Source organism: Ranitomeya variabilis, chromosome 3, assembly GCF_051348905.1.
Source record: "Ranitomeya variabilis isolate aRanVar5 chromosome 3, aRanVar5.hap1, whole genome shotgun sequence".
Classification (NCBI taxonomy): domain Eukaryota; kingdom Metazoa; phylum Chordata; class Amphibia; order Anura; family Dendrobatidae; genus Ranitomeya; species Ranitomeya variabilis.
Genome location: NC_135234.1, coordinates 163,584,797 through 163,828,589, shown reverse-complemented (window position 1 = coordinate 163,828,589; position 243,793 = coordinate 163,584,797). Strand labels below are relative to the sequence as shown.

The 243,793-nt window shown below is 43.4% G+C and overlaps 2 protein-coding genes across 2 annotated transcripts; one reads left to right on the top strand and one right to left on the bottom strand.

Annotated features, from left to right (window-relative positions):
- Positions 1–3,312: 3,312 nt before the first annotated feature.
- LOC143815526 (amine oxidase [flavin-containing] A-like) lies at positions 3,313–148,552 on the bottom strand. The gene is made up of 15 exons (XM_077294812.1): positions 148,399–148,552; positions 98,672–98,766; positions 80,396–80,533; positions 59,699–59,803; positions 57,833–57,924; positions 55,007–55,148; positions 49,596–49,745; positions 47,110–47,269; positions 43,804–43,900; positions 39,200–39,253; positions 34,608–34,665; positions 33,651–33,748; positions 29,808–29,919; positions 20,529–20,591; positions 3,313–4,746 (listed from the first exon to the last, which is right to left on the bottom strand). Exons 1-15 carry the CDS (start codon positions 148,442–148,444, stop codon positions 4,591–4,593), a joined length of 1,566 nt encoding a protein of 521 aa, XP_077150927.1. The 5' UTR covers positions 148,445–148,552; the 3' UTR covers positions 3,313–4,590.
- Positions 9,718–11,486, top strand: LOC143818037 (uncharacterized). Its single transcript, XM_077299473.1, has 3 exons — positions 9,718–10,368; positions 10,638–10,797; positions 10,873–11,486. The coding sequence occupies exons 1-3, from the start codon at positions 10,335–10,337 to the stop codon at positions 11,453–11,455; spliced, it is 777 nt and encodes a 258-aa protein (XP_077155588.1). The 5' UTR covers positions 9,718–10,334; the 3' UTR covers positions 11,456–11,486.
- Positions 148,553–243,793: the final 95,241 nt, after the last annotated feature.

Genomic DNA, 243,793 nt, shown 5'->3' with positions numbered 1-243,793 from the left:
CTAGATGTGTGGTGAGCATTTTGACCCAACAAGTGCTTTACAGAAGTTTATAATGCAGAGCCGTAAAAATAAAAAATCATATTTTTTCACAAAAATGATCTTTTCACCCCCAATTTTTTATTTTCCCAAGGGTAAGAGAAGAAATTGGACCCCAAAAATTGTTGTGCAATTTGTCCTGAGTACACTGATACCCCATATGTGGGTGTAAACCATTGTTTGGGCGCAGGGCAGAGCTCAGAAGGGAAGGAGCGCCATTTGACTTTTCAATGCAAAATTGACTGGAATTGAGATGGGACGCCATGTTGCGTTTGGAGAGCCCCTAATGTGCCTAAACATTGAAACCCCCCACGAGTGACACCATTTTGGAAAGTAGACCCCTTAAGGAACTTATCTAGATGTGTGTTGAGCACTTTGACCCAACAAGTGCTTCACAGAAGTTTATAATGCAGAGCCGTAAAAATAAAAAATCATATTTTTTCACAAAAATGATCTTTTCACCCCCATTTTTTTATTTCCCCAAGGGTAAGAGAAGAAATTAGACCACAAAAGTTGTTGTGCAATTTGTCCTGAGTACGACGATACCCCATATGTGGGTGTAAACCATTGTTTGGGTGCATAGCAGAGCTCAGAAGGGAAGAAGCGCTATTTTACTTTTCAATGCAAAATTGACTGGAATTAAGATGGGATGCCATGTTGCGTTTGGAGAGCCCCTGATGTGCCTAAACATTGAAACTCCCTACAAGTGACACCATTTTGGAAAGTAGACCCCCTAAGGAACTTATCTAGATGTGTTTTGAGAGCTTTGAACCCCCAAGTGTTTCACTACAGTTTATAACGCAGAGCCGTGAAAATAAAAATATTTTTTTTTTTCACAAAAATGATTTTTTAGCCCCCAAGTATTGTATTTTCACAAGGGTATCAGGATAAATTGGACCATAAAAGTTGTTGTCCAATTTGTCCTGAGTACGCTGATACCCCCTATGTGGGGGGGAACCACTGTTTGGGCGCATGACAGAGCTCGGAAGTGAAGGAGCGCCATTTGGAATGCAGACTTAAATGGATTGGTCTGCAGGCGTCACGTTGCATTTGCAGAGCCCCTGATGTACCCAAACAGTACAAACCCCCCACAAGTGACCCCATATTGGAAACTAGACCCCCCAAGGAACTTATCTAGATGTGTTGTGAGAACTTTGAACCCCCAAGTGTTTCACTACAGTTTATAACGCAGAGCCGTGAAAATATTATTTTTTTTTTTTTTTCACAAAAATGAAATTTAGCCCCCAGTTTTGTATTTTCACAAGGGTATCAGGATAAATTGGACCCTAAAAGTTGTTGTCCAATTTGTCCTGAGTACGCTGATACCCCCTATGTGGGGGGGAACCACTGTTTGGGCGCATGACAGAGCTCGGAAGGGAAGGAGCGCCATTTGGAATGCAGACTTAAATGGATTGGTCTGCAGGCGTCACGTTGCATTTGCAGAGCCCCTGATGTACCCAAACAGTACAAACCCCCCACAAGTGACCCCATATTGGAAACTAGACCTCCCAAGGAACTTATCTAGATGTGTTGTGAGAACTTTGAACCCCCAAGTGTTTCACTACAGTTTACAACGCAGAGCCGTGAAAATAAAACATATTTTTTTTCCCACAAAAATGATTTTTAGCCCCCCAAATTTTTATTTTCCCAAGGATAACAAGAGAACTTGGACCCCAGAAGTTGTTGTTCAATTTGTCCCTAGTACGCTGATACCCCATATGTTGGGGTAAACCCCTTTTTGGACGCACGGGAGAGCTCGGAAGGGAAGGAGCACTGTTTTACTTTTTCAACGCAGAATTGGCTGGAATTGAGATTGGACGCCATGTCGCGTTTGGAGAGCCCCTGATGTGCCTGAACAGTGGAAGCTCCCCAATTCTACCTGAAACCCTACCCCTAACCTCACCCCTAACCGTTTACTGAACATTTTCTGACAGTCATAAGTGCCACGTATATAAGTGCCACGTATTTAAGAGCCACGTATTTAAGTGCCACGTATTTCAGTGCCACGTATTTCAGTGCCACGTATTTCAGTGCCACGATATTTCAGTGCCACGTATTTCAGTGCCACGTATTTCAGTGCCACGTATTTCAGGCACTGAAAAATACGTGGCACGTAAATACTTCAGTGCCACGATATTTCAGTGCCACGATATTTCAGTGCCACGAATTTCAGTGCCACGAATTTCAGTGCCACGTATTTCAGTGCCACGTATTTCAGGCACTGAAAAATACGTGGCACGTAAATACGTGGCACTGAAATACGTGGCACTGAAATACGTGGCACGTAAATACGTGGCACTGAAATACGTGGCACTGAAATACGTGGCACTGAAATACGTGGCACTGAAATACGTGGCACTGAAATACGTGGCACTGAAATACGTGGCACTGAAATACGTGGCACTTAAATACGTGGCACTTATATACGTGGCCACTGAAATATCGTGGCACTTATATACGTATATACGTATATAAACGTATATTTCAGTGCCACGTATTTCAGTGCCACGTATTTCAGGTTAGGGGTAGGGTTAGGGGTAGGGTTAGGGTTTTTTGTTTTTTTCTTGTTTTCTTGTGTTTTTCTATAAAAACGCATGCGTTTTACCGCGTTTACATGCATTTTTTCACACATGCGGTTTTTTTAAAAAACGCATGCAGATAAAAACGCAAGTGTGAAACCAGACTAAAAGACGCTTTTTATAGCAAAAAAGTTTTTGCGTCTCCACATTTTGAGACCTATAATTTTTCCACATTTTGGTCCACAGAGTCATGTGAGGTCTTGTTTTTTGCGGGACGAGTTGACGTTTTTATTGGTAACATTTTCGGACACGTGACCGTTTTTGATCGCTTTTTATTCCGATTTTTGTGAGGCAGAAAGACCAAAAACCAGCTATTCATGAATTTCTTTTGGGGGAGGCGTTTATACCGTTCCGCGTTTGGTAAAATTGATAAAGCAGTTTTATTCTTCGGGTCAGTACGATTACAGCGATACCTCATTTATATCATTTTTTTATGTTTTGACGCTTTTATACGATAAAAACTATTTTATAGAAAAAATAATTATTTTGGCATCGCTTTATTCTGAGGACTATAACTTTTTAATTTTTTTGCTGATGATGCTGTATGGCGGCTCGTTTTTTGCGGGACAATATGACGTTTTCAGTGGTACCATGGTTATTTATATCCGTCTTTTTGATCGCGTGTTATTCCACTTTTTGTTCGGCGGTATGGTAATAAAGCGTTGTTTTTTGCCTCGTTTTTTTTTTTTTTTTTCTTACGGTGTTTACTGAAGGGGTTAACTAGTGGGCCAGTTTTATAGGTTGGGTCGTTACGGACGCGGCGATACTAAATATGTGTACTTTTATTGTTTTTGTTTGTTTTTTTTAGATAAAGAAATGTATTTATGGGAATAATATTTTTTTTTTTATTATTATTTATTTAGGAATTTTTTTTTTTTTTTTTTTTTTTACACATGTGGAAATTTTTTTTTTTACTTTTTTACTTTGTCCCAGGGGGGGACATCACAGATCGCAGATCTGATAGTGTGCACAGCACTCTATCAGATCCGCGATCATACTTTCATCGGAGCAGGCTGCAGCTTTCATCTGCAGCCTGCTCCGACCCGGAAGTGCTCCCTGCAGGACCCGGATACAGCCCCTCGGCCATTTTGGATCCGGGGCCTGCAGGGAGAAGACGTTCGGTACGAGGTGAGTACATCACCTTGTACCGATCGTCTCAGGGAAGCCCGCAGGGAGCCCCCTCCCTGCGCGATGCTTCCCTGTACCGCCGGTACACCACGATCATGTTTGATCGCGGTGTGCCGGGGGTTAATGTGCCGGGGGCGGTCCGTGACCGCTCCTGGCACATAGTGCCGGATGTCAGCTGCGATATGCAGCCGACACCCGGCCGCGATCGGCCGCGCTCCCCCCGTGAGCGCGGCCGATCGCGTATGACGTACTATCCCGTCACCGGGAATTAAGGCCCACCCCACCTCGACGGGATAGTACGTCATACGGGCTTAAGGGGTTAATAAAACCCTTGCTCATCACTGTCGAGATCCTTTAATAAAATCCTTCCTCATCACAGTCCTCAGGCTGATAATAAACCACGCTACACTGAAAGACTATGATATTGAATGTGGCAAAACATTACTAGTACAAAGACTCCTTTTTTATAATATTCCTACCAGCTTCTGTTTGGAGGGTGAAGAACTAAATATTTTTGTGCAGAATACAATTCCCTTGTCACTCCTGAGCTTATTTATCAATCTGCATAGTGTATACTGTCTGATATTAGTATATTAACCTGAGGCAATGTGTGAAAATACCATGGTTACAGAATGTGTCAAGATTAAAAAATGTTATGAATATTACCTATTACATTTTCCTACAATATCAGTTTCACAATCAATATTAATCAACTCTCAGATTGAGGTGTTGTTTGGCTTTTGGTTAGTTAACATAAAGTCAATACGGATAATCAGCATACCAAATGACACAACATTACGAGCAGATCGTCATCATGTGGGAAAAAAAGACCAGTGTTGTGAACTGATTAACCACGAGGGATAAGCCCTTTCTTGTATGCAAAGAGCCCAAGAGCAGCTGCTGAAGCAATGAACACAGAGCAGCCAACAAACCTAACTAATCCTTGAGGTGATGGCAGATTTCTTTCCAGGAATGATCTATCAAACGGAAGAGCAGGAACATCCTAAAAGGAAGGGATCATAATGTTAGATGACAAGGCAACAATAGATCTTCATAAAATATTATTGATTTTCACATGAAGCTAGGTTCACAACACCACATTTATATTATGTTGCTTGTTTCAGCATTAGAAAAGTTTACCTTTGAAAAAAGTTCCATATCCTATTGCAGTCAACTTTTTTACAACAAAAAAATATGGAAAAAACAGAATCCAGCTCAATTTTGCAAGTGTGATGCGATAAACTCGCGCAACTCTCTCGCATCAATACCCGGCAGTGCCGCCAGCACTCGGGACCGGAGTGTGCAGCTGCATGTATTTCCCGAGTGCCGGTGGCAGCGACGGGTATTGATGCGAGAGACTCGGGCGAGTTTCTCGCATCACACCCGCATGTGTGACCCCAGCCTTACTCAACAGATGATGTACAGGAAAAAAGGATTGGGTGAACAAAACTACAATGTCTAATATTTATGTTCACATGGGAGATAATTTACCAAAATAAGTTCTGAATTCTCCCGTAAAAAAACCCAAATGCAACCAAGGTCAAACCGAACATACTGCATATATATTGGTAACTGTGGGGAAAGAGCCATTATTTGAATAAGCATTTGGCTGACCGCTATCCAAGTTGTGTTGGCTTAATGAATGGGTCAGTGATCATTTATTTTAATGCTTTTTATTATATAGGAAGGTGTTATGTTTATCCAAAAGCGTAATTAATTTCCATGACCTGGTTTACCCTTCACTTTTCATCCCTAATAAAATCAAGCTGTTTTGTCCGATATTCTGGGCTGACTGATTTATAATATATTGTTAATGATACTTCATTCTGACATCTGATTCTTGTGTATGTGTGCTATGTGTAGTTTTCACGGATAACATTGCACCTGATATAGTCTATCGGGCCATTCATGTCCGTGATTTTTCGTATAGCGAGAGGTCCTCTGAAAATCAAGAAAACATGTCCGATTTAGATCCAAAGGTTGGATTAAAATCGACAATACAAGTCTAGGGTAGTCTATAGTCCATGAAAAAAATGGGCAGCAATCACATGTCATCCAAGTGTAGACTGATTTTCAGGAACTGTCAGCAAGGAGAAGGCAGAGGAACTTTTTTTCTCCACGTACGTGACACTTGGATCACTCTCTGATCAAACCAATGTCTGAATGAAGCCGAACAGTTACAGCTATAGTCTCTAAAAAAAGACCTCCAACTTTTTTGTGTAAAGATAGAAATTAAATAAATCTCCCAAGATCTCTCATTTTAGTTAGTTGTAAAGTTAGATCTATATATATGTATATATATGTGTATATGTATGTGTGTGTGTATATATATATATATATATATATATATATATATATATATATATATATACTAGATGGTAGCCCGATTCGAACGCATCGGGTATTCTAGAATATGTATGTAGTTTATTTATGAAGATTTTAGAATAATACATTGAATACACAGGATTCGGCCGTCCGTGACCAATTAGCGAAGCGTGGTTCAAATCCCGCGCCAATTCGCGGCCAGACTGCGCGTGTCGCTGATTGTTCGCGGCCGGCCACGTAGTATATAGCACAGCCACGTAGTATATTGCACAGCCACGTAGTATATTGCACAGCCACATAGTATATAGCATAGCCACGTAGTATATAGCACAGCCACGTAGTATATAGCACAGCCCACGGAGTATATAGCACAGCCCATGGAGTATATAGCACAGCCACGTAGTATACAGCACAGCCCACGGAGTGTATAACAGCCCACATAGCATATAACACAGCCACGTAGTGTATAGCTCAGCCATGTAGTATATTGCACAGCCCACGCAGTATATTGCACAGCCCACGCAGTATATTGCACAGCCCACGCAGTATATTGCACAGCCCACGTAGTATATTGCACAGCCCACGTAGTATATTGCACAGCCCACGTAGTACAGTTATATGAAAAAGTTTGGGGACCCCTATTAATCTTAAGCTTAATGTTTTATAAAAATTGTTTTTTTTTGCAACAGCTATTTCAGTTTCATATATCTAATAACTGTTGGACACAGTAATGTTTCTGCCTTGAAATGAGGTTTATTGTACTAACAGAAAATGTGCAATCTGCATTCAAACAAAATTTGACAGGTGCATAAGTATGGGCACCCTTATCATTTTCTTGTTTTAAATACTCCTACCTACTTTTTACTGACTTACTAAAGCACTTTTTTTGGTTTTGTAACCTCATTGAGCTTTGAACTTCATAGCCAGGTGTATGTAATCATGAGAAAAGCTACTTAAAGTGGCCACTTGCAAGTTGTTCTCCTGTTTGAATCTCCTCTGAAGAGTGGCATCATGGGCTCCTCAAAACAACTGTCAAATGATCTGAAAACAAAGATTATTCAACATAGTTGTTCAGGGGAAGGATACAAAAAGCTGTCTAAGGCTGGGTTCACATTGCGCTAGGTGTGTCCGTCTAACGGACTCGTTTTTAAGTAGTAAAAACGCAATGTAACGCACATACTAATGCGCCCATAGACGTGCATTGTCTAACGCATCGTGACGCATCCCTAAATTGGTATGCGTTTGTCACATAACGTTTTTTTTCTGACGGACCTTCAACGCGGCTTGCAGCGTTCTCGGGTCCGGTCAAGCTAACGCACTACTAACGGAAGCGTTCATTCTGCCATAGAAGGCTATGGCAAACGCAGTCAGACGCAAATCATGAAAAATTTCCAAATAGGACCACACGTTTTAATAGCGTTTGAGGGTGGTCACATGGGTCATGTGACAGGAAATGTGATTTCGGCCATTAAAGGAGGAATATACCACCCACACATTTAGGTCTACTACACGTGACAGAGTGTTGCAATAGCTCTCCTGAAATGTAAGTACATTTCTATATATATCTCAGTATACATCATGGGAGTCTGTAATGTCCGTCGGATGTGTGTGTACTAAACATGTATTGCTTTGTTGCACACAGATGTCGGATACAGATGTCAGCAGCAGCAGCAGCAGCAGCGTGTCTGCGATTTTTTCGTCACAGTCGGTAGGCTTGCACTTTAAAAAACCACTATAATGTTGTGTGAAACTCCATTGTATTGAGCTAGGCATAATAACAATCCTGTTTATTGTTTTATTGTGAATAGGAGTCTTCTGAGCCCGATGCTGCTAGACCACCCCCCAAAAAACATGCTAAAAGCACAAAGGTACATAGCACACATGTTGAATTTTTCAGGCATAAATTTATTGATCCAATGAATGTTAACATAATTTAATGTTAAAATAATTTTTTTTACATTTTACATACACAATAGGTTGTGGCACACGGAGGACACAAAAGAAAGAAGGACCCTAGCCGTCTGTCGTCGCCACAACTGCCAGTGGTAAATATCAAATTAGAAATATTCTATCCAATATTTATCAACAATCTATCTATTCACTTTCTATCTACTATACCTATAAACTATCTATCAACTATCTATCGCTCCATCTATTTGTCTATCTATATCTATCTATCTATCTATCTATCTATCTATCTATCTATCTATCTATCTATATCTATGTATCAATCTATTTATCTATCTATCAATATCTATGTATCTATCTATCTATGTATCTATCTATCTACAGTTAGGTCCATATATATTTGGACAGAGACAACATTTTTCTCATTTTGGTTATAGACATTACCACAATGAATTTTAAACAAAACAATTCAGATGCAGTTGAAGTTCAGACTTTCAGCTTTCATTTGAGGGTATCCACATTAAAATTGGATGAAGGGTTTAGGAGTTTCAGCTCCTTAACATGTGCCACCCTGTTTTTAAAGGGACCAAAAGTAATTGGACAGATTCAATAATTTTAAATAAAATGTTCATTTCTAGTACTTGGTTGAAAACCCTTTGTTGGCAATGACTGCCTGAAGTCTTGAACTCATGGACATCACCAGACGCTGTGTTTCCTCCTTTTTGATGCTCTGCCAGGCCTTCACTGCGGTGGTTTTCAGTTGCTGTTTGTTTGTGGGCCTTTCTGTCTGAAGTTTAGTCTTTAACAAGTGAAATGCATGCTCAATTGGGTTGAGATCAGGTGACTGACTTGGCCATTCAAGAATATTCCACTTCTTTGCTTTAATAAACTCCTGAGTTTCTTTGGCTTTATGTTTTGGATCATTGTCCATCTGTAGTATGAAACGACGACCAATCAGTTTGGCTGCATTTGGCTGGATCTGAGCACACAGTATGGCTCTGAATACCTCAGAATTCATTCGGCTGCTTCTGTCCTGTGTCACATCATCAATAAACACTAGTGACCCAGTGCCACTGGCAGCCATGCATGCCCAAGCCATCACACTGCCTCCGCCGTGTTTTACAGATGATGTGGTATGCTTTGGATCATGAGCTGTACCAAGCCTTCGCCATACTTTTCTCTTTCCATCATTCTGGTAGAGGTTGATCTTGGTTTCATCTGTCCAAAGAATGTTCTTCCTGAACTGTGCTGGCTTTTTTAGATGTTTTTTAGCAAAGTCCAGTCTAGCCTTTTTATTCTTGACACTTATGAGTGGCTTGCACCGTGCAGTGAACCCTCTGTATTTACTTTCATGCAGTCTTCTCTTTATTGGATATTGATACGCCGACCTCCGGGAGAGTGTTGGTCACTTGGTTGGCTGTTGTGAAGGGGTTTCTCTTCACCATGAAGATTATTCTGCGATCACCCACCACTGTTGTCTTCCGTGGGCGCCCAGGTCTTTTTGCATTGATGAGATCACCAGTGCTTTCTTTCCTTCTCAGGATGTACCAAACTGTACATTTTGCCACTCCTAATATTGTAGCAATTTCTTGGATGGGTTTTTTCTCTGTTTTCACAGCTTAAGAATGGCTTGTTTCACCTTCATGGAGAGCACTTTTGACCGCATGTTTACTTCATAGGAAAACCTTCCAAATGCAAGCACCACATCTCAAATCAACTCCAGGCCTTTTATCTGCTTAGTTGAGAATGACATAATGAAGGGATTGCCCACACCTGTCCATGAAATAGCCTTGGAGTCAATTGTCCAATTACTTTTGGTCCCTTTAATAAACAGGGTGGCACAGGTTAAGGAGCTGAAACTCCTAAACTCTTCATCCAATTTTAATATGGATACCCTCAAATGAAAGCTAAAAGTCTGATCTTCAACTACATCTGAATTGTTTTGTTTAAAATTAAATTGTGGTAATGTCTATAACCAAAATGAGAAAAATGTTGTCTCTGTCCAAATATATATGGACCTAACTGTATGTATCTATCTATCTATGTATCTATCTATCTATATCTATGTATCTATCTATTTATATCTATGTATCTATCTATCTCTGTATATATGAATATGGCCATCCAGTGAAATTGACACTATCAACATAACTTTTTGTGTTTACATAGTCCAAGTCAGCGGCCAAAAAAAAAAGGATTGTCGTTGACGAAGAGCCATTGACTATCCACAACGAGACACTGATCAACCTTGTGGAAGCCAACCCCTCCATATGGGACCAGAGCGACAGCTCCCACCATGACATCGTGAAGAACCGGAAGTTGTGGGATCAAATAATCTGTCACTTTGATCCCCGATACATGGAGAAGTCGACAACCTCAAAGAAAAAAATTGGTAAATATTGGTGACGTAACTTCGGAAAATGTTAAAAAAAAAAAAAAAATCTATCCTATCAACCTATCCACTTGTTGTCTATCTCTCAATTATCAACTATCTGTACACTATATATCTATCTATCTATACACTATTTCTAAACTATTTCTTAACTATCTACTATTTATATATCAACTATCCTAGCAAACTATGAAAAATGTTTCCTATATCTTAAAACTATCTATCTACTATTTTTATATATATATATATTTTTTTTTTTAAATTGAAAGCCGATGCTGTCCATACCCGTTGGAAGTCCATCCGCGATCGCTTTGTCCGTGACTACCGGAACAGTCAGAATGCACCAAGCGGATCCAGTGGTAAACGGGTGACCCCGTATGTGCATTACGACCAACTGCTCTTTCTTCAAAAAACATTGTCTCAGCGCTCGTAAGTACAAATAGGTCTGTGTGTGGGACAAAATTGTTTAAAGGAAACTAATTTATTTATTTTTTTGGGTTACAGCACGATATGCAGTACCGCTGCTCCTAGACCGACAGAGGAACTGGAGCCTTCTCCAGTGGAACCAACGCAACCTGAAGATGTGTCTGGCATCAGCGAGCCACGATCTGCGGATAGAAGCACTGTTGCTGCAGGTGTGAGTGCCCGGTTGCAATCACAGCGTGGACGCAAGCGAGCATCACAAAAAGATGAAGCTGATGCAATTATCGTGGATGGACTCCAACGGGTAGAGGACATGTGTCGCAGTGAGCTCAAAGACCTGAGGCGAGAAATTAACGAGCTGCAAGCACGCGAGTCTGTATACTCTGCTAATGAGTGGAAGCTACTTTTCTTATCCTATGTGCCTGTAGCACAAAATATCCCGGCACATAGAAACCTTATGTTTAGACAAAGACTGAACGAGCTTCTAGAGGAATTTGTGGGCCCCCAGGAACCCGCTCCATCGGGAACAAGAAGAATGGACATGCCGGCCTACAACCCTCAATATAGAGGCCGTGGTGAAACGAGCGTGGAACCTCATAGACAATGTAGCAGTCCATCATATAGTTGGGGAGACAATACGCCCGTGCAGTACCAAAGTCTTTAGTACAGTTCAGTGTCCCCAGCCAGGTGCAATTACCGCGTTGCAAGTTTTCTTTTTTTTTTTTTTTGTTACGTTTTTTGTTGTGAATTTCTATTTTCCTTTTTTTTCATCCCTATGGGATATCATATGTTAAACCTGTGTACCAACAGTTTGTTGGAAAAATCCATAAACATGTAAACTGTTTCAAATTTCAGAATCTTGGATGACTTTACTTTTAACACAACATAACTTTATACACGACATAAGGTAACTTTTTACACGACATCAGGTTAAACAACATAACTTTTTACACGACATCAGGAAGACTTTACAATATTTTCACACGTATCTGTCTTGCCATGGAACATGGCCTTCATGTGTGAAGTAATGTGAAAATTGATCACGAATACTCATTGTTTGTGCTGTTGACCGAACTGCATTCGATTCAATGCTACTGAGGTTCGACTCACAATCATCGGGGTCTACCACCTGGGTTTCATGTCTCGCCACAAAATTATGCAGACAGATGCATGCCTTCACAACACGGTCCACATTTTCTGGTTGCAGTTGCATGCAGGTTAGTAAAATCCGCCATTTTAATGTCAAAATCCCAAAGGCACACTCCACATAATGTCTTGCCCGGCTCAAGCGATAATTAAAAATGCGCCTGCTGGAGTCTAGACTACGGCTTGAGTAGGGCATGAGGAGATTTTGTCCTAGTTGGAAGGCCTTGTCACCAACTAAAACATCGGGCAAACTTGGGCCTTCGGTCCCCGGAAGAGGTCGTGATGAGGGTATGTTTAAACTTTGGCTGTACAAACATCGGCCCATGTTGGAGTCTCTGAATACTCTGGAATCGTTAGTCCGGCCATAAGCACCAATATCCACAGCAACAAAACGGTACCTGGCATCCGCAATTGCCATCAATACTATAGAAAAGTATTTCTTATAGTTATAGTAGAGGGAACCACTATGCGCAGGTTTCTGAATCCGAATGTGCTTTCCGTCCACGGCACCAATACAATTGGGGAAATTAGCCACATCCTCAAACTGTTGGGAAATCGCTAGCCACATTTCTGATGTTGGTGTTGGTAGCACAAGTGGTTGCAAGTTCTTCCAAATGGCATCACAAGTTTCCCGAACCAGTTGACAAATTGTTGACTTCCCAAGTCTAAACTGATAATGCAGTGACGCAAAAGTTTCTCCGGTAGCCAGATATCTGTCGACATTCAAAAACAAAAAGCAAAAAAAATTAGGATTTTAGTGACCATCTAAAGGCTAGTTACAATAGAATATACAATTGCTAAATGAACATTAGGCCACACGATACCGAGATCTAGTCTTTGTCAATAGAATGATAAAAAAAATGTATAATTACCTCACAGTCACTACTAAACGTTGCTCCGCACTGATGCTTTCACGAAAAGTGCTGCGATGATGATGTATCTCATCCTTCACATGCGAGAGCAGAACATCAAAGGTCTCAATGGACATCCGTAGATAGCGTTGGAATTTGGAGGGGTGATCCCGAAGCTGCACATACAGGGTGTGAAAGGCACCATATGTACTCCGCAAGAAATTCACTTCGTGGATCCAATATCTCCTTTGCGAACTACGCTTTCTCTGCCGAAGTCGCAACCGCATCAAGCGAAATCTGACGAGCTCAGACACAAACATCTTGTTAGCAGAAGTTCACTCAATGCTTTCAAAATGGAGAATGAGTCTGTGCCCACACCCGACAATGACAAAAGGAAAAAAAAAAAAAAAAAAAAAACTTTATTGACAGTGACAAACGCAGACAAACGGATACTTCGTAAACGGACATCAAAATAAAAAAACGCGCTCACATGCGTTAACGCTAGCGTTACCGTGACGACGAATTTCACATATTTTTGCTCCTTTTCTGTACATGCGTTTAACGCTTCCGTTTAAAGCTATGTACTTGACGCAATGTGAACCTAGCCTAAGAGATTTAACCTGTCAATTTCCACTGTGAGGAACATAGTAAGGAAATGGAAGAACACAGGTGCAGTTCTTGTTAAGGCCAGAAGTGGCAGACCAAGAAAAACATCAGAAAGGCAGAGAAGAAGAATGGTGAGATCAGTCAAGGACAATCCTCAGACCACCTCCAGAGAGCTGCAGCATCAACTTGCTACAGATGGTGTCACTGTGCATCGGTCAACTATACAACGCACTTTGCACAAGGAGAAGCTGTATGGGAGAGTGATGTGAAAGAAGCTGTTTCTGCAAGCACGCCACAAACAGAGTCGGCTGAGGTATGCAAAAGCACATTTGGAGAAGCCAATTTCTTTTTGGAAGAAGGTCCTGTGGATTGATGAAAGCAAGATTGAGTTGTTTGGTCATACAAAAAGGTGTTATACATGGCGACAAAAAACACAGCATTCCAAGAAAAACACTTGCTACCCACAGTAAAATTTGGTGGAGGTTCCATCATGCTTTGGGGCTGTGTGGCCAATGCCGGCACCGGGAATCTTGTTAAAGTTGAGGGACGCATGGATTCCTTTCAGTATCAGCAGATTCTTGACAATAATGTTCATGAATCAGTGACAAAGTTGAAGTTACGCAGGGGATGGATCTTTTAGCAAGACAATGATCCAAAACACCGCTCCAAATCTACTCAGGCATTCATGCAGAGGAACAATTACACTGTTCTGGAATGGCCATCCCAGTCCCCAGACCTGAATATCATTGAACATCTGTGGTTTCATTTGAAGAGGGCTGTCCATGCTCGGTGACCATCAAACTTAACTGAACTGGAATTGTTTTGTAAAGAGGAATGGTCAAAATATCTTCATCCAGGATCCAGGAACTCATTAAAAGCTACAGGAAGCGACTAGAGGCTGTTATTTTTGCAAAAGGAGGATCAACTAAATATTAATGTCACTTTTCCGGTGAGGTGCCCATACTTATGCACCTGTCAAATTTTGTTTGAATGCAGATTGCACATTTTCTGTTAGTACAATAAACCTCATTTCAAGGCAGAAACATTACTGTGTCCAACAGTTATTAGATATATGAAACTGAAATAGCTGTTGCAAAAAAAACAATTTTTATAAAACATTAAGTTTAAGATTAATAGGGGTGCCCAAACTTTTTCATATAACTGTATATTGCACAGCCCACGTACTATATTGCACAGCCCACGTAGTATATAGCACAGCCCAAGCAGTATATTGCACAGCCCACGCAGTATATTGCACAGCCCACGTAGTATATTGCACAGCCCACGTAGTATATAGCACAGCCCACGTAGTATATAGCACAGCCCACGTAGTATATAGCACAGCCCACGTAGTATATAACACAGCCCACGTAGTATATAGCACAGCCCACGTAGTATATAGCACAGCCCACGCAGTATATTGCACAGCCCACGTAGTATATTGCACAGCCCACGTAGTACATTGCACAGCCCATGTAGTATATTGCACAGCCATGTAGTATATTGCACAGCCCACGTAGTATATTGCACAGCCCACGTAGTATATTGCCCAGCCCATGTAGTATATTGCACAGCCACATAGTATATTGCACAGCCCATGTAGTATATAGCAATGTGGGCATCATATCCCTGTTAAAAAAACTATTAAAATAAAAAATAGTTGTATACTCACCTTCTGTTGGCCCTCGGATCAAGGCGAAGCGGTTACCGACGCTCCTCGCACGCTCTGGTCTCAAGAGTGCATTGCGGTCTCGCGAGATGATGTAGCGGTCTTGCGAGACCGCTATGTCATCATCTCGCAAGATCGCAATGCATGGAGCGGTCACCAGAGCGTCGCGAGGAGTGGGGAAGGCCGGTTCTGGATCTGAGGGCCGACGGACGGTGAGTATATAACGATTTTTTATTTTTTTTATTATTTTTAACATTAGATCTTTTTACTATTGATGCTGCATAGGCAGCATCAATAGTAAAAAGTTGGTCACACAGGGTTAATAGCAGCGTTAACGGAGTGCGTTACACCGCGGCATAACGCGGTCCGTTAGCGCTGCCATTAACCCTGTGTGAGCGCTGACTGGAGGGGAGTATGGAGGGGGCACTGACTGCGGGGAGGAAGGAGTGGCCATTTTGCCGCCGGACTGTGCCCGTCGCTGATTGGTCGTGGCTGTTTTGACGCGACCAATCAGCGACTTGGATTTCCATGACAGACAGAGGCCGCGACCAATGAATATCCATGACAGACAGACAGAAGGACAGACGGAAGTGACCCTTAGATAATTATATAGTAGATATATATATACTGTATATATACGCACACATTTTTTTTATGAAAAAGACTGAAATTTGATGAAAATGTAAAAAAATTGCAATTTTCACGTTTTCCACATGTCCACTTATTGTCAGTATTATTTTTCAAATGTCCTTTTATTTACTTAGAATGTTAGGAAAATTAATAGCTTACCAGCAATTTTTGATTTTTCTCAAGAAAGTTTACAAATCCTAATTTTTAAGAACCTCTTGAGTTTTGAAGTGATTGTGAGGGAGCTTTATATTGGAAACCCCCCCAAAATAATATCATTTCAAAAACTTCACCCCCAATGCATTCAGAACTGCTGTCAGGAAGTTTGTTAGTCCTTCAAGTGCTTTATAGGAATTAACGCAAAGTGGAATGGATGAAGTGAAAACATTTTTTTAATTAAAATATTGGTTTAGCCCCAAATTGATCCTTTTCACAAGGGGTAATAGGATAAAATGGGCCCCATAATTTGTTATGCATTTTGAATACAGCAATACCCTATAGGTGGTCAAAATCTACAGTCTGAACACCGCACAGAGCTAGGAAAGGAAGGTGCACTATTTGATTTTTGGAAAACAAATTTGCCTGGAATAAATTGCAGAGGGCATGTCACTTTTGAAAAAATACTGAGGTGCCAAAAAGCAGAAACTCCCAACAAGTGACCCCATTTAGGAAACTAACTGGATAAGAAATTCAACTAGAAGTGTCAAGAGCATTTTTATCGCAGGTGATTCACAGAAATTTAGGAGATCTGGCACTGAAAGCAAAAAATTATGTTTTGTGCCATTAAAAATTTAATTTAGCCTCAAATTTTTTATTCTCATAAGGAGGAATAAAAGAAAATGTACATCCAATGAATCACGCAAATTCTCCCAAACTTATGTCGTTGGATAATACAGTTTGATCACACGACAGGGATTGGAAGGGAGGGAGAGCTACATGATTTTTCTAGGACAATTTTTCAGTGGAAAAAAATGTGCACGAACGTTGTAATTACATCCTGAAGTGAGGAACCCCCTACAAGTGATCCCATTTTCAAAACTACACCTCTTATGGAACCTATCTAGGGGTTTGTTTAGTATTTTTAACTCATATGTGCTTTACTGAATTTCATAACACTGGACAGGAAAATCAAAAATTGCAAATATGCCAATTAGTATATATGCCAATATATTGTGTCCCGATTGTGCTTCTGGAGACATGAATCCATCCAGGAATTGACCGCCCTCACAGCTGACGTGACGTTTCAGGGAACACCCCTTTCTCAGGCATGCTTATACTTGAAAAAGGGATGTTCCCTGAAACGTCGCATCAGTTGTGTGGAAGCTCAATTCTATTTAGTGTCTCTTATTTCAAACTACTGCTTATGGAGAGAAGAAACTCAGTATGAAAAATGTACAAAGGTGACTATATCAATGGCAATTTTGTTAGAAAAATTTAATGTATGATCTTCCTCCAATGTATCATTTGGGTATATTTGATTGATACAAATATTATTTAAAAAAAAAAAATTCATAAATTGAACATTTTTGTGTGCTTCAACTCTTTTCTTCAATAATATTGTTAAACTCATGGACAGAGTGTCTCTTAGAATCTTAGAAGCACTATCTGAGTACTATTTACAAAATTTTTGGTTCATTGTATGGAGGTCAAAATGAGTGACATTATTAGAGTACAGGGCTACAATGGAGGGACATTATTAGTTTATGGGGCCACAATGGAAGGCATTATTAATGTATGAAGCACAGTGGGTAAAATTATTAATGTATGGTTGTCACGGAGGGGGACAGTATTAATATATGGAACGACAAAGGGGGACATTAATATTGTAATTCATTGTGGCCCTTCACATTAATAATTTCCCCTATTGTATCTCTGTACTTTAAAAATCTCCCCCATTGTGACCTTAGACTTTAATAAAAGACAAAGACCTCGCCCTATCCTGGATCTCCTCATACCTTTCCAACTGCACATTCAGCGTCTCCCACTCCCACACTACCTCCTCATCCCACCCTCTCTCTGTTGGAGTCCCCCAAGGCTCTGTTCTCGGACCCCTACTCTTCTCAATCTATACACTCGGCCTGGGACAACTCATAAAGTCCCATGGATTCCAGTACCATCTGTATGCTGATGACTCTCAGATCTACCTCACTGGCCCAGATGTCACCTCTCTGCTGTCCAAAATCCTGGAGTGTCTATCAGCCATATCCTCCTTCTTCTCCTCTCGCTTCCTCAAACTCAATGTGGGCAAATCTGAAATCATCATCTTTCCTCCATCTTATAGATCTTCCTTACCTGACCTATCTATCACACCGGAAATCCGCTGCCTCAGAGTAACCCTTGACTCTGCCCTGTCCTTCAAACTGCATATCCAAGCTCTTTCTACCTCCTGTCGCCTTCAGCTCAAAAATATCTCCAGAATCCGTCCTTTCCTCAACCCTCAATCTACTAAAATGCTTGTGCATGCCCTCATCATCTCTCGTCTCAACTGCTGCAACATCCTTTTCTGTGGCCTCCCTGCTAACACCCTTGCACCTCTCCAGTCCATCCTTAACTCTGCTGCCTGACTAACACATCTCTCTCCTCGCAACTCCTCCACTTCCCACCTCTGCAAATCTCTTCACTGGCTCCCATTCCCTCAGCGTATCCAGTTCAAATTACTAATACTGACCTACAAAGCCATCCATAACCTGTCTCCTCCATATATCTCTGAACTAATCTCCCGATATTTCCCCTCACGTAATCTCCGGTCCTCCCAAGACCTCCTTCTCTCCACCACACTTATTCGCTCCTCACCCAACCGCCTCCAAGACTTCTCCCGAATATCCCCCATCCTCTGGAATTCTTTGCCCCAACACGTCTGACTATCAACCACATTCGGATCCTTCAGACGGAACCTGAAAACCCACCTCTTCAGGAAAGCTTGCAGCCTGCACTGACCCCGCTGCCTCCTCACCACTACCGGTGCTACCGCTTCACCAACACCGGAGCTCCTGCAACCCTCAACCTACTGTCTCCTTCCCCACCATCCTGAAGAATGTAAGCCCGCAAGGGCAGGGTCCTCTCCCCTCTGTATCAGTCTGTAATTGTTAGTTTGCTTACTGTAAGCGATGTCTGTAATTTGTATGTAACCCCTTCTCATGTACAGCACCATGGAATCAACGGTGCTATATAAATAAATTATTAATAATAATAATAATAACGTCCCCTATTGTGACCCAATACTTAATTAAGGTATCCCAAAATGGAGATTACAACTGTAACAAGTCACAAAAGGTGGCTGCTATTACTGTATGTCGAAGAATAGGTGTATACTACTATTGTATGCACACCTGGGTGGTGGCATTACTGCTGTGTTTCGACACACAGACAGACATTACTACTATATGAAGGCATAAAAGGGAATTTTACTATTGTTCGGGGCGATAAAAGGGGACATAAGCATTAAATACTTTATGGGGGCCACACAGGAGAACATTTCTACAGTGAGAAGGTCACAAAGGGGGACATCACAACTGTAATGTTTAATTTTTATGGATACTGTTTAGGTAGGATAAATAAAAGGGAGATAGTTACTATGTTTGGCACCAGGTCAGTTATGTGACTTTCTTCTTCATCCAGAGCCATATAGAAGTGGGGAGGAGGGAAGTGGGGAGGGTACTCTAGCAGCGCTCATCCACAAATATCTGTGTGTTACATATTGCAGAGAAGAGTCACTGCTGAAAGCAACCATAGAGATCTGCACTGGATGAAGAGAAAACTAAATTACTTCGGCTGGAAATGTCACCATTGAGTCACTGGATGTCCCTGCTCTGTATACACTATGTACTATCTACAGAGCTCCTTTGTATGATGTCACTGGCCACCTGTACATTTACTGTATACACTATATACTATATATAGAGCTCTAGTGAATAATTGTCACTGATGGCAATATTAGTGTTATTATCGTGGTTTTTCTTAATGATCAGTATGATGGTATTATTCGGTCACCAATGTATATGCAGCTTATTGACGTCATGTGGCAATATTAATACTACTTTATGAAACATACTATTTGTATACTGATCTTGGTATAGTGGGTTTTGATTAGTTACAAGATGGTGGTTGTATGTAGGCACTATGTGGTGGTAATACATGGTCATGGTGTTGGCGGCATTATTTTGACATTGTATAGTAATATTTGTCTTACTATTTGGCAAATAAATGAGTATTATTAGGTGTCACTTAGAGAATCATCTGATTGCTTCATTTTCTGTGAGATTTTTTAATCTGAATGCTTTTTTTTAAATTTAGACAGGGTAAAGCATATGAAATCATAGGCTCTAACAATGCCACTGGGGTTCATGTATCTGAGTAGGATGCTTATGGGTGTGTGTGTGCTGGGGTCAGATAAACAAATTGCTCTGGGGTCGATCAGATCCTAGCCACCCACTGACCCCACCAAACCAATGCATTAATTAATGGGACTCATCGGTGCTAATTCTCAGTCACACACTACATAGGAAATAAAAATTTGTTATATAATATCCAGAGTAAAGTCACAATATGCAAAAACTAATAGATCAGGATATGAGCTGCTAAGTGTTTGTAATACGGACATGCTGAAGTCATATCTTATTTACAAGTGATAATCATTAGCACAATTTTCCTACAGCTGCCTGTATCCCACTAGCTTCAATTTTCATCAGCTGTCTCTGCAGAGCGCAGCCTATATTGTTCAGCTAGAGGGGATCTGTAGATAATAAACTGCAAGAAAAGGTGTTACAGAGACAAGGTTTTTGTCTTGTCTCGAGTTAAGCACAACTAATTATATGAATTGAAGTTGATGTAGAACTTACCACAGACTCTGGTTCAGGCAACCATATTTCATTTTCCGCTATGAGTCCCATTTTGCACATTATCTGCAAGAATTTAGAATTTTAGAATTTCACAGTGTGAAAGCATATAATGATTTGAATAGAACCATTTCTACTAAATGTTGATTAAGGTTGAACATTTAAATTGTGAATTAGCAGAATTAAAAAAAAATACTTTTTCAAGCATAGATTTTCAAGCTTAGCATATAAAACAAATCACCGTTCCCAACCCAATTAAAATTAAGTTCTACCATCACAGCATTTGTAAAGCATATACAGGTGTTTCTCACAAAATTAGAATATCATCAAAAAGTTAATTAATTTCCGTTCTTCAAAACAAAATGTGAAACTTGTATATTATATAGAGTCATTAGAAACAGAGTGATCTATTTCAAGTGTTTACTTCTGTTAATGTTGATGATTATGGCTTACAGCCAATGAAAACCCAAAAGTCATTATCTAAGAAAATTAGAATAATTAACAAAAAACATCTGTAAAGGCATCCTAAGCGTTTAAAAAGGTCCCTTAGTCTGTTTCAGTAGGCTCCACAATCATAGGGAAGATAAATTAAGTGCTAAACTGGGTGATACTGTCAGATAGAGGAGGTGAATGAAGCTCGATATGATAGTGTTTGAGTTGAGAGTGCCTAATGGTTGTAAGGTATTATTTCTGTGGGGAAGCTTTGGCTGTCATTACACCCATAATGTGGGCTCTCGGTGTCACTACCGTGAGGAGGCACGAGCTAGATGTGACTATTTGGGGGAAGGCTATGGATATGGCTCACAACCCTCTCTCAGACCTAAATGTGTCTCTCAAGGTAAGGAAGGCTGGGGACCACTGGCTTAATGTGATGTTAGTCCTGGAAAGGCTGCCCAGGGCTGCAGAATTTTCATAAAAACATGGCCTCAAAAGAGACAAACAGAAGAGAAATTGAAATGGTAATTTAGCTTTTTATTTGAAATGCTTATTTTCTACTTTTTTGATTGTTATATTTATTTTTTGTTTTGTATTTTGCTTAGTCCTACTAGGGCACATCCAATCTTCTAACCATTGGTATAATACATAGCAATACCCAGGTATTGCAGTGTATTATATCTGTCAATTTTACTCTGACAGCCAACAGATGTCAGGTTCTAAAATTATTGTGTAATTGCCTGGAGGTCATTGGAAGACCTCAGACTACAGTAGCAACCCACTGGCACCCTGCCTTATGATTGCCATCAGCTTCTAAGCCCCACTCCATTTTGAACTAAGGGCCCCCATAGGCATTAAACTAATGTCAGATGATATTGATGGCTTCGGCCAACAATCTAGTCCAGTGATGGTGAACCTTTTAGAAACCAAGCGGCCAAACTACAACCCAAATCCACCTTATTTATCGCAAAGTGTCAACCCGGCAATTTAACCTGAATACTGAGGTTTTAGTTTAGAAAAAACAACTCAAGCAAAGCAGGGGACGGGGGGGGGGGGGGGGGGGGGTCAGCAGAGAGCACCCACAGACAGAAGCAGAGGTACCAGACTGTAGATATAAAGGAATATGCTTCCTATCCTGGTATATACTCTCCCCATCCTGGTATATACTCCTCATCCTTGTATATGCCCCTCATCCTTATATATACCCCCACCCTGGTATATGCACCCTCATCCTGGTATATGCATTCTCATCCTGATATATGCACCCTCATCCTGGTATATCCCCCACATCCTGGTATATGAACCCACATCCTGGCATATGCACCCACATCCTGGTATATGCCCCTCACCATCCAGGTAAATGCCACCCCGCTATCCTGGTATATGTTCACCAAATCCATGTATATGCCCCCCAATCTATGGATAGGAGCCCATCCTGGTAAATGCTCCTCCATCCTAGTATGTGATGCCTAATTATTGTGTATGAAGCCCACATACATGTATATGCTCGCCCAATCCATGTATATGCCCACATCCTGGTATATGCTACCCCATCCTGGTATATATGCACCCCCATCCTGGTATATGCCCCCGATCCTGGTATATACCCTTCATCCTGGTATATGCTCTTTATCCTGGTATATATACTCCCCCATCTTGGTATATGGCCTTCATCCTGGTATATATGAATCCCCATTCTGGTATATGCCCCTGTTCCTGGTATAGGCCCTTCATCCTGTATATATGCTCCCCCATCCTGGTATATGCTCCCCCAATCCATGTATATGCCCCCATCCTGGTATATGCCCCCATACTGGTATATGCCTTCATCCTGGTATATACTCCGATCTTGGTTTATGCCCCCATCCTGGTATATGCACTCATCCTAGCATATGGCCCCCATTCTGGTATATGGCCCCTATCCTTGTATATGTCCCCCATCCTGCCGGCGCCACTGTACAACACATATAAAAAAAAAAACACCTTCCTTCAGTCCTCTAATCCACCGCCTCATCTTCTGAAACTGGCAGCTGATTTCAGTGTTCAAGCAACAAAAGGAACATGACGTCACTGCCGTGCCCCCAGTCGCGTGTGCGCCAACTTTAGCTGCTGGCCTCTGATTGTGGTGCATGGACCTGGCAAGTTTGTGTAATGCAATACACTTCAGCTGAATGTGTGTCCAAGGACACAGACCAGCTGCAGTAGGGGCTGGTGTCGCTGGGCTCCTCACCCGCCAGCCCCGGTCCACTGATGCGGAATGCGATGGCGCACGTGCCCACAGGGAGGGCTCCGCATTACCCCTCTGGCACTTGTGCTATAGGATTGCCACCGCTCATCTAGTCTTTATTAGGGTCCTCTACTCTTCCCCGGCAGATTATTGAGCGAGAGAAAAGGATCACTTGCATGGCTGATTTTCGACAGATTATCATTTTATTTTCTGATAGATGAGCTGCAGCCAAATAGGTCTAGCAGTGGCTGTGTCATAAAAAACATTAAAACTATCAAGAGCCCTGCTGCAGACTTACAGCAGGAGTCTGTGCACGTGTTTCAGAAGGACAGAGAGAGAGTAAGGAGCGCTGCGGTGAGCTTACCTGCCAGAGCACAGGACCTGAAACAAGTGACCTCCGGGGGAGTGGACGAAGGCGGAGTCAGACGCCGAGTGACGGTGGTGACCGGCGAAGCCGGAGAGTAGTCTGAACGTGCCAAAGTCATGCTGGGAGGTCGATGAAGTGCCAAAAAGTGTGAGACGTAAGCGTGGTTGAGACATAGCTAAAAGGTCGGGGAGCCGAAGATAGCGGTGCAGTACAAACGGGGCAGACAGGATGGAAGATAAGAGTATCAAGCTGAGGGTCAGAGCCAGAAGCAGACAATTAGCACAGAGTCACAAGACAAAACACACAACAAGAAAAACAGACCGAGTCATACACTAGAAAGCAATCAGACTAAACAATATGCAAGCACACCAGGGCTCAGACACTCAGCCAAGACAGATGTATCACTGACAAGGATCCCCAAATGAAGGCGGGTAAATATAGCCCTCCTCAAACCAAAAGGAGCCTATACAAATTTACCACGAGAGGACAGGGAAGGAACCCTGTCCATAACTATGACAGTACCCCCCTCTTAACGGGGGGCCACTGGACCCCCAGGCTTCTCAGGATACCTGGTATGAAAAGCCCAAACCAACCAATCAGCATGCACTGAACCGGCTGAGACCCTCGACCATTTCTCTCGACCATACCCCTTCCAGTGCACCAAATACTGCAGATTCCGGTGCACCCACCGAGAATCAACGTTGTGCCCCACCTCATACTCCAGATGACCTTTCACCAACACAAGAGGGAGTGATGGACGAGGAGTCCTCCTCGACCGCTCCCAATGGTTTCAAAAGGGATCTGTGAAAAACGTTGGATATTTTGAAGGAGGCGGGAAGCTCTAACATGTAGGCCACCGGGTTGACAACCTCAATAATTTTATAAGGGCCAATTAACTTAGAACCCAGTTTGGCCGAAGGGACCTTAAGCTTAATATTGCGGGTGGATAACCACATTTTCTCTCCCACTAGGAACGCAGGACCCGACCCCCTCCTCTTGTCCGCAAAAAATGTATACTTTCCCTGGGCCTTGGTGATGTTTTGCTGAACCTCCACTCACAGGGCTTTTAAGCATTGTACAGTACCTTCCGCCCCCGGACAACCTGAGTCCATGCAAGAAAACTCTCCAAAATGCAGGTTAAATCCATAGTTGACCAGGAAGGGAGACATTCCCGTGGAATCACTCACAAGACTGTTGAAAGCAAACTCTGCCACGGGTAACACATCATACCAGTCATCCTGTCAGGAAGATTTCAAACATCTCAGAATTTGCTCCAAGGACCGGTTAGTGTGTTCGGTTTGCCCTTTAGACTCTGGATGATAGGCACAGGAAAAAGAGTGATTCCCAACTTCTTACAAAAAGCCCTCCAAAACTTGGCCACAAACGGTCAGACAACACATTTGTAGGTACACCATGCAGACGGACCACATGCAGCACAACCAACCTGGCCAAGGTTTCAGCAGACGGTAAAGTGGGCAGAGATACAAAATGAGCCTGTTTAGAAAATCTATCCATCACCACCCAAACAACGGAGTTACCCCTGGATGGAGGGAGATTAGTGATAAAATTCATAGACAAAAGTGTCCATGGTCTATCCGGAATTGGTAAAGGCACCAATTCCCCGGCAGGCCGGCAATGAAAATTTTTAGAACAGGCACAAACCCCACATGCAGACACAAACATTTTAACATCCGCGACCAAAGAGGGCCACCAGAAAACCCTAGCAACTGCCTCCTGAGCAGGAGGTGCAAAGTCTCGTTTAAATGTTTAGGTTAGTGATAATATCAAGAGCCCTGCTGCAGTCTTACAGCAGGAGTCTGTGCACGTGTTTCAGAAGGACACAGAGAAAGGAGCGCCGCGGTGAGCTTACCTGCCGGATCGCAGGACTTGAAACACGTGACCTCTGGGGGAGTGGACGGAGGCGGAGCCAGACGCCGAATGACGGCGGTGACCGACGAAGCGGGAGAGTAGTCTGAACGTGCAGAAGTCAAGCCGGGATGTCGAAGAAGAGCCAAAAAGGAAGAGAAGCATGGTCGAGACGTAGGAAAAAGGTCGGGGAGCCGAAGATAGCAGTGCAGTACAAACGGGGCAGACACGAGGGAAGATAGAGTATCAAGCCGAGGGTCAGAGCCAGAAACAGATAATTAGCACAGAATCACAAGGCAAAGCACAGAACGAGAAAAACAGACCGAGTCATATACATGAATGCAATCAGACTAAACAGTATGCAAGCACACCAGGGGGTCAGACACACAGCCAAGACAGATGTACCATTGACAAGGATCCCCAGTTGAAGGTGGGTAAATATAGCCATCCTCAAACCAAAAGGAGGCTATACAAATTAACCCTGAGAGGACGGGGAAGGAACCCTGTCCACAACCATGACAAAAACGTTTGGCAGAGCAAGCGTTCTTGTGTATGAGAGAGTCAGATGAGATAGCTGCTGGCAGAATCATTGTTTAGTCGATAACTATCAAATGGGGAGCTTAAAGAGGATGTCTGGTCTTAAAGGTAACCTGTCAGCAGTATTGTGCACAGTAACCTACACACAGTGTCAGGTCAGCGCCGTTATACTGATTATAATGATACCTTGGTTGATGAAATCCGTCTTGTGGTTGTTGTTTAATCTTTATTTTCAGTTTTGAGTTAGTGATATGCTTGTGCTCCGAGGCGGCCTGTGGGGGGTCTTTACATGGCACTCTGCTTAGGTCTTCATAATGCTGACTGCTGACATGAGCAGTAGCAGCTATTGGACCACCTACAGTATTTACATCGACAGCTGATTTTAACATGGATTTTTTTATACTCCTTAGGAAAACATCAAGCACATTTATTAACTGCACATTAAACATGTGATTATGCTGCAGCGCAGGTGCCACGGTTGGCATCTGCCTGCAGGTTTTGGTTTTATTGAGTATGTACATATATTCATTATGAAAACTAGGGGGCAGGTAAGTGAGGGATCAGTCACCTGTCAGCAGTCTTTAGCACCACATGAAGACCCCCACAGGCCGCCCTGCAGCACGAGCATATCATTAACTCAAAACTGAAAATAAAGATTAAACAACCACCTCAAGACGGATTTCATCAACAATCATTTTAATCAGTGTAATGGTGCCGACCTGACACTTTGTGTAGGCTAGTGTACACAATCCTGCTTACAGGTTCCCTTTAACGCCTTAATCCCCTGGAGTTTTTTTCATTTTTTTTGCATTTTCGTTTTTGCTCCCCTTTTTCCCAGAGTCATAACTTTTTTACTTTTGAGTCAAAATGGCCATGTGAGGGCTTGTTTTTTGCGGGACGAGCTGTATTTTTGAACGACACCATTGGTTTTAACATACTGTATCTTGTACTAGAAAACGGGAAAAAAATTCCAAGTGCCGTAAAATTGCAAAAAAAAAGTGCAATCCCACAGTTGTTGTTTTTTTTTTTTTTTTTACCATGTTCACTAAATGCTAAAACTGACCTGCCAATATGATTCTCCATGTCATTACAGGTTCATAGACACCAAACATGTCTAGGTTCTCTTTTTGTCTAAGTGGTGAAAAAAAATTCCAAAGTTTGTTTAAAAAAAAAAAGGGTCATTTTCCGATACCCATAACGTCTCCATTTTTCGTGATCTCAGATTGACTGAGGGCTTATTTTTTGTGTGCCGAGCTGATGTTTTCAATGATACCATTTTGGTGCAGATACGATCTTTTGAGCACCAGTTATTGCATTTTAATGAAATGTTGCGGGGAGCAAAAAAATTTAATTCTGGCGTTTTGACTTTTCTTTCTTGCCATATAGCGATCGGGTTAATTCTTATTTTATATTGATAAATCGGGCAAGTCTTAATGCGGCGATACCAAATATGTGTATGTTTGGTTTTTATAGTTTTATTTTGAATGGGGTGAAAGGGGGGCGATTTGAACTTTCATATTTTTTTTTTTTATATTTTTAAAAACTATTTTTTTTACTTTTTGCATGCTTCAATGACCTCTATGAGAGGCTAGAAGCTGCCATAATCCGATCGGCTCTGCTACATACAGGCAATGATCAGATTGCCTGTATGTAGCAGAATTGCTCACTTGCTATGAGCGCCGACCACCGGACAGCGCTCATAGCAATCCGGCTGTGACAATCATAGAGGTCTGCTGGAGACCTCTGGTTGTCATGCCAACCCATCGGTGAACCGCGATTAAGTGACGGGTCACCGATGGGTTGGATTTCCAGCGTGCTTGCCGGAAGCGCAAGTTAAATGCCGCTGTCAGAAATTGACAGAGGTATTTAACGGGTTAACAGCCACGGGTGGATTACGATTTCACCCGCGGCTGTTGCGGGCACTTGTCAGCTGTATAGATAAGCTGACATGTGCCAGGAAAGGTGCAGGCTCCAGCAGGGGGAATCCGACATCAGCGTACATTTACACCCGATGTCGGAAAGGGGTTAAGCTACAAGTCTGCAGCGCCCTGAATGTTTGGATTTCTTTTTCCTTTAATAATACAGACCTTCATTTAAAAACTGTATTTTGCGTTTACTTGTGTTATCTTGATCTAATATTTAACTTTGTTAGGTGATCTGAAACATTTAAGTGTGACAAAAAACCAAAAGAATAGGAAATCAGGAAGGGGCAAACACTTTTTCACACAACTGTATAAAATGTTAAATATGGAAAAATATAGACTTTCTTGCATATTGATGAATAAACAGCTCAATAAAATAATACATACTGTTATCTAGCAACAGTTTATGAAAAAGAACATGGATACCAAAGGAGCATGTTTAAAGGGCCACTGTCACCCCCTCCAGCCGTTATAAACTAAAAGAGCCACCTTGTGCAGCAGTAATGCTGCATTCGAACAAGGTGGCTCTTTTAGTTTTTGGTGCATGTATTCCCAAAATAAAGCTTTTTATAACTTCTCCAAAATACCTGTCTTTCGCCACGGAGGCAGGTCCTCACCCCCGCTTGAAACGCCACACTGCCGTCACTCAAATCTTCAGGGGCGCCGGGCGCCGCCCCTATCGCGCTGTTTTCGCATGAAATCCGGCGCTTGCGCTGTGTAGTACTGTCTGGTGCAGGCGCAGTGAGCTTTGGCCGTCTGACCTCCGATGCAGTCTTGCAGACTGCGCCTGTGCGGCCGCCCTGCTTGTGAATCCCAGCTCTGCACTCTGCATAATGCATAACACACTGCGGGGCTGGGATTCACAAGGTGGGTGGCCGCACAGGCGCAGTCTGCAAGCCGTCGTGACGTCGTTTCATGCGAAAACAGCGCGAGAGGGGCGGCGCCCGGCGCCCCTGAAGATTTGAGTGACGGCAGTGTGGCGTTTCAAGCAGGGGGGTGAGGACCTGCCTCCCTGGCGAAAGACAGGTATTTTGGAGAAGTTATAAAAAGCTTTATTTTGGGAATACATGCACCAAAAACTAAAAGAGCCACCTTGTTAGAATGCAGCATTACTGCTGCACAAGGTGGCTCTTTTAGTTTATAACGGCTGGAGGGGGTGACAGTGGCCCTTTAAATGAGGTACAAGCTAGAGCTCACAAGTAGTGATGAGCGAATATACTCGTTACTCGAGATTTCTCGAGCATGCTCGGGGGTCCTCCGAGTATTTTTTAGTGCTCGGAGATTTAGTTTTTCTTGCAGCAGCTGAATAATTTACATCTGTTAGCCAGCATAAGTACATGTGGGGATTCCCTAGCAACTGGGCAACCCCCACATGTACTTATGCTGGCTAACAGATGTAAATCATTCAGCTGCTGCAAGAAAAACTAAATCTCCGAGCACTAAAAAATACTCGGAGGACCCCCGAGCGTGCCCGAGAAATCTCGAGTAACGAGTATATTCGCTCATCACTACTCACAAGCAAAGGCGATGTGCAATGGCAGCAAGCTCCACTAGAGGGCTCTAAAGCATTAAATAGTCATGAAAATTGATTTAGCAGGAATTTAGCAGAGAAGTTTAACTGAGAAAATACACCATCAAAATGGAACCAGACCCTCATTAAAACATTTGATTGGAATAATGAGAAACAAGGTCTGTAGATATGTGTTCATTTAATTTTAATCAACATCCTCAATGTTCAACAAGGCCTTCTTTGATCACTCTGAGGTCAGAAGAGCAGAAGGATCTTCTGTGGATGAATTTTCCTGGTATTGCTTCATGCTTCTTAAGGATAATTAGAGAGACTAGCAGATTTCACCAGTCACCTTTAGGAACATTCTGCTACTTTTATATTACCAATTACTTCTATAATTATTTTAGAGAAATTGTACCTCTCTGGCTGCTCTCTCCCCAGCTTGAACTGCTCCTTCCATGTACCCGCTCCACTGAGTAGCAGTTTCTGTTCCAGCAAAGTAAAGCCTCCCAACGGGCTGCCGAATGACACTTTAGAAAAAGGAGACACTTTAAAGCAACCTATACATACTTAAATGGAATCTGTCACCACTTTTTTGCTACCTCATCAAAGAGCAATTGTAGGAAAAGAGACCTTGATTCCATTGATGTATCACTTAGATTATTGGGTGCAGCAGATGTGACACAAGAAGAGTTCTTAGATAAAGCATGATGCAGAGCACACCACATCTTACTATGTCCATTGTATATTGACAATGAGCTGCTTATTAGAGAAGGGGGCGAGGTCAGACCAGGGCTCACGTGAACAGTAGTCCGGGCAGTGATTACCTCCTGGTGGTAAAACATTTATTTTATGGAACCAACAGCACACAGCCTAATAAGTGACACATCCCTGAAATCTGTGTCTCAGCTGCAACCTCATGCTGTCCTCAAATTACATAGTAAAAACCTATTAACAAATTTTCTTTAATATATGAATTACATAAAATGCCATTTTATGCAGTCAAACTACTGTGCATGAGAACGTTTAGTAGAACGAATAGTAAATTCTGCAAAAGATTGCAGAAATTATACATTTTCTGAACCCTCGACATCCCTGGCCCCCCCACCACTCCAAGTCTAAACAATACAATCTATGAAGAACAAAATGTCGCTCTTAAAGCAGATTTCCACTACTACGATACCGAGAATATATTTAGGATCGTTAATATTAGTTTGGAGTCTGCACCACAACCGATAAGCTATAACTAGCTCCAGCAGCAGCCATATATAAACAAAGTAAGGGGCGGTAATAATGCTTTGTCTGCAGCCAGGTACTGCACATTAGCTGGGAGTTGGGCACTGAAGATCAGATCCACACCCAGCGCCCACACTGGTCATCAGTTTCTATATACACTGCTGTTCCATCACAATGTTTAGTGGCAGCACCCAAGTACAGCAGATCAGCTCCTATTCATTTGAATCAGCACATAATGGAGCTCATTCCTTCTATCTATCTATCTATCTATCTATCTATCTATCTATCTATCTATCTATCTATCTATCTATCCCATACCTATCTATCCCATATATAGAAGGAATGAGATAGATGATAGATAGGATAGATAAAAGGAATATGATAGACAGATAGATAGATGATAGATAGAATAGATAGATAGAAGAAATGAGACAGAAGGAATGAGACAGATAGATCTATAGATAGATAGATAGAAGGAATGAGATAGATAGATGATAGATAGATCTATAGCTAGATAATATCTATCGATCTATGCATAGATCTATCTACAGATCTATCTATCCATCTCATTCCTTCTATATATCTATCTATCTATCTTTATATCTATCTATTATCTATCTATCTATCTATCTATCTATCTATCTATGTGTAATGGAGTGTGGGTTGGACAAATGTAAAAGAGGAGGTTTATACATCTTTACTTAGCTTTCAAAATCACATACAAAAACGCATAAAAAAACGCACAAAAAAGGCATAAAAACCACACAAAAAACGCATAAAAAATGCACCTGCGTTTTCTCCCAAGAGATGCGGATTCAGTGCGGAAAAATCCAATGAGAGGAGCGGGATTCAAATCCCCCGCCCCGCCGGCTGAACCAATGAGCGGTGCCGAGCGGGATTTGAATCCCCCGCCAAAGCCGCGCAGCCTGGGGTGGCTCAGCCAATGAGCGGTGAGGGATTCAAATCCCCCTCCCCGCCGGCTGAGCCAATGAGCAGTGCCGCACGGGATTTGAATCCAAAGCCACGTGGCACCGCTCATTGGCTGAGCTGCCCGCCGGCTTTGGCGGGGGATTTGAATCCCGTGCCGCTCATTGGCTCAGCCGCTGGCAGCTCACCGCACTTCCAATGCAATAGCATCGGGCCTATTTCTAGTATACAATAAGATGATACAGTATACGCGCATATACAACGAACATTCAAATAACATTCCATATTGTCACTAAAGAATGCAACAAAGAAAAAACCCAGATACACAGCAGAAACATTCCTGGGAACAGAAAAAGTTTAACCTTCAATGGGTGCTGCCCAATGTTCCCAGTGCTATAAGTGAATGATGTAGATCTAATATAAATAACTCCATTTTGTAGCTGGACAGTAACAAGTGAGAGCGATATAGCAACAGTTCATTATTAGCTGAAACAAGCCGTTTAATGGCATCCAGCATTTTGTTGATAGACTTGCAAGATGAGGAGGTTGCTTTCTTGCTTTTCTCTGTGAGCTAAAAAGTTAATGACAAACAGGTATTTGCCTCTCTGTGCTTTACCGTCAATTGGAGAAGTCATTGCATCAGGTACCAATGGGTTGCAAATCAAAGATAGAGTATGCGGAGGGGAAAACTGGTGAGAATGCAGGATATAAGTCACATAATAGCCATAAATAGTGTTATTCTTCATGTACATACACAGGAAATCTTATTCTGAATAGTTACATGAAGGCACAGTTACCCTTTAAGCTTTTTAACAGATTTATTAAGGTTTTGTTACAAAATTGACTGATATCTGAAACTGTCCATAACGCCTCCATACTGCGTAAATCCCGAGTATTAGCTGCTAAAAAACAGCCCCAAAGCATAATACTTCCTCCACCATGCTTTACTGTGGGTATGGTGTTCATGTGGTAAAGCGAAGTGTTGGCTTTGAGCTAAACATACCTTTTGGAATTATGGGCATAAAGCTCAACCTTGGTCTCATCAGACCATAACACGTTTTCCCACATGCTTTTGGCTGACTCCATGTAGGTTTTGGCAAAACATAGCAAGCTTTGATGTTTTTATTTGTATGAAAAGGATTCCATCTTGCCACCCTATCCCACAGGCCAGACATGTGAAGAATACTTAAGATTTTCATCACATGCTGTACGCAACCAGTACTTTCAAAATAAATTCCTGCAGCTTATTTAATGTTACTGTAGCTTCTCAGACCAATTTTCTTGTCTTTTTTCATCAGATTTTTTATGGTCCAGTTCTAGGTAATGTAAGTATTGTGACAATTGTAAGCCTCTTCTTGATGACCGCCTGCACAGTGTTCCATGGTATATCTATTGCCTTTGAATTTTTTGGAACTCTTCTCCTGATAACTTTCAAGAATGAGATCCCTGTGTTACAGTATAAGCTGTTAATGGACTGTTGCTGAAAAATGCAGCTAAGAAAATCAGGAAAATCCTACTAGAACAGCTGATATGACTGGCCAGAATTATTACCTCAACCCACCCTTAGACTGTTCCACATTTTTACAACAAGGGGACATTTCACAAAGGCATTGGTCTCATTATCCATACCTTGAACACGTGTGGAAAAAAAAATTGCCAGCAATATACCAATGTATACTGAAGTTTTCGGCCATTTTCCCTCTCTGTGATGCTACGCAACATTGTTAGATTTCTTGTCTTGACCAAATGCTGCCACCGTCCATGAAGCGGACACAGATGGAGGGGCATGTGAGCATTCAAGGCCGATATAGCAAATGTATACTGCAAACCGGATTTTACACGTGTGGGGGAAGAAGGCACAATTCACTTTATCTGCTTAGGGCTCCAAAATTACTTGACCCGTCCTTGACAGACAACAGACTGATGTGATCAGGCTGTAACAGTATATGACAGCCAATACAGATCCTCTCATTTCACAGGTTATGGGTCTACACACAGCAGCTCATTGAGTCCCAGGGCCCTGACGTCCGTCTTCTCAGCACAATTCCATTCACATATGTAAAACTCTTTCTCTTGTTTTACTATCTTGCCACCTTACCTTCCATATTGTGTCATGACTCCTGGTGGGAAGTAGGCGGTGTAGCAGCCTCCAGAATATTGTTCCTCGCACCAGTTCTTCTCCTCGTAATGTACAGGCTATGCAATAATGAAAATAGTAATTTAGTACACAGTAGGCATATAGCAATCATAAATACTCTGTAACTAAAAAAAAAGAATAGCCAATAAAAAATTATACTCAAAGGTGCGAGTGGGAATAAGACCAGAGCAAAACTGGGCTTTTTATGACTTTGTGACATGTCCTTTTTAATGGGGCTGACGCATGACGACAAATCCTGTTAGAATATGCTATTAGTACAAATGGACATCGTAGAGGATTGGGTCCCACAATCTTTTATCGTGTGCAGAATTCAAATGTTCATGTATTACATGTATTATTGTTAGCAAATTCATCTGAATGCCGGTCAAGTAATAATTATTTAGGCAAAATCCGCTAAGGCTCCAAAGCTATTCAAATCTGGAAGGAGCTGTCTCTGATGTGTTTAGATAAAAATTAAAACAATGGTTACGCTTTATCTGATAAATCAATAGAACACATAAAAATAAGCAACTTTGTAATACACCTTATCAGAACAATGTGTTTCTCTGCCAAAATTGATCAGTTATTATCAAAATTAGCAAAAATCTGTATTGAATGAAGATAGACTTTCCTTTTACTGAGACAGGAGATGGCGGCTACTACCGATACAATTCTATGTAGATCGGATGGAGGAGGAGCTCTGTGTAAAGCTCCTCCCTCCTGTCAGGTAATTCATGCTGCCCAATCCACGGGCAGCACGTATCAGGCACCGGCTATACTATCTTAGCTGGGTGCATTTGACATAAAACATAAACTATGCAGAGATTCAGCCTATTGAGAAATCAAACATTCACTTTGAAGAAGAATCGCAACAGAAATATTATACAACGATATTGTAGCAAAGTAAAGATAACTTACATGTAATGCTTTGTCAGTGCCTATTACTTTGGCATAGTACTCTGAAATTCTTTTCTTTCTATGTATAGGAAAATAAATACATAAAAAAAATTTTAAAACTAAGAAAATGTAAGAAATACACCCAGGGCCGGTATTCTGGTGTTAAAAGCATTGAAAAGTCGCAACATTTTGGCGTAACTCGAGGCAGCCCTGAAATGTTGTGACTTTTGGCGTTCTCACACCATTTTTGACAAAGTGGGAGAGCTGGATAGGAAGGAGGCGTGATGATTGCTGCTGAACCATTTTTCTCCAGCCGGGACTGGAGAAGGACTTGTGGCGAGGCGCACACAGAGGCACATACCACTCATCCGATGCTTCTGACGAGCGTCTGACTCCAGCACACTTCTTCATCAAGACCGTTGTGAACAACACCAGACTTGATAAATCAAGGCCCAAATCTTAGAAGATGCCTTTCAGTTTTTAGACCATTTATGTGAAGAATTTACCATGGTTTGTAATGAAACTTCCATACTTCACTTGCATATAAAAATAGATTTTTAGAAAAAAATAAGCAAAAATACATTCATATTCTTCTTCTTATGAAAATGTAATGGGCAATCAAATCAGAAAACATAAATCTTTATATCTTTGTATTTTCTTTAATCATTACTTTCCATAGCTTAAAGGGGATTTGTATCAGGTTTTTGCTGATCTATCTGAGTCCAAAATAATGTAGGGTCAGAGACCTCATTCCAGCCATGTATTACTTACTTGGCTGCTTGCTGCAGTTTTGATAAAATCACTGTTTAACCTGCTGCAGATGTACTAGGTCCCTGAATGCTGAAGTCTGTATAACCCCACCTACACCACTCATTTGCAGTTTTATATGTACGCTGTGCATAGGCAGAAATTTGACAATCAGCAGTGCCCAGCAGGGATAGACAGAGCTAATGCATTATCAAGGACTACATTGCTTCAGGCTTACTATCCTCTCAGAATCTCCTGCTGATGCAGCCCAGTTACTTACAAACTACAGAAATTAGGGTCTCTGTCCCTACGTCATTCTGAAATCTGATGAGGTAGAAAAACCAAACATGTATAGGTTCTTTTTTATTTAAGCAGTGAGAAAAATTTCAAAATTTGTAAGAAAAACATTTTTAGCTTATGTCAACATTTTCCGACACTCGTAGCTTTTTATTTTTTGGGATCTAGGTAAGGGCTTACGTTTTGCAGCATGAGCTGACGTTTATATTGATACCATTTTGGGGTAGATACGATGATTTAAAGTGTTGCGGCGACCAAAAAACCCTGTAATTCTGGCGTTTTGATGCTTTTTCTTGTTACGCCATACAAACCGGATTGCTTTTATATTTTGATAGATCAGACATTTCTGAAAGCAGTGATACCAGGACAGCATGGTGGCGCAGTGGATAGCACAGCAGCCTTGCAGCGCTCAAGTCCTGGGTTCAAACCTCACCAAGGACAATATCTGCAAAGAGTTTGTATGTTCTCTCCGTGTTTGCGTGGGTTTCCTCCGGGTTCTCCGGTTTCCTCCCACATTCCAAAGACATACTGATAGGGAATATAGATTGTGAGCCCCAACAGGGACAGCGATGATAATGTGTGCAAACTGTAAAGTGCTGCAGAATATGTTAGCGCTATATAAAAATGAAGATTATTATACCAAATATGCGTATTTTAGTTTTTTTTTAATTGTTTTATTTCCGATGGGACAAAAGGATTTGAACTTTTGTGTGTTTTGTTTTCTTATATTTTAAAAACTTATTTTTTTAAAGTTTTACTGATTTTAATAGTTTCCTTAGAAGACTTGAAGCTGCGATCTTCCAATCGACTATGCTATATATCACAGTGCCTCAGCAAAAATCACAATCTCCTATGAAAAACGGCCACGAGCTGACATTCACAGGATATATAAAATGACATACGCGGGGTCTTCTGAAGAACCCTGGCTGTCATGGCAAACCATTGGCGCCCAGCAATCACGCGACAGGGGAGCCGAAGGGTGGCATTTCGGACACTCTTCTGGCCCACGCATGTTAAGTCATTGATTGACAGAAGGATTAGCAAGTTAACAGCTGAACCCCCAGCTGTCAAAGGCACTTGATGGCTGATTAAATCACCCGTGAAGATACGGACTCAACGTCAGAGTTCGCATCAAAGGTAAGGATGGGACCTTTGACGTACCAGTACGGAAAAGGTCATGAAGGGGTTAAAGTTGGCTCGAAAGATACAAAAACAAAGTTACTAAGTGTGTTAAAGGGAATCTGTCTGCAAGTTTTTTGTAATGACACTTATGAGCAGCATAATGTAGGGGGAAAAACCTAGAATCCAACAATGTGTCACTTACTGGGCTTTGTGTTGCTGTTTTAATAAAATCAGTGTTTTATCAGCAGAAGATTATCACTGCAGGACTAGTTGTTCTGTGCCTCATAGTCAACTGCTGTGTGCAGCCTCACCCACAGCTCTCATTAGCAGCTTTCTGTTAGGCCGGTTTCACACGTCAGTGGCTCTGGTACGTGAGGTGACAGTTTCCTCACGTACTGGAGCCACTGACACATGTAGACCCATAAAAATCAATGCATCTGTGCAGATGTCATTGATTTTTTGCGGACCGTGTCTCCGTGTGCCAAACACGGAGACATGTCAGTGTTCGTGGAAGCGCACGTATTACACGGACCCATTAAAGTCAATGGGTCCGTGTAAAACACGGACCGCAAACGGACGGTCTCCTTTTGCAGTCCGTGTGCCGTGCAGGGGACAGCGCTACAGTAAGCGCTGTCCCCCCCACATGGTGCTGAAGCCGCGATTCATATGTTCCCTGCAGCAGCGTTTGCTGCAGAGAAAATATGAATAATAGTGTTTAAAATAAAGATCTATGTGTCCCCCGCCCTCCCACCCCCTGTGCGCCCCCCCACCCCCCTGTGCGCCCTCCCGCTGTTCAGAAAATACTCACCCGCTCCCAAGTTGGCTGTCACTCCTTCCTCTCTGCCCCGCGCCTTCTACTGTATGCGGTCACGTGGGGCCGCTCATTTACAATCATGAATAGTCGGCTCCGCCCCTATGGGAGGTGGAGCCGCCTATTCATGACTGTAAATGATCGGCCCCACGTGACCGCATACAGGAGAAGATGGGGCCAGACCAGGAAGCCGCGACAGCCAACGTGGAAGCGGGTGAGTATTTTCTGAACAGCGGGGGGCGCACAGGGGGTGGGAGGGCGGGGGACACATAGATCTTTATTTTAAACACTATTATTCATATTTTCTCTGCAGCAAACGCTGCTGCAGGGAACATATGAATCGCGGCCTCAGCACGATGCAGGGTACCACACGCGTGGGTACCACACGCTCCGTGTGGTACCCACTCGCCATACGGGCGGCACACGTGTGCCGCACGTATGGCCTACGTGAGTTCACAGGCACACGGACACGGATAACTCCAGTACCGATTTATTCCGGTACCGGAATTATCTGGACGTGTGGGACAGCCCTTAGTGTACAGTGCACACAAAAAGCTGCCACTCACTGGTGTGGGGGAGGGGTTATACAGAGCTCAGCATTCTGAGCACTGCTAGATCTGCTGTAAAGAAAACAGTGAATTTATCAAAATTACAACATGCAGACCAGCAAGTGACACATTGCTGTAATTAGGTTCTCTGTTCCTACACTATGTTGCTGTCAGTTTTCATAGTAAAAACTGGCTGGCAGATTCTCTTGAATATGACAGAAAAACATCAGTTTTGCTTGTAAATTATATGACTAAAAATTTTGATACCCCTTTTTTTTTACAATGAAATGGAACAAAAGAATTTTAATTTTCAAGAAATGTGGATGTGCAAAGTTCTTAACTAGATTAAAGTGTACTCATAGTCCGGAGTAAGCTGAGTAAGGGGTAAGGGTGCTTTTATATTGCGTTGTGTGTCTCTATAGGGCATACATCTGAAATCACCTACAAAACGGTATCCGGACGTATGCGCTGACGGGGCCATAGACTGCAATGGTTTCAGTAGAGCGAACGTGTGCTCTGACGTGTACTTTTTCTGGAGTGTACGCATACAAGAGGTGGACCCTCAGACGTATGACCACAAGGGGAACAACAACGCAATGTGAAAACACCGCAAGTAATCATCATATACTACATAGATGTCCCTCATCTTTAGGATTTCTTTGAGCTGATGGTTTACCAACCGTCCAGAAATTTCAGGACAGTCGGTAACAAAATGTAAGGTGATTTCCGTGATTTCTTTGAAGCCGAAAAAACATTTTGACTATAATTATCATCATTTTATAGTTCACAGTGAATGCAGCTGATGAGTTCATATCAGAATTATGATATGATTTATTTTGGTTTTCCAATGTGTCTGTAAAAAATATTGCCCTGGATTTTTTCATAAACAGTCCAGAAAAAAAAAAGCAAGGTTGGCAACCCTGTTGGGATGTCTGATTTAAAGCACTACCTTCTGATATTCAACTATGTTACTGATTTATTGATGTTATCCCATTAATGTAGGCTTAATCATTGAATATAATATTTTTGCCTTATTAACACTGAGTGAAGTCATGTAGCTTTGTTCATTATCATACAGAGACCCTTACCTCTCCTCCTTAGTAAGATTTGTAAGGGCAGATGATCTTCTTGATAAAATAAAACTGAAATAAATAAAAATAAATAAATGATGAGACATTTTATAACATTGAGGAGCAGCTGCCAGAAATCAATAACTACTAATAAATACAGATCCCAAACAGATCAGCTTCAGAGCTTTAAAGAAAACCTGACATCCGATATATGCTGTCCAATTCATGGGTAGCATGAACATTTTACTCTGCAGCACTGTAGCATAGTAAAGAAATTATAGCTTGAAGAGCTGGCCGTGGACTAAAGGGAGAGACTAACTAGATCAGTATTACCCCTGCCAGTTTCTTCCCATACCCATCTCCTCATACCCACCCATACAGTTTTCACCCATGTGAGTACACAGTGAGAATCCTGTCAATGAACTGCAGCGGAGCTGGGAGAATCAGGCCAGGGACATTGGACTAGCTAGTAGCAATGGTCTAACTTGAATGGTAAAGTTCGGGGTCCGTACAGGACCTCAAACGTCCATGCATGGACTTCTCCCGGAAGTCCGCGTTACTGTTCTGGTTCGGCAGCTCAAACGAAGATTGTTGAAAGGATGCAACGCAGCCAATCAACATGCTATTCCTGTGTGGGCACTTCCGGACCCATTACATCCATATCAAGTATTGGAATGGCTGTCATACGCCGATGCACTGTGTAAAAAACATCCATTTTTGAGAACAAGCGCAGGTAAAGCCGACAGCTGCGGGCTGCAGCCCTTAGATGTCAGCTTTAACTTAGCTGGTTATCAAAAATAGAGAGGTCCCCATGCAGTTTTGTAAATTAAATAATTTTAAAAAATGGAGTGGGGTTCCTCACATTTTTTGATAACCAGCCAAGCTAAAGCAGACAGCTGAGGTTTAGTATTCTCAGGCCATGGATACATGGCTCTTCCCAGCCTAAAAATAGCAGCTTCTAGGAAAAGGTGCACCCATTAGATGTGCCAATTCTGGCGCTTTGCCCAGCTCTTCCCACTTGCCATGGTGCATTGACAAAAAGGGTAATATTTTTAATATGGAGATTAACAGTATATACTTTATATGGTTTTCGTCTGTTTACTATATTTTTTAAGAATGGTGTCGCGTCTGGTCACTCGCCTTTCTATCAGCAGCCATGTTCTGAACATACTGTTTGCTGGCGGCAGGTGGAGATACCAGGCTTCCATCTTTTAAGTAAGTTACTTCGGACATGGGTCTCCTAATTTAGGTTTAAATACAGTATTCATGCTCCTGGTAGGATTGTTATGTATGGCACTTGCGGATTCTTAACATATCCTCATATCAGTCCTAATGACTATCCAGGACAAACTAGTTTCCTATATTTGAGTTGGCCCTAGTTAGTTTTCACTTGCTTTCTGCCTAGAGGGTCGGATATCCTTTTGTTTTATTACACACAGTAACTTGGCATGGAGAAAAAAAATATAATATAAGGATATATATGGCATCTGCTATGGTAGTTTTTATATCTACATTCTGTTAATGGTGTAAATGTTACTTACTGTATAAACATACCTGGTTATACTTCTCCTTTAAACCTGCTTGGTTTGTGGTACTTTAATTCTATGTGAACAAATCTTTTTGTATAATAAAATATTGATATTTTTTTTAAAAACTCTACCTCATTTGATTAATATGCAATAGGGGTTATGGTGTTATGGTGAATATAGAGTTGTATTATTTGAATATTGGATCCTGTGGTGTTTAAATACTGTTTGCTGAGCAGCGGGCATGACTTCAGAAAATATTTATGAACTTCAAAAAAGTATATGAAGGTAAACAATAAATATATATATATATATATATATATATATATATATATATATATATCCATCATTAAAGAAGTACTCACACATCTATTTGTCATCTCCTGAGTATAGATTGTGATTCACTGACCGGCATTGGATCTACCGACCCAAATTTGGCAGCCCCAAAACATATGTGAGGCTGTCAAGTTTGAGTCGACCCTTGGCCCATTCGTGAATCATGATGCATATACTGGAACCAAGACACACGGATTTGTGAATGAGGCTTAATTCAGATTGATTTTAAAGTGGTTGGCCTCTTACTCTAGATATTAATGTGTAATTCTTATTGCACTTTATGATTGTGCATTCCTACATTCTATTTCTGAACCTGATTATGGGGCAATCACCTTATCTGATCTTCTCCATCACTCTGTTACCAGCAGTTCAGAGATATGATTTATGTTATGGTGGCCATATATCTTAGATAGCTTTTGACTGGACTAGATACTCTGACTCCACACCGACTTCAATCTGCTGAGCACGCACTTGTTCTCAAGGGGGAAGGTTAATACTTCACAGCCAGACTCATCTTCTATAAGAGCAAAGCAATGTTTCCACATTGACATCTATTGTAAAGTGATAGTCAGGACAACCCCATACACGTTAGTTAGCTGACTGCTCCCAATTAAATCTAAAGACTCAGACACAGTTAATCTAATGCACACTATCTAAGTTTCAAGCATAAGAAACAGATATTTAAAAATGACTCAACGACTTCTATAAGAAGAGTTTTAGACATGCTCTGAGACCAGGGTAGAGGCCACCATTCAGGGACAGGGAGGACCTAAGCTTTGACCATCAACTATTGGCAATGTTGTGATCCTCTGATGCCTGTCTACAGTCATACTACGGAATTGTTACTCTACATTGCACTCTTCCAATGATTATGATGATTTGATACTTGGTACCACCATTATCAGCTGGTTGAAGGGGATGGTGTGACTGAACAGTGGCCGAAACCCCCTCACTATTTACCAGGAATAGCTCCATACTCTGGGTAGTGGTTATGCCTGCTCTTGCAGTACTGTACATCTCAGTCCTATTCAAATGAATGTGACGAAGTATCCCAACACACCAAAAAAAGAGCTTGCACACCATTAGTATTAAATTAATATGCAGGTGCACAAATACTCTGTAGCCAATATACAGACATAGACACTATGCACCTTAATTAATGCATGGATTGGATTCCACTATGGTTATACATGTAAAAAATACATGAGATACCTAGTTAACATTTTTTTGTATCAAAAAGAGTAAAAGTCACCCACACCAGAACAGGGTGACCTCAATGTGGATGGCCCCTAACTCTAATGACTCACATCTCCATATATCCAGGCAGTTCTCAAATAAAATGGGGAAGAGACTAGATCCAGGCATGCTCATGATAAAACCTTTTTGGGAAAAGATGAGTGGATAAGTCCCCTTTCATACATTAGTTTTTTGCCATCAGTCGCAATCCGTCGAATTTTGAAAAACAAGGATCCGGCGACTGATGCCACCGGATCAGTTTTTTTCTCATAGACTTGTATTAGCGACAGATTGCGATGGATGGCCTCACTTTTCATCCGTCGCTTGCCGGATCCGTCGAAAAATTGTTTGTCCGGCGGCCGGAGACAACGGACAAAGTAACGTTTTTCGTGTACGTCAAAAAAACGGACAGCGACGGAAGCCTATGGCGCCGGATCTGTCAAATGATGGAATCTGGCAACGGATTCCGTTTTTTTTAACTGAGCATGCTCCCATCCAATTAGCCAGATCTGCTTGTCGGATCTGTCCAAAAAACGGACCGTCGCATCAGTTTTTCACAATCTGCGACGGATCCGTCAAAACAACGGATTATAATTGAAGGCAAAAAACTGATGGGAAAAGGGAGGTTGGATACAGTCCCATCAATATTAAATTTCTGAATAATATAATAATAATCTTTATACAGCGCTAACATATTCTGCAGCGCTTTACAGTTTTGCACACATTATAATCGCTGTCCCTGATGGGGCTCACAATCTAAATTCCCTATCTTTGGAATGTGGGAGGAAACCAGAGAACCCGGAGCAAACACAAGCAAACATGGGGAGAACATACAAACTCCTTGCATATATTGTCCAAGGTGTGATTAGAACCCAGGACTCCATCGCTGCAAGGCTGCAGTGCTATCTACTGAGCCACCGTGCTGCCCGTGCTGCCATAAATGCAACTGTAGTAACAGGAACATCAAGCTGCTTGAAGATGGTCTTATAACTTTTACTTATACCATGTTTGTCTATCATTTTCTTTCTAATCTCCTGAGACAACTCTTTCCTTCGCTTCCTCTGGTCCATGTTGAGTGTGATACACACCATGTCACCAAACAACAGTGAGTATCTGTAGCCCTATATACAGGCCCACTCACTGATTCCAAGATTGTAGACACCTGTGATGCTAGTTAGTGGACACACTTTGATCTAACATGTCCCTTTTGTCACATTATTTTCAGGGGTACCATCATTTCTGTCCAGGCCTATTTCATGAGTTTTTTATTTTTATTTTGATCACGTGTTTACTTATAGCAATAGTGGAATTAATATATTCATTAATTGCAGTGTGCTGACATATCCTCTATGCATATATGAAAGTATCCAGACACAGTCACTGCAAAATGCATGGAGTTGTGCCAGGTAAATACTTTGTAGTAAAGAATAGGCCACCAATTGCAAAGTCTTCAAAAACAATCTCTAGCCACCTTACATATCAAGTTTTTATAGTTAACATGTTGGATTAATAAACTTTTCTTACCCCATGATTGCTGGGGATGAACCATCTGGCTTTGTATCATCTAATGCGATCTCAACTGGAGAGTTTTCATCATCAATAAACATAGCTCCACAGTAATCTTTAGAAAAGCAAGGAGATGGTTATGTTCTACTTAAAATAACTTGTTTGTAGTTACCATATAGCTATTTCTATATTGTTTCTGCAATACTGACTACTTCAGAGTCTTCATCATATCTAACAGTTTGAAATGCGTAAGCATCCTGAAACAGAAGGGTTTATTCAGCCCAGTAATATGTGGGAATAGTGATACAGGTAAAGGCTTGATATTCTCAGAGATTCTACAGAGCATTTCTTGGCAAACAACGTACAGATGTATGGACAACTGAGCTTAATGATTGGTTCTAAAGAAGAAACTCCACCACTAGAATCACTTTTACTAATTCAAGGGAATCTGTGAGTAGCATCAAGCCTCTTAAGTCAACTATATGGGATGCAGGTCATAGGAAGCTGAATAAAATTATACTTTGATATCTGCGATCTGATGTCTTATTTCAGAGAAAAACAATTTTTCTAATAAATAAATTACCGCTTCCAGGCTATGGGGAGGATGTTACCTGGAAGATAACTCTGCATAGAGAGCTTATTTTAAATATAATGGGGACTTGCCAGTGTGCAACAAGTATCTTACACAGAACAGGAGAAATTAAATTTGTTTTCTTCCAAAAATATTTTTTGCAGCTGCCTGAGCTCTGCTGTATTTATATTGTAACAATATTGCAATTGTCTGCCTGTGAGATGAAAGCTGAAGTTTAGAGGAACCTGCAGAGGTGTCAGGTATAATCACACACAGCTCTGCAGTGAGAGCAGAGAGCGGCCATCACACATCACACATCACACATCACACTGGTAACTCCCCTTCACACATCTGATATGAGACACACAGGCATCACTCTCCACATCAGTCTATAACCTATGATATTAATAGTTGACAGATTCCGTTTAATAAAGTTACAGCTTAATTTACTATATTGCTTTTCCCAAATCACTTCTAAACGAAAAAGACTTGAAACATTCCAATTCCATCAGTAGGATACAGGTGCTGCAGTTATTTATTGTGTATGATGTAGTAAATGCCTCAACAAAATGTCACAAAGCTTTGAGGTGGTATGAAAAAAGTTATCTTTATTCTCATGAAGTGGGCAATGCTTAAAGGTGTTGTCCAGTGTAGCTGAAATAAGGTCCACAGTCTGAATCTGCTTTAACCCCTTCATTATCCAAAGATTTAGCATTTTCGCTTTCTCCTCCCCTTCTTCCAAGAGCCATACGTTTTTATTTTTCTGGCCATACAGTCACATTAGGGCTTGGATTTTTTTGTACTTTTGAACACCACCATACAAAATCATAATTCTGGAGCTTTGTTTTTTTCTCATTATGCCGTTTACCGATCGGATTAATTTATTTTATATTTTGATAGATTGGACATTACACATTACATCACAAGCAGTGATAGCAAAAATGTGTATTTTTGTTGAATTGATTTATTTTTAATGAGGAAAAAGGGGGGTGATTTGAACTTGAGATTTTTTATTCTTTTCAGATTTTTTAAAACTTTTTTTTAACTTTATTTAATAGTACCTTTAGGAGACCTAAAGCTGCGATCGTCCGATCACCTGTGCTATATATGCATCAGCCCTTCTATGTATAACAGAAATCATGATCTCCTCGCTCATTGGCCGGCGTTCACAGGAGAATCATAATAACAGGCACAGGGGTCTGCTGCAGACCTCCAGCTGTCATGACAACCCACCAGCTCCCCAAGATTACATGACAGGGGTGTCGATGGGCGGGATTTGAGACTCGCTTCCAGCAGTCGCGTGCTAAATCCCACTGTCAATGAATGACAAAGGGATTTAACTGGTTAATAGCTGTTAAAGGCATTTGATAGCTGATTAAATCAAACATCATGTGCAGGAAAAGATGTGAGCTCAGTGTGCAAGCCCACAACAAACAGAGCTCCAGTGCTGCATCTCCATTGCTCACCGCCAGTCCTTATTTGCGTGGCTGCATTGGTAACATCACATCTAAAACATGTGGCAGCTGCAGCCAATCACTAGGCTCAGCGGCGATGGTACAAGGTAGCTGAGCTCAGTTATTGGCTGCAGAGGTCACATGCTGGAGATGGGACCAGAATACTGTATCCCTATAAGCAAAGATCAGAGGAGGCAGTGGATAGACAGCGCTAGCGAGCACAGTTACTGTGAAACAGACACAGCCTGCGGACCATTTTTCTATGAAATCAGACAACCACTATAATGGTAACAGCCACAAATCGGGTTTATTATTTTTGAAGATCGAAACAAAACAGGAAACGCTTCAAAATACATAAAGCAATAGTCCAGAATAAAAAATAAGAAAAAACAGCTCACCTTGGCTTTAGGCGTGTAGAAGCACGAAATCCGTAAGACCAAATGTAGATAAGATGCAGAAAAAATTCAGCTTCTTAGAAATTGCAGAATTTATTGAAAAACATTCTAAAAATCAACACATGGTATTTGGATGGACAGCACAGCTGTGCTGTAATGCATTGATTTGAATTTTATCAATCTTTTTCAATCCATTCAGCAATTTCTAAGCAGCTGGACAATAGTCCAGAAAACGTGAACTGAATCACAAGTCTCTCGTATAATGTCCTAGTCTTGTGGTCCAAAAGCCGCAGTTTGTCAGCCCTATATTTCCCCCGTATCATGTAGCTGCATAGTCTCTTGTCTTTTTGGCCAATAAAGTGACAGCCATGGCTGTATGGGCTCTGTTGCTTACTCTCGGGTTTTATAGCCATGGAATAGCTCTATCCTGGCTGTTATTGGTGCACTCTTATTATGGGAGACCCATCTATGTCACAGGGTTGCGTAGACCACTAGACATTTACCCAATCACCTACAGGCGCCATCCTAGACCTACTGTACATATCTTGTACTAATCCCTCCTACAGGGAGCCAAGATACACATCAACATATATTAAGGGGTAAAAAAAGGAATGATAAACCCCCCCGCCCAAACAACGGAGATTAATTGATTAAAATGACTATAACACCAACCACTACAAAGCAGTGAGTCCGTACAAAACATAATGGACAAAACAGTAAATCAATAGACACACCTTGGCTTTGCTTATGGCAGCCTAAATTTTACTGGAGGAGCATGATTACCATCATGCCTAATAAATATTCATATTAATAATGATCAATATATACTTTCAGAGAGCTCCTATTGTACAGAATCGTATACAGTGATACAAATATTGGTATAATAATTATAATATGTGTTTACCTAGTTTTCTCCAAAATGCTTCTTTGTAATACATCATGGTCTTTATTACGGATCCCATTGGAAGCCTCTGAATTAACTGATTTCTAATAGGTGGCAAATCAGGACTAAAATGAATCTTTGTAGTTAAAACTGGTGGTATAGCACTTATAACATACCGTGCCTGAAAAATAGAACCAGTACATTGATCGCTATTACTCATACAATTTCTGCCATTACTAGCGGACAGCAGTGCAATTATCAATGAGATTTGTGTCACTGCGGCATACAGCTCACAGCGAGCTGTGTAACATGGCACTCTGTAACAAGCCTCTCTGAACTAAAGACCCCCATATACATTAGACTAACGGCTGCTGAATCCCCAGTATGTCCTATTTCAGACGACTATTTTTATGCTCTTCAAGAGGTAGGTCACCTTCAGAGAAGTCTGGCAACGGTTCATAAAGAAGACAGGAGCACTCCGCAGTGCGAACACTCCTGTGTATGGGAGAATTGGGCAAAAGAGTTAAATTGTATGGGGGACTTAAAAGGGTATTCCGATCTCCAAGATCCTATCTCAATATATAGTAGGTGTAATAATACAAACCTCCAATTAGAAATGTAGTATAGTTCTTCTAATTCGCTATGCTTCTATCTTCCTGTGTAGGCATTGCAGGACCTTAGGTATCCATGCTTAAGACCACTGATATACTGACAGTTATTTAGCTAGTTGCTAGTGGTCATAACCATGGATACCTAAGGTCCTGCAATGCCAGCACATGAGGAAAAAGACATAGCAAATCAGAAGAACTATACTACATTTCTAATTGAAGGTATTTGCTAATATTATTATTACACCTACTTCATATTGGGATGGGATCTTGGAGATGGGAACACCACTTTAAGTAAACAAAGGCAACGAAAAAATAGCACACCAGCTCACCCTGCCCAGGTATTGCTCAATCTAATAAGTGTGTGGTGCTCGGACGAAGACCAAGGGCCGGCTTCCGAATTAAAATGCTCAGTTAGAAGGCAGGAAGACATCCAGCAACCGTAATAAGGAGGACTGTAAAAACATTATTAGTAACTATTAAAAAATTAAGAGAGAAAAGATAAAGACAAATATAATATGCCTACAAACAGGGCCGTATTTGTAACTAGGCACTCAACGGCACATACCCAGGGCGCCAGGACGTGAGGGGGTGGCACCAGAGCAAGGTTTTTTTTTTGTTGTTTTTTTTTTTAGTTCAGGGTTGGCCCGCTCACCCACCTCAGTCTTCCAGCTGCTGCGGGCAGGGCCACCATCAGGGCATTACTGCCCTTACTACTGTATTGGGCCCGATGAACAGTAGCAAAAAGGGGGGCTCTGATGCGCTGGCAGCCCAGGCCCTCCTCCCTTTCTACAGCTGGTCGGGCCCCAGGTGCAATAGTTCATGGCTGCTGCAAGCCAGACACATAACAACGCTGTAGATGCATCCAGCACCAGAAATCTGTGCTGTACCTTTAAGCAGCAGCAGGCCCAAGTGCATCACGGTCCTGACGCCGGTTATGTGACACGCTGTGTGCTCTTCTTCATTCCGGAGCAAAGCAGCATGTCACGTTTGTGGGAGACAGGAGATACTGAAGTCGGCAACAAACAGGCAGAGGAGCCGGGCAGTGTGTGAGGACTCGGAGGAGGCTGCAGAGGGGAGTGAGGTGAGTGAGGAGAGGGGGGGCTGCTGAAGTAAGGCGATGGGAGGTTACTGAGGGGAGGCTGCTGAGGTGAGGAGATAGGAGGCTGCTGAAGTGAGGAGATGGGAGGCTGCTGAGGTGAGGAGAGGGGAGGCTGCTGAGATGAGGAGATGGGAGACTGATAAGGTGAGGAGATGGGAGGCTGCTGAGGTGAAGAGATGGGAGGCTGCTGAGGTGAGGAGATGGGAGGCTGCTGAGGTGAGGAGATGGGAGGTTGCTGAAGTGAGGAGATGGGAGGCTGCTGAGGTGATTAGAGGGGAGGCTGCTGAGGTGAGGAGATGGGAGACTGCTCAGGTGAGTAGAGGGGAGGCTGCTGAGGTGTGGAGATGGGAGGCTGCTGAGGTGAGGAGATGGGAGGCTGCTGAAGTGGAGATTTCAATCGCTGATGTGAAAGTAGCCTAAGTCACTGCCGACAAAGTCTGCATTAGTCATACTAAGAGCCTTATAAATAGTCTTTCCCATTGCATTTGCTGGATGTCTTCCTGCCCTCTACCTGATGATGTGGGACATATGTTTGGATAATCATGCCTGTTTAATGCCTAAAATCAGGGAAAGCTTGAAAAATGATGACTTGAAGTGTTAATTATATTAGAAAGCGATATGAAGTAATCAATAGTGAAAATAAATCTATTTTACAAACTTTTAGGCAAGTATTCAGAGAGGAGAATAGCAGTGATAGCAATGGTCACAATGGGGTCAACTTTATTAAGAGATTGAGTTATCTACTAATAGAAACTAGATCTTGTAAATCACTAAACTAGAAAAAACTATTTACTTACATGATAGACTTCATGGCTTAAGGTTTCCACAATGACAGTTTCCCCAGTCTGATCAAGCCTGACCACTGGGCTCTGTAATTTAACTCGATCCTTCAGAAGCTCCATTAGCTTCTCACTAACCTGCCCAGCACCTCCGACAAACTTCCTCTCCTAATAAAAAAAGACAAAATAACAGAAACATAGACCAAGATAAAAATTGCTCTTCTTGCATATAATTTCCACCAATTTGAACTGTTTCACATAAAAAGTCATAGCAAAGAAACCAAAACCATACTGCCCATAATACTTCAGTAACAAATAATTACAATTATAATAATCTGTATCAAAGAAATCATTGGCATATCATTTTTTTTTATATACAGGATGAAATAAGTGTCTCATTTTGATTGACCTTCCAGGAATTTCTGGACAATTGGCAACCCTAAAGTAAAAAAATAACTCATTGTTTTCAATGGGCAATGGTGCAGTTAGAGGCAGGACGCTGTATTATCTGTGAAAAAAACTTAGAACAGGGGTGGTATTTTTTACTCAAATCCTGTATGTAATGAAGATGATCGCTGAGCAGTGATCTCGGCAGGAAATGTCAGTCTCTCGTTATCCTCAATGAACTGCAATATTCCAGATTATTTTTGTTAAACTAACAAAATATTTAAAAACACAACATGCTAAAATTGACATAAAAACTTAATTCGGACAATAGGTCATGAAAATGTAAGGGGAAGAAATCAACTAGGCATGTCTCCTCCGTAACAGGTCCGAAACCGTCGGGGCTGTCACCTAAATTACAGGTGGGAAAGCAAAAAGTGCGGGACCGCTCCCTGTACTCGAGAGAAGGGGGCGTGGTCAATCTGAGAGGACGTTTGCACGTGAGGATTCAAACAGTTTGGGCGGGAACGTCGAGCGCGCGAGACGGCTGTGAGGTACAATCAGCTGTGAGGTGACTGGGCAGAGTAGAGCAGAGCCTGGGACAGCAAAGTGCTTTGACAAGAGACTACCGACTGGGTACCGCTCAGACACCGCTGTCCCCGCTGACATCGCTGCCCTCGCTGAGACCGCTGCCACAGCCGCCCCCGCTGACAGCACTGGCCGTGAGAGACAAGGTCTGTGAATGGGAGTTAGGCACACATCGATACAGCACGGCGAACCGGGCTGCCCGTTGCAAACTGTGTTTGGGCAGTGCTGCAGGCCTCCGTAGTGTTGGGAAACTCATCGCTGAGGATAAAAATGTTTCCCGTTTCACCGCCTCATCTGCTGGACCCAAGACCCACGTCAGGATCCCGAGGAGTCGCCGCCATCGTCAGGACCACGAGAGGACACTGCCAAAGTCAGAAGATACTACCCCATCTTCCTCAGGACTGTGACAGACTCCCACTGCGACACAATCTAAGAGGCCCCAGTCACAGACAGGAGTCCGACCATGACTGGCGTCTGAGTGATAAGTTATATTTAATTAAATTGTCTGCTTTACTTATCCTTGTTCCTCAAGTTATCCCTATTAGCCATTTGCTGTATTAGGGAATATTATCCCTCCGTTCTCTCCCTGCGTGGAGTCTCTGCTGTATAATAAACCCCAATCACCCTTGGTCTGTGTACAGTCCGTTACTGCATCCTACGTACCTGCAGTCTCCTCACAAAATTACCTTTAAAAGCTAAGCTGGCAGCTGGCAAATACCAACGGTTGAAGCTTACTGCATGTCTAACACTATTAATAACATACGGTACTTCTTAATGTTTTTGGATCTAAGTAAGAGGTTCACATGGAGGGAGATGCTCTGAATAATTACCAGTATGGAGGCCTTTTTTAGCAAAAACATTTTGCCTTCAGCTCATTAAAGGGACAAGCCTACAACCTGCAGTAACCACCGATCGACCAAACCGCTCCACGACCAGCTCTACCCTCGCCTACTGTATCCTCACCCAACTCGTGTGCAGGGTCCTCTCTCCTTATGTACCAGTCGTGATTTGTATTGATTAAAATTATTGTACTTGATTTTTATTATGTATACCCCTCCTCACATGGAAAGTGCCATGGAATAAATGGCGCTATATTAATAAATAATAATAATAATCTGTCAGTTAATTTGCCCCCCTAAACCCATAATATGCACATGTAGACCGGTGAAGGTATCTCTATATAGGTATTTTTATATCGTCAATCCATTGCCTTAATCTTGAAAAATCCACAACTGCGTGCCTGCACAGTATAGAGGTCACCTCGCTTTTGCACGCTAACTTGCCCTCCTTTAGATTTCTACTATGCAAGCAGAATGCTGAAGCCTGCGCCAACAGGAGGGCAAATTAAGGTTCAAGAGAAGGAAACGGTTGCACTATGCAAGCTAACGATCTCCTGGCAAGTGCCTGAAGTCAGATATATATCAACTATCCATCAACAGATGGCGAGAGGTGACAAGAATGTTAATGGGAATCTGTCAACAGGTTTTTGATATGTAAGCGGAGTACAGCATCATCTACCAGCTGAGACACGGACTTCAGGGATGTGTTACGTATTAGGCTGTGTGCTTTTGTTTCCAGACAATAAAGGATTTATCATAAAGGAGATAATCACTACCCAGACTGGCTTCCAAGGGCGAAGTGGTCCATCCACGCGTCTTCCCCTGATAAGCAGCTCACTGTCACTATACAATGAGCACAAAAAGCTGTGGTTCAGTGGTGTAGGCAGGGTTAGCTTTCTGAGCACTGCTTAAGAACTCTGATTTTGTCACAAGCTGCACCAAGTAAACTAAGTGCTACATTGCTGGAATCAGGGTTTCTTTTACTAAATTATGCTGCTAGCAGATGAGGTAGCAAAAATCTGCTGACATATTTCCTTTAGTAACTCAAAGGAGGCATTATTCCACCCACTACACTTAAACAGAACATGTTACAAGTTTTTGCTACGCAATCTGAACGCAGAATAATGTAGAAACAGAGATCTGAATTCTAGTGATATATCACTGGACAACTTAGGCTAAGTTCACACTGGGCGTTTTGTTCTGGATTATTTATACTTTTTTATGCTAATTTTAAGTTGCTTTATACAAAACAAGCAAAGCCTATGAGATTTCAGAAATCTCATACACACACTGTTTTTTTTTGTCATCAGTATTTTGTGTTTTGCATGGTTTTTTTTAGACATAGAGCATGTCACTTCTTTCAGCGTTTTTCATCTATGACTAGAATGGGTGGTGAAAAAATGCACCAAAAACGCAGGTATCAGGTTTTGCTGTCATTTTTGTGCCAAAACCTGATTCTATGGAATAGGACTTTTTTTTTCCAACACTAATCTCAGCATGCACAAGAGACAAATCTAGCATGCCAAAACCGCAGCAAAAAACGCACAAAAAATGCATAAAAACATGCTCTTTTCTGCAGCTTCTTTCTTGCCAGGAGATTAGGTTTTGCTGCAGGAAAAAAAAATAAACGCTGAAAAGACGCATAGTGTGAACTTACTCTTAGTGTAGTTTTTATAAAATAATTTTTGTCAACAGGAGTTTATCACCAAATGATTAGTAAATCTACTGCTTTACCTAACTACGCATCACCACTGATTTTCAGTGTTCTGCCTACGTTCAGTTTACACATAAAGCTGCCAATCGGTGTGGGCAGGGTTATACAGAGTACCGTATTTTTCCGACCATAAGACGCACTTTTTTTCCTCCAAATTTGGGAGGAAAGTGTGGGTGCGTCTTATAGTACGGATATAGCATGTGGGGAGGGGGGCAGCAGTGAGTGGGATCGCACTGTTATCCCACTTCAGGATGTCCCCGCTGCCCGGAATCAGAGCTGGGGAAGCCATGTGGTCCCGATGATTAAGGGCAGTGAATATTCATTAGCGGCTCCCCGCCCACCGATCAGCTGAGCGGTGAGCCGGGAGCAGCAAATGAATGCTGCACTTAAGCAGGGACACACATGGCTTCCCCAGCTGATCCCTGCAACTGCTGGGGAGATTTGTGTGTCTGGGGGAGGAGGAGGCAGCAGCAGCAGGGGCCAGGAGATCGCTGCATACCTGCCTGATGTCAGGAGTGGGCAGGCTGGAGCATCACATGGCAGCACAGAGCCTTCCCTCTTCTTGACATCACAGGTCCTTCAGGCTCTCCACTACAATCTGCAGGCTTCCATTACCTGTGCTGTGGAGAGGCAACAAGAGGGAGGGCTCTGTGTGTGCAGTCATGGGATGCTTTTACCTCACCCCAGTGTGGCTGGCTGCCACAATTAAGAGGTTAGTCTTTACAAAACACAATAAAGCACTCTGCCACTCCTTTGGTGAACTATAACTCCCAGCATGTCATAGGATCTGCAGGACATGCTGGGAGTTATAGTTCTCCCATGGGATTTTAAAGCAGCACTCCAGTGTTATTTTGCAGTGCTGGAGTGGTGCTTTCAATATAAGCCCTGTGCCCCCATTCTTATACTCACCCTCCAGCATCTTCATATAGTACTTCGCAGACACCACACTGGTCCCGCAGCTTCCAACATAATAACATACTATTATATATAATAACACCACATATAATAGTATGTTATTTATGTTATTAAATATATTACCACATTTTTTTGCTTCAAATATTTTTTTCCCCTATTTTCCACCTCTAAAACCTGGGTGCGCCTTATAGTCCGGTGCGTCCTATAGTCCGAAAAATACGGTATATAGCAAATATTGCTAAGGGAAAACTTAACTTTTACTTATAGTTTTTTTAAATGGCTATCATCCCAATAAAAAAAGAACTAAACACACATAACAGAACATTAAAGTGCGCAAAAAAGCCCAAATGTTTTTGAATCAAAGTAAAGTGTTAAGGAGTCCTGGTACCATACCCTGTTACAATGTTGAGCCCTCTGTAACCCCAACCACACCACTGATTGGCAACTTTCTGTGTACACTGTGCTTTGTCTTCAAGCTGCCAATTAGTGGTGGTGGCGGGGTTACACAAATTAGCTGGACTGCCCTGCACTTGAGACCTAGTCAGGCAGTGATAATCGAATGCTGATAAAACACTGATTGTATTGAAACTACAGCATACAGCCTAGGGAGACACATCCCTGCAATCAGGCTCTCTTGCTGTATATTTGCTGCTCTCAGAATAAATATAAAAAACCTGCAGACAGATACTCTTACAGGAATATTGATGAGATAGCTAGCAAGGAGAGCTGCTCTAAAAAGAAGCTCCTGTTCAGGTAGACTGGACTAGTCCATCCCTGTAATACATAGTTTGTCTTTCATTTTAAAGGTAAAAATGCAGTGTTTCCTTTATATGGCCAGACATGATTTCCCTGGCAATGAAGGTGGGAAAGAGTTTATAAAAGCTAGATCCACTTAAAGATAAGGACCAGCTTCGATTTTAATTATGACATGGTTTCTCCTGTCAATTGTATCGCAGTACTTTATCTTTGAGCAATGAAACATAAATTACCTGGCCTCCATTTTCCACTGAAAACATTCGTTCTGTTCCACCACAAAGTTTCACATACCAGAGGAACCATAGGAGAGAAACGTGCTGCGTTTCAGAAGTAACATTCACATTCACAAAAAGCTGTGCGAACCTTTTAGCTGCCCTGTTAAAATATATGGAAATCTGTTTAATTTTACACATAAAACATTCTTTATCTGTAGATGTTAAGGCTCAAATACCATTGTCCAGGCAAGAAACACAACAATATAAAGTGTGTTCAATAATTTATCTACCCGAATATGAAAATAAAATAATAACATTTTCTGGGAAAACTGAACTTTCTACTTTTCAATGTAATCCCACTTGACTTTAGAATAGAAGGCGATATCTTGCTGCTGCATGAACCCTGTCACTGCCTATTTGACTGCATTATCATCAGGAAACCATTGTCCATGCAGAAATTTCTTCAGGTTCCGCAAAAGAAAGTAATAACTGACATCCAGTTCTGAACTGTAGGTTGTATTGTTAAGCTTCATTCCTTGATAGCAGCTTGTGATTTACAAGGCTTGAAAGAGCTGGAGCATGGTCATGAAGAAGCAATATACCCGCCGACAACTTCCCTCAGTATTTCTCTCTGATTGCCTCACGCCGATTGCCTTCATTTTTGAAGCATAGGTGTTCTACAGTAATTGTTGTCTTGTGTGGCATACAATTTAGTAATAAAATATCTTCCGTAACCCAAAAAACTGTTGCCATGATCTTTCAACACAAAATTTCTTTGGAGCTGGTGACTCATTAGGTTTCCATTGTATGGACTCTCGTTTGGTCTCAGGATCATTGTGGTGGACCCATGTTTCATCACCCATAATAATTTGTGAATAGAAGTCTCCTGGATTTTCTCTAAGAATGTCTAAGTTCAATTGTTTAAACTGCTGGCGACATGTTTAGTACTGACTTTGACCCAAGTATCTTCCTAAATCATGGCCTCCACTTCATAGCGCATTTCCTCTCAAAATGCTTCAACAAGTCACCCTGAACAGGAATCATCTTCAATTGATTCCCTATCCATTTAAACTGCTTTGCCCAAAACTTTACTTGGTAATAGGAAGGTGCATCATCACCATATACATCTTTTCATGGATTTCTTTAGACTTTTCTCCTTCCTTTGTAAGGAAATTAATCATGGAACGAAGCTCAAAATCCCTCATTTTCTTTGTAGAGCCTCACTGTACTGCACTTGCCATCCTGTCACTTCCAGTGCTTTCATTAGACTAAACTTCTACTCTGTCTGTTGCATGTCCACACATAACTCAACATGCACGAAAAAGATCAGCTCTCTAACATTGACAGAACATCCTGAGGTAGATAACTTTTTGAGCACTCTTCGTACATTTTATAATAAAGTTTAAAACTGACCAATTATAGTAGGAGCGGTACCATAGATAAAATATAACTTTTAATATTCAAGATTAAAATATGGGTAGCTAATACCTCCCAAGCAGTAGTCATAAGGCAGCCTGTATTTTCAGTGCCACACGCTTCGCTTCCGGTGACATCACGAGTATTCATAAGCCATAATGAGTGGGACTGGAAGTGAAGTGTGCGCAGAGAAAATACAGACCACCCGCTACCTCCACCTGCTGTAGGGTTACTGCATGCCTCCACGACTGCTATTCCTTACATTACCGACACGCCGCTACCTCCGGGACTCCATACTTGACAGGATGGCGCTGCTCCGCCGCTGCTGCTTTTAAGAAGTTGGAAAGAAACACCCCCATGAAAGACTCCCGGACCGACGGGGAGAGGGCAGACTCTCGGGGAGACTCGCGGACCCAGTAGCTGCTGCAACTCCCCCCTTGGCGTATACTCGAGTCAATAAGTTTTCCCATTTTTTTTAGGTAAAATTAGGTACCTCGGCTACTCGGGTCAGCTTATACTTGAGTATATACGGTATATTACGAAGGGGCCTGGGTAATAGGAACCCTCCTAAGTTTCAAAAAGGACAATTAGGGGGTGCTATAATGATATCACAGCCCTTTATGTGGCAGAATGCTTACAGCGTGCTGTGCAGAACATGGATCAAATGCTTACCTGGAGCAGCCATTTAATTTTGTGATACTGACCAGATGGAATAATGGATGGAAAGGGAGACATGTGGGTAGATATATAGGTAATGTGGGAACCATCATACCTTTAAGTATAGGACAAAGGGTTGTTATGGAAAATACTCATTACCCTATAAAAATTGATCCCAGCGTCATGTGACCTGGCATCACCAAGACTTGGATGTGAGGTCAGATTCCAACGCAAGAAACCTTTTATTGAGAGCTGGTTCATTTTATCACTTTAATGTCTGTATATGTCATTGCGCGGTATTGGCTACCCATATTTTAATCTGGAATATTAAAAGTTATATTTTATTTATGAAATCTGATCCTGCTTACCCCTACTTAGTCCTAGTGGGTTTTGCTTATCCAATTATAGTAGGAGATCAGAATTTAGGTGTACATCAACTTAATTTAAAGGCGTTTTTTACATTTTTTATACACCAATGGGATATGTCATAAATGTGTAATGGGTGGATTGTCCCACCACCTATCAGACATTCTGATCCACACTTCTGGATCTCCGCTGCAGACTATAGGCTCTTGCAGGAATTGTAAAACACTGTGTTGTTTGCCTCTTTGGGTGTAAATACCTAGGCATATCAAAGCTTCCATAAAATATAACTTCTAATTGATCACAAATACAGCCCCAGTTTATTGAAAACTGATGGCAAATTCTAAGTTCTACACATTTTTCAAAAATAACTATTGCCTTACAATACACAGAACACATAAATATTACTTTGTCCAACAAACTTTGTCTATAAACTCCTTCATTGTCATCTTGTCCCATTCGTTTGCATGTGGTGCTTTCCAAGGGGCGTCAACTGGAATCTGAATAAGAAAAGAAAAATCACATGGGTTAGAAAAACATTCCATTTAGAGGCGGGATGAGAGTTATATTTCTGGATATTGTTAACATCTGATTACTAATTGCTTGTTTTGCATGCAAATGCCCCTGAACCCTGCAGTGCTGCTGTACAAATTAGTAGCAGTGCATATTAAGGAGACAACAATTCCCTGTCCAGGAGATTTTTTAAACAGAGTTGCAAAACAATCTTTGTAAATTTATCAGACTTTATTACCAAATTGTCAGTAGCCAACTATCATTAACTAAAAAATAAAAACTTTTCTTAAAACTATAATCTAACTTTTAATTTACGGTATTTGTATTTTTAATATGCATATATTTGTTAGTGGTAGTAATCTTATTCTTACCAATATTATTTTGACAACAAAAAAAAATTTGAGTAAACCCTTGCAGCTTACAGATCTACATCCAAAAAATCCAATGCACTAGATGTTTTCCTCCAAAAAGTTACTTTTATTATGTCACAGTATATACAGGATAAAAAAGCAACATTTTAGCCATTTATGTCCTTTTTCTAGCCATAAACACTTATGTTAGCCATGAACAGAATTATTTTACTATGATTACAGATAAAGAGAAACTCTACCTCAATCAATATTAGGTATCAATAAATGATGTAAAGGACAATTGATGATTTAAACCCTTGGGTTGCATTGATGTCAGCCAGGACAAGAAGATGCTCGGCGAGCAGCGCACAGGGAGACGGGGAACCAGGAAAAGGAAGGCCCCAACGATAGGGATTGTAACCCATCAACACTTAGCTAATTCTGAACCCTGAGCTCCCTATTTCCCTAGATGGGTCCTTCCCCCATGTGCCATCACATGCGTAAGCCCTGATTGACCCTGGGCTTCGCCCTGGCTAGCAAGATGGGTAGCAAGACACTGGTCTTACTACTACCACAAGACAACACAGGGTAGGAGACAAACAGGGGAAAACACACAAAAAAACCTCCACAGCATTAATGGAACACACAACTGCTTCTCCTAGGAACACCTTCTCCAGTGAAGTCAGGCTCAAAGTGTAATCAACATAGTTTTTTTTCTCCTCTCACTAATCTATTTAGTTTAGGGATAACATCCTAATTATTACAGAAATATTCTATTTTATAGATTGCTTTAGTAGCTATATACATAGTTGGTTTACACTGGGTTCTTTATTATCAACCTCAATTAGCTCTAGCTGCAATGTTTAAATCACTATTACATAACAAAAGTGGGCAATGTGCAGTATTTAAATAGACATCATTACATCTACAACTTTGCATAATCCATGAGCACACTACTAACCTGAGATATTATTTTGAGAGGAGATAGGTTTATTTTACCGATATTTTTGACAGAGTTGGGAAATTTTTATGTTATCCCCAAACTATATATAGATTTATTTGATTTTTCAATCCTCAATTTTTCGTAAAATTTTTAATGGATTTCAAGTAAAGGTTACGTTTTAACATAGTAAGACTATTAATATTTAAATCACTGAATTGTTCACAATTTATTTTCTGTTAAAAGTCGGCTCTGTTCCTGAGCTGTAAATTGGTTAGATATTTAACTTTGGGGAATTTCTTTGATTAACTTTCAGTGAAAAAATAAATTATGAAATTTCTTCATTTCTCATAGGCTTTATAATGCTTTAAAAACCTTTGTGACTAGAAAACCCCTTTCAATTCATATGTTCACTTCATATATTGTATGCTTTATATACTATATCAAACATAAATTTGGCAGGATCTTTACCTCTTTTCCCCATTCATCAATTGTTCTCCATAGATTATTATAATCCAAAATGACCAAAGGGTTCCATGCTGGAGGAAAGGATCCATGAAATGCATAGGTTTTTCCCTTAAAAAGTCAGAAAAAGGAGTTATTAGGCCCATATAACTGAAAACACTTCATGATAAAGCAAATATAGAATCATCCTTGGGTCCAAGGTAACACACTTTGCTATATGTAATTGGCTTATTTACTCTTAATGTACATTGCTATTTCACTCAATGGAAATCCTCAACAACTTCATATATTACGCAATGTGGGATGCTACTAAGCTTATGTAAGAAAGCAGAACAAAGATATCCTGAAAATGTAAGCAAAAAAATACAAAATGAACAAAATAAAAATAATAAGTTTGATATCAAGGCTTGGGGCAGAAAATAATAATACATTCTATGTTCATTTATTACACACCATGACGAAGAGTACCATTACCATCCAGGAATTGCCATCTTTGAATCACCCTATTGTATCTTCGGCTTAGGTAATCACTTTTTGTCTGTTTATTTTTCACATTTTCCCATATCATAATTTTATGTCACCCATTCTCATATATACCTCACATACGGATTTATCTTCATACTCAATCACATTACTTTTCAGCGCATATTTCAAACACTTTACATTTTATTTTTGTTCATCCTTACAATTATTCATAATGACTATTACATATTTTTATTTTTCATCATATGCCCACGTGTACACGTTCTAGTTAACATGCAATAATTTATATGCAATATATTCAATTTCATCTATATTTCACCATTGATGTGGAAGATGTGGAAAATTGATGCAAAGTTTGAATGCTTTGAAAAATATAATTCTTATACATTATTTTTGTCAATTAACAAAATGCAAAGTGAATGAACAAAAGAGAAATCTGAATCAAATCAATATTTTACAGACCACCCTTCATCTTTAAAGCAGCATCAACTCTTCTCAATACACTTACACACAGTTAGCAATTTTGGAGTCCTATTTGGACCACCCAGAGATTGTAGATACGGATACGTGGTCCAAATACAGGGAACAATGGGTAAGCAGGATGTTGTAATTTAAACTTGTAACGTGCCTTATGATCGTCACACTGTCTCACTATTATTGACAGCTATTTGCTTGATCAGAGCTAGCTTCTGTACTGATTGTTACAGCCATCAGAATATGTATTTTGTTATGTCTACCCATGCTGACGTCCTCCGTGTGGACCACGTCCCACTCTTGCTATGACTGAGTCTTCAGCTCTGATTTTATTATACTGATTAATGACTATTTTTGTAATATTTCATAAAAAAACACATTAAAGGGAACCTGTCACCCCCAAAATGGAAGTTGAGCTAAGCCCACCAGCATCAGGGGCTTATCTACAGCATTCTGGAATGCTGTAGATAAGCCCCCGATGTAACCTGAAAGATGAGAAAATAGGTTATATTATACTCACCCAGGGGTGGTCCCACTGCGGTGGGCGTTGCGGTCTGGGGCCTCCCATCTTCTTACGATCACGTCGGGAAGGTCAGAGAGGCCCGGCGCCTGCGCACTGCAGTACTTTGCTCTGCCCTCAACAGGGCAGATGAAGTACGCCTGCGCCGGAGCCGCAGCATGAAGACAAGAAGAGGACGTCATCCTATGAAGATGGGAGGCCCCCGGACAGGACCGCGACGCCCATTGGACCGCAGAGGGACCGCCCCTGGGTGAGTATAATATAACCTCTTTTTCTCATCTTTCAGGATACATCGGGGGCTTATCTACAGCATTCCAGAATGCTGTAGATAAGCCCTTGATGCCAGTGGGCTTAGCTCAACTTCCATTTTGGGGGTGACAGGTTCCCTTTAAATGTTAAATGTGATACCATGACCTGCAACATCCTTGGTCTTGTCTCCCATGGAGCACATCTAGGATGTCATTGGTCAGTAATTGAAAAGGGAGCTGCCAGTAGCGGATCTTGATCATTTCCAAGCCAAGTTCTTTCAGCCTAACTGAACTTTCCCCAGACAACCATTAATACCCTTATTAATAGCATGCCAATGTGTGTGTGCAAGTATTTCTACTTGTTGCGCACACATTCTATAATGAATACATCGAGATGTTTTGAAAATATTGTTTAGATTTTTTCATCTTTTACATATCACTAACATGTCTACATATCCTGTTATTTTCATAAATCGAAAACTTTTCTTTCTTGATGTTACAATTTTAATGATGAGGAGTATATATATTTATATACTGCTCAAAAAAAATTAAGGGAACACTAAAATACCACATCGTAAATATCACTGAATGAAATATTTCAGTTTCACATCTTTATTCATTACATAGTGAAATGTGTTGAGAACAATAAAACATAAAAATGATCAATGTAAATCAAAATGAATATCCCACGGAGGTCTGGATTTGGAATGATGCTCAAAATCAAAGTGGAAAATCAAATTACAGGCTGATCCAACATAAGTGGAAATGCCTCAAGACAAGGAAATGATGCTCAGTAGTGTGTGTGTGGCCTCCACGTGCCTGTATGACCTCCCTACAACACCTGGGCATGCTCCTGATGAGGGAGGCAGATGGTCTCCTGAGGGATCTCCTCCCAGACCTGGACTAAAGCATCCGCCAACTCCTGGACAGTCTGTGGTGCAACGTGACATTGGTGGATGGGGCGAGACATGATGTCCCAGATGTGTTCAATTGGATTCAGGTCTGGGGAACAGGCGGGCCAGTCCTTAGCTTCAATGCCTTCATCTATCAGGAACTACTGACACACTCCAGCCACATGAGGTCTGGCATTGTCCAGCATTAGGAGGAACCCAGGGCCAACCACACCAGCATATGGTCTCACAAGGGGTCTGAGGATCTCATCTCGGTACCTAAGGGAAGTCAGGCTACCTCTGGTGAGCACATGGAGGGCTATGCAGCCCTCCAAAGAAATGCCACCCCACACCATTACTGACCCACTGCCAAACCGGTCAAGCTGAAGGACGTTGCAGACAGCATATTGCTCTTCACGGCGTCTCCAGACTCTGTCACGTCTGTCACATGTGCTCAGTGTGAACCTGCTTTCATCTGTGAAGACCACAGGGCGCCAGTGGCGAATTTGCCAATCCTGGTGTTCTGTGGCAAATGCCAATCATCCTGCTCAGTGTTGGGCTGTGAGCACAACCCCCATCTGTGGATGTTAGGCACTCAGACCATCCTAATGGAGTTGGTTTCTAACCGTTTGTGCAGACACATGCACATTTGAACACGCCCCTTCTAAACTCCGCTCCATAATGGGAGCGATATCACCAGTGTTCCCTGGATCTAGTGCGCATGTCTTATTTGTGTCCGCTCTGTGTCTTCCGGCCCCGCTCACCAGGTTATGCGAGCGTTCCACGCTTGCGTTCCTAATGCGGAGGACCAAAAGTCATATTGTTTTAGGAGCGGCTTGCCTAGTAACGCATGCGCCGTTAAGGATCCAAGACGCGAACGCCGCTATCAGCTGTTAGGAGTGGGCGGTTTAACTTATACCATATAAAGGGAGCTCATTCTAGACACAGCACACTTGCCCCCATATGGAAGAAGCCTGGTAGGCGAAACGGCGCTGTCGGGGTGGCGGCATGGGCACGATACACAGTTTTGCAGCATTTATGTAAGTGTTAATAATTTAGCTGGCCACTTATCCTCTATATCTCATTTAGGTGGTATACATGTGCTTGTAGCATAACATTATTAGGATTGCACTTTAGGAGTATCTATATATAGTTATATGTACTGTGACTATTAGGCCTTCATATGGCTATATGTCTTTAGCACTTTTTGCACTTTACGATAATTGTTTATATATAGGTTCCATGAATGTTTGTTGCCCTGTGACATTTTTGTAATTTTCTATAAATGGTGACCTTTTGGCACCTTGTTCACACCCTGTTTGTTTGGCATAAAACGTATATGTCTATACCATGAGAATAGTAGGCCATTTTCAAATTAATGTCTTACATAGTTCTGTGTATAATCATTACTGCCCTGTAGCTGCCTTTTTGTTTTTAAATTGTGTATTTTCTTGTTCGGTATAGTTGTCGTGGTCATACCATTTTAATATTGTTTCAATAAAATATTTTATATTTTCTTTTCTTTGTATGCCTCTATTTTCCCTGGTATTCAATGGGAATTGTGTATTATTACATGCACATTTGTGGCCTGCTGGAGGTCATTTTGTAGGGCTCTGGCAGTGCTCCTCCTGTTCCTCCTTGCACAAAGGCTTAGGTAGCAGTCCTGATGCTGGGTTGTTGCCCTCCTACAGCCCCCTCCACGTCTCCTGGTGTATTGGCCTGTCTCCTGGTAGCGCCTCCAGCCTCTGGACACTACACTGACAGACACAGCTAACCTTCTTGCCACAGCTCGCATTGATGTGCCATCCTGGATGAGCTGCACTACCTGAGCCACTTGTGTGGGTTGTAAAGTCCGTCTCATGCTACCACGAGTGTGAAAGCACAACCAACATTCAAAAGTGACCAAAACATCAGTCAGAAAGCATTGGTACTGAGATGTGGGCTGTGGTCCCCACCTGCAGAACCAATCCTTTATTGAGTGTGTCTTGATAATTGCCAATAATTTTCATCTGTTGTCTATTCCATTTGCACAACAGCATGTGAAATTGATTGTCAAAAAGTGTTGCTCCCTAAGTGCACAGGTTGATTGTTGTGAACTCTGTTTTTGGGCTCCCTCTTGTGGTCACAAGTGGTACTGTGTGAGTGCTGTCTTTGGGCTACCTCTGGTGGCTCTTTGTGTCATTCTGCAGGTCTGAGGCTGGATCAGCTGTCTCGTTATCTGTTAGCTGGTTTCCTATTTAGCTCACCTGGACTATCAGTTGTTGCCTGCTGTCGATGTATTCAGTGCTATTTTGACCTCTCCTGAATTCCTTCGCTATCAGTCTCTCCAAGAGAAGCTAAGTTTCTGTTTGGTTATTTTTTGCTCATCAGTGTTCAATATGTTTCTTGGTTATTTATTTGTCCTTGTCCAGCTTGCTAATATGTGATTTCCTTGCTTGCTGGTAGCTCTATGGGGCTGAGTTTCTCCCCTCACACCGTTAGTTGGTGTGGGGGTTCTTGAATTCTCAGCGTGGATATTTTGTATAGGGTTTTTTACTGACCGCACAGTTCCCTGCCTGTCTTCTGCTATCTAGTATTAGTGGGCCTCATTTGCTGAATCTGTTTTCATTTCTACGTTTTGTATTTTCCCCTTACCTCACTGTTATTATTTGTTGGGGGCTTCCTATATCTTTGGGGTCATTTCTCTGAGGCAAGTGAGGTCTTACTTTCTCTATAGGGGTAGCAAGTTTCTCAGGCTGCGTCGAGACGTCCAGGAATTTAGGCACGTTCACCGGCTACCTTCAGTGTGTTTGGTTAGGATCAGGTTTGCGGTCAGTCCAGTTACCACCTCCCTAGAGCTTGTTTTATGTTCAGTAACTTAGCTAGTCCATTCTGTGATCCTCAGCCACTAAGGATCATAACAGTACAGCAGGCCAAAAAGTGTTTAATGCATCGCAGAAGTGGGATAAGAGAAGTCCTGAGTACAATTTTTTTTTTCTCCCTTTGCTGCAGTCTGTCCAGCTTCTCTCATCCCCTTAATCTCTGGGTGGCTTTGAGTTCAGCTGCTGACATGGATATTCAGAGCCTGACTTCTAGTGTGGATCATCTTGCTGCAAGGGTGCACAGCATTCAGGATTTTGTTGTTCACAGTCCTATGTCTGAGCCAAAAGTACCTATTCCTGAGTTGTTTTCTGGAGATAGATCTAGGTTTCTGAATTTTAAGAATAATTGTAAATTATTTCTTTCTTTGAGACCTCGTTCCTCTGGTGATTCCGCTCAGCAAGTTAGAATTGTTATCTCCCTGTTACGTGGCGACCCTCAAGATTGGGCTTTCTCCCTGGCGCCAGGAGATCCTGCATTGCTGAATGTGGATGCGTTTTTTCTGGCGCTTGGATTGCTTTATGAGGAACGTAATCTTGAGAACCAGGCAGAAAAGGCCTTGCTGGCTCTCTCTCAGGGCCAGGATGAAGCTGAGGTGTATTGTCAAAAATTTCGGAAATGGTCGGTGCTTACTCAATGGAATGAGTGTGCCCTGGCTGCAAATTTCAGAGAAGGTCTTTCTGAAGCCATTAAGAATGTTATGGTGGGGTTCCCCACGCCTGCAAGTCTGAATGACTCAATGGCTTTGGCCATTCAGATTGATCGGCGTTTGCGGGAGCGCAAATCTGCGCACCATCTGGCGGTGTTTTCTGAACAGAGACCTGAGTCTATGCAATGTGACCGAATTCTGACCAGAATTGAGCGGCAAGATCATAGACGTCAAAATGGGTTGTGCTTTTACTGTGGTGATTCAACTCATGTTATCTCAGCATGCTCTAAGCGCTTAAAAAAAAATCGCTAAAACTGTCACCGTTGGTACTATACAGCCTAAATTCATTTTGTCTGTTACTTTAATTTGTTCTCTGTCATCCTACTCGGTTATGGCTTTTGTGGATTCAGGTGCTGCCCTGAACCTGATGGATTTGTCGTTTGCCAGGCGCTGTGGTTTGGTCCTGGAGCCTTTAGAATTCCCTATTCCACTGAGGGGAATTGATGCTACACCATTGGCTGAGAATAAGCCTCAGTATTGGACTCAAGTGACTATGTGCATGACTCCTGTACATCAGGAGGTGATTCGCTTTCTTGTGCTGCATAATTTGCATGATGTTGTCGTTTTGGGTCTGCCATGGTTGCAGGCCCATAATCCAGTACTGGATTGGAAAGCTATGTCTGTTTCAAGTTGGGGTTGCCAGGGGATTCATGGCGATGCTCCTTTGGTGTCAATTGCTTCTTCCACTCCTTCTGAGGTCCCTGAGTTTTTGTCGGACTACCAGGATGTATTTGATGAGCCCAGATCCGGTGCCCTGCCTCCTCACAGGGATTGTGATTGTGCTATAAATTTGATTCCTGATAGTAAGTTCCCTAAGGGACGACTTTTTAATTTGTCTGTACCAGAGCATGCCGCGATGCGGAGTTATATAAAGGAGTCTTTAGAGAAGGGACATATTCGCCCGTCCTCCTGCCCTCTTGGTGCAGGATTCTTTTTTGTGGCCAAGAAGGATGGTTCTCTGAGACCTCGTATTGATTATCGTCTTCTAAATAAAATCACGGTCAAATTTCAGTATCCTTTGCCATTATTATCTGATCTGTTTACTCGGATTAAGGGGTCCAGTTGGTTCACCAAGATAGATCTTCGTGGTGCGTATAACCTTGTGCTTATTAAGCAGGGGGATGAATGGAAAACAGCATTTAATACGCCCGAAGGCCATTTTGAGTACTTGGTGATGCCTTTTGGACTTTCTAATGCTCCTTCTGTGTTCCAGTCCTTCATGCATGATATCTTCCGAGAATATCTGGATAAATTTATGATTGTGTATCTGGATGACATTTTGGTCTTTTCTGAGGACTGGGAGTCCCATGTGAAGCAGGTCAGGATGGTATTTCAGGTCCTACGTGCTAATGCCTTATTTGTGAAGGGCTCAAAATGTCTCTTCGGAGTACAGAAGGTTTCCTTTTTGGGTTTTATTTTTTCTCCTTCTACTATTGAGATGGACCCAGTCAAGGTCCAGGCTATTCATGACTGGACTCAGCCTACATCTGTTAAGAGTCTTCAGAAGTTCTTGGGTTTTGCTAATTTTTACCGTCGCTTCATTGCTAATTTTTCTGGCGTGGTTAAACCCTTGACGGATTTGACCAAGAAGGGTTCTGATGTGACTAATTGGTCTCCTGCGGCCGTGGAGGCCTTTCTGGAGCTGAAGCGCCGATTTTCTTCGCCTCCAGTTTTGTGTCAGCCTGATATCTCTCTTCCTTTTCAGGTCGAGGTTGATGCTTCTGAGATTGGAGCGGGGGCTGTTTTGTCACAGAGAAGCTCTGATTGCTCTGTGATGAAGCCTTGTGCTTTCTTTTCAAGAAAGTTTTCGCCTGCCGAGCGGAATTATGATGTTGGTAATCGGGAGTTGTTGGCTATGAAGTGGGCATTTGAGGAGTGGCGACATTGGCTCGAGGGAGCTAAGCATCATGTGGTGGTCTTGACTGATCACAAAAATCTGATTTATCTCGAGTCTGCCAAGCGGCTGAATCCTAGACAGGCTCGTTGGTCGTTGTTTTTCTCCCGTTTCGATTTCGTGGTCTCGTACCTGCCTGGTTCGAAGAACGTGAAGGCTGATGCTCTTTCTAGGAGTTTTGTGCCTGACTCTCCGGGAGTTTCAGAGCCGGCTGGTATCCTCAGGGAGGGAGTGATTTTGTCTGCCATTTCCCCAGATTTGCGACGAGTGCTGCAGAAATTTCAGGCGGATAGACCTGACCGTTGCCCACCTGAGAGACTGTTTGTCCCAGATAGATGGACCAGCAGAGTTATTTCCGAGGTTCATTCTTCGGTGTTGGCAGGCCATCCTGGGATTTTTGGTACCAGAGATTTGGTGGCTAGGTCCTTCTGGTGGCCTTCCTTGTCGCGGGATGTGCGTTCCTTTGTGCAGTCCTGTGGGATTTGTGCTCGGGCTAAGCCTTGCTGTTCTCGTGCCAGCGGTTTGCTTTTGCCTTTGCCTGTCCCGAAGAGGCCTTGGACGCACATTTCCATGGATTTTATTTCGGATCTTCCAGTCTCTCAGAGAATGTCTGTCATCTGGGTGGTGTGTGATCGTTTTTCCAAAATGGTCCATTTGGTGCCCTTGCCTAAGTTGCCTTCCTCCTCCGATTTGGTTCCTCTATTTTTTCAGAATGTGGTTCGCTTGCACGGCATCCCTGAAAATATTGTGTCTGACAGAGGATCCCAGTTCGTGTCCAGATTTTGGCGGATCTTTTGTGCTAAGATGGGCATTGATTTGTCTTTTTGGTCGGCCTTCCATCCTCAGACGAATGGCCAAACCGAGCGAACTAATCAGACCTTGGAAACTTATTTAAGATGTTTTGTTTCTGCTGATCAGGATGATTGGGTGACTTTTTTGCCATTGGCCGAGTTTGCCCTTAACAATCGGGCTAGTTCTGGTACTTTGGTTTCGCCTTTTTTCTGCAATTCTGGTTTTCATCCTCGTTTTTCCTCGTGTCAGGTTGAGCCTTCTGACTGTCCTGGGGTGGATTCTGTGGTGGATAGGTTGCAGCAGATTTGGAACCATGTGGTGGACAATTTGAAGTTGTCACAGGAGAAGGCTCAGCGCTTTGCCAACCTCCGTCGCGGTGTGGGTCCCCGACTTCGTGTTGGGGATTTGGTATGGCTGTCTTCTCGGTATGTTCCTATGAAGGTCTCCTCTCCTAAATTCAAGCCTCGCTTCATAGGTCCTTATAAGATTTTGGAAATCCTTAACCCGGTGTCATTTCGTTTGGACCTCCCAGCATCGTTTGCCATTCATAACGTGTTCCATAGGTCTTTGTTGCGGAGGTATGTGGTGCCTGTGGTTCCTTCTGTTGAGCCCCCTGCCCCGGTGCTGGTTGAGGGCGAATTGGAGTACGTGGTGGAGAAGATCTTGGATTCTCGTATTTCTAGACGGAGGCTTCAGTATTTGGTTAAGTGGAAGGGCTATGGTCAGGAGGATAATTCCTGGGTTGTCGCCTCTGATGTTCATGCGGCCGATTTGGTTCATGCCTTCCATGAGGCTCATCCTGATCGCCCTGGGGGTTTTGATGAGGGTTCGGTGACCCCTCCTCAAGGGGGGGGGGTACTGTTGTGAACTCTGTTTTTGGGCTCCCTCTTGTGGTCACAAGTGGTACTGTGTGAGTGCTGTCTTTGGGCTACCTCTGGTGGCTCTTTGTGTCATTCTGCAGGTCTGAGGCTGGATCAGCTGTCTCGTTATCTGTTAGCTGGTTTCCTATTTAGCTCACCTGGACTATCAGTTGTTGCCTGCTGTCGATGTATTCAGTGCTATTTTGACCTCTCCTGAATTCCTTCGCTATCAGTCTCTCCAAGAGAAGCTAAGTTTCTGTTTGGTTATTTTTTGCTCATCAGTGTTCAATATGTTTCTTGGTTATTTATTTGTCCTTGTCCAGCTTGCTAATATGTGATTTCCTTGCTTGCTGGTAGCTCTAGGGGGCTGAGTTTCTCCCCTCACACCGTTAGTTGGTGTGGGGGTTCTTGAATTCTCAGCGTGGATATTTTGTATAGGGTTTTTTACTGAGCGCACAGTTCCCTGCCTGTCTTCTGCTATCTAGTATTAGTGGGCCTCATTTGCTGAATCTGTTTTCATTTCTACGTTTTGTATTTTCCCCTTACCTCACTGTTGTTATTTGTTGGGGGCTTCCTATATCTTTGGGGTCATTTCTCTGAGGCAAGTGAGGTCTTACTTTCTCTATAGGGGTAGCAAGTTTCTCAGGCTGCGTCGAGACGTCCAGGAATTTAGGCACGTTCACCGGCTACCTTCAGTGTGTTTGGTTAGGATCAGGTTTGCGGTCAGTCCAGTTACCACCTCCCTAGAGCTTGTTTTATGTTCAGTAACTTAGCTAGTCCAATCTGTGATCCTCAGCCACTAAGGATCATAACAGTTGATTTCACAGAAGTTTGATTAACTTGGAGTTATATTCTGTTGTTTAAGAGATCCCTTTATTTTTTTGAGCAGTGTATATGTACATATAATTATACAGAACCATGGAAAAGCATTCTAGTTTAAATGCTTTCAAAATGAATTTGTCAATGGTTTATTTTTATCAATTAACAAATGAAAAGTGAATGAATAAAATAAATATCTAAATCAAAATCAATAAATACTGATTTTACGAGCATTTTTTCTTTTTGCCCACTTGTCTTTTTGTGGGTGTAATAACGTTACTACTTTTGCTGGTTTTACAAAAAGTTGCCTTGTTTTATGCATCATTTTCTCATTAATGTAAGAATACTTTTTATATACTATTTGTAATACTACTGCAGAGTTTACAGAATGAAAACCAACCTGCCAGCCCTGTTTTGAAGTTTTTTATTTACTAAGGCCTCATTCTCACGTCAGAGAAAAATTGACCGACTATTTTGATCAGACTTTGATTAACGTCTGATCAGGGTGTGGTCTGAATATCATCCGTTTTTCTCATAAGTCGAGAAAAAAAAAGTTCTTCCACCTTTTCCTGTATGACAGTCCATGAAAATCGATGTTTTTCACAGACCCATAGATCTGATGAAAATCAGACACGTCTCAATGATTTTCTGTGGACAGAAAAATCACGGACATGTGAATGCCCCATAGACTTGGGTAGGAGGGTTATCCGTGAAAACCACAGATAGGACTTGGCCGAGATAATCGGACGTCTGAGTGAGGCCTATCTGTGTATAAATGTGTATGTAGTATAGTGTGTGTATTAATATACTCACTTCCTGCTGCGCAGTCCTGCTTCTCATCTGAGTTACGTCCCCATATTTCAGACTCTGTGGGTCATACTGTTCTCTGCGTGACCCAAAAGTGGCTTTTACAATGTAAACCTATGGAGCATCCGAAAGTGGCTCCATAGACTCAGAAAGACTTCCAGGTCATACAGCATTGAGTGATCCGGAGAGACGTAAGTGAGGTGGTATCACTGAGAAGAGGAGCAGAATGACGCTGGATACTGGAAAAGACTGTGGTAGATGAATATATGAACATATACCGCACTACATACACATAAACAGTACAGACCAAAAGTTTGGACACACCTTCTCATTTTAATTTTTTTCTGTATTTTCATGACTATGAAAATTGTACATTCACACTGAAGGCATCAAAACTATGAATTAACACATGTGGAATTATATACTTAACAAAAAAGTGTGAAACAACTGAAATTATATCTTATACTCTAGGTTCTTCAAAGTAGCCACCTTTTGCTTTGATGACTGCTTTGCACACTCTTGACATTCTCTTGATGAGTTTCAAGAGATAGTCACCGGGAATGGTTTTCCAACAATCTTGAAGGAGTTCCCAGAGATGCTTAGCACTTGTTGGCCCTTTTGCCTTCACTCTGCGGTCCAGCTCACCCCAAACCATCTCAATTGGGTTCAGGTCTGGTAACTGTGGAGGCCAGGTCATCTGGTGTAGCACCGTATCACTCTCCTTCTTGGTCAAATAGCCCTTACACAGCCTGGAGGTGTGTTTGGGGTCATTGTCCTGTTGAAAATAAATGATGGTCCAACTAAACGCAAACCGGATGGAATAGCATGCCGCTGCAAGATTCTGTGGTAGCCATGCTGGTTCAGTATGCCTTCAATTTTGAATAAATCCCCAACAGTGTCACCAACAAAGCACCCCCACACCATCACACCTCCTTCTCCATGCTTCACGGTGGGAACCAGGCATGTAGAGTCCATCCGTTCACCTTTTCTGCGTCGCACAAACACACGGTGGTTGGAACCAAAGATCTCAAATTTGGACTCATCAGACCAAAGCACAGATTTCCACTGGTCTAATGTCCATTCCTTGTGTTCTTTAGCCCAAACAAGTTTCTTCTGCTTGTTGCCTGTCCTTAGCAGTGGTTTCCTAGCAGCTATTTTACCATGAAGGCCTGCTGCACAAAGTCTCCTCTTAACAGTTGTTGTAGAGATGTGTCTGCTGCTAGAACTCTGTGTGGCATTGACCTGATCTCTAATCTGAGCTGCTGTTAACCTGCGATTTCTGAGGCTGGTGACTCGGATAAACTTATCCTCAGAAGCAGAGGTGACTCTTGGTCTTCCTTTCCTGGGGCGGTTGTCATGTGAGCCAGTTTCTTTGTAGCGCTTGATGGTTTTTGCCACTGCACTTGGGGACACTTTCAAAGTTTTCCCAATTTTTCGGACTGACTGACCTTCATTTCTTAAAGTATTGATGGCCACTCATTTTTCTTTACTTAGCTGCTTTTTTCTTGTCATAATACAAATTCTAACAGTCTATTCAGTAGGACTATCAGCTGTGTATCCACCAGACTTCTGAACAACACAACTGATGGTCCCAACACCATTTATAAGGCAAGAAATCCCACCTATTAAACCTGACAGGGCACACCTGTAAAGTGAAAACCATTCCCGGTGACTATCCCTTGAAGCTCATCAAGAGAATGCCAAGAGTGTGCAAAGCAGTCATCAAAGCAAAAGGTGGCTACTTTGAAGAACCTAGAATATAAGACATAATTTCAGTTGTTTCACACTTTTTTGTTAAGTATATAATTCCACATGTGTTAATTCATAGTTTTGATGCCTTCAGTGTGAATGTACAATTTTCATAGTCATGAAAATACAGAAAAAATCTTTAAATGAGAAGGTGTGTCCAAACTTTTGGTCTGTACTGTACATACATTTAGAGAATAAAAAAACTTTATGGGAGGGTTTCTTTTAACATTTCATATATAATTTTAAAAACGCTTAGGTATATGCATGGTGTGCCTATATTCATTCACGTAGGCTATAAATAAACGAACACTTCAGATTTCTTTGGAGAATTTTGGAAACCCCATGTCTGTAAAAAAAATTTTTGTTCTCACTGTTGATTGAAACTCAGAAACTTCTAAGTTACAGTTAGAACTTCATTTACTGTCCTGTCCAGCACTTACTGGAAAAAGACCTGCAGGGACTCAGAACCAGAGGTTCAAGGTGAAGATTGGTGCGCCTGTCAAATCTGAAGTTGCATTGAAGTTAAACCTGTACATTTACCTTTAATTGTTTTCTAGAGGGAAAAACTATTCAGTAGTTTATTTAAATATAATAATACAACCATTTAGAGGAACTTGCTTTTCTCCAAGGATCTGTGGGCTGACCTTTAAAAACACTTCTAAACTTAATGCTCTCACACTGTACAGTATGTCTTGTACTTCAGCCAAGAGAATAAAATATAAAGCTATCAATCGCTCGATAAATCATTTCTGAAGGTGAAACTTTGTTTCCAAGTATGGACAATATACTGTAATTTGTATCACTGTGTCAAATGTGTTATGTCTAGCTCCAATTCCGCTGCAGGGATCATGCTTTTTATGATTGATTAAAAATGCTTCAAATGTCAATGGAGCTCTACAGGAAAGAAGATTTAGCGACAGCCAGGGATCAATGTGCAGTACACTGTCTTTCTCATGAAAGTGTTAATTATTATTGAATGCTGAAACCTAACCACGCTGGAGAGAAAAAAAGAAAGATAGATGATAGGCTGGTGAAATCCACAGTGTACGTGACTGCGTGGAGGTACAACAGTGAATAGATAATAAACTGCCTCTGCTTGTTGTTTCCATAAAAGCACTTGGCTGGACGGTATATTGGAGCCATTAATCATTATATCTTGGAAACTTGCTGTGAACTATAATTCCTCACATTGCAATCTTTTCTTCTTATCTTTCTCTCAAAGAGCTTCAGAGGAAAGGTTATAAAAAGGAGAGAATATGAAAAATGAACTTTTTTTACCCTCCTTAGAAAATAGATTGCACTTGTTTAAAATCACAAGAAGATGGAAACAGTGAGCATGTTGTTTTTAAGGGGAAACCACAAGTTAAAGGAACTAGTCAAAAAGTTTACGCAAAAGTCACGTCAGTGCAGATCTCTGACATTTAACCTAGACGGTTATTTTATGTATTAGATTTAAAGAGATATTCTAGTTTTGATGAAAAGAGTATTTTTCATCACAACTGCACTGATGCTTGAGCTGTCTTTTTTTTAAACTCACTGACTATGTAAGTATTGTATTTGGGAGAAATGTGGAAAATCATAATTTGTGATACAAAGTTAAAACTATGGGCACATGTATGACAAAAATGGATGTGTGAATAAAAGGGGTTGTCCAATACTAATAAAAATTGTGTTAACGGTGCTAGTATAAAAATAAAGACATGCACCCCTCATTCCCCTCAGATCTCCAGGTTTCCTCTACTGGATGGGTGTGTAAGGTGACCACTGGGGCCAAACAGTGGCCGCTGATTGGCTGCAACAGTCATATGTCACCTCTGCCACAAAGAAGCCAAAAAAGCTGTGGGCAACATTGGCAGAATTATCGATAAGCAGTAAAATTTAGTAGGTGATTATGACATTTTTTGCACTACCATGGGCTCAGGAATACCACATTTATAAGTATCAGACAACCCATTTAACCCCTTAGTGACAGAGCCAATTTGGTACTTAATGACCGAGCCAATTTTTACAATTCTGACCACTGTCACTTTATGAGGTTATAACTCTGGAACGCTTTAACGGATCCCGCTGATTCTGAGACTGTTTTTTCGTGACATATTGTACTTCATGTTAGTGGTAACATTTCTTCGATATTACTTGCGATTATTTATGAAAAAAATGGAAATATGGCGAAAATTTTTAAAATTTTTGCAATTTTCAAACTTTGTATTTTTAGGCCCTTAAATTAGAGAGATATATCACACAAAATAGTTAATAAATAACATTTCCCACATGTCTACTTTACATCAGTACAATTTTGGAAACATTTTTTTTTTTTTTTTGTTAGGGACTTATAAGGGTTAAAAGTTGACCTGCAATTTCTCATTTTTACAACACCATTTTTTTTTAGGGACCACATCACATTTGAAGTCATTTTGAGGGGTCTATATGATAGAAAATAACCAAGTGTGACACCATTCTAAAAACTGCACCCCTCAAGGTGCTCAAAACAGGAGAAATTAGACCACAAAAGTTGTTGTGCAATTTCTCCTGAGTACGTCGATACCCCATATGTAGGGGTAAACCACTGTTTGGGCGCACTGCAGAGCTTGGAAGTGAAGGAGTGCCATTTTACTTTTTCAATGTAGAATTTGCTGGAATTGAGATCGGACGCCATGTCGCGTTTGGAGAGCCCCTGATGTGCCTAAACAGTGGAAACCCCCACAAATGACACCAATTTGGAAACTAGACCCCTTAAGGAACTTATCTAGATGTGTGGTGAGCACTTTAAACCCCCAGGTGCTTCACGGAAGTTTATAACGTAGAGCCGTGAAAATAAAAAAATCGCATTTTTTCTACAAAAATGATCTTTTTGCCCCAAAACTTTTATTTTGACAAGGGTAACAGGAGAAATTAGACCACAAAAGTTGTTGTGCAATTTCTCCTGAGTACGTCGATACCCTATATGTGGGGGTAAACCACTGTTTGGGCGCACCGCAGAGCTTGGAAGAGAAGGAGTGTCGTTTTACTTTTTCAATGTAGAATTGGCTGGAATTGAGATCGGACACCATGTCGCGTTTGGAGAGCCCCTGATGTGCCTAAACAGTAGAAACCACCCACAAGTGACCCCATTTTGGAAACTAGACCCCTTAAGGAACTTATCTAGATGTGTGGTGAGCACTTTAAACCCCCAAGTGCTTCACAGAAATTTATTACGTAGAGCCGTGAAAATAAAAAATCCTTTTTTTCCCTCAAAAATGATTTTTTAGCCTGCAATTTTTTATTTTCTCAAGGGTAACAGGAGACATTGGACCCCAAAATCTGTTGACCAGTTTGTCCTGAGTACGCTGATACCCCATATGTGGGGGGGGGGGCACTGTTTGGGCACCCATCAGGGCTCGGAAGGGAAGGAGCGCCGCTTGGAATGCAGACTTTGATGGGATGGTCTGCGGGCGTTATGTTGCATTTGCAGAGCTCCTGATGTACCTAAACAGTAGAAACCCCCCACAAGTGACCCCATTTTGGAAACTAGACCTCCCAAGGAACTTTTCTAGATGTGTGGTGAGAACTTTGAATGCCCAAGTGCTTCACAGAAGTTTATAATGCAGAGTCGTGAAAATAAAAAATATTATTTTTTTTCCACAAAAAAGATTTTTTAGCCCCCAAGTTTTTATTTTCACAAGGGTAACAGGAGAAATTGGACCCCAAAAGTTGTTGTCCAATTTATCCCGAGTACGCTGAAGCCCCATATGCAAAGCAAGGCAAACACTGAGGGCTGGTAAACAGTTGTATATTCATAGTATCACATATAGTTATATGATGAAACCAGCCTATATATGGAAACAGTGTAGGACACACTAATGCTAATAAGCAAAACCACTAAGAAAATAGTGTAAGAGTCCAAAAAATACAGATAAAAATATATTGATTGAACAAAAAACAGACAAAATCAGCAAGGTAGGAGACGTGAATAAAAACCTCATGGAACCTAAGAAGAAGACAATGATCACAAGATGGTAATACAAAAAACATCCCACAAAAAGTGTGAGGTGTTAAGGTAGGCTCACATATAACATAATAACACCCTGTCAATTGGTTACATCAAAATGAAAATATAGCAATCAACGGTAATTATAATAAATACCCATGGACAGGTGCAGGTACAAGTAATAGAAGTTAACATACCACAAAAAGGTAAGGGATCACGTCACCTCCAGCCCACCCCAACGCGAGTTTCGGTGAAGTCCTTCCTCAGTGGGCGTGAATCCCCATATGTGGGGGTAAACCACTGTTTGGGCGCACGGCAGAGCTCAGAAGGCAGGGAGCACCATTTGACTTTTTGAGCACAAAATTGGCCGTGGCGTTTAGAGACCCCCTGATGTACCTAAACAGTGGAAACCCCCCAATTCTAACTCCAACCCTAACCCCAACACACCCCTAACCCTAATCCCAACCCGATCCATAATCTTAATCACAACCCTAACCCCCAAAACACCCCTGACCCTAATCCCAAAGCTAACCATAACTCTAATCAAAACCCTAAACCAACACACCCCTAATCCTAATCTCAACCCTAACCTCAAAACCTAACCTAATCCCAATACACCAATAACCCTAATCCCAACCCTAACCTTAACCCTAATCCCAAATGTAACCCTAATGCCAACCCTAATCCAAACCCTAATCCCAACTCTAACCCTAACTTTAGCCCCAACCCTAGCCCTAACCCTAACTTTAGCCCAAACCCTATCTTTAGCCCTAAACCTAGCCCCAACCCTAACCCTAACTTTAGCCCCAACCGTAACCCTAGCCCTAACCCTAACCCAAGCCCTAACCCTAGCCCTAACCCTAAGGCTATGTGCACATGTTGCGGATTTTGCTGCGGATCCACAGCGTTTCCGCAGCTGCGGGTCCGCAGCAGTTTCCCATGAGTTTACAGTACAATGTAAACCTATGGGAAACATAAAACGCTGTGCCCATGCTGCGGAAAAAAACATTTACATGGTTTACATTCCGCAGCATGTCAATTCTTTCTGCGGACTCCGCAGCTGTTTTACACCTGCTCCATAATAGAAAACCGCAGGTGTAAAACCGCAGGGGAATCCGCACAAAAACCGCAGTACATCCGCGATAAATCCGCAGGAAAAACGCAGGGTTTTGGCCCTGCGGATTTATCAAATCCACTGTGGGAAAATCCGCAGAGAACCATTCTGTGTGTGCACATATCCTAACCCTACCCCTAACCCTACCCCTAACCCTGCCCCTAACCCTAACAGGAAAATAGAAATACATACTTTTTTTATTTTATTATTATTATTATTATTATTATTATTATTAATAAGGGGGTGATAAAGGGGGGGTTATTTACAATTTTTTTTTATTTTGATCACTGTGATAGGATCTCACAGTGACCAAAATAAAACAAGAGGAAGAATCTTCCTCTGCCAGCCGGAAGATCATGGTGGGCGCACTGCGCATGCGCCCGCCATTTTCTTACCGGAGCAAGAAGCCGGCGGCCAACAGAAGAAGCAGGAGGATCCAGGGACACCGGTAAGTATAACAGGGTCCCCGATCTCCCTATTTCTCTGTCCTCTGATGTGCAATCACATCAGAGGACAGAGAATGACATCGCTTTTTTTTTTTTTTTCGGTCGCCGGTAAACAGTTAATTACCGGCGATCGCAAAACAGGGGTTGGTAAAAACCGACCCCGATCATGTTCTTTGGGGTCTCGGCTACCCCAGCAGCCGAGACCCCAAAGATCTTCCGGGTGCCGGGCGGCGGGCGCACTGCGCATGCGTCCGCCATTTTTTTCCCGGAAAAAGATGGCGGCGCCCATCAGGAGCCACGAGGAGCACCGGGGGAGATAGGTAAGTATCGGGGGGGCGATCGGGGACCCCATTTCTCTGTCCTCCGATGTGCGATCACATCGGAGGACAGAGAAATTAAATGGCAAATCACGTTTTTTTTTTGTTTTGTTGCGACCGCCGGTAAACGGTTAATCACCGGCGATCACAACTCGGGGGTCAGTAAAAAATCCCCGAATCATGTTCTCTGGGGTCTTGGCTACCCCCGGCAACCGAGACCCAGAGAAAATCCGACTCTGGGGGGCGCTATTCACTTTTTCCACAGCGCCATTAATTAACGGCGCTGTGGTTTAAGTACCCTTAACTGCCGCCGTTAAAAGGCGTATCGGCGGTCGATAAGGGGTTAAATAACTGGGTCATAGCCAAGTTTGTCGCTTAAAAAGCAACATCTATGTGTTTTGTCTCTATTTGGCTTGGGTCCAGCTTCTCTGACAACCGGCTGTAATTTTGAGGGAAGATACGTCTGGCCATACAGGTCCACTGTGGAGAGGACGGGTGGGAAGAAATTGCCATAATATGCAGACCATTCCAATATGCAGCAAGTCATTGTAAAACACAGACTCTCAATTTTCAAAAGATTATGATGGGCTCTTACTTTAGCAGCGCTCCATTTTGATTCACAGTGGAAAATAAAGCAGGGGATACAACTGTATGTGATCTGACAACATATATGGATCTGGATTGCCCTCGTGAGTCAACACCTTTGCTAGTCATACTGGCAAAAACTCTGCCACTGTATTAACAAGAACTTTATTTCTTTTCTATGTTTCCAATAAGATCGCGTGGACAAATTTCTAATTTAAATGTGTTTTTTAGATTAATTCATTCAGAAAACTGCATGTGTTTTGCCATGAGCTTTCATTTTAACTATGAAAAAGTTAAACAAATGTGACATATAACAAATGATATTGCATTTAAAAAAAATATTTTCCCCATTTCCACGATGCAAGACACGTGTAAAAAAAAAATATATATATATATATACGCTCTGTGTGAACCCAGCCTCAACACATTCAAATATATTCTGATAACCATTTCACCCAGTAGCAGAAAATAAATGGTTGTTTATCCAATCAATATGTGTTGGCTAAAAGAAAATATAATTGGCTGCTTTGAATAGAAAAGCTTGAAAATGTCATCTATTATTGGTTTTCACATAGCAGAGGAAATGAACATTTCCACCATTTGTGTTTAATCGCTTTATAAACAGAACACTCCAACTGCATACATTTCATAGACGACCAGAAAGAACAGCAGTTGGATAAATAATTCAGGTTCCCATGCTGAATGGGGAGTTTGCTCATTTCCATCTTTAAAAAGAACTCGTAGAAGCATCATTCTTGTTATTAGTAGTGATTAGCGAGTGTACTTGTTGCTCGGGTGACCACCGAGTATTTGTTAGTGCTCGGAGATTTCGTTTTCATCGCGGCAGCTGAATGATTTACAGCTATTAGCCAGCTTGATTACATGTGGGAATTCCCTAGCAACCAGGCAACCCCCACATGTATTCATGTTGCCTAGTAGCTGCAAATCATTCAGCTGAGGCGATGAAAACTTAATCTCCGAGTACTAACAAACACTCGGAGGTCACCCGAGCGTGCTTGGGAAAACCCGAGCAACGAGTATATTCGCTCATCACTATTAGTAATGCCATCCTGAGTAATAAACGCCTTTATGTTCAGTGCTGACCACAAGTTTTTACTTGTGATATAAATCTACAAATAAATGAATAGAAAACTTGTGATGACTACTTACCCTGACATGATGGATAACCCGTTGTGACACATTCACTTTGTAGGTTTCTATACCCAGCTCTTTGGCCACCCGCAGAATACGATTTTGTGTTGGTCCAACATATGCTCCGCCAACATCCACATACTGAACTTCTTTATTCTGTGTAGAAAGAACAGCAAAACCATTATATGATACAGAGTCTGCAGTTTTGATGCCTCCTTTAACTACACCAACCCTATAACGAGTGGCCATTCATAGGCTTGGAAGGCAGGATCAATATGGCTAGTAGTAAGAATGAATTAATCCATAAATCGAGCATCTGGGAGACATTTTCTTGGGCAAAGTCTTTGGCTATGACTTCTACAATATGTTATGCCCAGTGCAGCATTTGAGGATGAGAAGAAAGAATTTCGGTGTATATAGCATCTTCTCAGAATCTGTAGAAGATGGAACATAGTGTATCAGATTTGTCCTCAGTGTTTAGGATAGAATGAAATCTATGGACAATGGAATTTGAGGTTTTCATGTCCTACAAATCTGCATTTATATTTGTTACCATTGCCCCTCACATTTGGTGTGTTCCTGCCTGTGTGCTCGATTTCACCATTAGGCACGACTGGCCCTATATTGATGATCAAGGAGAAACTGAATAAATGCTACAGCTAGAAAATTACAGCGTAGGCTACTTTCACACTTGCGTCGTGTGACGAACGTCGCAATGCGTCGTTTTGGAGAAAAAACGCATCCTGCAAAGTTGCCCGCAGGATGAGTTTTTTCTCCATAGACTTGCATTAGCGACGCATTGCAACGGATTGCCACACGTCGCATCCATTGTGCGACCGATGCGTCGTGTTTTGGCAGACCGTCGGCACAAAAAAAGTTCCATGCAACGTTTTATTTGTGTGTCGTGTCCGCTATTTTCGACCGCGCATGCACGGCCGAAACTCCGCCCCCTCCTCCCCGGAACTCACAATGGGCAGCGGATGCGTTGTAAAACTGCATCCGCTGCCCACGTTGTGCTAAATTAACACACTGTCCGCCGGTACGTCGGGCCGACGGTTTGCGATGGCCCGTACCGACGGACTAGTATGAAAGTAGCCTTAGACCTTGGTATCATGTTAGGATTCTAGGTGTAATATCTGGGAATGAGCACTCAAAGGGGGAGCAGCAAGGAAGGTTTGACTCTCATTGTGTGTGTGTGTCTGGGGGAGCGGTAGAAGGGGAAACTTTCAAGTAACAGTAGATAAAAATCTCAAACACTTTGACTGCGCCTCTTCCAAGTAAAGCCTGACACTGAGCCAAGGAGAAGGAACTTTTCTTCATGTTATCATCCTCCCTTATCAATGTGACAGGTTATTTTCCCAGTCAACTTTAAGGAAGTTTTTTATTTTTGCTAACAGTGTGAGAGTAAAGGTACCTTCACACTAAACGACTTTGCAACGATAACGATAGCGATCCGTGACGTTGCAGCATCCTGGATAGCGATATCGTTGTGTTTGACACGCAGCAGCGATCTGGATCCTGCTGTGATATCACTGATCGTTGCTGAAAGTCCAGAACTTTATTTGACCATCAGATCGGCGTGTATCGTCGTGTTTGACAGCAAAAGCAACGATGCCAGCAATGTTTTACAATGGTAACCAGGGTAAATATCGGGTTACTAAGCGCAGGGCCGTGCTTAGTAACCCGATGTTTACCCTGGTTACCATTGTAAATGTAAAAAAAAAACAGTACATACTCACCTTCTGATGTCCGTCAGGTCCCTGGCCGTCTGCTTCCCGCACTGACTGTGAGCGCCGGCCGTAAAGCACAGCACAGCGGTGACGTCACCGCTGTGCTCTGCTTTTACTTTACGGCCGGCGCTCACAGTCAGTGCGGGAAGCAGACGGCCAGGGACCTGACGGACATCAGAAGGTGAGTATGTAATGTTTTTTTTTTACATTTACAATGGTAACCAGGGTAAACATCGGGTTACTAAGCGCGGCCCTGCGCTTAGTAACCCGATGTTTACCCTGGTTACCCGGGGACTTCGGCATCGTTAGTCGCTGGAGAGCTGTCTGTGTGACAGCTCTCCAGCGACCACACAGCGACGCTGCAGCGATCGGCATCGTTGTCGATATCGCTGCAGCGTCGCTTAATGTGACGGTACCTTAAGGGCCGCTGAAAATCTAATCACCTCTACACCTAATCACAACATATGTAACCATCATGACTAACATCTAGACTTTTTGTCTATTCAGTTTTCATGACTTTGCAAAGATGTGTCCACAGTTATCACCTATTAGTATCTTTTACTTATATTTTCAGGAGGTTTTTGCTGTGGTCAGATTTATTGCCTCAAACTAACTATTACGCATTTTTCACATTTGTTATGCTTTGATGCAAAAATGCATACAAGCTCTTATTACTGTAAAATGATAGGTAGAATTTTCTCAGTGTGTCACAACATGTATGAGGGTATGTATGATGCAATGTTCATATTTTATAATTTAAGCTTTTTGTATTTGTCAAAAGTATGAAAACTGCTTTAAAAGAAAAAGGGTTAAAAAGGGCTTTTGTCAGCTCTACTAACTTATCTGCTGCAATAAATATTTTCCTAAAAATAAAAATTTTGGAGCATCATTACATCCTTTCCCAGAGCTTATAAAGGACCAGGGTGCATTTATTATGTGTGGAGGAATGGCGATTCTAGCAGCTAAATAAGAAAGGGTTCGTTACAGATAAAGTAGTCAGACTAACCACAAGAAGTAGTAATGTCAGACACTATAGCAACGTTTAAAAAGGGGCTGGATGCTTTTCTCACAACAAATGGCATTGTAGAGTATATATAATAAAGCGATAGAGAATGTATAACTAGTGGAGAAAGGTTGACTTTGATGACCTTTGTGTCATGATCCAGTCCTGAGTTTGTTTTCAGCTGTCTTGTCTCTGGACTGGTCATGTGGGAGTTAATCCCCCTCTGCCTCACTCTGAAGCTGGCTGAGCTATTTAAGTGGGCAGCCTGTGGGCCAGTGTCAGCTATAGTTCATGCTGCACGGCTTGAGCACCTGACCTGTATACTTGTACTAGTGTTCCTTTTGCCTCTGACTGCCTGTACCCGTTTATGACTTGATCTGACCTCTGGCTTGTACCCCGACTTCGTCTTACGTCTCACGTTTAGGTTACCACGTTCCCGGTAGGCTCTGATTTCTTGTTTGTCCCTGACTATTCCTCTGACTCCCCCTGTGTACTGCGCTGACCTCTGTGTATGACCTTGGCTTGTCTGACTTCACTTTCATTACCTGTGGCACCTGTGTTGCTGTTCAGTGTTGCTGTGCTGTGTGTGCAACCTCTCTTCCCTCACCAGCACCCCCTAGTGGAGGTTGCACTATACTGCACTGCAGCAGCACATTACACTTTGTCATTCTCAACCTATGTAACTATATGTATTACTTAGGGTTGTGTGCTCCTCCTTAATTTCTCTAGAAATGTATAACTAAACTGACAACTGGCTACTACCATTACATGTGTCACTGAAGTGTGGTCCTATGTCCTACAAAATGACCATCAGTGCTATCAGATTATGTATGAAATAACAGGCATAGTAAGGGTGCATGTCCATTGGCCAATAACAGGGAAACAAGAATTCATTGTGTCAAGCACACAGGGCTGTGGAATCGGTAAGCCAAACCTCCGACTCCTCAATTTCCCTGACTCTGACTTCTGACTCCCTCATACATGGCTCACTACTGAGCATGTACATAAAGTGTAGAATAGATTAATCCCAGCTAAAAGCCAAGATCCTTAGATCAAGAGCAGCACAGACATTTATAGGACATTACAAAACTTTTTCAAATTTTTATGAAAAAATATTCAGCACATCCTGCATTGTACTACTCTACCCAATTTATTATTTTAGGAGTCGGTCAATTTTATACCGACTCCACCAAAATAGACACTGACTCCAACGCCACAGCCCTGCGCATACTTACTGGGCACTGTGTGCCTGTTTCATACATAGTCTTAAATGGGCACAATTGATTAAACAGTATCATAGTAAACAGGAACACACCCAAGTTGGGCAGCAAGGTGGCTCACTGATTAACACTGTAGCCTTGCAGCGCCTGGGTGCTGGGTCCAAATCCCACCAAGGACAACATTTGTAAGGAGTTTGTATGTTCTCCCTATGTTTGCGCGTGTTTCGTCTGAGTTCTCTGGTTTCCTCCTACATTCCAAAAACATACTGATAGGAAATCTAAATTATGAGCCCCAATATGGACAGTGCAGATATTGTCTGTGAAGCACTGTGGAATTAATGCGCTATATAAGTGAGCAAGATACAGTAAATAAATTAAAAAAAGCTGCAGATAGAGTAGTAGCAAGAAGTTGATTAAAATTCATGGATCTCAACAGCACATGTGTAAACAGGATATGAGCTGGCAAGAACAATTATATTCTATGGGCAACAATGATCATCTTAACAATCATTCTGTGCTTGTGGAAGTGCAGTCAGCCTATATATACAAGCTATTAAATGAACGCCAAACACCCTGCACTGTAGACTGACGTCAAGGATTTTCCTCATACATAAAAACATAGACCAATTTCCATCAGCGTTTTGTATTCGATTTTCAGCATTGTTTGCTCTGTGGGTCAGTTTTTACCAACAGTGTTTTATCAATAATTTTCTCATATGCCAAAAAAATGAATAATTACAAACAATATCCTAACTAATGTTAAAAACGGATATCACGCTGACTGCACATGGATGGCAATTTGTGATATCAGGGATTTTTAACAGTCCCATAGACTTATTATGGGCAATTTTGATCCTTGATTCAGATAAAAAATAGGACATGTGTTCATTATTTTTTTGCCGACGCACAGAGTTGGATTCATCAAAACCGGCATTGTTCACAGGAGTCTTGATGAGGCAGCGTGCTGGAGTCAGATGCTCCTAATTCAGAGGTGCACACTTTTCAGAAATCTGGAGCGTCTGACCAGTGGCGTGTAGGGACTGTAGTGAGATTTCTGGTGTAGGGAATATCACAGCTTGTCATGAATTAGATGAGCAGTTACAGTACACCCTCACTTCGCCTCCATCCACAACTGCAGTTGTGAAGATGACAAAATTTGAAAAATGGAAGAGCAAATCCAAATTGTGCCTAAATTTTGCAAGTTTTCAAAACTTTTACGCCAGAACTCTGGCATGAAAGCTTTGAGAAATCTAGCCCACAGTCTGTAAAAAACACAGACACCTGAACAGCTCCATGGATTATAATGGATATGTGTTCTATCTGAACATTAAAAAAGGATGCCTGAATGACACTTAGGATAAAAACTATTTATACCTTTACAAGAGAAATAACACAAGAGTTTTAAGAACAAATTAAATGGCATACAATTTCTGAAACAAATGGACACAGGATTGGTAAGCAGACAGACCGACATGCAAGGAGATACTTACATATAGCAAAGTTTAAAGGGGCTGCCTGGTCTAAAATGAAAAGTCTGCAGTCACTCAGTGTGACTGCAGACTTTTTCACCAGATTCTGAGCTGGGAACGACAAAGATATATATACACTATGCAAAAGCCGTCTAGTGGGTATGACTTCACTCCATACAAGTGTCTTGATCGTGGCCACGTCCACTAGACGGCCGAGCCCACTAGACGCCCTCGCCCTCGACAGGTTTCCCCTTTCAAATGTTTGGAGATGCTCTTATGGCCTTTTCCTTTAACATGTTTGTCTACAATTTTCTTTCAAATCCAAAGACCACTCTCTCCTTAGCTTTCTTTGGTCCATGTTCAGCGTGGTACACACCATGATACCAAACAGCACAATGACTACTTTTCATCCTTTAAATAGGCAGACTGAGTGATTACAAGTTTGTAGGTGTGACGCTAGTTACTACTCATGGACAAGCCATGAGGCTGGTTAATAAAGAGGTCCAGGGTCAGATACCAAGAGGGCTCATCATAAACCAAGGGGTAAGGCAAAGGAGTAGTCACGTCACAGTCTGAGGTCAGAATTCCAGGAAGGTAATGGATCAAGACACAGGGTCAAGGCAAACAGATGGTCAAAAACAAGGTCCAAAGTCGGGAAACAAAGATCAACATACAGGAACACAGACTTCAGAGCAAGCACAAATCACTTGACTTAAGCTACAGCTGGCAGTAATTTAATGCAGAGAGCCAGCTAAACAGCCAGGTAATTACTCCAAACAGGAGACACATGGAGGAAGCCCCAGCATTTCCTGGCCCTGATTGGACAGCTGAACTGTCACTTAACACACTGACAGCTCAGCACACCCCAGCCTCTGATTGGACGGCTGAGTTGTCCATCACCATACTGACAACTCAGCATGCCCCTGCCCTAGATTGGTCAGGTGAACTGTCATTCACTGGGTCCAGACACACCGATAGGCGGAATCGTGTCAGTAGACTGCTGTGATGCTAAATACAGTCTTAGTTTAACTTGTCCCTTTGGTTAAATTATTTTCAATCTTTCCAAGGGGTTTCATCATTTTTGCCAAGGTCGTTTTCATTATTATTTTTGTATTATCTGTGGAAGCAATGTCTGTTTCATTAGCTGATGTTCAGTAAATTTAAATTTAACCAAATTTAAACTAATTTTGTAAGTTTCAAGTTATTTCAGTGGTTATTATGGGTTTTTATTACTTTACCAGAAGGGAACCAACAATTTTGTCTATGCATGCATGACGCCATGATAGCTTCTTATTGCACAGCTGGCAATGTGGCAACCAAAAACCTGCAATGTCACCATTTCATTTTTTTCCTCTTTACAGCATCTACCTATCAGGTTCAGTAATGTTATATTTTGACAGAGTGGACTTTTATGAATGTGGTGATTCCAAATATGTGTATTTTGGTCTACATTTCTTAATTGTGGTTATGTGGAAAATGGTGGTAAAAAACTTTTCTTTCTTTATTTTTTACTTTAGTTGTTTGTTCGCTAAAGGAACTTGAATATGCGATTATTTGATCACTTCTACTATATTTACCAATAGCGCAGCCCTAGGCAGGACATTATAAGAGGGATCAGATGATGGGCCTGGGGACCTTCAGCTGTTCCCTGGCTGTCACAGCAATCCATCGATTCCCTGTAGTTGCGTCGCAGGGGACGATATGTGCCCAAACATTCTGGTCAGATCAAGGCACTTAAATGCTGTTTTCAGTAATTGACAGTGACATTTAGGAGATTAAAAGTAGTGATTATTGGGCGTGCCAATCACTGCTATTAGAGGCACATGCCAGCTGTATAACATAACCAGCATCTGCCCTTTGTGGAGTGGGCTCTGCTTTTGAGCCCACTCCAAACACCCTGACACGCTCCATGATGTATATATCCGTCATGGGGTGTTAATAAGTTAATATGGAATTGTTGCCCCCTTGTGAGAATTGTTTCCTATTCATTCAAAAAAGCATTTGTGAGGCCAGACACTGTTGTTGGATAAGTGGGCCTCTCTGCTCCACATAAGCATTACCTGGAGCTGCTCAGCCATGGAAAACCATGCTGTTAGGCTCACAACACAAAGTTTCTGTGCTGTAGTTAATGCCAAGGGAGATTTTGAACTTTGCACTTAGAGTCAGCAGAGCCTTGACAACTTTTGTACTGTCTAATACTATAAGGTCTGTCACTTTGTGCCTGAGTGTGATTGGTTTCTAAATGCTTCCACTTCTCAATATCATTCACAGATGATCATGGAATATTTAGGAGAAAAGAATTTCACACACTGATTTGTTACAATAGTGGAGTCTCCGCTCCTCCTTTTACAATACTATGCTTAAATTCAGTGAGCTCTTTACAACGACCCATTCTTTCACAAATATATGTAGAAGCAGACAGCATGGTTTAGGGTTTGATTTTATATACTTTTGGCAATAGGACTAAATAGAAAAACATGAATTCAATGTTTAAAGGTAATCTTTTAGAAGGCTTTTGCTATGTTATCTGAAAACAGAATATTGTAGAGGTTAAATCACAAATTTCAGTGATGCCTCTCTTATTAAGCTCCCTCATTTTGATTACCGTATATACTCGTGTATAAGTCGACTCAAGAGTAAGCCGAGGCACCTAATTTTGCCACGAAAAACTGGGAAAACGTATTGACTAGAGTATAAGCCGGGTATGCATTGTCCCCTCATCCCTGTCCTGGTATGCATGGCTCCCCATCACTGTCCTTGTATGCATGGCTCCCCGTCCCTGTCTTCGTATGCATGGCTCCCCGTCCCTGTTCTTGTATGCATCGCTCCCCGTCCCTGTCCTTGTATGCATGGTTCCCCGTCACTGTTCTTGTATGCATGGCTCCCCGTCCCCATCCTTGTATGAATGACTCCCCGTCCCCATCCTTGTATGAATGACTCCCCGTCCCTGTATGTATGGCTCACCATCCCCGTCCTTGTATGCATGGCTCACCGTCCCTGTTCTTGTATGCATTGCTCTCCGTCCCTGTCTTTGTATGCATGGCTCCCCGTCAATTGTCCTTGTATGCATGGCTCCCCATCCCCATCCTTGAATGCATGGCTCCCCATCCCTTCCCCCCCCCGTATGCATGGATTCCCATCCGTATCCTTATATGCATAGCTCACCATCCCCGTCCTTGTATGTATGGCTCCCCATCCCCGTATGCATGGCTCCCCGTCCCCGTATGCATGGCTCCTTATCCCCATCCTTGTATGCATGGCTCCTTATCCCCTACCCTTATATGCATTGCTCACCATCTCTGTCCTTGTATGCATGGTTCCTATTAAAAAACAAAAAAACAAATCCTACTTACCTTTCCTGTATGCCCTCACTGCATCTTGTTCTGGCCAGCAGCTCTTCCGGCTGAGCGTTCACATCTCCCAGCTCATTAAGGTAATGAATATTCACTCCACGCCTAAGGAAGTGGAGAGAGGTGAATATTCATTACCTTATTGAGTGGGCACCCGTTATAGCCCAGCCACTGCTGGAAGCCAGCGGCTGCAGCTGTAACTGTGCGCGCAGTGAATATTCATTTCACTTTAGCAGTGGGCACAGGCTTTAGCAGCAGCCGCCGGCTCCTGCCTCTGTGACTGCCGCTCCCCCTCCCCGCTGTAAACTGGGACAATGGCTCGTGTATAAGGCAAGGGGTATAAAACAAATGTGCTGAAAAACTCGGCTTATACACGAGCAAATATTGTACTTCCATTGATTGTTTTAGCACCAGGAGCATAAACTGAGCCACAAACACTGTGCTGAGACACAAAAGCGCTTGCCTGGAAGTATGACTCAGCCCCCTTCTGTGATAAGCAGCTCATTGTCTATAGCCATTATATATATAACTAGATGGTGGCCCGATTCTAACGCATCGGGTATTCTAGAATATGCATGTCCACGTAGTATATAGCACAGCCCACGTAGTATATTGGTCAGCCACGTAGTATATTGCCCAGTGACGTAGTATATTGCCCAGCCACGTAGTATATAGCCCAGCCATGTAGTATATTGCCCAGTGATGTAGTATATTGCCCAGTGACGTAGCATTCAGCACAGAGCCACGTAGTATATTGCCCAGCCACGTAGTATATAGCCCAGCCATGTAGTATATTGCCCAGTGACGCAGTATATTGCACAGTGATGTAGTATATTGCACAGCGACGTAGTATACAGCACAGAGCCACGTAGTATATTGCTAGTATATTGCCCAGTGACGTAGTATATTGCCCAGTGACGTAGTATTCAGCAGAGCCACGTAGTATATTGCCCAGCCACGTAGTATATAGCCCAGCCATGTAGTATATTGCCCAGTGACGTAGTATATTGCCCAGTGATGTAGTATCTTGCCCAGTAACGTAGTATATTGCACAGCGACGTAGTATATAGCACAGAGCCGCGTAGTATATTGCCCAGCCACATAGTATATTGCCCAGCCACGTATGTCACAGGTTAAAAAATAAAAAATAAACATACTCACCTTCCGATCCGAGGGCCCCTTGTAGTTCTAACATACTCACCATACTTGTAGTTCTGTCGCCTGTCGTCTTCCGGTCCCAGCCTGCCTGCGCAGGGCCTGTGATGACGTCGCGGTCACATGACCGTGACGTCAGGGCAGGTCCTGCTCGCGCAGGCGCGCAGGGCCTGTGATGACGTCGCGGTCACATGACCGTGACGTCACGGCAGGTCCTTTCCGCGCAGGCGCGTAGGACTTGCGATGACGTCGCGGTCACATGACAGTGACGTCATAGCAGGTCCTTCTGCCAGACCATCCGTGCCAACGGAACGTGCCGGTTGCATCGCGAGGAGCGGGAAAGGCGGCGTAGGTGAGTATATAATCATTTTTTATTATTGTTATTATTTTTAACAGATGTTTTTACTATTGGCTCTGCATAGGCTGCGTCAATAGTAAAAAACTTGGTCACACAGGGTTAATAGCAGCGGTAACCGAGTGCGTTACCCGCGGCATAATGCGGTCCGTTACCGCCGACATTAACCCTGTGTGAGCGGTGAGCGGAGGGGTGCATGCGGGCGCCGGGCAGTGAGTGCGGGGAGTAAGGAGCGGCCATTTTTTTCCAGACTGTGCGCGTCACTGATTGGTCGCGGCAGCCATGACAGGCAGCTGGCGAGACCAATCAGCGAACGAATAACCGCGACAGACAGACAGACAGAAGGACAGACGGAAGTACCCTTAGACAATTATATAGTAGAAGCCTGGTATGGACGGGGTCAGCTTTCTCAACTTTGCTGCATTGCTACATCATGTTGCTCTCCGATGAGATAGCAAAAACCTGTTGACAGATTCCTTTTAATCCCTTTCTGCCATCGGACGTACTATCCCATCCATGTGGCTTGGGACTTAATCTCCATGGACGGGATAGTACGTTATACGCGATCAGCCGCGCTCACGGGGGGAGCGTGGCCGATCACGGCTGGGTGTCAGCTCATTATCATAGCTGACACCTGGGTCTAAGTGCCAGGAGCGGTCACAGACCGCTCCAGACACTTTAACCCCCGGAACACTGCGATCAAACAAAATTGCAGTGTTCCGATGGCATAGAGAAGCATCGCACAGGGAGGGGGCTCCCTGCGTGCTTCCCTGAGAACCTCAGAACAATGCGATGTGATCGAGTTGTTCTGAGGTTCTCCCTGCCTGCAGACCCCTGGATCCAAGATGGCCGTGGGGTCCTTCTGGGTCCTGCAGGGAGGTGGCTTGTCAGTGCCTGGTGAGAGCAGGACCTGAGAAGCCTCCTTCACTGCCTGTCAGATCGCTGATATGACACTTTGCACAGCACTGTGCTGTGCAGAGTGTCAGATCAGCGATCTGACTTTATACAGTGATGTCCCACCCTGGGACAATGTAAAAAAGTTTTTAAAAAAATATTACACTGTGTAAAAATATACATTTTTTAAATTCCTAAATAAAGAAAAAAATATAAATATTGTTCTAATAAATATATTTCTTTATGTAAATTTAAAAAAAAACAATACAAGTACACATATTTAGTATCGCCGCGTCCATAATGACCCGATCTATAAAACTGTCCCACTAGTTAACCCCTTCAGTGAACACCGTAAAAAAAAAATAAATAAATAAATACTGCCGAACAAAAAGTGGAATAACACACGATCAAAAAGACGGCTATAAATAAACATTGTACCACTGAAAATGTAATCTTGTCCCGCAAAAAAAGAGGCACGATACAGCGTCATCAGCAAAAAAATAAAAAAATTATAGCCCTCAGAATAAAGCGATGCAAAAATAATTATTTTTTATATACGTATATACTCGAGTATAAGCCGAGATTTTCAGCCCATTTTTTGGGGTTGAAAGTCCCCCTCTCGGCTTATGACTCGAGTCAAACCCAGGGGTCGGCAGGGGAGGGGGAGCGGGGGCTGTCTAATTATACTCACCTGCTCCTGGCGCGGTCCCTGCTTCACCGGCGCCGCAGCTTTTTCCTGTACTGAGTGGTCACATGGTACCGCTCATTACAGTAATGAATATGCTGCTCCACGTCCCATAGGGGTGGAGCCGCATATCATTACTGTAATGAGTGGTAATGGTGACCGCTCAATACAGGAAGAAGCTGCGGTGCCGGGGAAGCAGAGACTGCACCGCGCCAGGAGCAGGTGAGTATAACGGGGAGGGGAGTGCTGCGCGATATTCACCTGCTGCTCGTTCCGGGGCCGCTCTGTCTTCAGCGTTTTCTGCAGTGAGGCTCAGGTCAGAGGGCGCGGTGACGTGGTTAGTGCGCCCTCTGCCTGAACGTCAGTGCAGAAGACGCTGAAGATGGAGTGGTGCCGGAACGAAGTCAGGTGAATATTGAAAGTGCCGGGGACCTGAGCGACAGAGAGGTGAGTATGTGATTTTTTTATCGCAGCAACAGCAAATGGGACAAGTGTCTGTATGGAGCATCTTATGGGGCCATAATCAATGTTTGTGCAGCACTGTATGGGGCAAGTGTCTATATGGAGCATCTTATGGGGCCATAATCAACGTTTGTGCAGCACTATATAGCGCAAATATCTTTATGGAGCATCTTATGGGGCCATAATCAATGTTTGTACAGCACTATATGGCACAAATATCTTTATGGAGCATCTTATGGGGCCATAATTATCGTTTGTGGAGCATTATATGGGGCAAGTGTCTGTATGGAGCATCTTATGGGGCCATAATCAAGGTTTGTGCAGCACTATATAGGGCAAATATCTTTATGGAGCATCTTATGAGGCCATTATTAACCTTTATGCAGGATTATATGGGGCATATTTTAATATGGAGCATCTCATGGGGCCATCATAAACTTTATGGAGCATTATATGGGGCTCCTGATTCAATATGGATATTCAAAAACACTTACGGTAACCTACTGATGTCTCAATTAATTTTACTTTTATTGGTATCTATTTTTACTTTTGACATTTACCGGTAGTTGCTGCATTTTCCACCCTAGGCTTATACTCGAGTCAATAAGTTTTCCCAGTTTTTTCTGGCAAAATTAGGGGTGTCGGCTTATAATCGGGTCGGCTTATACTCGAGTATATACAGTAAAATAGATTTTATTGTATAAAAGAGCCAAAACATAAAAAAAAATACAAATGAGGTACCGCTGTAATCGTACTAATCCGAAGAATAAAACTGCTTTATCAATTTTACCACACGCGGAACGGAATAAACGCCCCACCCAAAAGAAATTCATGAATTGCTGTTTTTATTCATTCTGCCTCCCAAAAATCGTAATAACAAAGCGATCAAAAAATGTCATGTGCCCGAAAATGGTACCAATAAAAACGTCAAGTCGTCCCGCAAAAAACAAGACCTCACGTGACTCAGTGGATCAAAATATGGAAAAATTATAGCTCTCAAAATGTGGTGATGCAAAATCTATTTTTTGCAATAAACAGCGTCTTTTCGTGTGTGACAGCTGTGAAACATAAAAACCCGCTATAAATAGTAAATCAAACCCACCTTTATCACCCCGTCAGTTAGGGAAAAACAATTAAATAAAAAAAGTATTTATTTCCATTTTCCCATTAGGGTTATGGTTGGGGCCAAAGTTAGGGTTAGGGTTGGGGCTAGAGTTGAGGTTAGGGGTTGGATTGCATTTACAGTTGGAGTTAGGGTTGGGATTAGGGTTAGGGGTGTGTTGGGGTTAGGCGTGTGTTGGGGTTAGGGGTGTGATTAGGGTTGGGATTAGGGTTAGGGGCGTGTCTGGGTTAGGGGTGTGGTTAGGGTTATGTTTAGGGTAGGGATTAGGGTTAGGGGTGTGATCGGGTTAAGGTTGGAGTTAGAATTGGGGGGTTTCCACTGTTTAGGCACATCAGGAGCTTTCCAAATGGGACATTGCGTCTGATCTCAATTCCAAACAATTCTGCGTTGAAAAAGTAAAATGGTGCTCCTTCCCTTCCGAGCTCTGCCGAGTGCCCAAACAATGGTTTACCCCCACATATGGGGTATCGGCGTACTCAGGACAAATTGCACAACAATTTTAGGGTCCAATTTCTCCTCTTACACTTAGGAAAATAAAAATTGGGGGTCAAAAAATAATTTTTGTGAAAAAAAAATGATTTTTTATTTTTACGGCTCTACATTATAAACTTCTGTGAAGCACTTGGGGGTTCACAGTGCTCAGCACACAACTAGGTAAGTTCCTTAAGGGGTCTACTTTCCAAAATGGTGTCATTTGTGGGAGGTTTCCACTGTTTAGGCACATCAGGGGCTCTCCAAACGCGACATGGTGTCCAATCTCAATTCCAGCCAATTTTGCATTGAAAAGTCAAACGGTGCTCCTTCCCTTCCGAGCTCTGCCATGCGCCCAAACAGGGGTTTACCCCCACATATGTGGTATCAGCATACTCAGGACAAATTGTACAACAACTTTGGGGTCAAATTTCTCCTGTTAGGCTGTGTGCACACGTTGCTTTTTTTCGCTATAAAGAGAAAGGACAAGAAAAGGATATGCACACCAAAGTGATCAACCCGGATATGAAACTTTATTATTATAACTATACAAACGGGGCAACAAAAATAACGAATTTAAAAACATTTAAAAACCAGAAAGGCTAAGTAGCCCAGACATGGTCGCCCCAAACGGACAGCAGAACACATTAATGGTAGTGCTTACATATAGAGAGATACATGGTATATACCATGGGTCAGCTGGCAGCATACTGTATAGTGCTTTGATATTTAGGCAAGAAGACATATTTGGATGCCTGTACCTAACCTGTTTATACCATGTATCTCTCTTTATCTAAGCCCTACCATTAATGCGTTCTCCAGTCCGTTTGGGGGTGACCATGTCTGGGCTACTTAGCCTTTCTGGTTTTTAAATGTTTTTAAATTTGTTACTTTTCTTGCCCTGTTTGTATAGTTATAATAATAAAGTTTAATATCCGGGTTGATCCCTTTGGTGTGCATATCCTTTTCTTGTCTTTTCTCTATGTTGTTTTATATGCACGTGGTAGATCCCTGTTGTTGATATTGATGTGGTGCCCGCTATATCCTTTTTCGCTATAAAAAAAAGATAAAAATGCATAAAAAACACATACATATGCATCCCATCAATTATAATGTATTCTGCAATTTTTGTGCACATGACGCGTTTTTTTTCTGCAAAAAAAAGCATCGCGGTAAAAAACGCAGCATGTTCATTAATTTTGCGGATTTTTCGCTATTTAATGCCTTGGGGAAAAAACGCAAAAAAACCACACAAAAACGCGTGAAAAAAAAAACGTGAGAAAAACGCAAAAAAAACACATGCGGATTTCTTGCAGAAAATGTCCAGTTTTCTTCAGGAATTTTCTGCAAGAAATCCTGATGTGTTCACATACCCTTACCCGTGATAAAATAAAACAAATTGGATCTCAAGTAAATTTTTTGTGAAAAAAAGTTAAATGTTCATTTTTTTTAAACATTACAAAAATTCCTGTGAAGCACCTGAAGGGTTAATAAACTTCTTGAATGTGGTTTTGAGCACACTGAGGGGTGCAGTTTTTAAAATGCTGTCACACTTGGTTATTTTCTATCATATAGACCCCTCAAAATGACTTCAAATGTGATGTGGTCCCTAAAAAAAAAATGGTGTTGTAAAAATGAGAAATTGCTGGTCAACTTTTAGCCCTTATAACTTTCTAACAAAAAAAAATGTTAGTTCCAAAATTGTGCTGTTGTAAAGTAGACATGTGGGAAATGTTACTTATTAAGTATTTTGCGTGACATATCTCTGTGATTTAAGTGCATGAAAATTCAAAGTGGGAAAATTGCAAAATTTTCTAAATTTTTGCCAAATTTCCTTTTTTTTTCACAAATAAACGCAAGTCATATCAATGAAATTTTACCACTAACGTGAAGTAAAATTTGTCATGAGAAAACAATTTCAGAATCACCAGGGATCCATGGAAGTGTTCCAGAGCTATTACCTCATAAAGGGACAGTGGTCAGAATTGTAACAATTGTCCCGTTCATTAACATGCACACCACCCTTGGGGGTTAAGGGGTTAAGAAGTATGTCCCAATGCTTTTGTACATACAGTGTACCGTATATCATTCACACCAAATATGTTTGAATACAACATTAATAAAGTTTTTCTTTAACCTAATCCTGATATAGGACATAATATTACACTCTATATCAAGTCCATATGTACGTTGAGTACATATGTATGGAGATGACCTTAGAAGCTGAGCGTGCACCATATCATGCAGATGCAATCTGTATTACACAGCCAGCATCTGCTTGTAACATCAATGACCAGAGCTTGTTCCTACGGCCGCCCCCTTAGCTGCCAGCTCTATCCCCCTGAGGCTGGGGTTCAGAGGAAAACCTAATTTTGTCTATTTCCTTTATGTGATTGCAGCTTTAAGTAAGGAAACTAAAAATATAGTAAAAATAAATATTCTGAAAAAATGAAACATTTTAATCTAATCATCCCCTTTTCCAACATTAAAAATAAAGAAACCAAAAAATATTTTAAAAAAGTATACTTGATATTGCCACATCAGTAAAAGCTAGATATAGCAAAATATGAAATTAATTAACAGAAATGGTAAATTGAGTAAAGAGAAAAATTGAAACACCAGGACTGCAATATTTTTAGTTTTATTATTTTTTGGTTTTATTATATTTTGCCCCCCCCCCTCCCCCCCCCCAAAAAAAAAAAGAGCTCAAAACTTTATATGTAACTTAGAATGGTATTAATAAAGTCTTCAGTCACATAGAATGAGTGCAGAAATTTAGCTCAATACCAGAAAATCCCTTTAAGCCTTTCCAAAAGAATGCGCTCAATGCATTATATGCAATGCAAAGATAATAAAGAAATAAAGTCTCCTGTAGTAAAAGCTTCATTTCATGATAGCCATTTCATAAATCGAAGCAAAGCTGGTAGCTGGTCCAAACATACAGTATTACATACAGAATGAAGACATTGCTAAAGGAAATCAGCCATGTGATAACAAATCTGTAATCTCCTGTATGAATAACCGAATGTGAGAATATATCCTGATCTTACTGAACAACTGTACCACCAAGATGATAACTGCAGATTTAGCTACTATCTTGAGTTCTGGGATATATTTCTTCATAAATTCCCATTAGTATTCTCAGTGTTAAAATACGGCAACTGTTTATTCCTATCTCAAAATTGTCTTGTACCCTGATTTGTGCCATAGTGCAAATTCTGAAGACATTTTTATCTTATTAGATTCAAGAGTGTCAAATTAAAAAAACACAAAAAAGAGAAATACAGATCAGCCCTTTTTTATTCAATGTAACAAAATAAACTATTTAGTATCGGTCTCCGTCCACACAAAGAAAGCGAACCTACAAGTCTGGTGCAGTATAAGGCTGTGATCACACTGCATTTTTTTATTCCATTGAAAACATACACCAGGAAAGATCCTTGAACGACGGCCAGAGCCCCAGTCACTTTTCTTTTTCTTTTCACTGTATAGAAGTCTTTTGAGCATTTTTTTCTTTACAGATGTACAGTGTATTACCAAAATGTTTGTATTATTTGTTTTTTTTACAGGCACAGTATGCCACAGAATGCCTGTGCAAAGACATACAGAGCAATCCTCAGTCAAGGAAAATACTCCCAATACATGTCTCAGTATGTGTCTTCAGCTTCCTAGTGGATGTGATGTGAATTGCAGATACCTGGGGTGAAGAAATCCGTCTTGTGGTTCTTGTTTAAACAGTGCTAGAAATGTTCAGTTAATGATATGCCCGGGCTTCGGGGCGGGACTGTAAGCAAAGGTTTATCTTTCTGCTCTAAGCCAGAGAAACCAAGGAAAGACCTTCCCACAGGCGGCTCCGAAGCACAAACATGTTCCTCATTATAGAGGCAGACTGTCTGTGCTTCAGGGCGGCCTGTGGGCAGGTCTTTCCTTGGTTTCTCTGGCTTAGAGTAGGAAGATAAAACTCTGCCTATAGTCCAGCCCCGGAGCACAGGCATATCATTAACTGAAAACTTGTATCTGATCACACAAGAACTACAAGATGGATTTTTTCACCCCAGGTAACATTTTAATCAGTTTAACCTGCCAAACTGAAAATGCGTGTAGTTTACTTATCAAAATCCTGCTGACAGGTTCACTTTAAGCCCAATAATGAACCAATAATTATGAATTAATTGTTTTACACATTATTTTATTTGAAAAGAAGAAATTAGATGCAAGTTTTGAAATTATTAACTTTTGTTTATTTATAACTATCATGAGTACTTTCTCACAGCATTATATATCAATAAGCCCAGCTACTCCTGATATTTACCATGCTACTTGCGGATTCATTATGTGAGTTTATAAATTATCAATCATTTTTTATGACATACTTACTCTTATAGTATGAGTTCTGCCTCCAACTCTGTCTCTTGCCTCAAGCACCACAACATTCAGTCCTGATTCCACAAGTAGCTTGGCAGCTGTAAGACCTAAATTGTTAAAGTAGAGATTTTAAGCAAAGTGTAAAAATAGGACGACTGCAGAGTATAAACAAGACTAATTCATTAATACACTTATTTTAAGGTGCAAGTTATGTAATGATGGAAAAATAACTACATAATCATCTTTTCTGTTCATTAATATGTTATGGAGTTGCTTAACTGATACTCTGGGCAAGAGATACAGTGGGGCAAAAAAGTATTTAGTCATTCGGCAATAGTGCAAGTTCCACCACTTAAAAAGATGAGAGGCGTCTGTAATTTACATCATAGGTAGACCTCAACTATGGGAGACAAACTGAGAAAAAAAAAATCCAGAAAATCACATTGTCTGTTTTTTATCATTTTATTTGCATATTATGGTGGAAAATAAGTATTTGGTCAGAAACAAAATTTAATCTCAATACTTTGTAATATTTCCTTTGTTGGCAATGACAGAGGTCAAACGTTTTCTGTAAGTCTTCACAAGGTTGCCACACACTGTTGTTGGTATGTTGGCCCATTCCTCCATGCAGATCTCCTCTAGAGCAGTGATGTTTTTGGCTTTTCGCTTGGCAGCACGGACTTTCAACTCCCTCCAAAGGTTTTCTATAGGGTTGAGATCTGGAGACTGGCTAGGCCACTCCAGGACCTTGAAATGCTTCTTACGAAGCCACTCCTTCGTTGCCCTGGCGGTGTGCTTTGGATCATTGTCATGTTGAAAGACCCAGCCATGTTTCATCTTCAATGCCCTTGCTGATGGAAGGAGGTTTGCACTCAAAATCTCACGATACATGGCCCCATTCATTCTTTCATGTACCCGGATCAGTCGTCCTGGCCCCTTTGCAGAGAAACAGCCCCAAAGCATGATGTTTCCACCACCATGCTTTACAGTAGGTATGGTGTTTGATGGATGCAACTCAGTATTCTTTTTCCTCCAAACACGACAAGTTGTGTTTCTACCAAACAATTCCAGTTTGATTTCATCAGACCATAGGACATTCTCCCAAAACTCCTCTGGATCATCCAAATGCTCTCTAGCAAACTTCAGACGGGCCCGGACATGTACTGGCTTAAGCAGTGGGACACGTCTGGCACTGCAGGATCTGAGTCCATGGTGGCGTAGTGTGTTACTTATGGTAGGCCTTGTTACATTGGTCCCAGCTCTCTGCAGTTCATTCACTAGGTCCCCCCGCGTGGTTCTGGGATTTTTGCTCACCGTTCTTGTGATCATTCTGACACCACGGGGTGGGATTTTGCGTGGAGCCCCAGATCGAGGGAGATTATCAGTGGTCTTGAATGTCTTCCATTTTCTAATTATTGCTCACACTGTTGATTTCTTCACTCCAAGCTGGTTGGCTATTGCAGATTCAGTCTTCCCAGCCTGGTGCAGGGCTACAATTTTGTTTCTGGTGTCCTTTGACAGCTCTTTGGTCTTCACCATAGTGGAGTTTGGAGTCAGACTGTTTGAGGGTGTGCACAGGTGTCTTTTTATACTGATAACAAGTTTAAACAGGTGCCATTACTACAGGTAATGAGTGGAGGAAAGAGGAGACTCTTAAAGAAGAAGTTACAGGTCTGTCAGAGCCAGAAATCTTGATTGTTTGTTTCTGACCAAATACTTATTTTCCACCATAATATGCAAATAAAATGATAAAAAAACAGACAATGTGATTTTCTGGATTTTTATTTCTCAGTTTGTCTCCCATAGTTGAGTTCTACCTATGATGTAAATTACAGACGCCTCTCATCTTTTTAAGTGGTGGAACTTGCACTATTGCTGAATGACTAAATACTTTTTTGCCCCACTGTATATGTAACGTCTCAATGTTCAGCTTCTGGATGAAAATGTGAATTTTGTAAACAATTAAATATTTTGGCTCAAGAAACTTTTTGCCTGCTACTAGCAATGCAGTAATTCCGCTACATAGGGACGATCTGAGCATCGCCTCTATGCAGCAGAGCCGATCAAGTTGTAGCAGCTTCTAGCCTCCCATGGAGGCTATTGAAGCATGCCGAAATAAAAAAAAAATGTTTTTAAAAATATAAAAAAATATAAAAATTTAAAACACCACCCTTTCTCCCCATTCAAAATAAAACAATAAAAAAATTCAAACCTACACATATTTGGTATCGCCGCATTCAGAATCGCCTGATATATCAATAAAAAAAGATTAACCTGATCGCTAAACGACTAGCGAAAAAAGTCAAAACGCCAGAATTATGTTTTTGTTGGTCGCAGCAACACTGCATTAAAATGCAAAAAAGGGCGATCAAAAGAACGTATCTGCACTAAAATGGTATAATTAAAAACATCAGCTTGGCAAGCAAAAAATAAGCCCTCGCCCAACCCCAGATCACGAAAAATGGAGACACTAAGGGTATCGGAAAATGGTCCAATTTTTTTTTAAAGCAAAATTTGGAATTGTTTTTCACCACTTAGTTAAAAAAGAACCTAGACATGTTTGGTGTCTATGAACTCGCAATGACCTGGAGAATCATAATGGCAGGTCAATTTTAGAATTTAGTGAACCTAGCAAAAAAGCAAGTGTGAGATTGCACTTTTTTTTGCAATTTCGCCACACTTGGAATTTTTTTACCATTTTCGAATACATGACATGCTAAAACCAATGATGTCATTCAAAACTACAACTCGTCCCACAAAAAATAAGCCCTAAAAAAGGCCATATTGACAGAAAAATAAAAAAGTTATGGCTCTAGGAAGAAGGGGAGTGAAAAATGAAAAACCGAAAAAAGATGGGGTCATGAAGGGCTTAAAAGTATACCACTGAAGAAAATAATCAGAACAGGTTAAAAAAGTTACGTATTTAAAATCTAAGAAAATAATTGATGAATGAACTGTATGAGTAGGACTTTACTAATAAAAGCTTCCCATCTTATGCCTGTCCCACACGTCCAGATAATTCCCATAGGGGTGGAGCCGCATATTCATCACTGTAATGGGCGGCACCACGTGACCGCTCATACAGGAGAAGCTGCGGCGCGGAGAGGACGCTTCGAGGGAGCCAGGTGAGTATTTTCTTTCCAGCGGTCGGGCGCACAGGGGGTGGGAGGGGGTGGTGACAAAGATCTTTATTTCTACCTCGAAAAAAAACAAAAAGCAATGATTTTTCATTTCTTCTCTCCAGCGAACGCTGCTGGAGAGAAGAAATAAATGGCGGCTTCAGCACCACGCTGGGGGGACAGCGCTTACTGTAGCGCTGTCTCCTGCACGGCACACGGACTGCACATGGACAGCATCCGTGTGTGGTACGTGTTTTACACTGACCCATTGACTTTAATGGGTCCGTGTGATCCGTGAGCTCCCACGAACACTGACATGTCTCCGTGTTTTTCAAACGGACACACGGTCCGTGAAAACACGCTGACGTGTGCAGCGACACATTGATTTTAATGTGTCTACGTGTGTAAGTGTCTCCGGTACATGAGAAAACTGACACCTCACGTACCGGAATCACTGACGTGTGAAACCGGCCTTATGGATTCTACTTCCTCTGTCACGCCGATATAGTAAGTCAGTAACATCAAGCAAAGGGTGATAACGGCAATTCTATCCAAGTAGGATTTTTATTCAGATTTAAAGTACACCTATAATATTAATTATATGTTTTATTTACTATCTACTCCTTTTCTAACATGTCCTTCTGTTCAGTGGGGTCCAGGGTCTTAGACTCCCATCAACAGGTCCCAGCACTATATACATGCACCCCACAGGGACAAACGCCCCAGTACACCCAGGCGTGGGGTGTATGTATATAGTGAAGGCAGCCTGCCTGATATACTGTAATATTATGGGCGTTATTAATTGGCTGTAAGCCGGGCAATTTGCATCACGCATACCAGTGTAACTGGCGTTCTACTCAAGCCTCATTTGTGTGCATTTATTCTACTAGGCAGCCAATCCCTCCATAATTTGTTAGGTGTGTGGGTGGCTGTTTCTATCAGTAGTTTGTACCTGTTTTGCCCCTGCCTTTATAGTGGGGGCTGCTGCATCCTGCTAGTGCATTTATCATCTGACAGGTTTTGGTAAGGCTATTTCCTTATAGTATGTTTTTCTAAATTTTTCAATGTTGCTGATACAGAACTATGCAAATATTCAAATGTGAAACCAAATATGGGAAAAAAATGTATGTTACATAGTTTCAGAGATTTTAAGGTTGAAAGTAGACATACGTCCATCAGGTCCAAATTATAACCTAACATGTTGATCCAAAGAAAGGCAAAAACCTGATTGGGCTGACACTAATAACTCCATATTAGGGGACAAATTCCTTCCCTACTCCACTAACTGTAATCAGACTAGTTCCCAGTATCAACGCCCCGTCACAGAAACTAGTGCCCACAATTGGTAATATTACCGTATTTTGCGGTTTATAAGACACACCAGATCCTAAGACGGACCCCAAATTTTGAGGAGAAAATTAGGAACAAAACTTTTTTTCAATAAAATGGTGGTGCTTCTTCCAATCCATGCGTCTTATCGCTTACCGGGGGTGGTGGCTGCAGTAAAGCGGGGTCCCAGGGTCGCTGCTGGTGGAGGCAGGAGTGGGGCGGTGCTGCAGACCCCAGACTGGGAGAAAGAGGTGTTTGGATGTGCAACGCTACAGGTGCTTGATGGTGCAGGGGCTTCGCCAACATTTTGTGAAAGACCGCAGCGCTTCCTGGCACTGAGATCTCATCTCCCGAGATTTTGATGCCGAGATCTCCATCTGCGCATGCGCCGCCCCTGGCAGCCATTTTTCCGGAGTCCACCGCATAGTAAATCATGAAGTGCAGAGGGCTCTGGGCTTTCACAAAATGTCAGTGGAGCCCATGCACCACTGAAACACCCGCAGCATCGCACATCCGAACACCTCATCCCAGCCTGTGGCCTGCAGCAATGCTCGCTCCACTCTTGCCTCCTCCAGCAGCAACCCTGGGACCCTGCTCCACCGCGGCCAGCAAGGTATATTCACATTATTACACGCACCCCCATTTCCCCCCAAATTTGGGGCAAAAAAAGTTCATGTTAAAATCCGAAAAATACAGTATATTATACAAGTAAGACATTCAGGCCTTTCTTCAAATTTTGTAATAAAACAACCATTACATCGTGTGGCACGGAGCTCAATAGTCTCACTGCTCTTACAGTAAAGAATCGCTGTGTTGTTTGTCAATATAATAAACATCAAAGATGGATATTTGATTATGTGTTGCATCTGCTCTTGTAAATCCTATGTTCTGTCTAGATGTCGAATGAATACACTAACAGCAAAACATGCAAATATAATTCTCAATAATGAAATAATGTCTTGGTGCTGGAATTATCCACCAAGTAACAAATAACTGTAGAGCAGTGTTCCCCAACTCCGGTCCTCAAGAACCACAAACAGGTCATGTTTTCAGGATTTCCTTAGTATTGCACAGGTGATAATTGCATCACCTGGACAGGCAAGTATTCAATCATCTGTGCAATACAAAGGAAATCCTGAATACATGACCTGTTGGTGGCTCTTGAGGACCGGAGTTGGGGAACACTGCTGTAGAGATACAAAAATATTGCATTTAACTAGTTCTGCCTTCTGACGATAGTTTTGCAGTTTAAAGTTACTATTTACAGGTTTGATCAATCACTGGTTATAGTCAGTGTGCTCCAAAGCTCTTGCTGCTGTCCTAATTATTCAGTGGAGTTTCCAGGACAGTTCTGAAAAGCTGGAACGCATTGTTCATTAGATTAATTATAGGATTCACGGAACAGTTCCAGGGGCTGGAAAGTTTGTTCATTGATATTGGCCAACTCTCTACCATGCTGAGATAGTCTTTCAGGGATTAAAAAGTATTATATGGGTCTAAAATCATAAAACAACAATGCAATGCAATCTTGTTAACACTGATGTCACGACGGTATGATGGTTGACCCTGTCTTCGATAAAATCATCACACAGCAATGTACACAAAAACTACCAGAGAACAATGGGAAAACTGTAAACTGCACGTATTAATAAGATCATTAATTCTCCATATTTGTGGTGTGATGCATGGTCTGTCCCGTTTTTTTTCATTTGGACCAGTCCAGTTAATTAGCAGGAGACTGCAAGATGGGCTCTACCTATCTTTGCTCTCAGTTCACAGTCTGAGAGCTGGTGGAAGGTGAGTTTTTTAGCTCCTTTCACTTGGTGTTGGTGCTGTGTGGTGGTCATTGTTGCGGGGTGTTGTGCCTGTAGGGTGGTGTGGTCTGGAGTCATGGAGACATAGCTTTGCAGCACGGGTGCGGTGAGGCACCGGGTCGCCCCCTCTGCTGGTGCACGCACACTGTGGTGGAAGTTGGTGCACGGTGCCACACCTTTAAGGCTAAGAAAAAGTTAGGGACCCACTGAGAGGTTTGCCATGACGTGGCAGGGGGTTTCATACAGTCTGATCACAATGTTATACTAAGAACCTAATGTTCAGCTTTGCCTAGAGGCACTACATTAATGTATGATTTTTGGATGTGTGGTCCATGTCTTTCAGCATATTAATAAGTGTATAGAAACATAAAAGACCCTTTAGAACAAATTCTGTACATACTTGGATGAAATTAGGATATATGAAAATGGCATGCACACCCCAAGGTATATATTGCCTTCAAATTCTGTAATTTTGCGACTATTCAAAATAGTAAAACTGCCCATACATACATGAAGTTTAGAATTTTGAAACAGCATCATAATGTAAAGCGACTCCGTCACCAGATTTCACAATACAAACTGTATACACTATTAAATAGAACTTTCAGACTTGATGAGGCTTGTATACTTTTAAATATCCATGGCAGAATTGCTGTATAATCTTACAATTGAAATGAGCATTGAATGAATCAAGCTAGAGTAGGACTCAAAAAATGCTCTTTTTAATAATAAGCAGAGGGCAGCCGCTGGTTTGGAGATTTGTCTAAACATAACCTAGTGACAAAACCCCTCAGATATAACCCTAATATTGCCATAAATGGCCTGACTTTCTAGCACAGTGAAGCCCAAATATCTGAGTTGTGGGATCCAAGCATGCAGAGCGTGATCCCGCAACCCTCCACAGTTGCTCCTTGCTGTCAAAGAGTGAAATCCTGCTGGTAACGCTAGTAGCCGCTGTAATCTAGTAGCCGCTGTAATGATGTTACGGTTTACTAGCAGCATTGAATTTGTGGACAAACTAGATCTCGATTGTTCAAAACAAGAGCAACCACGGTGGACTTTGGGATCTCATTCTGCATGCCGGGATCCCATAATCTGGAACTTGTGGCCTGACTGCCTAAATGTTGTGTCGTTTTGGGGGGACTACTTTTGAGCAGTTTTGTTACTAAGTTATACAAACCACCAATCTGTGGCTGCCCATTTTTTTTTATTAAATACAAGGGCGGCCTCAGATTGGTGGCGGGTACATGAATAATGTATGCAATTTGTGTTGTGAAATTGGGTGACAGATCAAATTTAAAATGTTAAACTCTCAAACTTTGAATTGCTTTGATTTAGGCCAAAATAACTTGAAAGTGGAACATTTAGAATGGCTGAAGTAGCATGCTAAGCATATAGTTTTCAGGTGCTTTGTGGGTGCGGCTCGGCCACAGTATGTGAATGAGACTTCAAGAACTGAGCCTTATTAAAAGAAAAGGCTGGCTATATTTGTTTAGTTAGTGAAGAAAAAAGTCAATGCAGTAAACTAAAAGTCAGGTGAAGTGTTTTATTGTCTGGGAGAGTTTGCTACTAAGCCTAAGGGTACCGTCACACATTGAAATTTTCATCGCTGCGACGGCACGATTTGTGACGTCGCAGCGTCGTATAATCATCGCTCCAGCGTCGTAGACTGCGGTCACACATTGCAATCACGGCGCTGGAGCGATGCCGAAGTCCCCGGGTAACCAGGGTAAACATCGGGTAACTAAGCGCAGGGCCGCGCTTAGTAACCCGATGTTTACCCTGGTTACCAGTGTAAACGTAAAAAAACAAACCGTACATACTCACCCGTCGGTGTCCTTCAGGTCCCTTGCCGTCTGCTTCCTGCTCTGAGTGCAGCCGTACAGTGAGAGCAGATCACAGCGGTGCTGCGCTCTGCTCTCTTTCAGGCCGGCACTCAGAGCAGGAAGCAGACGGCAAGGGACCTGAAGGACACCGACGGGTGAGTATGTACGGTTTGTTTTTTTACGTTTACGCTTGTAACCAGGGTAAACATCGGGTTACTAAGCGCGGCCCTGCGCTTAGTTACCCGATGTTTACCCTGGTTACAAGCGAAGACATCGCTGGATCGCTGTCACACACAACGATCCAGCGATGTCAGCGGGTGATCAAGCGACGAAAGAAAGTTCCAAACGATCTGCTACGACGTACGATTCTCAGCAGGGTGTCTGATCGCAGTAGCGTGTCAGACACAGCGATATCGTAACGATATCGCTAGAACGTCACGAATCGTAACGTCGTAGCGATGGAAATTTCAATGTGTGACGGTACCCTAACTATTTCGAACGATATGCCACTACAGCATATCTAAGTAATTCTGACAATTTTTACAAATAGTTACTATGCTGATAAGCGGTGTAAAAAGAAGAAATCCAAAGATCAGTGTCCAAGGTTTCTAGAGGAGATAAAATCTGAAACAATTCATATAGACAACATAAAGCCTCGCATATTCAGTGTTAAATTTACAAGTAGAGGTACAGTAAAAACATTGATTGAAAAATAAGGAACAAGGCTTCTGTTTCTGAAGGACTTGTAGCAGATCTGTACTAATGTGTATGTTTTTAATACAAATTGCCACATTTTTGCCAACACTTTACAAGTGAAATACATTTTTTGAAAGGCAACCTGTCATGAGGAATTTCTGCCTAAAGCTAAAGGCTATTACCCTCATTAAGTCGATGCCTTTGCCTAATGTTGAGAAATTCACTTAAGATAAATTCAAATTAGCTATAAGTGCTTTGCGGTGTGTCAAAGCATTTCCAGATGTTTGACCCTCACTCAATTTTCCCTACCTAGGGCTTTGCTACTGCTTTTAATTGGCAGATGAACCGATTCTCTGTCATCTGAGTTCCCTTGCAAGATCTCATGCTCTGACACAGAATCCAGGCACTGGATCCAAGAAATTACAGGTCAGTGAGCCTTACTTCTATACCAGGAAAGATCTGTGGACAAACTATTAAATAGCATGTATATTAGTACTTGGATAAGAATACAGTAATTAACCAGACCCAGCTTGGATTTGTAGCAAACAAGTAATGCTAGACTAATCTAATTTCCTTCTAAGATGGAATCACTGACTGGGTGGATTGGGGAAATGTGGTAGATATAGTATATCTCGACTACAGCATAGCATTTGATAAAGTATCTCATACTATCTTTATTGAAAAAATGACCAAGTACGGGATTGACAAGGCTATGGATAGGTGGATTCATAACTGGCTCAGTGACAGTACTCAAAGAGTGGTAATAAATGGTTGCACATCTAATTGGAAGGGTCTTTCAAGCTGGTTTCCACATGGCTCTGTCCTGTCCCCAGTGTTGTTCAACATTTTTATAAATGAGCTAAATAAGGGAACTGAAGGTAAATTAATCAAATTTGCCAACAATGCAAAGCTAGGAGGGATTGCTGAAACTAAAGGCAGAAAGGATTCAGAAGACTTATAGAATGGTATTTAACAGGGAGAAATGCAAGATACTACAAGATACTACATCTGGGCAAGAAAAAGGAAAATTACATCTACAGAATGGGAGGAATAGAACTAAACAACAACTTGTGTGAAAAAGACTTGGATATACTAATAGATCACAGACTACACATGAGTCAACAGTATGATGCAGCAGCAAAAAAGACAAACACGGTTCTAGGATGCATTAAGAGAAGCATAGAGTCTAGATCACATGAAGTAATTATCCCCCTCTACTCTTCCTTGATAAGACTTCACCTGGAATACTATGACCTGTTCAGGGCACTACATTTTACAAAATACTTAGAAAAACTGGAGCACGTTCAGAAAAGAGCTACCAGGATAGTGAGCAGATTGCAAATGGTTAAAGGATGGTTAAAGGATCTGGGAATGTTTAGCTTGTGAAAATGAAGGCTAAGAGAAGACTTAATAGCTGTCTACAAATATATCAAGAGCTGTCACACTATAGAGGGATTATCCTTATTCTCATTTGCACATGAAAACATGAGAAGCAATGGAATGGAATTGAAAGGGAGAAGATTGTTGTGAACTCTGTTTTCAGGCTCCCTCTTGTGGTCACAGGTGGTATTGTGTGACTTTTGTTTTGGGCTCCCCCTGGTGGCTTTGTTTGTTATCCTGCGGGTCTGTGGCTGATCAGCTGCCTCGTTATTCACTTGGGAGTTTCCTATTTAGCTCTGTTTCACTTCCACTTGTTGCCGGCTGTCAATGTACTCAGTGCTATTCTGATTACTCCTGATTATCTTCGGTTTCAGTCTCTTCAGGAGAAGCTAAGTTCTGTTTAATTATTTTTTGCTCATCAGTCTGCAATATGATTTCTGTGTATGATGAGTTTAGTCCAGCTTGCTAATATGTGATTTCTTCTGCTGGTTTGCTCTGGGGTACAGAGTTGCTTTCCCCGCACCGTTTGTTGGTGCGGGGGCTCGAGCAATCTCTGCGTGGATATTTTGAATAGGGTTTTTAATTGACCGCACAGTTCCCTTTCTATTTTCTGCTTTCTAGTGTTAGCGGGCCTCATTTGCTAAATCTAATTTCATCTCTGCGTTTGTGCTTTCCCCTTAACTCACCGTTAATATTTGTGGGGGGCTATTCTATATCTTTGGGGTCATTTCACTGAGACAAGTGAGGACTTTCGTTCCCTCTAGGAATAGTCAGTTTCTCAGGCCGTGAAGAGACGTCTAGGATTTTCAGGTAACGTTCCACGGCTGCCTATAGTTGTTTGCGGATAGGATCAGGTTGCGGTCAATTCAGTTACCACTTCCCCAGAGCTTGTAGTCGGTTTAGTTACTTAGCTAGTCCTACTTGCGATCCTGGCCACTAGGATCATAACAGAAGATGCAGACTAGATATTAGAAAAAACTTTTTGACAGTGAGGGTGATCTATGAGTGAAACAGGCTGCCATGAGAGTTGGTGAGTAGTGATGAGAGAACATTCTGGGATAAAGTGTTATCCAAGCATGCTTGGCTGTTAACCGAGTGTCTTCGGAATGCTCGAATAATATGTTTGAGTCCCCGCCGCTGCACATCTTGCGGCTGTTCGACAGCTTCAACACATGCAAGGATTTCCTGTTTGTTAGGCAATCCGGGCATGCTTTGTGGCTGTCGAACAGCCGGAAGACATGCTGCTAAGGGGACTTGAACACATTATTCAAGCACGCCAAAGATGTGCTTCAATAGCAAAGACACTCAGTTGGCCTGTAATTATATTTTGTTTTTTAAGAGTCAAATTCCAAATTTTGATGGGTGATCTCAGTAAAACAATATGTTATAAATTTTTAAAAAAATGCATATATGTTACTTGTGTTCTTGGTTACATTTGTACAGGGATTCACATTGGGATCTCAGCAGGATCATAATTAGGATCATATTTTGAAGCGTGACTTTTTAAATACAGTTTCATCCTAATCATATGCTTAATGCTAAATTAAAATAATAAATATTTTACCACATTTTTAAATATACATGTAACAATTTATTTTATTATTATGTCACTTGACATGTCCTTTTTCAAGTTTTAAAAAAATAAGACAGTAGTTAAATCATCGAGCTATAAAATAAAACAATATCAACTAGTCTTAAACAATAAATAGTAAGGGTATGTGCACATGTTGTGGATTTTGCAGCGGATCCGCAGTGGTTTGGACGCTGCAGATTTGCAGCAGTTTTCCATGCGTTTACAGTACCATGTAAACCTATGGAAAACAAAATCCGCAATGCATATGCTGCGGAAAAAAACGCGCGGAAACGCTGTGTAGTTTATTCCGCAGCATGTCAATTCCTATTATGGAACAGGTGTAAACCGCTGCGGAATCCGCACAAAATCCACCAAAAAATGGGGGTAAATCTGCGGTAATTCCACAGTGCGGTTTACCTGCAGATTTACCAAAATCAGTCTGGAAAAATCGGCACCACTTTCCGCAACGTGTGCATGTGGCCTGAGTCTTTAAACTGATCTTTTATCATCAATTTGTCCCTTTTACTGAGAGAAACGTAATCTTGCCCACAATCTCTTACTGGCAATGGTCATTCTGTGTCAGAGTCTGTAGGGCCTGTTTGGTGTTTTGGTCCACCTGAGGTAATCCCTTAACCCCTTCAAGACGGAGCCCTTTTTGTTTTTTGCGTTTGTTTTTTGCTCCCCTTCTTCTCAGAGCCATAACTTGTTTATTTTTCTGTCTATATGGCCATGTGAGGGCTTGTTTTTTGCGGGACAAGTTGTACTTTTGAAAGATACCATTTGTTTTACTATATTGTGTACTGGTAATCAGAAAAAAGTTCCAAGTGTGGTGAAATTGCAAAAAAGTGCAATTCCACAACAGTGTTTTGGATTTCTTTTACCATGTTCACCATATGCTGAAACTGACCTGCCATTATGATTCTCCATGCCATTATGAGTTCATAGACACGAAACATGTCAAGGTTCTTTTTTATTTAAGTGGTGAAAAAAATCCAAAGTTTGTTTTAAAAAAATAAAAACTGCGTCATTTTCCGAGACCTGTAGCGTCTCCGTTTAGCGATCAAGTTAATTATTTTTTTATATTGATAGATCAGGCGAGTCTGAACGCTGCGATACCAAATATGTGTTTTTTCACTCTTGGCATGCTTCAATAGTCACCATGGGAGACTAGAAGCTGCCATAAACCGATCGGCTCTGCTTCATACAGGCGATGATCAGATCACCTATGTAGCAGAGTTGCTGACTTGCTATGAGCACCGATCACTAGGTGGCGTTCATAGCAATCCGGCAATGACAACCATAGAGGTCTGTAGGAGACCTCTGGTTGTCATGCCAACTAGTGATGAGCGAGTATACTCGTTGCTCGGGTTTTCCCGAGCACATTTGGGTGGTCTCCGAGTATTTGTAACTGCTTGGAGATTAAGTTTTTGTTGACACAGCTGCGTGATTTACGACTGCTAGCCAGCCTGAGTACATGTGGAGGTTGCCCTGGTTGCTAGGGAATCCCCACATGTAATCAAGCTGTCTATCAGCTGTAAATCATGCAGCTGAGGCAATGAAAACTAAATCTCCGAGCAGTTACAAATACTCGGGGACCACCCGAGCAACGAGCATACTCGCTCATCACTAATTATTATTATTATTATTTATTTATATAGCACCATTAATTCCATGGTGCTGTACATGAGAAAGGGGTTACATACAGAGTTATAGATATCATTTACAGTAAACAGGTTTACAGTGACACACTGGTACAGAGGGGAGAGGACCCTGTCCTTGTGGACTTACATTCTGTGGGATAGTGGGGCCAACCCATCGGTGACCCGCGATCACATGACCGGGGTAAACAATGGGCAGATTTCCAGAGTTTGACAGGGGCATTTAACGAGTTGATAGCCGCGGGTGGATCGCAATCCACCCACGGCAATTCCGGGTACATGTCAGCCGTTCAAAACAGCTGACATGTGCCAGGAAAGATGTGGGCTCAGAGCTGGAGCCCACATCAAAATGGGAGACATGACATGCGCAGTACTAGTACGACACATGTCTTGAAGGGGTTAAAGGGAAAGAAGGATTGTGCACAGTAAGGCTACTTTCACACTAGCGTCGGGCTCGGCCCGTCGCGGTGCGTCGGGCCGAGGTTCCCGACGCTAGCGTTGTCTCCGCCGCACAACGGGGGCAGCGGATGCATTTTTCCAGCGCATCCGCTGCCCCATTGTGAGGTGCGGGGAAGTGCGGGGAGGTGGGGGCAGAGTTCCGGCCGCGCATGCGCGGTCGGAAAAAGCGGACCGTCGGGAGCAAAAAACGTTACATGTAACGTTTTTTGCTCCCGACGATCCGCCAAAGCTTGGCGCAACCGTCGCACGACGGTTGCGACGTGTGTCATTGCGTCGCAAATGCGTCGCTAATGTTAGTCAATGCAGAAAAAACGCATCCTGCAAGCACTTTTGCAGGATGCGTTTTTTCGGCAAAACGACGCATTGCGACGTAATGCAGTTAACACTAGTGTGAAAGTAGCCTAACCTATAGTGTCAGGTTGGTGCCGTTATACTGATTAAAATGATACCTTGGTTGATGAAATCCGTCTTGTTGTTGTTCAATCTTTATTTTTAGTTAATGATATGCTCGTGCCCTGGGGCGGAATGTGTGGGGGAGGAATCTTCATGTGGTGGTCTGCTTAGGTATTCATCAGTATGGCTTCTGACAGGTCACTGATCCCTCAGTGACCGGCCCCACTAGTTTACACTATGAATATTATATATATTTTAAAAAAATCACCTTCTGCAGGTAGGCGCCAGCAGCGGCACCTGCGCTACACCATGACCGCATCCATAGTGTGCAGTTTTTTTTTTTTATGGTATCCATAATTTCCTAAAAAAAAAATCAGTTGGAAAATGGAGCCAGCCATGCCTTCACAGTAGCAGCCATCTTGCTAGAGAAAAAAAATTGCCTCTTCCAAGTAGCATCTATCGGATAAACTTACACCAATTGGGCAGTGAAGAAAAAATTATTATATTTTTACCACAAAAATGTACTTTTAGCCCCAGATTTTACATTTTCACTTGGGAAAATGGGTAAATATGGCACTAAAATTTGTCATGCAATTTGAGCTGAACGTGGAAATACTTCATATGTAGATGTACAAATGCCATGGCACAGTAAAAAGATATCCCGGGGCTAGGGTGCACAAACAACAGAGTGGAAAACTGGGAAGCAAAGGAAGGGAAAACCAAATAGAAGAGGATGTGGATATGCACACAGACAAATTACCAAGCAACAGTCTCCTGAAGAACACTCCAAAACGCCTCCTCAAACAAGCAATACCTCCAGCTCCAGAAAAGGCAGTATCAACCTAACTGACAATGCCTGCTTGCCAGAGGCGAATATATATAGCAGAAGTGGCCAACACTGAACAGCTGAGATCATCAAAGCAGGAAAGCTTCTAGGAGCTCTCAATTGAACAGATTAACCTCTGCATTGCCAGCAGAAACCTGCATTGTTCAAAATTAAGGTGAAGTGCTTCTAATCAGTGTAGGACTACGAGAAATCAGAAATCATGGTCTTCTGGTTCCTCTCTGTCACGGTAAACACATAACAGTACTACTTAGCCACACAGCGAGACTCGGAATGGAAGGAGAGCTATTGGCTTTTCTGTGCGCAGATTTTCCTAGAATAGTTTTGTGAACTCCATATACAGAGTCCCTTAGTGCTAGAAGAAGTTAATACATCCCTCAAATGAGCCCATTTTGGAAATTAAATCCCTTTGGGAATTTATCTACAGGTGTAGTCACGATTTTGACTCCATGGGTGTTTTCTGAGTGAAAACTGCAAATCTGCTATTGTGGTGCACATACCACGTCTTTTTGATAGCATTTTATTCCACTTTTTTACAGCGGTATGACAAAAAATCATAGTTTGCCATGTTTTTTTTTACAGTGTTTACTGAATTAATTAACTACTGTGACAGTTTTATAGATCTGGTCGTTCTGGACGCGGCGATACTAACTGTGTGTACTTTTTTGTTTATTTTATTTTTACATAAAAATGTGAATTTATTGGTATAATTTTTTTCAGTATTTTTTTTTTACTTCGTCCTTCTATGAGACTTTCACTTTTTTTTTTACTTTGATTGCAGGTATAATGCATTGCAATGCATTATACCTATACCGAAGCATCTAAGAACATGCTCTGTGCATAGTCTAAAGGTACCTTCACACATAGCGATTTAGTTAACGATATCGTTGCAACGTCACGCTTTTGGTGACGTAGCAACGATCCCGCTTAACGATCTCGTTAAGTGTGACAGCGACCAACGATCAGGCCCCTGCTGGGAGATCGTTGGTCGTAGGGAATGATCAGGACCTTTTTTTGGTCGCTGATCACCCGCTGTCATCGCTGGATCGGCGTGTGTGATGCCGATCCAGCGATGTGTTCACGTGTAACCAGGGTAAATATCGGGTTACTAAGCGCAGGGCTGCGCTTAGTAACCCGATATTTACCCTGGTTACCATTGTAAAAGTAAAAAAAAAAAAAAAACAGTACATACTCACATTCTGATGTCTGTCACGTCCCCCGACATCAGCTTCCCTGCACTGACTGTCAGCGCTGGCCGTAAAGCAGAGCACAGCGGTGACGTCACCGCTATGCTCTGCTTTACAGCCGGCGCTGACACAGTCAGTGCGGGAAGCTGACAGCGGGGGTCGTGACAGACATCGGAATGTGAGTATGTACTGTTTTTTTTTTTTTTTTACTTTTACAATGGTAACCAGGGTAAATATCGGGTTACTAAGCGCGGCCCTGCACTTAGTAACCCGATGTTTACCCTGGTTACCCGGGGACTTCGGCATCATTGAAGACAGTTTCAACGATGCCAAAGTCGTTCCCCTGATCGTTGGTCACTGGAGAGAGCTGTGTGTGTGACAGCTCCCCAGCGACCACACAGCGACTTACCAACGATCACGGCCAGGTCGTATCGCTGGTCGTGATCGTTGGTAAGTCGTTTAGCGTAACGGTACCTTTAGATGCTTTTTGTAGTTTGGTGACCGAGGGGTAGTCATGATGACCTCAACTCACCATGGCAACTATTGGGCCCCCATGAAGACATTGAGTGAGCAGATCTGAAAGGATTGCATTGTTTACTTTCACACCTTGGTAGGGCATTGTTTAAGGTACTTTAATACATTTACCCTGCACCAGGCAACATGTATGGCCATGCCATGGTTTAAACTTGGGAGAATCACAATAATAAATGGAGTTTACATCCGGCAGTACCTGATAATAAAACCGCTGCAAAAACTAATAGCTGCGATTGTGCCTTTTGTTATTGCTTTCTAAAGGTGAAAAAAACACTGGAAAATGATGGAAGAATTGACATACTGCAGTGTTCAAAACGCAGCAGATTTCCAATTCCAAGACAGGAAAAATACCAATAATGTGCATGAGATTTCGGAAATCTCATATGTCTTGATGGTACTATAAAAAGGAACTTTTAATTTGCATAAAAAAACACAACAAGAAACTGCAAAATATATACTGTATGATCTGCCAAGAAATGCAGAATCTGCACAGAAAATTCCATGCAACAGTATGCAACTTGTCAAATATCTTCAGGTTCCAATTTGCCCTCCTCCTGCTGACATTTCATTCCTTCAGTATCACTATTTACTGCTCTCTGCTGTTGTCTGGAGATGTTGGCTGCAGATGTACGTGGCTTACGCTGGTTTCAGACTTGCGTTGTAGTGTGCTGCAGATGGCAGCTACTTCCTCCTTGCTTCCGCCGTGAAGCTCCAACCAGGCTCCGCCTACTTCTGGCTCCGCCTACTGCGTTTCCCTGCGTACCTATCTTTAACATTGGGTATTTTCCACCATAATATGCAAATAAAATGATAAAAAAACAGACAATGTGATTTTCTGGATTTTTATTTCTCAGTTTGTCTCCCATAGTTGAGGTCTACCTATGATGTAAATTACAGACGCCTCTCATCTTTTTAAGTGGTGGAACTTGCACTATTGCTGAATGACTAAATACTTTTTTGCCCCACTGTATATGTAACGTCTCAATGTTCAGCTTCTGGATGAAAATGTGAATTTTGTAAACAATTAAATATTTTGGCTCAAGAAACTTTTTGCCTGCTACTAGCAATGCAGTAATTCCGCTACATAGGGACGATCTGAGCATCGCCTCTATGCAGCAGAGCCGATCAAGTTGTAGCAGCTTCTAGCCTCCCATGGAGGCTATTGAAGCATGCCGAAATAAAAAAAAAATGTTTTTAAAAATATAAAAAAATATAAAAGTTTAAAACACCACCCTTTCTCCCCATTCAAAATAAAACAATAAAAAAATTCAAACCTACACATATTTGGTATCGCCGCATTCAGAATCGCCTGATATATCAATAAAAAAAGATTAACCTGATCGCTAAACGACTAGCGAAAAAAGTCAAAACGCCAGAATTATGTTTTTGTTGGTCGCAGCAACACTGCATTAAAATGCAAAAAAGGGCGATCAAAAGAACGTATCTGCACTAAAATGGTATAATTAAAAACATCAGCTTGGCAAGCAAAAAATAAGCCCTCGCCCAACCCCAGATCACGAAAAATGGAGACACTAAGGGTATCGGAAAATGGTCCAATTTTTTTTTAAAGCAAAATTTGGAATTGTTTTTCACCACTTAGTTAAAAAAGAACCTAGACATGTTTGGTGTCTATGAACTCGCAATGACCTGGAGAATCATAATGGCAAGTCAATTTTAGAATTTAGTGAACCTAGCAAAAAAGCAAGTGTGAGATTGCACTTTTTTTTGCAATTTCACCACACTTGCTAAAACCAATGATGTCATTCAAAACTACAACTCGTCCCACAAAAAATAAGCCCTAAAAAAGGCCATATTGACAGAAAAATAAAAAAGTTATGGCTCTAGGAAGAAGGGGAGCGAAAAATGAAAAACCGAAAAAAGATGGGGTCATGAAGGGCTTAAAAGTATACCACTGAAGAAAATAATCAGAACAGGTTAAAAAAGTTACATATTTAAAATCTAAGAAAATAATTGATGAATGAACTGTATGAGTAGGACTTTACTAATAAAAGCTTCCCATCTTATGCCTGTCCCACACGTCCAGATAATTCCCATAGGGGTGGAGCCGCATATTCATCACTGTAATGGGCGGCACCACGTGACCGCTCATACAGGAGAAGCTGCGGCGCGGAGAGGACGCTTCGAGGGAGCCAGGTGAGTATTTTCTTTCCAGCGGTCGGGCGCACAGGGGGTGGGAGGGGGTGGTGACAAAGATCTTTATTTCTACCTCGAAAAAAAACAAAAAGCAATGATTTTTCATTTCTTCTCTCCAGCGAACGCTGCTGGAGAGAAGAAATGAATGGCGGCTTCAGCACCACGCTGGGGGGACAGCGCTTACTGTAGCGCTGTCTCCTGCACGGCACACGGACTGCACATGGACAGCATCCGTGTGTGGTACGTGTTTTACACGGACCCATTGACTTTAATGGGTCCGTGTGATCTGTGAGCTCCCACGAACACTGACATGTCTCCGTGTTTTTCAAACGGACACACGGTCCGTGAAAACACGCTGACGTGTGCAGCGACACATTGATTTTAATGTGTCTACGTGTGTAAGTGTCTCCGGTACATGAGAAAACTGACACCTCACGTACCGGAATCACTGACGTGTGAAACCGGCCTTATGGATTCTACTTCCTCTGTCACGCCGATATAGTAAGTCAGTAACATCAAGCAAAGGGTGATAACGGCAATTCTATCCAAGTAGGATTTTTATTCAGATTTAAAGTACACCTATAATATTAATTATATGTTTTATTTACTATCTACTCCTTTTCTAACATGTCCTTCTGTTCAGTGGGGTCCAGGGTCTTAGACTCCCATCAACAGGTCCCAGCACTATATACATGCACCCCACAGGGACAAACGCCCCAGTACACCCAGGCGTGGGGTGTATGTATATAGTGAAGGCAGCCTGCCTGATATACTGTAATATTATGGGCGTTATTAATTGGCTGTAAGCCGGGCAATTTGCATCACGCATACCAGTGTAACTGGCGTTCTACTCAAGCCTCATTTGTGTGCATTTTTTCTACTAGGCAGCCAATCCCTCCATAATTTGTTAGGTGTGTGGGTGGCTGTTTCTATCAGTAGTTTGTACCTGTTTTGCCCCTGCCTTTATAGTGGGGGCTGCTGCATCCTGCTAGTGCATTTATCATCTGACAGGTTTTGGTAAGGCTATTTCCTTATAGTATGTTTTTCTAAATTTTTCAATGTTGCTGATACAGAACTATGCAAATATTCAAATGTGAAACCAAATATGGGAAAAAAATGTATGTTTCATAGTTTCAGAGATTTTAAGGTTGAAAGTAGACATACGTCCATCAGGTCCAAATTATAACCTAACATGTTGATCCAAAGAAAGGCAAAAACCTGATTGGGCTGACACTAATAACTCCATATTAGGGGACAAATTCCTTCCCTACTCCACTAACTGTAATCAGACTAGTTCCCAGTATCAACGCCCCGTCACAGAAACTAGTGCCCACAATTGGTAATATTACCGTATTTTGCGGTTTATAAGACACACCAGATCCTAAGACGGACCCCAAATTTTGAGGAGAAAATTAGGAACAAAACTTTTTCAATAAAATGGTGGTGCTTCTTCCAATCCATGCGTCTTATCGCTTACCGGGGGTGGTGGCTGCAGTAAAGCGGGGTCCCAGGGTCGCTGCTGGTGGAGGCAGGAGTGGGGCGGTGCTGCAGACCCCAGACTGGGAGAAAGGGGTGTTTGGATGTGCAACGCTACAGGTGCTTGATGGTGCAGGGGCTTCGCCAACATTTTGTGAAAGACCGCAGCGCTTCCTGGCACTGAGATCTCATCTCCCGAGATTTTGATGCCGAGATCTCCATCTGCGCATGCGCCGCCCCTGGCAGCCATTTTCCGAAGTCCACCGCATAGTAAATCATGAAGTGCAGAGGGCTCTGGGCTTTCACAAAATGTCAGTGGAGCCCATGCACCACTGAAACACCCGCAGCATCGCACATCCGAACACCTCATCCCAGCCTGTGGCCTGCAGCAATGCTCGCTCCACTCTTGCCTCCTCCAGCAGCAACCCTGGGACCCTGCTCCACCGCGGCCAGCAAGGTATATTCACATTATTACACGCACCCCCATTTCCCCCCAAATTTGGGGCAAAAAAAGTTCATGTTAAAATCCGAAAAATACGGTATATTATACAAGTAAGACATTCAGGCCTTTCTTCAACTTTTGTAATAAAACAACCATTACATCGTGTGGCACGGAGCTCAATAGTCTCACTGCTCTTACAGTAAAGAATCGCTGTGTTGTTTGTCAATATAATAAACATCAAAGATGGATATTTGATTATGTGTTGCATCTGCTCTTGTAAATCCTATGTTCTGTCTAGATGTCGAATGAATACACTAACAGCAAAACATGCAAATATAATTCTCAATAATGAAATAATGTCTTGGTGCTGGAATTATCCACCAAGTAACAAATAACTGTAGAGCAGTGTTCCCCAACTCCGGTCCTCAAGAACCACAAACAGGTCATGTTTTCAGGATTTCCTTAGTATTGCACAGGTGATAATTGCATCACCTGGACAGGCAAGTATTCAATCATCTGTGCAATACAAAGGAAATCCTGAATACATGACCTGTTGGTGGCTCTTGAGGACCGGAGTTGGGGAACACTGCTGTAGAGATACAAAAATATTGCATTTAACTAGTTCTGCCTTCTGACGATAGTTTTGCAGTTTAAAGTTACTATTTACAGGTTTGATCAATCACTGGTTATAGTCAGTGTGCTCCAAAGCTCTTGCTGCTGTCCTAATTATTCAGTGGAGTTTCCAGGACAGTTCTGAAAAGCTGGAACGCATTGTTCATTAGATTAATTATAGGATTCACAGAACAGTTCCAGGGGCTGGAAAGTTTGTTCATTGATATTGGCCAACTCTCTACCATGCTGAGATAGTCTTTCAGAGATTAAAAAGTATTATATGGGTCTAAAATCATCAAACAATGCAATGCAATCTTGTTAACACTGATGTCACGACGGTATGATGGTTGACCCTGTCTTCGATAAAATCATCACACAGCAATGTACGTACACAAAAACTACCAGAGAACAATGGGAAAACTGTAAACTGCACGTATTAATAAGATCATTAATTCTCCATATTTGTGGTGTGATGCATGGTCTGTCCCGTTTTTTTCATTTGGACCAGTCCAGTTAATTAGCAGGAGACTGCAAGATGGGCTCTACCTATCTTTGCTCTCAGTTCACAGTCTGAGAGCTGGTGGAAGGTGAGTTTTTTAGCTCCTTTCACTTGGTGTTGGTGCTGTGTGGTGGTCATTGTTGCGGGGTGTTGTGCCTGTAGGGTGGTGTGGTCTGGAGTCATGGAGACTTAGCTTTGCAGCATGGGTTCCGTGAGGCACCGGGTCGCCCCCTCTGCTGGTGCACGCACACTATGGTGGAAGTTGGTGCACGGTGCCACACCTTTAAGGCTAAGAAAAAGTTAGGGACCCACTGAGAGGTTTGCCATGACATGGCAGGGGGCTTCATACAGTCTGATCACAATGTTATACTAAGAACCTAATGTTCAGCTTTGCCTAGAGGCACTACATTAATGTATGATTTTTGGATGTGTGGTCCATGTCTTCCTCTACATTTGTGATGTGAGCATATTAATAAGTGTATAGAAACATAATAGACCCTTTAGAACAAATTCTGTACATACTTGGATGAAAGGTATATATTGCCTTCAAATTCTGTAATTTTGCGACTATTCAAAATAGTAAAACTGCCCATACATACATGAAGTTTAGAATTTTGAAACAGCATCATAATGTAAAGCGACTCCGTCACCAGATTTCACAATACAAACTGTATACACTATTAAATAGAACTTTCAGACTTGATGAGGCTTGTATACTTATAAATATCCATGGCAGAATTCCTGTATAATCTTACAATTGAAATGAGCATTGAATGAATCAAGCTAGAGTAGGACTCAAAAAATGCTCTTTTTAATAATAAGCAGAGGGCAGCCGCTGGTTTGGAGATTTGTCTAAACATAACCTAGTGACAAAACCCCTCAGATATAACCCTAATATTGCCATAAATGGCCTGACTTTCTAGCACAGTGAAGCCCAAATATCTGAGTTGTGGGATCCAAGCACGCAGAGCGTGATCCCGCAACCCTCCACAGTTGCTCCTTGCTGTCAAAGAGTGAAATCCTGCTGGTAACGCTAGTAGCCGCTGTAATCTAGTAGCCGCTGTAATGATGTTACGGTTTACTAGCAGCATTGAATTTGTGGACAAACTAGATCTCGATTGCTCAAAACAAGAGCAACCACGGTGGACTTTGGGATCTCATTCTGCATGCCGGGATCCCATAATCTGGAACTTGTGGCCTGACTGCCTAAATGTTGTGTCGTTTTGGGGGGACTACTTTTGAGCAGTTTTGTTACTAAGTTATACAAACCACCAATCTGTGGCTGCCCATTTTTTTTTATTAAATACAAGGGCGGCCTCAGATTGGTGGCGGGTACATGAATAATGTATGCAATTTGTGTTGTGAAATTGGGTGACAGATCAAATTTAAAATGTTAAACTCTCAAACTTTGAATTGCTTTGATTTAGGCCAAAATAACTTGAAAGTGGAACATTTAGAATGGCTGAAGTAGCATGCTAAGCATATAGTTTTCAGGTGCTTTGTGGGTGCGGCTCGGCCACAGTATGTGAATGAGACTTCAAGAACTGAGCCTTATTAAAAGAAAAGGCTGGCTATATTTGTTTAGTTAGTGAAGAAAAAAGTCAATGCAGTAAACTAAAAGTCAGGTGAAGTGTTTTATTGTCTAGGAGAGTTTGCTACTAAGCCTAACTATTTCGAACGATATGCCACTACAGCATATCTCAGTAATTCTGACAATTTTTACAAATAGTTACTATGCTGATAAGCGGTGTAAAAAGAAGAAATCCAAAGATCAGTGTCCAAGGTTTCTAGAGGAGATAAAATCTGAAACAATTCATATAGACAACATAAAGCCTCGCATATTCAGTGTTAAATTTACAAGTAGAGGTACAGTAAAAACATTGAAAAATAAGGAACAAGGCTTCTGTTTCTGAAGGACTTGTAGCAGATCTGTACTAATGTGTATGTTTTTAATACAAATTGCCACATTTTTGCCAACACTTTACAAGTGAAATACATTTTTTGAAAGGCAACCTGTCATGAGGAATTTCTGCCTAATGCTAAAGGCTATTACCCTCATTAAGTCGATGCCTTTGCCTAATGTTGAGAAATTCACTTAAAGGGAGGGTGCCGTGATTTTAGTTTTTGTATTAATAATTATTGATTATACAATCAATTATTTTTAATACAAAAGTAAATGTACCTCTTTCATACTTTTTTATTTATTCACTTTTACATTCACCACTGGAGGCCGCCATTTTCATTAGTGTGGGTGTAAGTGTCTGGGCACGACACTTGCACACCTCACTTACGGCAGCCATGGACATAGGAGCCAACGGTCGGGCTCCGACCGCTCCTCCTGCCTCTCAGCTGTGACTTGGCCACGCCCACTGAGCTGCCGCGTCACAGCTGTGAGAGGAGATCGCGGCCATTTTGTTTATTTCCCTCTGCCATCGCACACACAGCTCAGTGCGTGCGATGGCAGAAGCTGCTGCCGGGAGAAGCTGCTGCCGAGGGTCCAGGGTAAATATCTGCAGCGAGGAGCTGTGATTGCAGCCTGTACTTAGTATTACATTACAGGCTGCAATCACTGCCGACCTGTTCAGAGCAGAGCAGGGAGATCGTCACACTGCTCTGCCCTGAACATGACTCAGCACTTCCTGGTAGAGGAAAGAAGGTAAGTACAGCGTTTTTATTTTCTTATGCATCTACCACTGCTACCAGCCCCTATATAGCACCTAGCACTGCCTGCCTGCCTCTGTATACCACTGCCTGCCTGCCTCTGTATACCACTGCCTGCCTGCCTCTGTATACCACTGCCTGCCTGCCTCTGTATACCACTGCCTGCCTGCCTCTGTATACCACTGCCTGCCTGCCTCTGTATACCACTGCCTGCCTGCCTCTGTATACCACTGCCTGCCTGCCTCTGTATACCACTGCCTGCCTGCCTCTGTATACCACTGCCTGCCTCTGTATACCACTGCCTGCCTCTGTATACCACTGCTACCTGCCTGCCTGCCTCTGTATACCACTGTCTGCCTGCCTCTGTATACCACTGTCTGCCTGCCTCTGTATACCACTGCCTGCCTCTGTATACCACTGCCTGCCTCTGTATACCACTGTCTGCCTGCCTCTGTATACCACTGCCTGCCTGTCTCTGTATACCACTGCTACCTGCCTGCCTCTGTATACCACTGCCTGCCTCTGTTTACCACTGCCTGCCTCTGTATACCACTGTCTGCCTGCCTCTGTATACCACTGCCTGCCTGCCTCTGTATACCACTGCCTGCCTGCCTCTGTATACCACTGCCTGCCTGCCTCTGTATACCACTGCCTGCCTGCCTCTGTATACCACTGCCTGCCTGCCTCTGTATACCACTGCCTGCCTGCCTCTGTATACCACTGCTACCTGCCTGCCTGCCTCTGTATACCACTGCCTGCCTGCCTCTGTATACCACTGCCTGCCTGCCTCTGTATAACACTGCCTGCCTGCCTCTGTATACCACTGCCTGCCTCTGTATACCACTGCCTGCCTCTGTATACCACTGTCTGCCTGCCTCTGTATACCACTGCTACCTGCCTGCCTGCCTCTGTACACCACTGTCTGCCTGCCTCTGTATACCACTGTCTGCCTGCCTCTGTATGCCACTGCCTGCCTCTGTATACCACTGTCTGCCTGCCTCTGTATACCACTGCCTGCCTGCCTCTGTATACCACTGCTACCTGCCTGCCTCTGTATACCACTGCCTGCCTCTGTTTACCACTGCCTGCCTCTGTATACCACTGTCTGCCTGCCTCTGTATACCACTGCCTGCCTGCCTCTGTATACCACTGCCTGCCTGCCTCTGTATACCACTGCCTGCCTGCCTCTGCATACCACTGCCTGCCTGCCTCTGTATACCACTGCCTGCCTGCCTCTGTATACCACTGCCTGCCTGCCTCTGTATACCACTGCCTGCCTGCCTGCCTCTGTATACCACTGCCTGCCTGCCTCTGTATACCACTGCCTGCCTGCCTCTGTATACCACTGCCTGCCTCTGTATACCACTGCCTGCCTGCCTCTGTATACCACTGCCTGCCTGCCTCTGTATACCACTGCCTGCCTGCCTCTGTATACCACTATCTGCCTCTATATACCACTGCTACCTGCCTCTATATACACCTACCACTGCTACCTCTGTCCTGGGTAGCTAATTCTGTCCCGTGTACTGTGTCCTCAGCAGTCAGTATCACACAGGACAGGATTAGATACACGGCTCAGCAGTCGGTATCACAGGACAGGATTAGATACACGGCTCAGCTGTCGTATCACACAGGACAGGATTAGATACACGGCTCAGCTGTCGGTATCACACAGGCCAGGATTAGATACACGGCTCAGCAGTCAGTATCTAATCCTCTCCTATGCACTCCCCCCCCCCCCCCCGCGTGTCTTTCCTCAATGTGGTTTATTATTTTTGTTGTGGGAGATGTGGGAGTCGAGGATTATGCGTTCGGTATGGTTTAAAAAAGATTAATAAAGGACTTTATTCTGGCCGAGTCTTTATTTACAATACAACTATAGGATTAGTAATGGATGGGTGTCTTATAGACGCCTCGCCATTACTAAGCCGTGGGCTTGATGTCACCGGACAATATGGAGGTGACATTAACCCCACAAATATGAACCCCACTTGCTACCGCTACAGGGTAAGTGGAAATTGCCAGGCAAAGCGCCAGAAAAGGCGCATGTAAAAGGCGGCTGAGAGCTGATGTTTTTAGCCTGGGGGGGGGGACAGTATCCATGGCCCCTTCCTAGGCTATTAATGTCAGCCCGCAGCTGTCTGCATAATATTTGATGGTTATTAATTATAAGGGGGCCCCACGTCTTTTTTTGGGGGGTGTCCCCCATTTTAATAGCCAGTAAAGGCTATAAGTATACAGTTGGGAGCGTGTGAGTGTGAGCACACCCTCCCACCCACAGACCAGTACACTGCTGTCCTGAAATACTGTGCTCCTGTCGCCCTGCTCCTTCCACCATACGTCTCTCACCTCCCTAGAGCAGCACAATACCATATGGATCACGTATAATACCGATATATATATATATATATATATATATATATATATATATATATCACATATACTCCCATAAAGACCACACATTATGCCGGGATATTATAATATATATATAATATCACACATTATGCTGCCAAGTATTGAGTGATCTATGTGACGGTATTATATGTGATCTATATGGCAATATTATGTTTGCTCAGTGTTGTGGAATGATGTAAAAACTATATGACGGTGGTATATGAGAACTATATTGTGGGATTATGTGTGATCTATGTGGAAGTACTAGGTGAGAATTGTATGGCGGTATTATTTGTGATCTATATGGTGGCATTATGTGTGATCTATATGGTGGCATTATGTGAGAACACAGTATTGTGTGATCTATTTGATAGTATTGTGTGTGATGTATATGGCGGTATTATGTGTGATCTATATGGTGGCATTATGTGAGAACACTATGGCAGTATTATCTTCAGAAAGTGGACCCATTCTATGGTGGTTCTGGCTGAGCACCTGCACGTGGGTCTGGGGTAATAGAGGGGGCAGCATGACCTTCAGTTAGGTGCAGTCAGGGCTAGTGAGGCAGCTGAAGAGAGGGGTCTCATGTTTATCGTTACTATATGGCTACATTTCCTTCCCAGCGTCACCCCGTACTTCGCCTGACGTCTCACTTTCACACATCGCCAGGACAGGATGGAGAAGACAGGATCTGAGGAGGGGAATGGGGTCTGCATGCAAAGTCTGGATCAGAACAGGCCATCAATCCGCAGAAATGTTTCCTGGATTTCTGTGGAGCAGACGGTCCATCCATGTGTATAAAAGACAACGTTCTATGTACAATCCCTGGCTGCTCTGCACACCAAACAGGGTGCCCCCATAGACCAGCACACTGCTCTCCTGAAATACTCTGTGCTGCTATCACCCTGCTCCCTCCACCATATATCTCCCAGAATCCTTGCTGCCTGCCATCCTCGGTGATTGTCTACTTGTCAGTATAAGGCTGCCGTCACACATTCAGTATTTGGTCAGTATTTTACCTCAGTATTTGTAGCCAAAACCAGGAGTGGGTGATAAATGCAGAAGTGGGGCATATGTTTCTATTATAGTTTTCCTCTAATTGTTCCACTCCTGGTTTTGGCTTACAAATACTGATGTAAAATACTGACCAAATACTGCTAGTGTGACGGCAGCCTTACTCTGCAGTCACCAACAAAATGGCTGCTCACTGTGTTCCTGAATATCATCCTCTTATCCCTTAGCAAACACCTAGAAGGGAAGGAGAGGAGACATCACACCCGTCAGCAGACTCCGCCCATAATTACTGCAGTGCAGTAATGTGAGCTAGTTGTACACTAGGTTTTTCTGAAATTTCAGCAGCTGCTCCCCCTAGTGTTTAAAAGTGGAAATTCCAAAACTTTTCAAATTATTTTTCATATTTTACTAAATTATAAACAAATGAAAATATTTTTTAAGAAAATTTAAACATTAATTCTCTACATTTTTACAATTGCTGTAAAAAAATTTTTTTTTATGGCACCTTCCCTTTAAGATAAATTCAAATTAGCTATAAGTGCTTTGCGGTGTGTCAAAGCATTTCCAGATGTTTGACCCTCACTCAATTTTCCCTACCTAGGGCTTTGCTACTGCTTTTAATTGGCAGATGAACCCATTCTCTGTCATCTGAGTTCCCTTGCAAGATCTCATGCTCTGACACAGAATCCAGGCACTGGATCCAAGAAATTACAGGTCAGTGAGCCTTACTTCTATACCAGGAAAGATCTGTGAACAAACTATTAAATAGCATGTATATTAGTACTTGGCTAATAATACAGTAATTAACCAGACCCAGCTTGGATTTGTAGCAAACAAGTAATGCTAGTCTAATCTAATTTCCTTCTATGATGGAATCACTGACTGGGTGGATTGGGGAAATGTGGTAGATATAGTATATCTCGACTACAGCATAGCATTTGATAAAGTATCTCATACTATCTTTATTGAAAAAATGACCAAGTACGGGACTGACAAGGCTATGGATAGGTGGATTCATAACTGGCTCAGTGACAGTACTCAAAGAGTGGTAATAAATGGTTGCACACCTAATTGGAAGGGTCTTTCAAGTTGGTTTCCACATGGCTCTGTCCTGTCCCCAGTGTTGTTCAACATTTTTATAAATGAGCTAAATAAGGGAACTGAAGGTAAATTAATCAAATTTGCCAACAATGCAAAGCTAGGAGGGATTGCTGAAACTAAAGGCAGAAAGGATTCAGAAGACTTATAGAATGGTATTTAACAGGGAGAAATGCAAGATACTACAAGGTACTACATCTGGGCAAGAAAAAGGAAAATTACATCTACAGAATGGGAGCAATAGAACTAAACAACAACTTGTGTGAAAAAGACTTGGATATACTAATAGATCACAGACTACACATGAGTCAACAGTATGATGCAGCAGCAAAAAAGGCAAACACAGTTCTAGGATGCATTAAGAGAAGCATAGAGTCTAGATCACATGAAGTAATTATCCCCCTCTACTCTGCCTTGATAAGACTTCATCTGGAATACTATGACCTGTTCAGGGCACTACATTTTACAAAATACATAGAAAAACTGGAGCTACCAGGATAGTGAGCAGACTGCAAATGGTTAAAGGATGGTTAAAGGATCTGGGAATGTTTAGCTTGTGAAAATGAAGGCTAAGAGAAGACTTAATAGCTGTCTACAAATATATCAAGAGCTGTCACACTATAGAGGGATTATCCTTATTCTCATTTGCACATGAAAACATGAGAAGCAATGGAATGGAATTGAAAGGGAGAAGATGCAGACTAGATATTAGAAAAAACTTTTTGACAGTGAGGGTGATCTATGAGTGAAACAGGCTGCCATGAGAGTTGGTGAGTAGTGATGAGAGAACATTCTGGGATAAAGTGTTATCCAAGCATGCTTGGCTGTTAACCGAGTGTCTTCGGAATGCTCGAATAATATGTTTGAGTCCCCGCCGCTGCACATCTCGCGGCTATTCGACAGCTTCAACACATGCAAGGATTTCCTGTTTGTTAGGCAATCCGGGCATGCTTTGTGGCTGTCGAACAGCCGGAAGACATGCTGCTAAGGGGACTTGAACACATTATTCAAGCACGCCAAAGATGTGCTTCAATAGCAAAGACACTCAGTTGGCCTATAATTATATTTTGTTTTTTAAGAGTCAAATTCCAAATTTTGATGGGTGATCTCAGTAAAACAATATGTTTTAAATTTTTTTAAAAATGCATATATGTTACTTGTGTTCTTGGTTACATTTGTACAGGGATTCACATTGGGATCTCAGCAGGATCATAATTAGGATCATATTTTGAAGCGTGACTTTTTAAATACAGTTTCATCCTAATCATATGTTTAATGCTAAATTAAAATAATAAATATTTTACCACATTTTTAAATATACATGTAACAATTTATTTTATTATTATGTCACTTGACATGTCCTTTTTCAAGTTTTTAAAAAATAAGAGTAGTTAAATCATCGAGCTATAAAATAAAACAATATGAACTAATCTTAAACAATAAATAGTAAGGGTATGTGCACATGTGGATTTTGCAGCGGATCCGCAGTGGTTTGGACGCTGCAGATTTGCAGCAGTTTTCCATGTGTTTACAGTACCATGTAAACCTATGGAAAACAAAATCCGCAGTGCACATGCTGCGGAAAAAAACGCGCGGAAACGCTGTGTAGTTTATTCCGCAGCATGTCAATTCTGCGGTTTTTCACCTGCTGATTCCTATTATGGAACAGGTGTAAACCGCTGCGGAATCCGCACAAAATCCACCAAAAAATGGGGGTAAATCTGCGGTAATTCCACAGTGCGGTTTACCTGCAGATTTACCAAAATCAGTCTGGAAAAATCGGCACCACTTTCCGCAACGTGTGCATGTGGCCTGAGTCTTTAAACTGATCTTTTATCATCAATTTGTCCCTTTTACTGAGAGAAACGTAATCTTGCCCACAATCTCTTACTGGCAATGGTCATTCTGTGTCAGAGTCTGTAGGGCCTGTTTGGTGTTTTGGTCCACCTGAGGTAATCCCTTAACCCCTTCAAGACGGAGCCCTTTTTGTTTTTTGCGTTTGTTTTTTGCTCCCCTTCTTCTCAGAGCCATAACTTGTTTATTTTTCTGTCTATATGGCCATGTGAGGGCTTGTTTTTTGCGGGACAAGTTGTACATTTGAAAGATACCATTTGTTTTACTATATTGTGTACTGGTAATCAGAAAAAAGTTCCAAGTGTGGTGAAATTGCAAAAAAGTGCAATTCCACAACAGTGTTTTGGATTTCTTTTACCATGTTCACCATATGCTGAAACTGACCTGCCATTATGATTCTCCATGTCATTATGAGTTCATAGACACAAAACATGTCAAGGTTCTTTTTTATTTAAGTGGTGAAAAAAATCCAAAGTTTAAAAAAAAAAAAAAACTGCGTCATTTTCCGAGACCTGTAGCGTCTCCGTTTAGCGATCAAGTTAATTATTTTATTATATTGATAGATCAGGCGAGTCTGAACGCTGCGATACCAAATATGTGTTTTTTCACTCTTGGCATGCTTCAATAGTCACCATGGGAGACTAGAAGCTGCCATAAATCGATCGCCTCTGCTTCATACAGGCGATGATCAGATCACCTATGTAGCAGAGTTGCTGACTTGCTATGAGCACCGATCACTAGGTGGCGTTCATAGCAATCCGGCAATGACAACCATAGAGGTCTGTAGGAGACCTCTGGTTGTCATGCCAACTAGTGATGAGCAAGTATACTCGTTGCTCGGGTTTTCCCGAGCACATTTGGGTGGTCTCCGAGTATTTGTTGACAGCTGCGTGATTTACGACTGCTTGCCAGCCTGAGTACATGTGGAGGTTGCCCTGGTTGCTAGGGAATCCCCACATGTAATCAAGCTGTCTATCAGCTGTAAATCATGCAGCTGAGGCAATGAAAACTAAATCTCCGAGCAGTTACAAATACTCGGGGACCACCCGAGCAACGGGCATACTCGCTCATCACTAATGCCAACCCATCGGTGACCCGCGATCACATGACCGGGGTAAACAATGGGCAGATTTCCAGAGTTTGACAGGGGCATTTAACGAGTTGATAGCCGCGGGTGGATCGCAATCCACCCACGGCACTTCTGGGTTCATGTCAGCCGTTCAAAACAGCTGATATGTGCCGGGAAAGATGTGGGCTCAGAGCTGGAGCCCACATCAAAGGGGGAGACATGACATGCGCAGTACTAGTACGACGCATGTCTTGAAGGGGTTAAAGGGAAAGAAGGATTGTGCACAGTAACCTATAGTGTCAGGTTGGTGCCGTTATACTGATTAAAATGATACCTTGGTTGATGAAATCCGTCTTGTTGTTGTTCAATCTTTATTTTTAGTTAATGATATGCTCGTGCCCTGGGGCGGAATGTGTGGGGGAGGGATCTTCATGTGGTGGTCTGCTTAGGTATTCATCAGTATGGCTTCTGACAGGTCACTGATCTCTCAGTGACCAGCCCCACTAGTTTACACTATGAATATTATATATATTTAAAAAAAATCACCTTCTGCAGGTAGGCGCCAGCAGCGGCACCTGCGCTACACCATGACCGCATCCATAGTGTGCAGTTTTTTTTTTATGGTATCCATAATTTCCTAAAAAAAAAATCAGTTGGAAAATGGAGCCAGCCATGCCTTCACAGTAGCAGCCATCTTGCTAGAGAAAAAAAATTGCCTCTTCCACGTAGCATCTATCGGATAAACTTACACCAATTGGGCAGTGAAGAAAAAATTATTATATTTTTACCACAAAAATGTACTTTTAGCCCCAGATTTTACATTTTCACTAAAATTTGTCATACAATTTGAGCTGAACGTGGAAATACTTCATATGTAGATGTACAAATGCCATGGCACAGTAAAAAGATATCCCGGGGCTAGGGTGCACAAACAACAGAGAGGAAAACTGGGAAGCAAAGGAAGGGAAAACCAAATAGAAGAGGATGTGGATATGCACACAGACAAATTACCAAGCAACAGTCTCCTGAAGAACACTCCAAAACGCCTCCTCAAACAAGCAATACCTCCAGCTCCAGAAAAGGCAGTATCAACCTAACTGACAATGCCTGCTTGCCAGAGGCGAATATATATAGCAGAAGTGGCCAACACTGAACAGCTGAGATCATCAAAGCAGGAAAGCTTCTAGGAGCTCTCAATTGAACAGATTAACCTCTGCATTGCCAGCAGAAACCTGCATTGTTCAAAATTAAGGTGAAGTGCTTCTAATCAGTGTAGGACTACGAGAAATCAGAAAGCATGGTCTTCTGGTTCCTCTCTGTCACGGTAAACACATAACAACAGTACTACTTAGCCACACAGCGAGACTCGGAATGGAAGGAGAGCTATTGGCTTTTCTGTGCGCAGATTTTCCTAGAATAGTTTTGTGAACTCCATATACAGAGTCCCTAAGTGCTAGAAGAAGTTAATACATCCCTCAAATGAGCCCATTTTGGAAATTAAATCCCTTTGGGAATTTATCTACAGGTGTAGTCACGATTTTGACTCCATGGGTGTTTTCCATGGGTGATTGCTGAGTGAAAACTGCAAATCTGCTATTGTGCTGCCCATACCACGTCTTTTTGATAGCATTTTATTCCACTTTTTTACAGCGGTATGAGAAAAAAATCATAGTTTGCCATGTTTTTTTTACAGTGTTTACTGAATTAATTAACTACTGTGACAGTTTTATAGATCTGGTCGTTCTGGATGCGGCGATACTAACTGTGTGTACTTTTTTGTTTATTTTATTTTTACATAAAAATGTGAATTTATTGGTATAATTTTTTTTAGTATTTTTTTTTTGCAATGCATTATACCTATACAGAAGCATCTAAGAACATGCTCTGAGCATAGTCTAAAGGTACCTTCACACATAACGATTTAGTTAACGATATCGTTGCAACGTCACGCTTTTGGTGACGTAGCAACGATCCCGCTTAATGATCTCGTTAAGTGTGACAGCGACCAACGATCAGGCCCCTGCTGGGAGATCGTTGGTCGTAGGGAATGATCAGGACCTTTTTTTGGTCGCTGATCACCCGCTGTCATCGCTGGATCGGCGTGTGTGACGCCGATCCAGCGATGTGTTCACTTGTAACCAGGGTAAATATCGGGTTACTAAGCGCAGGGCCGCGCTTAGTAACCCGATATTTACCCTGGTTACCATTGTAAAAGTAGAAAAAAAAAAAAAACACTACATACTCACATTCCGATGTCTGTCACGTCCCCTGGCATCAGCTTCCCTGCACTGACTGTCAGCGCCGGCCGTAAAGCAGAGCACAGCGGTGACGTCAGGCCCTGCGCTTAGTAACCCGATGTTTACCCTGGTTACCCGGGGACTTCGGCATCGCTCCAGCGCCGTGATTGCAAAGTGTGACCGCAGTCTACGACGCTGGAGCGATAATCATACGACGCTGCGACGTCACGGATCGTGCCGTCGTAGCGATGAAAATTGCACTGTGTGACGGTACCCTAAGGTACTTTAATACATTTACCCTGCACCAGTCAACATGTATGGCCATGCCATGGTTTAAACTTGGGAGAATCACAATAATAAATGGAGTTTACATCCTGCAGTACCTGATAACAAAACCGCTGCAAAAACTAATAGCTGCAATTGTGCCTCTTGTTATTGCTTTCTAAAGGTGAAAAAAACACTGGAAAATGATGGAAGAATTGACATGCTGCAGTGTTCAAAGCGCAGCAGTTTTCCAATTCCAAGACAGGAAAAATACCAATAATGTGCATGAGATTTCGGAAATCTCATATGTCTTGATGGTACTGTAAAAAGCAACTTTTAATTTGCATTAAAAAACACAGTAGCAAAAAGGAAAGTCCAGCTCACCATAGTCGTAATCCCAGAAGGCTCGGAGCACGGAAACGCTGTGTCAGGGCGTAAGAAGACCAGAAATAAAGGAAAAAATTCCAGCTCAACGAGGTGATGAAAAGTAAAAACTTGGTACTTTATTCACTTCATATAAGAAGCAGAGGATAAGACATCAGCACAATATAATTAAAAACACTATCTACGCGTTTCAGGTGACAAGGCACCCTTAGTCATGATATCGCTAGTGCTAAGTGCAGTGCCGTGCATCAATGCACCCCGGAAGAAGCTGGCGGCGAAACGCGCGTCGGGGTGAAGGGATATCGCTACGGCAGGATTCGGGACAGTAAGGATATACAGAGCCCACAGGTATTGGCATTGATGCACGGCACTACACTTTATTTCTGCACGGCACTCTAAAGTACAATGGCGGATACTGTGATCTAGTTACTTCCAATGAGGGGACATTTACATGGTGATCGGCTGATATAAGATGATAAATGCACAGAGCACTAGCTCCTTCATGTTTTTCTTCCCCCTGTTACAGCCATTTGTATAACTTTTGTATTAGGTAGATGTAATTTGAAGGTGTATAACAATAGCATATTGCGGGATATTAATCACCGCAAAAACCTTCTTTACCTTATTAGATTTTGTCATGCCGTGGACATTATGTGCAATGGAAAGTTATCCAGTTATGGTAACATCTATTTATTTTGGGTGATATATCAATACTAATAACCAGTTTACTGTTGTACACTTGCTATACCAGTTGATGTACATATAGAGCATGATGAGATAACACTAGTTATAATAAACTATCAATTTTTGGGAATTTCCTCTTATATAGTAATTCTGGTAATATATATATATATATATATATATATATATATATATATATATATATATATATATATATATATATATATATATATATATATATATATATATATATATATATAAAAATAGACAGTGTTTGCCCATATTCTTTTTCTGGTTATATCCGCTGTTATTATTCCTATTCCTGTAGATATCCCTTATTGTGACATACTCTGCACTTGTACCATTTTTAATTTTAATTAAATAAAATTCATCTTTTTATTGGATCTCTTCTGTATCTCGAACCTTTTATATATTTGGGAATACTTTTTCAATAGTATGTTCCTAATTTTAACTTGTAGATGTTTTCTGTTTTTTGTCCAGGTACTGTTGCTGTTATGCATAACAGAAGACCCTATTTGGAGAGACATTCGAGATGGAGGAGGAAAATTAATTCGAGTAATATATATGCTTCGTTACTATAATTATTTGAAAAAGATATACAATTTAATATTGAATTAATCATGTACGTAGATGGTAGGAGGCCAATCAATAAATTATATATGAATTTATTTTTTCTTGTCTTATAGACTTTTTTTCTGTTTATATATATTGATGAATGTGGCCAGAAAGGGCTATGTGCAATATACCCAGTGGGGATCCATAAACCAGATATGTTCATACAAGCCAGGACTTTAGTGCTACTACTACGCAGGGGTCTACAATGGAGGCACCTGACTCAAAAGGGTTAGGGGCACCCTATGGACACTGTATGAGTGACAGGTGAGGATCTGAATTAAGATACTCTCTGTTAGCCCAAAGTAGGATTATGCACATTCTACATTGGTCCTTATGGCATATGAGCTGTTGCCTTAGTGAACATTGAAATGGATAGAATGGATTTACCATAAGGGTTAAAGAATGTATTTTATATAGTCTTTTACTTATTTATTACGATATTATTAACATTAAAGCACATGGTGGCACCTTATTTATATATTTTATACAATGTGGCCATATATATGCCATATACATCGCTATGTGATGTTGAGCAATAATGCTGCCATAGGCGCTACGGCGCATGCGCTGTAAGCCCTGAAGGAACTTGATTCCATTACCAAGATGGGGATCATGAGCGCTACTGCGCAGGCGCGATATGACGAATAGAGAAGAGTGGCTTCTATTGGCCCTCTTTATACATGTGACTATGAGTCACAAGAAAACAATGGATTTTACTACAAATATAGAGACTCCGAGCGCTACTGCGCAGGCGCAATACGCCGTATGGAAATTAGCGGTTCTTATTGGCCCTCTACCTGACACGTGATTATGATTCACACAGGAGGATTAGGACATGCGCAGTAGCGGTCCGGAGACGCCGAAAACATGCTGCCTCCTCCTTGTAAGCTATGTCTCTCCAAGGGTATGTTTATCTCAGTAATTGTCCGATATGATTTTAATAGTACACTGCTGGCACTTAATACACTGTATGATGTAATGTAATCGTCCGTAAATTTATGAAGTTCACTGATTGGCTGCACAGAGGGGATGATGGGGAAATGTCCCTCTATATATACACTGTAAAAAGGTCTATTTGTTGCTTGAGAAAGGCTCAGTTGAGAGCTGAAACGTTGCACGAGATGTGGGCTCAATAAAGACCTGCAGATTACCTTAAGAATATGGAGTGCTGCCTATTTTTGTGACTTATACGGACTGAAAGCAACCAAGGGACGGGTTGCCTGGGCCTTGCACCCGAAGATAAGTAAAGGATTTGTGCTGTTCCAATTTTTTCTATTATGTTGATGTCTGGAAATTTTTGCACATTTAATATTTATTTATTGATTTTCTCTAACATCCTTAAGCCATTTTTTGGGCTCATGGATTCTCACACCATGAACCCGGGGATTTTTAATTATACTATTGAAGATGAGGAACGTATTCTGGGGAATATGGAGGGGGATGCAGCTTTCTTGAAGATACCCTCACAAACTGACTTAAAACATAGGTATCTGAATGATAAAAAACGCCTGATCAGTTCACAGCTACACCTGACTACGTTAGGACAATATATAAGGGAGCGCAAGATACCCAGAGGCCTAAGATCAAACATACGCCCTAATTTATTGTCTGGTAATGCGGCATTTTGTAGCAGATTTGCACAAATATCAAATAAATACGCTATGGATATCATGCTATTGAATATTGAGTTCTTGCAAGACGAGGTTAAAAAGATACAGCACAACACGGAGGAGATGGAAATAAAGATGCAGGAAATATTTAACAAAGATGATTGGACAAATTTTAAAAGTAAAGTTGATAAGGACATGTGCAAATTCCGTGGAGATTTGGAGGAAACAAAAAGAAAAAAATGGAGTCGTGATAGTGGTGACTATGAGACTGGTCGTATTTACTCTTGGCAAACGGACAATTCAAAAATATCATGGAAGAAAAGAGGTCCATTGGGCACTAAGGAATTATATTCAAATAATGTTGGGTTTGTAAATAATGACTATGTTCCTTTTAGATCTAGTGAACATACCAGAGGAAGAAAAAGACGCGGAGGCAGGCGCCAGCATCGGAAGCAAAAAGAAATCAGAAAAAATCAAAACTCAACCCCAAAAGACACTGAATCTCAGAAGGAGGGAACAGACCTCATAGTAAACATCTCCCATAAGGTACTTACGGACATGCAAATCTCTGTATTGAGTAAAGGACTTACTTTTAGCCCATGCTCTCATATAGACTGGTTCGAACTGCAATTAGATCTGGAACGATTTTTTAGACAAATAAAATTAAGAGAATGGTTTAGAGATAAAAATTTGGATAAAAAGGTTAAATTAAGTGAATTTGATTTAAATGATGTACAATTGAGAAAAGGAAGTAATTTTATACCTCCAACTAGCCCTGCAGTAATTGAGGCTTTTGAAAAAGCTGTAAAGTCGGACATTGAACAGCTGAGAGAAAAGGCAATAAGGGAATTTATGCACCCAAATATCCGAACAGAGGAGTTTGAGGCATTGCAGGAACTTGTCCATGACGGCGACATAGTAGTGAAACCCGCAGACAAAGGGGGAGCGGTCGTCGTCATGGACAAGGAGACGTATATTGCCGAAGTATTGAGGCAACTAAAAGATGAGGATGTATATGTAAAAATGGTTGGGGACCCAAAATTTGCTATTTTAAAGGATATTAAGGCCTGTCTTAAAGAAGCCCAGGATTCAGGTGTGATTGACCAGGATTTATATGAATACCTACTAATAGAGAACCCACGTACTCCGGTGTTATATATAACACCGAAGATACATAAGACCCTAACTAATCCCCCGGGACGCCCTATAGTCTCGGGGGTGGGGTCTATTTTCAATAATATGGGTATCTTCTTGGATAAGGTACTTAATCCGATGGTCAAAAAATGTAAGTCACACATTAGAGATACTACTGACTTTCTAAATAAATTGGAGACACTACAAGTAGAAGGGGATATCATATTGGCATCCTTTGACGTAGTGTCATTGTACACCTCGATAGACCATGAACAAGGTTTGAAAGCAGTTGGTAGGAAATTAGAGTGCAATAAGTACACACCTGAAGGTAGTGCCTTTATACTAAAATTATTAGAGATCATTTTGAAAAGAAATTATTTTTTGTTTGGGGACGCGTTTTATACACAAAAACGAGGAACAGCCATGGGGGCCAATATGGCCCCCTCTTATGCTAATTTGGTGATGGAAGTCATGGAGGAGGACCTCATCTATGTGTCCCACCACTACCGACATGTTTTGGCGTGGTGGAGATACATAGATGATGTCTTCCTCCTATGGACAGGTTCACAGGGTGAATTGGAGGAATTCTTTCAATTTCTAAATACCATTGACAATACAATCAAATTCACACTTGTAATGTCCAGAAAGGAAATTCAGTTCCTAGATGTACTCGTCAGTCTAGAGGAGGGGCAATTAAGTACTACATTATTTGTGAAAAATACAGACAAGAATAATTTGTTACTCTACGATAGTCAACATCCTCGATCTATGGTCAAATCCATTCCACTTAGCCAACTCCTAAGGATTAGGAGGATAGTTAAGGATGAAAAGGACATAGACATAGTGGCAGACAAACTAGTTAAAAAATTTTTGGATAGAGGTTACCCCATGAACTTATTGGAGAACACCAAAAATAAAGTACTACAAATGAATAGAGTGGAACTTATCCAAAAAAAGACACACACCCGATGTGAGAGGAAACAAAAGAGAGTCCCACTAGTTACCACATATGGGGAGGAAAGTAGGGAAGTTGCTAACGTGATCAGTAAACATTGGGGTATGCTGGGAAAATGCTTGCCTAGCATCAAGGAATTGCAACTACCGCCATTATATTCATATAGACGTAATAGAAACATTAAGGATTATCTGGTTAAGTCAGACATTGGCCCAAGAAGAGTAAGTAAACAATTATCCCTGACAGGCACCAGCAAAACAGGCTGTTTTCCATGTCTAAATTGTGTCAACTGCACTTATATGGCGAAAGGAGCAACGTTTGAACATCCGCAGACAGGGAAAATATACAATATCAAACATTACTTAACCTGTAGCTCCGATTTTGTTGTGTATCTTTTGATGTGTCCATGTAAGCTGTGGTACGTCGGGGAAACGACGTGCGAATTCAAGGTACGAATGAATCAACACCGATATTCGATTAGAAAAAAGAGGACCGATCTCCCGGTTCCAAAACACTTTGTGGAGTATAATCATTTGGAGAAGGACCTAAAGTTTATGATTATTGATAGGGTACCTATAGATAGGAGAGGAGGCGATAGAGAGTCAGTCCTCCGTAAAAGGGAACTTATGTGGATATATAAATTGAATACGCTTAGGCCCAAGGGCCTCAATGTAGATTTTAAATTACATACAGCCATATAACATAATGTTCCAACATCGGGATAGTGTAGTTAACAAGTCTGGTATTTGTTGTATTTATATATTTGGGAATACTTTTTCAATAGTATGTTCCTAATTTTAACTTGTAGATGTTTTCTGTTTTTTGTCCAGGTACTGTTGCTGTTATGCATAACAGAAGACCCTATTTGGAGAGACATTCGAGATGGAGGAGGAAAATTAATTCGAGTAATATATATGCTTCGTTACTATAATTATTTGAAAAAGATATACAATTTAATATTGAATTAATCATGTACGTAGATGGTAGGAGGCCAATCAATAAATTATATATGAATTTATTTTTTCTTGTCTTATAGACTTTTTTTCTGTTTATATATATTGATGAATGTGGCCAGAAAGGGCTATGTGCAATATACCCAGTGGGGATCCATAAACCAGATATGTTCATACAAGCCAGGACTTTAGTGCTACTACTACGCAGGGGTCTACAATGGAGGCACCTGACTCAAAAGGGTTAGGGGCACCCTATGGACACTGTATGAGTGACAGGTGAGGATCTGAATTAAGATACTCTCTGTTAGCCCAAAGTAGGATTATGCACATTCTACATTGGTCCTTATGGCATATGAGCTGTTGCCTTAGTGAACATTGAAATGGATAGAATGGATTTACCATAAGGGTTAAAGAATGTATTTTATATAGTCTTTTACTTATTTATTACGATATTATTAACATTAAAGCACTTGGTGGCACCTTATTTATATATTTTATACAATGTGGCCATATATATGCCATATACATCGCTATGTGATGTTGAGCAATAATGCTGCCATAGGCGCTACGGCGCATGCGCTGTAAGCCCTGAAGGAACTTGATTCCATTACCAAGATGGGGATCATGAGCGCTACTGCGCAGGCGCGATATGACGAATAGAGAAGAGTGGCTTCTATTGGCCCTCTTTATACATGTGACTATGAGTCACAAGAAAACAATGGATTTTACTACAAATATAGAGACTCCGAGCGCTACTGCGCAGGCGCAATACGCCGTATGGAAATTAGCGGTTCTTATTGGCCCTCTACCTGACACGTGATTATGATTCACACAGGAGGATTAGGACATGCGCAGTAGCGGTCCGGAGACGCCGAAAACATGCTGCCTCCTCCTTGTAAGCTATGTCTCTCCAAGGGTATGTTTATCTCAGTAATTGTCCGATATGATTTTAATAGTACACTGCTGGCACTTAATACACTGTATGATGTAATGTAATCGTCCGTAAATTTATGAAGTTCACTGATTGGCTGCACAGAGGGGATGATGGGGAAATGTCCCTCTATATATACACTGTAAAAAGGTCTATTTGTTGCTTGAGAAAGGCTCAGTTGAGAGCTGAAACGTTGCACGAGATGTGGGCTCAATAAAGACCTGCAGATTACCTTAAGAATATGGAGTGCTGCCTATTTTTGTGACTTATACGGACTGAAAGCAACCAAGGGACGGGTTGCCTGGGCCTTGCACCCGAAGATAAGTAAAGGATTTGTGCTGTTCCAATTTTTTCTATTATATATATATATATATATATATATATATATATATATATAAAAATAGACAGTGTTTGCCCATATTCTTTTTCTGGTTATATCCGCTGTTATTATTCCTATTCCTGTAGATATCCCTTATTGTGACATACTCTGCACTTGTACCATTTTTAATTTTAATTAAATAAAATTCATCTTTTTATTGGATCTCTTCTGTATCTCGAACCTTATTGGATCGATAAAGTGAAAATTATGACTAATGAAGTGCCTTTACTGTAGATTTCTTGTGGACTTTTTGGTAAACTATGTGCACACGTTGCGGTTTTTACCGCAGAACCATAGCGTTTCTGCAGATGCGGGTCCGCAGCAGTTTCCATTGCGTTTACAGTTACATTTAAACCTATGGAAACCGCAATCCGCTGTGCACATGCTGCGGGAAAAGCCATGCAGAAATGCAGCGGTTTACATTCCGCAGCATGTCACTTCTTTTGTGCAGAATCGCGGCGATTCTGCACACATAGGAAGGCATTGATCCGCTTACTTCCCGTATGGGGCTATGCCCACAATGCGGGAAGTAAGCGGATAATGTGCAGATGGTACCCGGGGTGGAGGAGAGGAGACTCTCCTCCAGGCCCTGGGAACCATATTTGTGTAAAAAAATAATTAAAATAAAAAATAATGATATACTCACCTCTCAGCGCTGCATGCGGCCGTCCGGTCTCAGGGTTGCTATGCGAGCAGGACCTGCGATGACGTCGCTGTCACATGACCGTGATGTCACGAAGGTCCTTCTCGCACAGCATCTTTGGAACCGGACCGCCGCATGCAGCGCCAAGGAGATCGGGACGTCAGAGGGTGAGTATATAACCATTTTTTTTATTATTTTTAACATTACTATTGATGCTGCATATTGCTGCATATGCAGCATCAATAGTATAGGAGTAATCCCGCAGCGGAAACCGCAAGACAAACCGCGATAAATCTGCAGGGATAACCGCAGCGGTTTTGCCCTGCAGATTTATCAAATCTGCTGAGGGAGAACCCGCAGAGGACCCGACCTACGTGTGCACATAGCCTTACACTCACTCCCATTCAGCCTCACTTCTCTTAAGATATTGCAAAAGAAAGCTGCTAGCATTGGAGAGACACAATTCATGTAAGAAGAGCAACAATGTTGCTGGCCTGAACCCACAGCAGTGAAATCTGTACGTTGGGGAGCAGAATGTCCTTTATTTAACAGGTTGGGTCAAACCCTTTAAAGTAACGATTTTTTGCCTCTTTGTGAGCACAGTATATGCCTTAATATACTTACTTACCCACTGCCCTATCTGCGCCATTTTGGTCCTCTTCCGCACCATGTGACAAATTAGACTAGCATGATTACACAACATCGTCTGTGTAGACTAGAAGTCACTTTCTCAATGCAATCCTTCGAGTGTCTACAGTAGATGTTAGTCTCCCAAGCCCCATTCACACGTTCAGTAATTGGTCAGTGTTTTATATCAGTATTTGTAAGCCAAAACCAGGAGCGGGTGCAGTGGTGCACGTTTCGACACAAAATACTGCTTGATCCGACTAATCTCACTGGCAAAAACATGGTGCAAAAGAAAATCAGACTGGTGCATGGTTGAGCTACTGGTCCAAACTGAGCGCTGCCCCATTTTTCTAGCACAGGCAACTTTGTCTCTGGAACACTGGAGAAGTATTCATGGGCTTATCCAGGACTAAATTGTTTTTTACTATGAGCCAAAATACTAAAGGCCCCGTCTCACATAGCGAGATCGCTAGCGAGATCGCCGCTGAGTCACAAGTTTTGTGACGCAACAGCAACCTCAGTAGCGATCTCGCTATGTGTGACACGTACCAGCGATCAGGCCCCTGCTGTGAGATCGCTGGTCGTGTCGGAATGGCCTGGACCTTTTTTTGGTCGCTGAGGTCCCGCTGACATCGCTGAATCGGTGTGTGTGACACCGATCCAGCGATGTCTTCACTGGTAACCAGGGTAAACATCGGGTTACTAAGCGCAGGGCCACGCTTAGTAACCCGATGTTTACCCTGGTTACCAGCGTAGATGTAAAAAAAAACAAACAGTACATACTCGCCTTCTGATGTCCGTCAGGTCCCTTGCCGTCTGCTTCCTGCTCTGACTGAGTGCCGCCGTACAGTGAGAGCACAGCGGTGACGTCACCGCTGCGCTCTGCTCTCACTGTACGGCGGCTCAGTCAGAGCAGGAAGCAGACGGCAAGGGACCTGACGGACATCAGAAGGCGAGTATGTACTGTTTTTTTTTTTTGGTAACCAGGGTAAACATCGGGTTACTAAGCGCGGCCCTGCGCTTAGTAACCCGATGTTTACCCTGGTTACCCGGGTGCTGCAGGGGGACTTTGGCATCGTTGAAGACAGTTTCAACGATGCCGAAGTCGTTCCCCTGATCGTTGGTCGCTGGAGAGAGCGGTCTGTGTGACAGCTCCCCAGCGACCACACAACGACTTACCAACGATCACGGCCAGGTCATATCGCTGGTCGTGATCGTTGGTAAATCGCTTAGTGAGACGGGGCCTTAACAGTAGAGTAGTTGATATCTAGTTAGAAACTACCTGCCTGTTCTGACTGATCTGTTGACAAGGCGCGGACTGCAGACGTCCTGCGGATTGACTGTCGGCTCCCTGGAGTTAGGCAGCGGGGAGCCGGCTGTCAATCAGCATGATGTTGCCAGTCACACCCTGTCAACAGAGCAGTGCAGATGACTGGAAACGACAGAATCAGCCAGTGACCGCTCTGTGCCGGCAGAGATCTGCGCTGGGGAGAACAGGCAGGTAGTTAGTAACTATGTGCTTGTTAGTTCTTAGGCAAACCATAAAAAATAATATGTTTTATAGAGGTAAACAAACTGCAGGGTGGTCGGTAACCGACGAAACAAGCTGTAAACTATACAATTAAAAGCCTTCTATTCTTGAGAAAAAAAAGAATATTTAATACGAGATCAATTGCAAATATGCTTATTTTTACAAGCACTTTACAATCTTTGCCTGCATTTACAAGTGGACTCCAGCCACATTGAACATGACACCCCCGGTCCTGTGACACTCTGGTGAACACTGACTAAATCCTTTCCTATGTTGACTTTGCAATCATAACAATTTAGGAACTTGAAACATCCTTCTTAAAGTGCCAGCTGACAGTTTGCAAGTGGTGATGAAAAGCAAGATAACAACTGAAAAAAGGAAAAAAATAATAAGATATTGCAAGTATAGAAAGCTGCACAGATGGCACCAATGTCTGCTGCGCTCCGTAGAATATGTATGTGCTGCATTATTGTAACCATGACATGCAGGACAAGCAGTCTGCACAGTTCCGAATATATCAGAAACTAGTTTTACATAGTTTCTTTTTTTTGGAGGCGATTCGGGGGTAAACAGCATCCTACAAAGGCAGCGCCCTGGGCATCCTGCCAGAGGTGTCACACTGTCCCATACCAGCAGTGATTGGTGCAGCTCTCAGTAAGGCTACGTTCACATTAGCGTTGTGCGACGCAGCGTCGGGCGCCGCTGCGTCGCCGCATGCGTCATACACCCCTATATTTAACATGGGGGCGCATGGACATGCCTTGCATTTGCATTGTGACGCATGCGTCGCTGTGGCGTATGCGTCAGGGCGCACAGGACGCAGCAAGTTGCATTTTTTGTGCGTCCAAAATCAAGCAAAAAAAAGGACGCATGCGTCACAAAACGCTGCGTTGTGCATGCGTTCACATTTGCGTTGTGCGTTGCGTCGCCGACGCTGCGGCGCACAACGCAAATGTGAACATAGCCTAAGCACAGAGATATTTATTTCCTGCAGGAGTTTACAAACCACATAGGCAGACACCACAGCCAGCAGGACTCTGGAGTGACACTCACCACAGCCAGCAGGACTCTGGAGTGACACTCACTACAGCGAGCAGGACTCTGGAGTGACACTCACTACAGCGAGCAGGACTCTGGAGTGAAACTCACCACAGCCAGCAGGACTATGGAGTGACACTCACTACTGCTAGCAGGACTCTGGAGTGACACTCACTACAGCGAGCAGGACTCTGGAGTCACACTCACCACAGCCAGCAGGACTCTGGAGTGACACTCACTACAGCCAGCAGGACTCTGGAGTGACACTCACTACAGCGAGCAGGACTCTGGAGTGACACTCACCACAGCGAGCAGGACTATGGAGTGACACTCACTACTGCTAGCAGGACTCTGGAGTGACACTCACTACAGCGAGCAGGACTCTGGAGTGACACTCACCACAGCCAGCAGGACTCTGGAGTGACACTCACTACAGCTAGCAGGACTCTGGAGTGACACTCACCACAGCCAGCAGGACTCTAGAGTGACACTCACCACAGCCAGCAGGACTCTGGGGTGACAATCACCACAGCCAGCAGGACTCTGGAGTGACACTCACTACAGCCAGCAGGACTCTGGAGTGACACTCACTACTGCTAGCAGGACTCTGGAGTGACACTCACTACTGCTAGCAGGACTCTGGAGTGACACTCACTACTGCTAGCAGGACTCTGGAGTGACACTCACCACAGCCAGCAGGACTCTGGAGTGACACTCACTACTGCTAGCAGGACTCTGGAGTGACACTCACTACAGTGAGCAGGACTCTGGAGTGACACTCACCACTGCTAGCAGGACTCTGGAGTGACACTCACTACAGCGAGCAGGACTCTGGAGTGACACTCACCACAGCCAGCAGGACTCTGGAGTGACACTCACTACAGCTAGCAGGACTCTGGACTGACACTCACAACAGCCAGCAGGACTCTGGAGTGACACTCACCACAGCCAGCAGGACTCTGGGGTGACACTCACCACAGCCAGCAGGACTCTGGAGTGACACTCACTACAGCCAGCAGGACTCTGGAGTGACACTCACTACTGCTAGCAGGACTCTGGAGTGACACTCACCACAGCCACCAGGACTCTGGAGTGACACTCACTACTGCTAGCAGGACTCTGGAGTGACACTCACTACAGCGAGCAGGACTCTAGAGTGACACTCACCACAGCCAGCAGGACTCTGGAGTGTCACTCACTACAGCTAGCAGGACTCTGGAGTGACACTCACAACAGCCAGCAGGACTCTGGAGTGACACTCACCACAGCCAGCAGGACTTTGGAGTGACACTCACTACAGCCAGCAGGACTCTGGAGTGACACTCACTACAGCGAGCAGGACTCTGGAATGACACTCACCACAGCCAGCAGGACTCTGGAGTGACACTCACCACAGCCAGCAGAACTCTGGAGTGACACTCACCACAGCCAGCAGAGCTCTGGAGTGACACTCACCACAGCCAGCAGAACTCTGGAGTAACACTCACCACAGCCAGCAGAACTCTGGAGTGACACTCACCACAGCCAGAACTCTGGAGTGACACTCACCACAGCCAGCAGAACTCTGGAGTGACACTCGCCACAGCCAGCAGAACTCTGGAGTGACACTCACCACAGCCAGCAGAACTCTGGAGTGACACTCACCGCAGCCAGCAGGACTCTGGAGTGACACTCACCACAGCCAGCAGAACTCTGGAGTGACACTCACCACAGCCAGCAGGACTCTGGAGTGACACTCACCACAGCTAATAGGACTCTGGAGTGACACTCACTACAGCTAGCAGGACTCTGGAGTGACACTCTCCACAGCCAGCAGGACTCTGGAGTGACACTCACCACAGCCAGCAGGACTCTGGAGTGACACTCACCACAGCCAGCAGGACTCTGGAGTGACACTCACCACAGCTAATAGGACTCTGGAGTGACACTCACTACAGCTAGCAGGACTCTGGAGTGACACTCTCCACAGCCAGCAGGACTCTGGAGTGACACTCACTACAGCTAGCAGGACTCTGGAGTGACACTCTCCACAGCCAGCAGGACTCTGGAGTGACACTCACCACAGCCAGCAGGACTCTGGAGTGACACTCTCCACAGCCAGCAGGACTCTGGAGTGACACTCACCACAGCCAGCAGGACTCTGGGGTGACAATCACCACAGCCAGCAGGACTCTGGAGTGACACTCACTACAGCCAGCAGGACTCTGGAGTGACACTCACCACAGCCAGCAGGACTCTGGAGTGACACTCACTACAGCTAGCAGGACTCTGGAGTGACACTCACCACAGCTAATAGGACTCTGGAGTGACACTCACTACAGCTAGCAGGACTCTGGAGTGACACTCTCCACAGCCAGCAGGACTCTGGAGTGACACTCACTACAGCTAGCAGGACTCTGGAGTGACACTCTCCACAGCCAGCAGGACTCTGGAGTGACACTCACCACAGCCAGCAGGACTCTGGAGTGACACTCTCCACAGCCAGCAGGACTCTGGAGTGACACTCACCACAGCCAGCAGGACTCTGGGGTGACAATCACCACAGCCAGCAGGACTCTGGAGTGACACTCACTACAGCCAGCAGGACTCTGGAGTGACACTCACTACTGCTAGCAGGACTCTGGAGTGACACTCACTACTGCTAGCAGGACTCTGGAGTGACACTCACTACAGCTAGCAGGACTCTGGAGTGACACTCACAACAGCCAGCAGGACTCTGGAGTGACACTCACCACAGCCAGCAGGACTTTGGAGTGACACTCACTACAGCCAGCAGGACTCTGGAGTGACACTCACTACAGCGAGCAGGACTCTGGAATGACACTCACCACAGCCAGCAGGACTCTGGAGTGACACTCACCACAGCCAGCAGAACTCTGGAGTGACACTCACCACAGCCAGCAGAACTCTGGAGTGACACTCACCACAGCCAGCAGAACTCTGGAGTGACACTCACCACAGCCAGCAGAACTCTGGAGTGACACTCGCCACAGCCAGCAGAACTCTGGAGTGACACTCACCACAGCCAGAACTCTGGAGTGACACTCGCCACAGCCAGCAGAACTCTGGAGTGACACTCGCCACAGCCAGCAGAACTCTGGAGTGACACTCGCCACAGCCAGCAGAACTCTGGAGTGACACTCACCACAGCCAGCAGAACTCTGGAGTGACACTCGCCACAGCCAGCAGAACTCTGGAGTGACACTCACCACAGCCAGCAGGACTCTGGAGTGACACTCACCACAGCCAGCAGGACTCTGGAGTGACACTCACCACAGCTAATAGGACTCTGGAGTGACACTCACCACAGCCAGCAGGACTCTGGAGTGACACTCACCACAGCCAGCAGGACTCTGGAGTGACACTCACTACAGCTAGCAGGACTCTGGAGTGACAGCAGAGACTATGACATGCAGCCATACCTAAACACAGAGGACCACTCACTGCACAATGGCTGTAATAGTGGATCGCTGCAATCAGGTTACACAGACCAGATTCTGCATTGCTCCAGCCCTTCCATAGGCTGCGCTCACCGAGTCCCTCCTGCTCTGCACATAAGCAAAGCAGCATAAACCCTAAATGAGTCCCTCACAAAGGGCGCAGGGCTGTGCTGGATAAGCTGGCACTGACAGCTGGCAAGAATGGTCTGACCTGAGATGCCGCCGCCGATGACGATGACATCATGTACGGTGCTCATGGCTGCTGTGCCGCCTCAGTCACTGGCCCTGAGAGCTCTGGGAGCACGGGCACGTCAGGCTGAGTACAGGAGTCAGCGCGGCCCCTCCCCCTCCATGTTTGCACGGCTCTGGCTGCTTCAGTCAGGGGTTTAGCCGCCTTCCCTCTCTGTGTGCAGAAAGGTCAGACCGCCAGCTACGACATGGAAGGGATTGGCTGTCAGTGGCCACTGAAAAGTGCAGGGTGCGGAGAGCTCCAGGAGTCCGTCCTCTCCGAAAGTTACAGTGCAGGGGAAATGTGCGGAAAGCTGCAGGAAGGGAGAGTCCGGACTGTTCTACACAGCTCTGCACTGTATGTGCACGAATAGCTCTGCACTGTATTCTGTATACACAAAGCTCTGCACTGTATTCTGTATACACAAAGCTCTGCACTGTATTCTGTATACACAAAGCTCTGCACTGCATGCTGTACACAAAGCTCTGCACTGTATTCTGTATGCACAAAGCTCTGCACTGTAGTCTGTATGCACAAAGCTCTGCACAAGTGCACAGCATCTTATACACACAGCTCTGCACTGAATCCTGTACACAGCTCTGCACTGTATTCTGAACACACAGCTTTGCATTATATGTATGCAGCTCAGTGTACAAATTAGTTTGGCCCACCATGAGGTTCACAAAATCCTCAGAGAAAAAGACTTTGAAAAATTCTAGTTACAGACTGTGAGGACGGTAGTGATAAAATTGTTTCCTGATTGTGCCACAAAATCAGAAATCAATGGCTCATAATTTTCAGGGGGCGAGGTCCGTACGGGGTCAGTAATGGGGGCGCTGGTTCATCTTCTGTCCTGGGATGTCTGCGTGGTGGTTCAGCAGCACCTGAGGAGGAAGAGGATGAGGAGGACGAATCTGAAAAAGAAATGTGGGATTCTACACAATATCAGTGTTGGGGGCAAGGAAAGCATATGCCTCCTCCACTGAATAGTGTTTTTGGGGCGAGCGGGATGACATTTTTTTTATGTATTGTGTCAGTACTTTATTTAGGCTACGTTCACATTTGCGTTGTGCGCCGCAGCGTCGGCGCCGCAGCGCACAACGCAAACAAAAACGCACGCTAAAACGCTGCGTTTTGCGCCGCATGCGTCCTTTTTGGCCGAAAGTTGGACGCAAAAAAAATGCAACTTGATGCGTTTCTTGCGTCCAACGCTTGCGGCCATGCGGCGCAAAACGCAGCACAACGCATGTCCATGCGCCCCCATGTTAAATATAGGGGCGCATGACGCATGCGGCGCCGCTGCGGCGCCCGACGCTGCGGCGCTGACCGCAAATGTGAACGTAGCCTTAGTTGTGTGTGTGAGATAGTGTTTGGTGTAAACTTTTTTGTTTGAAAAGAAAAAAGCTAAAAGAAAAAAAGCAGGAACCAGGGAGAAAAAAAGTCAGTGAAAAGAAAACTGTAAAACCGCAGGCACGAGCTCTGATGAGTCAACTGCGTCACTAATCAAAGCTCGGTGGCTGCTGGATGTGCGCACGGAGGTGGTGAAAAAGAAAAGTGTCTAAAAGAGCAGGCATGAGCTCTGATGAGTGATTTGTGCCACTAATCAAAGCTCAGTGGCTGCTGGATGTGCACGGAGGTGGCGCAAAAGGGGGTGAAAAAGAAAAGTGGAAACCAGCGAGCACAAGTTCTGATCGGTGAACTGCGTCACCAATCAACACTCAGCAAATGTGCGCACGGAGGTGGCGCAAAGGGGGATGGAGGGGGTTAAAAAGAGGGGGATGGAGGTGGATGAGGAGAGGTTGGGCAGGGATCAGGGATCAAAACACACAGTTATTTTGTCCCTTCTTTCTTCTGTCTTGTATTTTTTCTTCAGCAGTGAGGGATTGTGGAGTCACAGGCTTCTGTGGCACCACAAGGCTCAGCACAGCGCAGATCCTGTAGCGTGACTGCTCTGCAGAAATCCTCAGCTACTGTGAGGACCTGCAGCGCCGTCACAGACAGATCCCAGTGCGGTCATGCCGCTTCTGTGCCCAGTCATTTGTGTGATCGATGATGACATCAATAGCACCAACCAGAGCTGGCCCTGGTGATGGTGGCATTCCCAGTCACCAGCCTAGGATCGGTGCTCTTACAGCTCCCATCCTAGGTAGGTCACCACGCGGTCACAACGCTGCTGTGTCCTGTGATTGGCACGATCGATGTAGTTGTCGATCGCTCCAATCAGAGTGGGTCCAGGCCTTGCCTGCTGTTGTCAGGCAGCAGCCCATGATCGGTGCTCTTGGAGCACCGATCATAGACTAGGACATCAGTGTTTCAGGCAGTCTGATTGCCTAAAACACTGAGAAATGCAGTGACTGGCTGTTCAGAATTGAAGAGCCAAAATCACAGTGGTTGTGGTTGTGGGAGGGCAGTGACACTCCACAGGATGAATACACCATCTACCCAGAGGTAAGATGGCTCCGGAACTTTAATACGATCAGGAAAATTTCGGTCGCAGTGTTGCATTAAAAAAATGACGTAATATTCCATCCATGGTCAAATAGGCCCAGGTCACATGGACGGAATATTTCATCCAATTTCAGAAAGGGGTTAAAATAGTCTGTGTCATTCTTTCAATTACCGTATATACTCGAGTATAAGCCGACCCCCCTAATTTTGCCACAAAAAACTGAGAAAACTTATTGACTCGAGTATAAGCCTAGGGTGGAAAATGCAGCAGCTACCGGTGAATTTCAAAATTAAAAATAGATACTCCATACCGTTCATTATGGCCCCATAGATGCTCCACATAAAGCTGTGCCACATATAATGCTCTGCACCGTTCATTATGGCCCCATAGATGCTCCACATAAAGCTGTGCCATATATACAATGCTCTGCACCGTTGCCCCATAGCTGTGCCATATATATAGTGCTCTGCACCGTTGCCCCATAGCTGTGCCATATATATAATGCTCTGCACCGTTGCCCCATAGCTGTGCCATATAGTGCTCTGCACCGTTGCCCCATAGCTGTGCCATATATATAATGCTCTGCACCGTTGCCCCATAGCTGTGCCATATAGTGCTCTGCACCGTTGCCCCATAGCTGTGCCATATATATAATGCTCTGCACCATTGCCCCATAGCTGTGCCATATATATAGTGCTCTGCACCGTTGCCCCATAGCTGTGCCATATAGTGCTCTGCACCGTTGCCCCATAGCTGTGCCATATATATATAATGCTCTGCACCGTTGCCCCATAGCTGTGCCATATAGTGCTCTGCACCGTTGCCCCATAGCTGTGCCATATATACAGTTAGGTCCATATATATTTGGACAGAGACAACATTTTTCTAATTTTGGTTATAGACATTACCACAATGAATTTTAAACAAAACAATTCAGATGCAGTTGACGTTCAGACTTTCAGCTTTCATTTGAGGGTATCCACATTAAAATTGGATGAAGGGTTTAGGAGTTTCAGCTCCTTAACATGTGCCATCCTGTTTTTAAAAGGACCAAAAGTAATTGGACAATTGACTCCAAGGCTATTTCATGGACAGGTGTGGGCAATCCCTTCATTATGTCATTCTCAATTAAGCAGGTAAAAGGCCCGGAGTTGATTTGAGGTGTGGTGCTTGCATTTGGAAGGTTTTGCTGTGAAGTTAACATGCGGTCAAAGGAGCTCTCCATGCAGGTAAAACAAGTCATCCTTAAGCTGCGAAAACAGAAAAAACCTATCCGAGAAATTGCTACAATATTAGGAGTGGCAAAATCTACAGTTTGGTACATCCTGAGAAAGAAAAAAGCACTGGTGATCTCATCAATGCAAAAAGACCTGGGAGCCCATGGAAGACAACAGTGGTGGATGATCGCAGAATAATCTCCATGGTGAAGAGAAACCCCTTCACAACAGCCAACCAAGTGAACAACACTCTCCAGGAGGTAGGCGTATCAATATCCAAATCTACCATAAAGAGAAGACTGCATGAAAGTAAATACAGAGGGTTCACTGCACGGTGCAAGCCACTCATAAGTGTCAAGAATAAAAAGGCTAGACTGGACTTTGCTAAAAAACATCTAAAAAAGCCAGCACAGTTCTGGAAAAACATTCTTTGGACAGATGAAACCAAGATCAACCTCTACCAGAATGATGGAAAGAGAAAAGTATGGCGAAGGCGTGGTACAGCTCATGATCCAAAGCATACCACATCATCTGTAAAACATGGCGGAGGCAGTGTGATGGCTTGGGCATGCATGGCTGCCAGTGGCACTGGGTCACTAGTGTTTATTGATGATGTGACACAGGACAGAAGCAGCCAAATTAATTCTGAAGTATTCAGAGCCATACGGTGTGCTCAGATCCAGCCAAATGCAGCCAAACTGATTGGTCGTCATTTCATACTACAGATGGACAATGACCCAAAACATAAAGCCAAAGCAACCCAGGAGTTTATTAAAGCAAAGAAGTGGAATATTCTTGAATGGCCAAGTCAGTCACCTGATCTCAACCCAATTGAGCATGCATTTCACTTGTTAAAGACTAAACTTCAGACAGAAAGGCCCACAAACAAACAGCAGCTGAAAACCACTGCAGTTAAGGACTGGCAGAGCAACAAAAAGGAGGAAATACAGTGTCTGGTGATGTCCATGAGTTCAAGACTTCAGGCAGTCATTGCCAACAAAGAGTTTTCAACCACATACTAAAAATGAACATTTTATTTAAAATTATTGAATCTGTCCAATTACTTTTGGTCCCTTTAAAAACAAGGTGGCACATGTTAAGGAGCTGAAACTCCTAAACCCTTCCTCCAATTTTAATGTGGATACCCTCAAATGAAAGCTGAAAGTCTGAACTTCAACTGCATCTGAATTGTTTTGTTTAAAATTCATTGTGGTAATGTCTATAACCAAAATTAGAAAAATGTTGTCTCTGTCCAAATATATATGGTTAACTGTATAATGCTCTGCACCATTGCCCCATAGCTGTGCCATATATATAGTGCTCTGCACCGTTGCCCCATAGCTGTGCCATATAGTGCTCTGCACCGTTGCCCCATAGCTGTGCCATATATATAATGCTCTGCACCGTTGCCCCATAGCTGTGCCATATAGTGCTCTGCACCGTTGCCCCATAGCTGTGCCATATATATAGTGCTCTGCACCGTTGCCCCATAGCTGTGCCATATATATAATGCTCTGCACCGTTGCCCCATAGCTGTGCCATATAGTGCTCTGCACCGTTGCCCCATAGCTGTGCCATATATATAATGCTCTGCACAATTGCCCCATAGCTGTGCCATATATATAGTGCTCTGCACCTTTGCCCCATAGCTGTGCCATATAGTGCTCTGCACCGTTGCCCCATAGCTGTGCCATATATATAATGCTCTGCACCGTTGCCCCATAGCTGTGCCATATAGTGCTCTGCACCGTTGCCCCATAGCTGTGCCATATATATAATGCTCTGCACCATTGCCCCATAGCTGTGCCATATATATAGTGCTCTGCACCGTTGCCCCATAGCTGTGCCATATAGTGCTCTGCACCATTGCCCCATAGCTGTGCCATATATATAATGCTCTGCACCGTTGCCTGTTATGGTTCTCAATGGCAAGAGAACATAGCCCAGCAAACATAAGAACTAGCTCTTGGAAGGATGGAAACTAAACTGACCATGAACTAAACCTGCCGCACAACTAACAGTAGCCGGGTAGCGTAGCCTGCGTTTTATCCCTAGACGCCCAGCGCCGGCCGGAGGACTAACTAATCCTGGCAGAGGAAAATATAGTCCTGGCTCACCTCTAGAGAAATTTCCCCGAAAGGCAGACAGAGGCCCCCACAAATATTGGCGGTGATTTTAGATGAAATGACAAACGTAGTATGAAAATAGGTTTAGCAAAATTGAGGTCCGCTTACTAGATAGCAGGAAGACAGAAAGGGCACTTTCATGGTCAGCTGAAAACCCTATCAAAATACCATCCTGAAATTACTTTAAGACTCTAGTATTAACTCATAACATCAGAGTGGCAATTTCAGATCACAAGAGCTTTCCAGACACAGAAACGAAACTACAGCTGTGAACTGGAACAAAATGCAAAAACAAACAAGGACTAAGTCCAACTTAGCTGGGAGTTGTCTAGCAGCAGGAACATGCACAGAAAGGCTTCTGATTACAATGTTGACCGGCAAGGAAGTGACAGAGGAGCAAGGCTAAATAGCGACTCCCACATCCTGATGGAAACAGGTGAACAGAGAGGATGATGCACACCAGTTCAATTCCACCAGTGGCCACCGGGGGAGCCCAAAATCCAATTTCACAACAGTACCCCCCCCTCAAGGAGGGGGCACCGAACCCTCACCAGAACCACCAGGGCGATCAGGATGAGCCCTATGAAAGGCACGGACCAAATCGGAGGCATGAACATCAGAGGCAGTCACCCAAGAATTATCCTCCTGACCGTATCCCTTCCATTTGACCAGATACTGGAGTTTCCGTCTGGAAACACGGGAGTCCAAGATTTTTTCCACAACGTACTCCAACTCGCCCTCAACCAACACCGGAGCAGGAGGCTCAACGGAAGGCACAACCGGTACCTCATACCTGCGCAATAATGACCGATGAAAAACATTATGAATAGAAAATGATGCAGGGAGGTCCAAACGGAAGGACACAGGGTTAAGAATCTCCAATATCTTGTACGGGCCGATGAACCGAGGCTTAAACTTGGGAGAAGAAACCCTCATAGGGACAAAACGAGAAGACAACCACACCAAGTCCCCAACACAAAGCCGAGGACCAACCCGACGCCGGCGGTTGGCAAAAAGCTGAGTCTTCTCCTGGGACAACTTCAAATTGTCCACTACCTGCCCCCAAATCTGATGCAACCTCTCCACCACAGCATCCACTCCAGGACAATCCGAAGATTCCACCTGACCAGAAGAAAATCGAGGATGAAACCCCGAATTACAGAAAAAGGGAGACACCAAGGTGGCAGAGCTGGCCCGATTATTGAGGGCAAACTCCGCTAAAGGCAAAAAAGCAACCCAATCATCCTGATCTGCAGACACAAAACACCTCAAATATGTCTCCAAGGTCTGATTCGTCCGCTCGGTCTGGCCATTAGTCTGAGGATGGAAAGCAGACGAGAAAGACAAATCTATGCCCATCCTAGCACAGAATGCTCGCCAAAATCTAGACACGAATTGGGTACCTCTGTCAGAAACGATATTCTCCGGAATACCATGCAAACGGACCACATTTTGAAAAAACAGAGGAACCAACTCGGAAGAAGAAGGCAACTTAGGCAGGGGAACCAAATGGACCATCTTAGAGAAACGATCACACACCACCCAGATGACAGACATCTTCTGAGAAACAGGAAGATCCGAAATAAAATCCATCGAGATGTGCGTCCAGGGCCTCTTCGGGATAGGCAAAGGCAACAACAATCCACTAGCCCGAGAACAACAAGGCTTGGCCCGAGCACAAACGTCACAAGACTGCACGAAGCCTCGCACATCTCGAGACAGGGAAGGCCACCAGAAGGACCTTGCCACCAAATCCCTGGTACCAAAGATTCCAGGATGACCTGCCAACGCAGAAGAATGAACCTCAGAAATGACTTTACTGGTCCAATCATCAGGAACAAACAGTCTACCAGGTGGGCAACGATCAGGTCTATCCGCCTGAAACTCCTGCAAGGCCCGCCGCAGGTCTGGAGAAACGGCAGACAATATCACTCCATCCTTAAGGATACCTGTAGGTTCAGAATTACCAGGGGAGTCAGGCTCAAAACTCCTAGAAAGGGCATCCGCCTTAACATTCTTAGAACCCGGCAGGTAGGACACCACAAAATTAAACCGAGAGAAAAACAACGACCAGCGCGCCTGTCTAGGATTCAGGCGTCTGGCGGACTCAAGATAAATTAGATTTTTGTGGTCAGTCAATACCACCACCTGATGTCTAGCCCCCTCAAGCCAATGACGCCACTCCTCAAAAGCCCACTTCATGGCCAAAAGCTCCCGATTCCCAACATCATAATTCCGCTCGGCGGGCGAAAATTTACGCGAGAAAAAAGCACAAGGTCTCATCACGGAGCAATCGGAACTTCTCTGCGACAAAACCGCCCCAGCTCCGATTTCAGAAGCGTCGACCTCAACCTGAAAAGGAAGAGCAACATCAGGCTGACGCAACACAGGGGCGGAAGAAAAGCGGCGCTTAAGCTCCCGAAAGGCCTCCACAGCAGCAGGGGACCAATCAGCAACATCAGCACCCTTCTTAGTCAAATCAGTCAATGGTTTAACAACATCAGAAAAACCAGCAATAAATCGACGATAAAAGTTAGCAAAGCCCAAAAATTTCTGAAGACTCTTAAGAGAAGAGGGTTGCGTCCAATCACAAATAGCCTGAACCTTGACAGGATCCATCTCGATGGAAGAGGGGGAAAAAATATATCCCAAAAAGGAAATCTTTTGAACCCCAAAAACGCACTTAGAACCCTTCACACACAAGGAATTAGACCGCAAAACCTGAAAAACCCTCCTGACCTGCTGGACATGAGAGTCCCAGTCATCCGAAAAAATCAAAATATCATCCAGATACACAATCATAAATTTATCCAAATAATCACGGAAAATGTCATGCATAAAGGACTGAAAGACTGAAGGGGCATTTGAAAGACCAAAAGGCATCACCAAATACTCAAAGTGGCCCTCGGGCATATTAAATGCGGTTTTCCACCAATCCCCCTGCTTAATTCGCACCAAATTATACGCCCCACGAAGATCTATCTTACAGAACCACTTGGCCCCCTTTATGCGAGCAAACAAATCAGTCAGCAGTGGCAACGGATATTGATATTTAACCGTGATTTTATTCAAAAGCCGATAATCAATGCACGGCCTCAAAGAGCCATCTTTCTTAGCCACAAAGAAAAAACCGGCTCCTAAGGGAGATGACGAAGGACGAATATGTCCCTTTTCCAAGGACTCCTTTATATATTCTCGCATAGCAGCATGTTCAGGCACAGACAGATTAAATAAACGACCCTTAGGGTATTTACTACCCGGAATCAAATCTATGGCACAATCGCACTCCCGGTGCGGAGGTAATGAACCAAGTTTAGGTTCTTCAAAAACGTCACGATATTCAGTCAAGAATTCAGGAATCTCAGAGGGAATAGATGATGAAATGGAAACCACAGGTACGTCCCCATGCGTCCCCTTACATCCCCAGCTTAACACAGACATAGCTTTCCAGTCAAGGACTGGGTTATGAGATTGCAGCCATGGCAATCCAAGCACCAACACATCATGTAGGTTATACAGCACAAGAAAGCGAATAATCTCCTGGTGATCCGGATTAATCCGCATAGTTACTTGTGTCCAGTATTGTGGTTTATTGCTAGCCAATGGGGTGGAGTCAATCCCCTTCAGGGGTATAGGAGTTTCAAGAGGCTCCAAATCATACCCACAGCGTTTGGCAAAGGACCAATCCATAAGACTCAAAGCGGCGCCAGAGTCGACATAGGCATCCGCGGTATTAGATGATAAAGAACAAATCAGGGTCACAGATAGAATAAACTTAGACTGTAAAGTGCCAATTGAAACAGACTTATCAAGCTTCTTAGTACGCTTAGAGCATGCTGATATAACATGAGTTGAATCACCGCAATAGAAGCACAACCCATTTTTTCGTCTAAAATTCTGCCGTTCACTTCTGGACAGAATTCTATCACATTGCATATTCTCTGGCGTCTTCTCAGTAGACACCGCCAAATGGTGCACAGGTTTGCGCTCCCGCAGACGCCTATCGATCTGGATAGCCATTGTCATGGACTCATTCAGACCCGCAGGCACAGGGAACCCCACCATAACATCCTTAATGGCATCAGAGAGACCCTCTCTGAAATTCGCCGCCAGGGCGCACTCATTCCACTGAGTAAGCACAGCCCATTTACGGAATTTCTGGCAGTATATTTCAGCTTCGTCTTGCCCCTGAGATAGGGACATCAAGGCCTTTTCCGCCTGAAGTTCTAACTGAGGTTCCTCATAAAGCAACCCCAAGGCCAGAAAAAACGCATCCACATTGAGCAACGCAGGATCCCCTGGAGCCAATGCAAAAGCCCAATCCTGAGGGTCGCCCCGGAGCAAAGAAATCACAATCCTGACCTGCTGAGCAGGATCTCCAGCAGAGCGAGATTTCAGGGACAAAAACAACTTGCAATTATTTTTGAAATTTTGAAAGCAAGATCTATTCCCCGAGAAAAATTCAGGCAAAGGAATTCTAGGTTCAGATATAGGAACATGAACAACAAAATCTTGTAAGTTTTGAACTTTCGTGGTGAGATTATTCAAACCTGCAGCTAAACTCTGAATATCCATTTTAAACAGGTGAACACAGAGCCATTCCAGGATTAGAAGGAGAGAGAGAGAGAAAGGCTGCAATATAGGAGACTTGCAAGAGATTCAATTACAAGCACACTCAGAACTGAGAAAAAAAAAAAAAAAAAAAATCTTCAGCAGACTTCTCTTTTCTCTCCTTTCTCTGTCAATTAATTTAACCCTTTTAGGCCGGTCAAACTGTTATGGTTCTCAATGGCAAGAGAACATAGCCCAGCAAACATAAGAACTAGCTCTTGGAAGGATGGAAACTAAACTGACCATGAACTAAACCTGCCGCACAACTAACAGTAGCCGGGTAGCGTAGCCTGCGTTTTATCCCTAGACGCCCAGCGCCGGCCGGAGGACTAACTAATCCTGGCAGAGGAAAATATAGTCCTGGCTCACCTCTAGAGAAATTTCCCCGAAAGGCAGACAGAGGCCCCCACAAATATTGGCGGTGATTTTAGATGAAATGACAAACGTAGTATGAAAATAGGTTTAGCAAAATTGAGGTCCGCTTACTAGATAGCAGGAAGACAGAAAGGGCACTTTCATGGTCAGCTGAAAACCCTATCAAAATACCATCCTGAAATTACTTTAAGACTCTAGTATTAACTCATAACATCAGAGTGGCAATTTCAGATCACAAGAGCTTTCCAGACACAGAAACGAAACTACAGCTGTGAACTGGAACAAAATGCAAAAACAAACAAGGACTAAGTCCAACTTAGCTGGGAGTTGTCTAGCAGCAGGAACATGCACAGAAAGGCTTCTGATTACAATGTTGACCGGCATGGAAGTGACAGAGGAGCAAGGCTAAATAGCGACTCCCACATCCTGATGGAAACAGGTGAACAGAGAGGATGATGCACACCAGTTCAATTCCACCAGTGGCCACCGGGGGAGCCCAAAATCCAATTTCACAACAGTTGCCCCATAGCTGTGCCATATAGTGCTCTGCACCGTTGCCCCATAGCTGTGCCATATAGTGCTCTGCACTGTTGCCCCATAGCTGTGCCATATAGTGCTCTGCACCGTTGCCCCATAGCTGTGCCATATATACAGTTAGGTCCATATATATTTGGACAGAGACAACATTTTTCTAATTTTGGTTATAGACATTACCACAATGAATTTTAAACAAAACAATTCAGATGCAGTTGACGTTCAGACTTTCAGCTTTCATTTGAGGGTATCCACATTAAAATTGGATGAAGGGTTTAGGAGTTTCAGCTCCTTAACATGTGCCATCCTGTTTTTAAAAGGACCAAAAGTAATTGGACAATTGACTCCAAGGCTATTTCATGGACAGGTGTGGGCAATCCCTTCATTATGTCATTCTCAATTAAGCAGGTAAAAGGCCTGGAGTTGATTTGAGGTGTGGTGCTTGCATTTGGAAGGTTTTGCTGTGAAGTTAACATGCGGTCAAAGGAGCTCTCCATGCAGGTAAAACAAGTCATCCTTAAGCTGCGAAAACAGAAAAAACCTATCCGAGAAATTGCTACAATATTAGGAGTGGCAAAATCTACAGTTTGGTACATCCTGAGAAAGAAAAAAGCACTGGTGATCTCATCAATGCAAAAAGACCTGGGAGCCCATGGAAGACAACAGTGGTGGATGATCGCAGAATAATCTCCATGGTGAAGAGAAACCCCTTCACAACAGCCAACCAAGTGAACAACACTCTCCAGGAGGTCGGCGTATCAATATCCAAATCTACCATAAAGAGAAGACTGCATGAAAGTAAATACAGAGGGTTCACTGTCATGATCTCCATGGCCAGAGAACTAGCATAAGCCTCTATAGGAACAAGCTCTTGGAAGATGTAACTATACTGACCATGAACTAAACCTACCGCATCATCTAGAAGTAGCCAGGTAGCATGTCCTACTTTTTATCCCTATATGCCCAGCGCCGGCCGGAGAACTAAATAATGCTAGCAGAGGGAAATATAAGACCTGACTCACCTCTAGAGAAATGCCCAAAAAAAAGGAGACAGAAGCCCCCCACATATACTGGCGGTGATATGAGATGAAACAACAAACGCAGCAGGAAAATAGTTTTAGCAAATTTGAGGTCCGCTTTCTAGATAGCAGAAGACAGAAAGCATACTTTCATGGTCAGTAGAAAACCCTAACAAAACACATCCAGAAATTACTTTAGGACTCTGGCATTAACTCATAATACCAGAGTGGCAATTCCTGATCAACAAGAGCTTTCCAGACACAGTAACGAAACTGCAGCTGTGAACTGGAACCAAAATACAAAAACAAAACATGGACGAATGTCCAACTTATCTAGTAGATGTCTGGGAGCAGGAACAAGCACAGAGAGGCTTCTGATAACATTGTTGACCGGCAAGCATCTAACAGAGAAGCCAGGTTATATAGCGACACCCAGATCTAATCAGAACAGGTGAACAGGGAAGATGATGTCACAAGTTCAATTCCACCAGTAGCCACCGGGGGAGCCCAGAATCCAAATTCACAACAGTACCCCCCCCTCAAGGAGGGGGCACCGAACCCTCACCAGAACCACCAGGGCGATCAGGATGGGCCCTATGAAAGGCACGAACCAGATCAGAGGCATGAACATCAGATGCAGTGACCCAAGAATTATCCTCCTGGCCATATCCCTTCCACTTGACCAGATACTGGAGTCTCCGTCTGGAAACACGGGAGTCCAGGATTTTTTCCACAACGTACTCCAACTCACCCTCAACCAACACCGGAGCAGGAGGCTCAACGGAAGGCACAACCGGTGCCTCATACCTGCGCAATAACGACCGATGAAAAACGTTATGAATAGAAAAGGATGCAGGGAGGTCCAAACGGAAGGAAACAGGGTTAAGAATCTCCAATATTTTATACGGACCGATGAACCGAGGCTTAAACTTAGGAGATGAGACCCTCATAGGGACAAAACGAGAAGACAACCACACCAAATCTCCAACACAAAGCCGAGGACCAACACGACGGTGACGGTTGGCAAAAAGCTGAGTCTTCTCCTGGGACAACTTTAAATTGTCCATCACCTGCCCCCAGATATGATGCAATCTCTCCACCACCGCATCCACTCCAGGACAATCCGAGGATTCCATCTGACCGGAGGAAAATCGAGGATGGAACCCCGAATTACAGAAAAACGGGGAAACCAAGGTGGCAGAGCTGGCCCGATTATTGAGGGCGAACTCCGCCAATGGCAAAAAAGCAACCCAATCATCCTGGTCAGCAGACACAAAACACCTCAGATATGTCTCCAGGGTCTGATTAGTCCGCTCGGTCTGGCCATTAGTCTGAGGGTGAAAAGCAGACGAAAAAGACAAATCTATGCCCATCCTAGCACAAAATGCCCGCCAAAATCTAGACACAAATTGGGTTCCTCTGTCAGAAACGATATTCTCAGGAATACCATGCAAACGAACAACATTTTGAAAAAACAGGGGCACCAACTCGGAAGAAGAAGGCAATTTGGGCAGGGGAACCAAATGAACCATCTTAGAAAAACGGTCACACACCACCCAGATGACAGACATCTTCTGAGAAACAGGCAGATCTGAAATAAAATCCATCGAGATGTGTGTCCAAGGCCTCTTAGGAATAGGCAAGGGCAACAATAATCCACTAGCCCGAGAACAACAAGGCTTGGCCCGAGCACAAACGTCACAAGACTGCACAAAGCCTCGCACATCTCGTGACAGGGAAGGCCACCAGAAGGATCTTGCCACCAAATCCCTGGTACCAAAAATTCCAGGATGACCTGCCAACGCAGAAGAATGCACCTCAGAGATGACTTTACTGGTCCAATCATCAGGAACAAACAGCCTATCAGGCGGACAACGATCCGGTCTATCCGCCTGAAACTCCTGCAAGGCCCGCCGCAGGTCTGGAGAAACGGCTGACAAGATAACTCCCTCCTTAAGAATACCTGTGGGGTCAGAGTTGCCAGGTGAATCAGGCTCAAAACTCCTAGAAAGGGCATCCGCCTTAACATTCTTAGAACCTGGTAGGTACGATACCACAAAATTAAACCGAGAAAAAAATAATGACCAGCGCGCCTGTCTAGGATTCAGGCGCCTGGCGGTCTCAAGATAAATCAAATTTTTGTGGTCAGTCAATACCACCACCTGATGTCTGGCCCCCTCGAGCCAATGGTGCCACTCCTCAAACGCCCACTTCATGGCCAAAAGCTCCCGATTCCCAACATCATAATTCCGCTCAGCGGGCGAAAATTTACGGGAAAATAAGGCACAAGGCCTCATCACGGCGCAGTCAGAACTTTTCTGCGACAACACTGCCCCAGCTCCGATCTCAGAAGCGTCGACCTCAACCTGAAAAGGAAGAGTCACATCAGGCTGACGCAACACAGGGGCAGAAGAAAAACAGCGCTTAAGCTCCTGAAAGGCCTCCACAGCATCAGGGGACCAATTAGCAACATCAGCACCCTGTCTAGTCAAATCGGTCAATGGCTTAACGACATCCGAAAAACCAGAAATAAATCGACGATAAAAGTTGGCAAAGCCCAAAAATTTCTGAAGACTTTTAAGAGAAGAGGGCTGCGTCCAATCACAAATAGCTTGAACCTTGACAAGATCCATCTCAATGGAAGAGGGAGAAAAAATATATCCCAAAAAGGAAATTCTCTGAACCCCAAAAACGCACTTAGAACCCTTGACACACAGAGAATTAGACCGCAAAACCTGAAAAACCCTCTTAACTTGCCGGACATGAGAGTCCCAGTCATCCGAAAAAATCAGAATATCATCCAGATACACTATCATAAATTTATCCAAAAAATCGCGGAAAATATCATGCATAAAGGACTGGAAGACTGAAGGGGCATTAGAAAGACCAAAAGGCATCACCAAATACTCAAAGTGGCCCTCGGGCGTATTAAATGCGGTTTTCCACTCATCCCCCTGCCTGATCCGCACCAAATTATACGCCCCACGGAGATCAATCTTAGAGAACCACTTGGCCCCCTTTATGCGAGCAAACAAATCAGTCAGCAACGGCAATGGGTATTGATATTTTACAGTGATTTTATTCAAAAGCCGATAATCGATACATGGTCTCAAAGAGCCGTCTTTTTTTGACACAAAGAAAAAACCGGCTCCTAAGGGAGATGACGATGGACGAATATGTCCCTTTTCCAAGGACTCCTTTATATATTCTCGCATAGCAGTATGTTCAGGCACAGACAGATTAAATAAACGACCCTTTGGGTATTTACTACCCGGAATTAAATCTATAGCACAATCGCACTCACGGTGCGGAGGTAGTGAACCCAGCTTGGGTTCTTCAAAGACGTCACGATAGTCAGACAGGAACTCAGGGATTTCAGAGGGGATAGATGATGAAATGGACACCAAAGGTACGTCCCCATGAGTCCCCTTACATCCCCAGCTCAACACAGACATAGCTCTCCAGTCAAGGACTGGGTTGTGAGACTGCAGCCATGGCAATCCCAGCACCAAATCCTCATGTAGATTATACAGCACTAGAAAACGAATAGTCTCCTGGTGATCCGGATTAATACACATAGTCACTTGTGTCCAGTATTGTGGTTTATTATTAGCCAATGGGGTGGAGTCAATCCCCTTCAGAGGAATAAGAGTTTCCAAAGGCTCTAAATCATACCCACAACGATTGGCAAAGGACCAATCCATAAGACTCAAAGCGGCGCCAGAGTCGATATAGGCGTCAGTAGTAATAGATGACAAAGAGCAAATCAGGGTCACAGACAAAATAAATTTAGACTGTAAAGTGCCAATGGAAACAGATTTATCAAGCTTTTTAGTACGTTTAGAGCATGCTGATATAACATGAGTAGAATCCCCACAATAGAAACACAACCCATTTTTCCGTCTAAAATTCTGCCGCTCGCTTCTGGACAGAATTCTATCACACTGCATGCTTTCTGGCGTCTTCTCAGTGGACACCGCCAGATGGTGCACTGGTTTGCGCTCCCGCAGACGCCTATCGATCTGAATGGCCATTGTCATGGACTCATTCAGACCCGCAGGCACAGGGAACCCCACCATAACATCCTTAATGGCATCAGAGAGACCCTCTCTGAAAGTAGCCGCCAAGGCACACTCATTCCACTGAGTAAGCACAGACCATTTACGGAATCTTTGGCAGTAAATTTCAGCTTCATCTTGCCCCTGCGATAGGGACATCAAAGTTTTTTCTGCCTGAAGTTCCAAATGAGGTTCCTCATACAGCAAGCCCAAGGCCAAAAAAAACGCATCCACATTGCGCAACGCAGGATCCCCTGGTGCCAATGCAAAAGCCCAGTCTTGAGGGTCGCCGCGGAGCAAGGAAATCACAATCCCAACCTGCTGTGCAGGGTCTCCAGCAGAACGAGATTTCAGGGACAAAAATAGCTTACAATTATTTCTAAAATTCTGAAAGCTAGATCTATTCCCTGAGAAGAATTCCGGCAAAGGAATTCTCGGCTCAGATACCGGAGCATGAATAATAAAATCTTGCAAATTTTGTACTTTCGTGGTGAGATTATTCAAACCTGCAGTTACACTCTGAAGATCCATTATTAACAGGTGAACACAAAGCCATTCAAAGATTATAAGGAGAGAGAAAAAAAAGAAAGACTGCAGCATAGACAGACTGGCAAGTGATCCAATTAAGAGCACAGAAAAAAAAAAAAAAAAAAAAAAAAACTCTCAGCAGACTTCTTATTTCTCTCCTTTCTCAGCCAAGGATTTTAACCCTTTAGTGGGCCGGTCAAACTGTCATGATCTCCATGGCCAGAGAACTAGCATAAGCCTCTATAGGAACAAGCTCTTGGAAGATGTAACTATACTGACCATGAACTAAACCTACCGCATCATCTAGAAGTAGCCAGGTAGCATGTCCTACTTTTTATCCCTATATGCCCAGCGCCGGCCGGAGAACTAAATAATGCTAGCAGAGGGAAATATAAGACCTGACTCACCTCTAGAGAAATGCCCAAAAAAAAGGAGACAGAAGCCCCCCACATATACTGGCGGTGATATGAGATGAAACAACAAACGCAGCAGGAAAATAGTTTTAGCAAATTTGAGGTCCGCTTTCTAGATAGCAGAAGACAGAAAGCATACTTTCATGGTCAGTAGAAAACCCTAACAAAACACATCCAGAAATTACTTTAGGACTCTGGCATTAACTCATAATACCAGAGTGGCAATTCCTGATCAACAAGAGCTTTCCAGACACAGTAACGAAACTGCAGCTGTGAACTGGAACCAAAATACAAAAACAAAACATGGACGAATGTCCAACTTATCTAGTAGATGTCTGGGAGCAGGAACAAGCACAGAGAGGCTTCTGATAACATTGTTGACCGGCAAGCATCTAACAGAGAAGCCAGGTTATATAGCGACACCCAGATCTAATCAGAACAGGTGAACAGGGAAGATGATGTCACAAGTTCAATTCCACCAGTAGCCACCGGGGGAGCCCAGAATCCAAATTCACAACAGTTCACTGCACGGTGCAAGCCACTCATAAGTGTCAAGAATAAAAAGGCTAGACTGGACTTTGCTAAAAAACATCTAAAAAAGCCAGCACAGTTCTGGAAAAACATTCTTTGGACAGATGAAACCAAGATCAACCTCTACCAGAATGATGGAAAGAGAAAAGTATGGCGAAGGCGTGGTACAGCTCATGATCCAAAGCATACCACATCATCTGTAAAACATGGCGGAGGCAGTGTGATGGCTTGGGCATGCATGGCTGCCAGTGGCACTGGGTCACTAGTGTTTATTGATGATGTGACACAGGACAGAAGCAGCCAAATTAATTCTGAAGTATTCAGAGCCATACGGTGTGCTCAGATCCAGCCAAATGCAGCCAAACTGATTGGTCGTCATTTCATACTACAGATGGACAATGACCCAAAACATAAAGCCAAAGCAACCCAGGAGTTTATTAAAGCAAAGAAGTGGAATATTCTTGAATGGCCAAGTCAGTCACCTGATCTCAACCCAATTGAGCATGCATTTCACTTGTTAAAGACTAAACTTCAGACAGAAAGGCCCACAAACAAACAGCAGCTGAAAACCACTGCAGTTAAGGACTGGCAGAGCAACAAAAAGGAGGAAATACAGTGTCTGGTGATGTCCATGAGTTCAAGACTTCAGGCAGTCATTGCCAACAAAGAGTTTTCAACCACATACTAAAAATGAACATTTTATTTAAAATTATTGAATCTGTCCAATTACTTTTGGTCCCTTTAAAAACAAGGTGGCACATGTTAAGGAGCTGAAACTCCTAAACCCTTCCTCCAATTTTAATGTGGATACCCTCAAATGAAAGCTGAAAGTCTGAACTTCAACTGCATCTGAATTGTTTTGTTTAAAATTCATTGTGGTAATGTCTATAACCAAAATTAGAAAAATGTTGTCTCTGTCCAAATATATATGGTTAACTGTATAATGCTCTGCACCATTGCCCCATAGCTGTGCCATATATATAGTGCTCTGCACCGTTGCCCCATAGCTGTGCCATATAGTGCTCTGCACCGTTGCCCCATAGCTGTGCCATATATATAATGCTCTGCACCGTTGCCCCATAGCTGTGCCATATAGTGCTCTGCACCGTTGCCCCATAGCTGTGCCATATATATAGTGCTCTGCACCGTTGCCCCATAGCTGTGCCATATATATAATGCTCTGCACCGTTGCCCCATAGCTGTGCCATATAGTGCTCTGCACCGTTGCCCCATAGCTGTGCCATATATATAATGCTCTGCACAATTGCCCCATAGCTGTGCCATATATATAGTGCTCTGCACCTTTGCCCCATAGCTGTGCCATATAGTGCTCTGCACCGTTGCCCCATAGCTGTGCCATATATATAATGCTCTGCACCGTTGCCCCATAGCTGTGCCATATAGTGCTCTGCACCGTTGCCCCATAGCTGTGCCATATATATAATGCTCTGCACCATTGCCCCATAGCTGTGCCATATATATAGTGCTCTGCACCGTTGCCTCATAGCTGTGCCATATAGTGCTCTGCACCATTGCCCCATAGCTGTGCAATATATATAATGCTCTGCACCGTTGCCCCATAGCTGTGCCATATAGTGCTCTGCACCATTGCCCCATAGCTGTGCCATATATATAGTGCTCTGCACCGTTGCCCCATAGCTGTGCCATATAGTGCTCTGCACCATTGCCCCATAGCTGTGCCATATATATAATGCTCTGCACCGTTGCCCCATAGCTGTGCCATATAGTGCTCTGCACCGTTGCCCCATAGCTGTGCCATATATATAATGCTCTGCACCATTGCCCCATAGCTGTGCCATATATATAGTGCTCTGCACCGTTGCCCCATAGCTGTGCCATATATATAATGCTCTGCACCGTTGCCCCATAGCTGTGCCATATAGTGCTCTGCACCGTTGCCCCATAGCTGTGCCATATATATAATGCTCTGCACCGTTGCCCCATAGCTGTGCCATATAGTGCTCTGCACCGTTGCCCCATAGCTGTGCCATATATATAATGCTCTGCACTGTTGCCCCATAGCTGTGCCATATATATAATGCTCTGCACCGTTGCCCCATAGCTGTGCCATATAGTGCTCTGCACCGTTGCCCCATAGCTGTGCCATATATATAATGCTCTGCACCGTTGCCCCATAGCTGTGCCATATATATAATGCTCTGCACCGTTGCCCCATAGCTGTGCCATATATATAATGCTCTGCACCATTGCCCCATAGCTGTGCCATATATATAGTGCTCTGCACCGTTGCCCCATAGCTGTGCCATATATATAATGCTCTGCACCGTTGCCCCATAGCTGTGCCATATAGTGCTCTGCACAGTTGCCCCATAGCTGTGCCATATATATAGTGCTCTGCACCGTTGCCCCATAGCTGTGCCATATAGTGCTCTGCACCGTTGCCCCATAGATACTCCACATAAATCTGTGCCATTGCTGCTGCTGCCGTTGCCCCATAGCTGTGCCATATATATAATGCTCTGCACTGTTGCCCCATAGCTGTGCCATATATATAATGCTCTGCACCGTTGCCCCATAGCTGTGCCATATAGTGCTCTGCACCGTTGCCCCATAGCTGTGCCATATATATAATGCTCTGCACCGTTGCCCCATAGCTGTGCCATATATATAATGCTCTGCACCGTTGCCCCATAGCTGTGCCATATATATAATGCTCTGCACCATTGCCCCATAGCTGTGCCATATATATAGTGCTCTGCACCGTTGCCCCATAGCTGTGCCATATATATAATGCTCTGCACCGTTGCCCCATAGCTGTGCCATATAGTGCTCTGCACAGTTGCCCCATAGCTGTGCCATATATATAGTGCTCTGCACCGTTGCCCCATAGCTGTGCCATATAGTGCTCTGCACCATTGCCCCATAGATACTCCACATAAATCTGTGCCATTGCTGCTGCTGCTGCAATAAAAATAATAAAACACATACTCACCTCTCTTGCTTGCAGCTCCTCAGCGTCCCGTCCCGGCGTCTCTCCGCACTGACTGATCAGGCAGAGGGCGCCACGCACACTATAAGCGTCATCGCGCCCTCTGACCTGCACAGTCAGTGCGGAGAGAGAGACGCCGGGAAGACAGAGCGGCGCCCGGCGTGTGGAACGAGGGAAGGTAAATATGACATACTTACCTGCTCCCGGCGTCCCGCTCCTTCCCCCGGACAGCTGGTCTTCGGTGCCGCAGCCTCTTCCTCTATCAGCGGTCACCAGCACCGCTTCATTAGAGAAATGAATAGGCGGCTCCACCCCTATGGGAGTGGCGTCCATATTCATTTCTCTAATGAGCGGTCCCACGTGACCGCTCAGGGGAAGAGCTGCGGCACCTGGAGACCGTGGGACGGGCAGGGGGAGCGCCAGGAACGCCGGAACTAGGTGAGTATATGACAGTCCTCACCCGCCGACCCCACCACCGATCATGACTCGAGTATAAGCCGAGAGGGGCACTTTCAGCCCAAAAATTTGGGCTGAAAATCTCGGCTTATACTCGAGTATATACGGTAAATGACTTTATTCTGAGTGTGAGTGTTTTTATACAATATGACTATGGGGTTAGCAATGAGGGCATCTTATAGACACCTCTCCATTACTAACCTCGGGGTTTGATGTCACCTGACAATACAAAGGTGACATCAACCCCCCCCCCCAACTATCACCCCATTTGCCACCACTACAGAGCAAGTGGGAAGAGCAAGGCTAAGTGCCAGAATTAGATGTGCCATTCCTGGGGTGCTAAGAGCTGAACTTTTTAGCCTGGGTAGCAATATCCATTGCCCCTTCCTAGGCTATTAATATCAGCCCACAGATGTCTGCATAGCCTTTGCTGGTTACTAATTATAGGGAGACCATACATCATTTTTTGGGGGGTCCCCATTTTAATAGCCAGTAAAGGCTAAGTATACAGCTGTAAGCTGATATTAATAGCCTGGGAAGCTCCATGGGTATTACCCCCTTCCCAGGTTATAAAAATCGGCCCCCAGCTGTCAGCTTTCCCTCTGCTGGTTGAGAAAATTATACGGTAGCCCATGCCATTTTTTTCAGAAAAATAATCTTTTAATAATTAAATGCATGCACAGTACGCTGCACACACACTAATTGTACATGTGACAGACAAAATGCGTTTTTGCCGCAGCTTCTTTCCTGCCAAGAAATCAGGTTTAGCTGCAGAAAAAAAGCAGAAAAAAAGCAGCAAAAACGCCCTGTGTGAACAGAAATGGTGCAGAAAATATGCAACATCAAAAACTCACCAAACGCTCATCATGGGAACTTAGCCTAAAAGTGCTTCAGCTGCTCTCTTACAGGTTTTTTAAAATTATATCTCTTATCTAACTCTAGGAGTTTTTTTCCTCCAGTATTTTTCATTTCCTATTGATTAGTCTATAGGAAAAATGTCATAACTAGAGCGTGCTTTGTTAAAAAAATATATATTTAAATCACGGCCATTTTGTGTCCTAAGCTGCATTTACTTTTTAATAACGACTTTTAGGTATCATTTGGCTGTATGATTGGAAAAAAAGTCAGTAAAACTCGCAAGAAGCGCAGGTTTGTCTTTTTTCACTAGAAATGCCATGTCCAAAACGACCCAAAAGCAGTAATGCATTCCCTTTTCCACTTTAAGCCGTATTTAATACTTATTTGCATTTACATAGAGTAAGTGACTATGGCTATAAGGGAACGCTGGGAGTTGTAGTTTCAAAAAAGATGGCGTGCCAAAGATTACTAATTCCTGATCTAAGAGTCAGATTGTTCTGTCATTTCATGTCTCCCTCTATATGTAAAAACACCCTCGGTACTGTGCCAGGGATACGTCTGCTTTATGAACCTACAGCCCTGTCCTCACCTGTGTCTAGGGCCTCATTTACATTCAATTAGATTTTTTCCACATGGAAACAATGAGCATCTTGGCAGAACCTGATGGACTCCACTACGAGTCAATGGGTTCTGTTGGGCATGGCTGGTAGTTGTCATATGACAGCAGGGCCGGACTGGCCATTTGGCAATTCTGGCAAATGCCAGAAGGGCCTGTCTGGTTGTGGGCTGCCTTGTGTGCTACATTGTTAACAGAATCAATGTTTTCAAGACATCCATACTGTTAACAGTTGTGACGGAGCACAAAGCCGATCACTCCGTCACTTACCTCAGCATGCCGTGGGTATCATTAGAAATATTGGTCTTGTAGTAAATCTTCCTTTCCTCCATCCAGGGTAATCTTAGTAATATATCCCATCTGGTTATTGGGGACGCTGACACCATGGGCCTGTGTGATTTCAAATGCCAGGGTTGAATTTCATCCCCAGTCCGTACCTGAATGACGGATTTGGCACTGTGCTGTAGCTATTATAAAGGGAAACTGAGACAAAGATATAAACAGAGCCTTATACTATACTAGAAATAGGCCCGATGCTATCGCATCGGGAGTGCGGTGAAATTAACAAACTGCACAGGTAGAGCGCGCAGTTGTGACTGTTACTGCGCCTGCGTGGGAATAGCAGAGACGTTTATGTCACTTGCGACCACGAACTGCGCCTGCACAAGTGACACTGCCGCGGTGCCTTATGGGATTCGGGGACAGCAGCCGGAAGTCCCAACTGGCGATTATTATATTAGATGAATTACCGTATATACTTGAGTATAAGCCGACCCGAGTATAAGCTGAGACAGCTACTTTTGCCACGGAAAACTGGGTAAACTTATTGAATCAAGTATAAGCTGGGTATGCATTGTCCCCTCATCCCAGTCCTGCTATGTGGAACGCCCACCAGGGCCGTGGAGTACTCGGTACTGGCTCCGGTACTTAAAGGGATGTGTCACGGCGGCGGCGACACAGTCCGTGGCCCTGGGTGCCCATATTACTGTAAAGGGACCGTCTTTAAAGGGGTTAGTTGAATAATAAAAGAATGAATGAAAAATAAAAGTTCATGATGCCACCTGTGGTCAGGGGTGACCAACGCTGCTTAACCCCTTCACCCCCAAGGGTGGTTTGCACGTTAATGACCAGGCCAATTTTTACAATTCTGACCACTGTCCCTTTATGAGATTATAACTCTGGAACGCTTCAATGGATCCTGGTGATTCTAACACTGTTTTCTCGTGACATATTGTACTTCATGACAGTGGTAAAATTTATTTGATATTACCTGAAATTTGGTGAAAATTGTGAAAATTTCGCAATTTTCCAACTTTGAATTTTTATGCAATTAAATCACAGAGATATGTCACACAAAATACTTAATAAGTAACATTTCCCACATGTCTACTTTACATCAGCACAATTTTGAAACCAAAATAGTTTTTTGTTAGGGAGTTATAAGGGTTAAAAGTTGACCAGCAATTTCTCATTTTTACAACACCATTTTTTTTAGGGACCACATCTCATTTGAAGTCATTTTGAGGGGTCTATATGATAGAAAATACCCAAGTGTGACACCATTCTAAAAATTGCACCCCTCAAGGTGCTCAAAACCACATTCAAGAAGTTTATTAACCCTTCAGGTGTTTCACAGGAATTTTTGGAATGTTTAAATAAAAATGAACATTTAACTTTTTTTCACAAAAAATTTAATTCAGCTCCAATTTGTTTTATTTTACCAAGGGTAACAGGAGAAACTGGACCCCAAAAGATGTTGTAAAATTTGTCCTGAGTACGCCGATACCCCATATGTGGGGATAAACCACTGTTTGGGCGCATGGGAGAGCTCAGAAGGGAAGGAGCGCCGTTTGACTTTTCAATGCAAAATTGACAGGAATTGAGATGGGATGCCATGTTGCGTTTGGAGAGCCACTGATGTGCCTAAACATTGAAACCCCCCACAAGTGACACCATTTTGGAAAGTAGACCCCCCAAGGGACCTATCTAGAGGTGTGGTGAGCACTTTGACCCACCAAGTGCTTCACAGAAGTTTATAATGCAGAACCGTAAAAATAGAAAATCATATTTTTTCACAAAAATAATATTTTCGCCCCCAATTTTTTATTTTCCCAAGGGTAAGAGAAGAAATTGGACCCCAAAAGTTGTTGTACAATTTGTCCTGAGTACGCTGATACCCCATATGTGGGGGTAAACCACTGTTTGGGCGCATGGGAGAGCTCGGAAGGGAAGGAGCGCCGTTTGACTTTTCAATGCAAAATTGACAGGAATTGAGATGGGATGCCATGTTGCGTTTGGAGAGCCACTGATGTGCCTAAACATTGAAACCCCCCACAAGTGACACCATTTTGGAAAGTAGACCCCCTAAAGAATTTATGTAGAGGTGTGGTGAGCATTTTGACCCACCAAGTGCTTCACAGAAGTTTATAATGCAGAGCCGTAAAAATTAAAACAAAACTTTTTTCCCACAAAAATAATTTTTTAGCCCCCCGTTTTGTATTTTTCCGAGGGCAACAGGAGAAATTGGACCCCAAAAGTTGTTGTACAATTTGTCCTGAGTACGCTGATACCCCAAATGTGGGGGGGAACTACCGTTTGGGCGCATGGGAGGACTCGGAAGGGATGGAGTGCCATTTGGAATGCTGACTTAGATGAAATGGTCTGCAGGCGTCACATTGCGTTTGCAGAGCCCCTAATGTACCTAAACAGTAGAAACCCCCCAAAAGTGACACCATTTTGGAAAGTAGCCCCCCTAAGGAACTCATCTAGATGTGTTCTGAGAGCTTTGAACCCCCAAGTGTTTCACTACAGTTTATAACGCAGAGCATTGAAAATAAAAAATATTTTTTTTTCCGCAAAAATTATTTTTTAGCCCCCAGTTTTGTATTTTTCCAAGGGTAACAGGAGAAATTGGACCCTAAATATTGTTGTTCAATTTGTCCTGAGTATGTTGATACCTGATATGTGGGGGGGAACCACCGTTTGAGCGCATGGCAGAGCTCAGAAGGGAAGGAGCATCATTTGGAATGCAGACTTAGATGGATTGGTCTGCAGGCGTCACATTGCGTTTGCAGAGCCCCTAATGTACCTAAACAGTAGAAACCCCCCACAAGTGACCCAATATTGGAAACTAGACCCCCCAAGGAACTTATCTAGTTGTGTTGTGAGAACTTTGAACCACCAAGTGTTTCACTACAGTTTATAACGCAGAGCCGTGAAAATAAAAAAGTAAAAATTTTCCCCAAAAAATTATTTTTTAGCCCACAGTTTTGTATTTTCCCAAGGGTAACAGGAGAAATTGGACCCCAAAAGTTGTCCAATTTGTCTTGAGTACGCTGATACCCCATATGTGGGGGGGAACCACCGTTTGGGCGCATGGGAGGGCTCGGAAGGGAAGGAGCACCATTTGGAATGCAGACTTAGATGGAATGGTCTGCAGGCATCACATTGCGTTTGCAGAGCCCCTAATGTACCTAAACAGCAGAAACCCCCCATAAGCGACAACATTTTGGAAAGTAGACCCCCTAAGGAAATCATCTAGATGTGTTGTGAGAGCTTTGAACCCCCAAGTGTTTCACTACAGTTTATAACGCAGAGCCGTGCAAATAAAAAATATTTTTTTTTCCACAAAAATAATTTTTTTAAACCCCCAGTTTTGTATTTTCCCAAGGGTAGCAGGAGAAATTGGACCCCAAAAGTTGTTCTGCAATGTGTCCTGAGTATGCTCATACCCCATATGTTGGGCTAAACCCCTGTATGGGCGCACTGGAGAGCTCGGAAGGGAAGGAGCACTGTTTTACTTTTTCAACGCAGAATTGGCTGGAATTGAGATCGGACGCCATGTCGCGTTTGGAGAGCCCCTGATGTGCCTAAACAGTGGAAACCCCCCAATTATAACTGAAACTCTAATCCAAACACACCCCTAACCCTAATCCCTATGGTAACCCTAACCACACCTCTAACCCAGACACACCCCTAACCCTAATCCTAACCCTATTCCCAACCGTAAATGTAATCCAAACCCTAAACCTAACTTTAGCCCCAACCCTAACCCTAACTTTAGCCCCAACGCTAACTGTAGCCTTAACCCTAGCCCTAACCCTAGCCCTAACCCTAGCCCTAACCCTAACCCTAGCCCTAACCCTAACCCTAATGGGAAAATGGAAATAAATACATTTTTTAAATTTTTTATTTTTTCCCTAACTAAGGGGGTGATGAAGGGGGTTTGATTTACTTTTATAGCTGTTTTTTTAGCGGATTTTTATGATTGGCAGCCGTCACACACTGAAAGATGCTTTTTATTGCAAAAAATATTTTTTGCGTTACCACATTTTGAGAGCTATAATTTTTCCATATTTGAGTCCACAGAGTCATGTCAGGTCTTGTTTTTTGCGGGACGAGTTGACGTTTTTATTGGTAACATTTTTGGGCACGTGACATTTTTTGATCGCTTTTTATTCCGATTTTTGTGAGGCAGAATGACTAAAAACCAGCTATTCATGAATTTCTTTTGGGGGAGGCGTTTATACCATGTCGCGTTTGGTAAAATGGATAAAGCAGTTTTAGTCTTCGGGTCAGTACGATTACAGCGATACCTCATTTATATGTTTTTTTATGTTTTGGCGCTTTTATACGATAAAAACTATTTTATAGAAAAAATAATTATTTTTGCATTGCTTTATTCTGAGGACTATAACTTTTTTATTTTTACGCTGATGATGCTGTTTGGTGGCTCGTTTTTTGCGGGAGAAGATGATGTTTTCAGCGGTACCATGGTTATTTATATCCGTCTTTTTGATCGCGTGTTATTCCACTTTTTGTTTGGCGGTATGAGAATAAAGCGTTTTTTGCCTCGTTTTTTTTTTTTACGGTCTTCACTGAAGGGGTTAACTAGTGATATAGTTTTATAGGTGGGGTCGTTACGGACACGGCGATACTAAATATGTGTACTTTTATTGTTTGATTTTTTTTTATTTAGATAAAGAAATGTTTTTATGGGAAAAAAAAAATATTTTTTTTCTTTATTGAGGAATTTATTTTTTCTATTTTTTTTACACATGTGGAAATTTTTTTTCTAACTTTTTTACTTTGTCCCAGGGGGGACATCACAGATCAGTGATCTGACAGTTTGCACAGCACTCTGTCAGATCACCGATCTGAGTTCCAGCGCTGCAGGCTTACCAAGCGCCTGCTCTGAGCGGCCATTTTGGATCCGGGCCTGCTGCAGGGAGGAGAGGTAAGAGACCTTCACAGCAACGCGATCACATCGCGTTGCTCCGGGGGTCTCAGGGAAGCCCGCAGGGAGCCCCCTCCCTGCGCGATGCTTCCCTGTACCGCCGGCACACCGCGATCATGTTTGATCGCGGTGTGCCGGGGGTTAATGTGCCGGGGCGGTCCATGACCGCTCCTGGCACATAGTGCCGGATGTCAGCTGCGATCGCATATGACGTACTATCCCGTCGGTGGTCATACGGGCCCACCCCACCTCGACGGGATAGTACGTCCAATGTCAGAAAGGGGTTAAAGGGGTCCACTGGGGTGATGTTATGGCAGCAGGGATGATATGGCTTCCCACAGGTGAAGCTGGGTCCCCAGGGCTCCCTGTGTAATAGATGAAGATGGTGATAGGTGGTGTAGTAAGAAACAGAGGACACAGGGTTGCAGTCTCTTTACCTCTTTACTTGGTTCAAGGCAGCCACAGTCCAGGGTACCAGATCACGAATGCTGGTGTGGTCCGGTCGGCTTGGAAGCGAATTGGGAATCCCTCTAACCAGGTGGGGTTGGAAGCCTTCCTTCTAGCGCTGTGGTGTTGTAGTCCCTTGCTGCCTTAGGCCTCACAAAAGGTCCTCATGTTTTCTCTCTGTCCCCCTTTAGGTAGGACACTACCCGTACGACAAGTAGCTCGAGCCTTTTTACAGGATCTCTGACGACCTGGGCTCTATTTGGTACTGTCCTCAGGTGTTAATGGTGGACAGGTAACTTGCAATCAACTGTCTGCCAGTTTCTGCAGTGGGGCATGAAGTTACCCCCACAACCTCGGTCTTCCGGCTACCGGTATTTGCGCTGAGCGTGGAGGAAGTTCAGTCGCAACTTCTGTCTCCATCTCTTCACTTCGCCTTTGCTCCTTCCTCCTTTCAGTCTCATTACAAGTTGCTCTACTCTCTTTTTCCTTCCTAGGAGCCGCAGAGTCACTCATCTCCACGGCCCCAGCTTTCCTTCCTCTCTCCTCGCTCTCCTCTCACCAACTGTCTAACTCCAACTGCTTAGCAACTGCCTATCAACTGACTCCTCCCGACCAGAGAGAGCAGCTCCCCTGAAGTCAGGTGTAAAGCTCCCCCTTCTGGCCTGGAGTCAGAACAGTGTTGTATGTACTGAATACCTGTTAAAGGGATCCTTCCTCACTTCCAAGCATGCCATCACTCTCCCCGTGAGGAAAGCAATGCCACTGTAACAACCGGTTACCTGGGGTGTTACACTCCCCCCGCTACATCCAGTACTCCCGGACTGGGAAAACAAAAAGACACTAAATGGTTAAAGACATACAAGACATACAAGGTTTTTGAAATGCATTAAAACAGGTTATGAAAACGTTTTCTTCCCTTTATGGCAGGCAATTTCTTTAACGTTGCATTAACTAGATATATGTAAGTGCAAACATTTTTCAAGTGCACAACATTATATTAATAACACTTTTACTTCTTGTTCTAGGGCAGGTCCTCAGGCCTGCATCCTCCTGGTCTGGAGGCTAGCTGGATCTTCTCTTTTGGGGGCACTTGCATGGACTGCACGATTTTGGTTAAGGGCATAGTCTGTCCTGCACCCTCTGTTTACATCCAAAGAATCTCGTTTTTATTTCTGCTGCAGTGCGTGTCAAAAGTGTCCTTCAGCCCAGCCAATATCTTTGACAGTCCCTTTATCAGTGTTCAGCCAGGACATTTCTTCCCTCTGGGCCACACCAGTTAACTGACCAATGAGGATGCTGACCATTTGATGTTCCGTCAGGGGATACACTTCAAATAGGCTGCAAAGCCTTTCTTTAAAGTCACTCAGCGGGTCAGACTCCCCTGAATATTGTGGCAACCAGGCCGCTCCTGGTATATAGGGCATTAATTAATGGCATTATAGGGGCTGTAGCTGTGGCTGGGTCCGGCCAGTTTACAGGGACTGCGGTCACCACTGGGTCTGGCGGCATTATTGGGTGTTATGGACTGGTAATTTAGGAGCGACATGCGACTAGCTCTGGGCAGGTGGTAAGTATACAGACCGCAGTCCCTGATCTTAACACAACACTAGCAGTAGCCGTGGAATGTTCCTGTCACTCCCTGGACATCTCGTCACAGCGGGTGAACTAGCTACCCCTAAAGGTAGAAACAGGAAAGCTATCTTGCCTCAGAGAAAATCCCCAAAGGATAGGACAGCCCCCCACAAATATTGGCTGTGAGAGGAGAAGGAAATGACATACGTAGTATGAAACAAGATTTTAGCAAAGGAGGCCAATTCTAGCTAGATAGACAGTAAGGAAAGAAACACTGTGGGGTCAGTAATAAAAACTAGAAAAAGTCCACCGCAGAGATATGCAAAAATCTCCACACCTGACTAAAGGTGTGGAGGGCAAAATCTGCAGCCCAGAGCTTCCAGCTTAGCTAAATAGATACATACTGATAAGCTGGACAAATGAACAAAACATAAATGTGCTGAACAATAAGTCCACAACAAGTGGACTGCAAAAGGACAAGCAAGGACTTAACTTTGCTGAACGGGTCAGAGTGTCAGGGAAATCCAAGAGCCGTGCCTCCAGGCACGAACAATTGGCAACTGGCATTGATTGAGGGATAAAGCCAGACTAAAATAGCCGAGCAGAAAGAAGATCAGTGGAAGCAGCTGCTGATACTAAATCCAAGAAGCAGCTATACCACTCAAAACCACAGGAGGGAGCCCAAGAGCAGAATTCACAAAAGTACTACTTACAAACACCGGAGGGAGCCCAAGAGCGGAATTCACAACAGTACCCCCCCTTGAGGAGGGGTCACCGAACCCTCACCAGAGCCCCCAGGCCGATCAGGACGAGCCAAGTGAAAAGCACGAACCAAATCGGCGGCATGGACATCGGAGGCAACCACCCAAGAATTATCCTCCTGGCCATAACCCTTCCACTTGACAAGATACTGAAGCCTCCGCCTCGAAAAACGAGAATCCAAAATTTTTTCAACCACATATTCCAATTCCCCCTCAACCAACACCGGGGCAGGAGGATCAACAGAGGGAACCACAGGTACCACATATCTCCGCAACAACGATCTATGGAAAACATTGTGGATGGCAAAAGAGGCTGGAAGGGCCAAATGAAAAGATACTGGATTGATAATCTCAGAAATCTTATAAGGACCAATAAACCGAGGCTTGAACTTAGGGGAAGAAACCTTCATAGGAACATGACGAGAAGATAACCAGACTAAATCCCCCACACAAAGCCGAGGACCAACACACCGACGGCGGTTAGCAAAACGCTGAGCCTTTTCCTGAGACAACGTCAAATTGTCTACCACATGAGTCCAAATCTGCTGTAACCTGTCCATCACGGAATCAACACCAGGACAATCAGAAGGCTCAACCTGCCCTGAAGAAAAACGAGGATGGAAACCAAAATTACAAAAAAAAGGCGAAACCAAAGTAGCCAAACTGGCCCGATTATTAAGGGCAAACTCGGCCAACGGCAAGAAAGCCACCCAATCATCCTGATCAGCAGACACAAAGCATCTCAAATAGGTTTCCAAGGTTTGATTAGTTCGCTCAGTTTGGCCATTTGTCTGAGGATGGAACGCCGAAGAAAAAGACAAATTAATGCCCATCCTAGCACAAAAGGAACGCCAAAACCTGGAGACAAACTGTGAACCTCTGTCAGACACAATATTCTCCGGAATGCCATGCAACTGAACCACATGCTGAAAAAACGATGGAACCAAATCAGAGGAGGAAGGCAATTTAGACAAAGGTACCAAATGGACCATTTTAGAGAACCGGTCACAAACCACCCAGATAACAGACATCCTCTGAGACACAGGAAGATCCGAAATAAAATCCATGGAAATATGCGTCCAGGGCCTCTCAGGGACAGGCAAAGGCAAAAGCAACCCACTAGCGCGGGAACAGCAAGGCTTAGCCCGGGCACAGGTCCCACAGGACTGCACAAAAGAATGCACATCCTGCGACAAGGAAGGCCACGAAAAGGACCTAGCAACCAAATCCCTGGTACCAAAAATCCCAGGATGACCGGCCAACACAGAACAATGGACCCCAGAAATTACCTTACTTGTCCATCTATCAGGAACAAACAGCTTCCCCACAGGACAGCGGTCAGGTTTATCAGCCTGAAATTCCTGAAGCACCAGCCATAAATCAGGGGAGATGGCAGAAAGAATCACCCCTTCTCTAAGAATGCCAACCGGCTCAAGAACTCCAGGAGAATTAGGGAAAAAACTCCTAGAGAGGGCATCCGCCTTAACATTCTTAGATCCCGGAAGATACGAGACCACAAAATCGAAACGGGAGAAAAACAGGGACCATCGAGCCTGTCTAGGGTTCAGCCGCTTGGCCGACTCGAGGTAAATCAGATTCTTATGATCAGTCAAGACCACAACGCGGTGCTTGGCTCCCTCAAGCCAATGTCGCCACTCCTCAAATGCCCACTTCATAGCCAACAACTCCCGATTGCCGACATCATAATTGCGTTCCGCAGGTGAAAACTTTCGGGAGAAAAAGGCTCATGGTTTCATCAAGGAACCATCAGAATTCCTCTGTGACAAAACGGCCCCTGCCCCAATCTCAGAAGCGTCAACCTCAACCTGAAAAGGAAGAGACACATCAGGCTGACGCAAGACCGGGGCAGAAGTAAATCACCGCTTAAGCTCCTGAAAGGCCTCCAGAGCCTCAGAGGACCAATTTGCCACATCAGCGCCCTTCTTCGTCAAATCGGTCAGGGGCTTAACCACACTAGAGAAGTTGACAATGAAACGGCGATAAAAATTAGCAAAGCCGAAAAATTTCTGAAGGCTCTTCACAGATGTGGGTTGAACCCAGTCATGAATGGCTTGGACCTTAACAGGATCCATTTCTATAGACGAAGGAGAAAAAATAAACCCCAAAAAAGAGACCTTCTGGACCCCAAATAGGCACTTAGACCCCTTCACAAATAGAGCATTATCACGAAGGATCTGGAATACCATCCTGACCTGCTTCACGTGAGACTCCCAATCATTGGAAAAAATCAAAATATCATCCAAATACACAATCAAGAATTTATCAAGATAATTGCGAAAAATATCATGCATGAAGGACTGAAATACAGAAGGAGCATTAGAAAGCCCAAAAGGCATCACCAGGTATTCAAAGTGGCCTTCGGGCGTATTAAATGCAGTTTTCCATTCGCCACCCTGTTTAATACGAACAAGATTATACGCCCCTCGAAGGTCAATCTTGGTAAACCAACTAGCCCCCTTAATCCGAGCAAACAAATCAGAGAGCAAAGGTAAAGGGTATTGGAATTTGACCGTGATCTTATTAAGAAGGCGATAATCAATACAGGGTCTCAAGGAGCCATCCTTCTTGGCAACAAAAAAAGAATCCTGCTCCCAATGGTGACGAAGATGGCCGAATATGCCTTTTCTCTAAAGACTCTTTAACATAGCTCCGCATAGCGGCATGCTCTGGCACAGATAGATTGAAGAGTCGTCCCTTAGGGAACTTACAGCCAGGAACCAAGTCGATAGCACAATCACAGTCCCTATGAGGAGGAAGGGAACTGGACTTGGGCTCATCGAATACATTCTGGAAATCTGACAAAAATTCAGGAACATCAGAAGAGGGGGAAGAGGAAATTGACATTAAAGGAACGTCACTATGTACCCCTTGACAACCCCAACTAGTCACAGACATCGATTTCCAATCCAACACTGGATTGTGTACTTGTAACCATTGAAAACCCAGTACAACAACATCATGTAAATTATGCAACACCAGAAAACGACAATCTTCCTGATGTGCTGGAGCCATGCACATAGTCAGCTGAGTCCAATACTGAGGTTTATTCTTGGCCAACGGTGTAGTATCAATACCCCTCAAGGGAATAGGACTCTGCAAAGGCTGCAAAGAAAAGCCACAGCGCCTGGCGAAATCTAAGTCCATTAAATTCAGGGCAGCGCCTGAATCCACAAATGCCATGACAGAGAAAGATGACAATGAGCAAATCAGGGTCACAGACAGGAGAAACTTAGGCTGTACAGTACTAATGGTAACAGATCTAGCGACCCTCTTAATACGCTTAGGCCAATCAGAAATAGTATGAGCAGAATCACCACAGTAAAAACACAGCCCATTCTGACATCTGTATCCCCTCTGTTCCGCTCTAGTCAAATCCTATCACATTGCATAGGCTCAGGATTCTGTTCAGAGGACGCTGCCATATGGTGCACCACTTTGCGCTCGCGCAGGCGCCGATCAATCTGAATGGCTAGGGACATAGATTCGCTCAAACCAACAGGCGTGGAGAACCCCACCATAACATCTTTAAGGGCTTCTGAAAGACCCTTTCTGAAAATTGCTGCCAGAGCATCCTCATTCCATTTAGTGAGCACAGACCATCTTCTAAATTTCTGGCAGTACAATTCTGCCGCTTCCTGACCCTGACACAGGGCCAAAAGTGTTTTCTCAGCATGCTCTACTGTTGTGAACTGTGTTTCTGGGCTCCCTCTGGTGGTCACTAACGGTATTGTGTTAGGTATGTCTTGTTGCAGGCCTGAGCTCCAGCTGTGTCGTTAAGCAGCGGGTGTTTCCTATTTGAGTCTCCTCTGGACTCAGTCTCTTGCCTGGCATCGTTGTATCCAGACCTATTTGGTCTCCTCCGGATTCCTTTCAGTCTGCCTCATGCAAGAAAAGCTAAGTCTGTTTTGTACAATTTGGATCGTTTGCATTATTCAGTGTTTTTGTCCAGCTTGCTTTACATTTGATTTTTGACTCGCTGGAAGCTCTAGGGGGCTGATATTCTCCCTCCACACCGTCAGTCGATGTGGGGGTTCTTGAATGTTCAGCGTGGATGTTTTGTAGGGTTTTCTGCTAACCGCATAGTCCACTATCTATTTTCTGCTATCTAGACTATTGGGCCTCACTTTGCTGAATCTAGTTCATCTCTACGTTTGTGTTTTCCTCTTGCCTCACCGTTATTATTTGTTGGGGGCTTTCTATATCTTTGGGGTTCAATTTCTCTGGAGGCAAGCGAGGTCTTATTTTTTCCCTCTAGGGGTAGTCAGTTCTCCGGCTGGCTTGAGACGTCTAGAACCAACGTAGGCACGTTCACCGGCTACTTTTAGTTGTTTGTGTCAGGATCAGGTATGCGGTTAGCCCAGTTTCCACCTCCCTAGAGCAGTATTTATATTTTTGCTATCTTGCCGGAATATCAGAGATCCTCTGCCATTGGGATCATAACAGAATGCCAGGCCCAAAAGAAAATGTTTAATGCATCGCAGAAGCGGGATTAAAAAGAAGTTTTGAGTTTTTTTTGTTGTTGGTTTTTTTTTTTTTTTTTGCTGCAGTTTGCCTAGCTTCTTCCATCCCCTTTTTCTCTGAGTGGCTGAAACTCTGCTGGCTGCAGATATGAATGTCCAGACTTTGACTTCTAGTGTGGATCAGCTTGCTGCTAGGGTGCAAAGCATTCAGGATTTTGTTATCCATAGACCTATGTCTGAACCAAAAATACCTATTCCTGAGCCGTTTTTTGGAGATAGATCTAAATTCCTGAATTTTAGGAATAATTGTAAATTGTTTCTATCTCTGAAACCTCGTTCCTCTGGTGATTCCGCTCAGCAAGTTAAGATTGTTATTTCCTCCTTGCGCGGCGACCCTCAGGATTGGGCCTTCTCTCTGGCGCCAGGAGATCCTGCATTGGTGAATGTTGATGCGTTTTTTCTGGCACTTGGTTTGCTTTATGAGGAGCCTAATCTTGAAAATCAAGTAGAGTATAGCTGCGGAGACACCATCACGTGTTTCTCAACGCAAGCAGTGAATAGCCAGGCCTTTCCCCGGGAAGGAACAACCACGGGAAGGGCAGCATCCAATAAAGGAAACATCCAATACAGGAAAACCACCTATGCCAAGCATGGTATCCATCCACAGACAGCTGTTTCAGGGTTTTTGCCCCTCATCAGTGTGGAGTAGGAATCTGGCTATTAGGAGCAGTGCCTAGTAAAAAGGCTATAAAGGCACAGATGATTGGCCTCGGGGAGACCAAAACATCCAACACCGCGGAGACACCATCACGTGTTTCTCAACGCAGTGATCCAGAACACTGCCCCCATCCCTTATGGGAAATATGCAAATGCAAGTAGAGTATAGCTGCGGAGACACCATCACGTGTTTCTCAACGCAAGCAGTGAATAGCCAGGCCTTTCCCCGGGAAGGAACAACCACGGGAAGGGCAGCATCCAATAAAGGAAACATCCAATACAGGAAAACCACCTATGCCAAGCATGGTATCCATCCACAGACAGCTGTTTCAGGGTTTTTGCCCCTCATCAGTGTGGAGTAGGAATCTGGCTATTAGGAGCAGTGCCTAGTAAAAAGGCTATAAAGACACAGATGATTGGCCTCGGGGAGACCAAAACATCCAACACCGCGGAGACACCATCACGTGTTTCTCAACGCAGTGATCCAGAACACTGCCCCCATCCCTTATGGGAAATATGCAAATGCAAGTAGAGTATAGCTGCGGAGACACCATCACGTGTTTCTCAACGCAAGCAGTGAATAGCCAGGCCTTTCCCCGGGAAGGAACAACCACGGGAAGGGCAGCATCCAATAAAGGAAACATCCAATACAGGAAAACCACCTATGCCAAGCATGGTATCCATCCACAGACAGCTGTTTCAGGGTTTTTGCCCCTCATCAGTGTGGAGTAGGAATCTGGCTATTAGGAGCAGTGCCTAGTAAAAAGGCTATAAAGGCACAGATGATTGGCCTCGGGGAGACCAAAACATCCAACACCGCGGAGACACCATCACGTGTTTCTCAACGCAGTGATCCAGAACACTGCCCCCATCCCTTATGGGAAATATGCAAATGCAAGTAGAGTATAGCTGCGGAGACACCATCACGTGTTTCTCAACGCAAGCAGTGAATAGCCAGGCCTTTCCCCGGGAAGGAACAACCACGGGAAGGGCAGCATCCAATAAAGGAAACATCCAATACAGGAAAACCACCTATGCCAAGCATGGTATCCATCCACAGACAGCTGTTTCAGGGTTTTTGCCCCTCATCAGTGTGGAGTAGGAATCTGGCTATTAGGAGCAGTGCCTAGTAAAAAGGCTATAAAGGCACAGATGATTGGCCTCGGGGAGACCAAAACATCCAACACCGCGGAGACACCATCACGTGTTTCTCAACGCAGTGATCCAGAACACTGCCCCCATCCCTTATGGGAAATATGCAAATGCAAGTAGAGTATAGCTGCGGAGACACCATCACGTGTTTCTCAACGCAAGCAGTGAATAGCCAGGCCTTTCCCCGGGAAGGAACAACCACGGGAAGGGCAGCATCCAATAAAGGAAACATCCAATACAGGAAAACCACCTATGCCAAGCATGGTATCCATCCACAGACAGCTGTTTCAGGGTTTTTGCCCCTCATCAGTGTGGAGTAGGAATCTGGCTATTAGGAGCAGTGCCTAGTAAAAAGGCTATAAAGGCACAGATGATTGGCCTCGGGGAGACCAAAACATCCAACACCGCGGAGACACCATCACGTGTTTCTCAACGCAGTGATCCAGAACACTGCCCCCATCCCTTATGGGAAATATGCAAATGCAAGTAGAGTATAGCTGCGGAGACACCATCACGTGTTTCTCAACGCAAGCAGTGAATAGCCAGGCCTTTCCCCGGGAAGGAACAACCACGGGAAGGGCAGCATCCAATAAAGGAAACATCCAATACAGGAAAACCACCTATGCCAAGCATGGTATCCATCCACAGACAGCTGTTTCAGGGTTTTTGCCCCTCATCAGTGTGGAGTAGGAATCTGGCTATTAGGAGCAGTGCCTAGTAAAAAGGCTATAAAGGCACAGATGATTGGCCTCGGGGAGACCAAAACATCCAACACCGCGGAGACACCATCACGTGTTTCTCAACGCAGTGATCCAGAACACTGCCCCCATCCCTTATGGGAAATATGCAAATGCAAGTAGAGTATAGCTGCGGAGACACCATCACGTGTTTCTCAACGCAAGCAGTGAATAGCCAGGCCTTTCCCCGGGAAGGAACAACCACGGGAAGGGCAGCATCCAATAAAGGAAACATCCAATACAGGAAAACCACCTATGCCAAGCATGGTATCCATCCACAGACAGCTGTTTCAGGGTTTTTGCCCCTCATCAGTGTGGAGTAGGAATCTGGCTATTAGGATACTCTACACTCTACTATACAGCTATACTCTACTTGCATTTGCATATTTCCCATAAGGGATGGGGGCAGTGTTCTGGATCACTGCGTTGAGAAACACGTGATGGTGTCTCCGCGGTGTTGGATGTTTTGGTCTCCCCGAGGCCAATCATCTGTGCCTTTATAGCCTTTTTACTAGGCACTGCTCCTAATAGCCAGATTCCTACTCCACACTGATGAGGGGCAAAAACCCTGAAACAGCTGTCTGTGGATGGATACCATGCTTGGCATAGGTGGTTTTCCTGTATTGGATGTTTCCTTTATTGGATGCTGCCCTTCCCGTGGTTGTTCCTTCCCGGGGAAAGGCCTGGCTATTCACTGCTTGCGTTGAGAAACACGTGATGGTGTCTCCGCAGCTATACTCTACTTGCATTTGCATATTTCCCATAAGGGATGGGGGCAGTGTTCTGGATCACTGCGTTGAGAAACACGTGATGGTGTCTCCGCGGTGTTGGATGTTTTGGTCTCCCCGAGGCCAATCATCTGTGCCTTTATAATCTTGAAAATCAGGCTGAAAAAATGTTGCTGGTTATCTCTCAGGGTCAGGACGAAGCTGAGGTATATTGCCAAAAATTTCGGAAATGGTCCGTGCTTACTCAATGGAATGAGTGTGCACTGGCTGCAAATTTCAGAAATGGTCTTTCTGAAGCCATTAAAGATGTGATGGTGGGGTTTCCTATCCCTACAGGTCTGAATGATTCAATGGCTCTAGCCATTCAAATTGATCGACATTTGCGGGAGCGCAAATCTGATAATCCTTTGGCGGTGCTGTCTGAACGGTCACCTGATTCTATGCAATGTGACAGAATTCTGACCAGAGCCGAGCGACAAAATCATAGACGTCAAAATGGGTTGTGTTTCTACTGTGGTGATTCAACACATGTTATCTCAGCATGCTCTAAACGTTTAAAGAAAAAAGTTAATCCTGTCGCCATTGGTACTTTTCAGCCTAAGTTTATTTTGTCTGTGACTTTAATTTGTTCATTATCTTCTTACTCAGTTATGGCTTTTGTGGATTCTGGTGCTGCTTTAAGTCTGATGGACTTGTCGTTTGCCAAGCGCTGCAGTTTTGTCCTGGAGCCTTTGGAAAATCCTATTCCTCTTAGAGGAATTGATTCTACGCCATTGGCAGAGAATAAACCTCAGTATTGGACGCAGGTGACCATGTGCATGACTCCTGTACATCAGGAGGTGATTCGTTTTTTGGTACTGCATAAAATGCATGATGTTGTCGTTTTGGGTCTGCCATGGTTACAGGCCTGTTGTGAACTGTGTTTCTGGGCTCCCTCTGGTGGTCACTAACGGTATTGTGTTAGGTATGTCTTGTTGCAGGCCTGAGCTCCAGCTGTGTCGTTAAGCAGCGGGTGTTTCCTATTTGAGTCTCCTCTGGACTCAGTCTCTTGCCTGGCATCGTTGTATCCAGACTTATTTGGTCTCCTCCGGATTCCTTTCAGTCTGCCTCATGCAAGAAAAGCTAAGTCTGTTTTGTACAATTTGGATCGTTTGCATTATTCAGTGTTTTTGTCCAGCTTGCTTTACATTTGATTTTTGACTCGCTGGAAGCTCTAGGGGGCTGATATTCTCCCTCCACACCGTCAGTCGATGTGGGGGTTCTTGAATGTTCAGCGTGGACGTTTTGCAGGGTTTTCTGCTAACCGCATAGTCCACTATCTATTTTCTGCTATCTAGACTATTGGGCCTCACTTTGCTGAATCTAGTTCATCTCTACGTTTGTGTTTTCCTCTTGCCTCACCGTTATTATTTGTTGGGGGCTTTCTATATCTTTGGGGTTCAATTTCTCTGGAGGCAAGCGAGGTCTTATTTTTTCCCTCTAGGGGTAGTCAGTTCTCCGGCTAGCTCGAGACGTCTAGAACCAACGTAGGCACGTTCACCGGCTACTTTTAGTTGTTTGTGTCAGGATCAGGTATGCGGTTAGCCCAGTTTCCACCTCCCTAGAGCAGTATTTATATTTTTGCTATCTTGCCGGAATATCAGAGATCCTCTGCCATTGGGATCATAACACAGGCCCATAATCCAGTTTTAGATTGGAAAGCTATGACTGTGTCTAGTTGGGGGTGTCAGGGGATTCATGGCGATTCTCCATTGGTTTCTATTGCTTCTTCTACTCCTTCTGAGATCCCTGAGTTTTTGTCAGACTTTCAGGATGTATTTAATGAGGCCAGGTCCAGTGCCCTTCCTCCTCATAGGGTCTGTGATTGTGCTATAGATTTGATTCCTGGTAGTAAGTTTCCTAAGGGACGACTCTTTAATTTATCTGTGCCAGAGCATGCCGCGTTGCGGAGTTATATAAAGGAGTCTTTGGAGAAGGGACATATTCGCCCATCCTCGTCCCCTCTTGGTGCAGGATTCTTTTTTGTGGGCAAGAAAGACGGGTCTCTGAGACCTTGTATTGATTATCGTCTTCTGAATAAGATCACTGTTAAATTTCAGTATCCTTTGCCATTGTTGTCTGATTTGTTTGCTCGGATTAAGGGATCCAGTTGGTTCACCAAGATAGATCTTCGTGGTGCGTATAACCTTGTGCGCATAAAGCAGGGAGATGAATGGAAAACGGCATTTAATACGCCTGAGGGTCATTTTGAGTACCTGGTGATGCCTTTCGGATTATCTAATGCTCCTTCTGTGTTTCAGTCCTTCATGCATGACATCTTCCGGAAATATCTGGATAAATTTATGATTATTTATCTGGATGATATTTTGGTTTTTTCTGATGATTGGGAGTCCCATGTGAACCAGGTCAGGATGGTGTTTCAGGTTTTGCGGGAGAATGCTCTATTTGTGAAGGGCTCAAAATGTATCTTTGGGGTACAGAAGGTTTCTTTTTTGGGTTTTATTTTTTCCCCTTCTACTGTGGAGATGGACCCAGTTAAGGTCCGTGCCATTCATGACTGGACTCAGCCCACGTCTGTTAAGAGCCTGCAGAAGTTCTTGGGCTTTGCTAATTTTTACCGTCGTTTTATCGCTAATTTCTCCAGCGTGGTTAAACCTTTGACGGATATGACCAAGAAGGGTTCTGATGTTGCGAATTGGTCTCCTGCGGCCGTGGAGGCCTTTCGGGAGCTGAAGCGTCGGTTTACTTCAGCGCCAGTCTTGTGCCAGCCGGATGTCTCTCTTCCCTTCCAGGTTGAAGTTGATGCTTCTGAAATTGGTGCAGGGGCTGTTTTGTCGCAAAAAAGTTCTGATGGCTCCGTGATGAAGCCATGCGCCTTTTTTTCAAGGAAATTTTCGCCTGCTGAGCGGAACTACGATGTTGGTAATCGGGAGTTGTTGGCCATGAAGTGGGCATTTGAGGAGTGGCGACATTGGCTCGAGGGAGCTAGACATCGTGTGGTGGTCTTGACTGATCATAAAAATCTGATTTACCTCGAGTCTGCCAAGCGCCTGAATCCTAGACAGGCCCGTTGGTCGTTGTTTTTCTCCCGTTTTGACTTTGTGGTCTCGTACCTGCCTGGTTCGAAGAACGTGAAGGCTGATGCACTTTCTAGGAGTTTTGTGCCTGATTCTCCGGGAGTCTCTGAGCCGGCTGGTATTCTCAGAGAGGGAGTAATTTTGTCTGCCATTTCCCCAGATTTGCGACGAGGGCTGCAAAAATTTCAGGCTGATAGGCCTGATCGTTGTCCACCAGAGAGATTGTTTGTCCCTGATGGATGGACCAACAGAGTTATTTCTGAGGTTCATTCTTCGGTGTTGGCGGGACATCCTGGGATTTTCGGTACCAGAGATTTGTTGGCCAGGTCCTTTTGGTGGCCTTCCTTGTCGCGGGATGTGCGTTCTTTTGTGCAGTCCTGTGGGATTTGTGCTCGGGCTAAGCCTTGCTGTTCTCGTGCCAGCGGGTTGCTTTTGCCCTTGCCTATCCCGAAGAGGCCTTGGACGCACATTTCCATGGATTTCATTTCGGATCTTCCGGTGTCTCGGAAGATGTCTGTCATCTGGGTGGTGTGCGATCGTTTTTCTAAAATGGTCCATTTGGTGCCCTTGCCTAAGTTGCCTTCCTCCTCTGATTTGGTTCCTTTGTTCTTTCAGAATGTGGTTCGTTTGCATGGCATCCCTGAGAATATTGTATCTGACAGAGGATCCCAGTTTGTGTCCAGATTCTGGCGATCCTTTTGTGCTAAGATGGGTATTGATTTGTCTTTTTCGTCGGCTTTTCATCCTCAGACTAATGGCCAGACCGAGCGAACTAATCAGACGTTAGAGACTTATTTGAGATGTTTTGTTTCTGCTGATCAGGACGACTGGGTTACCTTTTTGCCACTGGCCGAGTTTGCCCTTAATAATCGGGCTAGTTCTGCCACCTTGGTTTCACCCTTTTTCTGCAACTCTGGTTTTCATCCTCGTTTCTCCTCGGGTCAGGTTGAACCTTCTGACTGTCCTGGGGTTGATTCTGTGGTGGATAGGTTGCAGCGGATTTGGAACCATGTGGTGGACAATTTGAAATTGTCACAAGACAAGGCCCAGCGGTTTGCCAACCGCCGCCGCGGTGTGGGTCCCCGACTTCGTGTTGGGGATTTGGTTTGGTTGTCTTCTCGGCATGTTCCTTTGAAAGTCTCCTCTCCTAAGTTCAAGCCTCGCTTTATCGGTCCTTATAAGATTTTGGAAATCCTTAACCCTGTGTCTTTTCGCTTGGACCTTCCAGCGTCTTTTGCTATTCATAATGTGTTCCATAGGTCCTTGTTGCGGCGGTACGTGGTGCCTATGGTTCCTGCTGTTGAGCCTCCTGCCCCGGTTTTGGTTGAGGACGAGTTGGAGTACGTGGTGGAGAAGATTCTGGATTCTCGTATCTCTAGACGGAAACTCCAGTATTTAGTTAAGTGGAAAGGCTATGGTCAGGAGGATAATTCCTGGGTTGTCGCCTCTGATGTTCATGCGGCTGATTTGGTTCATGCCTTTCACGCTGCTCATCCTGATCGCCCTGGGGGTCTTGGTGAGGGTTCGGTGACCCCTCCTCAAGGGGGGGGTACTGTTGTGAACTGTGTTTCTGGGCTCCCTCTGGTGGTCACTAACGGTATTGTGTTAGGTATGTCTTCTTGCAGGCCTGAGCTCCAGCTGTGTCGTTAAGCAGCAGGTGTTTCCTATTTGAGTCTCCTCTGGACTCAGTCTCTTGCCTGGCATCGTTGTATCCAGACCTATTTGGTCTCCTCCGGATTCCTTTCAGTCTGCCTCATGCAAGAAAAGCTAAGTCTGTTTTGTACAATTTGGATCGTTTGCATTATTCAGTGTTTTTGTCCAGCTTGCTTTACATTTGATTTTTGACTCGCTGGAAGCTCTAGGGGGCTGATATTCTCCCTCCACACCGTCAGTCGATGTCTGGGTTCTGGAATGTTCAGCGTGGATGTTTTGTAGGGTTTTCTGCTAACCGCATAGTCCACTATCTATTTTCTGCTATCTAGACTATTGGGCCTCACTTTGCTGAATCTAGTTCATCTCTACGTTTGTGTTTTCCTCTTGCCTCACCATTATTATTTGTTGGGGGCTTTCTATATCTTTGGGGTTCAATTTCTCTGGAGGCAAGCGAGGTCTTATTTTTTCCCTCTAGGGGTAGTCAGTTCTCCGGCTGGCTCGAGACGTCTAGAACCAACGTAGGCACGTTCACCGGCTACTTTTAGTTGTTTGTGTCAGGATCAGGTATGCGGTTAGCCCAGTTTCCACCTCCCTAGAGCAGTATTTATATTTTTGCTATCTTGCCGGAATATCAGAGATCCTCTGCCATTGGGATCATAACACTCTACAGAGTTAGGTTCGTCATACAATAATCCGAGCGATTGAAAAAATGCATCTACATTAAGCAATGCCGGATCCCCTGACTCAAGGGAGAATGCCCAGTCCTGAGGGTCACCACGCAGCAGAGAAATAACTATTTTAACTTGCTGAGTGGGGTCACCAGAGGAACGGGGTTTCAGAGCAAAAAACAATTTGCAGTTATTTTTAAAGTTCAAAAACTTAGATCTATCCCCGTAAAACAAATCTGGAGTAGGAATTCTAGGCTCTAAGGCTGGAGTCTGAACAACATAATCTTGGATACTCTGAACTCTTGCACCAAGCTGATCCACACTAGAAAACAAACCCTGAACATCCATGTCTGCACCCAAATCCACCCAGAGATTAAGAGGAAGGAAAAAGACAAAACAGACTAAAGAAAAAAAAATGGCTCAGAACTCTTTTTCTTTTCCTTCTTTTGAGATGCATTCAACTCATTCTTGGCCAGTTGCACTGTTATGGACTGGTAATTTAGGAGCGACATGCGACTAGCTCTGGGCAGGTGGTAACTATACAGACCGCAGTCCCTGATCTTAACACAACACTAGCAGTAGCCGTGGAATGTTCCTGTCACTCCCTGGACATCTCGTCACAGCCGGAGAACTAGCTACCCCTAAAAGTAGAAACAGGAAAGCTATCTTGACTCAGAGAAAATCCCCAAAGGATAGGACAGCCCCCCACAAATATTGGCTGTGAGAGGAGAAGGAAATGACATACGTAGTATGAAACAAGATTTTAGCAAAGGAGGCCAATTCTAGCTAGATAGACAGTAAGGAAAGAAACACTGTGGGGTCAGTAATAAAAACTAGAAAAAGTCCACCGCAGAGATATGCAAAAATCTCCACACCTGACTAAAGGTGTGGAGGGCAAAATCTGCAGCCCAGAGCTTCCAGCTTAGCTAAATAGATACATACTGATAAGCTGGACAAATGAACAAAACATAAATGTGCTGAACAATAAGTCCACAACAAGTGGACTGCAAAAGGACAAGCAAGGACTTAACTTTGCTGAACGGGTCAGAGTGTCAGGGAAATCCAAGAGCCGTGCCTCCAGGCACGAACAATTGGCAACTGGCATTGATTGAGGGATAAAGCCAGACTAAAATAGCCGAGCAGAAAGAAGATCAGTGGAAGCAGCTGCTGATACTAAATCCAAGAAGCAGCTATACCACTCAAAACCACAGGAGGGAGCCCAAAAGCAGAATTCACAAAAGTACTACTTACAACCACCGGAGGGAGCCCAAGAGCGGAATTCACAACAATTGGGGTTGCGAACTCCGCTTGGTCTGGTGGTATCATGGGGGCTGTGGCTGCGTCTGCCGCGGGCGCTGCATCTCCACCCGGGCTGGATATGTTCCTTCTCCCGTGCTAACCTTAAGCAGGCCTGACCTTTCACCACCCTGCAGCGGTCCCTCCTGCACTCGGTACGGTGCTCCTTCCGGTCCTCCATCCGGGGCTTCCGGCTTTCCACCCGCTCACGCAAGACACGCCAGAGTTTCACTTTATGCTCTTTCTTCTGGGTGCCACCCACAACGGCATGCACTCTCAGTTTCCCGCCCACCGTGTGGCGCTGTAATGGTGGCAGTTTTTGGCAGCAATGTTTGAAAATTCTTTTGCACGCACAGTATTACATAGTTATGGTGATGATTTAGAAACCCATTAAAGTCTCTGGTGCACAATTTAATAAAGTCTCTCTAGTTTTTCAATAAAGCACAGTCTCTTAGGCGCACAAATCCCAGTTTGCTGGGTCGGTCCATCCTGTTCGTGACGCCAAAATGGAACGCCCGGCAGGGCCGTGGGGTACTTGGTACTGTGTCCGGTACATAAAGGGCTGTGTCACAGTGGCGGCGACCTGGTCCGTGGCCCTGGGCGCCCAGGTTAAAGGGATGGTCTTTAAAGGGGTTAGTTGAATAATAAAAGTTTGTGACGCCACCTTGAGCAGGGGGTTGGACACGATGACCCTTTGAGGTCTCTTTCAACTCTAACATTCTATGGTTCTATGACCTAATTTGGGAAACTGCATGCCTTGAGGAATTTAAGCAAGGATGTAGTGAGAATTTAAAACCAAAAAGTGATCCGCGGAATTTTATAACATTGGGCTATAAAATTGAAAGATTAAGTTTTTTCCACAAAAATGTTGCTCTAGTCCAAAATTTCTCATTTTCACAAAGGTAACTGGAGAAAATGGACCCCAGAATTTGTTGCTCAATTTCTCCTGAGTATGTTAACACCCCATATGTGGTCAGAGTTCGTTTTTTGGATGCACAGCGGTGCTCGGAAGGGAAGCAGCTCTATTTGATTCTTGTAGTGCAAAATTGTCTGGAATAGATTGAAGACACCAAGTCTCATTTTCAAAGGTGCTAAAACAGCAGAAACCCCTACAGGTGACCACATTTGGAACCTACACCCCTCAAGCAATTTATTTAGGAGTGTGATGAGCATCTTGAACCCACAATTTATTGTGTAATTTTCCTTAGTATGCCGATTCCCCATATGTGGTCATAGACTACTATTTGGGCAAATGGAAGGGTTTGAAAGAGAAAGAGCCATTTGAATTTTCGTGCACAATTTTTGATAAAATGTTGTTTTAGACCCAAGTTTGGACCTAATTGGAGTAAGGGTTTAGAAATTACAGCTCTTTAATATGCAGCTGCTCTTTAATGGGCTGCATGGTCTATTCACTCATTAATCCATCCATCATTAATTTAGCAGGTAATTCATAATCAGAGCCATTCATCTGCTGCAGACGTAGTTTGCTCAACACATCTTTCAAATTCCATCTTTCCCATTACAGATTTCTAATTACACTACTCTGAATTAGACTAGAATTCTAGAATGCATCTGGCCACTCATCACTCCTACAATATTATCATCATCATCACCATCTGTACCATCTAATCGAGATGTTTTCCTCTTCCCACAGGGATGCACTGAATGTTCCCAGCTTTTCCCGACTCCTTAATGTCTATGTGAATTGCATTTACTCTCTCTGGTATGCACTGAATGCCCCCAGCTTTTTCCGGCTCCTGAATGTCTATGTGAATTGCATTTAGTTTCTCTGGTATGCACTGAATGCCCCCAGCTTTTCCTGGCTCCTGAATGTCTATGTGAATTGCATTTAGTCTCTCTGGTATGCACTTATTACCCTTCACTTTGTATCCATAATGTATTTCATTCCTCTTGTGTTGTCCATGCATATCTGAGTGGTCAGTCTAACCCCTCCCACCTTTTTATGACCCTTGTTTCACTCCTGAACATGTGTTCTGTCCACACACCCCCACATCCCATCACAGCTGAGTGCTGTTCGCTCCAGATATATTCAGAGCCATGCATCTGCCCCAGACGTAGTCTGCTCCACGCATCTTTCAAATTCCATTTTTCAAATTACAGATTTCTAATTATACTACTCTGAATTAGACTAGAATTCTAGAATGCGTCTGGCCACTCATCACTCCTACAATATTGTCATCATCATCTCCATCACCATCTGTACCATCTAATCGAGATGTTTTCCTCTTCCAACTGGTATGCACTAAATGTTCTCAGCTTTTCCCGGCTCCTTAATGTCTATGGGAATTGCATTTAGTCTCTCTGGTATGCACTGCTTACACTTCACTTTGTATCCATAATGCATTTCACTCCTCTTGTGTTGTCCATGCATATCTGAGTGGTCAGTATAATCCCTCCCCCTTTTTATGACCCTTGTTTCACTCCTGAACATGTGTTCTGGCCACACACCCCCACATCCCATCACAGCTGATATATTCAGAGCCATGCGTCTGCCCCAGACGTAGTCTGTTCCATGCATCTTTAAAATTCCATCTTTCAAATTACAGATTTCTAATTACACTTCTCTGAATTAGACTACAATTGGACTGGAATTTGACTGTAAAGTAACGCAATATAAATCCACTACAATGTTTCAAATTGTTTTCACTTTCACCCCCATAATACTCTATTTTTTTCCTATCTTCTGTAATCCCCCCACCTAGTAAGGAACTAGTAATTTCACCCTCCATCCTTCCCAGCCATCTCACCTCCTCCTCACATCTGTTCCTCCACATAAAATCCTTTTTCTCCAGACACACACGGTCACATCATGTCCTATCCTGCTCCCACCTTCTAACGCTCTCTCTGCTAATCCTCATTGCAGGTGAAGAATCCCCAAATCCTGGCCCTCAACACATCCCCACTCTCATTTCTAACACCCTGCCCCGATCCTCTACAAGGTTTTGCAATCATGATAACCTCATACCCATTCATCCAGTCCCCACTCCCCCGGTCCCCCTACCTGGGGCATTATGGAATGCATGCTCTGTGTGCAACAAACTGTCCAATATCTATGACCTCTTCATCACCAATGAACTCCTTTGGCATCACTGAAACCTGGCTCACCCCCTCTGACTCAGCCTCTCCAGCTGCACTTTCCTATGGCGGATTCCACATCTCTCACACCCCTCGCCCCAGCAATAAACTTGGTGGAGGAGTTGGCTTGCTCCTGTCCGATACCTGCTCCTTTACCCCAATTCCGGTACCACCCTCCGTGACTCTTCCCTTGTTTGAGGTGCACTCCATCCGCATCTATTCCCCTCCAACCTCCAGCTGGCTGTCATCTACCACCCCCAGAACTAGCCATCTCCACTTTTCTCGACCACTTCACTACCTGGTTACTTCATTTCCTCTCTGCTGACATCCCCACTATCATCATGGGTGACTTCAATATCCCCATTGATACTTCCACCACAGCTGCCTCTAAACTTTTATCGCTCACTGACTCTTTGGCCTCATTTCACAAAGATAGCCACATGCTGGACCTTATCTTCACCTGCCTCTGTTCCCTTACTAATCTTGTTAGGTTGAACAATTCAGAAATGTTCACTTCAGTTGCCTACTCCTGGCCTAATGGATATTGATCAGGTGCGCACTAAAGAAATACACCAGACAGACACACAGTCAGATGTAAACTCTCCTTGATCAATCTATGGCTCAGCTCCAAGGACTTTATTTAATCAGAACACAGGTTTATATAACCCCTGTAAGGGGGCTTAGTTAGCTCTGAGATGGGAGTGATCGTATGTATTCCATTGGTTAGTGGATTGGGCAATGAGCAAGTCTGTGGGCGGATCCATGTGGTCATCAGGGTGGGTTGGTCCATGAGGTCATCAATGTGGGCATCACTGTGGGTGGATCCATGAGGTCATCAGGGTGGGCGTCATCTTGGATACCAGCACATGGTGTGGTGAAACAGGAAATGGCAGCCATCTTTAATGTCTCACTTTGATCTGAGAAAGCTTATATAAGGTTAAAGAATACATGTTATGGGTTGCTTCTCTCAATCTCTTATGTCTTGAGTAGTGTTGAGCATTCCGATACCGCAAGTATCGGGTATTGGCCAATACTTGCGCTATCGGAATTCCGATACCGAGTTCTGATATTTCTGCGATATCGGAAATCGGAATCGGAAGTCCCCACAGTGCAAAAATCACTATAATGGAAAGTGGGCGGTGCGTGGGCGGAGACTGCATGTCTCTGTGCGGGCGGGGTCTGTGCGAGTGTGCGTGCCTGCCGGGGGGTCTGTGCGGCCTCTCCGGGGTCTGTACGGCCTGCCGGGGGGTCTGTGCGGCCTCTCCGGGGTCTGTACGACCTGCCGGGGGGTCTGTGCGGCCTCTCTGGGGTCTGTACGACCTGCCGGGGGGTCTGTGCGGCCTCTCCGGGGTCTGGACGACCTGCCAGGGGGGTCTGTGCGGACTGCCGGGGGTCTTTGTGTCTGTGCAGGCATCGTCCGATGGGACTACAAGTCCCATCGGACGATGCCTGCTACACTGACAGTGATTGACACATTAGCCAATGATGGGACAGTAGTAGTCCCATCATCCGGCTAATGTGTTGAATGTAAAAAAAATAAAAAATACTCCATACATACTCCATACATACATGCTACATACATACTCCATACATGCTACATACATACATACATACTCCATACATACATACATGCTACATACATACTCCATACATGCTACATACATACATACATACATGCTACATACATGCCACATACATACATGCTACATACATACTCCATACATGCCACATACATACATGCTACATACATACATACATGCTACATACATGCTACATACATATATACATGCTACATACATACTCCATACATACATGCTACATACATACTCCATACATGCTACATACATACATACATACTCCATACATACATGCTACATATATACTCCATACATGCTACATACATACATACATGCTACATACATGCTACATACATACATGCTACATACATACTGCATACATGCTACATACATACATGCTACATACATGCTACATACATACATACATGCTACATACATGCTACATACATACATGCTACATACATACATACATGCTGCATGCATACATGCTACATACTACATACATACATTCTATATACATACATACATGCTACATACATACTACATGTGTGCTACATACATACTATATACATACATACATGCTACATACATACATACCACATACATACATACCACATACATACTACATACATACATACTACATACATACATGCTACATACATACATACTACATACATGCTACATACTACATATATATGCTACATACATACTACATGCTACATACATACATGCTACATACATACTGCATACATACATCCATACATACATGCTACATACATACTACATACATACATGCTACATACATACATACATACATGCTACATACATACATACATACATACATACATACATACTACATACAGGCTACATACATACTACATACAGGCTACATACATACTACATACATGCTACATACATACATCCATACATACTACATACATACATACTACATGCATACATCCATACATACATGCATACATACTGCATACATACATACAATACATACATATAGACATACAGTACATTAAACATAGATTACATACTCACCATTACTTGTCACTTTGTTCCCCAAAGCCAGTGTCATCTGTAAAAAATGTGAAAAAAACAAACAACCAATATACTCCCTGTCGGCAGAAATCCACGAGTGTCCCACGACGATCTCCCGTGGAGAGCAGCAGCATCAGATAATGCGACTGCTCTCCAGGGGCTCCAGGAACACAATGACGGGAGGAAGGTATCCTTCCGCCACTGTATTCCTCCGCCACTGTAAAAAAAAAAGTCCCTAGTCTCACTTTATGGCATTGCTGTATGAGACATTTTCCCATGCAGCAATTGGCATAAAGTGACACTTTGAACTCAGTGATACACTGCAGGAGCCATTGTCTCCTGTCAGTGTGTCACTGAGGGTCCTATAGAGCAGTGACATCACCCGATGTCACTGTTCTATAGGGGAGATAGTCGTGGGACACTCGATATTAATTGAACTACAGCGGACAGGTAGTATGCGGTTTATTATTTTACGTTTTTTGCAGGTGCTGAAGTATGGTAAGTATGGTGAAATGAAGAATATTAAAATACTTTTTCCTAATGTGTGCGTGTTTTATTAACCCTTTTCTTACTATTGGATTAATAACGGATAGTCGTCTTATTGACGCCTCTCCGTTATTAACCCGGCTTAATGTCACCTTACGATAGCAAGGTGACATTAACCCCTTATTACCCCATATCCCACCGCTACACGGGAGTGGGAAGAGAGAAGCTAAGTGCCGGAATTGGCGCATCTTACAGATGCGCCATTTCCAGGGCGGCTGCGGACTGCTATTTGTAGCCGGGGGGGCCAATATCCATGGCCCCTCTCTAGGCTATGAATATCAGCCCGCAGCTGTCTGCATAGCCTTTCTGGCTATAAAATATAGGGGGACCCCACGTCATTTTAATAGCCAGTAAAGGCTACGCAGACAGCTGCGGGCTGATATTCATAGCAGGCTACAAATATTGGCCCCCGGCCGTCAGCTTTCCCCCTCTGGCGCAGAAAATTGCGCGGGAGCCCACGTCGTTTTTTTCCGTTTTTTTTTTTTTTTAAATTCAACGCTCATAAAGGCCTCTTTCACCCTTGCGTTGGTACGGGTCTGTCGCTATGCGTCGGGCCGACGTACCGACGCACATTGTGAAATTTGTACACGACGTGGGCAGCGGATGCAGTTTTTCAACGCATCCGCTGCCCATTTTGAAGTGCGGGGAGGAGGGAGCAGAGTTTCTGCCGCGCATGCACGGTAGAAAATGGCGGGCGAGACGGACAAAAAAACATTCACTTGAATGTTTTTTCATGCCAACGGTCCACCAAAGCACGACGGATCCGTTGCAGGACGGACGCGACGTGTAGCCATTCGTCGCGATCCGTCGCTAATGCAAGTCTATGGGAAAAAAACGCATCCTGCGAGCACATTTGCAGGATCCATTTTTTTTCCACCAGATCTGTTTTTTTCCGTTGGATCCGTTTTTTTTCCGCCAGATCTGTTTTTTTCCACCGGATCCGTTTTTTTCCACCAGATCCGTTTTTTTCCGCTGGATCCGTTTTTTACTGCCGCATCCGTTTTTTGCCACCAGATCCGTTTTTTTTCTCATAGAGTTGTATTAGCGCCGGATTGCACCTGATGGCCACATGTTTCATCCGTTTTTTGCAGGATCCGTCAAAAAAGCTGTTTCCGCCGGACGGAAAACACATAGGAACGGTTTTTGTCTGGTTTTTTCATGCATGTTTCCATTCAAATCATGCACATTTTCTGTTTATTTATTTTCCAAAAACCTCATCAAAACCTGCATCAAAACTGCGCCAAAAACTGCATGAAAAACCTGCACCAAAAACTGCACCAAAAACTGCATTCAAAACCGCACCAAAAACCTGCATCAAAAAAGCACCAAAAACTGCATCAAAATCAGCATCAAAAACCCCACCAAAAACCTACATCAAAAACCGCACCCAAAAACTGCATCAAAAACTGCACCAAAAACTGCACCAAAATCCTGCACCAAAAACGGCATCAAAAACCTGCGCCAATAACTGTGCCAAAAACCTGCACCAAAAACTTGCATCAAAAACAGCATCAAAAACCGCATCAAAAAGCTACATCAAAAACAGCACCAAAAACTGCATAAAAAAACGCACCAAAAACCTGCACCAAAAACTGCATCAAAAACCGCACCAAAAACCTGCATCAAAAAAGCCCAAAAAACTGCATCAAAATCAGCATCAAAAACCCCACCAAAAACCTACATCAAAAACCGCACAAAAACTGCATCAAAAACTGCACCAAAAACTGCATCAAAAACTGCACCAAAAACCTGCACCAAAAACGGCATCAAAAACCGCATCAAAAACCTGCACCAATAACTGCGCCAAAAACCTGCACCAAAAACTTGCATCAAAAACTGCATCAAAAACCGCATCAAAACTGCACCAGTTTTTTATGCAGGTTTTGATACAGTTTTTGGTGCAGGTTTTTGGTGCGGTTTTTAATGCAGTTTTGGGTGCTGTTTTTGGTGCTGTTTTTGATGAATGTTTTTGGTGCAGTTTTTGGTGCTTTTTTGCTATGCATGTTTTTGGTGCGGTTTTTGATGCGGTTTTCGATGCAGTTTTTGGTGCAGTTTTGATGCAGTTTTTGGTGCTGTTTTTGATGTAGCTTTTTGGTGCGGTTTTTGATGCTGTTTTTGATACAGTTTTTGGTGCTTTTTTGATGCAGGTTTTTGGTGTGGTTTTTGGTGCAGGTTTTTGGTGCGGTTTTTGATGCAGTTTTTGGTGCAGGTTTGTGGTGCAGTTTTTGGTGCTGTTTTTTATGTAGCTTTTTGGTGCGGTTTTTGATGCAGTTTTTGGTGCAGGTTTGTGGTGCGGTTTTTGATGCAGTTTTTGATGTAGCTTTTTGGTGCGGTTTTTGATGCTGTTTTTGATGCAGTTTTTGGTGCTTTTTTTGATGCAGGTTTTTGGTGAGGTTTTTGGTGCAGGTTTTTGGTGCGGTTTTTGATGCAGTTTTTGGTGCAGTTTTGTGGTGCGGTTTTTGATGCAATTTTTGGTGCAGTTTTGATGCAGGTTTTGATGAGGTTTTTGGAAAATAAATAAACAGAAAATGTGCATGATTTGAATGGAAACATGCATGAAAAAAACGGACAAAACCCGTTCCTATGTGTTTTCCATCCGGCGGATACAGCTTTTTTGACGGATCCTCCAAAAAGCGGATGAAACTTGTGCCCATCAGGCGCAATCCAGCGCTAATACAACTCTATGAGAAAAAAACGGATCTGGCGGAAAAAAAACGGATCCGGCAGGAAAAAACGGATCCGGCGGAAAAAAAACGGATCTGGTGGAAAAAAACGGATCCGGTGGAAAAAAACATCTGGCGGAAAAAAAACGGATCCGACTGAAAAAACGGATCTGGCGGAGAAAAACGGATCCTGCAAATGTGCTCCCAGGATGCGTTTTTTTTCCCATAGACTTGTATTAGCGACGGATCGTGACGAATGGCCACACGTCGCGTCCGTCCTGCAATGGATCCGTCGTGCTTTGGCGGACTGTCGGCACGAAAAAACGTTCAATCCTCCCCGCACTTCAGGATGGGCAGTGGATGCGTTGAAAAACTGCATCCGCTGCCCACGTCGTGTACAAATTTCACAACGTGCGTCGGTACGTCGGCCCGACTCATAGCGACGGACCCGTACCAACGCAAGGGTGAAAGAGGCCTTTATGAGCGTTGAATTTAAAAAAAAAAAAAGGAAAAAACGGCATTGGCTTCCGCGCAATTTTCTGCGCCAGAGGGGGAAAGCCGACGGCCGGGGGCCAATATTTGTAGCCTGCTATGAATATCAGCATCTGTAAGATGCGCCAATTCCGGCACTTAGCCCCTCTCTTCCCACTCCCATGTAGCAGTGGGATATGGGGGTAATAAGGGGTTAATGTCACCTTGCTATCATAAGGTGACATTAAGCCGGGTTAATAACGGAGAGGCGTCAATAAGACGCCTATCCGTTATTAATCCAATAGTAAGAAAAGGGTTAATAAAACACGCACACATTAGGAAAAAGTATTTTAATATTCTTCATTTCACCATACTTACCATACTTCAGCGCCTGCAAAAAACGTAAAATAATAAACCGCATACTACCTGTCCGCCGTAGTCCAATTAATAACGAGTGTCCCACGACGATCTCCACTATAGAACAGTGACATCGGGTGATGTCACTGCTCGATAGGACCCTCAGTGACACACTGACACACTGACATGAGACAATGGCTCCTGCAGTGTATCACTGAGGTTACCTGAGTTCAAAGTGTCACTTTATGCCAATTGCTGCATGGGAAAATGTCTCATACAGCAATGCCATAAAGTGAGACTGGGGACTTTTTTTTTTACAGCGGTGGAGGAATACAGTGGCGGAAGCATACCTTCCTCCCATCATTGTGTTCCTGGAGCCCCTGGAGAGCAGTTGCATTATCTGATGCTGCTGCTCTCCACAGGAGATCGTCGTGGGACACTCGTGGATTTCTGCGGACAAGGAGTATATTGGTTGTTTGTTTTTTCACATTTTTTACAGATGACACTGGCTTTGGGGAACAAAGTGACAAGTAATGGTGAGTATAAACTCTATGTTATATGTACTGTATGTCTATATGTATGTATTGTATGTATGTATGCAGTATGTATGCATGTAGTATGTATGTAGCATGTATGTATGGATGTATGCATGTATGTAGTATGTATGTATGTATGCATGTAGTATGTATGTAGCATGTATGTAGTATGTATTTATGTAGTATGTATGGATGTATGTATGTAGCATGTATGTATGTAGCATGTATGTAGTATGTATGTAGCCTGTATGTAGTATGTATGTAGCATGTATGTAGTATGTAGCATGTATGTATGTAGCATGTATGTATGTATGTAGCATGTATGTATGTAGCAGGTAGCATGTATGTATGTATGCATGTATGTAGCATGTATGTATGTAGTATATAGCATGTATGTATGTATGTAGAATTTATGTATGTAGCAAGTATGTATGTATGTAGCATGTATGTATGTAGTATATAGCATGTATGTATGTATGTAGCATGTATGTATGTAGCATGTATGTATGTAGAATGTATGTATGTAGTATATAGCATGTATGTATGTATGTAGAATGTATGTATGTAGCATGTATGTAGCATGTATGTATGTAGTATGTAGCATGTATGTATGTATGTAGAATGTATGTATGTAGCAGGTAGTATGTATGTATGTATGTATGTAGCATGTATGTATGTAGCATGTATGTATGTAGCATGTATGTATGTAGTATATAGCATGTATGTATGTATGTATGTAGAATGTATGTATGTAGCATGTATGTAGCATGTATGTATGTAGAATGTATGTATGTAGCATGTATGTAGCATGTATGTATGTAGAATGTATGTAGCATGTATGTATGTATATATGTAGCATGTATGTATGTATGTAGCATGTATGTATGTATGTATGTATGTAGAATGTATGTATGTAGCATGTATGTATGTATGTATGTATGTATGTAGCATGTATGGAGTATGTATGGAGTATTTTTTTTTTCATTCAACACATTAGCCGGATGATGGGACTACTACTGTCCCATCATTGGCTAATGTGTCAATCACTGTCAGTGTAGCAGGCATAGCCCGATGGGACTTGTAGTCCCATCGGATGATGCCCGCACTGAGACCCCCGCACGCCGCAGAGACCCCCCCCACACCGCAGAGACCCCCCACGCCGCAGATACCCCCCAGCACGCCGCAGAGACCCCCCCAGCACGCCGCAGAGACCCCCCAGCACGCCGCAGAGACCCCCAAGCACGCCGCAGAGACCTCTCAGCACGCCGGAGAGACACCCCCCACGCCGCATAAAGCCCCGGCATAGAGCCTGGGCAGCCCGGATACAGCGCTGGCCGCATAGAATGAGATCCCTGGCAGGCCCGCACAGACCCCGCCCTCACACACAGACACTCAGTGTCCGCCCACGCACCGCCCACGCACCGCCCACACTCTTCCCCCCTCCAGAACCCCATATAGAAGGACAGAAAGGGCTGATTTACATTCCGATACTTGTGTCCCATTCACTTGTATTGGTATCGGGTATCGGTATCGGCGATATCCGATATTTTTCGGGTATCGGCCGATACTATCCGATACCGATACTTTCAAGTATCGGAAGGTATCGCTCAACACTAGTCTTGAGGTTAATTAAGTATTTGATCTTATGGTTCTCCTCAACAATCTCACTAACTCACCCCTCCCCCTGTCTGACCACAACCTAATGTCATTCTCTTCCCTCTCTTCTCCTAGTGTGCAACCCCCTCTCCACAAACTCAATCACCCTCACAGAAATCTCAAACACCTCAATTTACAATCGCTCTCTGAGTCCCGTCTCTCTCTTACAAAAATAGCTTCCCTTCATGACACAGATGCTGCTGGCACTTTTTATAACACCACAATAACAGCAACACTTGATTTGGCCGCGCCCCTCACTCATAGCAAAACTCGTACAATCAACAGCCAGCCCTGGCTGACCAGCCTGACCAAAGAACTGAGACGGCCTTCCAGGGTCGCTGAGCGGAGATGGAAGAGATCCCACTCTACCGAGCACTTCATCGCATACAAGCAGTCCCTTGCCAGCTTCAAGTCCACGCTCACTGCCGCAAAACAAACTTACTTCTTGTCCATCATATCCTCCCTGTCTCACAAACCTAAACAGCTTTTCAACACTTTCAATTCTCTACTCTGTGCCCCGGGACCTCCTCCATCTCCTCTCATTTCTGCTGAAGACTTTGCCTCTTTCTTTAAACAAAAGATCAATACCATCAGAGAAAGCTTTGGCCCGTAGCACCCAATGCCCTTCTTAGCTGCTCAGCCCTATTCCTCCAAAACCACCTTCTCCACCATGACCAAAGATCAGCTCTCCACCCTCCTGTCAAGGTCACACCTCACCACTTGCACGCTTGACCGGCTCCTGTCCCACCTCATCCCTATCTTCACCACAGTCTTCATCCCATTTTTTTTTTTTTTTTTCTTTTTGCACATAGCATGTACTTGTCTCTTTTTTTGGACCAGCACTCCTCCCATTTGGCTCAGGTGATTTTAATTAGCAGGAGACTGCAAAGTAAGGGGTCTAGCCCATTTTGGCTCTCACTGAAGAGCTGGAGGAAGGTGAGTTTAAATGCTCCCTTCATTTTGGTGCTGGTGCTGTGTGGCGGCCATTGTTGCTGTGGCTTTGTGCTGATGGGGCGGCGCGGTCTGGAGTCTTGGGGACTCAGTCTCGCAGCATGGTTGCTGTGGGGCAACAGGCCATCCGCCCTGCTGGTGCATGGCCGCTGCGGCGGTGGTCGCCGCACGGCTCCGCTCCGTTAGGGCGTTAGGACCCACTACGAGGTTTGCCGTGAAGGGGCTGTGGGCTTCATACAGTCTGATCAGAATGTTAAACTGAAAACCTCATGTTCAGTATTTAAATTTTTGCCTAGCGGCTTTAGATCAACGTATGATTTTGGGATGTGCGGTTCATGCTCTTTTTTTTACTTTCAATTCTCTACTCTGTGCCCCGGGACCTCCTCCATCTCCTCTCATTTCTGCTGAAGACTTTGCCTCTTTCTTTAAACAAAAGATCAATACCATCAGAGAAAGCTTTGGCCCGTAGCACCCAATGCCCTTCTTAGCTGCTCAGCCCTATTCCTCCAAAACCACCTTCTCCACCATGACCAAAGATCAGCTCTCCACCCTCCTGTCAAGGTCACACCTCACCACTTGCACGCTTGACCGGCTCCTGTCCCACCTCATCCCTATCTTCACCACAGTCTTCATCCCAGCTCTAACACACCTCTTCAACCTCTTACAAATGGTGTCTTTCCCTCATCCTTTAAACATGCCTCGATCACACCCATCCTCAAAAAGCCCTCCCTCGACCCATCCTCCATGTCTAGCTATCACCCGATATCTCTTCTCCCTTATGCCTCAAAACTACTGGAACAGCATGTCCATCTTGAACTGTCCATCCACCTCTCCTCCTGCTCCCTCTTGGACCCATTACAATCTGGCTTCCGACCGCATCACTCAACTGAAACTTCCCTAACTAAGGTCACCAACGACCTACTAACCGCCAAGAGGAAGCAACACTACTCTGTCCTCCTTCTGTACCTGTCTTCTGGTTTTCGACACTGTGGACCATTCCCTCCTGCTACAGATTCTCTCATCTCTTGGCATCACAGACTTGGCCCTATCCTGGATCTCGTCATATCTAACAGACTGGATATTCAGTGTCTCCCTCTCCCACACCACCTCCGCACCTCGCCTCCTGTCTGTCGGTGTTCCCCAAGGCTCAGTTCTAGGACCTCTACTCTTCTCCATATACACCTTTGACCTGGGAAAGCTCATAGAATCCCACGATTTGCAGTATCATCTCTACGCCGATGACACGCAGATCTACCTATCTGGACCTGACCTCACCTCCTTACTGACCAAAATCCCGCAATGTCTGTCTGCTATGTCAGCTTTCTTTTCTGCTTGCTTTCTAAAACTGAACATGGACAAAACAGAATTCATCATCTTTCCCGCTTCTCACTCTACCCCTCCACCAAACCTGTCCATCAATGTCAATGGCTGCTCACTTTCCCCAGTCCCTCATGCTTGGTGCCTCGGGGTGATCCTCGACTCTGCACTCTCTTTCAAGCCACATATCCAAACACTTGCCTCTTCCTGCCATCTCAAACTCAAAAATATTCCCCAGATTTCCATATTCCCTGACCACGGAACCACAAAACCACTAGTGCACGCCCTTATCATCTCCCACCTCGACTACTGCAACCTCCTACTCTCAGGCCTCCCCTCTAGCACTCTGGCACCACTCCAATCCATCATACACTCTGCTGCCTGACTAATCCACCTGTCTCCCCGCTATTCCCCAACCTCTCCCCTATGCCAAGCCCTTCACTGGCTTCCTATTTCCAGAGGCTCCTGCTCAAAACCCTAACTATGACGTACAAAGCCATCCACAACCTTTCTCCTCCATACATCTGTGACATGGTCTCCCTGTACTTACCTACACGCAACCTTCGATCCTCTCAAGATCACCTCCTCTCTCATCTCTTCTTCCCACAACCGCATACAAGACTTCTCCTGTGCTTCCCCCATACTCTGGAACTCTCTACCCCAACACATCAGTCTCTTGCCTACCATGGAAACCTTAAAAGAACCTGAAGACCCACCTCTTCCGAAAAGCCTACAGCCTGCAGTGATCCTCAGTCTGCTAAACCACTGCACAACCAGCTCTACCCTCTCCTAGTGTATCCTCATCCATCCCCTGTAGACTGTGAGCCCTCACGGGCATTGTCCTCTCTCCTTCTGTACTTGTGTGTGCCTTGTTTTTGCTCATGTTTATTGTACTTGTCTATCTTTTCCCCTTTCCCACATGTAAAGCGCCATGGAAAAAATGGCGCTATAAAAATGTTTATTAATAATAATAATAATAATAATAATAAATATAAAAAAAGGTCTTGAGCTGCTTTCAGGTGTGGCATTTGCGGAAGATTCGTTCACTGTACAAATATTTCTGGACCTTACTTTATTATCTCAAGTTCAGACCCTTAGTTTTCCTGTACAATTTATACCTCTTTCATATGAAATTGAAAGATTCCTTTTTTTCTACCAAAATGTTGCTCTAGTCCAAAATTTCTCATTTTCACAAAGGTAACTGGAGAAAATGGACCCTGGAACTTGTTGCTCAATTTCTCCTGAGTATGTTAATAACCCATATGTGGTCGGAGTCTGTTGTTTGGGCGCACAGCAGTGTTCGGAAGGGAAGCAGTGCTATTTGATTCTTGGAGTGTAAAATTGTCTGCAATAGATTGCAGACACCATTGGGCCATGAAAATGAAATATAAATTTTTTCCGTGAAAATGTTGCTTAAGCCCCAAATTTTTTATTTTCACAAAGATTACAGGAGAAAATGGAGCACACAATATATTGTGTAATTTTCATTAGTAAGTTGATTCCCCATATGTGGTCATAAACTACTGTTTGGGCAAATGGAAGGGCTTGGAAGAGAACGCGCCATTTACATTTTTGTGCACAATTCTTGATAAAATGTTGTATTAGACCAAAGTTTATAATTTACAAAAGGACTAATAGGAGAGAATGAACCACATAATTTGTTGCACAATTTCTTCTAAGTATGCCAATACCACATTTGTGGTTCTAAAAAGGCATTTAAAGCACACCCTGCATAGAAACTTGAATAGAACTCATCATTTCGTAGTTCTTGTGATTTATCACAATGGGCATACTACTATCCGGTATCATTAGTCTCTATCTCCTATAACTTCAAAACAAAGCCTCCTGATGATTCATTATGACAAGAACCATGAAACGATAAGTTCTATTCAAGTTTCTATGCATGGTATGCTTTAAATGCCTTTATAGAATAGTACCAATGTTATCTAGATCATATTTTTTAAATGTTATCCTAATATCTAGGGACAACTACTCATAACAACTCATAAAGTCCCATGGATTCCAGTACCACCTATATGCTGATGACACCCAGATCTACCTCTCTGGCCCAGACGTCACCGCTCTGCTGTCCAGAATCCCAGAGTGCTTATCAGCCATATCCTCCTTCTTCTCCTCTCGCTTCCTCAAACTCAATGTGAACAAATCTGAACTCATCATCTTTCCTCCATCCCACATATCTTCCTTACCCGACCTATCTATCGCAATCAATGACATCATGCTTTCCCCGGTATCGGAAGTCCGCTGCCTCGGAGTAACCTTCGACTCTGCCCTGTCCTTCAAACCGCACATCCAAGCGCTTTCCACCTCCTGTCGCCTCCAGCTCAAAAATATCTCAAGAATCCGTCCTTTCCTCAACCTTCAATCTACTAAAATGCTTGTGCATGCCCTCATCATCTCCCGCCTTGACTACTGCAACATCCTTTTCTGCGGCCTCCCTGCTAACACCCTTGCACCTCTCCAGTCCATCCTTAACTCTGCTGCCCGACTAATCCATCTCTCTCCTTGCTACTCCTCCGCTTCCCCCCTCTGCAAATCTCTTCACTGGCTCCCATTCCCTCAGCGTATCCAGTTCAAATTACTAATACTGACCTACAAAGCCATCCATAACCTGTCTCCTCCATATATCTCTGAACTAATCTCCATATATCTTCCCTCACGTAATCTCCGGTCCTCCCAAGACCTCCTTCTCTCCTCCACACTTATTCGCTCCTCATCCAATCGCCTCCAAGACTTCTCCCGAATATCCCCCATCCTCTGGAATTCTCTGCCCCAACACGTCCGGTTATCCACCACATTCGGATCCTTCAGACGGAACCTGAAAACTCATCTCTTCAGGAAAGCCTACAGCCTGCACTGACCCCGCTGCCTCCTCACCACTACAGAAGCTACCGCCTCACCAACACCGGAGCTCCTGAAACCCCCAACCTACTGTCTCCTTCCCCTTAATCCTGCAGAATGTAAGCCCGCAAGGGCAGGGTCCTCGCCCCTCTGTATCAGTCTGTCATTGTAAGTTTGTTTTCTGTAAGTGATATCTGTAACTTGTATGTAACCCCTTCTCATGTACAGCACCATGGAATCAATGGTGCTTTATAAATAAATAATAATAATAATAATAATAGCTAGGACAAGTGAGGGCGAGCCACCGCGGAGTGGGGGCGCCAAATCCCGTAATAATAGAGTGTCAACCTCCGCTGCTAGGCAGGAACAGCATAGAGGACATCCTAGGGTTAAGTAGGCCAATTTTGTGTTTTATAACATGGGACACTGATCCGATACAATACACAAATTATTCATATCTATTGAATTGTGAGAAGATATTAACTGATGTATGGTGAATCAATCAGATTCTCATTTAAAATATACCTATGTTATCATAAAGCTGTTGGGATCAGAATTATTTCTATATGTCTATAAGAGAATACTGGTTTTATAGTGCAGATTCTGCTAGACATACAGTATATTCTGCTCTTCACTTTGCACAAGGGATTATCAGGTGCATTTTATTCAATCATTAATAATTTCATGTTTTTAAGGAAATCATGTATTCAGATGAAACTCCCAACATACAGTATGTTTTCACTATAATGGATAATCCTATAACTACCTAACTACCACCAAATCACATAGAATAGAGTACAATATTTATATTAAGCCAAAAACCAAGAAAATAGATTGGACTATGAAATAGGCACGCACAACCAACCAAGTAGAAAAATAACAAATGTTTTATTGAGCACTACAGCAAAAACACATAAAAACAATTAAAATGTACAAATAATGTACATGACACCCTGATATAAATATCCTACAAATAATGATACACAGTCGATATAGAACATGTATATAGGTCCGCCTGATGTATATCACGTGATATGAATAGAACAAAAAAGACCTCCTAATGAATAAACACGTCAAAGTATGCAATAAACGCGCCAATAAGGAACATAGGCGTAGAATACTATGGGTTAGTAAATGTCAGAGCACGCGGGGAACCTGATGGAATAAATGTCCATACCACGTCCTATACACTAAGCAATGGCAGAGTGCCCAATGAAGATCCAAAAAGAGAAAGGAAAAAAAACCCATAGTTATGAGGAAAGGGCCAAGTGGTGCCCTGGCATACTCAGCTAAAACTCGGAGGGAAATAACAGGCTAGGACCCGGGTCTGTATCGAGAGTGCTGAATCTGAAAGAAGATTATTAGTTCCAATGCCTAAGTGTGGACGGCATAAAGTAGAGTAGGCAGGGTGTCAAACAAGAGCCCCACGCGTATCGCCGCCGCAGCGGCTTCGTCAGGGGAAGTAGGTGCTGTGGGTGATCACTTACATTTAAATAGAAAGTCCAATTAGCCGGAATGTAAGCGAGTCGTGTCATTTCATAGGGAGAGAGACGTAGACCGGAAGTCACGTTAACCGGAAGTAGTGAGCGGCAGAATGGAAAGACACAAAGAATCTCCATGGAGAAAGATGACGCATGCGCAGACGCGGCTCTAAGTATCGAGCCGCGCTGCACAAGCGCCTGAAGGGAGGAAATGAGGACCCTATAGACCCGATGATGTGTGGGGCATACAGATAAAGACTACTGACGCGATGGCGTGCACATACCTATACAAAGGAATGCATAACATATTTAGAAGATTGCTCGATATCCATGTGGGCCACATGCGTCTGCGCATGCGTCATCTTTCTCCATGGAGATTCTTTGTGTCTTTCCATTCTGCCGCTCACTACTTCCGGTTAACGTGACTTCCGGTCTACGTCTCTCTCCCTGTGAAATGACACGACTGGCATACATTCCGGCTAATTGGACTTTCTATTTAAATGTAAGTGATCACCCACAGCACCTACTTCCCCTGACGAAGCCGCTGCGGCGGCGATACGCGTGGGGCTCTTGTTTGACACCCTGCCTACTCTACTTTATGCCGTCCACACTTAGGCATTGGAACTAATAATCTTCTTTCAGATTCAGCACTCTCGATACAGACCCGGGTCCTAGCCTGTTATTTCCCTCCGAGTTTTAGCTGAGTATGCCAGGGCACCACTTGGCCCTTTCCTCATAACTATGGGTTTTTTTCCTTTCTCTTTTTGGATCTTCATTGGGCACTCTGCCATTGCTTAGTGTATAGGACGTGGTATGGACATTTATTCCATCAGGTTCCCCGCGTGCTCTGACATTTACTAACCCATAGTATTCTACGCCTATGTTCCTTATTGGCGCGTTTATTGCATACTTTGACGTGTTTATTCATTAGGAGGTCTTTTTTGTTCTATTCATATCACGTGATATACATCAGGCGGACCTATATACATGTTCTATATCGACTGTGTATCATTATTTGTAGGATATTTATATCAGGGTGTCATGTACATTATTTGTACATTTTAATTGTTTTTATGTGTTTTTGCTGTAGTGCTCAATAAAACATTTGTTATTTTTCTACTTGGTTGGTTGTGCGTGCCTATTTCATAGTCCAATCTATTTTCTTGGTTTTTGGCTCTATATCTATATTGGACTTGGCACTGCACCCTATAGTATCTACTCAAGATTATTGCTTATGGTGCACCCTTCATTAACATATCAACAATATTTATATTAAAGTATGTTTAAACTTTATTATTATATATTTATTATTGAACAAATAACGTAATGCAATTTCATTATTTAAAAATCATACAATGTGATTTTCTGTTCATTTGTAAATTCTGTTTCTCACAGTTGAAATGTACCTACAATAAAAATTACAGTCCTCTCCATTTTGTGTAGGTAAGAAAATAGACTGCAGATTTTGCCAATCAAAAACTTTTTTTCTCCACTGTTTATATATGAATATTTACCCAATCATTAATAAGAGATGGTGTTTTAAATTATATTACTACATTATTATATTTTTAGGTTACCCACGAGGCTTGGGTAATTTAAACGTTTGCCAATGGAACATGAGAGGAAAAATAACTATAGCAGCAAAACTCAAAGCCTCTTTATTCTTTAATGATCACATATCTTTTTAGAACTAATTTCGAAGTATAGCCTCCCTTGACTATAAATTCATCAGAACAAGGCTTTAAGACAGTAATATTTTAGAATTAACATACAGTATTCTCTACTAGATAATATTGCTCTATATTACAGTGGTGCCACCTGGTGGCCACATCTAAGATATCTAAGTATTTGAAACCTATTTCAGTTTGTATTCATTTGTAATGCTGTTTTTATCGCATGCCCACTTAGAACCACTGCTATATGAACCTGGTCCACAAGCAGCCTCAAAAGAGGAAACTGAGCAGAAGTCAAGGCCATCTACTGGTCAGTCCATTTCCATTCTCCAGCATGAGTAAAGGTACCTTCACACTGAACAACTTAACAACGATAACGATAGAGATCCGTGACGTTGCAGCGTCCTGGATAGCGATATCGTTGTGTTTGACACGCAGCAGCGATCTGGATCCCGCTGTGATATCGTTGGTCGGAGCTAGAAGTCCAGAACTTTATTTTGTCGCTGGATCTCCCGCTGACATCGCTGAATCGGTGTGTGTGACGCGGATTCAGCGATGTCTTCACTGGTAACCAGGGTAAACATCGGGTTACTAAGCGCAGAGCCGCGCTTAGTAACCCGATATTTACCCTGGTTACCATTGTAAATGTAAAAAAAACCAAACACTACATACTTACATTCCAGTGTCTGTCGTGTCCCCCGGCGTCCGCTTCCCTGCACTGTGTCAGCGCCGGCCGGCCGTAAAGCAGAGCACAGCGGTGACGTCACCGCTCTGCTTTACGGCCGGCGCTGACACAGTGCAGGGAAGCGGACGCCGGGGAACGCGACAGACACCGGAATGTAAGTATGTAGTGTTTTTTTTTTTTTACATTTACACTGGTAACCAGGGTAAACATCGGGTTACTAAGCGCGGCCCTGCGCTTAGTAACCCGATGTTTACCCTGGTTACCCGGGGACTTCGGCATCGTTGGTCGCAGGAGAGCGGTCTGTGTGACAGCTCTCCAGCGACCACACAACGACGAAACAGCGACGCTGCAGCGATCGGCATCGTTGTCTATATCGCTGCAGCGTCGCTTAATGTGACGGTACCTTAAGTCCACAGGATCCAGCTGAAGTTTCTTTTAAATAAACAAACTGTGCTTTAATCATTGTATCCAGTGCTGAGGCTTGGCCACTGCTCCCAGTGTCTATTACTGAAGTCATGTGAATAGCCAATAACAGAGCTCAGAGGCTCTGCCTGTGCCTGAGTTGATGTCACAAGCCACGCTGAGCCACTGAGCTCACTTATTGGTTGCAGCGCTCTCTATGTGATGTCAGCACCGCAGGTAATAACAGGCACCAGGTGAAGAAGATTCAGCGTTGGACCTGTAGAGTGAGTAAAGCACAGTTTGCTTTACAAAAAAACTGCAGCCATGAGAAAGGGATTTTTTCAATATTAGAAAACCCCTTTTAGATTTCCAGGTTCCACTTTACTACATACAGTCCTTTATAGGTTTTAACATCCACATTGAAAAGACAGCAGTTTATCATAACGCTGGTCTAATTACTCTCATCTTAGGGCATGCCGTCCTACATCGTAAAAATACATTACGTCTGTGAGATTAATTAAATAATAGGTATTGAATTAAATATATTTTCAGCTATATTCACAATAAAAGCTGAACTCTGTTATGGTAGCAGTGATATGTAAGACTAAAAACTATCCAAAAATAACAAAAGAAAAAGGACAAGGAGTAAAGTAATAAAATAAGAAATCTATAGTGTAATTCATATTTATTTTACCTATTTATGTAGCACCATCATATTCCACAGCAATTTATTGACATTGCCATTGCTGTCCCCATTAGGGCTCACAATCTAAATTCCCAATTGATACTGTATGTCTTTGCAATTCCCCGCAGATGTTGTCCCACTATACAGTCACACCCTCCACATGTACATGTGCTTTCATATAGGTGTTAATTTTGTCCCATTGTATGAAAGTATTGTGCAGTAATATTAACCCCTTCACCCCCGGAGCTTTTTTCGTTTTTGTTTTTCGCTCCCCTTTTTTCCAGAGCCAAAACTTTTTTATTCTTCCGTCACTATAGCCGTGTGAGGGCTTATTTTTTGCGGGACGAGTTGTACTTTTGAATGATACCACTGGTTTTACCATGTCGTGTAACAGAAAGTAGGAAAAAAATTCCAAGTGCGATGAAATTGCAAAAAAAAGTGCAATCCCACACTAGTGTTTTGTTTAACTTTTTTGCTATGTTCCCTAAATGCTAAAACAGACCTGCCATTATGATTTTCCAGCTCATTACGAGTTCATAGACACCAAACATGTCTTGGTTCTCTTTTATCTAAGTGATAAAAAAATTCCTAAATTTGCTAAAAAAGAAAATTGTTCAATTTTACCTCTATGCAGCAGAATTACAGCATTGCTATGAGCGCCGACCACAGGGTGGCGCTCATAGCAATCTGCCATCAACAACCAGAGAGGTCTCGAGGAGACCTCTGGTTGTGATGGCAACACACCGATGACCCCCGATCACGTGATGGGGGTCAGCTTTGTGAGTACTTTGCGGGCACATGTCAGCTGTTGAAAACAGCTGACATGTTGCGGCTTTGAGGTTGGCTCAGCTGGCTGAAAGAGGTTAACATGGTATATGCCAGTATTATATGACCACTGTATAACAGTATAATTATTTGGACACTGTATAGTTTTATATAAATACTGTATCGCATGATAAACATAATATTGTATGTTTAAATCTGGTTGAATATAGTGTTTATATTTTTATTGTTTTAGGCACATTTTTAGTAATTTATATGGCCATCACCGCTATATCTCTAAATTACTTTCATGATTCACTTAATGTACTAAATTATTCGATATGATGGATCTCTCAATTTACAAATATGTAATATTAACCAGTTAATATTGTTTTGTGCACAAATGCCATGTGTTATTATTTAATCATTAAATAAACCCTTCAGGGTTGCAAGAGAGAATGCTATGAATCTAGACAAAAATCCTTTCAGAATTTTCTTCATATTGTGATTTTCTCCCAGGGAGATGGGACGCAGGCACTGTGCAGCATGTACTATTTATCCCTACAAAATTGTATTTTCACCATATTTTTCTGCTGTTCTATACAGTTTTTCCTGCATGCATTATGTGGTAATTTAATTGTCACTCTTAAATCTTTTTTATACATTTATGCAATTTGGAAAAACTAAATAAAATAGTAAAAAATACTAATTGTTGTCATATATCATGTGTTTAATTATTATCTGAGGACAAGACTTATATTTAACCTCCTGCTATGTGTGAATGTTACTCCCTTTGTGCCAATAACAACAGCATATCTTTTGCTGTATTTGTCTCTTGAATATATCCTAGAAGAACCATATCTAAAATTGAGTAAACAAAACAATGGCGTAACATTTAATTGACAAATTCTGCACCATAATAATGATTGGGAATTAGGAAGCACTGGAGGTATGGAAATGATATTATTATATACAATTAAAATGTTATGATGTGCTAATTTATACAAATACCATAATTACTGAGGCTGCACAACAGTTCACCAATTTTACAGCTTGGTGTGGATCTGTCACCAGATTTTGCAATTTAAAATGTCTTAATTATCAAAGAGTTGGTTCATCTGATTTCCATGCGTTAATGTGCTGCTGTTAATTTCTTTAGCCAGTAGGGGTGGATCATGTCTGGACCAGGTGCTGTCCAGCTCTTCATGTTCTTGACCCGCTGTTGGATGTCTGCTTCTGTAATGATGACTGGTGCTTGCTCTAGGTGGTTGCTGTGTTTCATTCACAGATCTTGCAGCCACATTGCACTGGTGTTGTGCGCTTTTTCCTTCTCCCATATGTTACTCCAGTATTGTTCAGTCTCTGCTATTGGTGGAGTTGCTGTCTTTGTGCTGTTACACTGTAGTTGGGAGTACACCTTGGATGGTTCTTTGGAGAACAGGGCATTTATCCTCTTGGTCTCAGCTTCTCTAGTGTATCTCCCTAGTCTTGCAGCAAGTGCTGTGAGCCTTTGTTTAGCAGTCTCTAGGGCTTCAGTTGGGATCAGGCCTTTGTCCAGCTTTGTCTTATTCTTGATCTTTGCACCCTTCTGTATTTCTGTTACCTGGCTGACTTCCCTTCGTGTCACCTTGATCTTTGTCTCCAGTCTTCTTTGATCGAGGGATGTTTTTTTAAGTAATGGATGTATGATGGCATGCTTAAATGAGGAGGGAAAAATACCGGAAGTGAGGGAAAGGTTGAATATTTTTGTTAGGTGAGAGGTGACAGCTGGGGAAAGGGACTGGAGGAGATGTGATGGAATGGGGTCACTGGTGCAAGTGGTCAGGCGAGAAGATGCAAGGAGCCTGATTATTTTTTCTGTAACTGGTTCAAAGTCAGAGAGTGAACTAGATGCAGTGGGGGAGAGAGAACAGTGCATGGTATGAAGGGATTGGGAGATAATTTCCTGTCGAATGTGGTCAATTTTTTCTTTGAAGTAATTGGCCAGATCGTCAGCACGGAGATCCGTGGTTGGGGCCTGCACTCTTGGGTTGAGTAGGGACTGGAAAGTGTCAAAGAGACGTTTAGGGTTATTGGACAGCGAGGTGATGAGGGTGTTGAAATAGGTTTGTTTGGAGAGGTGAAGGGCAGAGTTGTATATTTTTAGCATGAACTTATAATGGATGAAATCTTCGGGTAGATTAGATTTTCTCCACAGACGTTCGGCGCACCTGGAGCACCGCTGCAGGAAACGTGTTTGCAGCGTGTGCCACGGTTGTCGCCATCTGTGCCGAGTTAATCTATGTATAGGAGGTGCAGCTTCATCCAGGGCACTTTGCAGGGTTTCATTGTAATGCTTCAGAGCAGAATCAGGACATGAGATGGAGGAGATTGGGGCCAATGAGGACTGCAAGTTCTTCATAAGTTTCTGGGTGTTAATGGCCTGTATGTTTCTATAAGTGTGGAAAGTGGGGGTGACCAGAGCGGGATTGCAGTTCTTGATACAGAATGAAAGAAGGTTGTGGTCAGAGAGCGGGAGAGGGGAGTTTGTGAAATCATCCACTGAGCAAAGCCGGGAGAAGACCAAGTCGAGGGAGTTTCCATCTTTATGCATTGGAGAGTTAGTATGCTGCGAAAGGCCGAAAGAGGAGGTTAGAGATAAAAGGTGAGAAGCAGATGGGGAGAGGGGAGAAGCAATGGGGATGTTGAAATCACCCATGATGAGGGTGGGGGAGTCAGAGGAGAGAAAGTGTGGAAGCCAGGTGGCAAAGTGATCCAGGAACTGATGAGAGGGGCCGGGAGGACCATACACCACCGCCACTCGCATGGAGAAGGGGATGTAGAGTCTGACAGCATGGACCTCAAAGGAAGGGAATACAAGTGAGTGTACATGGGGGATAACTTGGAAAGTACATTTGGGTGAAAGGAGCAGACCAACACCTCCATCTGCTCTGTTGTCTGATCTTGGGGTCCCATAAAGCTGCCACAAACAGTGTTAGGGTCTCGCACGACAATAGCCGGCACTGCACCCGGCACTCAGACAGGAGCGTGCGGCCGCATAGCAATACATGCAGCAGCACGCTCCGCTCCTGAGTGCCGGGTGCAGTGCCGGGTATTGACGTGCAAGACTCATGCGAGTTTCTCGCATGTGAGTATGAGCCCTTAACCCCTTAATGACCACCAATACGTCTTTTAACTGACCTGATATATAAGAGAATAGCCTCCCCATACAGATGACAATCCAGCAGCTGTCAGCTGTACACTATAGCTGACAACTTGCTGTATCTGTCACGATCAGTGTTTGCACCATCCAAATCTGTTTAACCCCTTAGATGCTGCTGTAAATAGTGACTACATCATTATAAATGGTTAACAGAGTGTGAGAGCTTCCACTTTATCCAAATTGGTGCCCTCAGATCATGATTGTGTGGTCCTGATGTTTGCCATGGCATTTCACAACCAAATAGTGACCTTAGGGTACTGTCACACAGTCACACTTTGGACGCTACGACGGCACGATCCGTGACGTCGCAGCGTCGTATGAGTATTGCTCCAGCGTCGTAGACTGCGGTCACACGTTGCAATCACGGCGCTGGAGCGATGCCGAAGTCCCCGGGTAACCAGGGTAAATATCGGGTTACTAAGCGCAGGGCCGCGCTTAGTAACCCGATGTTTACCTTGGTTACCAGCGTAAACGTAAAAAAAACAAACCGTACATACTCACATTCCGGTGTCTGTCCCCCGGCGTTCTGCTTCTCTCCACTGTGTAAGCAGCAGAGCCGGAAAGCACAGCGGTGACGTCAGACGTCACCGCTGTGCTCGCTTTCCGGCTGGCAGGCGCTCACAGTGCAGAGAAGCTGAGACGCCGGAGGACAGACACCGGAATGTGAGTATGTACTGTTTGTTTTTTTTAACTTTTACGCTGGTAACCAGGGTAAACATCGGGTTACTAAGCGCGGCCCTGCGCTTAGTTACCCGATGTTTACCCTGGTTACAAGCGAACACATCGCTGGATCGGTGTCACACACAACGATCCAGCGATGTCAGCGGGTGATCAAGCGACGAAAGAAAGTTCCATACGATCTGCTACGACGTACGATTCTCAGCAGGATCCCTGATCGCTGCTGCGTGTCAGACACAGCGATATCGTATGGATATCGCTGGAACGTCACGGATCGTACGGTCGTAGCGATCAAAGTGTGACTGTGTGACAGTACCCTTAGAGTCAGACGGCTGTAGTAATCTGTTCAGAAGTTAGCGGCATTTAGGTGGTAAAAATACACATTTTCATTTCTGTCATACCACTTTGCATTAATTCCTGTAAAGCACCTGAAGGGTTAATAAACTACCTGGCAGCAGTTTAAAATATGTCAGGGTATACTGTTTTTAAAATGGTATCAAGTTTAGGGGTTTCCCAATATATGAGACCCCCTAAAGTCACTTCAAACATGGATAAGTCCCTAAAAAAAGGCCGCTCTTTCCTCCCCGCAGTCAGTGCCCGCTCCATACTCCCCTCCAGTCAGCCCTCACACAGGGTTAATGCCAGCGTTACCGGAGCGCGGTGTAACGCACTCCGGTTACGCAGCTATTAACTCTGTGTGATCAACTTTTTACTATTGATGCTGCGTATGCAGCATCATTAGTAAAAAGATCTAATGTTACAAATAAGAATAATAAAAAAAAGGTTATTCTCACCCTCCGACGTCGCGGCTGTCCTCGGCAGTGCAAGCGGCAGGTTCCGGTGCCAAGGATGCTATGCGAGAAGGACCTTCCATGACGTCACAGTAATGTGACCGCGACGTCACCACAGCTCCTGCGCTCATACCAACCCTGGGACCGGAAGCTGCTGCGTGCACCGCACACAGGCGCCAGGACTTCAAGGCGCCTTCGGAAGGTGAGTATATGTTTATTTTTTTTAAAGTCTTTTTTAACAATGCATATAGTGCCCACATTGCTATGTACTATGTGGGCTGTGTTACATACTGCGTGGGCTCTGTTATATACTACATCTCTGTGCTATATACTAACGTGGCTATGTTATATACTGCGTGGCTGCTATATACTGCGTGGGCTGTGTTATATATTACGTGGCCAGTGTTATATACTGCGGGGGCTGTGCTATATACTACGTGGCTGCTATGTACTGCATGGGCTGTGCGTGGGCTTTGTTATATATTACGTGGCCAGTGTTATATACTGCGGGGGCTGTGCTATATACTGTGTGGCTGCTATGTACTACGTGGGCTGTGCTATATATTACGTGGCCAGTGTTATATACTGCAGGGGCTGTGCTATATACTGCGTGGTTGCTATATACTGCGTGGGCTGTGCTATATATTACGTGGCCAGTGTTATATACTATGTCGCCTGTTTTACATACTGCGTGGCTGCTATATACTGCGTGGGCTGTGTTATATAGTACATGGCCTGTGCTATATACTATGTGGCTGCTATATACATACATACATATTCTAGAATACCCGATGCTTTAGAATTGGGCCACCATCTAGTATATATATAAGGCTTCCCCAGTCTGGTGTTTCACTGGTTGGACTCAGTCCTTTTGTCTGCCCTTATTCACACTGAGGTCAACATTGACACATGGTAAGGTTTTAATATTAGACAGTGTAGGACTGTTCCGATCAGAGTTACCTTGACGCGGTGGAATGGCTTTTGTGCATTTTTTTTGTTCAAAAAACAGTATTACTAAAAACTCTGTGTTATTTAAATGCACTTTTGCTTTTTTACTTAGTTACATCAGGGTTTTTGCTTACTTTTTTCTCTTGTAGGTTTTAATGTTTTGTGGCCAATGTGAACATGCATTTAACCTCTGCACGTGTACCAACTCAAGTTAAGCTCATTTTTTGTGTTTTTTTTCCTTTGTACTGTTGCATTCTGTGCAAGCCGGGGTGTGGCCTCCCTGTTTCTGAGCTAGAGATTATATATATTGTAGGGGTTTCACTCGCTCAAGTGCGACGGCTGACACTTTAGGAGGCACGTTCCATCAAAAGTTCAAAGGTTTATTGCGCCATAAACCATATAGCAAAACAGAAAACAAAATAGCCTTTAGCTTAGGCAAAGGAAAAAAACAAGTGTCCAGTCCTTCAGGCTCAGTCCTGGAGCCTTAACACACTCTGGAGGCTAGCACCTCCACACATATCTACTGTGCTAAGCATTAGGCTTTCTTTTATAGGTCTAACCACACCCAGAACCCATCACATGATTAGACATGTGGTTGTGACATCATCACAGGTCCTGAAACACATATAGATAGCTATGGTTACATCACAGCAGCAAGCCATCTATGTGACACGTATCTCCCGTCGATTAGACACCCTTTAGCCACGCTACAATATATATAAGGCTTCCCCAGTCTGGTGTTTCACTGGTTGGGCCCAGTCCTTTTGTCTGCCCTTATTCACACTGAGGTCAACATTGACACATGGTAAGGTTTTAATATTAGACAGTGTAGGACTGTCCCAATCAGAGTTACCTTGACGCGGTGGGATGGCTTTTGTGCTATTTTTGATCAAAAAACAGTATTACTAAAAACTTTGTGTTATTTAAATGCATTTTTGCTTTTTTACTTAGTTACATCAGGGTTTTTGCTTACTTTTTTCTCTTGTAGGTTTTAATAAGTTGTGATGCAGCAGTAAATTGGGACAGTCTGACAGCCATGGGGATAAGGTTGCTTCGGCAAGAAGGGGCCCCAGGCTGGTTGTCGTGCAGTCAGTCACCAGCTTAAATGAAAGCTGTTCCAAAGAGGATCCGGGGCCTACAGGCAAGACTAGGTGAAGCTGAAATGGCGAGCCTTTTACTTTTTCTTTAAAACCAGATGAGGGGAATGGCAGGAAGCTGGTGAGCCTAAAGGCACGGACAGGACAGAGATTGCCCGGAAAGAGCAGTGATTGCTGGAACAGGACAGGGATTGTCCAGGAAAGAGCAGTGATTGCTGGAACAGGACTGGGATTGTCCATTAAAGAGCAGTAATTGCTGGAACAGGACAGGGATTGTCCAGGAAGAGCAGTGATTGCTGGAACAGGACAAGGATTGTCCAGATAGAGCAGTGAATGCTGGAAAGAGGCAGGGAATGACAGAAGCGAGGCAGGGATTGCCAGAAACAAGGATTGCCAGGAAGAACAGAGGTTGCCGGGAAGGCAGGGAAAGCCTTAGAAATGTCACTCTGTAAGCACTGTGCCGCATCTGTACTAAAAAAAACCCCTGTTAATCACTAAAGTAAAACTGTTTGGAGTGAACAATGAGTCTGGAGTAGTTTGTGAGACCCGTGGATCCGGAGCCGGCGTGACAGAAGACGAGGGGACTCCGACAACTAATGTGAGTGTCCTGTTGCATACATTACACACACGGCAGAAGGGACATATTGTTTCATTTGTGAGGCACCAGGGTGTGGGAACACAGCAGCTTGTTGGTACGACTACCGCCCTGGCCGCCTTACAAAATAAATAGTGGAAAAAGATGTATTGATTGCATCCTGTCTCCTAGAATGTGGTAGGTGCATTACTTTCTATGATTTAGCGTATGTGCATGTACTAAGGTATATAGTAGTTAAAAGAAGCCAATAAAAAATAATTTGAAATATTCTCATGTTAAGGAATCAGAAGCTAAGATTGGTAGCTAATCACTTTTGTTCAATTTTCATTGAAGGCAAATTACAGGAAATTCGTCAAAAGTGTGTAGTGAGCAGCAGATGTAACTGTGCCCCCAACACTGACTGACACCAGGCTCAAATGCTGAATAAAGTTCATTTCCTCCCAGCAGTGAGGCTCTACCTGCAGGCACCACACAGGTTCTGAACCCTATTAACTTGCAGATTAACCCCATATCTGCAGGTTAATAGGGTTTTTTTCATGTGACAGGTTTAAATTGTAAACCTTATGAGAACTTTGTAAACAGTGTAAACCTTGGTTAATTTGGTACACTAGAGATGACTAGATCTTTTGAAGTTCAAATTCGCCAGAATCTCAATAATTTAAAGCTTGTAATTGTGTACAACATACACACGGGAGAGAAGAGAGATAGAGAAGACCCCACTAACCATAAGAGATTATACTTCACAAGCAAGATAGAGGAGAAAGAGAGGACTGCGCTGACCATAAGAGATCACACTCTACAGTAAAGAGAGAGACTGAGGACTCCACTGACCATAAGAGCTTACACTTTAGAAAAGAGAGATTAAGAGGACCACACTGATCAGAGTTTACATTCTACAACAGAGCGATAAACTTACCCAATAAGTCTGGAGAAGGAAAACGACTCTGCTGTACAAACTGTACTGTGCTGAGAACATGTGATCTCAGATGGTCCTGATACTGACCACTAGTGATGAGCGAGTGTACTCGTTGCTTGAGTTTTCCAGAGCATGCTCGGGTGATCTCCAAGTATTTGTTAGTGTTCGGAGATTAAGTTTTCATTGCCAGCTTGATTACATGTGGGAATTCCCTAGCAATCAGGCAACCCCCACATGTACTCAGCCTGGCTAATAGCTGTAAATCATTCAGCTGCGGCGATGAAAACTTAATCTCCGAACACTAACAAATACTGGGAGATCACCCGAGCATGCTCGGGAAAACCCGAGCAATGAGTATACTCGCTCATCACTACTGACTACCACTGTACAGGTATAAGGTATAAGATGTTGTTGTGGAAAACCCTCTCAAGAAGAGCTAAGTTGGGTTGAGATCAGTAGCGTAGCTACCGGGGGGGCAGAGGGGGTGGTGGCCCACGGCCCTGCACTCTGAGGGGGCCCACCTGGAGCTACGCTATGTAACTGTATTGGCATGCACAGCGCACCAATAGTTACATTCTGCGCAGAGCAGGGAGACATGATCTCCCTGCTCTGCCACCCGGCCGCTGTGCGGCCCCTGAGGAGGTGGTGGGGGCCCTGTGCCAGCAGTGGGCCCCCCGCCTGTCATCGCAGGGTCAGCTGTGTCGGCTACATGCTGATACAGCTAACCGCATTGATGAGAGAGGGAGCGTTAAGAAAGGTGAGTATTGGATGTTTTTTTATCGGGTGCATTATACTGCACTGGCTGCCTAATAGGGTGCATTATACTATACAGACTGCCTAATGGGGGTGCATTATACTATACAGACTGCCTAATAGGGGTGCATTATACTGTACAGGCTGCCTAATGGGGGTGCATTATACTGTACTGGCTGCCTAATGGGGGTGCATTATACTGTACAGGCTTCCTAATGGGGGTGCATTATATTGTACTTGCTTCCTAATGGGGGTGCATTTTACTTTAATGGTTGCTTAATGGGGGTGCATTATACTATACAGACTGCCTACTGGGGGTGCATTATATTGTACTGGCTGCCTAATTGGGATGCATTACTGTATATTGTACTGGCTGCCTAATAGGGCGTGCATTACATTGTACTGGCTGCCTAATGGGAGTGCATTATACTGTATTGGCTGCCTAATGGGGGTGCATTATACTATACAGACTGCCTAATGGGGGTGCATTATACTATACAGACTGCCTAATGGGGGGGCATAATATTGCACTGGCTGCCTAATGAGGTTGCATTATATTGTACTGGCTGCCTAATGGGAGTGCATTATACTGTATTGGCTGCCTAATGGGGGTGCATTATACTATACAGACTGCCTAATGGGGGTGCATTATACTATACAGACTGCCTAATGGGGGGGCATAATATTGCACTGGCTGCCTAATGAGGTTGCATTATATTGTACTGGCTGCCTAATGGGAGTGCATTATACTGTATTGGCTGCCTAATGGGGGTGCATTATACTATACAGACTGCCTAATGGGGGTGCATTATACTATACAGACTGCCTAATGGGGGGGCATAATATTGCACTGGCTGCCTAATGAGGTTGCATTATATTGTACTGGCTGCCTAATGGGAGTGCATTATACTGTATTGGCTGCCTAATGGGGTGCATTATACTATACAGACTGCCTAATGGGGGTGCATTATACTATACAGACTGCCTAATGGGGGGGGGGCATAATATTGCACTGGCTGCCTAATGAGGTTGCATTATATTGTACTGGCTGCCTAATAGGGGGTGCATTATATTTTACTGGCTGCCTAATGGGAGTGCAATATACTGTACTGGCTGCCTAATGGGGGTGAATTATACTATACAGACTGCCTAATGGGGGTGCATTATACTATACAGACTGCCTAATGGGGGCATTATACTTTGCAGGCTGCCTAATGGGGGTGCATTATACTATGCAGGCTGCCTATGGGGGTGCATTATATTGTACTGGCTGCCTATGGGGTGCAATATACTGTACTGGCTGCCTAATGGGGGTGCATTATATTGTACTGGCTGCCTTTGGGGGTGCACTATACTATACAGACTGCCTAATGGGGGTGCATTATACTGTACTGGCTGCCTATGGGGGTGCATTATACTATGCAGTTTGCCTAATGCGGGTGCATTATACTGTACTGGTTGCCTATTGGGGGTGCATTATACTGTACTGGCTGCCTATGGGGGTGCATTATACTATGCAGGCTGCCTATGAGGGTGCATTATATTGTACTGTCTGCCTATGGGGGGTGCACTATACTGTACTGGCTGCCTAATGGGGGTGCATTATACTGTACTGGCTGCCTAATGGGGGTGTATTATACTATATACTATACTTCTCATGTACAGCACCATGGAATCAATGGTGATATATAAATAAATAATAATACTATACTGGCTGCCTATGAGGGTGCATTATACTGTACTGACTGCCTATGGAGGTGCATTATACTTTACGGGCCTATGGGGAGTGCATTATACTATACAGGCCTACAGGGAGTGCATTATACTATACAGGCCTTTGGGGAGTGCATTATACTATACAGGCCAATGGAGAGTGCATTATACACTACAGGCCTATGGGGGAGTGCATTATACCATACAGGCTTATGGGGAGTGCATTACACTATACAGGCCTATGGGGAATGTATTATACTATATGGAGGCCTATTGGGAATGCATTATACTATACAGGCCTATGGGGAATGCATTATACTATACAGGCCTATGGGGAATGTATTATACTATATGGAGGCCTATGGGGAATGCATTATACTATACAGGCCTATGGGGTATGTATTATACTATATGGAGGCCTATGGGGAATGCATTATACTATACAGGCCTATGGGGAATGCAATATACTATACAGGCCTATGAGGAATGCATTATACTATACAGGCCTATGGGGAGTGTATTATACTATTTAGAGGCCTATGGGGAATGTATTATACTATATTGAGGACTATCTGGCACATTATACTATATGGAGGCTATATAGGGGGCCATCATACAGTGCGGGGATTACAGTGCAGGGGCCATCACACAGTGTTGGGGCCATCAAGCAGTTTGGGGCTACTAAGGTGTCAGTATACTGTGTGGGGGTACATTACAGTGAGGAGGCATCATGTTATGTATAAGAGAGCATCATGCTTTGTATAGGGAAGCTGTACAAGGGGGAGACTCAGGACATTATTCAATGTTAAGTGGGCACTTATTGTTATAGGGGAATTCAGGTTACTGTGACTATCAAAGGGGCACACAGGGCAATATTACTTTCTAGGGAGCAAAATGTGGGCATTGTTTTCTAGGGCACTTGCACCCTGCATTACTATATTCTAGAGGCTTGCTTTAGAATTTAGTAATAGGGACACATACGGCAGCGGCATTGGGGTACCAGTAGGATGAGGAGTTTGTGCAGGTTGGGAATAGATGGTGACGTGCAGAAAATATGAGACGTGAAATGTGTCTTTGTTGTATTCTCTGCAGATGGGTCCTGGGTGGAAGAAGTTGTCATGTCGGTCTGGGCCAGAAGGAAAAGACCGGAAAAGTGAACAGCCTCATCAGAAAGAACGTCGGTGGGAGGTCACCATCTATAACTGTACTTTGATCTGTTATATGTTCTGCAGGGCTGGTATTTACCACTGACCATATGGCGATAATATCAGTGCTGGTCTTTGTATAGAGATTATCTTCAGTAATAGCTTGGTTATCTGCCCACTCAGAAGCTTTGCCCCCCCCCCGAACCAAAACCCTAGCTACGCCTCTGGTTGAGATACAAGGGATCTCCAAATCTGCCAGAGTTGGTCCAATTAAATGTGATGTACCAGAGACATTGTCTGTCAGTATGCAACCCTTGTCTGATTCTAAGATACTCTGTCACAAGATTTTATTATACCCACAGAAGAAAGGCGAATGACTTAATACATTACCTAAAAAGGATTATGTAAGTTTGGAGACAAAGATACCATAAATGATTTTTTTCTGCTGAATTCCTTCAAACTAGTTCTATCCAGCTCTCAAAGCCTTCATCAACTTCCTCCTGTTTGTTTATATCTTTTCATTTTATTATCAATTCAATTCTCATTGCTCAGATATTTTTCTGAAATAAACTCGAAAACTTGCAATTTGTTACCATCTTTTCAGTTAGCCATTAAAAGGTATCAACCACTGAGTACTCTCAATTCTAAATATTTTTCTATCTACTGGCTAATAGGGTACCAAGATATTTATTTTTACTGTAATTTTAAATAAAGAATTAAAGAAGTTGCAAAATTTGTTGCAGGTGGTATTTTGCACACATTTTTGGACCTTTTAATTTTATTTTTATGCTGAACTGTAGAACTTTTTTTTAAAAGAGCTTTTAGCAAAAAGGAACTTTATTTACCACTTTGTGACAAATTTATTATAACATATGTCAGAAAGCAAGCATAGATTGAAGCTGGATTTCATTTTCTGTCTCATGGACAGCCCAAAGATGCTTCAATTTTATTAAGATGCATTTAGCTCACCTTGCCATAGTGGGCTATAGAAATGTCAGTCTTGATAAATTCACTTCCAGTGTATTCTTTCCTTAGAAGTATGATGCAAAGAACACAATAAAACGCAGTAATCAAAATGTCACAGAAAAACAGAAACACGGACTGCACCCAATCTCTGTACAGCATTAATTTTTCCTGTATAATTTATGAAACTGTGGTTCTTTATTTGACAGTTTTTATAAATGAATGCCATTTTTGTGGCATTCGGGATAATAACACATTGGCCCAACAGATTCACAGTAGTGCAGGCTTAGCACATACTGTAGATGTAACCCATGCAAAGATGAGAGCTACATGGAGAAATTTGCTGTTGCTTTAGAATGTTTGCAGCTGTTGAATGAAAAAAGTGTGTTTTGTCTAATTGAATTTTTGCTCATTGCTGAAAAAATGATTGCCTATGCTCTTCAATGCAAATATTTCATTTCGAATCGGCATCTGCCATCTTTATGAAGCACTACTCTAAATTCAGACTCTCACTTCCACATCTCATTTGCTGTATAGTATATTTCTTTCTTGTTTTTGAAGAACAGATCAAGAGGTTGACTTGATTCTCTTGATTTATTTTTAATTTGGCAGCATATACCGTTTCCATTTTGTAGAAAATGTTTTGAAAAAAATCTAATTATATATACATGTTCACATTTTACATAGTGATATAGAGGTAGTTAAATATCTTCATAATTTAATTCTCAGCAATTCCTGTCGAAATAATAAATGTGTGGACATTTATGGCTTTGCACTGGTAAAATTGCAAGCAATGATAGAACCTTTATGAGACGTTTGACCTACAGTTAAGGCTATGTCTACAACTGCATTTGAGGCTCTGCAATATTTTTATTCTGAAGAATAATGATGTGTTACAAACCCATTATGGTGGCCAGAACCTGACTTATCCGATCATACTGTATTGTATGTCAATGAGATCTATCATTCACCACTGGAGTTCTCTTTGCATGCTTCATTGCGTTATGGTTTGAGCTTATGATGGAAGCTATGACACACATGTGAACAGAGAATTATGGTAATTGTGTTTACCAGCTTTATACATTAATCAATACTTAACATTTCTAAAATTTCTAAAATGTAGAGTAACGCCTGACTATATAAATAAAGATGAGGATAGAACGTTCTGCGCTGTCAATGATCCAGCAAGCATTTTCAAAGCTGGCCAAAAAATGTCCTGAAAGGTCAGAGTTCCTGGATCATGTTTTTCAATAATAGAACAGGTTTCACTTATAGTCTATTGTGATGTTGTCATGTGTTTTTTTAAAAACCATGCATTCAACTTTATTGGTGAACTCTATGACCGCTATGGAGCTTGTGAATGGGAAGGGGGTGGGGCACATGGCATCACAATTTCAACAATAGACACAATTAAATATAATGATCGAACATGAAGTCGCTGGCTCTCTTTGCCATCATTTAGCCTGTTTATCCGAGCAGGTGCGATGACATAGTTAGATCACTTCTGCTGTGTGGAGTCTCAGTCCAGTGTGCATAAAGCACAACATTGGGAAATGTGGCTAAGGGACTAGCATTGCATTGCACATTTTATTAGGCAGTACTTAAAGAGGGCTGTGGCGACAATGATACTGTGTGGCAGTTCCAGCATACTGTGAGGGGAACTATAGGGGCTTTATACTGTCTGGGGGGGTTGGGGGAGCAGTGAAAGCCGTAATACTGTGTGGTGCTGTAGGATGCTAGCAGGTGCGTAGGATGCAGTGACAAACAGAAGGCAGAGCAAGGGTTAACAGGTTCTTTATATCAAACAGTGATAGTACAAGCAGGGGGTAAGGAATGTGAACTTGCGGATGGGGAAAGTGAAATGCAGAAGATAATAAAAAGTTAACTTATCAGTCTCTGTGCAGTGGAGGAAGGTGGCTGGAAGATCCCTTGGCGGCGCTGCAGAAGGGTAAAGCACTGTCTCCTTGCGATGATGAATCCACCAGGTCCTTCGGCACGTGATCTCCTGATCCGGGCTGTTATGACCCCAATGGCAGAGGGTCTGAGAAATAAATACCAAGTCTGCAAACACAAAAAACCAGCTCATAGGGCAGTGGTAACTGGGCTGACCGTATATCTAATCCTAGCACCACAAATAGCAGCAGCCGGGGAACGTGCCTACGTTGGTTCTAGACGTCTCGCGCCAGCCGGAGAACTAACTAACCCTAGAAGGGAAAAGATAGACCTTTCTTGCCTCCAGAGAAAAGACCCCAAAAGTTGGATACAAGCCCCCAACAAATAATAACGGTGAGGTAAGAAGAAAAGACAAACGTAAGAATGAACTAGGTATTTAGCAAAGAGAGGCCCACTAACTAATAGCAGAATATAGTAAGATGACTTATACGGTCAGCAAAAACCCTATCAAAATTTCCACGCTGGATATTCAAGAACCCCCGAACCGTCTAACGGCCCGGGGGGAGAATACCAGCCCCCTAGAGCTTCCAGCAAAATCAGGAATCACATTTAGTACAAGCTGGACAAAAAATAAGAGCAATGCAAATAACCAAAAAACAAGGAAGCAAGACTTAGCTTAATTTTGCAAGAACCAGGTCCAGCAGACAGGAGCAAACAGAAAAGACTGATTACAACGATGCCAGGCACCAGACTGAGAATTCAGGAAGTTCATATAGCAACACCCCTGGACTAACGACCCAGGTGGGTGCCAAACTGAGGAAAGACAATCCCAGAGTCATATCACTAGTGACCACAAGAGGGAGCCAAAAAAGTCTAATTCACAACAGTACCCCCCCTTTAAGGAGGGGTCACCGAACCCTCACCAAGACCACCAGGGCGATCAGGATGAGCAGCGTGAAAGGCACGAACTAAATCGGCCGCATGCACATCAGAGGCAACCACCCAGGAATTATCCTCCTGACCATAGCCCTTCCACTTGACCAGATACTGAAGCCTCCGCCTGGAGAGACGAGAATCCAAGATCTTCTCCACCACGTACTCCAACTCGCCCTCAACCAACACCGGAGCAGGAGGCTCAACAGAAGGAACCACAGGTACAACGTACCGCCGCAACAAAGACCTATGGAACACGTTGTGAATGGCAAACGACACCGGAAGATCCAAGCGAAAGGACACAGGATTAAGGATTTCCAATATCTTGTAAGGACCGATGAAGCGAGGCTTAAATTTAGGAGAGGAGACCTTCATAGGAACAAATCGAGAAGACAGCCATACCAAATCCCCAACACGAAGTCGGGGACCCACACCGCGGCGGCGGTTGGCAAAACGCTGAGCCTTCTCCTGTGACAACTTTAAGTTGTCCACCACATGATTCCAAATCTGCTGCAACCTATCCACCACAGAATCTACCCCAGGACAGTCAGAAGGCTCCACATGTCCCGAGGAAAAACGAGGATGGAAACCAGAGTTGCAGAAAAATGGCGAAACCAAAGTAGCGGAACTAGCCCGATTATTAAGGGCAAACTCAGCCAACGGCAAGAAGGTCACCCAATCATCCTGATCTGCAGAAACAAAACACCTCAAATAAGCCTCCAGAGTCTGATTAGTTCGCTCCGTTTGTCCATTAGTCTGAGGATGAAAGGCAGACGAAAACGACAAATCAATGCTCATCTTAGCACAAAAGGATCGCCAGAACCTGGAAACAAACTGGGATCCTCTGTCAGACACGATATTCTCAGGAATGCCGTGTAAACGAACCACATTCTGAAAGAACAAAGGAACCAGATCGGAAGAGGAAGGCAGCTTAGGCAAAGATACCAAATGGACCATCTTGGAAAAGCGATCACATACCACCCAGATGACAGACATGCCCTGAGACACCGGAAGATCTGAAATGAAATCCATGGAAATGTGTGTCCAAGGCCTCTTCGGGACAGGCAAGGGCAAGAGCAACCCGCTGGCACGAGAACAGCAAGGCTTAGCTCGAGCACAAGTCCCACAGGACTGCACAAATGACCGCACATCCCGTGACAAGGAAGGCTACCAAAAGGACCTAGCCACCAAATCTCTGGTGCCAAAAATTCCCGGATGCCCTGCCAACACCGAGGAATGAACCTCGGAAATGACTCTGCTGGTCCACTTATCAGGAACAAACAGTCTGTCAGGTGGACAAGAGTCAGGTCTACCAGCCTGAAATCTCTGCAACACACGTCGCAAATCCGGAGAAATGGCTGACAAGATTACTCCCTCTTTAAGAATACCAACTGGTTCTGTGACTCCAGGAGAGTCAGGCACAAAGCTCCTTGAAAGAGCATCAGCCTTCACATTCTTTGAACCTGGTAAATACGAGACCACAAAGTCAAAACGGGAGAAAAACAATGACCAACGGGCCTGTCTAGGATTCAGGCGTTTAGCAGACTCAAGATACATCAGATTTTTGTGATCAGTCAAGACCACCACACGATGCTTAGCACCCTCGAGCCAATGACGCCACTCCTCAAATGCCCACTTCATGGCCAGCAACTCCCGATTGCCAACATCATAATTCCGCTCAGCAGGCGAAAACTTCCTAGAGAAAAAAGCACATGGTCTCATTACAGAGCAACCAGGGCCTCTCTGCGACAAAACGGCCCCTGCCCCAATCTCAGAAGCATCCACTTCGACCTGAAAGGGAAGTGAGACATCAGGCTGGCACAAAACAGGCACTGAAGTAAACCGGCGCTTCAACTCTTGGAAAGCTTCCACGGCTGCAGGAGCCCAGTTAGCAACATCAGAACCTTTCTTGGTCATATCCGTCAAAGGTTTAACAACGCTAGAAAAATTAGCGATAAAACGACGGTTGAAGTTAGCAAAACCCAAGAACTTCTGAAGACTCTTAACTGACGTGGGTTGAGTCCAATCATGAATAGCTCGGACCTTGACTGGGTCCATCTCCACCGCAGAAGGGGAAAAAATAAAACCCAAAAAGGGAACCTTCTGTACTCCAAAGAGACACTTTGAGCCCTTAACAAACAAAGCATTCTCACGCAAGACCTGAAACACCATCCTGACCTGCTCTACATGCGAGTCCCAATCATCAGAAAAAAACAGAATATCATCCAGATAAACAATCATAAATTTATCCAGATACTTCCGGAAAATATCATGCATAAAGGACTGAAACACTGAAGGAGCATTAGAGAGCCCAAAAGGCATCACCAAGTACTCAAAATGACCTTCGGGCGTATTAAATGCAGTTTTCCATTCATCTCCCTGCTTAATGCGCACAAGGTTGTACGCACCACGAAGATCTATCTTAGTGAACCACTTGGCACCTTTAATCCGGGCAAACAAGTCCGACAACAGAGGCAAAGGATACTGAAATTTAACAGTGATTTCATTCAGAAGCCGATAGTCAATACAAGGTCTCAAAGATCCGTCCTTCTTGGCCACAAAAAAGAATCCCGCACCAAGAGGGGAAGAGGATGGACGGATATGCCCCTTCTCCAGAGATTCCTTGATATACGAACGCATTGCGGTATGCTCAGGTACAGACAGATTAAATAGTCTTCCCTTAGGAAATTTACTACCTGGAATCAAATCTATAGCGCAGTCACAGTCCCTATGAGGAGGCAGAGCACTGGACCTGGACTCGCTGAATACATCCTGAAAATCAGACAAATACTCAGGAACTTCCGAAGGAGTAGAGGAAGCAATAGACACCGGCGGGGAATCACCATGAATTCCCTGACAGCCCCAACTTGACACAGACATTGCCTTCCAATCCAAGACTGGATTATGGGTCTGTAACCATGGCAGACCCAAAACGACCAAATCATGCATTTTATGCAGAACAAGAAAACGAATCACCTCCCGATGTTCAGGAGTCATGCACATGGTTACCTGTGTCCAAAACTGCGGTTTATTTTCCGCCAATGGCGTAGCATCAATACCTCTAAGAGGGATAGGATTTACCAATGGCTCAAGAACACAACCACAGCGCCTGGCAAATGACAGATCCATAAGACTCAGGGCAGCACCTGAATCCACAAACGCCATAACAGGGTAGGAAGACAATGAGCAAATTAAAGTCACAGACAAAATAAATTTAGGTTGCAAATTACCAATGGCGACAGGGCTAACAACCCTTGTTAGGCGTTTAGAGCATGCTGATATAACATGTGTAGAATCACCACAGTAAAAACACAACCCATTCTGACGTCTATGATTTTTCCGTTCATTTCTAGTCTGAATTCTATCACATTGCATTAAATCAGGTGTCTGTTCAGACAACACCACCAAAGGATTAGCAGTTTTGCGCTCCCGCAAACGCCGATCAATTTGAATAGCCAGCGCCATGGAATCATTCAGACTTGTAGGAATGGAGAAACCCACCATCACATTCTTAATGGCTTCAGAAAGGCCATTTCTGAAATTTGCGGCCAGAGCACACTCATTCCACTGAGTAAGCACGGACCATTTCCGAAATTTTTGGCAATACACTTCAGCTTCATCCTGGCCCTGAGAAATAGCCAGCAAGGCTTTTTCTGCCTGAATTTCAAGATTGGGTTCCTCGTAAAGCAATCCGAGCGCCAGAAAAAACGCATCAATATTTGTCAATGCCGGATCTCCTGGCGCTAGCGAGAAAGCCCAATCCTGAGGGTCGCCCCGCAAGAAAGAGATAACAATTTTAACTTGCTGAGCTGAGTCTCCAGACGAACGGGGTCTCAGAGATAGAAACAATTTACAATTATTCCTGAAATTCCTAAACTTAAATCGGTCTCCAGAGAACAGTTCAGGAATAGGTATTTTAGGTTCAAACATTGGACTACTGGTAACAAAATCTTGTATGCTCTGACAACACGAACAGCAAGCTGATCCACACTTGTAATCAAAGTCTGGACATTCATGTCTGCAGCAAGCATAAGCCACTCAGAGGTAAAGGGGAGGAAGAAAGAGAGGAAAAAAAAAAAAAAAACTCAGAATTTCCTTTCTTATTATCCCACTTCTGCAATGCATTAAACATTCAATGTTGGCCTGGCATACTGTTATGACCCCAATGGCAGAGGGTCTCAGAAATAAATACCAAGTCTGCAAACACAAAAAAACAGCTCATAGGGCAGTGGTAACTGGGCTGACCGTATATCTAATCCTAGCACCACAAATAGCAGCAGCCGGGGAACGTGCCTACGTTGGTTCTAGACGTCTCGTGCCAGCCGGAGAACTAACTAACCCTAGAAGGGAAAAGATAGACCTTTCTTGCCTCCAGAGAAAAGACCCCAAAAGTTGGATACAAGCCCCCAACAAATAATAACGGTGAGGTAAGAAGAAAAGACAAACGTAAGAATGAACTAGGTATTTAGCAAAGAGAGGCCCACTGACTAATAGCAGAATATAGTAAGATGACTTATACGGTCAGCAAAAACCCTATCAAAATTTCCACGCTGGATATTCAAGAACCCCCGAACCGTCTAACGGCCTGGGGGGAGAATACCAGCCCCCTAGAGCTTCCAGCAAAGTCAGGAATCACATTTAGTACAAGCTGGACAAAAAATAAGAGCAATGCAAATAACCAAAAAACAAGGAAGCAAGACTTAGCTTAATTTTGCAAGAACCAGGTCCAGCAGACAGGAGCAAACAGAAAGGACTGATTACAACGATGCCAGGCACCAGACTGAGAATTCAGGAAGTTCATACAGCAACACCCCTGGACTAACGACCCAGGTGGGTGCCAAACTGAGGAAAGACAATCCCAGAGTCATATCACTAGTGACCACAAGAGGGAGCCAGAAAAGTCTAATTCACAACACCGGGCACACGGTTGGGTAGAGATGAAGTTCGGCGGCACAGTGGAAGAAGCAGAAAGTTCAGTAGAGAAGTCTGCAGTAGAATCACACAGTCCAGCAGACACAGCCACAGGCACGGGCCGGTCCTTAGCAGGCACCGCAAGGATGGGACTAAGCGGTGCCTCGGCGGTGGTGAGCGGAGCCAAGGTATGCACTCTATCCTTGTCACTACCCGGTGCGGATGTCTCTCTGGGCTGAGGGTAGTATGTATCGGCAGTATCGCTAGCTGGGAACACAGGCACAGCTACCTGGCATGGGTCCATCGAGAGGGAGTCAACCTTCTCACTACTCACAAGCTCAATCCCCACCAAGTGTCCCGTCTTCTCGCTCACACCTCTATTTATGTCGGACCCGCCCCCACCAGTCAGGTGTTCAGAACTGTGGCAGTCTGGAACTTCTTACCCCTGGGATATTGGTGACAGTTCCAGCCCAGACAAGCAAGAGGGACCGCTGACTCTGTACACCTCCCTACAGTGCCATCATACTGTGTGCAAGGACTATGCAGTAATTGTTCTGTGTTGGGGTCCCTGTGGGAGCTTTAAACTGTAAGTGGAGCTTTGAAGACATATTTTGTGGGGGGGACATCAAACTCTATGGTGGGTTTTGAAGACATACGGTGGCGGGGATCACTGTGAGAGTATCATACTGTGTGAGGGTACATCATACTCTTAGTGTACAAGCCTTGTCTGATTCTCAGATGCCCAGTTATAAGTTTTAATTACAACTACAGAAGAAAGGGGGATGGCTTAATACATTACTTAAAAAGGATTATGTAAGTTTGGAGACAAGGGCCATAAAGTATGGATTCTGCTGAATTCCTTCAAACTAGTTCTTTCCAGCTCTCAAGGCCTTCAGCAACTTTAAACAAAGAAAACAGTAAACACACTATGTGTCATTGCTTTTATGAATAACATTAATAAAGTTAATGCAAAGCAAAAAGTTATCAAATATATATAGATATATAAATTGCTTAAATAATAATCAAAGCCAGGTATAAAATATTAAACACAACAATGTCGTAGCTGCAAGACGTAACGGGAGGCCCACACAGCAATGCTAACTAACTTTAGCCTGTTCTCTGTTGATTCAGCAGTGTGTGAAATGGTGAAGGGCATTTTTTTGTGAATCGCAAATCAATTCTTAAAATGTTTGAAGTTGTTTGAAATCCAAGTAAATCCATACTGTGTGAGAGGACTGTGGAGTAATCGTTCTGTGTGGGACTCACTGTGGTAGCTTTATACTGTATGTGAAGCTGTGAGTACATTATATGGAGTGTGGGGGACATCATACTATGGGAGCATCATACTATTTTGAGGGAAGTGGGGTCATCATACTGTGTGTTAGGTTTGTGGGGGCAGTCATACTGTGTGAGTAGTTGTGAGGGCCATCGTACTGTCTGTAGGGGTATCATACTGTTGTGGGGCATTTTGTTGGGATCATATTTTTGGGAGGCCATGAAAAGTGCATCGTAGTTTGTGAAAACACTAAATAGCTTCAATAAACTGTCAGTGGTGTGGACAGGGTTACACAGAGTTCACAGGGTACACAGAGCTCAGCATTCAGAGCACTGATAGATCTACAGCAGATTAAACAGTGTTTTTTATAAAAATTTCAGCAAGCACCCTAATAAGTGCTAAATTGCTTTAGGCACAATCAATTTTTAAGAAAAAAATAATCTAGCCTCTTTTCAAAAGTGGGCATAGTTAGCCATGCAAAGTAGGTTTTATCAATATTCATGAATTTGTATTTCTTAACCCCTTCGTGACATCCGCCATACATGTACGGCGCGATGATTCCGTCTGCTAACTCACAGAACTGGCGTGATCATCAGTGGGCATCAGCTATATATCATAGCTGACAACCTGCAGAAATGCCCATGATTGGTGCTAGCTCCGATCACCGGTGTTTATCCCCTCAGATAACGCTGTCAATAGTGACAGACAGCACCATTGATGGGCGTAGAGAGGGAGAGACAACGCAATTTCCAAGGTGATTCTGGGCCAAAAAAAATGGCTGTGGTGCTGTAAGTTCCTGGTTAGAGCAGGAGTTGACACACCTCCTCCCTGTATGCAATGCACAGATCTAATACCTGAAGTGCAAAAGCATTACAGAGTATTAGATCAGACATCAGGGCAGGGAACATTGATGGCCCATCCTGGGACAAAGTAACAAAGTAAAAAATAAAGTTTTGGAAAATTGCAGAACTATTTAAAAAAAATTATACTAATAAATACACGTCCGTTAAGGGACGGGGAGGTGGTGATGATGGTGCATGCAAATGCCGAGAATTTGCGATTATGTCTGTTGCTGGAGCATGAAAAGCATGCCCATCCATGACACATAGCTTCTTTTCCCACTTTACAGGCAGGCTGTCATAGTTCCACCCCTCAGTGTGTCTAGGATGCAGTTACTGACAACTCGGCCGTCCAATCCAGTACAGAGGCGTGATGAAGCTGTCAGTACTTTGATTGACAACTTGGCCATCCAATCTGGTACTGAGGTATGATGAGCTGTCAGTGTGTTGATTGACAGCTCGATTATCCAATCTGTGACTGGGAGGTTTCGGCTGTCTCCAAGTGTTCACTATGCTGTGTGATTGCCATGCCTACTTTACTGAGCTGCTTCTCCCATACCTCTGCCAGACGTACATTTATCAAGTGAGGTTTGTGTTCCCTGTGCCTTGAGTTCTGTATGCTTGATCATTTGCTGCCTGACCTTGTTCTTCGTTTTGCCCATCCGACTGTTTAACACCTTCTGCTGTGATCCATTATCCTCCTGGTATTCTGACCTCGGAACAATAACTGACCACGTTTTTGTCTCTTCCTTCTGTTTATGACGTGCTCTCCTGGCTTCTGACCTTGGACTCCTTGACCATTCTTCTGACTCACAGCTTGGCCAGAGAAGTGCAAACAGGTGGTCGATTGGATAGCAGATAATGTTTCCAGCAGGCTTGGCAGCACCACACGGTCTTCCACATGGTTCAGTCTCAACAGTCTATATTCTGGATCACTTAATTCTAACCCTGATCCTCCTTCCCACTATGTAAAGATAGCTCAACAGAAGAGACGGCAACATTATCAAAATAATTGAGTATTGTCACGACTCCCGGATATAACTGCTGCTGGGAGAGCTGCACACATCAGCAAGGGAGCTGAGCAACGGGCCGGGAACTAACCAGGTAACAACCAGGACCTGAACCATGTGACAGAGTAGGAGGTGGTCAGGGGCAGAGCCAGATACCGGGGTGCAGAGAAGAGATAAACACAGGAGAGTAGTCAAACAAGCCAAGATCTGAACCAGGAGATCACAAGGTGCCAAAGGGGTGAGTCAGGGGATTGTCAGAAGTGAAGCCAGAGGTCATAAATCCAGAAGAAAAAACAAACAGAGTAACGCACGGATAGCAAGGAAAACAATTGCAAACCGGGCACCCACTCCAGGGGTCAAGCGCACAGACTAGAACAGAAAGTATAGCTGACAGCGAATCCTAGTCTGGAGTGAGTATAAATACCCCTCCCAGATCGAAAGGGAGGCCAGCAAAATTAACCCTGAGAGAACAGGACTTTAACGATGTCCTAACCATGACAAGTACAGTGCCTTGCGAAAGTATTCGGCCCCCTGGAACTTTTCAACCTTTTCCCACATATCATGCTTCAAACATAAAGATACCAAATGTAAATTTTTGGTGAAGAATAAACAACAAGTGGAACAGAATTGTGAAGTTAAACAAAAAATCTATTGGTTATTTTACATTTTTGTGGAAATTGAAAAACTGAAAAGTGTGGCGTGCAATATTATTCGGCCCCTTTAACTTAATACTTTGTTGCACCACCTTTTGCTGTGATTACAGCTGCAAGTCACTTGGGGTATGTCTCTATCAGTTTTGTATATCGAAAGACTGAAATTCTTGCCCTTTCTTCCTTGGCAAACAGTTCGAGCTCATTGAGGTTTGATTGATATCGTTTGTGAACAGCAGTTTTCAGCTCTTTCCACAGAATCTCGATTGGATTGAGGTCTGGACTTTGACTTGGCCATTCTAACACCTGGATACATTTATTTGTGAACCATTCCATTGTAGTTATTGCTTTAAGTTTGGGATCATTGTCTTGTTAGAAGACAAATATCCGTACATGTCTCAGGTCTTTTGCAGACTCCAACAGGTTTTCTTCAAGAATGGTCCTGTATTTGGCTCCATCCATCTTCCCATCAATTTTAACCATCTTCCCTGTCCCAGCTGAAAAAAGCAGGCCCAAGCCATGATGCTGCCACCATGTTTGACAGTGGCATGGTGTGTTCAGGGTGATGAGCTGTGTTGCCTTTACGCCAAACATGTCGTTTGGCATTGTTGCCAAAAGTTTGATTTTGGTTTCATCTGACCAAAGCACCTTCTTCCACATGTTTGGTGTGTCTCCCAGGTGGCTTGTTGCAAACTTTAAATGACACTTTTTATGGATATCTTTGAGAAATGGCTTTCTTCTTGCCACTCTTCCAGAAAGGCCAGGCAGTGTACGACTGATTTTTGTTCTATGGACAGACTGTCCCACCTCAGCTGTAGATCTCTGCAGTTCATCCAGAGTGATCAGGGGCCTCTTGGTTGCATCTCTGATCAGTCTTCTCCTTGTTTGAGATGAAAGTTTAGAGGGATGGCCGGGTCTAGGTAGATTTGCAGTGGTATGATACTCCTTCCATTTCAATATGATCGCTTGCACAGTGCTCCTTGGGATGTTTAAAGTTTTGGAAATCATTTTGCATCCAAGTCCGGCTTTAAACTTCTCCATAACAGTATCACGGACCTGCCTGTTGTGTTCCTTGGTCTTAATGATGCTCTCTGTGCCTCAAACAGAACCCTGAGACTATCACAGAGCAGGTGCATTTATACGGAAACTTGATTACACAGGTGGATTATATTTATCATCATTAGGCATTTAGGATAAGATTGGATCATTCAGAGATCCACAGTGAACTTCTGGAGTGAGTTTGCTGCACTGAAAGTAAAGGGGCCGAATAATATTGCACGCCCCACTTTTCAGTTTTTGAATTTCCACAAATATTTAAAATAACCAATAGATTTTGTTCAACTTCACAATTGTGTTCCACTTGTTGTTGATTCTTCACCAAAAATTTACATTTGGTATCTTTAAGTTTGAAGCATGATATGTGGGAAAAGGTTGAAAAGTTCCAGGGGGCCGAATACTTTCACAAGGCACTGTATATTCCAATATCATGCTATTCATTATAGTGATCATATAGAGGACCAATAGGAGGACCGATCATCAAAATTAACATCAACAAAAGCAAAAATAAAACTGATCAAAAAGTCCAATAAAGTAAAAAAGTGTAGATAACTAATATTACAAATAAGGGAACAGATTTGAGTGGGGAGAAAACAGTGCATATGTGCAGTAAGTAATGCAGGAATGCAATGTGCAAGATGAAGGTCATATAGTATATAGATTATATTTGACAAACAGTAATCAGTTTAGAATACTCAGAATAAATATTGCCCATACTATGATAAACAATAATATGCTGGTCACAAACATGGAAGGTATGCATAGTGGACACTGAAACATTCAACATATAAAAACATCCACTAAGAGTGAAACATATATAACACAGGTAGGAGTATAGAGGAGCACATCAGCACATTCTTCCACCCCAACGTGCGTTTCGGCATTGCAGTCAACAGGGGGCATACTGTTTTTTTTGGCCTATACGCTAAGGCCACCGACCTTCAGGGGCTTATCTACAGCATTCTGTAATGCTGTAGATAAGCCCCCGATGTAACCTGAAAGATAAGAAAAACAACTTATGTTATACTCACCCAGGGGCGGTCCCGGTGAGGTGCTGTTCGCTCCGATGAGCGTCGCGGTCCGGGTCCTCCCATCTTCATACGATGACGTCCTCTTCTTTGCTTCCTGTCGCAGCTCCTGCACAAGCATACTTTGTCTGCCCTGTTGAGGGCAGAGCAAGGTACTGCAGTGCACAGGTGCCGGGAAAGGTTAGGCAGGCCTGGCGCCTGCACACTGCATTACTTTGCTCTGCCCTAAACAGGGCAGACAGTAACCACCTGCGCAGGAGCCGTGACAGGAAGCAAAGAAGTGGAGACATCATATGAAGATGGAAGGCTCCGGACCCAGACCGTGATGCCAATAGGACCGGACTGCACCGGGACCACCCCTGAATGAGTATAATATAACTTGTTTTTCTTATCTTTCAGGTTACATCGGGGGCTTATCTACAGCATTATAGAATGCTGTAGATAAGCCCCTGATGGTGGTGGCCTTAGCTTATAGAGAATCAATATAGAAATATAGAAATCAATATTTTGTGGAATAACCATGATTTTTAATCACAGCTTTCATGCATCTTGGCATGCTTTCCACCAGTCTTTCACACTGCTTCTGGTGCAAAAATTTAAGTTCTTTGTTTGATGGCTTGTGATTATCCATCATCCTCTTGATTACATTCCAGAGGCTTTCAATGGGGTTCAGGTCTGGAGATTGGGCTGCCCATGACAGGGTTTTGATGTGGTGGTCTCTTAATTTTTGCCAGAGCTGTATAGCATGGTCTGGAATATCCAAAAAGTACATTGACATTAATAGATAAAATGTAGCTAGACAGCAAAAAATGAAGGAACAAGGATAATAACAGTAGTAATAATAATACATAATAAATTGTAACAAAACAAATGTTAATAATAAATGCATATAAGGAAATTACAATCATAGCTGGAGCACTCAAAATTAT

Excerpts from the sequence above, each read along its gene's own strand:
- LOC143815526 (XM_077294812.1), bottom strand. The coding sequence starts at position 148,444 with ATGAGCACCGTACATGATGTCATCGTCATCGGCGGCGGCATCTCAG. Across the intron at positions 98,767-148,398 it reads CATCGGCGGCGGCATCTCAG|GTCTTACAGCTGCCAAGCTA; the intron begins GTCAGACCATTC and ends TTAACAATTTAG. Across the intron at positions 20,592-29,807 it reads GGGAGAGAGCAGCCAGAGAG|ATAATGTGCAAAATGGGACT; the intron begins GTACAATTTCTC and ends AAATTCTTGCAG.
- LOC143818037 (XM_077299473.1), top strand. The coding sequence starts at position 10,335 with ATGGAGAAGTCGACAACCTCAAAGAAAAAAATTG. Across the intron at positions 10,369-10,637 it reads AACCTCAAAGAAAAAAATTG|CCGATGCTGTCCATACCCGT; the intron begins GTAAATATTGGT and ends TTAAATTGAAAG. Across the intron at positions 10,798-10,872 it reads AAAACATTGTCTCAGCGCTC|CACGATATGCAGTACCGCTG; the intron begins GTAAGTACAAAT and ends TTTGGGTTACAG.